Source organism: Lates calcarifer, linkage group LG1, assembly GCF_001640805.2.
Source record: "Lates calcarifer isolate ASB-BC8 linkage group LG1, TLL_Latcal_v3, whole genome shotgun sequence".
Taxonomy (NCBI): Eukaryota; Metazoa; Chordata; class Actinopteri; family Centropomidae; genus Lates; species Lates calcarifer.
The window spans coordinates 23,495,960-23,784,317 of NC_066833.1; the positions used below are offsets into that span (position 1 = coordinate 23,495,960).

Consider the following 288,358-nt stretch of genomic DNA (forward strand, 5'->3'; position numbering starts at 1 on the left):
AACATTGTGGGTGTGTCTGTACATTGCCCACCCCTCCTCTTTTGGTACCCAAACATGACGTGTGTCACGCAAACTGGGCTGCAATATAAATGGTTGCTGCAGCAGCAGTTAGGGTACCTTTTGTCTCCCCAGGCCTCTCCAGTCTCTTCTGGACCAGAGGACTGCTCACCATGAAGCTGCTTGCCCACATCCTGTGTCTCTCGCTGGCTCTGGCATGGGCTCAGTCGTAAGTAATATTACTATTAACCAATGCAGCTTGTAAAGTTTTCAGATGTTGTTTTTCTGCCTCCCAGGCTACTGATTTTAAATTCTCTACTTTCAGTGGAGAACTTAAAAATCTTGCCTCTGTCAGATAATTCATTGTTGCCTACCAATGCAGTCTAACAGTTCATGCACCAATAACTCAACTTCGCACTGCAGACAGAGTATTGATCTCAAGCAAGTATAAGGAAAGAAACACTTGCCCCGAAGGAAGTAAAATAATATTAGAAATAAGAATTTTTAAAAAATGGCTGCATACTTTGGAAACTTGTCAGCATTAATGCAAAGTATTAGTGATTTTGCACCCACTGGACTATATTTTAAATGCAGTATCAGGTTAATTTTTGAAGGGAAAAGGGCTAAAAGACAGGAACATTTTGCAGCACAGTTTTTCAACAATAATTAAATTCTTAAATTCTAAGCTGACAAAAGTGCATTTCTTGATTTTAATTTTGCTGTTGTTCACGATTTAAATCTTAAATCTGAAGCAGCCTTATACTGAGCAATGAGAGTAATTTCATTTCTCTTTTCTGTTCATTCAGGCAAGAAGCACATGCATCAGGTGAGTTGATGGAAAGTATTCACAATCATTTTGGCAACACTAATTTGGCCTGACATCTCATTGTAAAACTTGATTCAAAACGTTCTTTCCAATTTCTCATGAACATGATATTCTGCAGCTGTCCTTGACCGCTGTCAAGGCCTTGAGATGGACGCTGTTGCAGTGAACGAAGAGGGAATCCCATACTTTTTCAAGGGTAAGTCCCAACACATTGAGGTATCATGGGTCAGATTCATCCGGTGGCGGGCCATGCATTTCACACCTAAGTCTTCACTGGTGTCACACCTGAATTAACCCACCTCTAAATACTGCCATTATGATCTATAGAAGACATTAACAATATATAGAAATCCAGTATAACAGAACTCTGCATCTGCATGTCACGTAGCCAATAAATGCCATTACTAAAGCAATGCTATAAAAACCCAATTAACACAATTCAATAGGTCTCCAAACACTTCAGCCACAGCTGCGCCATACACATCATATCCAACAGATGCATCAATACCAACTAATAAAATAACAAAAAACATAGACCACAAAATACAGGAAAAATGCATTTTACTCACCTCCTATGAAAGCTATGAGATGAAGAGAATAGACAATTGGGAACAATTTAATACATATAGTATTAATGTAAAAAAACATATATAAAAATAGAATTCAGTGATTGTAATAGTATGCCAACAGAGACGGCCGTGCTGGCTGTGACAGCCCACCACTGGATTCATCAGGTTATCTATTTTGGCTCAATACCCTACTTAAATGTAACGGTTCAGTTTGAGTTCTCACGTTAAAAAATGTTATAAAAATGTTCTAACTAAGGGTTGTTTGCTGTATTTCCTATCAGGTGACCATCTGTTCAAGGGCTTCCATGGCAAAGCAGAGCTGTCTAATGGGTCCTTTGCCGAATTGGATGACCATCACCACCTGGGCCACGTAGATGCTGCTTTCCGCATGCACTACGAAGACAACCCCGACCACGACCACATGTTCTTCTTCTTGGTATGGTCCAGTCTTTTACTCTTCTGATCTTTCTGGATAAATATTTCTTCCTAGAAATTAACAGATTGGGTGAAGCCCTGCAGTGGACCCTGAGCATGTTGGAGATTAGAGATATTCATGGTCTCAGGTGTTGTCAGGTGACGCAAAATTTCTACTGATACCAATAATGGCCTTTATGTAACTGTATGGGGTTGTTTTGGAAATGAACTGTTTTCAGTATTTTCTGAGTGCATCATAGTGTACTTAACTGTTCAGTGACAAAAGTTCATGTCCTAGATTCAACCACTTTGCTTTAATCAGTGCAGTCTAAATAGAAGTTATGGCTTAAACTGAAAAACTGTAAATTTTTCACATATAAACAGATGCAAGATTATGCAGTTTAGGGGGGATAACAAGACAAAATCAAAGTTAGAAAGTTTAGAAAGCCAGCACTGAGATGGCTCGACAAACCAATAAACCTCTAGCAAAGTAGTGTGGAGAAAGAACTTGTTGGCAAGGTAACATGGTTGTAAGCATCAAGTTTTCCGTCTTCTGTGTGCAAAGAGTATAAGAATATTTACAGAATTTCATAGATTTCTGTATTTTAATGGTGCAAACATATAGCACCACTTCAACCATGCACAAATATTGTAAGGTCATTCATAACAACATGTCATTTTAAACTGGTGCTCATGGTGGTGCTTTGATGCAGGACAACAAGGTGTTCAGTTTTTACCAACACAAGTTGGAGGATGGCTACCCCAAGGACATCTCTGAGGTCTTCCCTGGAATCCCTGACCATCTGGACGCTGCTGTAGAGTGCCCCAAGCCAGAGTGTGACGAAGACTCGGTCATCTTCTTCAAGAGTTCGTGCACTTTTTTTTTGCCTACTTCATTGTAAGAAACCCTTACAAATAGGGTAAAAGTATAACGTAAATAGTTCTATATTGTTCACCCAGTGTGGACATCAGCACCTTAAACAACCTGAATGCTCAGAACCTCATAGACTCAAGACCAATCCTCCATCTCTTAATCCACCTGAAGAACAACCTCAAAATTTATCTTGAACATCATGTGTCATTTTTCTCTGTAGAGGATGACATCTACCACTACAATGTCAGAACCAAGGCTGTGGATGAGAAAGAGTTCAAGTCTATGCCAAACTGCACATCTGCCTTCCGCTTTATGGAGCACTTACTACTGCTTCCATGGACACATGTTCTCCAAGTTTGACCCAAAGACTGGTGAGGTGCATGGCAGATACCCCAAAGAGGCCCGCGACTACTTCATGAGATGTTCAAAGTTCAGTAAGTGAAAAATCAATAATTACTGAAATGTGTGTAAGCCAATAATATATTGGTGTCAAAATTATGTAATATATTAGAATAATCACTGTAAAGTCATGAGACCATGAATTTCTCTCCATCCTCAATCTTCCTTGTGTTTTTTCCTTCATTTAAGGTGATGAATCTTTTAGATATGAGGTTTCAGTTGGTCTTTCATTCCTTCCTCTACATTTAACCATGAAACAATCCCACCAATTTCCTTGTAACATTGTGGCACATTTAAATGCAGTTTAAAGATCACTCAGAGCTGGCAGTGTTCTCAGGAATGGTCTCATTTGTTTAGAAATGTGTTAGAATTCATGAAATCATGATAATATACCACCTCCAAACCATTTAGGCCCACTTATGAATCGGTTTGGAAGCCATGTTGATTGTAGACACAGCTGAAAGATTTAACATGCTTGTTCTCTTTTTTAGGTGATGATAGCGACCACGTGGAGAGAGAGCGCTGTAGTCGTGTTCACCTTGATGCCATCACATCTGACAATGCTGGAAACATGTATGCCTTCAGAGGTGAGATCTAACAACAGACTACTTATGCAGAAATGATTTCTCATTGCTTTGATCTACATCATTATGTCAACAACAAATGAAAAGCTCTTATTGCCATGCTAAAAGTTTTATGTGATAATTTGGTCCAAAAGTGGTGAAAGGAATTAAATTTAAGGAATACTCTACCGTTAGCCTACATTTTCAGTGTCACATATTTGAAAGTCGTCAGCAGTAGTCTGCTCAGAATTGTAACAGTTACAACAGCTTCTAGCAATTACCAGATTTCATGGCAAAAGGGACCAAAATGTCCATCCTTTTCCCTTCTGTCCAACCATATGCTCAGTATGTTTTGACCATTTATTGTTATTATTATCTTTATTTTTTTTGCAAAAGTATATGGTTCTGTTAACATGGTTAGCTGTGAACTGGTCACGAATGATGAACATACACAACTAATCACATTGGCAACAATTCTGCAATTAGCCACAAATCTACTTTACACCAGCTACATAGATAAAATATGTCCTGTTACAACAACAGTTGGTCACTAGCCAGATCAGGTTGTCACAGACCTTCTCTTCAGTGATGGGTAGGATCCTATTTGACTCTCTATAAGCTCTGTGCAAATTGGGTCTAAAGTGTTCTTCTGTGTATTGTACTTGATTCTTGATTCTTTAATTGTTTATTAATTTGATTGTGTTCATTTTCCATCTTCTTGAAGTGTTACCATTTGCAGCATCTCTAAGCAATTCCCTTGTTTTGTAGGCCACCATTTCATTCCGTAAAGATGAGGGCAATGACACACTGAAGGCTGACACCATTGAGAATGCCTTCAAGGAGCTGCACAGTGAGGTGGATGCTGTTTTCTCTTATGAGGGTCACCTTTACATGATCAAGGTAAACTACAGAACAAGTACAAACATGCATCATATTGATCATGTCATCATCTCTTCTTCAATGCTAGAAATCTATAATTTTTTCCCCTCAGGATGACCACCTATATCTTTACAAAGTTGGAGAGCCCCACACCCACCTTGGACGGTTACCCTAAGCCTGTGAAGGAGGAGCTGGGCATCGAGGGTCCCATTGAAGCTGCATTTGTCTGCGAGGATCATCACATTGCTCACATCATCAAAGGTAAAAGTCATTGTCAGCATCTAAAATAAAACACAAGGCTGATGATCAAACCAGACGTTAAGTAAACAGAGTTAAGAAAATGTATGAATGTACACATCTTAAGTTTCATTTCAAAAGTTTATAACAGTTCATTTCAGTCAGTCAGTCCATCAAGGGCATGGAGGAATAGACCTTCTGAAATGGCTATACAGTTGAATTTGGTATAAACGTTTCTGCTCTTTGGGGTTGAAAAATTCAAGCAGGAGAGGCAAGAACTCTGTTTAGAAAAGTTATCCCCCTGTAATAAAAAATGTGAACATTAAATCTTAGTTAAATTAACAATATCAAAAGGTTACCATGTAAGTAAAAAGTTAGGTTGGTAGATGATGCAGCAGCAAACAGAGTTCACATGACTGTATCAGCAGTTTAACAGAGAGAAGTGTCAGGTCATGCTGTACACCTGCATGAATATGATTACTACAAGTCTGCTGGTAGCTGAGCTGCTGATGAAAGACCCACTGATGGAGGAGCTGTTAGGGTTAGGGTTACGGTTGTCCTCTGTTTTACAAAGACACTCTGCAATTTAAAATTTTAAAATTTCAAACTGAAAACTCGCTGACCACAGACTGTGATCACTGTACCTGAGCAAAACCAATAAGTTAATTCACAACCAACTAAATAAACCCTGATGTGGTGATTAGCAGGTCAAAGTAAGTGTTAAAATGTGAAGATCTTTTTTCTAGCGCCACCATGATGTTCATGTTTGCTGCCATTCCTGCTCTCTCAGAATGAACTGTAATAACTATAAGTGAGTGTATCATCAGATCAAAAATGGTTCAGAAATTACATTTATGACCAAATCTCTGCAGAGTGACCATGCCAGATCATTGCCTCTGTTTAGATATCTTAACTTTCTTGAGTTTTCCATAAAAAATAGATTTAAATAAAGATATACAGTACTCACTCATGTGTCTTCCTGCTTGCTGTCCTCCAGAGGGGAAGATTTATGATGTGGAGTTGAAGGCCAGCCCTCGCGTCGCAGCCAATGAGCGTCCAATTTCCCTGCTGAAGAAGGTCGATGCTGCCATGTGCGATGCTACAGGAATTAAAGTGATCACAGGCAACCACTTGTACCACTTTGAGAGTACCATGGTGTTTGTTACTGCCAAGTCCTTGCCTGAGCAGAAAAGGGTATCCCTGGAGCTGTTCGGCTGCGATCACTAAGAGGCTTGCTTGACAGGACTGACTAGATTAACAACACAGTAAAACGTGGAGAAACGACAGCACCAGCAACATCATACAGGAGGCCCTAACAACAAGTCACCAAGCAGACAGTGGTACAATGTTTCATACTAACTGTTTCCCTTCTGTATCTTACCTCAAAATAACCCTCTGTTTTATTTCTTTCTGGAAGGGTCCTCACTTTTCATAATTAAACTCAGCAGTCCTCTGTGTGCTACTAAAAAGTTAAAGGGTACTACATGTTTTTCAGTGATTCATTTTGTATGGTGTTGTTGTGAATAAAGAGGAGAAGCAACAAACAACATTGAGTATACTTTGTCTGGCAAGGAGCAACAATAAGATTTTGGTGTTTCCTTTTATAAGTTGCTCACTCTCTGACTTGGTCCGAGACAGTGACTTGATTGAATATTAGATGAAATAACAATAGATCCCTAGAGAGTAAACTAGTTTGTCACTCATGTGTGAGATTTAACAAGAAGTCATACAAAACATACACAACATACACAACATACAAAAAACATGCTGACATTACAGTAAGACCACTAACACATAATCTATGAACATAAAGTAGCAATAATCAATATGTTTATGGCAACATCATATCAAATGACAATGTGAAAACAATGTGACAATGAGAGAGGAGTCACGGATCATGATGAACCTATGGAGAATTATTACCTGACAGTGTAGCTCTGCTTGGCCTCACTGAGCTTTATCGTGAGTTTCAGCTCATTCATTTTGACTGCAGCAGGCAAAGCACCTGCTGAGCACCTAAACAACAGATAGACACAGTTAGCAACCAGCTGGTGAACAAAGTGGAGCATCCAGCAGCTAAAGAACCAGATATTTCCCTCATAAATTCCTAAATAGAGCTAAAGGAGAGGGAATACTGGCCTTACATTCATCAGGGATGGACAGAAACATGACTCAAAAAGAATGATAATATTCCTCTGTAACTGCTAGATGTGTAAATAAGCAACTGTTGGCAAAAATGTTCACCATATCAACTTAAAAGGTGATGAAATGAGAGAGTTTGGGTGACTACTTGTTTCAGCTGCCTCCAAGACAGTTGTATGCTTGTCTGTAGGTAAGTTTGACATTTTTCTTTAACACTGATTAAAGTACTTTACATTTAATTTGGAATTAAGCGTTCTGATTGGACACTGCTGGTGTCTAATGGACCAAGCACAGCTTCTGGCCTTTCACCAGTAGAGGGCACAAGAGTTCCATTTCAGGAACCAGCTTGGATTGTCAGGACAATAAAACTTTTTGTTTTCACCACCCTGTGTCTCTGTGTTGTTTCTCTCCAGTAAAGCACCACAGATACATCAGTGCAGGTGTGATATCATCTTATTCCTCTGAGGCATACATTTAGACTGAGATTTGAGGAAACCACAGGGAGCTTTCATTTTACACTGAAATGTGGGAGGCATCTGTTCTGCTTCATGAGAACCCCCACAGACCCACAGTGGTTGGCAGGGACATAAAATCTGGTTGACAAAAACCTGTAGTTTTCCATCAGGTGAAGAGATCCTAAGCAGCTAAAAAAATATATTCTGTGCATGTTTCTGCATAATTCTAATAATTTAACTTCTTAAACTCTCAAGTATCTGTCCGTGGTTTTTTCATGTTGAATTGTGTTCAAACCTCAGATACCAAATATGTCAGACTTTCCTAATTCAAATGATATCTAAGAGCCACATCTTTCAAGTTTCTGAATTTTGAGACTTAGAGTACAACACTTAAACTTTTTACACTCAGCACACAGGTCCAATAACATACTCCAGCTATGCAGCCATGCAAGGCCTACCTACTGCTGTCCTAATCTAATCTAATCTTTTATTGTTCTAAGATTTTACTGGGCCAAAGCTTTGAATATTTTGGCTTCAAGTCAAGTCTTTAGAGAGTTAAGTCAACCAATCAAGTCCAAGTCAGGTCTGAAATTCTCATTTTGTGACTAGTCCAAGTCTTAAGTGTCCAATGTACAGCTCTGCCCAAAGGGTAACAGATCTGAAATAAACAAAGCTCATTTAATATGAATCAGTGGTTAATATGCCCTCATTTGCTACACAGAAATTACTTTTCAGAAAAGCCAGGCCTAACAGAGGTAGATTTGATCATTGACAGCACCAGCTTTGCAGTGATTTGTGGGTTCTCCCTCCCATCCTCACTGACCTGTTGTGCATCATGCAGCACCAAACTGGGCAATAGGGTGATGTCAGCTTCATGACCGGGGCTGAAGTCTCCGATAACAGCACGCTTCATTGGATCACACAATCCCTTACTTCACCCCATCACCCACTGTGATGACAATGGAGGGGGAAACACTAAGGCCCTTCAATAGCCCTGATATGATGCCACAATCACCCACAAAGGCTGCCAGCCCGACAACACGCAGTGCTCACAAACTGCTTTTGTGAAACAGACCCTAGCACATGTTTCCACCAATGACTCTGACAAGAATTTCAGACACACAAGACTCAAATACACGACTCAGAGACACAGATGGAAAGTTATCAATTACACACTCATCCACAATTTGAGGGAAATGCAGGTAAAGGTTTAGATAAGGGGTGAAGTCAGGCAGTGGTCAGTAACGGGCAGGAATGCAATGCAAAGTCCAAAAACACGCAAGAGGTCAAAAACCAGTAAATACAAAAAACAGCTGGACAGCTTCAGCTGAGATGACAGAATAGAAGATCTGGCAGAGTCCAGGTGGAAGTGGACTGGTATATGTACACTAGGAGCTACTAAGGGAATGGGAACAGGTGAGCAGGTGCTGGGCGTGGGGGGAGAATCAGGTCACTGAGAAAGGCTTCAGGCAGTGAATGAGTTAATAACCAAATAGAAATGAATGAATGTATTCAAGATGACATCAGCCTGTTTACGTAAATGATACTGCTGAATATGTGAACACGCTAAATGTGTAAATAAAATATATGCATGAACCTTTATGTTTGGTCAAAGACAATAAAATAAAAACCACTCTGTTCTATCTATCTCTTTTCTGCCAGTTAAGTAGCCTCAATAAGAAGTCATCACTAATCTCTACTGAGAAGGAAAATGGCCATTACCATCTAGGGAACAGTAATCAATTAAAATTCTTGCTAAACTTAAGTGATCACATCAATATTTTAAACTCTTCATGTCAGAGTCATGACTGTCAGATCGCACACACACGTGTGCCAGCGCACACACACACACACACACACACACACAGCATTATGTACATGCTTGGACAGTCCAACGGCTGTTTGTTCTTACTGGAGGGCAATAAAGAGGTAAGTGTGTGTGTGTGTGTGTGTGTGTGTGAGTGTGTGTGTGTGTGTCAGTGAACACGCATGTGTTGGTTGCATGTCAGTTGCCTCGTTGGTGTTTGCGATGCTGCTTAATTAACAGGACTGGGAGGGTTGACGGACATCTGCTCTCAGCCTGTCGTTTAGGGTAGCATGACCCCCAGAACGTGTGCATGTGTGTATGTGTCTATGTGCTCGTGTACCCATCCAACAGTGGACCTCCCAGATGTTACACACTGACTAGACCAGTGTATCAAAATTTTGGATGTCCTCTGATACTGGCATCAGCATTGGCCCACAGTGGTGTGGGTATTGATCCTAATGAGGACTGAATTTTGATGTCCCGCACCCAGATGAAAGACTTAAAGGACCCTAAGAAATGGAACTCAAGTGTCTCTGGCGAAATCCATCTGTAACTTGGTTAATTTTGAGGGAAAACACCAAAAGTGAAGACTGCAAGGTGAGAGAGAAGTTCCAATTGCAATCAACAGCATGGTGGATTCATTTGTGAACTTAAGAAGCCAGAGGTGAAGTGCCAGGTTCAGATCCTTGCTGTTTCTGGAGTGTGGAGGATCAAAATCAAATCCTTTTTAAAAGAAACACACAAAAATAGAACATATTATGAAAGAAAAAGAAGGAGACCTTAAATTTAGCATTTCTTTCTTAGTTTTCTTGTTTTTTTTCCCAAAATGAGCAGGAAAAAAGGTTCACACTTTATCAGCATAGCCCAGCAGTCCACTGTTGGTAAGGTAGGAGTGTATGTGTGTATTTGTGTGTGTATGCGTGTGTGTAAAACAAGCAGGTATGGACACTGGCCAAGACTGTGCCAGATAAACGTTGGATCTCATGACCAGATGGTGCCAGCTAGCGTCCCCTCTGTAGACTGGTGACCGCTAAAAACACTCCCTCAGATGTAACCCCGGTGCCCTGCATCAAACTGTCACAGAGAGCCGAGAACCAGTCTGGTAGAGACACACAGAGAGAAGCAAAACACACACATGCCTACACAACAAAATGATGTGGACAAAGCTCAGGGAAAAGGCCCTTTAGGCAAGTTCATAAAAACACGACTTATTAAGGAGTCAAGTAGGGGAAATTTGGTTACAGCTACAGTCATTCTATCAGAAAATACAACATAAAAGGCAACATACAAGGGACAACAATACAGTGCAGTACAATGCAGGATCATTTAATGTACAAAAAGGAAAGACGAAAGGGCCACATTGCGGAAAGTAAAAAAAACTAAATCTACTCAGCAGATTAATTTTTGCAAATTCAGTCTACCAATCTCAGTACAAACAAAGGAGACTTTGAATCTTATAGTCCCATAAGTTGGAACTACATCTATATCTTCTACCTTAAGGTAGAGGCGCAAATTCCCTCTGCAGGGGCTTGTCAGTACAGCTCTCCGATCATACAGATCAGGGAGCTGAGCTTGATGGCATCTACATTATCCTGATAACCTATTGTCAAAAATAGCATCTAAATATTTGCAACTCTCCACCAACTCAACCACAGTTCCCTCAATAACTGTGTGTACTCCAACTTCCTGAAATCAATAATCATGTCCGTTGTTGAAAAAAAGACATAATAATAAAAGATCCCATCAATTAAATTTGACCCTAAACAAAAGAAAATAAACTTTAACTAAACATTAAAATTCTAAACTCTGTAAAAAGCTATAATTAGGACAATGTTGTACCTGTGGATTGCGTGTACATTTTGAGTGGACAGTGACTTTAGCCCCAGCTACACTTGTGTGACTTGGCTAAACTGACATGAGTTAATACAAAGTTCTGATCACACCTGAATCACCACAATTTACTAAAATGATTATATTCATTCATTCATTCATTCTGGAGCCTATCCCAGCTGACACTGGGTGAGAGGCGGGGTACCCCCTGCACAGAACACCAGTCTTTTTTTTTTTTTTTTGTCTTCTCTGTGTTCATTGAACTTTCATTCCTATTTCAATCTCTTCCCTTACAGCCCCCCTTTTCTTCACCTTTCTCCCTTTTCTTTTTTGCTCTGCTGCTGTTTTTGCTGCCTTGCTATGATCAGTCTGCCCCCCTTCCCCTCCCTTCCCAAAGTTGCTGCCACCTCCACATCCCCTCCTATCACCTAAATCCTCTCTTGTGTGTCCAGCCCACCTCCCCCTCCTCCTCCCGTTTCTCCTCCTCCTTCATGGTGTCTTGTGGATTGGGTTTGTGCGGAGCTGTCAGACCCTGGCTGGGTCTGCCAAGCTGCACGTCCTGGTCAGAGGGGAGGCCGGGGGCGAACGGTCGGGGCGTCGTTGCGGGTCCAGCCGACCTCCTACCACCGAGCAGTGGACCCCCTCAACAGATTGAGCCTCCAGCTGGCCGGCACGGGGCCCGCCACTGCCCCATGCTGAGGGCACACATGCCACAAAGCACAAATTCCCACTTGCAGACAAGCGCACACACACACATACACTAACATGTGCATGTGTGGAGACACATGCTTGCTTGCACAAAGACACAAACATGCGCATGGACATACAAACACACATTCATTGAGGGATACTTCAGTATTTCAAATAATTAACTCTAAGCAAACTAAAAACACTTAAGCTGCATCTCAGTTAGTTTTTGAATAATTTAATCAGTGGGTTCAGGGTTGCACACTTTTGTGATACAGAATGTGTTACAGAATCTGTTGTATGTGAAGCGACAGTAAAAGTGATGACAAGTACACAGGGAGCATGTACCACAGGAGAAGACAAGCAGAAAAATTCATTTCCACCATGTGGTTATAAAGAACTATATGTGGAGATTTAATTTCACATTGGTTTATTTTAATCTAAAAAAAAATAAATAAATATTGTGATAAAAATGGCATGTGACAACTCCGTAATTTGGTTTAACTCAAAGACTCAGAGATAAAATAAAAACAAAAAGTTCCCCTTTGATAAAGATAGAAGGAGGGCAAACACAAAGGACCAGGCTGAGGGAAGGTCAAAGAGGTTGTCTGACCCTTGGGCAAGACAACAGGCCTACAGGCGGCAATGGAACTTGAGACAATCTGGCAAGGAGTGGAAACTGGGGCAGCATAAGTACTGTGACTGATTGGGAATGGGTAACAGGTGAGCAGGTGGAGAATCAGGTGACTGGGACCATGAACAAAATCTGGGTAACTGCAAGGCATGTATATAACTGAAGCAATTTGTTACTTTTAGGATGAGGGTACACAGGAGTGAGAACCCAGATGCAGACTGGAACATTTTGAAGATTAATTTCAATTAAAGCCACAAACAAAATGAGAACAAAAGCTTACTGAGATGGTGAGGCAAGTGAAAAAAAAAGTCCAAAAGTCCACAACATCCAAGAGACAGGGTTGTAAAGAAAACACAAGGGATCCACAAAAAACCACAAACAGCATGCAGACAAACTCCATAAGGCACAACAATCAGACAACTCACCAGGGAAAAGACAAGACTATATATATACACACAGGGGATAATTACTGATGGGACACAGGTGGGACCGAAAACGAGGCAGGAAAGAGACAAAGACAAAAAGTAAAGAACATAACAGAAACCAAGAAAAGCAACAAAATAAAACAGGAAGTACTAAATCACAGGAGACACAAGAGGGAGGAATACCAAAATAAAAGAAGAACTAAAAATCATCCCGGGGATGGGTCATGACAGGATCAATACAACAGAAATGAATAATCATTACATTACATGTATATTTTTCAAGATTACATTTAAAAAAAATTACATTTTTGTGGAAAAAAGCAAGATATTACAGATTTTACCTTGTCAAGTTTCTGAATTCCCATCAGGTGGGGAAAATGTATTTAAAACAATGCAGAAGACCTAAAGAATATTTCACTCTGATGTATTGTTCCTCTCATAAAAATATGGCATCATAGTTACATACATATTTCACTCAGCCTCATGATAAATTAAGTCCTGAAACAAACAGACATTAAATACAGTGTGCAATGTGATGCGAGTGTGGAACAATAGTTTTCTAAATTTAAAGAAATGAATAAGAAGAAATGAAAGCGTAAGCGCAGAGATATTAACTAGGGCAAAGATGGGTGAGCACAAGTTTGAAAATTATGATTTTGTCTTATTTTCAAAGTTGTATGATTAGCATGACAAAGAATGAGTAATGAAATCATCACAAGTGGGATGCTGGGTTGATGTTCTGTTACTGCAGTACTGTGTTATAAACACATAGAGTTGTATGTCGTTAGCAGCCACTGTTCCTATCTGTCCTTACTCTCATTTACAGTTAATTCCCAGTTTGCCCTTGTTGAGTTCACTACCTCCCTCTCTCTCTCAGCCAGGTAAAATTCTCATCCTGTCTTCATTAGCTACACTTGCAGAGGGAGGTTTCCTGCCTGCCAAGGTCCTTTGGGCCCCCCAGACACCGGTGCAGAGGCCTCCAGGGGCCAGAGGAGCCAGGCTGCACGCTGTCGGTCCACAGTCTGTTCTCCAGTTGTGACAGCGAACGCATCCTTATGATGACAATTAGTGTCTGTTAGAGTGCACAGATGAGCAGGGGAGGCAATAGAGAGAGAGAGAGGGAGAGGGAGACGAGAGGAAGAGGAGAAAGAGAGGGAGGTGGAGGCAAAAAGAGGAAGAGTGAGGAGGAGGGGCAGGTGGTGCAAAAAGCAGGACACAATTAACAAACATGGGAAAAATACCTGCTAATGAGGACGGGCAAAGCTCAAGGGACCTGGTGAGGTGGAGGGGTGAGTGGGAGGGGGATTATGACTTTAACTCTACATCAGGGGAGCAGGGGGGAGAAAGGGGGGACAGAGCAGGAGTTACTTTGTGACAACACATGTGTGAGGCAGAAAGACTAAAAAAGGACAAATACTCTTCTACAAGGGTCTGCAGGTCCATTCAGTGCCTGGCAAGTGAGACCTGATCTGGGACTTGAGCTGGGCTGGTTCCAAATTCTATTCAGTCTGACTGGGTGGAGTGTGCAACAGCAGGTCTAAGGTCTGTGTCAATATGCTTAATGCTCAAGTGGATCTGACTGGACTTTTTATCAGCTCTGATCATGTTTACACTGATCAGCTACATTAAAACCACTGACAGGTGAAGTGAATAAGTTACAATACAATGTTCTACTGGGAAACCTTGGGTGCTCACATCCATCAGGATGTTATTTTGAGATGTACCACCCACTTAAACATTGTCATACACCAAGCACACACCCCTATTACAACGACACTCCCCAATGGAAGGGGCCTCCCCCAGTAGGACAGTGCTCCCACCATACCACAAAAACTGCTCAGAAATGTCTTGAGGAACAAGGGAACAAGCCCAAGGTGCTGGCCTGGCCTCCAAACTCCCCAGATCCCAGTCTGATCCAGCATCTGTGGGACCTGCCTAATATTGTGTAGGTCTTTCTTGTGCTGCCAAAGCAATTCTGACCCTTTGGGGCATAGACACAGTACCTCTGAGGGTGTCCTGTGGTGGCACCGAGACATTGGCAGCAAATCCTTTGGGTCCTGTGGGTTGTGGGGTGGGAATGTCAGGACCAAAGGTTTTCCAGCAGAATCTTGTGTTGTAATGAAATGATCAATGTTTTTCACTTCACCTGTTAGTGGTTTTAATGTTGTGGTTGATAATGACAGTAACAAACGCAAAAGTCGGGTGGTCGATGAAGTCAACAAAATGCTCAACACAGAAGGCTGATGTTCAGTTATTTTAAAAAAAGGATCTTGATCTTGATTGTTTCCCAAAACTGAACCAGCCAAATGTTTTTGTGGCTGAACTTAGCGAAACCTTAACCAAAGTGTTGTCACGTCATGTAGTAGTAAATGTAACTGGAGGGCAAAGACAAATAATGTCCTCCTGCTGACTGGGAGAAAACACTTCTATTTGTCATTCTAGGGGTCATGGACATGCAGCATGTGTTACTGTTTAATTTGGAAGACTTGATGGGAAAGTTACATATGTGGCTTCTCTATACATGTTGGATTCATGCAGGTTTCCCACAGCTCTGTTCATTTATTTTAACCCTATCTCTCACCTGACATTCAACGTGACTAAATTTCTAACTTAAACCCTGAATTGAACACAATAATATCTATTGACTATTTTTCAAACTACAGAAAGCATTATGTGAAACAGAAATATAAGTAACAGTTTTGGCCTATACAGATTATATATAACAAGGTAAAGAGGTATGGATGCATGTTTAACTTAAAAAGCCTCAAAGTTCACACTCGTGGGCATATTTTTCCCAAGTTGTAATGAACCATTTAATTGAAGAGAGTCTGCAAACATTTTGGCCCGAGGCAGTCACCAGTATCATTAACAAGGCACCTGTTTACATGGCAGAGTGGCTCTTACTCAAATTGTTAGAAGACTCTCTGCGGAGTATTAACACACCCATAATTAAACAGCAAGTTGAGACCACAAATCAACACTCACTGCTCCATTAAGACACAGCTCATCATCATTATGATCAAGCCTCACTTGAATAACAGGATGGAATTGTTTAAAGGAACAACATGTAGTTTTATCTCTCATTCATCAATTATGATAACACTGTAATCCTACTGTCAGACTGTGTGTATTTTTTGGTCTGAGTATTGTACTTAGTAGTCAAAGTACAAAATAAGACCCAAGTCGTGATAAAATGTAGATTCTGAGGGCAAACAATTCTTAATTAAAATAGTCAAGAGGCATCCAAGTCAAGTTTCCTAATTAGTCCTAATTAAGGGGGCATCCGTAATGATAAATGCTGAAATGTAGTACAACAATATCTCTAAGTAGGAAAATGTCTTAAAGTCAGGAAAGTTGCTCAGTTACATTTATTTATACTTTTCTTGAAGTCACTGGTCATACCAGACCAAGCATGTGTTGAGCATGTGTTGAACTGGCCAGGGTTAGAATTTATTTCTATTTATATTATGAATTGACCTATTATTTTGTGTTTCTTTCTGTAAAGTGACATAGGCTCAAAATAAGTCCAAGTGACGTTTCCAGCTCTAGTTTATCCTTGAGAAGGACGTCAGCTTGGCATACTGTGTCTGACTGTGTTCTGACCTGGTTTGACATCACTAAAATACAGATTCAATCCCACAACACCATCATACCCCTTCGTCTTCCCACGACCCACATCTAGTCTGTGTATGCGCTGTGCATCGTCTCTCTATTGTCTCCCAGCCGACAATGCAAGGGTTAATAACTGGCTAACCTAGAAGAGACATGTAGCTAAAACAGCAATAACAAAAAAAACAACAACAACAACTCACAAAGCCCTCCCTCAAAAAAAAAAAAAAAAAAAAAAAAAAAGAAAGAAAAGAAACTGTGACAATGATGCCATCCAGGGAGCACAAGTCCTCCATTGTTAAGGGGTTGACGCGCCGTATTGTGCCTGGCAGACTACGTTGCCTCATAGCAGCTGGGATGTGCTGGCAGGGGAAACAGGCCTGACTGTCATCAGCTGGGGGAGATACAGTGTGATGCAAGCAGCATTACATCACACATGTGATCGCCTCCAAGCCATCGCTTCTGCACCGCTCGGTGCTGTTTGGTGACCTTTGATGGGTTGTAAGAGATTCTATTAGTTCATCTGAGGACAGAAAGGCATTCCATAAAATTTTGTGAGGGGTTTTGTGTGGATTACATCTTTAGATCCTTATCTTGAAATAAACATGCTGCAAATTACCAGAGTAATTTAACTTTACAAAAAGGCAATAGAAAAAATAAGTTAATCAAATAACATAAATATTATTCCCAGTAATCTTATATCTATACACAAACCAACTCCATGGCAGAAAAGTCACATTTTGGTGTATCAGTGTTCTCATAGATACTTGTACTGGTCTTGTTAAGTCTTGTAAAATACACAGGCTTGAATGTCTACAACTCAGGATGCAATTAAAATAATGTATCCCCATTATCTGCATGCAAAGAAAATTAGCTACAGGGCTGTTCTGTCAGTTTTGAACGGATAAAAATGTTGACCTAACTGCTGCACTTACCACACACACACACACACACTAACATGCACAGATGCACACAGACAAACACACACACACACACTTTTCTCAGGCAGGTCCTAATTGCCTATAAATGTCAGTGTGAGTCAGTGTGCGATTGTCTTCTGGTAAATTAACTGGTGGGACTGGCACCTCCTCATTAGACAAAAGATACACGACACAGTGAGAACACAACACACCGGTCAGCACTCAGTTTGCAGCTCCTGGCTACAACCCTGAACTCCCCTGGGATTTTATCAAAGACAGGCAGAGGTAGTGTGTGTGTGTGTGTGTGTGTGTGTGTGTGTGTGTGTGTGTGTGTGTGTTGCTGAATGCATGTCTGTGTGCATATGTCTGTATGTGCGTATACATTCTGTATTCATGTGTTTGTGCTCGTGTGTGTCTCAGAGTCCTCCTGAGGGAAATTAGTCGTCTCTACCCTGCTCTGTCTCCAGGTTCAACCCTGATGTTTTCTCTCTCTGCCAGGACACTCCCACTCCCATTGGGCCACACTGCAGCTAATTGCTAAATACACTGGCTGTTGTTTCAGATGTTGGCAACAGTCTCTGTAGAAATTACTGCCGTTCTGGCTAATTGGGAAACAATATCCAGACATAGGTCTCTATAGTTTTATGCTGTCTTTTTACAGAAGTTAAGATGGTTGATTAACCTTACTTAGATATAATTTTCTTTGTTCTTGATCATATCTGTTGAAAAGTTCAGCCATGACCCACAGAGCATTGATGTAGATATTTAAATTTAATATAAAAATATTTGCTCCATTTTTTTTATTTTTAGATTTACCTGATATAAAGCAAGACTCCACAACCATCCTAGTAGCACTGTGAGGCTATACAACTGCGCTTTCAGCTAAGTGCTAACATCATCACAGCTAATGACCCTTTCAGATAGTGACATAGCTAAACACAGTGACAGGAATGAATGATGATGATAAATGATACAATATTTCTAGGGACACCAATAGGTTCAGTCTGCTTTACCACTATCCCCAGTATAAATGATATGATGGCTATATGAAGACCACAGCACATTTTTTTTTCAGTGTCTGAATAGATCTGTAGCTTTTCTCCTTGACCAGCACCACTCTGTGAGAGCTCACGCAGAGCACAGCGCCACTCCGTCGCAGGACTCTGTGAACTTTAGTCTGTTGCTTCTGGTGTTATTCACTCCTCAGCAGTGGTAAGCACCTGAGTGTCTGCAGGTTTCAGAAAGAGCAACTGATCATAGAGAACAGATAATGCAGTTAGCACAACTATTTATGATATACAGAGAATAAAAACAAAACAAAACCAAAAAAAAAAAAAATAAAATAAAATAAAAAATAGGCATCTTCTACAGCATAACCTCCACAGAACAGATCCCATTCTTTGATCTTGAGGTAAATTTTTTTTGTGTCAGGTAAAGATACTGGTTTGAAGACTGAAAGCAAATAGTTCAAAATTCAAATTCAAATTCACTATTACATACTTGTCAAGAGGAGTTTCCAAGAACTGAAGCATTGGGATTTGTCTGGAGAGACAGTCCTCATCAGAAAAACAACAGTTCAAATGCATAAAATAACTGATGTTACTGTTTCATGCAAGTTGCACCATGTCCAGTGTGGATGGCTGGGTGTATAAAGTGTGTGCCTTTGACACCACAGACCGTGATCCGTGTCACATCTCTTCCACTAACAGTAAACGCTGGTTTCTATTAGCTATGACTGCAGTTTGTCTCCAACCATAGCCAAGAGTTTAAACTAATAACAGGAGACAGATCAGGAAATGTTCAAATGGATAATTTTGAAGGAAATCAACACCAATCTGTTTTAGGAGGTTGTCTTGGTGTGAATCAACACTCCCTGGTTTTGTTGTTAAGTTATGGAAAATGTAAATCTCTGACTGACAAAAATTCAACCATCATCTTTCATTGAAGGTGCAAAAGAAACAGCGCAACGTGAAATCGTGTCAGGCAGGAATATCGGCTAGGAGGCTAGGAATGATAAAATCCACTGTTAAAAATTTGGGTAAAAAATTCCAGTTGGATTTTTATTTATTTATTTTTGTATTAGTTTGATCAAAATCCAACTGTTTCCTTTTTCACGAAAGAAGATTTATTTATTGCCTAGGGCTCATTTAACATAACTTTCCAGCAGAAAATGTGTTTTCTGTCATCTCTGTTTAAAACAAACAAGCATTGAAACAGTTGCTGCTCCTTGAAACATCTGAGTGTGAGAATAGACGGTTTTCAGGCTAAGCAGCATGTATGAGCCATCTGTTAGACAGTGAATGTGTCTCTGCTCCCCTCACTGTGACAGCACTCACTGTGAATTACACTGTTACCGCCAACTGTCTCTCATACTGCAAACAGGGACATCTTTGTATACTGTATGCTGATGGTACGCAGATTATAGTGGTCAGCCTGTCGCTCATAGTCCAAGAAAGAAGGCAAGAAATAAATAAAGACAGAAAGAAAGAAAAGAAAGAAACAGAAAGAAAGAAGTGACACCATTCAGACTGTCTCGTGAGTGTCTCCTCTGTGGGTTTGGATGCAGGTGTGTGTTTGGTCTCCCAGGCTGTGTTTGTATCTCTTTGTGTGACACACTGAACAATTCACTCATGTGCACACACACACACACACACACACACACACACACACACACACACAAACAGCCTGTGTTTCTGTTTCTGTGAGGAAGAAATTTGAATTTATACATAAGTTCAGTAAATGTATGCAGAACCAACTGTACTGAGTGAGGACAAAATCTTTAATTAATCATAAGTTGAATTGACTTTAGGGGAAATCACACCCTTTCAGTTGGAGTAAGTGAAGTTTCTTTATCCACACCCACTTTCAGCACTCTTCACATTTTTATAAGTGGTCAATTGACTGAATATAGAAGCATCCAGGGCAGAAACTATATGATATGAATGTGGTTTGATAGATGGAAACTCTGGGCTCAAATGTTAAAATCTAGCATGTTTTGTAACTAGTTTCAGAAATGGTTCAGTGACTTGTAATAGTTAGAATGGAGCCTCTGTCATTCCCCTTCTGTGCCCTGCACACCTGTTCCTACCTTTAACTTTGGTGAGCGAATGTGATCTACCTCTAACGGAGTGATAATCAGCAGCTTAAACTGCTGGAATTAGGCCCAGCAAGTTCAACAGTAATGAACAGTATATCAGTTAAAAAGACTTAGAAGTCATTTAAAACCAGCATTTATCTCTGATATCCAGCCAGGAAACTTTGAAAATATCAAGAATTCTAAACGAAGTTTGGTGTGTGTGTTACAGCGACAGCACTTCCTGCTCCAGAAGCTGGGGCTCATGGGTAATACACACTGTTCTGCCGTGTTTCAGTTCAGTGAGTGAGACTATGCAGTCTGAGCTCCGCTCAACAGATTTGTTTCCTGTTCATGAAAACCTTAATTTAACCACACACAGCAGAATTAATTACCACTGGTGGCCACAGAGGGCGCTGTTGTTCAGCAAAGTCACATTATGTTGCTTTACGAGGTAAATTGTGCCCCTTCTGAAAATTGTGTCCCCCGAAAAAGGGACTTTCTAGTGCCAAAATATTCACTCTTCTTTTTAGTCAACTGAACTACAATTTGAAACATAATGGTCAGTTAAGCAAAGTGATCTTGATGAAGGTCAACTCCTGACCAACCATATAAAGTAGAGGTGGAAGTGTGGATCTTTTTTTATTTGGAATGTCATTGTTATTGACAACTCAGTTATTTCAGGGTTGTGGATCTTTAAAAGATTTTAATGAAAATGTCTTTCTATGTTGTTAAAGCCAAAAGAATGACATACAAACACTGAATCATACATACTCAGAAACACACACAATGTGATGCCTTACACAGAGAGGGAGGATGAGTCTGAAGTCTGCAGACTTTCTTTTTTCTTTATCTCTTTCTGTGTTCTCTCGCTCTTTCTCTCTCTCTCTAACACACAAACACAGAGGCGTCTCTCTTCTGCAGCAGCCTTTCAATACTCAACTGTCACTGAGACTGTATGGTGACCCGATCTTATTCTGCTGGTATACACACACGTGCATGCACAAACACACACACCCTTTGTCTCTACTCCACTATATAGTCTCTTTAGATTTGTAGCTGTGTGTGTGTGTGTGGTGTGTGTGTGCCGCTGCATGACGGCACTTTATAAACGCTTTTGCCATGTGATTGGTAATAGAGGAATTACTTGTTACAGTGTCAATCAAGGTGTATGAGATAGAGCTGCAATTAACTAATATTTGCATTATCAGCTCATTTATTGATGATTTGGTTGGCTTATCTGTCATGATTCTGCACCAGGTCATTTTTGGTCTTCTAGTTTTTCTTTTATGTATAATATAAAAGTTTGTTAAGCGCAAGGTAACAGTCAAAACTCCAAGGATATTTAAATTACAATGATATAAAACAGAGATCTGTACACCTGAGAGGCTGAAAAAAAACAAATAATTGACATTTACACTTGAAAATGATTAACTGACCAATTCATTCATTTTGTCAATTGAATAAACGCTCAGTAAAGTGTAAAAATAATCCTTATTGTCCTTGCAAATATGAAAAGTAAATGGCTCCAACAAAATGTTGATGCTGTGTCATAAATATTTCAATTTATTTTCTGTATTTTTATTTTTAAAATATGTAAACCACATCATGAGTATAAAGATATTGCAGCTTAATTAAATTATATTTGCTGGTTTTATTTTAAACAAAATAAGATTTTAATGTTAAAATCACTTGGTGCATGGGATGAACATTTCTGCACTTAGCACATGTATGACAGTGGGGTAACTGTGTGTTCTGGGGGTGGCGGCAGTGTGTGTGTGGGGGACAATGTTTGTACTGTGGGGGTATGCAGACAGATGGCTGGGACACTTGTACGTCTGTGGTGGAACAGTCCCACCATTGTCTGTGTCACAGAGAAAGCGGATTGTTGTGGCGGCCCGTCACACTGTAGTGTCTGTAAATCTCACATGTTCTGAGCAACAAAACTCACTCTGACTCCTGCACTGATGCTGCTGCCTCCTGAACAATCATGCCAAGCATCTCAACAGATAATTTATGTTCAAACTTGACCTTTATTTAGATTTTAAGACACTTTTAAACCCAACCCTGTTTTTCACATAAGGTGATGTTAACCATGAACCTACGGTCAACAGAACCTGTGTTATTAGTAGATTACTTGTTATTTTTCTGCTACTTCTTAGTCGGTTATGACCACCGTGAATAACATTGATCATCTCAGTACAATACAGTGAAGGCCAGGTCAACACCTTGGGCTCTTTCTTGTGTTCCTTGAGACATTTCTGAACAGTTTTTGGGGTATAGTGGGAGCACTGTCCTGCTGGGGGAGGCCTCTGCCATTGGGAAGAGTTGTTGCCATTGGGGAAGTGTGCTTGGTCTACAACAATGTTTAGTTGGGTGGTACGTGTCAAAATGACATACAGATGAATGTCAGGACCCAAGGTTTCCCAGCAGAACATTGTACTGTAATGAAATGATCAATGTTATTTATTCACGTCACCTGTCAGTGATTTTAATGTTGTGGCTGATGAGTGTATGTGGCAACAGTTTAGGTTTGTCCCTTTCCTCTTCCACCTTGATGGTCCATCCACCAGTTTGGTAGAACTTGGCCTCCTAACCCATCCAACAACTACTTGACGACTACTACTGACTACTGACTGTGAGTTAGGATTTATTGTGAATGTCTTAATGTGCATACGCAACATACCTGTTTTTGTCTGGCCAAGTGTCCCTGGCAGGTAGTCCACCTTGTTCTCTCCCTGTGTTTACTTTTATTTTCAACTGTTCACCATCTAATAAAGACACAAAGGCACAAAAAATATAATCATTAAATAATCATTAATCATTCTGCATAATGCCTTCAAGATCAAATACCTGTTTGTCAGTGCCAGACGCTAAAATACAGAGTGAACAGTTGGTTCATGTTCAGTTATTTCTAAATAGCTGAAGCTAGGCAGCACAGCCCTTGGATGATGCAGCACAATCCTCAAACCACAATCCTACCTACTATTTCCTCTCTCCAGATCATCAAAGCCAGATTACCAAAACACCCTTCCTCCACTTCCACAGCATTGCTTGCCTCTGACCCTAACTGTCACTCCAGGAACATAATCTTCTGTGGCAACACAACAAAGGCCCTTAACAAACCTTGTGTATGTGTACCACATGTGAGGCACCATATCATGCCAGTTCTCCAAGACCTTCACTGGTTTTCTGAACAAACCACAAAAATCCCTTCCACCAGTCCACCCTGTCTTGTTAAATCAAGTCTTGTGATACCAGAGTCTTTCCATCAACTTGTAGGTGTGCTCTTTCTGTAAGCGCAGAGAAAGGAGTTATGCAAATGTAACTTATTGATATAACGGCTTTATCACAATACTTCCATTATTTCTGGACAAGTTTACATAAAAACTAATCCTTGTGGAAGGTCCGAACACCATTTAAGATTCAGTGAAAAATGTAAAAGTGAAAAACATTTCCGTTATTCCCACAGCCCAAAAATATCAAGCCACAATCTTCTGTATGTTTGTTTGCACTGAAGAAAAACAGACATGTTGAAAGTGACACCCTTATTCTAAAAGCGTACAGATGGGATCCAACACAAAAGAACTTTGAACCAATTATCATAATCTCTCTCTCTCTCCCTCCGTTTCTCCTCATGATTAAACATGGGAGAGTTAAATCAGACGATTAGCATGCTGTCAGGGAGAAGTCTAACTGCTGTTGTGTTTCACAGTGTGAGAGACAAAGCGCTGGCCTGCACACCGACAAGCCTCCCCGGCCAGCTACAGTAAACTGGTAAACACACGTCTGTTTGGCTCAGCGGGGGATGACAAACACCCGCCGAGGAGGCAGAGATGAGAGGGCGGGAGGAACTGAAGAGAGAGCTCATTTTGACTCTTTGGCTTCTGTGTCTCTTGGCGCCTAATGTCCAGAAATCTGGGGGCCAAACAAGTCGTCCTGAAAGGTCCCGGCACGACTGCCAAAAGCAAAAAGGATGGAGACAGAAGGAGGTGGGAGGAGGGGAGTAAAGGGCAGTTTTTTTTTTTTTTTTAGAGAGAGGGAGATTGGATAGTGGACTCACCTTCAGTTTGTTTTTAAATTTTTAAGGTTGAAAGGAGGGAGGGGGTAGGACTAAGGAGAAAGAGCTCTGCTGCTCATTTTCCAGTGGATGTCTGTGATTTTGTTGCATAATGCACAATGATAAACAATGATCACGGTTACATGAGAAAGAGATAAGTTAAGTGATAATACCTGCAGAAGTGTCTTGATATATATGAAAGTAATGGAAAAGGTAAATGCATAGAATGACCTTTCCTTTATTATGTTCCTTCTATCTGCATCAGGACACCTCATACAATTCTGATGAAGCCTTGGTCCACATATTCAAGCACTGCTGATGAATAAAGCAGAAAATACTTGAGTTTATATATTCCTTGTTAATCGCAAAATGTGTGTCATTATGTCACTGCGAAGTCAGTTTACTTCTTGAACAAGAACATAGCCTGTCCACACCACAGGAACATTCCTGGGCCAAAGTTCCTGCCCCCCAAAAAGTACTAGGGTACCTGTGGGAAAGTACTTTTCCGATGATCCAAGAATTATCATGGTTGAGTTTTGTGTACTGTTTCTGACTGATCAAACACAGGCTTAGAGGCTTGCAGCTTGTTTATAGCATTGACTGACACAGCAACTATGCACCAGTTGCCAGTAGTATCATTATTAGGATGAGGGGCAAACATTTCATGTAAAATTTATCGATAACACAAAAAAAAAATTCCTGTAGTGTATGTATGATAAGCATTAGGCAAATGAATGGCTGACTTTAATTGCTAATTTATTTAATTGTGGTTACATATTGAAGCAGAAAGGAGGACAGGCCCCCTTTCAACCTCAGCACATCTGCTGTCAAAGATCATTCACATTAGAGTTCATTAGAGTTATACAATCATAAACAACATCATGAATCTTCATGGGGAAAAAAAAGCATCTCAAAAAAAAGCCATTGCCTTACATGATTTACAAAATCAGTCTTCAGATATGGTGGAACTATAGAAAAGAATGCACAATAGGGATTTTTAGTTCCTGGGATGAAAAGGTCCACTTTGGTGGGAAAGGGTCAAACGTGTCTATACATTGCTGTACACCAACACATATACATGCACACAACTTATTTTTTCTGCTCTCACCCAGTGACATTTGGAGGTCATTGGAGTTGATGTCTGTCCGCTGAAAGACATCTCAGTGAAGCTTTCATCGAGACTCATCGGTGTGGCCATGAGCCCGCCGCGCCACGTTTCGCCATCCCGTGTAACCATGCCGACAGGATTGGGCCGGGGTCCAGGAAGACAGTCGGCTCTGGAAGCTGTCAGCGGCAGCTCCGTTTGACAGCATGCAAATGTATGCAAATGAAGAGGTCCAGCCATGACACCTGCACACAGGAGGAATGGACCGTGCCCTTCCCAACAGAGGACTCAGGATGGTGGGTACACTGCCCAACACACACACATCCACACACACACTCCAATCCTTCAGTGCCCATCATTTGTTGTCCTAACACTGAGCTTTTAATTTTTTTACTCACATTCAGAATTATGATCCAAAATATTATGCTATACTTAAAGAGATCTTGTCAAATGGTAAAAATGTTTTTCTGTAAAAAAGAAAGTGTGCTGATAAAACTCTATTGTTTCTTTAAATTAAAATGAATGAAAACTAATCCTGTCGATAGTTATTCTGTGTTAAATATATTAAAACATGTTTATAATAAGTAGCTAAGCAGGACATGTGCATTTGTTATGTCACTGCAAAAAGCCTTTTCAGCTGCTCACACTATTCAAAATTAATTGGGGTATCCTTGTGAAATAAGTGGTGCTGGAAGCTCTATGTGGTGTGTGACTACACGTGTGTCTTGAAGTTTCTACTCTTGGCTTTCAACAGTTTTGTTCATGAAGAAAATAGATCCAGAGGTGAAAGTTCTGTTGGTGCTGCTTCTCACTCAGTGTTGGTTAAAGGTAGGGAAAGATTGTCGTCTTGGTAAAATATGAATAAATCAGATCATGAGCTTTACTTTAACCAAGAGCTGGGAGAGTCTAACATAATCATAATGCTGGAATCACTACAGGTGGATATTCTGGCAGAAAACAAAAACTGATGTGTTCAAGGAATCAAACAACTGATTGATCCAGTGAGCTCCTATCCTTAAATAGCATGGTTCTAGCTCGCAGATTATGACAGCACAAACACTATCAAAACCATCATGTTTTACATCTTAATAACTTAAATTAACTTCACTAACATGACCAGACTTTGTCGACTTAAGATAGAGTTATACAACTATACACCTACACCTCTGCAGTATCCGCAGCTTTCTGTAAGGGAGTATAACTGAGGTCACAATGCTCTTGTCTTATCAGAAGGAGACACTTGAAGGAATGAAATCACACACACTTGTTTCCTTCGTCCATATTCATGTTCTACAAACAAAATATGAAAATATGTTAAACGCTCAGCTCTCCAAGATCTGATCAGTAAAAAGAAAGTATCTCTGGTGTGGATCAGATTTGTGTGATTATTTATTTGAATTTCAATAAAGACCCTGAGTGTGTTATTTTCAATAATATGCTCACAGAGTTCTAATCTTTACCTGCACTGCATTATGGTTGACTGGAAACAGTGATGATTAGAAATACACCGCTGTAATGAAGTTGAATGTCACTGTTAAACACGAAAGATAAAAGCACTGTTTATTAGTGTTTAAATACATAGAGGTGAGTTTTCCCTCATTACTGACTTCTGAGGCAGAACAGCCAACACACGCTCTCCACCTTTTAACTTACGGTGGAGGTGTTTTTTTTAGACTTCAAAGTTAAGTCATTTCGATTTATTGTTCAATGGGTCAAATTCATGTACCTGCGTGATAAAAATGCACGACGCCGCTTGGCCTCTCCTCGTTTCTCTGAAGTGTTTTGACTCCTGCATTGACCCTGCCGGCTGGTTTTGGCATTCCAGCAGGCTGGAGGAGAGTAGGAGTGAGCTGTGGCCCCCAGCAACCCCTGCACACACACACACACACACACACACACACACACACACACACTGTCCTTGGGTTGAGGTGTCCAGGGTTTCTGCTGGTCAGCAGAAAAAGAACGGCTGTGTGATGGCACAAGTGTGTCTGTGTGTGTGTTTGGGGGGGGGTTGTAGCTGTCAGAGCAATGTGTGTGTGTGTGTGTGTGTGTGTGTGTGTGTGCGTGCGTGCATGCATGAGATTTAAAAGTAAGAAGAGGTGGAGCAACCTCAGGGAGGGAGCTGAACTCTAGTGGCTCTGGTCCAGACCTTGTACCATGTAAACTGACTACACACCCAACCCTTCAAAAATCCCATATTTACAACACACACACATACACACACACACACACACACACACACACACACACACACACACACACACACACACACAAAGACTCTCCCCTTTGCCCTTGGTTGTCTGTTTTGGTGTGTGTGTGAGCAGATGGACAGGTTCATGGACCCTGAGGGAAGAGAAGAGTGCTCCTTTCCTCCAGTCTCAAAAAACAAACAAACAACTAGAAGATTAAAGAAAAACAACACAATTAAGACAATGGAGGCGTTAGAGCTGGTTTCAGAGACTAGTATCGGAACCTCACCAAAACTCACAGTCTTATCATGATCAATGACAACGTGCTAGCACAACAAAAATATTTGTCCCATTAAATGAGCAACTAATTAATACATTTTAATATTGATAACAGAGAGGAAAGTGCACCAGGACAAAATGTAATAAATATAGCTATACACAGGTAATATTGTGTATTATATCTTATTTATAGTTTAAATAATTAATAAATAACATTTGACCTGAGTGGATTATAATACAAGCATAAACCTTTCAGGCCTGTGCTACATCCTAACCACTTAGTTCTCTTCAGTGAGTGGATGGCTGCCCTACAACACACAGTGGAAAATGATCATCAGGCACATAGAGTCCATATTTAAATAGGCTAAAACATGTTAAACCACTGATATAACTGCAAGAAGCGGTATTGTGATATTGCCTTGTATAAGTATTTTTAGATGAAATTATAGCTGCAATCACCAGCAATGAGTCACTTTGTTTCTATTGTGGGGCAATAAAATCCTCTGAACTGATTTTAAATCACCACACCACGGGTCTTTTTTTAAAAAAAAAAAAAAACTCACTGGTGTCATTTTTCTACTAAATTAGCTATGGGATCACATAACTAACATGTTCTTCAGCGTAAAAAAGTGAGATGTGAATTGTTTTCTGCCTCACTCTCTCTCTGTCCTGATGATTGATGACTCCACACACAGTCAGTGTTTGCCTTCTTCAGACCACTCTGCTCTCTCGTATGGAGATGATATTTATGGGTTTACTGAGCACTTAAAACTGAGGAGATTCTCTTGACTCTTAATGGTCCAAATCCTAATAATGGACTTACTATATATGTAAAACAAATAATTTTAACATTTAAATTTATATTGTAATTTTAACATTTTCCAGCATGTCTAAAGTTGGGAAATGTGTGAGTTACATTGAAAAGACAACTTAAATTTGCACTAAAAATATTTTTTATGAGCCACTACTCAAATTGCAACCGATTTTCTTTTACATAATCAGATATTTAAAAAGAATAACCAGCAACCTTCTCGATATTTCATAAATTTAACTCCAGCTCCCCCCTGGTCCTAATCTGGGCCATGTTCACTCATGCAGCAGTAACAGTGAAAAACTAACCCGTCTCTGGGAGCACAATGGCGGGTGCCCCCCTGCCCCTCAGACTCCCCACATAGACGGTGCTGTCTGACAAGCCCGCCTGCCAAACAACTCAATTAAGCAGAAAAGGAGGCAAGAAAGAGGAGCCCAAACAGAGGAGCGAGAGAAAGGAAGGGAAGAAAGAGGACAGGAAAACAGAGGAGGGAGAGGGCCGGTGGCTGTCAGGCCTCGTCGACACCCAGCCGACGTTTGGTGAGGAGCGTCAGAAACACAAAACGAGAAGAAAAGAAAACTGATCTGTGATGTGTTAACTGGAATTCCTGCTTCCAAGGCCACCGTGGGTTCAGAGGGCAAACTGAGGGCCAGGGGTTCATTACCACAGAGATACACATACTAACACATTTAAAGGAGACTACTTATAACTGCTGTACTGTTTTACAAAGCTGTGTTTCAGATTTTTGGTAATCAAGGTTATTAGAACTTCATTTTGATTAATAAAAACAAAACCAATACATTCTGAAACAAATTAAAACACATTTTAAAAAGCACTACAACTAATAAATGTTATTTTCTTTTTTTTAGGTTGATGGTAACAAAGAAGATCAAAGTGTGTGGCACAGAACAATTTGCAGAATAAGTAGCACATATTTTGTGGTTATGGACTGGAAACAAACCTAATCGCCTTCATAAATATGTCATCAAAACACCTGACAAAGTTTGGAAAAAAAAAAATCATCTATCATTCAAAATAGTGCACCATCCCCACTAAGCCAAGTTTTATTAGAATCTGCATACTGGAACCTGCCACATATGTCTCAAACTACATGTGCACTGACACATGACTGTATATATTTTTTTATAATATCACTTGTTTTTGACATTGTGACAAATATCACAAAGTACTTTAGTGCTATGAACTACACTATTGCATTTTCAGGTATCACTTTTAGAATGGAGACTCATGTTTAGAAATCATGTTTACAGGGCCCACCGTCCTCCACTTTGATCCTACTTTTGTTTCGGATTTCTGATTTAACATTTGGTGTTAGAATATGGAAGTGTGGTGACAGGGTGTGGTTCGGAATAATCGGATCATCAGAAAAAATAACCTCAGTGCACGTATTAGTATTGTTACACAAGCGTACAGTAGTACATACATTTGAGAAAAACAAGAGTAGACGTGATGACTATGACCTCAGGGAGACAGGTGGCCCTCAGCAACCAGGGGCCCCAGAGTAACTCCTGTAGTGCTCATTTATGCCTCCAACTTACAAATTTTGTCAAGTTTGGAGGAAACATGGTTACTTAAGGGGCCCTGTAACAAAGCCTAATAACAAACCTCTGGATAATGGAATGATCAAAGAATTGGATCCTGATGTGCTATCCTGAAATTCCAGAAATTTGGGGATTAGGGTCCAAGCCCTTCTCTCTTATTAATGCTTCCTCTTGGCAACTGGTGCATTTCATATTGATTATAATTCTCACTTTCTCTCAAACTTATGTTTTTTTCAATAAATAAATTCAATTTTAATGTAATTTTTAATTCAATAAACACACATCAAGCACTGATGGACAGTGACATTAGAGCTTAATTTCTATTATGACCATAGTGTGTCAGTGTGACTTGCTGCTCAGCATCATATTGATTATTTCACTGCTACTACCTGCAGTATTAACAGGTGAAAATAAATTATTCAACCTATTCAACTTCAGGCCTCTTTCTCCCCCAAACCCAACAATTTGCAAAGTTTTAGAGATAATTCAAGATTTGGTAAAGATAATACATCTCCAGTGACCACACACCATCTCGGCCCGTCTTTTAGCTGGTCGATTGGGGTAATGAGGTGACGGTCGATGGTGGCCTGTAAAGTTGTAATGAGGGCCGCGGCGTGAATAGGACAGAGGGCTGGAATGGGTGGGAGAGAACACGATGCTTAATGAGCGGGCCGGCGGACTCAGCAGTAACCCTGTTGTATCGGCTCGGTCTGAGACAGAAAGGGTGACACAGGGGATCAGGAATTTCAGGGTGGGACAGCACAGGAGGGCCTGATGTTATTTAGGGAGGGAATGAATAAAAGCTGGGTTAGAAAGTAAATGGGGGTCCTGACCAGCCCCTGTGCTCTGCTCATTGTGGAGATGAAATTTATGGCTCAGGACTTCCTAAGCCAAGGACTCCCCACGTTGACTGGTTAAGTGCTGTGAAACAGTACGAACAAAGGCTAGAGGCAAACAACACTCTGAGATGAGAGGCTGCAGGAGAGGCAGGACAGTGGAAGACAATGTGTACGATCCACATTAGAGACACGTTGGAGCATAAAGTGACTCCTTGGATACACAACAACATGCTGGTATACAACTTTTGCACTGTAGCAAAATCTAATCCAATGGGATTTTTCAGTTGTCTTTTGGATTATTGGAGAATTGTTCATCAGATAATCCTATCACAAATGAACACCAGTGTTATGATGTTTGAAACCTTAATACTATCTCCAGAAGTAAAAGGCTACCAACTACACCATGGTCACATGATCTCAACGTCACCACCACCCTGCTTCCATCTTGAAATCTGATTTAGCGCTGACCTCTTTGACAAAAGCCTTTCTCATTAGAAAGTTAGTAATAGTTGGAAAGAGTGCAAGTATAAACACAATGAGGCTGTTAATGTGGACTGATGAGTAGATCGGTTTTCATGTTTGGTTTGATGACGTTTAATGTCCCTGACAACCGCTGTAATCTCATTTAGCCACATGTTAGAAACTGCCTTTTTAAGACACATAAAAGCTTAGAAATCACTCATGGAGTATTTAATGTTGCAGAATAAAAAAGCTGAAGCTGTCTTGAGCTTGTGTTAAAACCACAGATTTACACTTTTTTCAGCCACCTAACCAAAAACCCATTCAAAAAAAACTTCAACTTTAGGAAGAAGGAAGTACTAACATGCTAATTTACTTCCAGGATTTAGGACTCATCCTTGTAGCACTCTGTATGTATAAGTCTAAAAACACCAATATTGTGAAGGCAGTTTGGCATCAAGTGTTAGAACAAAGCTAGACAAGGTGGAAGGAAAGAAGCAGATTCCATTAGTTTTCAATATCAGGACAACTCAGAGTGCTTTATCATGCTATCACAATGGCCTCAAAGGAAGGTTGATATTAGATGACTGACAGATCCTAAGTTATGTTCAGTGACAATGTTTTTCTTTGTACAATACTCAAGAATATATTATGGTTAAGGTTAGTGATAGGTATGGAAAAAAGGAGGCATGTGTTATGTGAACCGTGCACACAGATTTGGCCGATGCTCAATTTTTTTCATCTTCAAGACATCGTTTACAGATTTTTACAAATCTGCACATAGATTTGCAAACAACTTCTTTATAAATCTGTGGGCACAGTTTAGCATGATTATGATTTATGGGTGGAAAAATTAACAAGTTTTATGATGTAATACTGGTGATGGTTAAAGTTTGCTTTGGTTTGAGCATGAACGTGACCCGTGTAGTGTTAGAAAACATCTTTTGTTTGGGGTAAAGTTACCACTTTTTGGGGATTAGGAGACCTTTTTTTTTTAATCTTAATAACCATTATAATCACATGGTTAAGGAATGACTGCAGTCATGGCTAACAAATATACCTTTATAATAGTATCACCTGATTTCCTCCTTCCCCTCCACAAACACTTGTAGATTCAAGTTACAAAAAAAGCAATGCAAAGCTTCTAATGTACTGTGTTTACTTTAAATATACTTGATATTACTTTACATAGTTCTTGAAACTCATTGCTCTTTGTGAATATTAAGTGGGTATTATTTATATTTTTTGTACTGTTGCTGTTGTATTTATTGTTGGTTATGTTTCTAAAGTTTAAATCGCACTGAGATTTTTTTATTATTTATTTTTTGTAAAATAGAAACAGAAGTAACATTTCAAGAAAACAGTGCCACAGGTTTTGGATGTGCTCTGCCTTTAACAAGAGTAAGAAACATTCAGCACTAAATCTACTTTTCTGGTAGTTGTCCTTGCTGAACTGTGTGTGTGTGTGTGTATATGTGTGTGTATGTGTGTGTGTGTGTGCATTGTCTTACAAGCTCTCCTCGCCCCATTGAACAACAGTGATGAAATGGAGATGAGTTAAAGTGCTAACACAAAGACTGACCAGACCCCTGCGTCGCTGCAACAATGAAACCACCAAACGCGAGAAAGTGAGAGCCTCTTGGAAAAACAGAGAGAAAGAGCAGAGAATGAGAGGGGGGAGAAATTAAGGAGCCCAACTTAAAAAAAAAGAGAGAAGAGAAGAAGGGCTGAACCATCCTGAGAGCAGGAGGAAATGGATGGTGGGCAAAGGTAGCAGAATAGAGAACAACCCGGACAAAATAGCAAGGTAGCTAATCCCTCCAGGGACATAAAGCAGCTATATGTAAATGAAAGACCTGAAGTTTGGTCATCTTACTTTGATCTATGAATCAGGCTCTCCCTCCCTCCCCCTCCCCTCCTCCTTCACTCTCACCCTCTTCTCCTTCCTCCTTTTTCCTTGTAAGAAAATCAAGCCTTATTTAGCTTAATCTCACTTAATGGCATCCAGCTCCTCTTTTGTCCTCCCCTGATGCTAACAGATTCCCTTCCTTTCACTCACCACTATTCACATATCTACCCTCTATAATCCTCTTATTCCGGGGTAGCAATTATTTTGAGTATTTTATCAGCATTATGATTATGATTATTTTCATTATTATTATTCATGCAGGCCGTGCTAAGGGCCAGGTTGTGGCTGAGAATATCCTCCCTCCTACCAGCCTCTTATTCTCACTCAGAATGAGGCTGCCTGCTTTCTTCCAGAGGGGTGGCGAGTTTGCAGGAGTGAACCCCATTCAGGGAGACACATTTTCTGGGCGTTTGAACATATTGTGGAGTGAGTGTAATGAGTAGCACCAAATCACCCGTCCTGGCTCCTTAACACAGAGCAACATCAAGAATTTGAGGATGGAGGAGAAAGAGGGGGCTAATAATCAAAAGGCCTCCTTTCTGCAGAGCAGTAATTACACGGGTGGGTTTTGATCTTTTGCTTGTTGGAGCAATGAATGGGGGAAGAGATGAGGACTGTTTCACTATTTTGAGGTGGCATGGAGGGTGGAGGGAGCTTTTCAGCTCCGCATCTTGTCAGAATCTGAAGTATATCAGAAATTATAACTGTCAAGGTCCAATGAACGTGGTATGCCAGGACGAGAAGTTCACCCTATTAATTTTCTGTGGGTGAATCTTTTCTCAGTGCTTCATGGGATAGGAGGTGATATGAGGTTCAACAGTTGTGTGAGAAAGGCCAGGAGTTGACAATCGTAAAAAATAACAACTGAACAATCCAGAGTGATGCCAATTAACTGATAAAAAGTAATGCAAGCAAAAAAGTTTGTTCTTTCCCTCCTGTGAAAAAAAAATCCCTGGATTCAAAGATCATTACTTCATTATTCTTGGCTCCAAGATTACTGAAAAAAAGGGGTTTGGCACTGAGTCACATATACTGCATAAGTGGGATTCCTCATCATAAAATGCTTGTTGCATGAGTTAAACTATGTCTCCTACTTTCATTCGACATATTAGCTATAAACATTTCACAGTGATCTGTTTTCCCAGTTAGTTTACAAGAAGTTTCATCATTTTCACATATATATTGTTTGGTTTCATGCACTTTGAATGCCACTTTATAATTTACATCTGGTTGCAGTCCTGGAGTGTTGTTATTGTTCTAACTCTACAGACAGAACAATAACAGCAATATAACAATACAAACTATGACCCAATTTTATACTAGCTGCACAATACTGTCTATGTATGCATTTCCAAACTTCATGAAAATAAAGAATGTTTCTGATGTATTCCTGCCTCACCTGCTCAGCTGTTCAATATTTTACATTTGGTTTCAGCATTGTGGCCCAGTAAACTCCATCTTTACAGCACACCCAAACATTTTGTTGTTGTTGTTGTTTTGTTGTTTTTAACCATGCATACTGATTTATTTTTTTTTTTTCTTAATTTAGTATACTAAATTTTGTCACTTTCTCAGTGTGAACTGCTGAGACTATTCTGGGAATCAGTAAATATTATGAAATTGTCATAATTTTTCTACTTCCTGAAAGTTCCTGAGAACTAGGTTTTCAATTCTTCTTAGTGTTTCTCTAATAGTAAATATTCAATTAAGATTCAAAAATATAGAGTTTGACACTCAGCTAAACTTGCAGCTTCATAAGGACTGTGTGGTCTGGTTTGAGCAGTTTTTACTAGTAGTGGTGTGTGGTCCTGTCCAGTTCAAAGACAAAAACAATACAGAAATCCTGAAACAACTATAACTGTTCAAACTTTTGGAGTAAATTATGAATTCACATGTTAACAGTGGAAAGGAGATTGAGAAATTGGTTTTCAGAGCTTTAATTATCAGAATTATAAGAGCCCTTTATTTGGGCCCTTTCCAGCTCTAGGCCCCTGAAATTGTCACTGACTTTTACCCAGAAAGCTAAAGTACAACACTGCAGTTATAACCACCATGCACACGGTCATTACAGTTTTCATTTAATATGCAACAAAGTCCAAAATAGCTCATTATTTCTCTGTGACATTAGGAATCATGATCAAATGCATCGAAACTCACAAACAAAAAGGACATTATTAGAGCTAAAGAGAATGTCTTACCAAATACAGAATAGTTGTATCATGTTTAGAAAGATCAAAGGATAATTGTGAGTATATAGTGTAGTAAAATATTATAAACATGTTAAAAATGTTAGAAAAATAACAATTCATATAAAAAATGTTGCATACATTTAACAGTCATCAAGTCCATTCTTCAGATATCCTCTTCAAATTCAAGGTGTCACTTTGGGAATCTGGGAACTGGGGTAGAATGGCTGAATCTGGGCAGTCTGCAGACTCCACAAGGGCACAGGGGACCTCCTGAGCCCCCTGCAGAGCTCCACTGCACTGGGGCCAGCGAGGCTTCCATGGAGCCTGCAGACAGCAGGGGACATTTAGCTGCAGAGGACGATGAAGTGGAGGAGGAGGAGCTGGAGGCTGCTGCTGAGGTGAGGAGGGATTCCTGGGTGAGGAGGAGCTGACCAGAGCCGGAGATGAGGGGCCACCCTCCAGTGAGCAGCAGCCGGGGGACCGGCCCCGCGTTCACCCCCATCCCAATGCTCACCTCCCCCAGCAACCGCCGCATCTCCTGCAGAGACGAACCCAGGAGGAGGATGTAGTTCCTGGCCAGGACCAGAGTGGAGATCTTAGAGAGCCTGCGGCCCGGAGGAGCTCCGGGTTGGTGGGACTGAGAGGAGGAGGCGGAAGAAGGTGAGGAGGCATAAGGCACCATGACCTCTCTGAGAGCATCCATGGCAATGTTCAAGTCCTGCATCCGCTTCCTCTCCCTGCTATTGATCTTCCTCCTGAGCTCCTGCTGCTCCTCAGTACTCAGTTCCCTCTGAGGTTTGGATGACCTTGGGCCACTCTGGAGGCCAAGCATTGGTGCAGGATTGAGGCGGGAGCTCAGGTTGAACCCTGGAGGGCAGTGGGGTAAGTCCTGGACAGACCCGGGGCCACAAAGAGGTAGAGACTGCTCCTGGGCCCTGATCACTGGGTTTGACAGCACATTCATAGTCTCCTCAGACGTGTGCTAGTCTTCAGAGTTGTAGTTCAGTGTAGTCTTCTTCAGCAAAGTTTGAAAAACAACCCAAAAATAAAAAAGTCAAAGCAGTTAAAGTAAAAATTCTTCACTTCTGCTTTAGAAAAATCCACAGTCTGCAAAAAATCAAATCTTTATTCCCTCCACCTGCTGAGCTCCCCTTTGCGTGCAGAAAACAAATGCCATCCAGCACAATGACGAGTCACCAAACGTTTTTTACTTTTGGCTTCAGAGGTTTCTGGCTGCACAAGTAGAGTGAGTGAGAGCTTCCTAAGTGGTGGCTCAGTTTTATCTCATTTCCACAGCTGCGTGTGGTGAGAAGGACAGCTCACACAGGTGGAAAAGTGAGCTAAATGGTCCCCTCACATACCCCCACCTCAGTTCAACTCCTCCCCGACTCATGATGAGCTCTTAGGGAAAACACATTATGCACGTCTGACTTTGTATTTGGCAGTGAAGTAAGAATCAACTGGTAAATGGTGACAACAACAAAAGAATCTCATTGAAAACTGGGGCAGTTTAAGACAAAACATTAGAAAAAATAAATTCAGTGGATTATCTAGTTTAGTATATTCTCATTGAGAATACCTTCCACACTATAGAAAGGATTAGACATTAAAGCACAATTCAAAAGCTAACTTATGCAATTGAAAATTAAGACCACAATATATGGAAAGTTTGTATTTTTGTATTATTCCATGTGTAAGGGGCATTAGCATTAAACTTCCATCACCTGACATTTATTGTGTTTTTTAATATAAGATCATTTCCAACTGAAATATATGTATCACCACACAGTGTCTTTGTGCTGCTGTTAGCCCAGATACTCTTGTCCTAATGAGGTTGCCAATATAAAACATATAAACATACTATGAAACACGCAATTAAGAGTCCAAGAGATAAGTCAGTGAATGAGGGTAAACAAGGACATCACCGTAGCTCTGACAGGTTGCTTGCATGGTAAATTTCACTGTGACGTCTTTTTGTTCAATTTGGCTTTTTAATAGTAATGTTGGTCCTTCCACCACTTTGGTGATAATTTGAAACATCTTTGGATGGCCATAAAATGTGGTTTGTAAAGGAATGAGTCCTCAAATGCACAATTAAGTTAGCATTTTAGCAGTACCGGTTCCCTCGTTTCAAAGTTGATGGATTTTCTAAATGGGTTTTTGGTTAAATGCCTGAAATAAGGTCTGTGGTTAACACAAGCTCAAGACATTTTCATGACATAAAATACGTCAGAAAATACCCCATGGTGGCTGCTAACAAGAGGCTAAATGAGACTACAGAGGTTGTCGACATTATAAAACCACATATGAAAACTGATCTATTCACCAGTCCATCCTCACAGCCTCATTGTGTTTATACTCTCACTCTTTCAAACTACCACTAACTTTCTACGAAGAAACATTTTTGTAGACGAGGTAAGCCCACTAAATTAAATTACAAGCTTGAAGCTTAGCGATGGTAACGCAAGTTAGCTTTTTACTTCTGGTGATACTATTTAGGATTCAAAAATCATAATCGTGTTTTTGTGAAGATTATCTTACTTGTAAGTATCACAAGTATCACAAACTTTTGTTGATCACCAATGGAAAGATCCCTTTGACTTTTTGTAGAGGGAACCAAGGTGATGCTAACTTCCAGGTTGGCCTACAAAAATGTGTCATCTCTGCACCTCACTATACCTGCAAATCTAGTGTACTTTTAGTGCTAATTAGCAAATGTTTGCTAACACATTAAAATTAGATGGTAAACATGGTGAACAACAGCTGCTAAACATCAGCATGTTAACATTGTCTTTGTAAGCATGTTCACATGCTGATGTTAATATTTACCCAGTAGCGTAGCTTGAGACTCTTGTTAGTACCTGACAACATGACTAACAAAGTTTTTTTTTTCTTTTTTTCTTTATACAACATTAACTGAAAGTACAAACAAAAAAGACAATATTATTAGCTTAATGGAATGCACCACTGCAGCCATTTAACAACTTGGAAACCATTAAAATCATCAGCACTTTGTTACGTACCAGAGAGCAGGTATTAGCAGTATTAGCATAGGTATTAATTGTGTTAGAGAACAGTTTTGGCAAACGGTCAATGGATACATCATTGTGTGTGGGGAGTTAATTGATGGGTTTTTAGGTGGAGGTTATTGTTGCTCAGTTCTGAGCAGCTACACTAACCAAATTGGCTCACAGAGAGCTGGGCACGGTTCCAGACAGGCAAACAACAGGCCAATTGACTCCAACCACAGGTGAAGCTGGCTTGGGGCACCGAGCAAGGCTGGAAACCTCAAATGTGCCATTCATGAGCCACAAAAAACCTCAGCATCACTCCATTGCGCAGTGAGCCTGGCCGTCCTCTTTTTGCACCCTCTCCCCACCTCCCCCTCCTTGTAAAGCCCATCTGAGTGGGAGAAAAGGAAGGCAGGGGGAAGAGGGGAAGGACAGCACCGTTACACACAGAAAGCAAGTTGTTTACGATGAAAGCAGAAGGAGATGCAGAGGAGGAAGACCCTTTCTTTCTTCCCCAGCCGCTCTTCTCTTGTCGTTCAACAAGTGAAAGATGTGTGTGGAGGCGCTTCCCTTCCCTGCCAGTGGTCCGGTGGCGTCCGGCTGGTGCTGTGATTGAAGCTGAATGGACGGACTCCAGAGGGACAGGAAAGGGAGGGCCTCATGAAAAGGGCCAGGCGGATGGCCCTCGCACCTGCAGGAGAACAGAGTGCAGGCAGCCAGGATGAATGTGTGCATGTGTGTGCATGTGTGTGTTTGTGTGCGTGCCTGTGAGCTCAATTTGATTTCTAGTGCCCGTCTAACAATGTGAGGTAATAAACTGAGTAATGAAAGAAAACGAGCTGTGATGCTTTTGACTGTATTTTGGGCTGTGGTCTCTGTGTCAAGAGAAAAAAAAGGACACCTGCAAGGAACCACACATACAGAGGTCAGAAAGGAGGAGAAAGAAAGGAGCTGGTGTCTACCAGAAAAGTGCACCTCCCCCACTTTTTTATCCACTAGGGAAAGAAAAGTGAGCTTGATTTGGGGCTGCAGCCCAGCATATCCGCCTCCCAGCTTCCAGGCTCCTTTTGATGAGGCTGGACCAGGGCAGGAGCACCGGTGGCTCTAGGGAAGGGGGAAGACTAGTGTCTTTATGGTGGAAGGAGCAGTATCCATCTGGATAAGGCCGTCCAATGGTGGGTCTGCACCTGGGAGCTAAATGCCTCATCTGTGTGAAGCCACTTCCTGCGGCTGACAGACAGGAAGACACCTCAGCCAAACTCCTGGGTCAATTTATCCACCAATACAGGATGAAAAATACACCCAAAGTGATACCACTGAAAAAAAAAATGCCCATGAATTCTCTTTTGTTTTCATCAGTTGAAGGTGCTTATGCAAATCTACACCATCAGAAGATGATAAAATTCCAAGAAACTCATTTAGGGCTTAATAAACAGAAGTTTGAAAAATCTGTCTTTTCTTTGTATTTGTTATTAAAGCAAAAATCTCTGAGAATTGCAAAAAATTTAAATGAGGTTCTGATTATTCATTCTAAATAACACAAAACAATATTTCATTGTTTGCTCTACAAATGGCATTTATTAAAAAAAAAAAAAAAAAAAAAAGATATCGACCTGGATTGTGTATTATTGATTATTTTGATATTACTAAACAATTCACATATTATTTTGAGGAGAAAAATAAAAAATGAATATATTGAACCCTCAGTTTGGATCACCCACAGGATTTTTTTTTTTTTTTTTTTAAGGACAGAGCAGAGATTTCCATGCTGAAAAACATACAGAACAACCTGGATTTGCTCATGAGTTGAGTACAAACTGGCATAATTATATATCCACCCTACTTGATATAAAAGGACAGTTTTGCAAATTAAGTCAAGCCACAGGCTAGCTGCTGCTGGTGTGGACAATCTTGACTTAATGGAGTCAATTTACATCAGGTGTCTGATTGAGCTCTTTTGTGTGTCACTTGATGGTGTGTCAATGTGTTTGCCTCTATGGGAGGATTTAGCATGTTTATTATTGTGTGAAAGAGGCCTTCTAATTCCCCAATTACACAGCTATTTTCTGCATCCTCATCTATTTACCACTGACTGTCTTGCTCGTTGTAGAAAAAGCTCCTGAATATGAGTGAATTATTTAAATCATTAATTTGTTGTAGCACTTAGTATCATATATCAGGACACCTCCAACACTGGTCTGAAATCAGTTTGACCAAATAATTATTTAAAGTGTCACTTTGGTAAGAGGTGGGTAGTCAACCACAGTAACAATACTACTCATTCAGAAGTAGTCTTTACAAACTAATGATGATTAGAATGTTCTAAATATGGATGATTGACTGGTGGATGGACATAAAGAAGCCAGAAACTTCAGATACCATCTTTATGAAGGCAAGATAGCCAAACGGTTTGGGGAACAAAATATGGTATGTTGAAGACATTGGAGACATTTTGGGACTTAAAGATGGAAGCGTTTTTGAAGAGTGGGTCCCTGTCTTGTTTATTTTGGAGACACATGCACATGTTTGGCGCAATATACAATCCCGCCTGTGGTGTCACTTTCTTCACTGATTAATCTAGTCATGCATATCATAAGTATTGTCTCTTTTTTAAAACCTGCTCTTCTAAAATAACACACTTTTGAGGATATGTTGTGTTATGTCTATGCATTTTAAGCTTTTTGCATGTGTCATTTAACAGAGGTTGAGGTTATCAGATTTGCACATAAAATGATGAGAAAAGCAAAAAATGTATGGTGATAATTGCAAAATTATTTAAAATGTGTGTGTTACTCATGAGATACTTGTGACTCATGGAATCTCAAATACAGAAGATGTCAATTGTTGGCCAAAGTCACATGTTAAAATAACATTCAAAAAGTCTGTAAATTACATCAGACTCCCTCAGGGAGAAAAGCAGCTAATTTGTTTTAGGGTGCAATAATCGCTGCAAAATCCTGCTTGGATTATTTTCACAGAGTAGCTAACCAGAGCGTTAAACAAGGACGCGCACCTGCTCTGGGCTTTACATCCCAAACTGTCGTCTGTTTACGATGTGCAAAGAGACTCTAATGAGAAATTAACAGTTGCCAGTGACTGATTTTGTCCATGTGTCTCTGCAGGCAAACAGGTGCAGCAGCAACAATGGAAATATAACAGAGCAGGACTTTTCAGGGGGAAGAGGCTGCTCTGCATCAAAGCAGGGACGGAGGACACACTCGTCTATTCGCCCTAACTCCTTCTCTGTGAGGCCTGGCCAAAGACATGAGAAGATTACAAGCTGTTAATAAGGTGGAACCGATCGGCTGAAGGTCTGCTTTTGTCCCTCCCAGCATGCTTTGTGAGCACTGGCCTGGGATAGTCAGCATTTGGTGCTGATCATAGTGTGGCAGGGATAATGAAGGTGGGAGGGGTGTAAAGTTTTAGCCCTCGGGCCCTTTGTGAAAGAGAGCCTAAATGCCTCACTCTCAATAGCTGCACACGCTCAGTTGGTCACGGTTGTTTAAATACAGATGGACATTTGCCACATTCATATTTCATGTTGCTAACAGCTCCGCTGACAGTTTCTATCTTTTTTTCTTGCTTTTTTTGAGAATGAGATGTGTTGTCACTTTCAGACTAAAAGCCTGAAAATCCAACAATATTTAAAAATATTTATGTTTTCGTAAGTTCTACATAGACTTGTTTTCAAAAGTCAAACTGAAGTACTATAACCTTTCATTGTGGTCATTTAAAATCCCCCCCAGATATAACCTAATTCTGTGATTATGTATTGTTATAGCAGATGTTCCTCACTGAAACAATGCCACCAGGGATTTGTAGGGTGCCTGCTAATAGGAAAGTGTTAGTTAAGCCGTCCCCCACAAAGTACCCTTAAAACCTCCGATCCTATTTAACCATGACAATGATGGATTCACAGACACTAAACTTCTACAGGAATCCTTATCCAAAGTCAAACACAGAGCTTCTCCTTCTTCTCACCAAACGATCGTGGCCAGGGGCACCCCAGTTAAAGTCTAAACGTTGTGGGGGCGGGTTGAGATGTTTCTTTTCGGGTTTCATTAGCGGTACAAGGGCAAGGGTGGTTTTTCAGAGGTTATTCCCTTCAGTATGGAGGGCGGTGCAGCCTGACCAAAGACACTGTTAAAAGTGAAAGCTGATAGCAGTATGATGGATGAGGATATACGTCCCAGAAATTAGACTTCACTTAGTAAAGCGGTTCAGTCAGCAAAAGGGAATCAGACGTTGACATAGTGTCTCTCCCTCTGTCTCGAAAAATAACAGTGTACTTCCCAAGTTTATTGCTGAGATCTGGGAATGTAGCAACATCCATAAAAAGAAATTACAATATGAAACATGAGCCATCAGACAACAAACCTCCAAGTTAGCCAGTGTCTGTTGTAAACATCCACCCCAGTTTCAACTTGTATTTGCTTAAGTTGCGATATTTCAGTGACTTCTTTTGCTGACTACTATCTTGCCCCCATAATCACAATCAATTTGGAGATTTGTTACTGCAAGCATTAGAAACTAAGGCCAAAATTATGAACGTATGACCCAAGTTCTAATAAACAGGAGTAATCTTTTGTGAATCTTATGAACAGCTAAGGTAAGATACCATGAGTGCGTGTCATAATGCCGGTGCAGTGAGTTCAGAGATTTGAGAAGATTTGACTCTTCATCCTCTACTCCTTCACAAATTTATCCGCACTAAATTTATCTGTGGCTAAATTTGACAGTGCTGGCACCCCCCTCTTCGCTTCAGACAAGTTTCACGCTCAGCCAGTGAGGAGGACTTGAAGAGGCAGAACCAAGACATGCTGCAGGGATTGCATCTCCCAGCTGACAGAGGAGCACTGAAGGATCCACCAGGAAGAGGTGGAGGATGCTGCTGAGTATCCTGCTGCTTTGATTGCTCCTGTTCACCACACCACGAATAGATGGGTGGTCATATTGGTGGATGAATTAAAACTTTACTCATCACAGGAAACTTGACCACCAGCCTATTACTAACACTAGTTTTACATTTTCACCTTTAATTTTCAGTTATTTTTCTTTGAATGAAAAAAACTACACTATTAGACAGTGATGAGTATATGTTCACTATCTGTTTGTACCTTCACTCCCAGAAAACTATGCAATGCTTTTAGCGACTAAAACATTAAAACTCAAGACACATGTTTTTTTAGCAGCATTATTACTATATACTACTATAAAAAAAAACAATATTAACAATCACTTGTGCAGCATTTTGTCAGCATTTTCTCAAATCCTGACATATTTGGTATCTCTGGAAACTTGAGTACAATCCTAAATATATTTAATCTATTTTTGCTTGTTTTTAGTTGCACGAAACAAGTTTGCGGACGCAGCCAGTGGTGGTGTTGGCAAAGCTCAAAAGGTTAAAGTCATCTGTATATGGCGAAAAACCTTTTCCTCCACTTGTTTCATGAATGGAGAATGGAATTCTGCATTTTAACATATTGCTCTGATTTCACAAAATCTTGCCACCCTAGGCTGGCAGATGGATGCAGAGGATGTAAGATGATTCTTTCAGGCGTTGATGGACACATCTGTCAGCCTACACCCTTTACACACACACACACACACACACACATACATACATACACACACACACACAGTTACCTCCCCCTCCCCTTTGAGACAGCCCTGAATTTTTCCCCTATTTCTCACAGCCTCCTCCTCAGCTCATTCACCTCCTACTGTGCTCCTGCTCCTCACAGACTCTCAGCACATTAAAATCCCCACTAAGACCTGAGAGATCAGACTGAACAGCCACCGCTCTCCTTTTCTATTTAACTTCCACTCTGATCAAACTGCAGCAGGTTTATCACAAACATCTCATGACTGGCCTCCCACTGAGGACTGAGAGTGGGACGACTGAGTGTGTGATACCAATTACTATGATTACCTTGATCGATCGATAGATTGGTCGGTTTAATTTTGGTTTACTTCTGTTCAGCTTACTTGCACATCAGATGACAGCCATTCTGAGTGTGGTGCTAATTTGATTTATGAAACAGCGGACCCCAGGGAAGCAACAACTCAGAGAGCAGACATATGTTGCAGTGCAACACGATAGCAGGCTTCAGTAACTTGACAAATTGGGGTCGTAGTTATTAAAACATCTCATGGTGGCATTGCTGCTATAGAGGCAGAAAGACTCACATTGGACTGGTTAAACCTCAAACCAAGAGAAGAGAAAACCCTGTGAAATAGTAGAAGTATTTTGCTACAGTATTTAGCAGTTTTGTGAGACTGTACCTCAGAACAAGGCTTTAAGCAAAGATTAATGACAGTGGGTGGGTTTCCATCCACCTGCAACTTTTTACACTTGGCTGGGGTGGAAAACTTGTTTACTAAGGATGGATATGTTCAGGTATAAAATGTACCAGTTACATCAGTTCACACATTTGGTCATCAGATTGTTTGGCTGAATCTTGTCTAACATCATCATCACTGTGTGTACAGTCAGTCCATCCATTTCCTTTCATGTGAGACATGTCATTAAGGCCTCAGCATAGATTCAAACCCTTTTGGCCAACTGCAGCACACCCATTGTGTGAATCCTGTCAGGTTGAGTCTCTTTGTCCAAATGTCCCAGCTGCCAGCAGCAGTCAGAGCTAGCAGGGCCACTGCCAGGGGACAGACATGAATGTGACATGGTCAACAAACCATATGGGACGTAATTCATAGAGTATCTGATGTGACACACACACACACACACACACACTCAGTGCTGAAGTCACAGAGGGCTGATATGAAAATGACCATCATTCATTTTTCATGCTGCAAACTGAGGTGAAGACACAGCTGCAAGTAACAAAAAAATTGTCAAGTCAAGCAGAAAATTAGCATTTAGACAGTTTCATAGAGAGTGTTTCTTTATATTTAGTTCTGAATAACCACAACATTTTTTCTGGACATTCTGTTGGATTATTTGATTACAATTTTTTACTCTATGAGCACTATAAGCTAATTTATCTTTCCCTCCAAAGTGTTGCAATGAAAGCAAAAATGTCACTAACACTAACCCTCGGATGAAGTAAACCAAAACAACTGCAAGGCTATATACACCACATGGCCAAAAGTATGTGGGCTTCAGAACATTACACCCATAGGTGATTGGTGAATATAACTGATAAACCATAGGCATGATCCTGCCACCAACAGCCTCTGATTTTCTAAATTCCAGTCCATTTCCACTAGAACCTGGCTGCAGGGATTTCTTTCATTCAGATACAAGAGTGTTGGGGACGTCCAACACTAATGCTGGTTCACATTTGGTGTTCCAGTCCATCCCAAAAACGCTGGATTAAGTGGAGATCAGGGTTCTATGAAAGCCAGTTAAGTTCCCCTACATCAGACTGGGAGAACCATTTCTTAATAGACTTGGCTTTGTGCACAGAGGCATGTTTTAACAGGAAATGGCCAAATATGTTGTTGCCATTAAGTTGCAAAAAGATGATTGCCTGCTGTAGCATAAGATTTACTTAATTTGGAATTAAAGCGGCTGGTCCAAACCATGAAAAACGTGCCCAGACCAAACATACAAAAGAGTATGTGGACAGGATTGTCAGCGTCGTCATTTTTATCACTACAACTTTCCTCCTCAGCCGCTCAGCCAATTTGAGGATGACCATGATGAGAGCTTATTTTCTTACTAAAATGGATGTTTATGTATGGATATGCTTCTCATATGGGTGGGGGGGTGTACACACCATATCAATGTTGTGAATCCCATTCAGGACGCCCTCATCCTGGAGTCATTCAAAGTGCTGTCCACCCACCAACAACTGGTCCCCACTGGCCCCCAGCACACCCCTCTGATACCTCTGTGTTTCTGCATTGGTTGATTCATGTCCCAGTCCTGTGCTCCTCAGATTCACTTTGATGTTTAATCCCATCCTGACTGTGTCCTCCTTCAGTCCGCGGAGCCGCTCGACCAGTCATGAATATCCAAAGGTCTGCTTACTTGACAGGATTATCCCTCTTTTCAAAGCCACTGGGGACAATTCTTCAGTCACAAAAAACACACTCAAAGGATCTTCTGCTCTCTCGCTTTGTTTCTTTCACTTTCCTTTACTCTCTCCCTCACTCCCTTCTGTCTTTGTCCCTCTGGGCTTTTACTAAACACATTGATCCACCCGATCGAGTAGTTCATCTGCTGCTCTTCATAGATTATTAGGCAGACACACAAATACACACTCACACACATCACCATTCAGCAGTGTTTTGAGTATTTAACTTTGGTTAACACAAATCTCCTGATATACTTATAATTGCCACAGAGTTCCAGAATCTCTGATTTTTGCCCTGAGTACCTCTTACTTCTTATCATCTCTAGATCCCTTATTTTGTGGTGAAGATGAAATTAGTTCAGAACACCAAAAGACTTAACAGGAAATCTTTATGAAATTCAGCAGCTGCTTCCACTGCCACAGTGCTAGCTTCCATTGCCCACTACAGCACAAATCACACTGTGGCTATAGGTGTCTAACTTGGCCCAAATTGCAAACACATAACCAAGCTGTTCTCTTTAACTATCCCTTCATTAATTCAGGACCTGTTTTTGTAAGATCTGCAACCTGACCTGTACTAATAAATAAACTGGCAGAGGCGTATATTCAGACCACTCAGACCACAGGCAGGTCAGACCGTCAGGTTATGGCATAGACCTGAATAAATGTTCCTGTTATGCTGCTGTTATGCTGCTATGCAACTTGGACAAGACTGAACCTGTGTTTCTTTTATTCACACAGCGACACCTGTCTACCAATATTAACAAACCTAATGGAGCCAAGTCAGCAAAGAACCTGATGGTTCTGAAGAGTCCCCCTGTACAGTGTCACTTCCACATTGAGTGGAAGAGGTGTAACTGTTGCTCGCCTCCAGCAAAGCACTTATGGCTGTGGCTTGAGGTGCAATCAAATTGTTCTGAGGGACAGTTAAAATAGCTGAATTCTTAGTTAAGCCACCACTTGTTGCTTATCTATCCAAAACACCCAGTGATTCTTGGTGTGTGTTAGAGTACACCACAGTGTTTAATATTGGTAAAGAGTGGACAGATGAGCTGTGGTGAAGTAAACACCAGTCCCATGGGAAAGTGTGACCTCTGAGGTCTTATATTCACCTTAAAGCTCCATCTATTCCCTTGTAAGTGTTAAATCCTGCCTTTGTCTCTGACAGCTTCTCTGTTTGTTTATCTTCCTCCTTTTCTCCATCATAGACTATGTTTCTCTCTGTGTTATTCCGCCACCTTTGATGCATCCCACCAATCTTTAATCCTTTCAGCTAACACAACATGATACATGGAGCTGAAAGGGTGTACATCTGTGCAGTGTTTTCAGGAAGGTTTAAATCCAGTTACAACAGTGTAAGACTGATGCTCCCCTTCTGTCCAAAGTTATGAATATTTAAACTGTCACAGAACCAACCTCAGACTCTCAGCATCAATGGATAAGTCAGCCTGCCACCAACAGTGGATAAGGAGCTGTTTATTCAAATCCAGTCACAGTGATGTGAAGCCCAGCTGCTATTGGCCAGATCCTCCAGACAGAGCTGAAAAGATGCTTCTCAGTCAGTTTCTTTTTTAACTTTAGCACCATGTTTATCTGGGTGTATAGTAGAAAAACTTTCTCATGCATATGATGTCACTGTATTGACTTGTTTCTAACTTAAGATAAAATGCCATCAATATTCAGTGATTATTGAATAAACCAACCATAAAAAACTTTTTAAAATTATTTTCCTCATTATCTGAATGAATAATACCTATCATTATGAACTTAAATTATTTTCTTTAAGTAAATGAACCCTTATTGTTTAAATATTGTTTAAATTCTAATAACTAACACTAAATAACATTTGTTTTAGAAAAGCAACTGTTAGATGTAGTCATTTACAATTAAAAGCCATGACTGCTATTTATGTTGAGTCTATTTTGATAAATGAATGGAGAAACATGGTGGATGCAGATTCATCCACACAGGGCACCTAGGGCTCACTTAAGGGTTGCATAAGTATGACAATTATTTGTATCATATCCTGAGACCTATAGAGTCTCAACCCACTTTAACACATATGGTTGATTAAGGTAAGTGTTCAGAGTGAGGACACTCTTTGAGTGATTCTCCAAACTTGCTAAAAATGACATTTATATATTACCAAATGTTGTCCTAAACATGTTTGGGAGGACATGTTTGACAACTTTTCTCTGAGTCAGAGTGGATGGTGGGTAAAATGTGCAAAGTTCAGGAGTTTGAGGGAAACTGGACCTCATCTTGTGTTTGACATGATGGTAGGGTTTAGACCATCAAACAATTTGGTTACAATTAGGAAAAAAAAATGGTAAAAAGTTAACATGCCCTGTCTCTAGATTCAACTCAGTGTCACAGTTTTGAATATTTAGCCAAGACCACAGTCTCTTTACCAAGTGCTGAGAATGTCTAAACATAACCATAAAATGGTAATCATGCTTAAGTTACTGTGAGCAGATACTGTATGAAAAACTAATGAAATACATTGTTAGTTGATTTATACAGTTTATGAACATTTGCTGATTTTGCAGATATGTTCACTGAAAAACTTTCCCCATCAAAATGTACTCCAGGTGAAATTATATTTGTTTCCTTCCCTGTCTCTCAGTATTTCTGAAGTCAAATGCAACTACACCCCAACTTGAAACATTTTCAACTCGTACTGAATTAACTCAAAGCGCATCATCTGGTGCACATTTGCCTTTATGTATCTTTGTATTGACTTTAATGCAATTGTGCTGCCTCTCAAATTTGTTTTGCTCAAATCTGAACAATATGTTTTGATGAAAAGAATGGTGGACAGTTCAGAGAATTGACTAAGGCTGCTCTGGAGGCTTGCAGTGAAATAACTAATCTTACCAAGATGCTGTTTGTTGTTCCTTTATCACCCATTTGTAGCAGTTTGTTGTGTAATCACGACTCCCTGACCAGCAATGCTCAGAATCTGTCGTCTGAGTTATTAAGAGTAGAGGAGATCATTGTTGAAATTTACACTAATAGAGACTAATAAAGGCAATCACATGGGGAGTGAGGTCTAATTATTTTTGCAATATGACACTTTGTAATCCATGTTAACTGAATTTTGCTCTGACAAATGGTGCTTGGATGGCTCTGGTGAAAAGATACCTGAGGTAAAGCAGATGTTCTAAGGCACATAATCCTATACAGTTTATGTCTTTATGCTCCATCAAAATGTTTTAATTCTCAAAGCAGCTGTATGCCACAATTAGAGGTGAAGGTGACAGTAGACTGCAGATGGAGCTTATGTAGACCTTTTGTATTCTGGATTATTTGGAGTAATATCATCAATCTGTGATGTCCAGTCTGTCCCAGAGATTATTTCATCATGAAGTGAAGTTCTTTACCTGTTTTTGTTGTATCTGCTGATCTTCATCCAGACACACGCAGCTCCACTTCAATTTTTTCCCTTCATTTCCCAGAGTAGCTTTCAACATCCCTTACAGAAATCAATCAGACATGTTAGATTCAGCTGTCCAGCAGGCAAAAGTGACTAAAAGCTAAAGAGAATAAAACTTTCAGGCTCTACATTGAATTATGTAGGCTACTATCAAGGCTTTTGTGAGGTGATTAACTCAGGTCTTAGTGTTTTTTTATATTGGACTGTTCTGTAGATGCAAAATGTTTGTTTGAAGTGTTCACCATCATGTTTTAAATAGCTAAAAACTATCTAACATCACACTGTTTTGGAGCTATACTGGAAATCTCACAGCATGATGAACATCACCAAACTTTTAAGACTAAACTGCAAGTAGCAAGTACTGTTAGTTTTTGTCTACATAAACAATATGTGACCTGAGCTAAAACAACAAATCTGATAAATCTGCTCTTAGACTTAACACTGGGTACATTTACTGCCTCCTCACTCTCACTGGCTTCTGTTCAGACATATTTTACATGTTGGAAATGGGGGAATGTAGGAAAATCACAGGTGTTTATAGTAAGATTAGTGAATCCATTTACCTGCTTCAGTCCTGGTATTATTCATGCTGGTTCATTCTAACAGAACAGAGCCACTGTTAATGTAACTAACACTGAGTTTTAACAAGTCTAAATGTCTCCTATGGAAAAGGCTTGTCAACACATTAGGGAGTATGTCAGTGACTTCAAGTTAAAAGTCCCTCACTCACACAGGTGTTATCACTTATTTTGCCTGATTAGACCTCTTCTCAGGGCTGAGTGGGTGTGTTCAGACTGTAGCTCACTCTCCTGCCAGCTCTGAATGGGACAATTCACACCTTTAGGATTCTCATTAGTAAATGTAGTTTGGTGACCTCCCATCATGTACGAGGGAAAAAAAAAAAGGACCACAATGAACGTTTACTTGATGTATGTACAAAACACTTGAGGATACTCTGCAGATGCACAATCAAAACAAATGACTAAATATTCAGAAGATGACAGGGTTTGAAAAGTTAAAGAAAAGCAAACATTTGACTCATGGGACCATTGTTTCATAGAAAAGACAAAATTCAAGGGTACAAACCTTTTCACACTGATGATTTTGACCTCCTGTCAACTTCAACCTGAGGAGGTAGAAACACTCAGAATAACTGGAAACACCTGAGAAGGCGTACAGAGCTTTTAAGCCTAACTAAAACATACAGAGCAAATACACAACTTCAATGACATTGTTTTCAATTCAGCATTTTTATGGTTACATTTTTTAAATAACATATAAGGCTGTGACTGTATTAACAGAGTGCTGATGTGACTAACATCTAAACTATCTCCTATTAACGTCACTTGTCCTGAACATGGACATCCCCTCAGCAATATGATGTTGAACTGAATGTTGTGATAACAGCTTTAAGGAATGCACGTAAATGCAATCAAACAAAGTAACATTTGAAATAGCAGAGTGAAGGAATGCCAGGTTTTTATCTTCTCTTTTTCTGTAAATAGGCTGCATTTCCGTTGTATCGCTTCGAATGACCTCTTCCTCTTAGAAACGTCCTACAAAACGCTGAAGGACTTTGAATAATTCAATTCCAGTAATGAGACGAATAAACAAATGCGTGCATGAATATTCAGAAGATTTAGTTCATATCGTTCCAGCTTCAAAAGCCTTTGGAAAACATTGCAACAGCATGCACAATCTGCTATGCAGCTGCTACCTTTTCCTGAAGTGGACCGGCCTTTACTCATCACTGGCTCCTCTCTGCTTGCAGAACTTTTTCTGCGCGTCCTGTTTACACGCATATTTTGCAAAGATGACGATTCCAAATGCGGTTTTCCTTGTTACACGGGTTAGAAAGTGGAAAAGTATTCGTCTGCATCTGTAATATCAATCTTAAAGCTCGTTACAACAGATCGTTTGCTGCAGAACCGGAGTCCAGTTGGACTTACAGGTGCCCTGTAAAAGCCACTGTTTGGTGACTGGGTTTGTGTTTGACATGAAGCTCGTTTCCAACCAGCTGAAGTCACCTTGTGAAGGATCACAAACACGGACTCTGCTGTGATCTGAATATAACATAAATTTGTTTCATGAGGTCACAAACACCAGTCTATTACTTTTAATATAAACTCTATGCGCTATCATAAAATATTTTCTTTTTCTATCCATTAAATCTAAGAATCTACGAGAAGCGACTATCTCCAATTAGATGGAAAATACTGTTTTTTTTTTTTGTTTGTTTTTTTTTTTTAGGATGGACATTATGAATTGTATCCATACAATAATGAATATAGGACTAATAAGTAAAGTTATTAAAAGAATCTCAACAAATGTCTGGATACACTGCAGACGCTGTTGGAGGGGTTTTTTCTTTCTAGTGCAAAAGAACCGTGAAGTTAAGTTATTTTAGATTCGTGTTAATGAATGGTGGGTATAAGAAAAACAAACATTTTCTAACCTTTTTAAAGTGTGGCCAATGGTTTGATTGTGTCAAAATTAAAAAGTCAGTTTTCAGATTTATTTTTACATCAAAGACCAACTTTGAATGTATAAGCATGGAAGTATGTAAGTATGAGAACACAGCTGATGTCTGTTTTGTAAGTTGGATGTTCTGATTTTCTCTGTTATAATGTTCAGGGATCCGTAAGCCTGTTGATGTGTGTTAGTGCTGCTTTAAATCTCATTTCATCCTCTGTAAAGATTCAAATGAAAGACATCACCAAAGACTTGTTTTCCCTTTTTCAATTAATCGTCTTTATTTTACATTTCAAACCCCAACATAATCAGAGATTCATCTGAAATTCCTGTTCAAAATAAGTAAATAAATATCATTTTCTTTTTTTCTTTTTTTTTTATTAAAAAAATAAAGACGTGGTCATTGCGTGGGTCGCCAGGCAGTGAATGATAGCCCACTGGGCAGAAAATAAGAAGAGAAGCGATGAATTAGACGGATAGAATAAAGCAGGTGCAACATGTGAGGGGTGGGGGAGTCTTCCCACACATCAACAAGACTCTAATATATAATATCTCCGACTATTTAAACAGAATAATCCATCTACATATTTACACTCTATATTTGTGGTTTGATTCAAGTTGGGATCTTTTCCACCTGCAGGCCCACAGAACAGAAAAGCAAATCATCACCAGCGATTAAATTGGATCTTTAAGACACACAGATGCCGGAAGATTTCCTGGAATAAGATGGATTTCGTTGTGCTTTAGGAGCTCTGTGAAGTCACACCTGCTACAACTGAGGTTAATTACCATTAAACACTAAGTTAGTTGCAAAACCCCAAAAGTCCCAGTGAGGAAAATCAATGCATTGGTCTTTACTGGTTCCGTCAACGCAACGGATTCGGCAACAAAGATAAATAAAAAACGCGTAATAATGAAGGGAGAGAGTCTGCAACAACCCCAGAAAAAGTTCGTTTCCATTTAGTTTGGAGTCACTTGGAGTCGCTGGCCAGCCTCGGCATGGTGACGGTGCTCATGCTGGACACATGCGGAGGCGGGACTTGGCACATGCTGCACGGACAAGGCATCCCGGTGCCAACGCCCCAGTGCTGGAAACTGCTGCCCAGCGGCCCTGCACCGGCAGCGGGAGCTTTAAGGAGTCCGTGATGGGGTCTGACCGAGGTGACGGCGGAGATACTGGGCGCGGACAGAGAGGCGGTGGAGACGGCGGCCGGCGGGAGGAGCGGGTGGTGAACGGCCGGGTGAGAGGCGTGGGAGGCCGCCGGGTGTCCCGGTACGGGCCCAGCGTGCGTCATAGTCCCACAGGCTGACGGGTGGAAGCCGCCGTGGTGCCCGCTGCTGCCGTAGATTTCGCTGACCAACCGCTTCATCTCCTCCAGCGAGTTGCTCAGCATCAGGATGTAGTTTCTCGCCAGCAGCAGGGTCGCGATTTTGGAGAGTTTGCGCACCGATGGTCCGTGCGCGTAGGGCATGACCTCCCGAAGCCCGTCCATGGCCACGTTGAGGTCGTGCATCCTTTTCCTCTCGCGGCTGTTGATCTTGAGGCGGATCGACTGCAGCTCGCTCTCCGACAGGAGTTTGCGGTCTTTCTTGGACGCCATCCGGAGGGAGAGGGACTCCTCGTCGGAGGCGGAGAGGCCGCGCAGACTGGGGATCTCCGACGGAGAGTCGCTCTGCGTGGAGGACACGGCGCCGGAGAAGCCGTGCACAGACTTCTTGAGGGTGGACATGAAGATATCGTCCACCTCGGGAGAGGACGGTCTGCTCGACACGCGGCTCGTATCAGAGTCCATGATTCTGGGACCAGCACGGTGCTCTGAAGAAGAAACCAAACATTTGTTGTCGGTGTTGTTAATATAGTGAACCTCAAAATCCACATTTCACCACCACACAGAGATGATCAACTTTGTATCTGGGGTCACAACGACTGGTAATAAGAAGTTATTGTCATTTAATCAGCTGAATTAATACCTGAAAATACTGTGTACAGACAAATGTTTTTTTAATATAATTAATCACGACTTACAAGTACCTTCAGAGAATTTAACTTTGTTTGTATATTGATATTGGATCATCAGATAAGAGATAAATTATCAGTAAGTGCCCACAGCTTCTCTTTCCTACACTGTAATTCTGTTTGTCTCTGGCTCTGCATTAAACAAATCTGATTGAAATATTTAAAATATTATATATTTAAAAGAGAAAAAAAAAAAAAAAGAAATAAAACTCTTACCGAGAGTGCTTTCCAAGCGCGAAGGTGAGAAAAACCTGAACGTCAAATCCACTTGTTACTCCAAAGCCTACGCGTGACAGCCCATTTGGCACGGCTGCGTGCGACCGCGGGGTTTTATAAGCGGGCTCTGAGCGCACAGAGGCCGGGTCACCGGGACAACGCAGTTTCTGTCCCGGCTGCCACCCTGCGACCAATCAGCTCCACGCAGGGAGAGGAGGGTGGGGTGGGGGCGAGTGACGGGGAGTGAGGGTGAAGACGGGGAGGGGGTGAGGGGGGGTCCTCCAGCCTGATGAAATTACTAACACACAGCATCACCATTAAGTGAAATCAGACACACTTCTTCACTACATATGGCCCCTTCTTGTGAAAACGTTAACACAGAGAATGAGCCACATTTTGCCTTTTGTTTGTATTATTCATACAATAAATTAGACCTCATTTTAACCATTACATACATAAATTATAATTCATCTGTTTGTACACTGATTAAACAAGTTAAGGAGAATTATTTTCTAATATATATATATATATATATATATATATATATATATATATATATATATATATACACACACCACACACACATATTTTTTTTTATTATCAGAAATTCGTTCTTCATCAATCTCTGTCGATAAACCCTCGGAGCGTGAAATCACCTCGCCCCTGCAAATGAACAGTAAGAACAGGTCGAATCCTAATAAGCTGCGCAATATGTTTCCTCTGTAGATAAATATGCTGTTTTCCGTTTTTACCCGCTGTCGGCCAGCAGCTGCCGTTAAAGTGCATCTTTAACGTTAATTAATGAAGTGTGCAAAATTGTTTTTAACGGTTATGATCTGAAACATTTTAATTAGTCTTGCAGCCAGTGATAGCGGTGTTGGCCTGCTGCTGGCGCTCAGAGGGCCTCCGAGCTGACAGAAGGGCCCAAACCGGTGATTTGCTCTCGGACGTAACTCAAAGTGACAGCAGCATTGTCCCGAAATATGACAAACTGCGGTGTGCATTCAGACGCAGTCAGCGCTAATTGCCTCTACAAGTTTATCTGTACGGATCGGACCGAGGTGGGAATATCCTCTCTGTATTTGGTTATTGATAAAAAATGAAATTAAATGTGTGATCATGTTTATGAGTTAACAGTTTATTCTCTGCGATTAAAAAGGAGGAGTTTAAATCAGAATAATTATCCCAAAATTACCAAGTTTGTTTTCAGAATATATTTTTTTAAATTTATTTTATTTTTGTTAGGATTTTTATTTTCCTCTAAAAAAGGAGAGAGGCAACACACTAAGGGGCATAGCACTGTTCTGTGAAATCAAACAACGAGGAAACAAACGAAAAAAACAACCCTGACTGAAGAAGTTAGTGTCAGGTTATGTTACCTGATTTTTGACTTCATATTATTTCGTCTTTTTTTTTTTTTTTTTTTTTACAGGCAAACATTTTGAATAGTAGCTACGTAGACTATTCATTCATTAATTTTGTAGTTTGTTAGTTCTACTTAGTGTCCTAAATTAAGACTCTGTGCTGTTGCCATGGTTACCTGCAGTTTAATATACCTTGCGGACTGGCGCGGAGGGGTGTTCAGCGGTCATCTGGCAGCCAATCACAAACGAACGATCCGTCAGTTATGTGTTAACCGCACGCGCGCACACACACACACACTTTTTTTTTTTTTTTTTTTTTTTTTTTTTTTTACTCGTCGTTATATTTGCTTGTTTTCTCCGTCCTGAGTTCGTCGCGTCCGCGTGTTTACTCCCGTTAAATAAGATTATGGTAATGAGGGCGGTTAAAGTGGCATTTTAAATCAGGAGGTTTGTATCCGTGCCATCATTTTGCTTCATTAGACATTCCCACAGTGTCACTGTTACTCTGGACTGGCAGTGACTGACACACACACACACACGTTCCTCTTCAGCTCGGTTTCTTTTACATCTTGGAAGCTTTGTGGTAGGTTACTGTCTCTCTGCATATATATATATATATATATATAATATATATATAGAGAGAGAGAGAGAGAGAGAGAGAGTTTCTCAGTCCTTTTTAGGTCAAAATATTTTTGTATCAGAGTTATCAAATTGTCACAAACAGAAATACAGTTATTCAGTCTGTAAGAGTTAGATAATATAGCCAACTGTATATCATCAACTTCATATCCTGTAAGGTGAAAAAGGGCATCAGTTCCTAAATTTAAAGCAACTGCAAGTTAACAACAGATCTTAAAAGGTAATGGATTCAGGTGAATGGATGTGGCCAATTGTTTTCTGGATGTTTCATATACCACCGCTGCTTAGTTAAAGAGTTCAGCTGTCCATCCAGCAGTTTTCAGTATATTTCTATCACATTTGGTTGAAAAACATTTCCCAGATTGTTAGGCTATAGTGCTGCTCTGGATGCAAACAGTTGATATATTTCAAAGAATGAAATGAAATCTGAAAAAGCAAAGAATCTGAAAAAGCAGAGAGCCTTGTTATATATGATACAAATTCACTGTTTAATTTGTGGCAGTACATTTCCTGGATAAAGCCTGTGTGATTCCTACACTCCATTTTTGGTTTCAGGCTTCCCATCAGATTTTGAATCTGGCTGTAGTCAGGCACTGATGTTATCACTGATGTTAGGTGATAAGGCCTGGCTCACACTCAGCGTACCACTTCATCTCAAAAGTGCCGGTCAGAGTTGAGGTCAGGGCTCTACACATGTGCAAGGCCAGTCAGGTTCCTCTACACCAGACTGGAGTGAACTTGAGTTTGTGCACTGGCACAAGAAAAGGGTCCTCCCCAAACTGTTGACTCAACTTGGAAGTGTAACACTGTATGCTGTACTAAAATTTCAGTTGACTTAAACAAAGGGGCCTGAAACAAAAACTAGGAAAAATAGCCCTAAACCATAAGTACACATATGGACAGAGTTTTTTTTTTTTTTTTAATATTTCCTATTTTCTCCCACCACTTCTCACTGCCATCATCTCCTTCTCTCTGTCCATCAGTCTGGGTGGCAGTAGGCCCGGTGCCGTGGTGAATACCAATAGTGAGGAGGAGCATATGTGAGCCATACTTAATCCTGCTAATCTGCCTCCAAAATAAAAAAGAAAGGGAACAAAAAAAAAAGCAGAAAAGAGAGGAGGGTGGAAAAACACGAGAGAAGTTTTCTCTTTCTGTCTGGGGAGCTGACCAGCCTCGGCCAAATGAACTGAAAGACATGAATAACGTCCTGGCTCTCCCCCTCGATCCCTTTCTCTGCAAAATCTTGGAACGAAATGAAGCAAAATTCTCGCTTTTGTTGAAATCTGTCGCGAGGAACGTGAGACGGTGGCTGCTACCGCTGCTGCTGTTACTGTGTTTGTGTGTGTGTGAATGCAACCTTGTGTCCCACTTAGATTCACATGTAACTCTCTCACATTAACGTTTTTACTGTACATTTAAAGGCAACGTTGAGTGTCAGTACAGGAGGTGGAGTGAATTTCTGAAAATAGTGTTATTGCACAGTGTCCGCAGTGTCATTCAGGTCATCAGAGTTGTGGATCTGAATGTTCTCCATGAAGAAAAAACACATTAAGGAAGGCAATGTCTTCCCCAAAACATAATTTTCTATTGCAAACTAGCTAAATAAGCATATAATTTGTGGAAGATACTGTTTGTGTGCCCCTCGGAGACAGTGTCTATGAGTTCAGATAACTCGGGTGTCTCATATTTCAAGTTCAAAAACAAGAGCAGACACACATATGAAGGGAAAAGAAATGCAACTGTCTTCCAAATGAGGACAGTTCATAAGAAGAACGTGTGGAAAAATGCACAGAAAAAAAGAAAAAAATCCTCAGCTTCTGTGAGAGAAATCTGAGAAAGAGAGTAAAATTTCTTCTCTATGACTTTAAGTTGTACATCACACTTTTCTGTATCTGTTGAATAGCAACAACTGTCCTGTCTGGTCTGCACCAGGGTGAAACAGATGATATGTCAGATTAAGGTCATGTGACTCACATGGCCAATCAAGAACTAGCCCCAAAAACTCATTGATTTTTACATCTGTGTGTGTAGAATCACTGCTCTGCTGCACTGTCCTAAAACTGTGTATAAAAAAAGGTTAAAGAGGTCAGCTCCCCTCACAGGTTGGCATATATTGGTGGACATGCGTTTTACTGTGTTTTAAGCTAAATTGCTCAACTTGTCCAAATGAAGGACGTAATAATCATGAACTGATAATCGCATGTAGCCACAGCCCTCTTCTATCTGGCAAATGCTGATAGTGTTTCACAAAGTGTAAACCTGAAGTAAAATTTAAACCAACACTGTATACAAAGGTGTTCTTGCCTGGCTGTCGCTCGCTCTTGCGTCTGAGGATATTTGTATTAAGTTTAGCCCTTCTAAAGTTTCCCATGTAGTCTAGCTGGGTAGGTTTCTCAGTCTGTTGAGCCTGGCAGGGGGGCACAGAGCTGCAAAGCCAGGTCTCAATCACAATGACTAGCAGCTGTCGCTGTTCCAGCTTTTTTAATCCATGTGTGAATGGCCCACAAATGTCTGGTTAAGTGTCAAGGTGATGATTTGAGGTAAATACCAATATGTTAGCATGGTAACATAATTACAGTGCTAACCTGCTGGTGTTAGCAGGTACAATATTTAGCTTTAGCATCATATTCAGCATTTTAGTGTATCAGCGTGCTAACAGTTGCCTTCTTGTGCTAAACAAAGCACAGCTGAGGTTGATGGGGGTGTTATTACTTTTGAATGTGTTTGGTCAGAACATGAACAAAAAGAAAGGAAGCCACCCAGACCAACCCACAAAGGGCCATAGGATCTGGTGTCTTCCCTCTAACTTAAACTAATGTCAAAACTAACCTAACACTAACAGAAATAATACTACCAGACCCATCAGAAAACAAAAGGAAACAACAGAAGTGAACTCATTAACCAATGCAAATTGCTGCTGCAGTTGCCAACAAGAAAAGACAGAGAGAGCTTAAGTCCCTGTCCCCTCTTTATAGATCCCATCACAATCAGACCAGACCAGATACACCTGAGGGAGACAGGGTAGAGTCAAGATCATTTTTCACATCATAACCAGCAGGGGGAGGTAAATGTGACAATTAGACAAATTCAAAATTTAACCTGATGATGGCACAAGAGGAAACATACAGTCCACCCTAGATCAAGATAATAATCCATTCCAATAGTTCTTGAGACATTTCACTCAAAAGCACAAATATAAATGTCACAGAGGCACTAGAGGAAAAGTTAGACGTTCACCAAAGCCAGTAGGTTTAATCCCATATGGGCCAAGAATGTCTGTACTGCCTTTCATGGGAACCCATTCAACAGTTGTTGAGTTATTTTGGTGGTGGACCAAAGACAGGAACAAAATGCCTGTTGAAAATACATCCTCATCTCCTGACACCCTCAGGTGAGTTCCTCCAAAATTTGATCAAACTTGTAACTAATCTAACCTAACTCTGTATAGATCTGTGCAGGAACATGTTGGGTCAAGGGGTCACTAATGTAGTCAGGTGCAGGCCATCTAACACATTGTAAACAATGTGGATCCTGGCTGCAGATGAAGTCTTCAGGCCTCTGAGGCTCAGGGGCTGGACAGTGTTGGGTTATGCTGGCTGGGGGCTTTATCGCTACAACAGCTATTAGGAGGTAATTAAGTCCTAACACTGCTGAGCCTCCCATGGTTACTATAACATAACTGCAAATGGGAAGCTTACAAGCTCCTTTAGACGGCATGACAAATTGAATGGAACTCATTGGGCTTTAGCTATTATTCTAGCGGCCCCATCTGGCTGGGAAAAGATAAAGGGGATTTGCTGGAGGTTGTGAGGGGTTGAGGCTCCGTGCTCGGTGTGTGTGTGTGTGTGTGTGTGTGTGAGGGATAAGGAATAAGAGTGGGAGGGGGGGTCCTGGTCCAGCATAGAGAATGTTTTGAGGGTTCCAGGGGGATTTTTTTTTTCTTCTCCTCTTTGGTCTGAGCTTCAATTCAACAGGCAGCCTGAGATTTGCTTTGGCCAAATGTTACAAATGTTTCGACAACCTGGTCTCTGATCCTCGGGGGTCACTCAGGAGGGCACTGGGGTACAACGGCTTTACGCCCAGAGATTTAACAAAGCAGCATGGGGATGAATATATTCACACTTGTATTCACCTCCCGGGCCTCCAGATGCTTGTTTTAGGGAGACACAGGCTAGACTGAACTGCACTCTGCCCAAAACAGGCCAGCTGGCAGTTTGTTTCCATAGTATTTCCAGGACCAAACTTATGCGGACAAAAGAAGTGCCACGTTCACTGGAGTGCTGCTGTCAATTGTTGACAAGAGGAAAATGTGGTGAAATTATTTTAAGGCTGTTGAAAGTTTTTTAAAGATGTTTAGGAAATTCTGGAAATACTGCGACTGGATTATTGTGAAAGTTGCCCTTTAATTCCTTAATTTAATCAAAGTAACAGCTGTTCCACGTCACGATTTAAACAAATTTATTTTCTCCAACTTGTAGTTTTTATAATCGTGCCAATCATAAGTGGAAACCCTTATACATCAATGTGAATGAACTAATCCTGCGCTGCAAGCACTGAATTTACAGTCTGATTTGGCCCTATTTGTATCATCCATTTTCAGCCAAAAGCTGTGGTATAGACCAGAAAGGTAGACATGGTGACATGCGAGGAAGATCATGAGCTAGATTTTATTAGTATTGAGTTATACAGTATTGTATACTACAGTATTGTGGATGTATAGTATTACATCCACCCCCATTTAGATGAGTGGTCTATGGGCAGACCAGATAACAAAAAACCCTCTCTGACAGTTCAACAGCACCCCAAACTGCACCCTTTAAAATCATCGTAAAGTTGATTTATTACAGTTCTTTTTAGTTTTAGCTGGGTGTACCTAATAAACGGGCAGCTGAGTGTGTATTTTACCTAGGGTATAGCGAAACTAATGCAGGTCAGTGTGAAATTACTAACTCCATTTCACCCACCTCAGCATTTTCAGGTTGCTCTGTAAGTTCACTGTACAATCGACCCACTATAATATTATGAAGATGGCTAAATGTCTTCCTTTCTTGATTGGCACACAACAAAATTACATTAGCGCCACATCATGTTCACATCATAAACAAAATATGTAGGTGCTTCTGCGTGGAAGTATAACTCTCAGGTTTGCCTGAATTAAAACAAACACACTATTTTTGATTGACAGATGGTTGTAATAAATCTGGTTGAGAGTTTACAGGGATTTCTAATGTTGGACTAGCAGGGATGAAGACTGTGAAGGTAGATAGACACCTTCAAATACAGTCTACCTGGGTTATTTTTATGGCAGGACACTGATTTTAAAATTGACTACAATGACCAAAAAGAGAAGAGTTTGCTATGTGGGTACATACTGTATATCACATTATATTCATATAACTTTTAGTACCACTAGTAGTTCATGAAAGTTCTCCTTTGGGCTTTAGTGTCTCAGTAAAATCTCTCTTTGCATCATCCTCAGTAATATAAGTGTTTGTTGCTTTCAAGTTTATCCACACAAAAAGTGAGTTGGAACACGCCAGCTTTGTGTGGATGGATGACCTGTGTTATTGCGGATGTGGTCTCAGTCCTGAAAGTCACTGATAGCCCTACAGTATCCTCACAACTGCATCACAATGGGTGTAAAGGGGTCTAATGATGGGGATCCGCCAGGCTTAACAGGCTCTCATTCAGATGGCGATTGTCAGAAGGCCATAGACAATAGACCAAGGAATAACAATGGTGTACACAAGCAGCCCAGGCCATTCCCCGTTCTGCTGCAATTAGCGTCATATGGAGGGATTGAGAGGTTGGGTTACATTCCTTTACTCTCACTACCAGCCTCCTGATCCCATCACACACACACACACACACACACACACACAAGCTCATCATCCCTAACAAGGGGGCGGACTACTTTATCTACTTTATTACCACCCCACTGCTAACCAGCTGTCACCACCCGAGCACATGCACATACACATACACATACAGACACGCACTCTTCAGAAAAAAAAAACAACAAAAAAAACCTTCGGCTTGACTCTGGAAGTAGCTGCAGGTGGAGTGGTTATGGTTAGGTCAAACTGTGTTACCCAAGCCAAAAGGCTGCAAAACTGAAAGGTGTCTGCCTTTATAGGCCCGGTTAGGTAGGTGAAGGTTAAAATGGATCCATTATGTGCATAATTCCTAGGATACTGGGCAGCCAGAGGAGGTAAAAGAGGATATGGGGGGGGCACACTCTGCCTTTTACACACGTTGATTCGGCTCTGTGTCTACCTCCGCTATCGACTTAAAGGTGGAACATCAATGACAACAGTTTCCACCTTTGCTCCTTTTATACAGAACAGCGAGGCAAAGTAACAGCGCAACATTCCTGCCTTAAACAGGCTGCCGTCACCAACTGTAAACATGAAGGCAATCTTTCCTCAAACCTTACCAAGTAGCTTTAGTTGCCTAAAACGTAGCCAAAACTTAATCACGGAGTGGTACATCAGAACCGGCTGTTCTGTCCTTTAGGTATTAGGAGTTGGTGCAGATGGCAGGGAACGGCCGTTTGAATGGCATGGACTGAGCGAACGTTAACGGATTGAGGGGCCAAGAGAATGGCCAGGTCTCCAGAGCAAGGCCACTGGGGGCCACAGAGCCGGAGAACGGGGAGGGGGAGATTTCTGGGCTCGCTTGGCAACTCAACACACTAACTCTCCTTCAATTCTTCAGCAATTATGCTGTCATCAAGCCATTTTGCCTTTTTGAGAATGAAGAGAAGGACACAAATAAGGGCCATCCTGCTTTAATTAAACTAATACCAATTCATGTTCCAGCAAGATGCTTGAGGCATCATTAGGAGGAGAAGGACAGAAAGGGCCTGTTTCCTGTGTGTGTCTGTGCGCGTGAGTATATGCATGTATGCCCATTATGTATGTGAGAAATTTAGCGTATGTGTGTGTGCGTGTGTGTATGTGTGTGTGTGTGTGTGTGTGTGTGGGCGTGTGTCCCCTCACTTCCAGTCCATTGAGCTGCGGTCCTGTTGCATGCTCTCTGATGCCCTGGTTTTGGTCCAACTGAACAGAATGTGTGGAGGGAAGGAGGGAGGTGATGGGAGAAAGCAGAAAAGAGGAGGAGGAGGAGGAGGAGGAGGAGGAGGAGGAGGCGGTAGGGGGTCCGCTTGGAGGGGGCTGTTTGTCACTGTGAATCGGCTCAGGGTGGTTCACATCATCTGGCCATTGATGGCTGCCCCTCCCCTGTTGTAAAACAAGCTCCTGTGGGCCTGCCTGAACACTGGGGGCATTGTGTCCCTCCCTCGCAGGAAACATACCACCCAAAGTGCTGCTACCCCCACCACCATCCACCCACAGCATCCTCCGTCCTCCTCTCTCCCCGTCCATCTCCATCTTCTCTTACCTTGCCCTCCGACAGTCTGACGTTAAGCTAGCGTCAGGTGCAAATCAGCAGAAAACTGGAGGAGATGGGCACAGGATGAGCTAGAATATGATAGTTTGAAAGCAACAGGTTGGACTAATGAGGCCAGACTGAGGGATGGAGGGAAACGGAGTCAGCAGCAAGTGGAGGAGGCTGAGGGAGGTGCAGAGAGGAAGACAGATTTGAAGGGCTGGTGTAAAGGGGGCGTTCCCCACGGTTTCCGTAATATGGAGGGCTAATGGGAAGATTGATGGATTGAGACAGCGAAACAAAACAAGGGGTGGTGATAAAATGTAGAGTGGGGGATAGAGCAAGTAGGAATCGGCCTGAATGGCGTCTTGAAGCCTCAATTCTGAGGATGTGTGAGTGTGTGTGTCACAAGGCCAGGAGAAGGAGGAAAATTTACTGCCTTTGGGGGCAGGGAGTGGGTGTGACTCGTTCCCTAATTACCAGGGAGGTCTCGGGAGCTTTGGGTACAAGACAAGTGTGAAGGGTGGGAGAATGAGACAGGATACAAGGGGTTAGTGCAGGTCAATGCTGACCACCTAAGATGCCCCTTGCAAAAGACACGCACCCCCCCATTCCATCTCAACCCTCCCCAAGTGCCCTCGCTGAATGCTATAAATAAATATCGTGTCTCTGCCTCTAAAAGCTGATAATTTACTGCCCACCCATTCCGTTCTGCCCATCTCTTCTCCATTTCTCAGTGCCGTTGCCAGGTGGTGAATGGAGCTCGTCCTTTGAGTTTGGAGGGCCAGGCCTGTGTTTTCTGGAGGGGCAGTCCTCAAAGTTTGGAGCACCCTGGAGTGGAAACACACACACATATGCTTATATGTTGAATGCCACACATGCTCCTTTATCAGCCACCTCTAAAACAGCGACCCACATGGCAGGAATCTGAGAGGATTGTTAGCGAGAGCTAACTCTTTTCTTTCCTAATTAAGGTGAGACTAACGGGTGCTTCAAGTTGATGATTCTTAATTTTGGGTCAGAGTTGAAGGCAGGCATGTCTATGCATGTGCTGTATTAATTCTCATGCATTGTTTCTTTTCTTCAGTGTTGTTGTACATGAATTCATAATATGATTTGATTTGTTGTACCTCTAAATGGTTTATATCAAATACATTTTACATTACATTTTACATTTATAACTTACACATTGAAAATTCATGGCGGTCTAATGGGTCATTATAGGTCATTATTAGAAGTTTAGGGATGAGGACTTGTTGCTCCATCCCCTATAATGCCTGGTATTCTTGACAGGGAGAACCACTGCATCGCACTAACACTTTGGCCATCTTTATTTTTCTTGAAGCCATCTGCTTCCCTGGCACCCATGCCTGCACAACATTCACCTGGAAGAACAGAACAAAAGAGGACGACAAAGAAAAACACACACAGAATGTGCAACTGAGACAGATACAAGTCTTTAACTGCCAGTGCTGCCATGGTGCTGTTCACTCAACTACTGCAGCTCCACAGAGGACTGAGAGGGAAAGAATGAGAGAAGAAGAAAAAAAAGAATCAAAGAGAAGGAGAGTGTGCTGGCAGCTTCACTCTGCCTCTGCTGCCATGGCAGAGTCAAACAGACTAAGCTAAGAAATTGTAACCCTAACAGGGGGCACATAGAGGGCAGAGAGGGATGGGGAAAATGGAAAGGAGAGAGTCTGTTGGGGAAGAAAATAGTAGCCTGTATTCCCCCAGTAAATCAGTGTTGTTGAGAAGCTCAGGCTTTGCCAGTAAAGTGAAGAAACGGCGGTGGCAGCTGCACCCAGTTCAGTGCCTGCTGACAGAGAGCGGGCTTTTGTTCACAGCACAGGCGGCACAGTGAACAGCATAGGGTGGCATGGTCTGGAATGTGACATTATTGTTTTTTTTAATAGAGACTGGGTCAAAGTGGGGCACAATGAGGGGGCAATTAAGAGAGACGTGTGTATATGTGTGTACACATATAATGCATGTGTGTCAGTTGTAGCCAGTACTGACCTATAGCCTTCTAGTTTTCAGCTTTTTCTTCTTTTTTTTTTTCCTAAAAAACAAAATCTACAGTTTGTTGCATCAGCTGAATAAAGTAAAATGTCAGCTCTAACTAAACTCTGTTTAGTTGCCAAAATCCTACTTACTACAACTACATCAAAACATTGTTACAGAGGGTGTGTGTGTATCATTCAGATAAAATCAAATAAATTAAACCATTGACTCATTAATAATTTAATTATTTATCAGTTGCTTCTGTTGCACCTACACCAGAGTGACAATGGCTGTACAACACATGAATATGGACATGAATGATAATAACAATCAATAAATAAAAAAAAAAAACACATCCATCTTCGCCTAAAGATTTCTGTTAAACAAACAGTTAAACATTTCTGTTACAAGCAACAAAGTGATGTTAGTAAAAAAAAAAAAAAAAATCATAAACCATGTCTGCTGTTAATCACTTTGGAACGGTATTATGTGATGAAATGGACATGCTATTTCACATACACATGCATGCACGCACACACACACACACAGCCATTTTCCACAATCAAAGAGTTAACAAGTCAACACCTGACTTAAATCTGGCAGCACCTGCACTGAGCTTGTGTTTACTCACAAGTGCATGGGTGCATATTGACCTGTTTTGTGTGCATGTGTGTGTGTGTGTGTGTGTGTGTGTGTCCCTGTGGGGATGCATGTGTGTGAGTTTAACAGGCAGGTGGTAATGAGGCAGACTGTGCTGTGCTGGCTTCTATAATGAGGTGGCAGGCAGTGAGGGGTAGGGCCAGTGCCACTAATGGGCCCCTATAGCCTCTAATAAGCAGTAATTATAGTGTGTGTTTACCAAGTGGCTCCAACACAGTTGAAAAAGGTTACCTTCACACATAGCTACTCCACTGCTGGCCCTCCCACCCAAAGACACTCAGTGACACTGGAGAGTGCTTTCTGTAAACTGTGTGTTGGAATTAGTATGTATGCTGACTTTTGGGGGCAGAGGAAATATTATAGGAATTCTGGTATTTCACAAACTCATCATCATATACTTTTGCTAATACGCTTAGCCTAAGTCCTGCCCCCACTCCTTCTTCCACTACATTCCACTACCTCAGTTGTCACAGGCTTGTTACATTGCTCTTTCTGAAAGGCCGAAACATGGTACTGCAATCTGTCCACTTCACATGTATGTGTATCTAATACTGTACTGGATAGTAATGCGAGATCGTAAAACTGCAACAGGGATTATTTTGCTAGCATTCAACATTAACAACATTTTTATTTTAAGTGCACAAAAGACTAAACATATCTTCAGACAAAGTGAAATTTACTTGTAATAGCAGATTAGTTTTAGACAAATTACATAAGATGAGTCTTTCAGCTCAGGGCTAACGTTCGCTGGTAGCATCTAGCATCTGCTGGTTTTGGCCAATAAACACAGAGCGTTCAAACACTCCAGCATTCATTTTTTCATCGAATAAAACAAAGCAAAGTTCTGCTTGTCGAAGTTAATTAACCCATTTCACCATGTCCACGCAGGAGGATTTTCAAACTCTTTTTTTCCCCCGTTATCACTCTCACATTGGTGTGACTGAACACATACTCCTCTCTTATGTAACAGCTTGGTTTCATTCATGCTATACCTGCATAAAATTCCACCTGACATTTTACTCACATTTGTTGTGAGACTCTCAGACTCTGAATCTTCCCTTTGGTTGCACTCTGACCTCCACCCAACCTCCGACTGACCTTCTGAAGGCACTCCGCATTTTGGGGAAGCCCTCTCAGTGACCTCATCAATCACAACACCAGCAACCAGGCAGCAGGTTCACACTCTTTCTCTGGCTGCTGCTGCATTGTTTTCTCTACATCGGTATAACGCTCTCATTCTCTTGTTCCACTCTTCTTCTTTTTCTCTCCTCACACCCTCAAAGCTCACTGTGATTACTGACAAACCTGACAAATCACGCAGTGTTCCTATGCGTTGCTGCTCAGCGAATTAATATCATTGACGGTGAATTCCTTTATCACGACCTCGCACTCACTTGGTGAAACGCCTGAGCTTCCCACATCTCCTTTCCCACGGTTTCAGTGTTCTTATCCTGTCTTTCCTCTCTGTTAAGAGAGAAAACAGCAGAGCAAAGTTTCCTCTGCAGCCATTGCATCAACATACAGAGGACAACTTTCTGTCACCTGCAACTCACTCTGTCACTGACATCCTGTTTCTTTATATTTGTTCTGCTACACAACAGCATGATCATAAGCCTGAGCTTTGATGGAAGGTAACTGATTAATTACACCCACCTACTATCACTCATAATTAAGAAAAATCTTCATGATACATCACACAATGATATTGTACACAGAAGGGTGCTTCCAGCCCCTGTGCACGGTCCACAAAGAGTTTACCAGTTTGGGATGCAACTCCATCACCAGACAGGCACGTCCATAAATTTAACAAATTCTCCCTACAACATCTGCACATGGCAACTACAGCATGGTTGACGTTACAGAAAGTTTGTGGTCACGGTTAAAAAATGGTCAAACACAAAGTGGGGACTTATCCAATATGAATGCAATTCCAAGGATACTGGCCTGCACAGCATCCAACACCTTTGGGATGAACTGGAACACTGACTCTGAACCAGGCTTTATCATCCAACGTCAGTGTTGCACCTCACTCGTGCTCTTGTGGCTGAATGGGATCAGATCCATGCAGACACAGAAAAAGTCTGAAACTAGAAGAGTGGAGGTTGTTACAGCAGCAGATTAATGCGCCATGGTTTTGTTTTTGGTTTGTTGTGTGTCCAGCTATGCTGAAACAGAGAAGTGATGCCATGGAGGTTTTATGAGTACAAAGAGATGGATTTAATGTGATATTCACATGTGTGTCTGTCTTTGTCTGACTAGGATAAACTTGAATGTTCCCCTGCAACAGTAAGCGGGACACAGACTGCAGGCCAGTTAAATAGTGTCTTGGTTAAAAAGAAAAGGGAATTTAGCCTGAACAGATATCAACAGTCACTCATAAACACTACACCAGCTTCTTTCTGCTCTCGGATCTCTAATCCAACATTAGCAGCAGGATCTTTGCTCTCTTTCAGGGTGGTATTCGTACGGCCGTTGGGCTCATCTTTGATGTGGAGATGAATGTGTAGGATAATGTTGGTCCACTATCTCACTGGCCATTCACATGTCATGAGAACAGCAAACCAGCGAGAAAAAAAAAAAAACAGTCTCTAATCTGGTGCCCATGCTGGGTCTGGGCCACGGGTTCACTCACAGCACAGTGGTAGTGCTGCTCTGTGTGTGTGTGTGTGTGTGTGTGTGTGGTGTCTGTCAGGGATACAAGACGTATTTACATCCTTTTGTTAATAATCTATTACTAGTAAAATCCCTGCAAGTAAGACTCCCTGCATATTAAAAACAGCATGTGCTATGAAGAGTAAAGAACTCCTTATGCAGCATGGCCCCACAGTGTTCCTGAAGCATAAATGTACTCAGTTTGGAGTTGTGGTTTGTCAATATGGAGCTAAATTTAACTTTTTATGTATTAGTTCTAGGCAAGGAAAGTTTATTTGGGAAGTCCATTTGGGAAGGTACATAAACAGAGTAAGAAAATATGTAAAATAAATGCAAGGCAATATAAAAACACAAACATAAAAGAGTAAAACAAAATAGAATAAAATATATTTTTAAGCTAAAATAGACAAAAGATAGATCAGACATTTGCATAAAAACTGCACTGCTGTGCAGATAAAACCCTGTCAATAAAAATCAGTAACATTTCATAAAATGTTCATATTGCCTGTTACATGTCGCATATTAATGTGCAAAGCATCTAGTAAATACAGCAGTCAGTGCAGAGAAGTAAAAAGTGCCAGCCTGGTTCCAGAGGTTTTGAAGATCTTTTAACAGCTCAGGTCAGGTGTTGAGTTCATTTATGGCTGTTTTCACAGCTGGAAATAAAACAAAGCTGATCAGAGTTTTTGGATGCACGACTGAGGATAGAAACACAATCTTACTCCACCAGAGCCAGAAAAATGGCAAAAAGTGTAGATAAGTTTGGGCTGTACATGTTGGCTCACAGAAATAACAACTCTTAAATCAGTGAAACAAAGGTAGGAACAGACTTTTTGTTTTTTGAAATCATTTGAGGAGCTACCAGCCCTTCACACTGACACACATGTTCTTGTTAAGGTTTGTGTTTCTGATGCAAGAAAATGCAAAAATATTGAGTATAATTCATTCAATTAGGGCTGCAGTGGATGATTATTTATATTATTCATTATTCAATCACTTTTTTTGGATTAACTGATTAATAATTTGTCAGAGAAAGGTCCAACATTTTTCTTGCCTGACTACAAAGCCAAAAAATGATAAAATAAAATAGGGGAAAGAAGAGAATATCCTCCCAAATGCTCCAGAATGACATCTGTTTATGTTTCAAAAAATTCTCCAATAATGCACCAGTGCCTTCAGCACAATACTTGAGTTACTTTCCACCTCTAGTGTTTGTCCACATGTCCATGTCCTGCATTTGTGAGAAGAAAAAATAGGCTATATGTGAGTAGTTATCACTTGGCCCATCGCTGTTTTTCCATGACAATGAAAACAAATCCAGCTTACACTCATTTCTGTTTTTTTCTCAGACTCTGTATGTGTGAGAGAAAGCCTCCCTCTGTCCTCACTCTATAAAGGCTTGATCTCTGTCTCTGTTGAATATGTTAATCCATCTGGTGGTCCCCCCCTGCTCTTTCTCTCTGCCCACGAGACCCCCACTGCCCCACTCTCCCTTCCCAAGTAGGGGAAAGGGGATCTGGGATACTGCAGCGGAGGCTTGGTGGGCCAGGACTTCATCCCCCGGTTGATTATGTGTGTTGGAGAGAAGAGGGAGAAGGAGAGGTGCAGGACGTAATCCCATTGACCATCCCTGTCCCATATGGTGAACGCACTGGCCTCTCCAGTGGTACAGTCAGTGGAGTGGCAGGGCCAGCTTGCCTCTCCAGGCAGGGCAGATTTTCACTAAAGCTCTCCGTCTCACACTCTCATGTGGGATCACTGGTGTAGAAAAGACGAGGATTGTTTTGTTTGGGTGTTGCTGCCATCTGATTACAGTTTAATTAAAGTTCCCACTTACTAGTATGTATTAGCTAGTATATTTGGTTTTATAACACTATTAAATGGCTCATGTACAGTAAAAATAATTTGAAAAAGCAAAACAAAGACAAAAAGGCAGATTTTAGACTATAGGGACCTTAATGTTAATTTAAAAAATTGATAATAGAAAAAAATCCTTTTGCTTTTTAGTTTTTCTTCTTTTTACTTTACAATAACTTACAATTGCAATTACAATAACTTTACAATTGCTTTTTTTCTTCTTTTGCTTGTAAATTACTTTATAAGTTTGTCAAAAAAGTGTTGCACAAATTTTTACAGACAAGTTTATTGCTTTTATCAAACCAGGAGAGCTACCGAGTGATCTACATGTGCCAATTTTCATAAATGAGATTTTGGAAATAAATAAGTAAATGCTTGCTGTTTGCCGGGCAAGCATGCATAGTTTTTTTTTTTTTTTAATCTCAAAGACATTGCTTACTTTTTATATCTAGATTTGTCATTTAGAACAAAGTGCAGCCCAAAAAAAAAAAGAAAGAAAAGAAAATGTGGAACATATACAAAATGTCTGGATATGTATGCACTGCATGTTTATGTACATGTTGGTGTGTTAGCATGTATATACAGTAACCTGGCAAGTGTACATAATTATATATATTTTTTTCTTTGCTAAAGCAGAAAATACTGACTCAAAATTACATTATTACAAGCTAGATTAATTTGGTATTTACTACCAAGTGTCCTCAGTAGCCAACAGCAGTGTCCTTTTCAAAAAAGCATCAGCATACTACTGAATGATTTTTAAAAAGCCATTTATTACATGATAAACTGTAAAATAGACTAAAGACTTAATCCCAATCATCTAATTTTCAGCACTTCCAGGTTATAATAATGTTTTTGTGAAATCATGAGAGCAGTTTTTTTGGTCTCACAATATAATGCAATCCAACACAGCAACATTCAACATTGACTGTAAGCTCTACTCTTTTAATCAGAGGCTGTAGTGTGTGTGTGTTGGGGGGGGGTCTGGCCTTGTGTTAGCAGCAGCCTGAACGTCTGTTCAGTTCTGGTGGAGGTGTGGGAGCCCGCGGGGGGCTTTTTGTCCGAGGACCACTGTTACAATCCACGTTGGCCATTCAGCCCCAGCCATGTCAATTGGCATATGGTTGATCCACCCCTAATGGGTTCATGTAACCAGAAAATGCTGCCTTTCAGGGACCTGCATTCTCCTTCAAGCGGGTGAGATTAAGATGTAATGTTGCTCTCTCCCTCCACAACAGGGGGTCAGTGGAAGTGACGGGGAGAGGGGGACGATCAGGACACGTGAGCCGGCAGAAGACGCCCTTGGGGCAAAGGAGAGTGGGGCTGGAGGGGATGTCGGGCACGATGGTGTTACTGTTGTGTTTCCCACTACAAAAAGAATGACAATCGTACAATTACGTCTCTTTTTTTTTGATTGTCGTTAAAAAAATTAGCCAAAACAGTGTTTCTGAATGAATAAATAATTCAAATATTACTCTATTTTACAAAACACAGAGGGTAGTTTTGAAAGGTCAAAGTTCATTCTTGACCTTGAATACGTCAACTGACAAAAGAATCTCACATCCTGGTCCATTTAGTAGCTATCCTGGTGCTTTAAACTTTCACATATCACAAGATCTTAACAAGTTTACTTGAAAGGTGCTCTTTGCAGATGGAAATCCAAGCACAAATTCCAATCCTGGCAACCAAACCTGAATTTGGGACGCGGCCAATCCTGATTCATTTGATATTGTGTATCTGCCGCACATGCACAATAAATGCTCCCCGATGAAAAGAATACCTTAGAATTAAAGACAGTCTAGATGTTTGAATGCTAAATAGCTGTGCTTAAATGAAAACATATTCTTCATTACACCACGTTATTCTTCAGTGTTGTGTCCAATCCATTTTTCTATGTCTTACAGTATGGGTCCAATGTTTGTGGTGTTGAGGGTTGAACAAGATATGGACAGTCCCTCTTCATCACAGTATGAATAAAATCTCAAAGTTTAAATCGAGTTTTCAGTGAGGTTCAGGGGGATTCTCCACCTAAAAATTGTCAACCATGAACACATCACTTTCTTACAATCCCCAGCACTCATACATCATATAGGGATAGTCAAGTGACAGCTGTTACATTATTACCACAAGCGTGTGGAAGTTTAAAGAACATCCATTGGCTCTCACAAGTACAAATACATGGCAAGCTCAGGTGTTGAGTTGGTTTTAATTTCCACACAAACCATAATTATATAGGACCAACTACACAAATGACAAACCACACATTCAGGATTATAATTCTACATATAGTTTAAAATAGTTTAAATAACAGTTCCCATAAAGTTAAAGTGCTTCACAGGGGTCATAAAAAATGGAACTGATGCTGCTGAGGACAAGATACACTGACTTTTAGTCCCCTCAGTGGGCCAACAGCTTAAAAAAAAAAAAAAGGGTCTTACACTTCCCATAATGCAACTCAATAGTGTCTTTCATTATCCATCATCAGGGATGTTTTTTTCAAACTTTGTAAAGCTTCCTCCACTATTGTCCACCTGTTTTCACAGGCGGAGTAGTACACCTAATGACAAGTAAATTTGATTTTCATGTGTAAAATTGGTGGATTAGTCCTTTAATGGAGTGGAGCGTGGACAAAGGACCAGGAATAGCCAATAATAATCAGTCTAAAACAAAAGTATTGTGGTTCAGCTTGAGACAAATTCACAGTTACTCACTTAAGTTCGGCCATCTCTGCTTTACTTTCAGTTCCCACAGTTCCTTTCTCTGTTTCCCACCAACGGAGCCGGCTTTATTAGAGCAGCTTATCAGGAAGCCTCATACCCAAACCTGCTAATTCCTTTGTCCAGTTCATATACAACACTTCTTACCAGAACCCCTCGGACTGACGTGCCCATACACACACACACTCAAAAACACACACACATGCACAAAACTTGTCACTCCCCTGTCAACCTAATTTGCTTCTAACATGGAGAATGGACACGCCCTCCTCTAATGAGAACAAATCTCTCCTTTTCTCCCTCTGTCTCTCAGTTTCCCCTTTCCTTCCATCATTCTCTCCATCTCCTCACCCCCCCAAGCCCTCCAACCTTTGCTTCCTGCCTTTTGATATTGTAGCCATCTCACTCATGCCACCAATTAGCGACATAATAGACCAGCGGGCTGCTGCCTACTGACTGCTCGGACCTCAGTGATCCACTGCTGCTGAGGGGACGCAGGACAGATGTAAAGACAAGAGAGAGGTGTTATGAAATGGCAGATAGAAACAGAGGGAAAGACATGCAGGCTGTGGTCAAATAGTCCTTTTCTTTGTTCCCATCCCATCTTTCTTGATCTCAGTAGACAACATCATGAAGTCAGGGAAACTGTAAACTATATTGTTCCCTTTAACACTGTTTGTCTTCAGCGTGAGTGTGTCTCAATGCTAAAGTTTGTACAGCAGTTACGGGGCAACACTGTCACTCATCTGGAGTCATGTCCAGCTCCTGAGCGAATTAGGTTTGTCACTACAAAAGACACCTTGACATGTTTTCTCATCTTTCATAGTAGCTATGTGGCTCCCTGGTGAAGCCTCGCCTACAGGTGTGATGGAGAACTCATGTCTTCAACTGAGTGGAATTCAATCTAGTTTAAGTAACATTTATACTGAATTCCTGAAGGTTCATTGCTTATATCAGCTATTTCTTACTAGTTCAGATATATCAACTATTTCTTACTAGTGGCCTGATTTTTATGCTAGTTTCATTGTGTTTTATCAAGCCATTTTTCTTACCCTGCAGGCAGACCTTTTTAGGTTGACATTTGCTCATTTCAATAGAATACACAATATTTATATGCTGCTTTGTAAAAGTTTTTTTTTTTTTTCCAGAGTGCAGGTGCATCCAAATTGGAGGAGGGCATGCCTTTTTCACCTTCTGTTCTCAGACCAGTTGCATTCTAAGAGACTGAAATCATGTTACAGCATTTATTTCCCATACATCAAGGCAGGGAGAGCTCTGCTTGTTAAGAGGATGAAAGGAGCAGATACTCGGACAATTGGCCATGACTGTCACATACACATACACCTTAAAATGTATGTCCTGGTGCACCACGTGCCCCCACTAACAAACATGCCAATAGCACATCCTTGGTGCACTCGGCACTTTTTTTAAATTTTTATTTTTTACAATGCATCTTGACTCATTAAGTGCAGGCTTCTTGGTGTTGTTGTTAACAGTTTGGTCTAGTTTTATGATTATGGTCAATTTGGCCTGTATGCATCCAGAAGATCAGTGTTATCTAGGTTAATACCCAATGCTTTGAAACAGCTTATTCAGACAAAAAACACCTCTGACAGTGTGTCTGGCTGCAGGCCCGTCTGTCTGACTGTCAATCATTGTCTGTCACAACTGTCATCATGTTGGTTAACCTGGTGATTAGTGAAATCTCCAATCTTTTGCAGGAGTTTGGTGTTTTTTTTCTTTTTTTTAATACTTGATCTTCATATCCTAGCAACGTAATTTTTTTGTTTGTTTTTTTTTTTTTCAAAAAAAACTGTACCCACACTGTTCATAACAGTGAGTATAAAATATTTAATGAAGCGCCTTAAGGTTTGGATTAATATTGTTTTATATCATACTCTCACGCACACATACAGTGGTCTCTGTCTCCAACGGCAGCTAGTGTGTTATTAAAGGAGGCCATTGTTGTTTAATTAATGAGCATTTTTTTTGTTCATGCTAAACTGGGATTAGCATATTCATAAGGGCAGACATCTTTCAGACAGCTTTGAGTGAATCAGCTGGGTCTGTTTTCTCACTGTGTTTTTGTTTGTGCCCATACATAACCCCGTTTGTTGACCGGAGTCCTACCCCATTAACTCCCATGATCCTCCATGTCACAGACACAGCGATCGAAACAAGACAAGACAGTGAGAGAGAGAGAGCGAGAGAGAGAGAGAGAGAGAGAGAGAGAGAGAGAGAGAGGCAAGACGCATACGGCCCCGTTTTCACACTTGAGAGAGCACGCCCCCCGGATTACACTGATTACCATGTCGTGTTACATCTTTATTCTCATACATAATAAACAATGAGCGACTATTAAAACATGTTGCACTCGGTACCCCCCACCTCCATCCCAACCAGACTAATCAATTCAAAATGAAAACTGAATAAAAACTGTTATCACATACAAGTCCTGTGAGGAGCGTAGCAACCAGTTTAATGTTTTTCTTTTACATAAAGAGGCATATTTAGATTGATATGGATGGAGAAACCCCCCCATAACAATAATAGTTATATTATCTAGCAATTCTAATAATTAATTCATCTAAATTTCTTTATATATCTGGTTGATTCAGGAGTTACATGCTCTGGAAAAGTAACAGTGATGTTAAAACTTCCCATCTGTCGTCTTCAAATGCATCAGTTTCTTACATAAAGTCAACCAAGTGCACAAGGCAACTCACACAGAGGACATTTTTAAATACATAATCAATAAACAAACAAATTACAAATTCGGCAGTTGCAAATACAGACTAATGCAACTAATGAGATTTTTAAAACTGTAAGAATGAAACAAAGAAAAAAAAATCACTTGACTAACATCTGCTATGCGTATCTGTATGTTTGTCACTAGTTTACTTTCAAAATTTCTTTTCTTTTGGGGAAAATTTCACACACTCACGCAGATGTTGGTCTTTCCTTTAATTTGTCACCCATCTTTATATCTTACATACATACGAAATGCTTTTACCTTTTCTACCAATTAATAGTTTTGGTTAGATGATTATGGTTAGACCATTTTGGAACCAATACTGAAATCAATTAGCATACACTTTAAACGGTGGCTAAAAAAAGCCACCATTTAAATTGGAAATATTGGATTCTCTTTGGTTCACGGGAGATTCGTGATTAGTTAAAAAGAAAAAAAAAAGAACCTCAGTCCTCCCTTTAACACACTTGGGCGTGGAGAATATTTAAATAATGTACAGTACCTTGTGTCTTTGTGTGTTTTTTTTGGCTGTTTTTATGATAATTAGAGCATTTCTATGTTCTTGTCCAGTTAATGATGCAGAGAACCTGGCCGCTGGCAGCCTGATGGGACAGTGAAAGGCCAAGTTTGAGTGACTTATTTTTTTCTCTGTCCCATCTCCTCCTCGTCTCTCATCTTTTTTGATCACTGAGCCTCATCTCTGCCTTATTAGTAACGTCCATCTAACTTCCTCTGACCTGTTATTTCAATCTCTGGCCACACACAGACACACTTTCTGCTCATATACACTCATGTCAGGATGCACTCACATTCACACAGAGAACACACAGGGGGGATGCACGCACACATGCTCGCTCGCGCGCGCGCACACACACACCACACACGTACACACGCAGACTGACACACTCCCCTACTCACCAGCAATTTGTTGCCTGTGACATCACATTGTGTGTTAAAGCCGTACTGGCACCGGGCTGCAGCTTCGTTAACTTTCCTCTTTAATGAGCAGTTTAATTGAGCTGTCTAGCGGGCCACCTGTCGGCCCGCAGCCTCATTACCATACTAATGGACTGGGATTGTTGCTGCTCTGACAGCTCGAGCTGCACTGCCCTAACAGGCGCCGAGGAGAGGGTAAGGAGAGAGAGGGAGAGGGAGGCCAAGTATGAAAAGGGGGACTGAAGGCCACACTGGAAGAGAGGGATTTCCAGAGAATAAGAGTGAAGAAAGAGTAAAAAGTTTTTGTTTTTTTTTTTTTTAAAAAAAAGGAGAATAGATTTTGATTCTGATCACTTTAAGAGATAAGGTTGGCAATATTGTATATTTTTCTTATTTAAACAAATTACATAAAAAGACAAAAACCATCAATGAAGTGATCTACAAACAAATATTACCTGTGTATCCACAGCCTAATATATGTTATTCCTCTGACACTGACCCGCTGCAGTATACATTCACTGGATCACCAAATCTGTATCAGTCTGTTGTTCAAAACAGTTGCTGATAAATGCTTTTTCCTCCTGTTTGTTTAAAATCTACAGTGCCAGTGCTCAGATGTGAAAAATCTGAGACTTTTAATTTTTAAATGAATTATTATTACATTACTATGTTTATGAACCATTTTTCAAGATTTACATCTCTAGTAGGAAACAGACTAGTGAGTATACCCCAGCAGTGACCCTTTGTGTGATCACACTTTGCATGTTGTGTCCCTGCAGGGAGTAAGAGACATTAAATGTAATTCAGTATTCTAACAGCCTTTTGTACAGTATCTAATTAATGATGATTCTTAGTTGACAATTACCTGCAAAATTACCTTTCTGCACCTGATTTAGTCTGAGAAAAGAGAGTGGAAAGTCTGTGAGGACAAACTTCTTTTCTGTGCGAGATGTGTGTTGCTCAGCATGTTGATGTGCACTAATGTGACAGGGGAAAGCTGGCATGAGGTGATCTCAGCACAATGGAGGAAAAGGCACCACACTGGGCCTGCTACTTTGCTCTTTTCCAGGCTCATATAGCAGAGACAACAAGCTGAGAGAAAGTCAGCTCAAACAGAAGCTGTGTCAGGTCTTAAGCAAAATGAAAGACTAATTCAAGTCAAAATTGTTTTTTAATGTGTTCTCAGGAACTGTATAGGAACTGCTGAGTAACATCCATGGTTTTTGGTCCAGTCATTCTAATAAAGTTTCAAATGTGTATTCCTAATCCTGGAAAGATAAGCTGGTGCTGTTATTGGTGTTGAGTTTACCCATTAGTTTCTGACATTTCATTTGTTCCTACATCTAATTATCCAGCTTAATTTGTTTTGATTTAGGGATTCCAGGGACACTCTTCCAGTCAGCATGATGGCATAAAAAAGATGAAGGCGACAGAAAAGCTGTAGAAACTGAATGAAAAAGGAGGCCAAATGGGGTGATTACAAGTGAAAGGTGGCTGCGGGGATGATGGACAGACTGAGAAATAGAGAGGTGGGGGTATAGTCATGTTAGCGAAGCAATATGCATTCAAGGATCCAGTGAATAAACCCCAACTCTACACAGCCACATGCTAATGACGGCCACTATTTAATGTGTCAAATTCACAATTCCCTTCGTTCTTCCCTCTTTCTTTCTCTCTCCTCCGCGGGGCTAATTGCTCTGTCCCCTCCTTTTTGACAGAGAGGCTGTTGGTCTGAATTAAAGCCCATATTGTGTGGTGCATGCCCAACCTGCGACTCCCGAAAGCTGGAGCACATGCACGTGGGTCTGCAAACAGACACACACAGTGCTAAATAATCACCAGGACCATCCTTCTTTTCTAGAAGCTCACTGGCCACACTTAAATGCCAAAGACTGTAAGAAAATAACTAAATCTCCTCGTTTCTCCTGTTTGGGTTGGCATACAAAACAAAATAAATGGGGTATATTTGATTTTAAATCAAAAATGAGATGTGAATGAGATACTGATCTCAGAATGTTAAACCTCTGTTTTGTTGCTTCAGACATTCAGTGTTCACTTATTGTGAGATTCAGTGTAGCTGGACACACAATCAAACAACTACATAAGTATAAAGCACTGGACTGATTCAGGCTCATAAATGTATGTTAGCCAATAGTAATTCCTGAGCTGCTGCATTGAGACCATTCATTTTAATTAATTATTCAAATAATGTAACATGTAAACAGGTTCTGCTTTTGTTTCCACTGCTTTGCTGTTCAGTTGTCAATGACCTGCCAATTTCCTGTTTGCTCACATGATGTATGTAAAATGTTTTTGCTGGAAATTTATTCACCTAAGCAGTTACAAGTTACTCAGGCACTTAAACAGACATGAAACCAACATATTAAATTGCCATCAGATTAATGTTAAGGGGCGTGTGTCTCAAAGGGGGATGCTAGTACTTACAATCAACGCGACCACCATTTCATCTCTGCGTCAGCAGGACATTCAGGCAGATCTGCATGATAATACGAAAACTGTAAACAAAGTGCCAGAGGAAAAAAAAAAAAAAAAAAAAAAATTAAGGATTACAAAACATGCATGGTGATTCAGTGGTCATGCTCTGGTTGCCATTTTGAATCAGTCGCGCCTACACATGTATGTCATTACGATACATAACTATACATACTAAGCAGTACATAAAAATGATACAGCTGGTCCTTACTGCTGCTTTTGTAATGCCAAAGCATCAACTACATCCAAAACATGTGTTTTTTACAGGATGTTAAGTTTTTGCAGTGGAAAAGGGCAAGTAAACATGTCAGTGAGAACACCTGTATTGTGTATCTGTTATGTCTAAATACAAAATAATTTTAATAAATTTTAATTTAAATTAATTTAATTATATTAGGTTGTAAGTCAGGAACAAACAGTTATAAAACTTTAAACAAAGGAGAGCACAGAACAATTTTTTTTTTTTTTTTTTTAACTGTTGGCGACTGGTCTGTCAAGGCTGACATGGCTGACCCCAGTCCACACTATAACACTACATGTTGAAATGTATCTACATTGGTGCATGGACTTGCCTCCTGTGACAGGAGCATGCAGATGACAACAGCACAGACTATTTTATGTGTTACTGTCCTGCTGCTTCCCCTTTTTTACTCACATAGATGCCCCCCAGTGACCAGCTCTAGAAGAGGCAGCAGCCCCTTGCTGAGCTTAACAAGGTGACCAAAGAGAGAGTGAGTGTTTCTGGGATGAGTATGATCACATGAAGGGTCACTGCTAGGGTATACTCAGAGAGAGGCCGGAACAGTTTGAGCTCTGCTGACCACCTGCCTCCTGATCGGTGGGCAGAACCAAACACACAAAACACAAGAGACTTGAATGGGCTGCAATTTGTGGGAGGGAGGATTTCTAATGACCCTGTTAAAAATTTGTAGAAACTGGTGTTAGTGTGTGCGCTCGTGTGCCTCTATCATTCTGAAGACCATTTTTTTAAATGAAAGAGTGAGGACATTTTGGAGAGGGAGGAGATTTCTGGAAAGTCAAGAAATTTTGCAAGTGAGCATAATTTTCTTTTAGAGAGTGAAGGAAGTTTTTCTATGTGGGGCAATGTTAACCAAGTGACGACATTTTTGAAAGCGATGTTGTAGCTACTTGTGAAGATAGTGATTTTTAGCCTGAGAGTTAGGGCAAGTGTGGAAAGTCATTGCAAAAAAATTGAGGACATTTTTAAAGAGTGAGTGATATTTCAAGATTTTCAAAAAATAGAAAATGAGAACAAGTGAGAACAACAACAACAGTTTTGTGAACGAAAGACAGGGCAGCATGCAGGACAGTTAGCAAACGACACAGAATATAAATAGAATATCAAAAGAATATAAATAGAATAGAATTAAGGGTGAATTTGAGTGAGTAACATTTTAGAATATAATTTTGTGACTATACTTAATGATCTTGTACTTGTGTGCTCTTGTGATTGTGAGGACCAATTTGGATTTTATTCTGAGTGAGGACATTTTATAAAGTTTTGAAATTTGAGGAGAACAATTTGGAGGACAAAGACAGACTGATGAGACTGATGGAAACTGAGGACACTTTCTCTGCTCCACATTTCCTCAAAGGCCTGCTCAAGATGTGAATTTAATTAAAGTTAGGTTAGTGAATTAAGTCCAGCCATACGGTATGAAGTACCAACACTGTTTTCAAGCAAGAAAGGCCGGGTGAAAGTTGAACGTGAACGGTTGAAGTGAAATACTGTAGTGGGTTTGAGTGTAAAATGGTTGCTGCCATTTCCAAAGTCTGATGGGAATTAATCTAATTTATTCCAATACTGTAACTAAGTATCTTATTTGCAGCTGTAATTTTAGGAGTATTTTTAAGTCAGCAATTGTACTTAAGTTTATATATACACTCAAATTTAAAAAAAAAAAAAAAAAAAAAACCTTCAACTTCCACCAACAGACTTACTTCATGACCCCTGAGGCAGTTTGAAAATTTTACTAGCAACTACTGAATTGCACAAGGTGTCATGCTGAAATACTCCCATCAATAAAATATATTTAAGAGTATCACATTTATTTGGATTAAGATTTTACCATTTTTAAGCCTAAAAGGTATTTTTCCCCCTGTGGAGAAAAGTAAACTTGTGAATTTCATTCATACTAAACAAATGATTTTCTTAAAATCACTTGAAGGTGCCCCTCAGAAGCAGCCTGTTTGTGGGAAGCCCATGTAAAGCCCACAATTACGAACATTTTATTGAAAAGACAAGATTTTCAACACTCGCTCCTCCCTTCAAGTCTTGTCTCTCTTCTAGTTTGTTTACAGTGGTGGCCAGGTTTTATCTGGGTTATATTTGTGGGGTTACATATGTGTTCCCTTAAAGCAACAATAGGGGAAAATGAGAAGTGCAGTGCAGGTAAAATGCATTTTACACAGTTCTTTCCTCCATATAATCAAACAAATACAGTATAGTTTTTGCAATTACTTTTTATATTCCTTTGTGTAAACACTGTATGGCAGTGCTGTGGTACCCTCTACTGACAAGCTGTCACTGGTGCAGGCAAGTGTGTGGTCCACATGATGCACGTCTGGTCACCTTGTTGTGTGGATGTGGGTGCATGTGAAACCGGCATGTACCTCATCTTCCCTGCATGCCTTTCCCTTTCTCCAGTGTGCTCTTGACTTGATGCTGCCTCTCGGGCCTAATCCTCTGATCAGCATGCCAGGAGAGCGCAGAGGGGCCTGACTAGACCGGTGGAGGAGGAGGGCCCGAGGTGACGCCTGGCTCCAGCCACTTTCTCAGATTGTTTCAGCCACTTGTACTGATGCAGTGTAGCCTCGGCTTATTGTTGACCAGGAGGTTTAGGTATAAGGAGATCAACCCCCACCTACCCCACCCACCCCCTCAAGTCCATCTGCTCCCAATACATCCTCCTATCATGACCCTCTCTTTCCCAGAGCAATGAGTAAGGGTGACAAAACCATATATTTGGAAAAAGAAAATCATATTTAATGACATTTTATGCCTGGATAATAGACTGATACTTCAAAAGATGCAAAGTAATTGTAAATGAAGTGAAAAAAAACTTGAATTCCACTTTCCCCTGGTCCAGTGTGTCAGGTTCAAGTTACTTACTAGACAAAGGCCAGGGTGAATAGAGTGACTTGAGAGACCAGGGGATTGAGGGGAGTTGCTTGGCATACAAACAATTAGCACTAGTCCCTGCATAGCTTGCTGTGGCCCCAAATCCCCACATTTGTCCAGACAAATTGACTGGACCCCAGGTCTTGTTTGTCTAGCTCTGCTGGCCGGTTAGAGAGGGCTTGAGACCAGTGGGGAATGCCCCCTTCATAGAGAACAGCTCATGGGAAAAGAATAAATAATGTTTTCTGGTCAGACAATGAGGCTTCCAACACTTTTTAAGACACGTTGGTAAAATATATGAATTCATCCTATTCTTGAAGCATCTAACCACTGGTTAGATTGCGGTTTTTCTGTTCTGCTGAATGTCACATATATAAACTATAGATTCCAACTGTTTTAAAGTAGCATATTTCAACTGGGTTGTTGGAGCCTGATCAGGGCTGAAGGGGAGATATCTCCCGGGACAATATTTTACACTGGTCTGTAGTGTTAGGCTGCTCTTAATTTTGCTCTTAGATTATTCTAATGCGGTGGTGCCCCTAGTGGGTGCCATGGCACTGTGGGGTGCCTTGAAGAAACCCTAAGCGTGCTGCAAGATTTATCATATAATTGTGAATTTGTTGTGCATTTTTATTTTTTCACCAAATAAAAAAATGGCAACATTCATAAAACTGCAGTGCATCTGTTGGTTTGCATTCTGACTAATTGTTAATGGTTTCATTTTGTGCTGCAGGTTTCTTCTTTCCTTTTGTTTCCTACTTGGAAATTACATGCTAATGGAAGACAGGGTCAGACATATCTTAAGAGGATTAATATGACGCTGATGAACCGGAGTTTGGGGTCTTCTTTGCCTTTGCCATGAGAAAGATTGCAGGACTTAAGACATTAGAAGGCTCTGGAGTATAATATATATTATGCAACACTAATTCAACACTGGCAGCAATTTTGGCTATTTTGCCTTGTTATCTCAGGTAAAGTGACCTCCCTTTAAAAACAGGTGTATACACTGTATTGTGTCCTTGAATTGCCACACTCAAATGTTATCCTTCAGTCCTTACATTAGACTGCCATCTAGTGCTCACTTAGTTTGTACATAATCTGCTTAGCCTAACATCCTCTGGCAGGCCTCTAAAGCCTCAGAGCAACAAAGTCACTATCACCTTTAGTACACACTGACCTCTGACAGCCAAAAGATCCCTGCCAAGGATCTCAGGTTGTAATCCAGCTCAAAACAGATCAGTAATTCAGAAATATAGCTAGAAGCTACACGGTCCATGATTTATGAATCTGTGTTGGTTACTGAATAGCAGTTTCACCCCCAAAACATTTAACAGGGTGGACTTTACATGGTTACTACTTAGTTTCATTGATTCAACAGGTACTTCACCAAAAAGCCCAATGGATCACCATCAGTGCTGCATTCCAGGATCTGTGGTTGAAGGGGGATCGATAGGTGCTGTGATTTCTATGTCTACTCCAATATACGGCTCTTCAGAAATGTCCTCAAGACTCCACAGGTCCTAAATTTCTGAGTCATAATCACTTTCCTCAACTGTTTCTTCCTCAGTCTCTGAGCTGGCCAGTTTTTGTGTTGTTGTTGTCTGTGTTGTTTCCAGATCAAATGGTTCAACGGGAACATCTTCAAAGTCCCAAAGGTCAAATAAATCTGGTTCCTCTAGGGCTCTCCTGACATATTGCCTCCAGCTTTTTTGGGCAGCACAGGGGGAACAAGCTGCCAGCATCATTTACAATCTCCCAGTACAGTCAACATAAACCAGTTCAAAGCCAGAATCCTGTGAACATTCTTAATTTGATGTGCAAACTAATACACAAACAATGTTTTTTAATATGTTTTTCAAATGACTTACCATGTGTGGTAACTTTGATATCTCCACAAACAAAGCACTGGAGGTCATCTTTTGTCTCACGGAGTATCCTTCATTAGTGAAAAAATCTGTCAAAAGTGAAGATTCAGATGTCTCAGACTTATTTTGTAAGTGTGTGCACAAATCAGAGGTTTAGAACTTAAGTTCACAAGCATAATAAAGCCTTCCTGTGAGCAATGAAAAAGTGTCCGCCTGACATTTTCCACTCATGGTACACTGTATTCCACAATTATAGCATTATTATAAATATAACTTTAACTAAGGAAGCTAGCTACAACACAACTGTTTGTTAACTTGTTTCAAATGTGACTTAATTTCAGCTTCTGTAGTTTTTCCAACTTAGCTCATCACATGCACATGTCCAGGCAAGCAGTTCAGCAAATAAATGTCTTTAAAGGTAGACTTCACATCCACTTCACTAATATTCTGTTTTACATAAATCTGAGTATAGCAGTTGACAAATATGTACTGTAATAATCTGGAGACAGAGTAGTTTTGGGGAAATATGCTTATTTAGTCAGTGAAAGAGATATTCCACCGCCATGTGGCCAAAAACTGATCAATCATGTAAGTGTTATTGTTGATCATATGACAAGTGGTTCTACATGCTCCCAAATACCTGCTCCTTAACAAGTTCTTTCACCTTCCTCAATTTTGTTTCACGAAGCAGCTTCATAGTGACGTGTTGTTCTACAAGTCACCAATGGTGCTGCTGCTTGTGGTGACATTAGTGTGGGCTCACAGACACATTGTTCTGCAGCAAATGGTCAAAATGATGCAGTTTTAATGGGCCATATCCAATTCCATCTCTAGTTTTTAAAAAACATAACTGCATTTAGTAGTTTAGTCAGAGACGCGAGACACGGTCAGTATTGTGATCCTATAAGAGATAAAAATATTAATGTATCTAATCTATGTGAAGTTAGAATGCAATTCCCCTTAAATGCTAGCAAACAGTCTAGGATCATGAGACAGAGACAAGAGTTGATATTTCAGTTCAACATATAGCCCAAACTACCAACATATTGATGGTGGACTACAAAAAAATATACCCTCCAGATGCAGATTAGAGTATCCGATGAGCGAAAAGTGTAGGAAAAGTGTGCCATACTGCAGCTGTACTGTGGCTGGTTAAAATCTGATGCCTCTGAAACTAGATAAGACAAAATTCTAGTGAAATTATGCCAGAGGAAACCCAGCGAGACCGGGGGCTACTGTACAGGATGTAAACCTTTGCACACTCATGGCAAGTCTGGAAAGATGGTATCAAGTCATTAAAGACAGTTATTCAGAATAGTGTGAGCTCACATCTCAGATTATCATTAGTGTCATCTGCAATGGTTCTTGGATTCTACATAGTTATGTTATACAAATAAACTATATAAATCTACATACAGTGGCCTACTTACATACATAATTTGTATTAGTATGCATTTTTCCAGATAAGATATCCAGATACAGATTGCTGTGGTACCACAACTAATGAATATTTTCACTATTAATGAATTTGATGACTAATTACTTGATTGTTTTGGTTTATAAAACATATGAAAATAGTCATAATCACAGTTTCCCAAAGCAATATCAACCAATGTGATGTAAGATGAGGGTAAGTAGCAAATTCACACATTTAAGTGGCTGGAACCATAAAATATTTGGCATATTTGGTATTTGGAGTATTAACATTTTTCAAATTGCTACTACAGCAAATCCTGTGGCTACAACACTGATGAGGAAGACAAGAATCATGACCATTCATTTGGATTAAAGAAGGATCATGACCATCAACGTAGTTTTCATTTATGGACGATTAAAAGGAACATTGCAGGAGTTAAAAATAATAATAATATTAATTATTATTATTATTATTAATATGAAGTAATTAAATGGTATGGTATTAGGACATGGTATGTTTATTCATTAAAATATTCTACAATTTATACGTTAATTTATGTAACTTTTTTTCCTCACATGGTCACTTTATATCATAATGGTTTGTTTACTATTGAAAACTTTGGGGTTCCATATACTGGAATGATGTTGCCTAAGCAGAAAATTGTACACACTCCAGTATAAAATGAAAGTTTTAAATGATAAATTGAGTAGCCTACTAACAGCAGTCTCACCCATGAGGAAATTCCACACCGGCGCTGGGAAACTTGAGTCGGTCCAGTTTTCTGTAGCCTCCTCTTTGCCGTCGCTCGGCCTGAGGTTCGTGGGTGTACCGATGGCTCTCTGCGTTGTTGAGCTCGGTAAAGTTAAACCGAACCAAACCCAGGCCATCAGTGTGGACGCCATGGTAGCTGATCGGTCCGTTCGGCTTCTTTCTGCCGCCACACGAGACCAAAGACGCGAACTGGGAAACTGGAAGCGCTGCACAGCTGTGCCATTAAATCAGGTTAATGAGATCCAGAGGCTGTGCAGGTGCGCGCTAACGTGGATTGGAGGATGGCGGTGAGTGGTGATTGGTGGGTATGTGCGCATGCTTTTGGAGGATCACTGTATTCACAGTTGGGTTATGCTACCCAACGGGCCTACTACCTATCTTCATCGCCCTCAAAAGTGAATTGCTGTTTAAGTAGTTGGTAGAAGTGTTTGTTGCTGTTACTGAGCTGTCAATCCAACCCAAACCGTACTGTAAAGTGTGAAGTTTGATAGTGAAAAGCGTTGTGATTAATAAGCTACATCTGGTAGTCTACATTTACATCAGGATCATTTCATTGTAGTCTTATAATTCATTGTAGTTTTTCTCTTTCTTTTTAAAAATTTGTTGTAATGTAGAAAATTTAACCTCATCATTTTAAGGGAAGGGAAACAACCTTCACAATGTATATGCCTGGTGTACAAACATATTCTAGTTTGCATTTATATAGAGCGTGTGTACATCAGCTACAGTTGCTTATTGTCATCCCACCCTAAACCCCCAATTATTCATTCATTCAATCATTTATTTTACTTTGTGGTTCTCAGAAGATCAATTTCCTGAGGTGGGAAGATCAAAGTGTGCTTCAGGAACATTGGTGTGTAACCAATATCAAAATCATTTCAGTGTGTTTTCATGACAATGAAAGAACATGTAATCATGTCAAACATTGTGTTTCATTAATGTCTTTTTTTGGACAAAATGGAATAGAGTAGAATAGAATGTTTTTACTATCATTGCAGATTTTAGACTACAGTGAAATTTGCTGCACAGCTCATAAAACCGTTAAATATTTCCACAATATTTTATTTTGAGAATTGGCGGTATCATTCAGAATTTTTATTTTAAACCAACTGGTCTGACTGAAACACCCATGTTTGTCTCATCTTGAATCTTGAATATTCATGCATTAGGCCTGTATAAGACCAGTAATAGTTGCAAATGGCCCCTTTACAAATAATATTTTATTGTCATGTTCCAAGAGACAGCTAACAAAAGAAACTAGTGGCCCAAGGTGGGAGAATAGTTAAAGTTGTTGTAGTCTAATTTACATGACTGGATGAGCTCACTCAAAATGTATAAGTGTCTCACCCTGTAGTCTGTGGGCCAGGGTTGATTACAAAGTATATTTACTCCCTGAAGTCATCAGCATAAATGAAGTGAGGAACATGCAAATACTACTATTACCATTGCTATTACTTTCTTTTCCTCATCTTTAATCAGCAGGGGGCACTGCTCATTCTTCAATGGAGACTGGATTCTGTAAAATGTCTGACAAGGAATAGCACTGAAGCTGCAAAATAACCCACGGATTGATAAATATGTGCTGAAAAATAATAAGAAACAGAAACAGAATGTAGAAATATACAATACATGCCGAGGCACAAAAATAAAGAAACAGACATTTGTCTTAATCAACATTTATTTTATTAAACATTAAAATGTTATGTCTTTATTTCAGTATTATGTAGATTTATTAATTTGTGAGTCATTTTTCATCGTACATTCTTCAGCTGCATACTGTCAGTCCTCTTCTATTTTGACGTAGATGAGGCACCCATCATAGTGGAGATTCCTGAGACACTAGTGGAAGAGGCACCCGTGGTGGTAGAGGTGCCAGTTGTGGTGGAGGAACTAATGGCAGCAGTGGAAGCACTGCTAGTAGAGGGTGGCAACATTGTTGTGGAGGACGTTGTGGCAGTGGTTGTGGTGGTGGTTGTCGTGGCAGGAGTGGTAGTGGTAGTAGTGGTGGTGGTGGTGGTGGTGGTCTTTATGGCAGGAGGAGTGGTGGTGGTTGTTGTTAAGGGAGGCGCAGCAGTGGTGGTGGTTGTTGTTAGGACAGGTGCAGCAGTGGTGGTGGTAGTTGTTAGGGGAGGTGCAGCAGTGGTGGTGGTAGTTGTTAGGGCAGGCGCAGCGGTGGTGGTGGTCGTTGTTAGGGGAGGCGCAGCAGTGGTGGTGGTCGTTGTTAGGGCAGGCGCAGCAGTGGTGGTGGTCGTTGTTGTTAGGGCAGGCGCAGCTGTGGTGGTAGTTGTCGTAGTGGCAGGAGCTGCAGTGGTGGTAGGCGTCGTAATAGCAGGCGGAGTGGTGGTGGGGGTAGTCGTCGTTATAGCAGGCGCAGTGGTGGTAGTGGTAGTCGTCGTTATGGCAGGAGCTGCAGTGGTGGTGGTTGTTGTCGTGATGGCAGGAGGAGTGGTGGTGGTGGTGGTCGTTATGGCAGGTGTGGTGGTGGTAGTAGTAACTGCGGTAGACAAAGCTTGAGTTGTTGATGTGGCTAGAATAGCAGTGGTAGACGTTGTGCCAGGAATCTCTACATCTATTCCCACATATGGCCCTTCAGGAATTTCTTCAAATCCCCACAAATCATAAAATCCTCCTTCTGAGTCATAATAATTTTCCTCTACTGTATCGGTCTCTGAGCTAACCAGTGTTTGTGTTGTTGTTGTTGTCGTCAGTACTTCTTCTGGATCAAATGGTTCATCAGGAATTTCATCGAAGCCCCACAGGTTAAATAAATCTGGCTCCTCTAGAGCTCTCCTAACGTGATGTCTCCCAACTTTTTTTGGCAATGTAGGGGGGCAAGCTGCCAGTGTTGCACACAGTCTCCCGGTAGCATCAATGTAAATCAGTTCAAAGCCAGAATCCTGTGAACATTCTTAATATTAGTTTTCACATAAATCATTTTAACAATGGTATTTAACATGCTTTGCACTTGACTTACTCTGTCTGGTAACTTTGATATATCCACAAATAATGTGCTGGAGGTCTTCCATTGTCTCACTGAGTATCCTTCGTTTGTGAAAAAATCTGCCAAGATAGTAAATACAAATCAATTAGCCTGTAACCATGGTTCAAGCAATATAAAGCTTCCTCTGGCTCAAAAAAACCCTGTTACATCAATTTTTCACAGAAATTCTTGACAGAACATACACATACTACTAAACTCAGCATGATATTGATTGTCTAGATTATAGTTTGACAGGTTGATGTTTGTAGGACAGCTTTCACCCATGGTATGGGGCTTACCACCCCCAGTGTCCCTTCAGTTCCCCAGCACCTAAAATTAGCAATATCATCAAGTCACTGGTGCTGTTCAAATACTCATACACACGTAAAGTGAGGAAAAATCCATACTTTGTTTTTCTCTCCTCCTGTTATTGTACTGATTAATCAGGAGGACAGAAGCAATTCTAATGGGATAACATTGCTCTGCATTGCTGGATATGTAAGTATGCATTTATCTGCTTCTAAAGTAGTTATAATAACTTTATAGAGCAATAATGTCCTATAATAATAGCCTATTTAGGAGTTTACCAATCATAATCACCACAGGAAAAGGTTTTATGAGCATGCTCACAACTACCTGATCCTTACCAAGCTCTTTCACCTTCCTCAGTTTTGTTTCATGAGGCAGCTTCACACTGACATGTGTTGTTCTACAAGTCACCAGTGGTGCTGCTCCCTGTGGTGACATTGCTGGATCATCACACACTGCCATGACTGTCATGTTCTGCTGCAGCAGACGGTCAAAATATCGTAGTTTCAATGGGCGGGAACCAATTCCGTCAGCAGTCTGGGGAGAAACAAAATTGTCATTAATTGTAGGAGGCATCTTAAGAAACAGCCTAGTCATACCTGCATTTACAGTTACAGTTTACTGGCAAAGGGAAAAAAAAGATTCCATCCTTGGTGCAGGCTCACAATTTCAATTACTTGAGCATGACTAGTTAAGAGGGGCAGCACCTCCAGTTCCAAATGATGCAATTAAGTCCCAGGGTTAGGTATACACTAGGTTATACCCAGTTATGTTTCTGTAACACAGCATGGCACAAGTCTGAATTGAATGTTGTCACATTAACATAATGGCTACAGCAGGACAAAGTCCAATATATACAGAGATTCCACAAAATGAATGCATTAAAGAAAATATACTTTGTTTGACGAATCTTGAAACACTAAATAAGCCATTTGTAAGTTGTTAAGATTTTCCCCATGTCAGATCAGTCTATCATGGCTGTAACTTAGGTAAGAACGCCTTATCAGAACATCTGTCAGAGTTTCATCAGTGATACTGGCTCACAACTGTCATTATCATTTTAGTTTGCCATTACTCCAAATTTCTTATTGTCAGAATATCCCATGAAAAGATCAGAAACAACAGCATATTAGTTCCCCACTCTATCTGTGCACTCCAAGGCCCAAGCCCATTGGTTCCTATTGCATTTGTCAATCTTTTTAAATGGTTCAAAGCTAAAATTCTTAAAAGGGCTTGACAATGTCCTTAAACAGCTGGACTCTGGATGCATAGACAACACCTGCATATTGGGATCTATTCCATCAGAATAACATAATTAGATGACATTTGACAATTAGTACTCATTAGTTTGGACAGAGAATTAAGCATTTTACCTGTACTGCTGTGTGGCAGCCAGAATAGGAAAGCTTCACCAGCAACCACCACCTATAAATTTGAACAGAACTGTGACACCTGTCTGGCAGGAACAACAAACGAGCTCCATCTGTGGAAAAGATTTGGAGAAACATTAGGCTCCTGACAAGAGCTGTCATTCCATTTTCTAAGAAGGCAAAAACATACTGCAGGTGGTTGAATCACATATACCTTCCAGACGCAGATTTGTGTATCGAATGAGTGAAAAACGTAAGAAGAGTGTTCCATTACTGCAGCGATACTGTGGCTGGTTGAAATCTGATGTCTCTGGATTTCGCCCACTCCCTTGAATGAAAAAAAAAAAAAAAAATCGAAATTGAAAAGTTGATATTTTGGCAAGTATGCAGATTTGCTTTCTTGCCAAGAGTTAGATGAGAGGACTGCATGATACAATGCTACTGCCACAAGACCGTTAGCTTTAACACAAAGACTGAAAACATCTTGTCTGGTTCTATTTTAATGTAACAAAATCTGGCTACTTGGCTCATTCAAAGCTCACTAATTGAGAGATTAGATCTCTTGTTTAACCCATACAAAAATCCAATTGAAAATTTGCTATTTTTAGGTGGTTATAGGCCACAACATTTCTTGGTTGTGACACTAGCCAAATGAATGTTCATTAAATCATTATTGGTTTTGACTGTAAGTATTTGGAGACATGACATGAGGAGATATGATAATATGTGAAGGGAACAATAGAGCGTTTATAGAGAAATGGATTTTTCAAAAAAAAAAAAAAAAAAAAAAAAGGTTATCCATCCCTAACTGTAATTTTTGCAATGAATAAAAATATAACTGAATAAAACTCCATACTGAATGACACTGACATTGTGAAATACTACTTGCATACTACTTGCAAATTGTAAAGTAAAACGTAAAAGGATTTGCATTGAGAACTGGTCTAAAGAGAGAACTGGATTTAAGATGGTGTCTTCAGATGGTCTTCCGATTAACAAACTATAAAAAGGGGGTTAATGGGCACTTTATAGGCTACTATGAATAGCACATAATTGCCATCTGTAAGGCACAACAAAGTATATTTCTTTGTCTTTCAGATTGCTCTCAACTTTCCAGCCTGAACAACTTGAGGTACATGGAGGGAAACATACATGAAAACTGTCTGAATTCCTGCTTTCGATCGACTACCAAATAAGGCTTAAGTGAGCAGCATTTTCACCTTGGAGGAAATTCCACACCGGCGCTGGAAAACTTTGGTCGGTCCAGTTTTCTATAGCCTCCTCAAACGGCTGCTCGTTGCTGTCGTGACGCTCGTCCTGCTCGGCCTGAGGTCCGTGGGTGTACCGATGGCTCTCTGCGTTGTTGAGCTGGGCTAGAGTTAAACCGATCCAAACCCAAGCCATCAGTGTGGACGCCATGGTAGCTGACTGGTCCGTTCGGCTTCTTTCTGCCGTCAGAAGAGACCAAAGAAGCGGACTGGGAAACCGGAAGCGCTGCACAGCTGTGCCATTAAATCAGGTTGATGAGATCCAGAAGCTGTGCAGGTGCGCGCTAACGTGGATTTGAGGATGGCGGTGGGTGGTGATTGGTGGGTGGGTGCGCGTGCGAAGTAAAGTTAATTGCAGATAAGATAGGATACAATAAGATAAGATATATTTCATTTATTCCACTTGTGGGAAATTCATTTGTTACAGCAGCAGTGAAAACAAGCAAGAGTGAAGAATAGAAAAATATAACAAATATAAAAGAGGCACAGAAGAAGAAGGAAAAAGTGCAAAAACAGCATAAAACTCTAGAATAAATATAAATGTGCAGTTTGTATTACAGAAAAAGGTGGTAATCAGTGAGGTAGATAAAAAAGTATGTGCAAAAACAAAACAAAAAGAAGTGACCAGATATGGAGTGAAGGTTTATGGTTGGGTCAGACTGGTGTTGTACAGTCCTTCTTGCACCGTGGATGCAGCAGTCTGTTATTGAAGGAGCTGCTAAGGTCACCCACAGTCTCATGCACAGAGGTAGGAGGGATGTCCATGATAGATGTCAGCTTAGCCAACATCCTCCTCCCAGCAAACTCCTCAGTGGAGTCTAGAGAGCAGTCCAGGACAAAGCCGGCACGTCTGACCAGCTTATTCAGATCAAGTAGTTTGGTTGTTAATATATATCAAGCTTTACATTTTTCAATCCTACAAGAGAGTTAATGAAAAACCAGTAAGTATAACAGTATCTTGAAATCTATTACTCCCTCACTATTGTGCACATTACCTTATCTTAATGATGTTGTCGTTTTTTCCCCTGGCTTGGCTTAGGTTTTCATCAAAGGCTTCCTGCATTGAGCTCAGTGCCTACTGCGATCAGAGGCACATGACCTGTGTCTGAGTCAGGGTTACCTGCCCATTCTGCTGCTGCTAGCCCAAGGGCAGAGCATGCCCCACTAAAAACTAGAAGTACAAGAATTATGATAAACTCGCACAGAGCCTAGGGGATGTCTGTGATGAAAGCTGGCATTATGGCCCTCTTTAGGGGGTGTAAGAGTCCGGGGTCAGTCTCTAACCTGAATCATGACCTCCACTAGGTTATCATCTATTGCCAGCCAGACCAGAGGTCAAATGCTCAGAGAACTACTCCATGAGTAGACCACTGAGGAATGCCATCGTTTGACTGAAGTCAAGGGAAGATCTGATTAAAAGCCCATTTAATTGAGAGTGAGTGTAGGAAATGGATGGCTTTGTCTTAGCTTTTGGTCAGAAACATTTTGAGCTTGTATTTTATGCTTTTTTGACTTTTCCTGGTGTAACTGTTTCAAAGAATGTCATTCTGATTCTTAAGTATAATTTTGCATTTAGTTTCCAATGCTGAATGCAATGCTATTGGAAGAAAACATAATAAAAATCTCAAATATAAAAATAGAAATTACTGACCTTAACCATACTGTAACAATTCTTTCATGCAAGAATAAAGCTGCCAATATTTTTGTTATTGTCCACAAATTCCATTAAATAACCAAAACCAATGATGTGTTCATCTGTCTCTCAATATTATTCAGCTAATGCAATACTGTGTTTGTTGGGGACTATTTTCAGCGACGGACTAACATACACTTATGATGTACTTTTTATGGCATCAGGAATGTGTATGTGGGATTAACTCAAAATGAATCACAGTGTGTGTTCACGGTAATGAAGGCACATATCATCCAGTGCAATGGTGTGGCTCACTGATGTGATATATCAAGCTTTGGACATTTGTTCATATTGTTTCCCAAAGTTGCAGGTACCACTTTAGTGTGGGTGGCAGCAAATCATAGTGGCATAGTACTGGCATACAATTAGACATCTTAATGCACCTCTGTGTTTCATTTCTCACTGACCACAGACAATCACTATATGTGTAACAGAAAACAGTGGAAAGTAAAAATTCAGGGTACTTGTATGCATTTCAGGTTAAACTTTGAGTACTGAAATGGATATGTCTTCTCCTGAGTCTAACACCTATGTTTGGTTCACACAGCTCTCTTTAACTATAATATGTTGTAGAAAGGACACTTACCAGCAGAATGACCTTTTGACCCCCAAAAGATGACCTCCTGAAGATTACTTTCAGCCATATGTTACAGTGCCACATATACTTAAGGCTAACATCTGACTTGTCCCATTTTGTCTGACAAGGCAGGAAGACAGAAACTCCAAATAAGCTTGTTTTTGTCATTTTGCAAACTTATCAAATGAAGACATACTGGGGACTTCACAGAGGAAACATGGCAGGAATCATGAGAGACTGGACTAGTTGGATTGGACTAAATTGGACAGCTTGTGTGCATGGTGTTGTAAATTTTAAATAAGTTCTTACTAGGTAATGTTTCAGTAGTACAGCTTTATTGGAAAGTGAAGGCATTGCAACACTCATCTCTGTTTTTCATGGAATGCAAAAAAGTAAAATAAAATTGTTCAAGGGTGTTAACATACACCATTCCAATTCAAAGTAAATGTATTATAACATTTGTAATGCATGTTATTTAATTTCATAGAACAATGTTAAATTACTACATGACACACAGTTCATGAACAAATACACACACAAAAAAATAAAACTGTTCAAAGGGTTAGTTGTATCAAAAACAGTACATGTATGATCAAATTTTTACATATATGTTAAAGTACACCATTTCAATTCAAGTAAATGTATTATAACATTTGTGATTCGTGTTACTTAATTTCATGGAACAATGTTAAATTACAAAAAAACATAACACACAGTTCATGAATAAAGACAAAAAAAGTAAATCGTTCAAAGGGTATATGAAGCAAATTAGTTGTACCAATGATGGAACATGCAACATAAAATATACCTTTTTAATTCAAAAGTAAATGTATTATAACATTTGTAATGTGTTATTAAATTTAATGGAACAATGTTAAATTTCTATATAACATATTTAATCAGTTACTGCAGAGTATAACAAAAGGTAATAGTTAAATTCCTTGTCAAATTTTAGATAATTTCAATATCGAAAAAAGAACATTAAAATTTTTTACACTCAGAAAATTGGTCACATTTACAGTTAATCGTGAGGTACAGTGTATATTTTAATATGATACATTTTAAGAGGTTTGATTTTAGGTTATACTTGACAAATGTTTTCCTTTACAAAAAATATGGTGTCAATAATGTAACATACAGAGTGTAAAATACACACAAAGATGCAACAAAGCATCACAATTAAATAAGCATGCAAGCAACTCAATCACTTTACCTGAATAAAACAGTTCCACAATGATAAGCTGAATCTACTGATCAAAACTAATACTAACTGAACAGGGTGCTTCTAAGGTTTAGTTTATGTCAAATGCAAGGGGGCCTTTTATTGAGAAACCAGTAAAGAATGACACTTTTGACCCTTCAGCACGCCCACTAAGCTGACTTCGAAACATTGGAGTAACTTCGACCTTAAGATCTGGGATTAATGTGTGTGCCAGTATCAAGTTGTTATTCACCTCGCCTGTGACCCTGCAAAGGAGTTCCTCCACCTTCTTCTCTTTCCATATTTTGCCATTTTTCCACATGGAAGCAAACTCTTCCTGCCCAACCATGACGCTCCTTTTGATTTTTTCAAAAGGTACAAGTCGTTCATATCCCTGCTTCTTCCCCAAGAAGAAATGGACAATGGGACTCTTACCATTGTACACTTCCCTCATCTCTGCATGATAAGAGGTCCTCATCTGTGAGATGTACTTCCCCAGAGCTCTAGATTCTGGACGGTCCTGCTGTTGCCACAAGAGCATAACTGCAATGAAGTGCAGTGGCAAATTATCATTTAATGGAATTTGCTCACGCAGAACTTGGCAAAGGAGATGAATTAGTTTCTGGTATGGCTGAAGGTGTTGTGATTCAAGTTTGATACAACTCAACACAACGTTGACATAGATGAGATTGATTCTCTCTGTCACAGTTGGGTTACGAACACAAACAAACTCATACTGTTTGGCAATCTTCTCCATTATTTCAGTTGAGAAATGATTTGAGAGACAATTCAGAATCCCAGAGTAGGTGTCAGCTTTTTGCATCTCCAGGAATTGTCTTACCTGGTGTAGTTTCAGCTTTTCAAACATGGTTTTGTTCTTCCAAAGAGCTGAAGAATCTGTCTTGCAGAAAAGGTTGGCATACTGTTTGAAACATCTGAAAAGCTCATTTTGGGACACTTGTTCACGACTGTCTTTCATTCCGAATCTGCCCAAGTTCACATAAAAATTGTCAAGGAAGTCAAAGTTAATTTTCATTCTGTATTTAAGGTTGTAAAGTAAATCCTCAAATTGTCTGAGAGGGATGTAGTAGCATCTGTGTTTGTTCTGCCATTGATCACACCGCTCTACATTCTGAAGTGTCATGTCTCCAGAGAGAATCTGGCTCAGTATGTCATGGCGCACTTTGTCCTTCGAAAATACAGGGATCTTTGACAGTACTTCAATGACAAGTACACCAACCTGAACTTCTCCCAGGCACCCACATGTATTGAAAGAGCAGTTGTCTGTCTTAATTTTTAATCGTTGAACTGACTCCTTCTTTGCAAGGCTCTGTGTTTCTTTGAATGCATCTATTGCTGACTGAGCCATTTTGAGAAACATGCTCAATCTTTCAGGACTAATAGACTCTTCCTTGTACTTTGCAATAGCATTTTTCAGCTCATGCTTGATCACTTGTGCTGATGTGTCTGCAATATATGAGCTGTCGTTGGAAAGATCTTTTGCTTTCCCTGCCCAAACCTTTGCCTCTGAGAAATCCTTCTTTTTTAAGTAATAGTACCTGGCTAGTAACTGGGAGACAACTGCATCTTTTTCAAATCTTTTTGATGCATTCTTCAGCACCATCTCTTCCAGTCCTGGAGTTTCATTTGCAATGTCTTGAATGAGGGGAGAGAACTGAGATTCCTCCTCCAATGAATGATGTCTCTTGACCAAAATGTGGCGTACGTCTTGCAGGAGTTCGTCTTTGCCTTGTGTGCTCTCATAAAGCTTGCTTGTGGTCAGAAGGCGGTCTGTGATATCAGCTTTGCTCACATTGTGTGTTGCGTTAAGTTCTTGCAAACACTGTCTTGCAATACTTGAATGGATCATTTTCACAGCTTTGAATACTACCTTACCCTGAACTGAGCAGTTGGTAATTAAAGTGGAAAATTTACCAAATCCTTCTTCGACTTTGATGGTTCCACAAAATGGTTTTGGTTGAAGACCAAGATATTCCTCACACAGAGAGACAGAGAGAGAGGCATCCTTGCAGTATACGTTCAACAGAACTAAAACAGCCAGGAGTTGTGCATGTTTATGATTCATGTTGAAGCTCTTCAGAGTGTTGCGGACAACACCTTGAATATACTCTGGCTTAAAGTTCTTTTTCATGATCATGAAACCATAGAACGTGTCCGCATTCTTATGTGTTTTCTCTATTTCTACAAGTTTCTCCTCAAACAGTTTCTGCTCTGTCTCGGAGAGCTTATTTCCAATGTGTACAGTGTCTCCAGTTGGTTCAGTTGTCTCAGAGGACTCTGACCTCATACAGTTCAGGAGAAGTACCTGTGCAGACTTAGACTGAATGTCGTTCTTCGCACATTCTTTTTCAATTAGTTGCTGCAAGTCAAATACTTTTTCCATATCATCAAAGTCATCTATCATCAACAAAACAGGCACCCGTGGTAATTTCTCCTCATGGTCATATGTTAAAAGTTTGACCACTTGATCAGCTACTTCAGCAAAGTCTGCATTGCTGTCTCTGAGGACAGCACAACGGAATCTGTCCCGGAGAGCCCACAAAGTATGCATGGCCAAAGTTGTCCCACCACATCCAGGCACATGGATGAGATTAAACAACACGCAGGCTTTTCTTAGAGAACACAAATCTGGTATGACTGTGTTCATGATGTAGTCAAACTGGTCTCGTTTGATGAATGGTGTGGATCCAGGCTGCTCTGAGAAATAGAAATTCCACCATGATACTTTTCCTCCTCTGTAGAAGTTCTCCTCTTTGACAATCCTGTCCTCATCTCCACCTTCACATTGGTTCACACACAAGACCTCTAAGGTATTCAAGCTACGCTCCACTTTTTTCTCAAGAAGAACTCTGCTTCCCCCACCACAGGGTAGGAAACGGTTGGATCTACGGTTTTTTGACAAAAGGCTAAGGATAGTGCCATTCACTTCAGCAAAATTAAGCTCATATATACATCTACCAGAGATGTTGATTCCACACCGAGCTTCAATTAGGTCTTTCCAGGAGGTAAATGCCTTTTCATTGTCACATATACAAAGGATTTGCTCTGTGCCTCTGAGCTCCTGCCAGAATGTACTGAAAGTCTCAACGAGAGGATCAATTTTCTCACTCACTGTTGACCAAAGTACAAAAATGACCAGGAATCTCTTGTTTGGAAGCACATCTTTCCGACACAAGAAGGAAATCACATCTCGAATGGAGGCTCCCTTGTCCATCAACCACTGGTCTATGTCTGAGGGTGCCTCATCCTCAATACCACCATTGCAGAAAACCCAACTGGTGTTTCGGGTTAATTTCAATTTGTGGGCAATGTCCTCAATTCGCTCTGTTATTTTATACTGTGCTGGTAAATGGACACTTACTGCACTCTGCTGTTCGAAGTGAGACTGTAATCCATGTTTAGCTGATTCTGGATCAAAGTCCAAAACTGCTGTTGGGTTGAGTTCTACAAAAAACCCTAGAGAATCAAACTGGCTTGAATGTGCTTTGTTTGTCACTATCACATACTGCTCAAAGTGTGATTTATCTAAAGAGAAAGATCCACCGGTTATCATCTTACTTAATCTAGAGCCTTGGGTGCTGCTTTTTATCACACTGAGGTGTTTCTCTTCAGCTTCTTTTCGAAGTTGTGAGCGTTGTTTCATACTGTCAATAAACTTGCTGTACTCCTCCATATGTTTGGCAAATGTGACTGGCGCAAGGAGATCCCTGCTGCTACCACCATCTCTAACAAAGAATTGCTTTGACTGTTTTGTTTCATTTTCAACTGTTTCTTTATATTTTACTTTTTTCTTGGCTTTTTTTGTGCCCATGTTTAAAGTGTGATAGATATTTTCTTCACAGATTGTAGAGTCAGGAACTATGTCCACTTCTATCACACATTTGTCAGATGATGTCATGTTCTTATTGAGAACCCCAACAAATCGAGGAGGTTTGATGCAAGTTTGAGCAGTCTGTTTGTGTTTGTACTCAAAACACTGATCAATGGCAGATTTTAATTTATTTGCATAAGCCTCTTTGTCCTTCACAACCACTCCCAACACTTGACCATGAGTGAAGTCTGGCTCATCCCCTATTCCAAAATGTATAGTGCCGTTAGTGCGGCTATTCATACAAGCAGCAGCAAAGCGAATAACCTCATCAGTGAACTTGCTCATTTTTGTTTCATCTGTTGTATTGATAAAAGCTTTATACTCATGGCAGGGTTCAATCAAGTCTGAGGCACCTGATTCTGTAATATCAAGAATGCTGTTTTCCATGTATCTATCTGCATCATGGTACCTACAAAATGGATAGGGCTTGCATGGTCTTCCAGGCTGATTTGTAGAGCTTGTTAGAGAGCTTGCCCCCTCTTTCCTCAGTTTCATGACTTCATCTCTGGCATGAATAATAAGTTTTGCTGGTCCAAAAGTTACATTCATTTTTCTTAAGTCTGTTGTATCTAAAAGCAAAAGAGCATGCCCAGAAATGTCCTGCTTAAAGAGTATTTCAGCAACTATGTTGTCCACACCATCCACTTTGAGAGCCCATTCTCTCACTTGATGCTTACTCCAATCCTTGATGTCAGGTGACAGATCCTCCTCCTGACTCTAAAATAAAAAATGCTATTACTTTTCCTGATTTTAAACTGATATTACTGTATAATTAATTGTACATACAAAGAAATAATTAAGTTATTTTAGTTTGATTCCTTTATCTTTAAACACATTTGGAACTAATTTAATGGTACAGGAACATCTTCCTTAAAATGCTGATTATTTTAACTGTTATTTACCATCATTTTGCCTTGATCTGTCATCACAGCTTTTATTCCTTCTTCATACATGTAACTTCTTCACTAATGCTGAAAAAATAAATTTAAAAATTCAGTTAATAATAGACAATTTGTCACTGTACTGGTGACAACATGTAATGTCATTGATTTCAGTCCTACCTTCATTGCTCCTGTTCACCAATCCAAATCTTGGCCATTAATGCTGCAAAAGAAAGTATATATATTTTAAAAATCTTGCCATGTGATCATTATTGAGGAAGTATCATCCATGGCTTGTTAGTGGCTCTTCAACAGTTTTTTCCCTCACTATATTTAATTTTGTATTTTGGACCTTGGATTGTTTGCGTTGTTAATATAAGGACAGTGACTATGATGTTTGGATCATCTACTTTTGATAGATAACTGGTAAGCCTGCTTGCTAACCAGCAGACCTAATTTATATGCACTCATTTCAGCTCAGCCAGCTCAGTGTGAGATGCTGCATTTTGCTGTCATTTATGGCCACGTTTCACTCTTTTCCTCTTGTTTAATATACACCCCTGCACATGGCAGAAGCATAGAGGAGACAGGTTGACATCTCGTTAGTTTAAGCAAAATAGCATTTTAGATTTTTCTACAATCAAAGAAGACAAATGTCATACCCAAATGTATGAAAGTGAAGCCAAACCATTTTTGAACTGAGTGTAGAGTGTGGAAGAAGTGAAAAAAGCCTACCCCAGCTGTCATTGGGTGAGAGGCAGGGTACACCCTGTACAGATCACCAGTCCATCTCAGGGCATTCAACTACCAAAGAATCCTAAAGCTGCCTATACTGGTTCTAACAGCCAACCAATAAGACCAAAAAACTTGTGTTATGGTTGTGTTCCATCTGTCTTATTATGGATAAAACATTATTTATCCAATAGAACACAGGACAAGATAAGAGTTTTCATTCATTGAATCTTTTCAGAGACACAGAGTGACATGGGACATGTAAAGTTAATGAAATCACTGCAACTGCAAGTAATTGTTCTCTATGCCACATTTGAGTAGTGAAAAACCTGTTTGTGCAGCGCACATTTGGTAGTTGTGGCTGTGGTGATTACAGCTATTACTGTATATGGCTATTTAAAACATATGTCAGATAGTTGATAGGCCAGAATTCTGGAGGATTAACAGTCATATTCGCTGTAAAAAAAAAAGTCTAGCATAAACTCTGCTCTGTGTGTGTATGTGTATAGCAAGACACAACCCTACTCTGCCTCTGATTGACCCTGATATTCTTCTTGGCTGAATGAGGGTAGGGAAGAAAATATAAGCCATGTGTGCCCGTGTGAAACCACATTCTGCATGCCTACTTGAGCTACATCACAACCTTTAAATATACTGGTGATTCAAAATGAAGACAAGTAGCAATTGTTTCTTTCATTAATGAAAATGCTGCAGAGCCTGTTAAACCTGTCCACAGCCCTGAAAGGCCCAGACCAAACCCAGCATCATGAGCGGAAGTAACCACTCCACCATCTGTCTCCCCTGTCCCCTGTAGATGCCTAATCCCAGTTTTTCGCATACATAGATTCTACTTGACTCACACAGGTGATAAAATCACTCAGTTGCAACTTAGTTTAATCTTACAGTAGAACATCTTATTTCTTCTCATAATGATACATTTTTTGGACACACACCTGTCTGAGTTGTGTGAGTTGCATCAACTGGGTGGAGACTAGCTAGTATCTACCATACAGAATCTACTACAATCTACTACGGAATCCTGACCCAACACAAGTGACAGAGATCCCCTGAACTGACTCCAAGTCAGAGCCTACAGCATACAAAATTGCCAATATACAGTACATGCCTTTTGCAAAGAATGGCTTCTCCACTTTCTGCGACTCAAACAGCCAACATTATGCATTGCATTTTATTGCAAATGGTGTAGCTAAAGCAGTGCACTTTTAGTCCTGTTTACTGATTGTTTTCACATCAACAGTAATTCCCACACCACAGCTTTTTTCCCTATGTTAATCTGCTTTCTCTTAAACCTCTCTAATATTTAATGGTGCAGTAGGATGCACCCCTGACTATGCATATGAGGAAATCATGATTTCACCAGTGCCCTCTAGTGCCAGCTGTGGTTGAAATAAAACCAGGAAGAACACAAGTATGACTTTCTGACTTTGATCATGAAATAGCCATCTGAATAAAGGTTTGTTAACTTTTTTCTCTTTTTTGAACGTTTTTGTTCCCTACCAAAGAGCACCTTCATCATACTTTGTCTGAACTCCTCCAGACTTTTTCCTCTCTGAAAACCAGGAAGAAACTGCAATTTTACATATGCAAAATACAATTTGCCAACATCCAACACTAATACTTTAAATAGAACTAAAATAATTGAACTTTATAACTGATTGATGCATATGTCAGACTTATATTTCTAAAATGCTATGGGTGTGAAAGGTATTCATTCAATGTCAAAGTGGGAACTAGAAGTTAGATTATTCTCTAAAGTGTCTACATCACACAAACCTAAAACCTGCAATACAAGTGTAAGAAGTAGACCGAAAACGAGCTGGATAAACAACATTAAATGATTCGTTTTGTTTGTTTTTTTCCAATTATTTCAACAATGCATTTCACAATGATCTAATAAAAAAAAAAGAAAACTCAATACAAACATACCGATTTCGGAGAAATTTCTTTTCCATTCCTGCTTTAATATGGAGCTCCTCAAGCAGATGCGACAGACTTCTGGACAGACGCAGGATAAACAGACGCGACCTTGGCTTCGATGGCGTTCCCGGAGGAGAAAAAGAGATCACTGTCGAGAAGGCGGAAGATATCCTCCGATGGGAGGTCACTTCATAGGAAACGAAATCTAAGTCAAACGGGTGTGTGCGTGTGTGTGTGTGTGTAGCGTTAGTTTGGTTCAAAGAAACGATACCAAAAGAGAGTGCTGACTTTTGTAATACCCAGATGCGTAATTTTGTTTCATTTGGGTGTTAAAGGAAAAGACAACATAAAATGTTGTTGGATGCTGGACCACCACAAGCCACCAGGCACGCTGTAGAGTCAGTGTACTTTCGCACAGATTCTACAAGTGTCTGGAACTCTACTGGAGTGAAAATCTCACATAGGTGGTCAGTTGGGTTGAGATCTGGTGACTGCAAAGGCCACAGCATATGATTCACATAATTTTCATATTCGTCAAACCATTCATGCGCATTGTCATCCTGGAAGAGACCACTCCCATCAGCACAGAAATGTTTCATCATATGATAAAGGTGATCACTCAGAATAGCTTTGTGTTGTGTATTATATGTATCATGTGTATTATGTGTGTGTGTGTGTGTGTGTGTGTGTGTGTGAGAGAGAGAGAGAGAGAGAGAGAGAGAGAGAGAGTTTGTTAAACTTGAGTTGAGGTAAACTCTGGGTTTCCTTTTTCCAGAAAGAGAGATTACTTTAGTTCTGACTCAGTTGCCATGGTAATTTACTCTGTGAAGCTGACCTGCTGACTCAGAACAATGAACTTCTCTGAGGAAGCTGTCTGCCACAGCATTTCATTTCCTGTATACAGTCGATATCAAAGTGCATATTTGAGCACCTTATTTTGTGGAAGTTTGCATCGTCAAATGCAGAAGAAGATCAAAATCCCTATTGTAGCGAGTGCGAGGACAGAGACTGCAATCCCACATTTAAATATTAGAAATAGTGAATTCGTGCTCAGCTCAGAGTAAAATCTGTACACTGTATTTGTAACACTGACTCTGTGGACATCAAGACAACTGTTTGGTTGTCAATCAGTTCCCCTGCACCTAAGCATTCATCCTAAATTACTGTTGTAACTATAAATATTTTTGTGAAATGTGCCAAGCCTTAGACACATAAGACACTGATCAATGAATAATCATTTCTCATGTTGGTTTTGGATGCACATTCCTATCATAGTTATCATATTAGAGAATATGTGAATATTAGTATATGATTGTATTGCAGCTGAAAAGATATTCAGTTTCAGTTTTTTTTTAACAGCATTTCAGTTACTTTGTTTAAATTTACTACATGTGGAAATATAACATGGGACAACGCATATAAAATACTGTGTAATGTAAAATAATGTCTAAAAACATACACTAATTTCCATTTTTTTCAACTGCAAATCTGCAAATTTGTAACACACGGGACCAAAAATGACTAAAATGGCTGATTTACTCAACATCAATACTGACCCATGCCAACACTCATAAGGGTGCCCACAAGATCACATTGTCCATACCATAAAATAAATTTTGCAGTTAATTTAGAGCGCTTAATAGTCTGACCCCTTCACTTCTTACACTTAATGGTATCATAGATTGAATTTTAGTAGAAACAATTGCCATTTTTGTCCATCAATCAACACTTAATGACCCATAATCTATCCATACATCAGCTATATCCGTTTGCCAGACACAGTATTTACAGTTCCACCCAGAACATTACATTTTTGTTTCACCAGACAAGAAAATCTTTTTCAGAGTTCCTTAAATGCTGTCTGCAAACTACTACTAAGTCAGATGTCATATGTTTTAAAGAGTATGGTCTAGACCTGCTCTTTATGAAAAGTGCCTTGAGATGACTTTGGCGCTACATACATAAAATTGAATTGAACTGAATATGCAGCTTCCATCTAGCCAGTCTTCCACAAAATTAATGATGGAGTTCTGCTAAGATGGTAATCTCTCTGACAGGTTCTCCCTTCTTTGCAGATGACTTCTGAAGTTCTGTTACAGTGACCACTGGATTCTTGGTCACCTCCCTGACCAAGGCCCCTCTTGCCTGGTTACTCAGCCAACTCTTCAAACAGTGAGAGGTCTACAGAAAGTTCCTTTGACTATAACTTTTAGCCTTCCTTTTTTGCACAAAAGAATCCATTCATTTATTTATTAAAATCCTTTGAAAATAAATGTGTGTGTTGCCTCCAAAACTATGATGGTCGCTCTTATTGTTTTGTGTAATTTGGCCTAATGGAAGTGTGTAAATGTTAAATTGAAGATGAACTAGTACATAAAGGTATGGTTTTAATAAATTATCATCACTAAAGATGAAAACAGAATTAATTAGAACTATTTCTATATGAGCTGTTTTAGTTTCCAGAGTGTATGGATATACAATGTCCACTTTTCTAGGTTATTCTTGTGTAAAACAACTTCAGATCCATTTTCTTGTAGAAATGCAATCAGTTATAGCCATGTATAATCATCTTTTAAGTTTATTAGATGGACACAAATTAATAAAATATCTTAGAAAACATGTAAATTAAGAGAATGAAAGGAAGAAGAGACAAGTAAAAGGAACCAGACAGTAATTTATTCAAAATAGTTGAGAAAAAAAAAGTGTAAAATGGAGCATTATGAGAACCAGGGGTGCTGTTGCATTTGCTCCAGAGTGGCGCGCTCCTTGGGGTTTAAAGCCAAACACATGTTTAACAAATCCTGGCAGTCTGACAAGAAAGAGGACAGAGAACAATGTAAGGATTAAGATGGAAGCTGCAGTGATCTGCTGGAACACGGAGGGAACGCTCTGCACTATATTTGTTCCAAAATTCAAGTGCTGTGTTGATGCCATCATTGACTTACCTTGGGACAGCCCAGTGTTGAATGTAATATTTTTGTGGAGGAATTCAGAGGTGATAAATTGATTGTATCCATCCAGCAATTCATAGAGCAGCGCGCCAAGCTGCCAGACTGTGGTGGGGGCAGCTTCATACGCCCCACGTGTGAAGTACTCAGGAGGTGCATACGCAGAGGTTCCTACAATATGGAGATGGAGACAGAAAGAAACAAAGGATGAGGAGCAGGCTAAGTTTAAAATTAAAGTCATCACTCCAGACATCAGCAGATGAATAAAAGGTTGTATAGGGGCTGGACATTGTACCAGAAAAGCCTCGATATGGTTCATTTTTTACAGTGCAGCCACATCCAAAGTCTATGATCCGCACTCGAGGGACATCGGAGCCGGTTTCGATGAGGATGTTTTCTGATTTTATGTCACGATGGAAGACACCTTTAGAGTGCATTACAATGGCTGCATCCACCAGCTGCTTCATGATGTTCTGAAACAGAGATAGTTAATAGTGGTGAAGTAGGGCACCCTGATGTGGCACTGATACTTGTCAGTATGGCAGCTTTCCAACAAAAATGTTCCTCAAAGTTAAGTTCAGGTCATTTGGCATATCTAAATCATTTCCCATCCAATAACAAAACCACTAGTCACACCTTAGAAACTTGAATAACCAACTCTCCCCAGGAAAATGTGTCCACATACCTTAACAGTGTTCTCATCCATGGGACCATTATTGTTAAGCATGTAGGTCAAAAGGTCCACGGAGGGAGCTGGCCTCTCCATGACCAGGAGAGTCTCCTGGTTCAGATCATACCAGTCAACTAAGGTCACAGCTGAGGATTTGCCCACCGACCTCGGTCCACCTGCTGCTCGCAGCATCAGGAGCACCTCCATGGGGATGTTGTATATCTTCCCATGTAAGACCTAAAGGAAAACATACATAACACAATTACTGCTTTCACAGATGCAGCTGTGCATATGTGGTTTCACCATCAGCAACAAAGAAAGAGAAACAAGTTCAACAACGATGAGACATGAGATCAAATCACTCACCACTGGTTGACATGTCACATATCTTTTAGCAATGTGTTTGATTGCCACCTACAAAACAGAATCACAGGTACTTGAGTCTATGCGAACGGTGGCCGTGTATGTATGTGTGATGTGTGAATGTGTATGTCTTACTTACTGGTAAATTATCTGTTTTTCTGATACCAGCATAAACCGATCCAAAGCCGCCCTCTCCAAGTTTTTCAAGCTGGAGGTACTTGGCCTCAAACTCAGCTACACACACAAACACAAATACAAATTCATGTTTTACTGTAGTTGTGAGGGACATCTATCGATTACCTCACTACCTCTAATCATAACCCCTGTTTAACCCAAGACTGGGTGTAATGATTTTCCTAGGACTGATATACTACTCAAGATCCACTCACTAGTATTTTGATAAGCTTTCAACCACATGTCAAGGTATCCCTCAATACTTTGTTCAGATGTTATCAACCATCAGCTAGCTGAATGAAAACTGAGCCTCCCCTAGTTAACATCATGAGACACTTGAAGAGAGCTAATAAGTGGACCCTTGAGTTCTGTGGGATTTTTGTTGTTTTGTTTTTCACTCAGCTAAAGTCAGTTGAAGATTAGCTGAGCCTACAGGGGAAAACAGGGGAAAACATCTAGCCTGGCTCTGTTTAAAGATACTAAGCTTCACCTACCACCACTTCTAAGCTCACTGTGTAACATATGTATATGTTGTTTAGTTAACCTGTACAGAAACTTGAGTGCAAAAAAATAAATAATGTGTGACTGTTTGTTGGCTGGGTGGTAACCAGGAGTGGTATATAAGTTCACAGACAAACATCAGCACAGTCATGTCTGTCACTCTCTCAGCTTACCTCTGCTGGTTTTGAAGTAAATGTTGGTACTCCTTTTTTCCTGTTTGGAGGTTGAAGGGCCGCTGGAACTTTGAGAGAGTTCACAGCCGCCCTCAGTCACTGTCGTCCCTGTGCTCTCAGGTGCTGGCAGCTGCTCAGCAACGTCCTCCTTCTTGTTCTCAGTCTCTTTAACATGCTCCACTGACACCTTGGTGGGCTCACCAGTGTTGGTGTCAGTGATGTTGTCTCCACTCCTCTGCTTGTTACTGGGTGTCTCGGTTGCAGGGATGGCCTTGCTCTTGCTGTCCTTCATCGTTCCATCCTCTACTGGAACCTCAGCGGGTTTGCTGATGGCAGCGTTGTTGCTGTCACCCTTTTGTTTTTTGACGAAGATCTCTTGCTACATACAAAACAGCACCATGGGTACTTGAGTCAATGCAGGGAACGGTGGCTGTGTATCTATGTGTGATGTGTGAATGTGTATGTCTTACTTACTGGTAAATTATCAGTTTTTCTGATACCAGCATAAACCGATCCAAAGCCGCCCTCTCCAAGATTTTCAGGGTGGAGGTACTTGGCTTCAAAATCGGCTACACACACAAACACAAATACAGATACATCTTTTACTGTAGTTGTGAGAGACATCTATCAATTACATCACTACATCTAATCATAAACTGGGTGTCATGATTTTTCCAGCACTGATACACTACTCAAGATGCACTCACTAGTATTTTCATAAGCTTTCAACCACATGTCAAGGTATCCCTCAATAAATTGTTCAGATGTTATCAACTGTCAGCTAGCTGCATGAAAACTGAGTCTCCCCTAGTTAACATCATGAGACACTTTTGAAAACCATGAAAGCCATTAAGTGGACCCTTGAGTTCTGTGGGATTTCTATTGTTGATACTCTTTTTGTTGGTTTGTTGTTTTGTTTTTCACTGTACAAAAAACTTGAGTGCAAAAAATGACATAATGTGTGACTGTTTCTTGGCTGATTCATAGACAAACAGCAGCAGAGTCATGTCTGTCACACTCTCAGCTTACCTCTGCTGGTTCTGAAGTAAATGGTGGTACTCCTATTTTCCTGTGTGGAGGTTGAAGGGCCGCTGGAGCTTTGAGAGAGGTCACGGCCGCCCTCAGTCACTGTCGTCCCTGGGCTCTCAGGTGCTGGCAGCTGCTCAGCACCGTCCTCCTTCTTGTTCCCAGTCTCCTTAACATTTTCCACTGATGCCTTGGTGGGCTCACCAGTCTTGGTGCAGGTGTCAGCGATATTGTCTCCACTCCTCTGCTTGTTACTGGGTGTCTCTGTTGCAGGGATGGCCTCAGCAGGTTTGCTGATGGCAGCGTTGTTGCTGTGACCCTTCAGTTTTTTGACGAAGATCTCTTCTTCATTTCCAGCCTTTCTCTTGGTCCCTTTGCCTATCACAGCTTCTACTGCCACCTCAGCGGGTTTGCCAATGGCAGCGTTGTTGCTGTGACCCTTTTGTTTTTTGAGGAAAATCTTTTGCTACATACAAAACAGAATCATAGGTACTTGAGTCAATGCGGGGAACGGTGGCTGTGTATGTATGTGTGATGTGTGAATGTGTATGTCTTACTTACTGGTAAATTATCTGTTTTTCTGATACCAGCATAAACCGATCCAAAGCCGCCCTCTCCAAGTTTTTCAAGGTGGAGGTACTTGGCTTCAAACTCGGCTACACACACAAACACAAATACAGATACATCTTTTACTGTAGTTGTGAGGGACATCTATTGATTACATCACTACATCTAATCATCAAACATCAGCACAGTCATGTCTGTCACACTCTCAGCTTACCTCTGCTGGTTTTGAAGTAAATGGTGGTACTCGTGTTTTCCTGTGTGGAGGTTGAAGGGCCGCTGGAGCTTTGAGAGAGGTCACGGCCGCCCTCAGTCACTGTCGTCCCTGGGCTCTCAGGTGCTGGCAGCTGCTCAGCACCATCCTCCTTCTTGTTCCCAGTCTCCTTAACATTTTCCACTGATGCCTTGGTGGGCTCACCAGTCTTGGTGCAGGTGTCAGCGATGTTGTCTCCACTCCTCTGCTTGTTACTGGGTGTCTCTGTTGCAGGGATGGCCTCAGTGGGTTTGCTGATGGCAGCGTTGTTGCTGTGACCCTTCTGTTTCTTGACGAAGATCTCTTCTTCATTTCCAGCCTTTCTCTTGGTCCCTTTGGCTGTCACAGCTTCCACTGCCACCCCAGTGGGTTTGCTTACACCCTTCTGTTTTTTTCTGGGTGATTCATCTCTTATGCTGGCCTTCCTTTTGTCAGTGGTCACCTTACAGCTCTCCCCCAAGCTGTTGTTGGGTTCCAAGGTGCCACCACTGCTCACTACAAACAATAAAAACTCAGTGAACATCAACTTACTGCTAGTCACTGTGCTTCAAGAATTTTACAGTGACTCAAAAGAATAAGGTAAGTTGCTACACAATAATCAAGAAAAATTGACTCTATAAAATAATATGATTTATATTGAAAGAGGTTGATATACTTGTAATACACAAACATAATATTTTTAAGTATAAACTAAATCCTGAAACTGTTCCTGATACTGACCTGACTCTTTCTCAGAGGATGAAGGATGAAGAGTCTTCAACTTCTTTGTGGCCATGTTGCTTTGTAAGTGCGCTCAATACAAATATTTGAGAAAATATTTGAGAAAATATGTCGAAATACGTCAAATACGTCAAATACGTCGTGAATATCCAGAACTTGTGTATAACTGTGCTGATAATGTAAGAGTAAGTGAGTGTATATCTCTCTGTGTGCTCTGAGATTCTTAAGAATAGTGTTGGTTGATTCCAATGACCAACTCTGTTCCATTCTGTGACATAGATAGAATACAGGCTGATAGAACCATAATGAGAACAATTATGCTGAAAATCATTTGGTATAAGCAAAAATAACAAAGCAATATGGAGTAAGAGCAAAAAGTGAAAAGATGATCAGAATGTGTCAGGTTCCACTAAAAACCTGGGTGAAAAGTGAAAACCAGAGCAATCTCACAACATATCTGCAGATTATGGCAAACATGTTGGCAAACAGTTGCCAGTTTACACATCCTACAAATAAGAAGGCATGTTTCTGTTAACCTGCCAAATGTAAATAAAATATTAACTCCTCTTCCTGTGCTGTGTGGCGCTGTGTGCAGTGGGTTTATCTGAACTTTTTCACTTACAGCAGCCTCCTTCTGCAAATGAAAACAGGGTTGAGGGGCAAGACACGCAACCTGAGTTTCTCTGGACATTTAGAAAAAAATGAATCATCAACTTTCACTGTCAATAGCTGAGGTTGAAGTGTCTCTAATGATGACCTCTGGTCTGGGCCAGAATTGCAACAATCCTTTCTCTGTTCTTCTTCAACGTTTCGTAGACTTAAAGACACTCAAAAGAACAAAATCTGTTGCAAAATAGTTTATTGAGATTTCACTCAGGTATTAACACTCAGTAAATAAGCCTCCTGGGATGAGTCCGCACGGACTAAAGAAAAGCCCTCGGGAACCTGGTTTTATAGTAAACACAGCCCCCACCTTTTCCAAAAACATCAAAACAGAACTACATTGATGTTTATGTGTGGCAAATCTCAGCACTCCTAGGCACACCTGGTCCCATGTTGAGCAGGGCTATATGCTTATCACACTCCTTTCCGGTGCATCCTCAGGATTCCCAGGCCTTCTTATCATCTGATATTAAGCGCCTCTTCCTACTCATCAGTATTTTTATGATAATTTTTAATAATTTAAAAAAGGAAAAGGGCCAGCTATGGTTGTATAATAGGGTCACTTTTAGGTCAGGTCGGTGGAGGGAAGGTAACTTTAGGTCAAGCCCATAGAGAAAATGTAAAAGCCAGGATTACAGTAGTTCTAAATATTTCCAGCATTGTAACTTCTGATATGTTAATGAAAACAAAGTGAAAATAAGTATAAAATTTCACACATGCTCTGTTAGTGTTTGTTTCCCAATGTATATCTTTCTTCACTGTAACAACCTATATATTTGATGGAGATGGTATAATACACAATATAAGATGATTTTTAAGACACTACAGCCTCTGCAGACAGAAACAGAGTCATGTGTTTGGGATGTGTAGGGTCATCAGTGAGAAAGAATTTTTATTTGAATACACCCATGCCTACCTAGCTGGATGACACCTGTGACCAAGGACATGTCAAGTTTATTATGATCAGCAAAATCTAATAAATAATATCTTATTTATTTTCATTTCTTTCAAATAATACAATGTTTTTTAAGAACAAATGAGGAAAACCCCCATTTAAAAAAATATCTGTGTATATGTGGACTGGGCCTGAATGTACTGCTGAACTGAACAGTCAGAATAAAATCTGAACAAAGGGCTGTGTGACAGGTGACACTCTCACTGTTGTATATACTGAAGTGCCTTTGTGATGTGACCTCACAGTCAGTGACCATCGGTGACTGCATAATTTTCAGTCTGTTGGATAAAGTGTTTTGTGATTTCCAAAGGGTAGCAGGGATCTGCAACTCTTACTGGCAGCCCAGTACATAATACATGGACAGTACCAGGTGGCATGCACATGGTTTAAAAAAGCATGTTTTATTCCTTAATTCCTTAAGTAAGTATAACTATAATTTCCACTGTGTAGTTCAAGGTTAAGTGATTGAGATGTAAGCACAAGAAACACAAACAATTTCACTTTTAGTCACATATACAACTTTATTACTGACACCAATGTTACAGAGTTCGAATGTAAGGTCATGGCTTGTTTTGCACACCAGAGTTTCCAGAAACCTTTTTCAGTGGGACAAGCACAGTGGTGCTAGACATGACACTCACACATAATTACATTACACCATCACTACAAGCAATACATTTAAAAAACAAAAGGGCATTGATGCTGGCACCACTGAGTACAATGCAAGTCAGAGGACAGCCATCACAAAAACAGAGACCCTCCCCAGCCCTATCTATCTGACACAAGACTAACTCAACTCAACCCTGGTCTTCGTGCCACTACTTGTGGGGGGTACTTATGCACTGAAAACCGCTGGGACAGATAAGCAGCTGGAAAACCAGCAACCCTCTGCAGCCAGGGATGTGCTCCCGAGACAACTGCTCTACCCACGTTTGCAGCCACACTAAACATTTCAATGAGAAATCCCCTATTGGGAGAGAGCCATCTAAACCTAACAGGGGAATAATGGGTCAGTGACAGACATGGCTAACCCCAACCACACTTTTGTAACCCAGTGGCTCAACACTAAAGACAGTTATAGCGTTTTGATTAAAATTTAAAATTCGGGGGGAAAAAAAACAAATCATGCAGTTTTGCCATAGCATGTCTTAAATCATCTTTGAAAACTTCTTTTGTACTCTGTTCCAAAATCCCAGTCCCTCTCTTCTTTTTTTGGCGATAGTATGATTTAGTAATTGGGTAATGCTGGGATCATTCTTAAACCTTTCTAATGAATTCAAAAGTACCTTCTCTTCTAAACCTGGAGTTTCATTTTCAATATCTTGAATTAGAGTGTTTTTTCTTTGTTTTGTCTCTCTTCCCTTTGCTAGTTGCTTTGCCTCCTGCACAACACAGGAGAATATACAGCATAGTCGCATTGGAATGCTTTGCTCCACCAAATGTCTCCCCACTATAATGTGGTGTACATCTTCCAAGAGTTTTAATTTGCCGTCTGTGGTTTCATAAAACTCATCTGTTGTCAGTAGTAGGTTGGTAATCTCAGCTTTTGTCATTTTGTGAGTTGTTTTAAGTTCCCGCAAACAAAACTCTGCAAATTTCGGATGGATAATTTTCACAGCCTTGTATTCTAACTCACCCTTAACTGTGGTGTAGCTAATTAAATTTGAAAACTTCCCAAATGCTTCTTGGACTCTGTCAGTGCCACAAATGGGTTTGGATAAACCAAGATACTTCTGGCACAGAGAGACAGAGAGAGAAGAGTCCTCACAGTACACATTTAAAATAGTTAATATAGCCAGAAGTTTGGCATGCTTCTCATCAATACTGAAGGTCTTCAGAGTGTTATGGATAAAGTGTGACTTTAAGTTTGTTTTCATGGCCATCAATTCATAAAATGTTTTAATTGGTTTTTTTCCTGTAAACTGTTTCTGCTCCTCATCAGATAGGTCATTTCCAAGGAAAACAGTGTCTTTAGTTACTTCAGGAAGCAGAGGGGACTCTGACCTCATGCAATTCAGGAGAATTACCTGTGTAGACTTAATGTTTTTCTTTATGCATTCTTCTTCAATTAGCTGCTGCAACTTAGCTACTTTTTTCATGTCATCAAAGTCATCTATCATTAGCATAACAGGGACGTGTGGTAATTTCTCCTCATGGCCATATGTTAAAAGTTTGACCAGTTGATCAGTTACTACAGACAAGTCAGCGTCATTGTCTTTAAGGACAGCACAACGGTATCTGTCCCGGAGAGTCCATAAAGTATGCATGGCCAAAGTTGTCCCACCACATCCAGGTGCATGGATGAGATTAAACAACACACAGGCTTTTGTCTGAGAGCGCAAAACTTTGACTTTATTCTCAATTAAGTCAATTTTCTTTTGTTTGATAAAGGAGGATCCAGGCTGCTCTGAGTAATAAAAAGTCTGCCATGATGCTTTCCCTTCTCTGTATAAATCCTTATCTATGACAATGTTATCCTCATTTCCTCCTTCACATTGGTTCACACAAAGGATATCTAAGGTATTCAGGCTATGCTCCACTTCTGGCATTAGAAGCACTCTGCTTCCCCCATCACTGGTTAAGAAACGATTGGATCTATGATTTTTTGATGAAAGGCTAAGGATAGTGCCACTGACTTCAGCAAAACTGAGCTTATATATACATCTACCAGAGATGTCGATTCCGCACCGAGCCTCAATTAGATCTTTCCAGGAGGTAAATGCATTTTCACTGTCACATATACAAAGGATTTGATCTGTGCCACCAAGCTCCTTCTGGAATTTATAGAAAGTTTCAACAAGAGGGTCGAGTTCTTCACTCACGGTTGACCAAAGTAAGAAAATGACAAGAAATCTCTTGTTTGGAAGTACATCTTTCCGACACCAGAAAGAAATCACATCTTGAATAGAGGCTCCCTTGTCCATTAACCACTGGTCTATGTCTGAGGGTGCCTCATCCTCTATACCACCATTGCAGAAAACCCAGCTGGTCTTTTGACTTAATTCTAACTTATTTGCAATGTCCTCAATTTGTTCTGTGATTTTATACTGAGCTGGTAAATGGACATTTACTGCACTATGCTGTTCAAAGTGACACAGTAATCCATGTTTAGCTGATTCTGGATCAAAGTCCAAAACTACCTTTGGGTTGAGTTCTTTTAAAAAATCCAAAAGATTCAAATTGGCTTGAATATGCTTTGTTAGTCACTATCACATACTGCTCAAATTGTGACTTTTCTAAAGAGAGGGATCCACCAGTTATCATCTCACTTAGTGTACTGCCTTGATAATTCCTCTCAGTAACAGCAAGGCTCTTCTCTTCTGCTTCTTTTCTAAGTTGTGATCGTTGTTTCACATCGTGAATAAACTTCTTGTACTCCTTCATAGATCTTTCTGTGAGGAGATTCCTGGTGCCACTATAGTCACGGATATAGAATTGTTTTGATTGGTCTGGTTCAGTTTCAGCTGTTGTGTTCTGTTTAGCCTTTTTCCTGGCTTTTTTTGTGTACAACTTTGAAGTGTGGTAATTGTTTTCTTTACAGATTGTAGAGTCAGGAACAATGTCCACTTCTATCACACATTTGTCAGATGATGTCCTATTCCTATTGAGAACCCCAACAAATCGAGGAGGTTTGATGCACCTGTGAGCACTCTGTTTGTCTTTGTCAAAAAAATAACCATCAATGGCAGATTTTAATTTTTTTGCTAAATCCTCTTTATCCTTAATAACTACTCCCAACACCTGACCATGGATTAACTCACTGTGCTTGTCCCCTATTCCAAAATGTATTGTGCCATTGGTGCGGCTATTCATACAGGCAGCTCCAAAGCGAATAACCTCATCAATGAGATTGCTCTCTGTATTTTTATCTGTTACACTGGTATACGCTTTAAACTCATGGCAGGGTTCAATCATGTCTAAGGTACCTGATTCTGTAGTATCAATTACGTTGTTTATAATATACCTATATGAATCATGGTACCTACAAAATGGATAAGGCTTGCATGGTCTTCCAGGTTTGTTTGTAGAGCTTGTCGATTGGTCTTTCTTCACTTCATCACCCCCATCTTCCACATTTTCCACGCTGAGATGGCGTTGCTTTATGCTGGGTGGCAGCCTCTCTTCATTCTAAAACAAAATGTTTAATATATATAAATATATATATGTGTGTGTGTGTGTGTGTGTGTGTGTGTGTGTGTGTTTAATGTCACAATTTCAACTTAAACTATATCCATTTTTCTGTAAATAAAAAAAGTAAAATGAAAAAAAGTAAGTAAGTAAAAAAAGTAAAATTGTCAGTATTTTATATTGTAAATTTGATATAGTAAACTCCTGGTCTCAGGAGAGTATTAAAAATTTAGTGCAGACAACTAAAATCATGATTAAATTCATCTGCACAATTTTTTTTCTACATTTTTATTTTTATTTACAAAGACCCCAAACAAAAAAGGCAATTACTTCAACTGTTTACCTTCATTTCACCTTGATCAGCCATGATGGCTTCAGTTAACGCTTTACACTCTTCACTCATCAATGTAGATAAACAATGCTAAAAGAATAAAAGAAATGCATTGGTTAAATCAGTGTCAACAAATAAGTTATTTTTTTAAGCTTCCTTTGCTCACTCATTCATTTCTCTTTAATGACACTCTATAGAGACAAATAAACTTAGATTCAGATACGTATGTACCAAATTCTTTTGTAAGACACTGTGAATACCATGTCATGTTTTGAAATCTTTGTTGTATTATACTTCCCCTGCCTTATGCTATAATTGCGTTATTAGACAACTTATGATGAAGGAACAAAACTGCTTTTACCACACATTGCAGCTGTCCTGATGAAGAATCCTGATAGATTTCTGCCCCCTTTGGTCCTTACTCCTTGACTCTGAAATAACAACATTGGCACATATGTCATACTGGCAGACTGGAAATTTCCTCGCTAGACTTTTCGGTTAAACAGGTTTGGTCTGTTTTGAACTAGATGACTAGGCTTTTTTCTTCCAAATCATCACATTAGAGGCAAATATATATCTCCGACAGCCAATCTATTGTTTTAGCCCGTATTAAGACATCAGTTACACATATTTTTTGAAAATCAACAAAAAATTCCATCAAATTAATCTAATTTAACCTAAAAAATTGTGTAAGGAAGAAGGCTAGGCTAGTCCTAAGTACAGTAAGATGTAGGCCTAGTCCTCGTTTAAGGAAAAAAGAAACCGCTTTGTATTCACCATTTTGTTAAAAATGGACAAAACTAGAGAGACAACACTCGATGAACTTTTGGAATTTTACATTACAAGAGACACACCTATAAATATTATACACACATCAAATGAAGGCTTAGGTACAACTAGGCCTTAGGCTAACATCATTAACTCTTACCACTCCTTAATTGTTATCTTCTTTCCCACCTTGTCCACATCGTTTACTTCATAGACTGCCTGTCAAGCAGAGTTTATGTGAACAAGAAGACTTCTGTCAAATTATGTCGACTTATGGCGACATAGCACAACAGCACCTTGACATCTGCCAAAGTGTGCTGTGGCGGAAATATTCACCTGAGTTAATTCATGTAGTCTGATGTGTCAGTCAGAGCTTTGAGGGCGGGGCCCTCTGATGGTGCCTTTGGTACGGTGGCCATGAAGGTAAAAGCAAAACAACAAATCAGAAAACAAAATAGCAATTCAGTAAACACATCATCATTTCAGGAAATAAATAATTTTAACACAACAAAACATTAATTTATTCATTATCTCCACCACCTATCCTTGAGGGTTGCAGAGGAGCTGGAGCCAATCCCAGCTGACATATAGACAGACAACCATTCATACTCACGGTCATACCTACAGGCAATTTAGAGTTACGAGTTAACCTAATCTGAATGTTTTTGGACTGTGGGAGGAAGCTGGGTTACCTGGAGAAAAATTCACAAAACAAAACAACAATTCATAAAACAGAATGACAGTTCAGATTACAGAAAGGAGGAACAGCACCTCTTGTATGTGATTGGACAGAACCCCAGTCAATTCAGAATTTAATTTGTTCACAGTCAATTGGTGCTATATATATATATATATATATATATATATATATATGGCAAGGCTACATTAGTAATTACACTAAATAAATAGCCTACATAATACATTAAATAGTCAATAATCATAAGCATGTAAATCAGCCTGCACACTGTGCCACACCACTTCACCTGTGTGTCTACTTCACTGAACTGCCGCACATACACAGCTTTTAACATTGTATAACTATAAAGTGTCACAACTGCTCTGGCTCTCCTTCACCTTAAGAGGAAGAGCCAGTCAGCACTCTGAAGCACTCTGCAACGCTTTTCAGCGTAACACCTGGTATGTGCCTGGCGTACTGGCTTTTCAGCGTCAAGTGAGGATGCACACCTTCAGCATGAGGTGAAGGAGAGTCTGATGAAGGTTGTGACATTATACTTTTTAATGTTCAATTTGAACAGTTTAAAACTTAAACTCAATACATTTGACTCCATAATCTGTTCACAGTGTCCACCTGTGTATCCACTTCTCAGCTGCTGCAACAGGCACAAGTTGTGCCCGATGTGTAGGCTCATTAATAATAATTTTGTAGCGTTTGTTTCTCTATACTCGTGCCACTTGTTTCTTGTATTTTTATTTTTTTTCCATTTACTAACATGGTGTCAAGTATATTCCACAAAGAACTAGATAGCTAACAACTTTTTACAACTTATCATTGCTTCAGATAGCACAGCTTCCCAGGCTGCTCAATCTATTGTGTCCCTTTCTTTAGCTTTACAGTCTAATCTTAGAAACTGTTATATTTGATCAGGATCCTGTGCTTCGATTGTCATATCAGATCTCATTATACATGTTTCTTGCCAAATTCCATCCCTGTATCATCAGTAGATCACTTAGGTTCTCTGCCCAAGATTTACTGGTTGTCCCTCAAGCTCAAAACTAAAGGTGATCATACCACCTACCTAAACATTGTTGCATATACCCTTCCCACCAACCTAATTCCACTCAGTGAATGGAGAATATTATGTTAATAGTTTTTTCCAGACATGAAGGTTTGTGGCAATGAAATCCCCCAGATGAAACTACTTTTGATTTTATCCATATGGTTTGTGCCATATCAGGTTACCTTGCTGAGAAGTCACCTACACCTCTTCATCCAAAATCTCACTGCAGCCGCTGTTTACTGTTTGCTGGATTACACACTGTTTTTTTTCCTGTCACTCCCTTTTGACTTATGCAGGCAATCTGTATCCAGCCATGGGGAAGGTGGACTCCGCCACTGCCAATAAGAACTGCTAGCTATATACAGAGAGAATAACTAGATTGAAATAAATGCAATTAATCATTTTTGCAGGAAAACATAGCAAATATGAAAATATAAGATAAACATAAACAAGCAAGCAAGTTCTTTATCAAATTATCCATTTATCAAATAGAAACAACATCTGTAACAGTCCACATTATACTGTTTTTTTTTACTGTTTCAGTAGTGTGCACAGGGCCCTTGATTGTCAGAGGGTATTCCACACAGTGAATGATATATTACTAAATCCTCACTGGTGCTTAAACGATAAATGACATCACCTTTTTACAACTGAGCCCCACCCCACTTCAAACCACTAGAAAAACAGAAAACAGTGCAAAATGTTTTATTTTGGCTAAAATACACTCATGATACAACAAGCTGAAATCATAGATTCAAACTGCAGCCCAGTGCCCCTGTTTAACCTGTCTACATTCAGTTGTTTAAAATATTGCATCAAATTCAGTTGAGAAAATATTCAGCCATAGCAACAAAAACAGACCCATCATATGGCACATAACAGCCTTTCATATTTAGGACAAGCATAAAAATACAACAGAGGCACTGAGAGATCAGAATTCCCTATTAAAACAACAAACAACAGTTTTGTTCATTTGTCCTTTCTATTTGTCTGCATGATGATGTGTGGCATTTATTTTGCTTAATGTAATTGAGTAATATGATGTTGAAGCCAAAAATGTATGCACATGTGAATGAGTAATACGCCACTGTTTACCACTAATTACAAGGCATATCAAACATCAATCAGTAACTCAACAAAATACAAATAAAACAAGGGAATTAAAGAAAACTAAGCAAAAACGCAAAATCAACAATAAACTGAAAGCTTGAATTTTACTGTACTGTAAATCTTAGTAAATGTCACATATTGTAGTCTAGAAGGATTTATATACACAATCTGTACAACTGCACTGATAAAACAACCTCCTGAGTACCTGCTGGTCATTTCAACACCACATGGTAGCCATCTGTATTTTCATCTGCAAAACAGAAAACAATCCAATGAAAGATCATTCAAAGTACCAGTAATCAAGAATGGATATCAACTGTCTAATACAGAGGTGTGATATTGAAGGTTGGCTATAAAAATAATTACCTCTTATGGTGCTGATGATAAAGCTTGTTTCCTCCCTGAAGTTCTGCACCATCTGAAACATAGAATTTGTAAACAGAGCTGGTTTCCATTTTGGGTGCTGCATGTCAAAATTAATCTTCATCCATAAAACGCAATCCTAAGTATTCACATCCAAACCGATCAGCTACTCGGAGGTCTCTGTGAGTCATTTACACTCTTGAAAGACCCTTTTCTTTAACCAGAAGCATCACTATATATTCCTATTGACAAAAAAAGTAATTTTACAGAAAAGAACACAGGAGCTGCTGAAATATTGCTGCTTTGATCAGTTAGATTGTTTGTAGTTACTGTGTGGTACTTTTACATATGTGAAGGATTTGAATACCTCTCCCACTGAAAGTCACAAAATGGTATTTTATTGCATCAGTACTCTAATTTTAAGTCTAATTTTTATTCTTGTCGTGTCATATTGTCTGTTTTATTACTGCTGTTGTAACAAAGAAATTTCTCCCTGGGGATCAATAAAGTGTCCTAGCTGTGTGTAACTAATTCAAATGAAACCTGACTAAAGAACTTACTGTTTCTTACATATAAAATAAGGCACCTTATTGCACTAGAATTAAGAGAAAAATAAAACTTGACTCCAGAGAATTCTTGAAACATATGAAGTGACATTGAAAACAGGCGGGAATATTGCACTGGTGCATTTTTCAAGTTTGAGAAAATAAGGAGTTAGGACTCAGTTATATACTTAAAAGTGTTTTGTATAAAAAAACAATTAGAATTAGAAAGGCAACTAGAAACTCCAGTTAGAAATAAATGTAAATATACATTTTTTTTTTTTTTGCTATATTTAGTGAGTGTTAACTCTATGACTCTGCCTACCTGTTACTGCAGAAATCTCTCAGTCCTTATTACATGCCCTTGACCTCAAAGAATGAAAGGCTACTTCTCTATTTCACTTTTGAATCTGTATTTATGTGTCTGAGAGTGAAAGCAGCAGCATTGGAGAGGTTGAAGGCAAATGGACTTCTTTTAGGTTTCTGAAAGGCTTCCTCATTTCAACCCTAACAACTCACATGATGTCAGGGTGGAGCAATGACCCACCAACGAGTCACACCTGGGCTCATGTGACCCTAACGACACATGACAGGGTGAGTTAACGACTCTCAGGAACACCTCCAAGAGGTTAAATACCTGAGACTCCTCAACCAGTTTTCAGAAGTTGAGGAAGCCTTTCAGATGAGAGGTGAAACAAAAAAAGTCCTGTTGCCTTCAGCCTTAGCACTTATGATTGATGGATACCTCATCACAGACTAAGACATGGATCCCAGTGGGTTTTTGCCTGTAGATGCGTGTAATTTGCTGTGGAGTGATGCTGTACAGTATGGCGATCTTTTCAGACAGGTCCAACAGTGTCAGCTCCTCCAGGTACAGAGCATGGTAGACTGCAGGGGAAAACAAAGCAGAGAGGAGGGCACCTGTGAACGAAACCTCATGCACATTACAATACATTAGATTACAATATTGATGGTCAAAATGTTATTCTCTGTTGATGTTTTTTCTGAATCTTATATTTTCTTGTCTGGTGATTTGTTTCTAAAATGCCCTGATTTTCCACAACTTCCATGGAAAATTATGTCCGGAAAACACTTCATAATATTTCACCATATTCCAGATATAAAAAGTGATAGCACACTTTCAAACATCAAAGACTTAAGGAGACATCTGCATCTGCATGGACTGTAAACCAACAGAACAGTACAACCAGTCAAAATTAACAAACTAATTAGAAAAATGTTGTAGAGTAACCTCTTACTTATGTGCACATGCACATTGTTACGCCCCACCCTTGGGTGGCCCTATGGGGCGCACAACATTCCACCATTAACCCAAATCAGCCACAAAAACCATGTTACAAACAGTCAAATTCATGGCATTTGTTAACATAAAAACAAACATATTAAACAATGAAGACAAAACCAAGACTATAAAAGACAAAGTCTAAACACAACAGCAACACAAAAAGAAACAAGCTGAGAGGCACCAAGTCCAGCAGTCCCACACTAGGAGCCTCTGCCTTTTGACACTGGCAAAGGAGCTTTTAAGCACTTCACTAATGCCAGGTGCAGCTCACTGATGGCTCATCAGGTATCACCTGGGTGGAGCTAGTGGGAAGACAGGAAAAGGACAGAGCACCACAAACATATAGCTGGTAACACACATATAATAAAAATCATATGATACAGTATGTGCACTTACTGTCTCCATCCCCTGGCTTGATGGGAGGCTGGTTTCTGGCCTGCTGCTGACACACATATATGGTAAGACGGGGCTGTACAGACCTGGAATATGTGAGAAGAGACTGTAGTACTAATACTTCAGGAATATGCAGTGGTAACATGCCTCAAGACTGTTCTTTATTTTCCCTCTTGTCTAACTTAACACTAATTCAGGCAAGTATCAGGGAGGTTCTGTTTTGTCTTTATATTTGTTTATAACTTTAGATTACATTGCATCAGCTCTACCAGTCTGAAATCTACTGGCACAAAAAAAGAATAACTTGAGGGACACAAAGCAAGTTTCTAAGGAAAGACTGATGGGTGTTGAAGTGTATTTTAATGTCTCACCTTCCTTTCATGGTGTTAAAGAGGCGAATGCCGTCCGCCTGGGCCACATATCTGGATCAGATCCTCCCTGCTCATCCTCAACAGATCAGCACCTGCAACATCAGTAGAAAATCTGCTTCTGCTTTCTGCCCTGCCCTGCCCTGTGTGTGTTTTCCTGTGATCTTATCTGGAAATCACATCTGCCTCAGTCGTATCTCTTTCAAAAGCCTGTAGATTTTATGAAGAGGTCTGTCCCCAAAAATATTCAGTGAATTCCTCAAAACTCTTTCTTGTGATTGAGTCACTCAGCTGTCTGATAAATGCTTTCAAATGGTTATTTCATGGATCACACCTCCCACACCAATTACCTGAGAAGCTGGAGAAGAGCCTTGAGAAAGGCGAGAACCTGTGACGGTGTAGCCACTGCTGAGTGTCCTGCGGCGAGGACGACGGCAGAAGGTGCTACATGTCAAAAAGAAGAAGAGCCCTTGAAATGAGTATAGCAGCACAGCATCCACTGTCTCCAAATAATGGCCTAAAGGAAATAAGAGAGCAACATTAACACTTTCACCCCGCACCGTTCTCCGTTACTTACATCGGGGCAGACGGGCGCGAGCAGCTCCCTTTGCTGGTTTGGAGAACAGTTGCTACAGAAACATGCACATGAGGAAAAAAAAGGGTTGAGTGGTTGAGTATTTTGTTCTCTCTGAAACGCATACATCTGTTCTTTTACTGATAAAAAATGTCTGCTTTTAACTCTATTTATAGAGCACAGTTTGTGGGGCCTCATGCTTATCAACAGTTTTGAGTGTTCCTGGTGGGCACCCCTAGAGGGAGCTATTACTCAGTAGTACACCATCAGTGCAGCAGTCAACCCCAGCCTAAAACAGATTTCATTGCCTTTTGTGTCTGAAACAACTAACAACTCTTAATTCTCCTTGATAGTAATCTACAGTTTTCCGACAGAATACAATAAACAAAATGAATAGCGCTGACGCAAACCAGAATGGTGAAGTAGTGTGGTGTGAATGCTGACTCACCCATCTGGGAAACTACAGGAAGTCGGCGAGCTGTGGTAAACCGGTGATGGAGTGCTGCAGCTGCTGTGGGTGGTGAGATTAAGGACATCAGGCCATGGGGAGCACTTGACACAGAGAAACGGGGAGAGAAAAGAGAAGGTTTTATTTTCCTCAGTGTTCAACCCAACAAAGGAAGTATGTCTTTGTAGATTGCGGCTGTGGCTCAGGAGGAAGGGCAGGTCTTCCACTAACCAGAAGGTCAGTGGTTTGATCCCCTGATTCTACAGTCTGCATGTCACAGAGTCCTTGGTTAAGACACTGAACCTCAATTTACCCCTACATTGCCCTTGATCAGTGTATGAGCATTAATGAATGTGTGTCTGAACGGGTGAATATGCAAAGTACTTTGAGTGTGCAACAAGACCACAAAAGCTACTACACAAAAGTTACTATTAAAATTCCAAATCAAAAATATCATATTAAAGCTGCATCAATTCATATTTTGATATAAATATTCAATTAAATAACTAATATGTAATATGTTCTCTACTCAGTTGTCCTCAGTTCTACTAAGACTTTTAGTCTTTTTTGCCCATTGTTTTGGTTTTCCAGTCTGCAAATCTCTGCCCTCATCAGCCTTGTTTCCAGCAGCAGCAGCAGCAGGCCACTACATTAAGTGAAAAAGCTCTCATAATCCCACTGTAAGCTACCTGCTCAGCACTATGGCAGACCAAGTTAGCAGCTACATAGCTGTTGAACAGCTACACACACCCACACACACACACACAATGGCAACAACACTCCCCAAAGGCAGGAGCCTCACCCAACAGAACAATGCTCCCATCACACCACAAACACAACTTGATGAACACGACAAAGAGCCCAAGGTGTTCACCTGGCCTTGAAACTCCCCATATGCCAAACTGATCTGATATAGGTTTCTTGCCTCAACTCTGATCTGGTCTGTTTTTTTATCTAGTTGGATAACAAACCAGATTAACACTAAAGAATAAACTGCTGAGTCACTTGACGCACAAAAAGCGCCAATCATTGACAAACCTTGGCAACAAGCGAGCACACTTTTTAAAAAATGACTCAAAACGAGCAAAGTAACACATTAACACACAGTGAGGTTGCGCTGGTTTAAAACGTACTGTGTGCAAGGAAGCTAAGCAAGAGGAAGAAAATACTGCGGCTTGGCAGATGAAACACATAGTGATATAATGAATGATTGTATGGCTCCAGTGCTGATGAGATTAGATAAATATTCAGACAACACAAGAATTTACCACTGTGGGATCAATAAAGTTATGGCATAACAGCACTACTGACAAAATGAAAGCAAACAAAGGCTCATGTCAGACCTGCTTTGTTATGTAATGCGGCCTAAGGAAGAGAAGAGCGTGCCTCACCTCTTTTAGCAGGGTGGTCTCATGGGAGGGTTGATACTTTTCTCTGTCTTGAATAGTCTTTTTCTCAATCTTTTCCTTGTCTGTCTTCAGTTTGCGATCAGCTCCTTTAGGCTGAGGAAATTAGAAATGAGGACGTTCGAAGTGAAATACAAACCTGTCATAGATGCATTTTGTTGTATGTCTAATGGGCAGATGCCAATGTTGGGCAGGCAAGCAGAAAACGTAGAGCAGAAAAAAAAGCATCATTACCTTAAAGACTTTGACTTGGCAGCTGGAAGAATGGATATGCTCCATGTATTCCCCTTGTTCATTGGTAGTGAAAGTGTCAACCTGGATACGAAAGGGCACCCCCTTCTCCCCACCATGCTTCCTGGGGGTAAACTCTGTGCTGATGCAGTTGACCTGAGAGGACAAGACGAGAGTTGGAACATCAAATGGGCAGAAGCAATAAAGATAACCAGAGATGACCAAGTTATGACCAGAGTTAATCTGTACCTGAATGAAAACAGAGGCATTCTTGACAGGATCCCAGAGGAACTCAATGGTGTTGAGGTGCAGAGGGTCTGAACGAGGCTCCAGTATCCCCACTGACAGTGGGATATCTGCAAATAATGAGCCCGTCTGTCAGTCTACCTTTGCTTTAAAGGCCCTGGCAAAAGGTGACATTACACACCTCTTTGCACCAACTAGAATTTAGCAAAAATTGAATCAAAATGTGATGACAATTGTGAGGTAAGTTGCCAGGCCAGCGTCCAATAAGTTTAATCAAACCACACCCACAGGTTTTTATTAGACACACTGGTGGTGTGGTGCCATCAGTGGCAATGTTGGTGTGTTGGATAGTCCATCAAAATTGATTATAACCAATTATCTTGTACAGCTTATGAGGTAAATGTTAATTAATGGCTTGATTCTCACTGAGGACACCCATTGCACTGGAGATATCAGTTATCTTTTATCTCTGTCATGAGAGTGTCCTTTGACATATCATAGGTCAGATATTCAGTGTGTACAGTCAATTCACCTATATCCAGGATTCGGTCTCCAGGTCTGTTCCATCTCCATCCCTCCAGCTGCTGGTGCTCCATGTACTGCAGTCGACGGTCATGAAACACCACGCGCACAATGCTCTGTAAGCAGGGAGGATCAGGGATTTAGGCCAGAGTAAGAGCTACAGTCTGCGTAGGGGCAGCTTGCACAAAGCTGAACAGCTGGACTGTTGGGCAAAGTGCAAAAAGGCTCCCCTCACTTATTCATTAAAACATAATGAGGCAGTTTCATTAGGCAAGGGTGAGTAAGGAGGCGGAAATTCACAGTGAATTTCATCTCCGTTTCTACTCATCACATAGTACTCATATCAAAAAAGAGCATCTACAATATATAACTATACACATGAGTGAAATGAACTGTTTTTTCCACCTAAAAATCAGGGCTCCCACACTCACATGGACAATAGATTTGAAGATCCCATGAAATGGACACTTGAGCCTCCCAGAAAATTGGAAAGTTACTGGAAAGCAGTGCCTTTTCAGTAATAACCTAGCAGATGTAACTAAAAATTTGATTATAACTAACCTCATGATCCTGTCAGGGTGAAGAAAAATGCTAAAAACAAAAGGTACTTTTAGGTCCATCCATAAATTTCCAATGGACATAACGTTCTTTCCCATCAAGGTCACAAATTTGGTGGGAAATGTGGTGGGAATAATTTTGAAAGCATGTGGGAACCCTGATAAAAGACAGTGAATGTATGAATTTTGTAAACTGCATCTATTGCAGTGCAGTAGTTTTTGTTAGTAGCTTACTAAGGCATGTTGTGCTATATATTCATAATTATTTATGTATAGAATATTAGATGTCTTATATTTTCAGATTTTAATAAAGGGGCTCTCCACCAACTTTGGGGTACTCATTATTCATTCATACACATTAGGAATACTACTCAGCCTGTGAAAACAGTTGTTGTTCCCAAGGAGCTATCTTACAATTAAAAAATAACCCTGATGTTGTCATCAGGGTGGAGATGATGTCATCCAGGTTAACTTGGATTGACTTTAAAAGACACTATCCAGTTTATGTAAATTGTTGGATCCTGTGTTTTGAGAGTGAGACCCATTCTTGGGAACTGATGTCAGAATATCTTGCCCCCATACTGCTTTAAATTTAGGCATTCTTTTTCAAATCTGTGTCATGCAAATCTTTTCACTGAATGGCTAGGCTGCCCCTTTAACGGCAACCTTTTTAAATCCCACCAGGACAGAACAAATTAAATTAACAACCTGTAAAAACATGTACCATTGGCATATTTATGGAGGGGGGCTAATGCATGACTGGATCCAGCACGTCATGTGTTTGCATAGATGCCACCTGTCCCATTTTTGTGTTTCTAGGATGCTAAAGGTAAAATTACGTTCTCTGGCAATGGTAGCCTGACGACACAGACGTGTCAAGTGGATGAGCTCACACAAAAATGAAATAAAATGATCTCTCCTTACTCTTAATCGAGTGTGTTGACAAACGTCTTTGTAATTAATGGAGTCACTTTCAACATTTTATCAGATGGTCTTACTTTTGTGTGTCACAACAATCTGTGTGAAAGAAAATGAAAATGGCATGACAGAAAATATGAGCTGTTCATAGATTCAACTTAAAAAGCAATGGCAATATACCACTTTTTCAAATCTAAATGAGAGTAGCATGTTGTGATGAACCATAGAGAGAGTGTATGTATGCCAGAAATGTGAAAGTAAGATGAGTTGTGTGTTTGTAAGGGGTTTCTGTAAAGTCTAAAAAGGAGGAGAGGTAAGTTTGGGTGATAGTACCAAGCTCTCCAAGGTCGACACCCCACCCCTGAAGTGGAAGGGAGGGTTGAGGGACCTGTGACAAACCAGGAATAGATGAAAACAGATAAAAGAAGAAAGAGGAAGAGGTCACATGAAAGTCAAAAAAAAGAGACAAACACAATACCTTACACCTACCTTTACATATTTGCTGCTTATATCTGTATACTCCACTAGTTTTCTGTTAAGCATACGGATTTCGTAGGACTGACCTACATTTTAAAACATTAAAGAAAAACCTGATTAAAATTGAAAAATGGGAAATCAGTCAATCAGAAAAGAGGGGCAGTGGAGATAGAAACTGAATCAAATTAGAAACCTTTTAAGCCACATATCAAGGCCAGTCATGAGGAAATTTTTATATATCTCCATCCTGATCAAATATGGTACATTAAGTTTAACAGGCTATCACAAGAATAGCCAGTGAGGAACACTATAAGACTAACTATCAGTGCTTTTTCAGTATAGTAATGTAAGTAAACTACAGACCCTGATGGCAGTTAACTTCTTGTCAATACATGCCATCTTTATATGGCAATTTAATTGTTGGCCAAACATTGCATGTTACAGCAAGCTCACTTTCATTGTGCTTACTCCAAAACAAATTACTTTAGAGCAGATAGGCAGGACAAACTTGGTAATTAAAGCACAAATAGAAAATGTCACTGTTCAACAAGAGAAACAGAAACAATCAGAAGGTTTCAGTAGTAGAGAATGATGTGAAGTAAAAGGTGAAAGTACAGACTGGAGAGGAGAAAAGACAAAAAAGAAAGGAAGGTGAATTATAAGATGAAAGTCAGACAAATTAGCAAACATGTAGGAGCTCATGTTGCACAGATAAATCAATAAGGGAAAGATAATGATTCTATGATTATAATTCCTCTCAAATCTTACTACTGTCATTTCTGTTAATAACTTAAAGGGTTTAAAGGGTTATTGTAGATATGCAATTATTCATTCCATATATCCCAGTCATATAATCCAGGGAAGCCTACTCTAATGTATATTTCTGTTAACAACTGTTTACTGTGCCAGAAATCTATGGAAGCAAAAAAGGGCCATGGGTTTTTTACGTTTTACTTTGAAATCCATCTTTCTGAATATATGTGGTTTGAATTACATACTTGAAAATTTCCATGTTTCAAAATTTCTCATTATTATCATTAAAAAATATAGTAGTATAGTTGCTCATATACAGTCGAATTCTGATTAAAAAATTCAGATCAGGTTTAAAAAATCAGTTTGTTTTAATTCAGACACCCCTCTACAGAAGAAAAAAAAATGCCTAAATGAAGTTGATGGCAAATCAAAATATCTCAGCGCTTAACATTACAATTTCAATATTAATTGTATGTATCAGCAATGGTCATATTACTCAAGCTACAGAAAATCAATTGGCAAGTATTTTTCTCTAGTTAAATGACAGTAAATTTAATATCTTGGGGTTCAGACTACTAGTTAAACAAGTGATTTTTTTAAAAACATTTTATAGGCTAAACAGTTAATTGAGACATTAATCAGCAGATTAATGATAATGAAAATAAAATTGTAGCTCTAGTTAAATATCCTGGTTAAGTATAAAGTTTCTCATAGAAAATCTAATTATTCTGGCCTTTTTTGCTTCCATAGCCTCAGACAAACTAAAGCTGATGTTCTGATATTATCAGAACATAACATCTAGTGCGGTGACTTGTAGGAGCATTAGGAAAGGGAATCTGAGCAGATAACTTAAACTGAGTTCAGAACTGATCATTCTCTTGTAGAATAAAGCTCATCTGGTAAATAAACAGTTTTTTGGACAGCTCCAGACTTGCTATCTTGATGACTTTACACATCATTTGTCTTTGATGCCTGATTTCTGCTTTTGAGAGACAATGTCCCAAACTGCAGGGACATAAATTTAAATTAATTCAAGTAAATGTGGTTTAATTTACCAAGATCTAGCCTAATCATTAAGTATAATGAATTTGAAATCCCTCATCATAAGTCCTTGATTTAACTCTTTCGTTTAAATGTGACAAAATGAGCTCCAGTCCATTTAGTCTATGTGGACATAAAACTAGCAGGACAGATAGCTACCTTGGTTGAGATAAGTGAGAGTCTCATCTGGCTGTTTCACAGCCGGCGAAGTGGCTGCACACAGAATGTACTGGAATGGGATCCTCTTTGGTACCATTTTCAGCCATAAGCCTGGCTTCTTCGTTTTGCAAGAAAGGTGCCAAGGCCTCTCTGAAAGAGACCAGATGGAAACAAGAAGGGCTGAGCACGGAGGTGATAAAGGTGATTGTCCTGTATTCTTTTCTATCTAATCAATTTAATCATAGGGTCAAAGGTGCAAAAGTTTAATGTTGCAAAAGACAATGTTAGTCATCGAGCAAGTTGTGTGTGAGTTTGAACAAGAGAAAAAAGACAGAATTTTAAATGAAATATGCTTCTTCAAAATGCAATTTAAATGTTTAATTTCACATTGCAGGTTATAATTAATAATAATAATAATAATGGAGGCAGATTACTGTAAATGTGCACACTTTAAAAATACATTTTAAGCCATATGAGTATTTCCACTTTTTTCCATATATTCTTGAGCAAGTAAATGTCACTGCTTTGCACTGACACTTTGACTTAACCTGCTATAGATGTGACCTTTCCCAGATGCAAGTGCCTAAAATCCACAAGTATCTGAAGCTTCTCAACATGGCTGTGCTTTACCTAATGTAACTAGCAGAGTGCTGGTGGTAGGACTCAGGCTGGGAATGGCAGAACAGCATATTTTCCAATGCGATGTCTTCTTATATCCCAGGAACACACGGGGAAGACGCGGAGACAGACAGAGCTAGCTTTGCTGGCTTCCTCGGATTTCAGCTCAAACAGGCTTGCAGCTGAGCCTCGCTCTGTTTGCCTCTTATATCGTCCGGTGATGTCATCAGGACTGCCTTGGATGACCTTTGAGAGGTGGAGTGTGCAGGTACACCTCCCACAACCAATGTCTCGCTGGGTTGATGCATTAACAGCAGCTTCACTTGACCAGTTGTTGACACTGCCAACAGTATGGCCCTAAAGCTTGACTGAAAACTCACTTAGGGTAATGATGTTTGGAGATAAACTCTGGTAAACAAAGGGAAACAATGAGAAGGGCGAGTAAGCTTCCGATGTCAAGGAATTTTATGTTAGCTGTGATATTTCATATTATGAAAATAAAGGCAGTAATGAATTAGCAGCAGTTTTACCTGTTATGGTGGCTATCGCACCAACAAATAATAGTAGTAATGATAGCAACAGAAGAGCAGCTGTGGATAATAATTGCAACACATTACTGGCAAAATCTTTACACCAAGCACTTTAATCTCAAAAGTTATGTTTGATTGAATTAAACACATGTGAACACGGCAGGTTGAGTACAAATCCCTGCAGCTGTCATCCTGTCTTTCCAGAGCTCCTCAAAAGAACCAGAGATTAGGAGCAGGTCATTTCAAAGCAGTGCTCAGGTTAATGTTTACACAGAGCAGCTAAGCACACCTCAGCGCTTGGATGCATGTGCTTGTAAATGGATGGACAACTGGGCAATACTGCTGGACAGTACACATGTGGAAGTCAAGGTTCAACCTGAGGGGGGAGGAAAATGGAGAGGACACACGAAACTTCAATTGGCAGTTTCAATCTTAGCATAAGATTAAGTAAAAAAAAAAAAAAATCCAGATCAGCTCAGAGTCTGTTTATTTCTAGAGCAAACAGTTTCTTTACATTGTTGCAAATCTATCACAGGTGGATTTTAACAAAAAAAAAAAAAAAAACCTTCTGTACAGTTTATCATGGGAGAATAAAATAAAATAAGATAAAATAAAATATATAAATACAGGTATGAATATTACATGACCGATTGAGACAAAACAAAGACAGTGTACTGCAGAACATGCATAGTGAACAGTTTGCAAGGAATACCATCTTGTCTGTTTCTGGGACCAGCAATGTTGTAAGAGATGCTAGGGACAGGTGATTTGGTGATTGGTGAACTTTCCCCGCTTACGTCAACTACAGATTTGCTTCAACCAGGAGAAGCCCGATTAAACACAAAACTCGGCCGATTAATGGTCTGAAACTGTTAGAAAGGATTTAGGTGGACGTCAGACAGAGTGCAGAGAGGCATATTACAGAGTGTGCAGGATGGTATGTTGTCAAAATTATTTTCAGTACCAATACTTAAGAAGCAAATTATAACATACGCAAATTCTGTACATTCATTTACTTAAATAACCAGAATTGGCCCATTCTCAGAGGATTCCCCTGAATGAAAACTAACTAAAAGTGAGCGCCACATCAGCCATCCAAGGACTCAGGATGTCCCCAAGTGAAATCAGGAATACTAATATTTCCTCATTATTATTATTAATTTGCTAGACGTTAGCAAACAAAATAACAGAAATATTAAAAAAGCAATACAAGTCTTATCCTTTCCTACAGTAGATCAATAATAACACGATAAACCAAATCATAATGGATAATAAAAATCTGATCAAATGGGGAAAAACTTCCCAATCAGGGATCCATGAAGCGTCACATAGCAGGAATCCAATATTTTAAAGCTTTTTGACACCTCAAACTTAGCACTGAAATCAAAATTCACAGTCGTACCAAGAGGTATGATTTCTCAATACGCTGCCTGAGTACTTCTACCAAACACATGGGTTTTGGTCAACAGTTGTTGCCCCCATTTTGTACCTGTCACATATGGCTAATGTGACTACCTCCTCTGAAACATTACATCAGAGATGAGTAATCTGATGGTGTTACAAGTGCACTTTAACAGCCAAAGACCTGGGCCTTTCAAAACAGCACAAAGTTGACAGGTGCTGCAGATTACATGCAAGCTATTTCGCTAACATGCAAAAAAGTTAGTCAGATAGTCAACCTGTTCACTTTTTGTTTTTGTTTTTCTTTTTTTTTTTTTTACATTATGTAAAATTTTGCGAAGCAGTGGTCAAAAAGTGTATGTACAAAATACCTTTATCTGTGGATTTTTACGGTTATTGCAGAAGCTGTGGTTACATGAAGGGGAACTGAAGGAGATCTGAGGAAACAACTAATACTGTATTTGCGTCGTCGTCAAAAACTGCCACCGCCGCCGCTGCCAGGGTCCGTTTTCCTGCAGATTCACATTTTTTTTTTTTTTTCGAGAGCCAAGAGTTACAGCTGTGTACATCCCCATTCACACCCCATAGTCCCAGTCAACAAACACTAGCGCGTGTGAAGTGAATAAGGCCTGGTAATGTCTTTTTGATCACTGGTCTCTCTCCCAAGTCCAAACAGGGAAAACATCCATAGTATTTACAAAGGACTTCTTCATCTCTGCTTCGACCGAGCAGCAGCAGCAGCCTCGTGGATTTAGATGCCACGGATGGCAACGAATGGTGTCTTCTGTTTGTGAAATAGTGTCAAACAAAACAAAAATCTTTGTTTTCTCACTTAATGCAGAAAGTTCATTGTGAAAATACAGGCGATGAATCTTTTCCTGGTCTCTGTCTGCTGATTGTGAATTTCATGAAGGATTCAGCCACTGTGAAGTTTAACAGCAATTTCATTTTCTGTACCTTAAGATAAAGATATGAACAATAATTGAAGGATTGTCACTTCTGTAGCTGAAAAGTTATCTTTTAGCAACCTGGTACCTTGTTGATTATAACATCAATTTTGTGAAAGGGGGATTCAATTAAATAAGCCACTGTTAATTACAAACGAGCACGAAAAGCTACAATTGATACACAGGCTTCTATGAGCCCTGATCATGGTCCATAAACTTAAAACATTAACTTAATATGCTCATACAGTACTTTCTTTTTATGTCACATTGTTGCCTTGTACATTTCTTTTTTCTTGCAATATTTGGTTTTTATGCTCCCAAACCAGAATTCACCCTAAAGCCTACAGGCTTATTACCATCATTGGGCCAGCCAAATGACACCTCTTCCCAAAATTGTAGTTGATTTAACAGAAATTTCCCTCGCATACTTCTCTACTCCGATGTGGATAATTTGTGGTATTATGTATGAACTCCTTAAGCTACCTATTTCTGAGTGCTCAAGGAGAAACAGCATTTATTGACAAAAAGCGGTGTGGTGGTTGTGGGAAACAGTGAGGAAAAGAAAGTGCATTTCCTAAATCCAAAAACTCTAAACATGTTGATTTCCTCCCCCCACCAGTCTAAAACCAATCTGTGGTTACATTCAAAAGTTTTGAGAGCAGGGGCAGGGATGAGGGAGGAAGCTAAATGACAAATAGGTCAATGAGATCCCCTCGAAAACAAGAGAAAAGCACGGTGGAGCTTTGAGCTATGATGAGGAAGAAGAGAGGAGGAGGAGGAGGAGGAGGAGAAGGGGAAGCTCAGAGACGGAGAAGTCTGAAATAAGCGTGGCTATGCCCTGGAAATCCCGGAACGCCGTCCGTCCGCACGGTTTCCAATCGAGAACTTCCCTACATTAACTGTGAGAGGAGACGTCCGAGGAACTGCTGCTATTGCTGTTGGTGGTTTGGGCCCGTTTGATGTACAGGTTCAGTAACTTCATCTGCAAACAAGCAAAGACGAGAGATTTGATCATTTACCTCAATGCAAAGTGTAACGTGCATGCTGAGGAGCAATATCACACCTGGTGTCCTTTTCAAATCTAAATCTAAAACCACTCTTCAGTGAGTGTTAGACCTCTTATTTGAAAATTTGTGGTCTTAACGGTTAATGTGGATTTAAACTTTACTCGATGGTCAGAACATGACAAACACTTGACGAACAGAGGGAGAAAAACAATTATCACATTATCACATCAAATCTAACCTAATCTAAAACCTAACTTGCACAATGCATACCTCCTTTCCTGTGATGTGATTGGCTGTTCATTCATTTATTGACCATTTGTTATTTTTCTATCAAGGAAAATTACACGAAAGTAATTTGTGTCACAATACAAAATGGTAGTGAGCCACTGATGTAGATTTAACACTAATATGTTATTTCCACACAATTATAACCATCTTTCTCACTTTAGAGGATCAAAGGTTTTACTGTGTACCAGGTAATGACGGAATCATTTTAGATCACCAGCAACAAAGTACCAAATGTAAAAAGGAATACACCGGTCAAAGCTATGGTTAGCTGAAAATTCAGTATGTTTCAGTGATAGTTGACTGCTACAAAAAGAATGGAAATAGATAAGGACAATTGAACTAACAGGTAATCTCTTCATCAATCGAACAGTTTTGCGTATGTATTAAATACAAAAATCCAACTGTTCCAATTTGCCTACAAATCCAATCTTGACAACTTGAGAATGTGACCAGTCATCTGTTAGTGTCAAGACTCCTTTCAGATAACCAGCTGAACAAAAGATCACAGGTGGAGGGTGGGAGTGGTTAGGAGAGGGTCCTTCTGTTCAGGTGAACCTGACCCTCAGACCCCAACCCTTACATAACTCAAGGACACATGTGGTGAAAAATAGGGCAAATATGAACCCTTGCTTTATAATTGGACAGCCGGTTGGGACCAGCTGAGAAATAACAATATGGGAAGATGATAAGGCTCTGCATCTGTTGAAGAGGTTTAGTTAATACTGTATGTGTGTGTATGTGTACGTGTTAATGTGTACATGCAAAGACTTGTGGGCGGCAGTCAGTACCTTGCTGCCCGTGAGTTGTGCCAGGTGGGGTTTGAGCTCCTCGCCAATTACAGAGTAGATAGCCACCAGACAGAACACGCTGGCCTTGCGAACACTGCTCTCTGTGTTGTCATAGCCCTGCGGAGAGGAGAGACAGCATCAGGCGCCGCACGCACGCGCGCGCACACGTGCATACACACACACTAGGGGTCAGCAAGAACGTGGGCGGAGTCGCAGAGAGTGCAGAGTACACGCAAACATTTCCAGGGACAAATAAGGCAAATAATTCCCAGTGTCCAAATATGAACATTGTCCAAATATGCCTTTTTGGAGTTGACAAGGATGTTTCTGATCTGTCTGTCCCCAGAAACCCCTGCTCTCCGTGTTATTTAAGCTGTTTACATTAAGAACATTTAACACTCTTGTCTAGCAAACAATGTTTAGTCCATTTTATTAAAAGTGTGTTTTTGTGTCTCCTTCTCCTTGTTAGTTGTAACAAATGAGGCTAGTGTCCAGTCAGAACATATGAAAACTTTTAGAATCCAACCTAATCCATATAAATGTGTACATATAAAAATCCAAAGTCATATTTCTTTAAAAACCTGCTCTGAATGAACTAAAAGCTTGTCTCTTGTTTTAGACTCAGACTCAGACCTGTAGGAGTCCCGGGATGATGTCTGGCAGCAGCTGCAATAGCGAGTCCTTGGCGATGCGTTCAATGACTTTGGTCTGCATCTTGATGGCAGCCAGGTTGATGGGGTAGTCGGCTGTCTGCACGATAGGGCACAGCACCTTGATGCACTGCTCCGGGTGGATGGATCCAGCCAGGGTGGACGCCGCCTCCTCGGCTGCACGCACCACCTAAAAGCACAAAAACACATACACATTAATCATATAATGTGAGGGAGAAAAAAAAAAAAGAATAAAATACTGTATTTGTGTCATTCAGAGAATCGAGTAGACAACTAGTAGTGACAACTAGTGTCTTATTGGGGAAGTGGGAATCTTCCATCACAGATGTGTCCTTGTGCAAACCTCTTAATGGACTTTTCTGCTGGGAAATGACACCCGAATGACACAGAATATTTAATATTTTGTGCTCCCACAATTATAGTCGTAGTTATAGATATACAAAGAGATCACTTTTTAGCTCAAAAGGTCCTTATTTGGGCATGATGGACCTGCACACCTGCAAAAGATTTTTTTTTTAAACAACAATTTTGTATTTCTGATGGATTGGTTTAATCTTTTTCTGCTTCTTGACTTCTTTAACCAAAACTGTGGATTCACATTGATCTGGAAGGTTTCATCAAAGGGTAGTCTCAGTGTTTATTTTGTGCATTTTATGTTTAATTTGTTATCAACATTTGATCTTTGTTCACCCGCTCTGTACCCCACTGCACACCTGACCACCCTGGTAAAAAAGATTTCTCTCTGATTAACCCTGAATAACCCCTCAGGTTTCTCCTCCCTATGTTCCTGAGTGAATGGTCAAAGGTTGGGGTTATTGTGTTCAGCTGTTGTTATTGTTCTCATGTTGATAACCAGATTGTAAAGTCTTAATGATGAGGGTACTACAGGACCTTTTAAAACCAACAATTATTAATCTTTTGAACTATAGGCGGTTTTATATGTCCTAGGCATGCATAAAACTGGCATGTGTGTAATGCTACACATAACTAACTTAAGGTTTTTACAAAATTTGAACGTTTGGTTTTGTCCAACACAAAGGCTTTGTTAAAGCTTTAGAAATTTATAGAGGAAAATGGCATTTTATGTCTCTGTATTGACAAAAAATGCATGAAACAAAGTAAAACTATGTTTTGTAACATGAGAACATTGTGATATCCCCTATTTAAAACAGCACAAATATTTTTTAATATATTAACAATGGGTCAAATGACCATGGGGCCATTTAACCTCACTGATTTAGTTTACTGGGCCATAAACTCTCATCAAACCTGATTTAACCCCTAAAAACTAGATATTTTTCTATTTTTTCATCTGGTGGAGATGAAAACAAACTGAACAGGGGACTGAGCATTGGACGTAGATACATCGGGTGGACAAAAACATGACTCCAAATACATGCTAATGTTGTTCATATCTGCTGGATGTATAAATAGTTTTATCAACTTGTTCCACTGTTCCCAAGCGGGAAAAAAGGGCAATGCAGCTTTGAAATAATGCAATATAATGTATTCTCCTGTTTTCACTTGGGAGCTGTGGGAGCTGTGGAGCTGTATACCTCTTTGTGAGAGTCCTTGTGAGCCTCCAGAGTCTTCATGATGGTTAGCTCGGCATAGTTTTTGAAGCGGGCTGGCTGGTTCCTCAGAATTTCTTTGAGCACACGCAGGGCCAGGGCTCGGATGGTGTGCTGAGGGAAACAGTGGCATGGGTAATCCGTTAAAAGCAGAGATATCCTGCTCTTTCGCACTGGAGTCGTTACTAAATATTCACACATGCCTACATTCTCTCCATTTCCTGCCACAGTTTAACTGTAAGATAACTTCCAAACTTTAATAGAAGCGCACACACTCGAGTCACATGCAGAGTCATTAGTTAACATACATCTTTATCACCCAGTGTCTCCAGCAGGAGGAGGAGGATGGTTTTAAAGTGTTCGTCCCACACAGCCAGACTGTCTTCTCTTGTGATTTTCAGCAGCTCCACCAGGGCACCTTTACGCTCCTCAGAACGCTCGTTGTGATTGGACAGCTCCTTAAGCAGGTCGGCTACAAGGTCCGAGTGATCCTGACCGACTGCTTGCCAAGAGAGAACGAGAGGAATAAATTAATAAGTAAGAATAATAAAAAAAATAATAAAAAAAATCAGTGTCCTCCATCACCCATTTAAACCAGCAGTTTTTTCAAGACTTGTAGAACACTACTGTGGGAAGATCTTCACCGGTTTTCTAGTATATTAATGGATTGGCTAACCAGTCTCAATTTAAGAATAGATGTTTTCACTTGTCTCAACAAAAGAATGCACTTTTACATCTCAATATAAGATGCTACAAAATACCAATGACGGACATTTTAGTGAATTCTGAGTGAGGAATACAGCTCTAACTGCACTGCAAAGCTAACGGTGAAGGAGGTGAGAGCTTAAAGTTGTTGCACAATGGGACTAACATTTCAGAATGTTGTCTCCAGTCAGGTTGGACAAAATTACTGAAGCCCCTTATTACTCGGATATAGATGTTAGCTTGATTAAGCTAGTATCATGTGTTGCAGAGCTACGGATTTCTAGATATTCTATTGTTGAGAATATAATGTTGTTAATTATACCATAAGACAGATCTCTAAAGACTTATATTGTGTATTACTTCAACCCCCAGACATTCTATTCATTACAGAGAATGCACTAACTATTAGAAAAAGCATCAACCTGCCAGGTAGCTCTGCACTAAGAGCAGGAGAAGTTGGACTTAGTGAAGACAAAGGGACCAGGTGGAGTTAAAAGAAGTTAGAAGACCGTGATTAAGGGGTGATGGGAACTGAGAGAGCAGAGTGAGTGATGCAAACACAGACAAAGGGTGAGTGGAGTGAAGGTACAGTCAGTAAACTGGTCAGACAGTCATGTAGTCATCAAGTCTGTCAGTGAGTCTCTCAGACAGTAAGCAAGACACTCAGGCGAGGGAGGCATCTTTACCAGGAGCAAAGACCTTGGGAAGCGTCATCTTGTTTTCACCACTTTCCTGACGTCGGCCTGGAGAGGAGGGAGGTGAAGGAGGGATGGAGGTGGAGGTGAGGGTGGGGGGTGGGGGAACAGAGGGGGGAAGACAGGAGGCAAAGGATGTGATGACAACAACTGATGCACACACTGGCTTGTGTCTTACAACAGAGCAGCTGCAGACTCACACATGTTTGTGGTAAACATAATGCAGAGGAAGTTTCACTTCTTTGTTCTGTATCTTGTGTCAGCTTGTAGAAACACAATGCTTAGCAGGCTAACCATGTGAAAAACCAAAGCGCAGCTAACAAACAATTATTGCCACATTTGTGGTTGAGGTTATTCCTTGTTTCAAGTCTCAACATCAAACAGCAGCAGTGGCCCTGTAGGGTGTTTTCCTTTGTGTTGTCAAAACAACATTGACATGGTCACATTACATGATGGGGGAATGGTGGACGACAGACAGGTTAGAAATATGACGAGGGAAAAGTTGGGACTGCTGGGTCATGCCCTTGTAATTCCTCTTTCACAGACGCACTAGGTGGACTCAACTCCCTCTCATTTTTGTGACAGCTTTTTCACCTTTTTGATCAGGACTATAAAAGGCTGCAAACAACAACAACACGGGGCAGTTTCATCAATTTAAAATAAAAACTCTCTCTAAATGAAAGCTAATGAGAACAAAACATTTCAGTTGTTTGAATCCGAACATCTCAGTGTAGAGGTCTTCACAAGTTCACCCAAATAGTATGGGTTTGGATGCATGTTTCCTACAGTCAAACGGATCCAGGTCGGGTCCCGTTCTATTGCCGTTAGTCCCAGTTCTGCTTTAACATTACGTGTAATACCCGAGTGGACTGGAGAAGACCCAGCCCTGATCAGACAGCGTTGGTCATGATAGAAGCAGGAACGAGTAACAGAAAACCTGGATGTATTCTTGTAACTTTCTTTGATAGGAGGATGGATTATACGCATCATGACCAAACAATGGAGAGAAGGCTACTGACTTTATTAAGTAAGACACAAAGGTTTGTTTTGAAACCTTTTGACAAAGCTGTGAAACTTGCTGCTGTTTGGGTCTGTGTCTCCCGGCCGGGTCTGAGTCTGACATTTCTCAGTTTTGCATGGGTCCAGGTCCCAGCTTTGCGACCTGTCACAAAGCAGGTTTGAACTAGATCTCATAGTGGACATCTGGATTAAAACCACTTTGTTCCAAAACAAGAAAGCCTATAAAACTCAAAATCTATGTGCTTTAGCTGTGCCTTATATGTTTATGAATATTGGTACAGCGCATTTGATCATTGAACAACAACCAACACCTTGGTGCGGCTCTGTTATCACATGAACTCACAGTCGCGGAACTGCTCCACGTCATCATCGAAGACGGCCTCCTTCAGGGCGCTCTTGTCATAGGTACAGATGGTTTCACCGTAGCCGTAGGGGGCAAACTCACGACTCCGCGGCCCAGAGAAAGAACGTGGCGATGGTGTGTTGAGTAGTGAGGTTTTGTTGTCCAAGGCGGTGCGACCTCCTTCCACCATGTCCAAGCCCAGGCGAGCGTCAGATCCAGGAGACGATGCTACTCCTTCTCTCCCCGCCTGTAAGACAGTGAGGTAGATGGAAAGAAGAAGAAGATGAGACAGCAGATACCAGTTATGTTATGATATAGATGTCCAACTCTTCCAATCTATAACAAATTTCTTCTTGTCTTGTTCTAAAACAGGAATCCTCAAATCAACTTGGAATACATTTTTCATACATTCATTCAAAATGCAACACTTTTTAGCCTTTACAGCTGCAATACTGTCACAAAGGAAAGAGGCATTAAAAACTCTGAATGAATGCCAGATGAAAAGATTATGACTCACTGCGTCGTCCCTCTTGCCCTCCCGTCTGATTGGCTCATTCAGGTCCTCCTGGCTCCGGTAGCTGAAGCTCTGGATGGCCTCGGTGACGCCACGGAGAGAGCTGTAGATCTCCTCCGAGTTCATGTTCTCGGTGTCGTACTCCATCATGCTACCAGACACACAAACACAGAAAGAAACGCACACAAAATAGTATATACATTGTGTAGAAGAAGCAGATATACAAGCATAAAGTTATTTTGCCACCAGTGTGTTTTTGACACAGACACAGGTTAGTTTTTAGAAAGCAAGGCTTATTAGAGGCTTATTAAGGATTTCACACAAAAAACTGCATTAAACACAAGACTGGAACAATGTTCCACGATTTTTCCATGTTATTAGAGATAATGGAGTAATATGCATTCAGCAAGAAACTGACATAGGAGGAAACTAAAAGATACTATCAATTAGTTTGGAAAAGGGAAATCTGGATTGTGAACAGGATCAGGGTCTGGCCTCCTTGTGGGCATAATCTCCTGTGTGTCTCCGCCCACCGTATTACCTGGGTGAATATGCTCGGCGCAGGACCCTTAGGGAGGGGGCAGCAGGGGTGGAGTGAGGCGGAGGAGGAGGAGGAGGGGCAGGGGGGTGCTTTGACAGCCCGTCGACACCCCAACCCCATAACCGACTGTTGCCACAGCGCGGCCGGGAGGGAAGGATGGACAGACAGGGAGAGAAAGGAGTGAGGGAGGGGTGGGGGCGGGGTGAAATAGATGGAGAACGACGACACGAGGAGAGACCACGAGACAAGACAAAGAGAGGGTGGGGAGGAGAAAGAGAAACACAACGTGTGCAGGAAGAGAAAGAGAAAAGACAAAAAGAAACTAGTCTGAGCTTTGAGGTTAAGGGAAAGTGTTAATTTAGAGGAGAGCAGTGGAAAGTAGCAGAATCCCATAAAGTTGCTTTTACATTCAACAAAAATTCTCCCCGTCTTGAGTGAGGGGCCATTTACCAGGTATTCTAGCCAGAATGATCTCAACACAGAGGACTTTTTCAGGTTCAACTACAGTAATCACAACCAGGAAATGCAATATCTCCACTATTAGTGATCATGGGTTTCTGCTTGCAGATAAAAGGACTGTACAGTGTGTCAGTTGAATGAGCTGCTCAGACAAAAAAAAAAATTCAGGGAGCCATAATTGTCAGTCACTCAGCACATTATACTGGCACAGGAGCAACAACAGTCAAAATTTTATTAATAAGCCACATAGGTAAGAGATGTTTTGCAAGTTATATTTCGGCTTCTTTATTCCCACCTAAATATGCTTGGGTAAACGATGTTGTAATCTCTCTGAGGAACTCACTCAGTACCATGCGTCTACCAACCTGCCGGTGCGTTAGTTTAACTACAAATGACAGATCATGAGAGCAGCAGTGTCGATATGACTAACACACACAGCCATGCATTAGGACAGGAGGTGCGCTGTTGATAATATCTGAACAACAGATCAGCGATCGGCTACCTTGGAGACAATCCTCCGTGGGAGCAGTTTGTCGGAGAAGTGAGAGGGCTGGTTCTGCTGGGAGTGTGGCGCGGCGGCGTCCGTCCGATGGTGTTGCTCGGAGACCCCTGGAAGACAAGGAAACGATGACAAAATCTGAATGCGTGCACCCTTGCTGTCTGTGTGAATGACATCAAATAATAATACGGCATTTCATTTCACTTACCACACTGCTGCTGGTATTGCTGGAGTTTTTAAGGTGGTTGTGTAGCAGTTTGGTCGCTCCGTCCTGGAAAGTTTTGGGCAGGGCTCCCAGCAACATGGTAAACTCTGGGGTGTTGAGCTCGAACAAGGCGATCAGCACCACCTGGGCTGCCTGGACGCAGTGTAAAACGACAGGTTAGGACACATCAGAGTAGAAAGTTCAGATGGTTTCCTTGGTTTCAGAGGTACCTTGACCATGTGTTTCAAATGTAAATTTCACCAGAGTGAGTCAGAACAAATGTTCTGACATTTTTTAAATATTAAAAAAGCACAAAAAGTACTATAATACAATAAGTGCTATAATATCTGACAAATTTACATGTGGTCAGGATCTGTTGAACCACAGGAGACCAATTTGATTAATGCTAATAAAGACCAAAATAATTCTGAACCATGGAAACCAACTTTCCCAGCTCCATAGTGCATTTCTGGGTAGACTAATGTACAAATTAGCCTGTAGAAAGAAACTTGTTAAAAGGTGAGTGTTCAAAGCTGCATTCAGTGAATGACTATTGAGTACACAACCACTATAACTATACACTGTTGTACATTGTTACTATATCAATGCTGCAACATGCAAGTGAGTACAGATCAATTCAAGGGGTTTGTAGAAAGAAGTGGCTTTGTTGTTGCTGCTGGGAGAAACAAGTTCATGTCTGGATGGTACCATGGCAATGGTTTGGTTCATCACAAAGCATTACACTGCATTAAGACAGAAGTCCAAAAATCAAACTACAATGACCTACCGACCCTAAGCTATATATGATGTCTGTGCATTCTGGTTTGACCAAGAACTGAATGACTAAGAAAACTAACAATCTAATATTGTAAACACTGCCTGTATAGCCAGCGTGAAAAATCAAGAGGGATTGGGGAAGTATATATTTCATGGTAATTAAAAAAATGATGTCTCTTGCTGAAACACTTGTAGTGTATATCACTGAGCACAATTTAAGTTGTAGATTAGATGTAGATTTCTAATGATGATTGTTCCTATGGCGTTTGAATACTCTTATATATATATATATACATGTGAATACGCACGTTTCTTTGGGCAAAAGCAACTGACTATAATGTAATGCAAGCATGTATAGGTTTAGTTATACTATGGCTATAGCTAGTACAATATACATAAAAATCTAAAATTTAAGAACGAGTCTTGTAGAAAAATAAAATGTTAACAACATGCAGGTATGCAAGTGAATTAGAGGTTGTTAGGGTGATTCAAACAGACAAAATGTGTTAGGCACACAGTAGTAACAAAATTGCATTATTATCAATGTTTAGCGATAAAACTGGCTTAAACGTTCATTCATACAAAGCAACAAGCCGTTCCTTCATTTGGAAAAACAGCAAAATAAGTTCTCTCTGGTTGCACAACAAGCTCCATCTATTTGGTGAGTGATCAAATTGCAAGGCACAGACTGACTTTTAGGTTGTTACAGCAAAACAGCTGGAGCATAAATGGTAGAGGTGAGTGAGGAATGCCACACTAAAGTTTTCACAGTCTTGAAGGTTGGTGGTTAGGAACCGGGCAGGCAGGGCATTTGCGTGCTTGTCGTGTTGTGATTGGCTGTTGGGAACGGGGCTCTACCTGCTTACACCTTTCTTCCTGGTTGCCCTCAGTGGACAGTAAGGCTGCGGTACTGGACCTGCCAGTTAGTTCCTCGCTCACCCAGTTATGAAGGGTCTGGGGCACAGTGGCAAGGCAGAATGGGCATTACAGCATGACACAGGTCCTCCACCATCACATTTGGAAATACCGTACCAATCGTTTACAACAGCTTGGGACAGACCATTACAGTGTGGATCGTTCTTCCTAGATATTTGTACTCATGACAACAAAGACCAAAGCGAGAACTGCTTCTAACTATTACATCCTTGCCCATTGTTTTCAGCCTCCTGGAAGTCAGGCCCTGATTAGAAACTAGGTGAGGACTTCATTTGGAAAAACAGGAGTGGAAAAACAAACAGAAGGGGACAGAGAGAGGGAGAACATATGACGTGCATCAGACAAGTGGAAGATAATGGGCCATTGACCCAAGGCCATCCACATGGAGAGTGCCTATTATCAAAGTTTATAACTGCTTCTAAAAAAACACACACACACACACACACACACACACACACACACACACACAGACAAAAGACTTAAGAATTGAACTGAAAAAAGTGTGGAGGTTTATAACATGCCACTGGCTGTAGAGTAAATATTCAGATTAATGGTCAAGCAAATGTAATTATTTATGGATGGCAAATCTGTTCTGGAATAAATATTCAAAAATCAATTATCAATTTACATCTTGTTTCACATTACTTTATATAATGCTCATACTTAAGTCCCCAAGCAATTAGTTTTGCAGTAAGCTTGTTGACCTATCTGTTATGTTGTTATAACATAACATGTTATAAGGTTTTGTTTAAGCAGAGAGATTTCTGTTATCAGTGCTAAAAAAAAATAGGCTAAAGCAAGCAGGTTTTGAGGTCACCTGGAGATCTGATCCCCGATCAGATTTGATAAAGAGAGCTGGCCTACCTTCCTAACATCAGAGCTTTTGGGCTCAGTGGTCCAGGTGATGATGCGAGATACAGCCAAGCGCGTCTCACTGGAGTTGACGAAATCAGTCGGGTCCATCTGCCGCGCCAGGGACTCAATGTATTTTAAAATGGCCACCTTTACCTGAGGAGACAACAAGTGTTTGGTCACATCTTTCTAACACTGCACTGACCGTACCGAGCAAACAAAATCAGCTTGCCTTCATAAAGAATCGGTATTTCTCATTTTACTTTACCTTGAGGTTTGGTGTCTGAGTCTGATCGACGATAAACCTCATTAGAATGTTGAACTGTTGGTCGAATGGGAACGACTCCCTAACACAGAGAAAAGATAAGATCAGTTCTTCCCTTGATATTAGACTGCTTATCGTTTGATGAAACATTTCTCAACTAGAGTTGCAGTTGTATGCCTCCATCAATCAATCAAGTTACTGTTTATGTTTTTTCTGTCTGTCCTAACGTTACAGGGACCTTGACCTTTGACAATCAAATCATAATCAGTTCATCTTTGGGTCTAAGTGGACATTTATGCCTATGGAAATTCCCTCCAGGCATGCAGTGACCTTGACCTTTGATCACCAAAATCAAATCAGTTCATACTTGAGATCAAGTACACACATTTTTTTTTAAACCAAATTTGAAGAAATTCCCACAAGGCATGCCTGAGATATCCCGTTCATGAGAATGGGACAGAGGGACAACCTGAGTTTATGAGATTGTACCAGCCGCCACAAAGAAAGGATATATTGACTACTGACTAAGCAGCTTAGGAGGTAATGTGGCTTTCAAGTAGATCTCACTTAGGCTTTAATTTGTTAAGAAACAGTACTAAATAAATGTGAAGATGTTGCTAGTATTTGACTTATTGTTACATTTAAAATGACTCTCTAAATTAACACTAATCAGTGTTTCACTCAATTACTGATGTTTTCATTCCATAGTAATAGATCAAATCAACAAATTTCCAATAGTGTAAATTCATCCAATGGAAAGGCACAAGAGCTAGTTATGGTCACTACCCGCATCACTGTGACCCAGATAGCCATGTCTGGCATGTGTTTCACACCTTGTGACATCCAGGGCCTTCTGGACTTTGGCCTGGACGGAGCCGAGCAGGTCTGCCCCCATTTTCTTCAGCAGCTGAGTGAGTAGGACAAAAAGCCAGTCCTGCAGGTCCTCCCTGTGTACTGTGATGAAGTCCACAAGAGTCTCCAGGAACATGCTGAACACCTGAGAAGATGCGTAGGCCAAACATTAATTACACAGCACTGCGTACTTTGATTAAATGCTCATTTTTAGATTTAGGATAATGTATCTGTGTGTAGTAATATGGACTGAAGAGCACACTTACTCTCTGTTGTTAAATCCACAGCAAGGCAGACCATGCAACAGAGGACACTCCATTAGTATCAAATGAGTCACACAAGAATTTTGTATACAAATTCCAGAATTTATTGCGGTTTTGGATACCATGCATTTACACAAAAGTCAGAATTAGTCACTGCTTTTGTTATTAAAATGTATCTTTGATACCTTGCTGTGTGGATCTGCAAACATCCTTGTGAAGATCTCACACAGTCTCTTCAGCTCCACCCGGCTACAGTGAGAAAAAAGAACCAAACATGAAATCAGGGGATGCCCCAAAATGATTAATATGCATCTTATGATCACACATATCATGTACCACTAATCCACAAAAGCAGATTTTGATATTTACATTCTTTCATTTGTGCATAGAGCTTAGGCAATTGTTATCTAGCCTTTACAGATCAGTTCCTACAGTTCTATCATATAGCCAATTCCTTACTCCCACCTCAGTATTCTTTGGCTCTTGAGGAGATTCTGCAGGCCCAGCAGGCCCTCCTTCCTCTCCGACCAGTTGGAGCTGGCGCAGTGGTTGAGGACCTCCGCCACGTCCTCCGTCTGGCGCAGGTAATGGGGTATGCCTCCGTTTCGCGAACCGTACGAGCGCTCCGAGCAGGCGCTGGAAGCGTCACTGTTGGCATCATCATCAGAGTACATCCCAGGCGATTCGTACCTCCGCCTCAGCGGCTTCCTCTGTGGGAGAAAGAATAACACTGAAGGAAACACACAGTATGATAGCTAATCGTTAAATAAGCTCTGCAGGGAAAGTGCTTAGGCGATCAAACTCAGCCATGAAGTAACAATCTTTGATGCAAGGTCACCAGTTGCACTGGGAAGCCATGCAGTTTTCTGTACTGTAGCGTGAAGTATATGTCTCATGTTTTGTTCTGTGGAAGTTACTTTTAACTATAAGAGCAAATCTGTACATACACACTTATGTATACACTTATTATACGTTGTTTTAATGTAAAATCAAAAGCCAGTCAAGCAGTGCCATCAGTAAGCAAAAGTCTGGACTACAAATGCAGCGCAGAAGGGAACGCTTCAAACAGTAGGGCATATTTAATCTCATGAAAAATACATGTGTGAATAATGTACCAAAAACAATGAGGTTCAACACATTAATATGACAACGTGGAAAAAAAAAAAAAAAAAAAAACTTTGCTGGGGTACCATAGATGCACACATCTGAAATGCAATGGATAAAAACATTCAGGGTAAAACTAAATTCAGAAACACATAAAAATGGATTGCGGTGAAGGGGTGTCATGAGTCAATATAATGAGCCAAGCTGCAATATTATTTTCTGAGCTTGATTAGTGCGTGATGGCGTGGATATACAAAAAGTATGTAAAATGACCAACTACCTTATTCCTGGAGTCTCCTAATAGCTGAAATGGTGACAAACAACCAAGGGGGAAAGAGGAGAGAGGGAAGGTTTAAAGGAGTGACAAAGACCAAGCACAGTTCCTCTGGGTATGCAAAAGAGAAAAACTAGACAATTAATATTCCATCGGTGTGAGTTTATGGATCAGATACTTAAAGCAAACTTAAGGATCATGTAGGAACATGTAGACATCTTGGGGTATTTCTGAGGCTTGATAAAAATTCAAGCTATGGTTACCTTTATATTTTTAAAACTCCTGAACTTTGAACTAAGCATTTAACAATGTGTTATAGATAGGGCTGTGCAAAATCATATATAACCTAATATAAACTAATCTAAAACCTAACTTGTACAATGCATACCTCTCTTCCTGCGACGATTGTCAGTTCATAATTCATTTCTGTTTATGCTATCTTAAGCATGGAAATTAATGATATAAAGCATTTCTGCATCATTTCTTATATTTCTATTGAGGAAAATTATATCATCATTTTCTATCATTAAATAAATGTAGCTTTTTATCACACAGTCCTAGCTAGCGTATATTAAAAGAAAAATTTCAGTGACAGCCACTTTTTTCCATGTTTGAAAATGAGAAGCAACACTCTGCGACCTAAACCAACAAATAGTGTGATTAACCAGTCAATGTAAGAGTTGATATAAGTGCCCAAGCAAAGAACAAACTCTCATTGGGTGTATCTGAAATAATGTCTGTCCCAGGAAAACGGCTATTGTGCTGCATCAGAGCTCATGAAGCAAACCACAAATTGGGATCTAGCTTTGCAAAGCTGTTTTTTAATTATGGTAAAAGCCTCGTCATCTAAACTTAACCCCAAATGTAAAGTTAATTACGTAGGGAACCCAAATCTGAGAAAGCAGTCAAATCATTTAAAACACTGTTTACTTCGAAAACCTTGTGCTTGCTTAATGAACATTACCCCCTAAAAAACAACAGACTGAGTGACAAATGTCTCTTCTGCAGTCAGAATTCCACAGCAACTTACCAGAGCATCGGCAACTGCTGCCTCCACTTCAGTGCCAGTATTAAGGACCCTCATGGCATTTACTGATGCAGAGATTCTTGCTTGATGAATCAAACCATATCGGTCTAGACAGGGAGTGGGAAAAGAAAAGGGCAAAGGAAAGAAAGAAAGATGGTGAGTGAAGCTTAGTAACAAAGTAAAGTAGTCACTGTAACTTACCTGAAAAGACAAAGGTAAGGTTGCTTATGTTACACAGTTTACAGAGAAAGCTCATTTCAATATATAACAGCAACATAATATTCAAGTACTGTAAAAGAATGAGCTGAAAAGAGTTATCCAACCACCAAAAGCAAAATCAAAACAAAGAAAAATAAAAACCCAAATGCAGAACGGCCAAGCCATTGGGTGAAAGCACAGGCATATTTCCCTGGAATATAGCACCAACAATGCACCAAAGAGGAAAAAAGACAGATATGAACTTATATTTTAAAAATGAAAACGGCTGAGGCACAATTCACAAAGTTCCATGGATGACAAAACCAGATGGCAGCAAATAGAACACATAAACGGAAGAAAACAGGCTCCTCCTGGGCAAAAAAACTGAGCTTTTTAGATGCAAATCTACTCAAACTGCAAACAAACCGCAGGCTGCCAAATGAGTCATGACTGAAACATCAAAAGGCAAACAAGAAATCAACAAATCAAGCTGATTCAGCATACCAACATCTCTAGATGACAATTCCACAAAAATCACAGCTAAAATGAAAAAGGTATGTATAAGGCACTGAGAACGTAAGTGGTGATTAAGACACAAGCACACGAAAACACAATGCTTCACTTAACGTGCTAAAAAAAATGCACCCTCTCTTTTCTTACCTTTCCTGTTTGATTAAATGTAAAATAAAATGCACTAAAATACTAAAAATGGAGGGAAAACAAAATAATTGAATGATGGATGACACCTACAGGCACATCACTGAATACAGCCACTGAGGCATGCTGGTACAAGTAGGCGTTATCGCCTCTAGGGGTAGGTAGTTTTGGGGGTGGGGGACCGAGAGGGACTGGGAGGTCTGAGCATGCAGGTCACCTGACTGGCCGTGGGGGTCGGCTGTGGAGAGAGCGCTGGTGGAACGGGAGTGACGTCGGGAGGCTGCGGGGGACAGGAGAGGTGGGCAACATCCGGACCAGGGGGTTAGTGACACACACACACACACACACAACAGCAGGTTAAACACCAATGTGTTTTCACACTGCTGCACTGATCATCACACATCACTGGGCTGTTGCTTTTATGTTTTTGTTCTTGTTTCAGTGAAATATTAATGTCTGAGTTGATACATATGATGCGTGTGTGTTTCTGATATAATACACCTGCTTTGTTTGTTGATTTTATCCATTGTTGTTTTTATTGATTATTGTGTATTGTACAGTGTGTTTGAGTGACCAGAAAGGCACTTAGAAATAAAAATTATTCTTATTATTATCATTATTATTATAATCTGATGGTTTTTTATAAATCACAGTTGACTGAGCTTGACTCAGCCTTTGCAGAGTTTCCATTTAGAACATGAATAAGTTCACATCTAGATTGATTACATTTGTATATACAAAGGGGGTGTCTGATTAGTTTTGACCTGCACCTGCATTTCATTCCACCGCTTTGTCCCTTGTGATAAATAAGACATCTAATATAAGGAGGGGCAAAACCATTCCAAATAAAATACAGCAGCACATAAAAATGTATATATATATATATATATATATATATATATATATATATATACCTTGTTTTTATGACTTAAATGAAGCTTACTTAAAACATAATAGAAGCAATCTCAACTCTACTTTAAGTCACTTTAAGTTGCCAAGACTTTCATCACTTAAATTAATGCTGTACAGAAACAACAAAAACAGAAACAAAAAAGCTATGCTATGCTAAGAGCACTGACCGCCCTTAAGTTTGACTCCAAAGAACTAACATTCTTCTCTACTCCTGTCAATAAGGCTATGAGCAGAGATTTATGAGAGTTACGCTTCCCAGGATGCCACGGTACAAGAACTACAGCAGCGGCTGCTGTACTGCACATTGGTCCAAGCTGATGATAGCTTGGTGTTTCTGTTGCTTCTACTTCTTCCTCTATGCCTGTCTCCATCTTTAATGATGGCACTTTTACTTAAAAACCAAAACATATATACACAGGTTCGTTCAGAAACAATTCAAACACATTAATCCAACCTAAAACAGAAATAAATGGTAAATGTGGTACTTTTGGTTAAACCAGTATTCAAGATTGAAGGAAGAGAGGAAAAAAAAAAAAAGTTGTATCCACCACATAAAACAATCATCATTCCTAGACCCACAAAGACACAGTTAGTGCATGCACAGAGAAAGACAGGCAGAGACTGAGTGATCATTAAGATACTACGTGGATCACTAACAGTAGATGGGGTGGGAGGCTCGTGTGAGCAGTTTGGTAAAGATTCGGTCTGGTTGGGACTCTCTGGGCTGGAACAGCTATTCCAGGACAGCTTAGCGGTACTCACCCAGAGGGGCAAAGCCCCGAGCGGGGCTGGTGTCGCGGCTGCTCTCGCGACTGGTGTCGCGACTGCAACCTTGACTCATGCTGGGGCGGGGAATGCGGCTCCGGGCTAGCGTGCGGTAGGGAAGAGCAGCAGGAAGAAGAGCTTTACCACACAGGCTGGCTGTCAGGACAACAAGTTAGGTGGGGATGTCAGTATGCATTCATGGGGGGTGAGGTGTGGGGGTGAGAGTCAGAGATGAGGAAAAGAAGAGGGGAGACTATGAGAAAGGAATAGTAGAGAGATCTCCAGGTGACCCCTAAAGGATGCAATGTTCACTACATACAATAATATTAAAGGTTTGGAATGAATGTTAAAAGCAAACTAGTATTTCCTTGAGGACAGAATTGTGCTGCACAAATTTCATAGCAATTTATCCATTAATTTGTGAGAAAATACAGCATGAGGGCCTGAGGGTTGACGCCTTCTCTGAGGGGCATGACTGTGCTCAACAAAATTCATGGTAATCACAATCATGGTAAATGCACATTTTAAGCTGACAGAGGCACTACACGGGAGTTTGGGCTGTTACCAAAATGATCGGAAATGATCTGTAAACAAATTTCGTAGCAACCCTGCCAGTAGTTGTTGAAAGGTCTTGTTCAGAACAAAAATGTGTTGGGTTGTACAGTCACTCGACTGACTGAAACCAGTATAATAATATAATATAAACAAAGAGAGATAAAGGACTGAGAGATAATGAAGAATAAAAGTGCAGAGAGGAAGAGAAAAGAGGAATGATAACATACACAGAAGCAGTGGCTGAGCAGAGAGTTAGTGAGTTGATGAAAACACACACTGCTAGTTAAATGTTAGACAGTCCGGACGCTCCAAAGAACAACTCAAATGTCTACGAAACTTGTGACAATGATTATAGACATTAAAAAGGATTATTAGGTTTGTAACTTAGATGATACAAATGTAACACATCAAGATGACTCGAGTTGTTAAAAGGATTAATAAAGGAACATGAACAGTGTCATCTCCTTATCAAACAAACATGCAAATATGAATAATCAATTTCCTTTGACTAAAAGCAATCTGAATTCATCAGAAACATTCGACATTTCCTCTTGCTGAAACTTCAGTACTTAAAATAGCTATAAAAAGCAGCCAGTCTGTTACAGAAGATCATTAAGACAACCCTGACAAATATGGAGAAGGATGCTGGAGCAGACTGTCAGGAAAGGTATGACTCAGCCTCAGCAATGAGATTTAATCCTCTGTAATTTCAACCTCAGTTTCAATTAAGGTTTTTTTTTTTTACCACTGGCCACAGATGTTTTCATGCCAACTACTACAACACCCATAACCGCTGCTCCCCTCTCAACCAGTCAAACATCAAACTGGTCTGTGAGGACTGCTTAGTTGAGGAGAAAACCTAGACAATGAATTGTATACAGTTTCATCGTGATGAAAAAAAAAAAAAGGACGAGCAGATGTGAAAGCTACTTCAAATATAGACACTGTTGTCGGTCAGTGGAAATGCCTGTAAATAATAAGCCAACTGTGTTTTGTGGTAGACAGTAACAGCTTGTCTCTTTATCAGGGAGTTGAGGTAGGAAAGTCCAGTTTCGCTTATATTTGACATAATCCTGTGTAAACTTATGCCACTTATCAGCACGTCTTGTTGTGCTACAATGGTGATAAGTACACCTGTTTGGTCGATGAATGTGCAGCATGTAAGTGGTCAGTGTCGCTCCTTGTCACATGTATGTTCATTTTTTGTGACTTTTGTAACTGACGTGGCATTTAAGTGTCTTGTTTTATAAGTAAGATGAGATTACAATTTGTTAAAGCTGTGACTTACAACAGCCTTCTTAAGGGTTTGTAAGTCACAGCAACTCACAATTCTCTCCGACCTATACCACATAAGCTGTAGTCCTGCAGAACCACAGCAGCTTGTTTCTAAAGAAAAGAGAGCGAATGGTGTGCGTGCGGCCGAGTCCCGGGACCTTACCGAGGCCCAGGCGGCTGGGACTTGTCTCTCGGCTGCAGCCCTGGCTGCGAGGGATCCTGCTGCGCTTGTCGGCCTGGAGTCGTGGAGGAAGACGTCGTGGCCCGGGGGATCCGGCCGTAGCTGCTGTGGCCGAGCAGCTTGCCTGGGGAGCTGGAGCGACTGCCAGCTGTTGGGAGAGAGAGGACAAACGAAAGCCAAGAAATGTTTAGTTAGACGAGATTGAGAGTGGCTGGGATAAGGTTATGGGAGTGGTACAACATGCTTGGACTATTTAGTTAAATTTCACAAGCCCTGTGCCAAAAGACCCAAGGCAATACAACATATCATAATGCATTATTCTACTCTTATTAAGTGTAAACCTTTGTCAGGTACTTGAAGGTGAATGGGTGCTATTTCAGTGACAAAACACAGGTGGGAGGCAAACAAAACTTCATTAGAAAAATTAAATAAGTGTCTGAATGAACAAATACAGATGTTACAGCCTAGACACACAGGGTGAGGGGCTGGATCTATGTTCTAGCCAGCTGTGCTGTGGAGGGACATTTACTGTGGCACCAGTCACCAGTGTGAACATAAAACGTTTCAACAGTGAAAAGAAAGACAACAAAGACAACAAAATGACTGACGGCAGACATTTCCAACTCCAAACAGCTTCTTAAACTTTGAGGGGTTGGGTGGGATCAGAAATAAAACTTTGAATGTAACGAGTGGAGCATGCTGCTACTGTGGTGAATCAAAAAAAAAAAAAAAAAAAAAAATGGGACAATGTGCTAAATTCTGTGCGCTAGGGGGATGGTGGATAGGGAATGAGGCATCTGGCTTGTGATTGGATGAAGCTGAGGCCTTACCACTGATGGGATTGGCTGATCTGGATCCTGGGTGATGGAAGCAATAGGCAGGACAGGGTGGAGATTGAGAACGGTCAAAATGAGACAGAGGAGGGTTATGTTTATTGAATTCACCCTGCATGCACTCTGGACGGCTGTGAACGCGTCAGGTGTGTACTGATCACTCACAGGTCCTCAAGAATAGAGCAACCAGAACACGCACACACACGTGGTACACTTGAAGCACAAGCGCGTACACACACACACACACACACACACACACACACACACACACACACACACACACACACACACACATCGTGCATGCATGGAAGCGCATGTGGTAAAGATACACAAGATTTGTGAGTGGCTGGAAGTTTTTTCAGGGTGCTGCACCACATGAGAAACATTACACACACAAACCAGAAACAGCGAGACATTAAGTATGATCTCAGCGCCATTGCAGACAAAGATCATACTTTAATATGAGAGTGACAGATTGGACAGTCATTGCTATGAGATGCTGAATGTGTAAAATGCGACTGAAGAGATTCTGAACGTTTGTGAGGTGTGTACACGTACGCTGGGACTGGGAGACCACTTTGGCTCGGCTTCGCCCCCTGCTGTCCACCACTGAAGTGCTGACTCCACCCACACTGCCGGAGCTTTGTCTCCTGGTACGGACACGGCCTGGATGAGAACAGAAGCAGCAAAGAGAGTGGAGGGAAGACAAGCAGAGGGATAAGTTTAATGAATCTGAATTGGTTATTGATGTTCACCCCAACCCTGGACAGAGATGCTGTAGAAGAAAAAGTCTGGGGAGACAGAATGAAGAAGACCTGGACAAGGGGATACCCTCTGAAAACACAAAAGGGGAAAACAGACAACCTGGGGTCCATTAGTATTTGTCAATGACTGTATATAAAGATGGACGAAATGACAGCTCACCAACAGTGAAGCCAAAACTACATGATCGCCCCCTGGTGGCTGGCACAAACCCCGCCCCCTCCATGTTAGTGGATGAGACAAACTGAAATATCAAGGTATGCGTCAAATAACTTTTTTCCAAAGATAATTTCTATCAATTATCAAAATTTTTGTACAGTGTGGGGGGGGAAAGGTGACACATCATGCATCTTCATAGACAGTCACTGGTATTTGTGAATTATTCTCTGTGTTCATTTTAACCTGCAAACACTGGGTATGGGAATTGCCTGTAAGCACAGTTATGCTAGTGCTAGTTAAGACATGAAACAGAAAAGCACAAATTAAGGGACTTTTAAGTATTTGTGTCATATCCCACATATGTGCCTTTATGTGCTAAAAAGAAAAGAAGACAAACACTGAAAATTCTTTGTAACTGCCTATATACTATGTTTGAAAAGAAAAACTGTTAATATAAGAAATAATCAGATATTTTGAATTTATTTATATCTTCCCATTACACACTTTGTACAGTGAGGAGAAAAACATCTTTCTGATATTAGACGTTCAGCTGATAAAAAGTTTGTCAATAGTGTTAGCCTTCCTAAATCAGACCGAGAGGTACTGTTAGCTGCGAGCTAAAAGGCTAACTTAATAAGCTAAGGCGAGAAATGCTAACAATGTGAACCAGTTTTTTTAGGCTAACACTGACAAATTGAAAGATATGTCTAGTGTAAGTGTATAACACCAGAATTTAGCATGACAAGGTAATGCTACATTAGACATGCAGTGGGTCTGAAGTTGTTTGTCATATAAAACAAACAACTTCATCATTGTAACCCCACACAACTCAGACTGTAATATATTTGATTATACAACCTAAAGGTCACTTGTGTACTATCTGGCCTCTATTGTCAGACTATTTTTAAATGTAAACAGTCCTTGTAACAAAATTAAAGACAGTGTGTACTGAGAGACATTTGATTTTGGTCCAGTATAGCTGACACACAGATGTGCTTGCGAAAAAACAGACAGTCCTTCACACTCTCATTCCTATAGTCCCTTTATATGAGGTGATGTGAGGTGTAATAAAAATAAAGGCCACTGCAATCAGCGGGTCCATCGGAGGATTCTTTGATAAGTAGGGGGCAAAATCCATCCCACTTAGATAATCTAGTGTAGCCTGTTACACAACAATCCAAGAATAGTACAACGAAAATGGTGACTGTGATAACAAGAATTATACAGCAAACTAAAAATAAATTCTCCTTGAGGTGGAGAGGAAGTGTTACTCTGGGATTACAGTTTGTGCAATTAATTATCATAATAAGTTTACAGTGGACAAACTACTTTTGTTTAATTCTAAAAATTGACAATTTGGTAATTTTACTTGTAGGCGACTAACAAAAAAATTTAAAAAAAATGGATCTGTAGCATGAAACCCTATGATTCTCATTAAATTTCACGCCACATTGTATGGTACAATAGATCAGACTTTGACTAGATTTGGCAAACCTGAGGATATTCCACATGACACGGACAACTGAAAGCTGTCACAGTGGCGCATTAACTTCTGAGAACAAGGAAACGAACACAACCTTCTCTATCAACTAAAAACAGCCCTGTAGAAAACAACCCTACAGTAGAAAACAGTGACATCAGACTTAATAACTGTGTAAGTAACAGAACTGATGGTACAGTTGTTAGGGTTACAGTCAGACGATAAAATCCATGCAGACAATCCATGCAGAGTTCCACATAAGTGACGACCACTTGGGGTGGGGGGTGTGGGGGGGTAAAGAGAAGAAAAGAGGGCACAGATGAAGAGAAAAAGATGTAAATATGTAGCCCGTGACAGCTGACAAAAAGACACACTCGTACGTTTTCGCTCTCTCTTGCATTCACAAACAGACACGCAAGTCTTACCATCACTTTTACCGGGAGTGCCATCTTTTGAGGTTTTAAGAAAGGCGGTGCAGCAGCGAGTGGAAGGAGAGGTATAGAGGAAGACATTAGTAGCAATTGAAGCAGGAGCAGTGGAGTGGGTGGAGGAGAGTGAGTGGGTGAGCAAGGGGCCACCTCATCATTAGTAATGCCCATTATCGAGCCATGGGGACTCATTGGGGGAGAAAGGGGGAGGGAGAGAAGTTTCTGCATAGGGAAAAGATTATAGTAAATTTCATACTGCATGTCTTGTGTTAGTGTGGGATGGATTAAACATCCTCCATTAGTTTAAAATGTTAGTGAAAACATCCTTAAAAAGTATCAGGGGTTTTCACTTGAGGGTTACTCAACCTCATCTCATCGATCAACACAGGACTTAAACAGTTCCTGCTGACAGAACAGTCTAATGACAACATCAGTAGTCATTAATAATCCCGGTCTGGTCCATAAAAGCCAGTGACTACAAGAGAAAATGTTGCAATACTTCATGATGATGGGAGACTTAGAGGAATAATCACTTGAGCAGGCCACTGAGAAGGACATTGTTAACTAAGTGCAGCATTGCAGTGTTTACTCTCAGGGTTTCTCTCTTTTCTTTAGCTAAAATTATTCACAGGTTTGTTTTTATCCTAGCCTTTCATCCTTAAATCCAGTTTCTACTAGCGTTGTCCTCCAACTATTTACACTAATTCTCTGATGTCAGTGTGTTTGTATTCACAATTCAGCATGTGCATGTTTTGCTGAGTTTTTTTTTTTTTTTCAACACAATAAACTGAAGTTGCCACACAGAGGTTTGTTTTGCTGATTTGAGACAGTTACCTAAGGAAGCGTAGGACCCTGGGGGAAGGGCAGCTGCGGAGCTGAACGGCGAGGAGGCGGGGACGGTGGACAGACGTGACTTGGCGCTAGAGGCGGCGTTTACGTCGATGTCGCTACGGGAGCGCTGGAGGGAACCCGGCGTGGCAGGCACCCTGCCGCTCACCAGCTTACCTGTAACAGCACAGAGATGAGAGGCAAATTGTCAAGTGAAGAATTTTATTTTAAGTTCCTAATTAATAATTTACATCTATTTCTAAACTTTTTACTTGACACTTCTACCCAAGTGCAAGACAGAGCTTTTGTGCCCACTGCAGTGCCATTACATTAAGAGCTGAGACAACCGTAAAAACCAGCCATGAAGCCCTAACAGACCACACACGTTATTTCTGCACATGTATAGTACTTAGTGCACCTTAGATATTTTGATTCTTATCCATTATGCAGCACCACCAGGCTGATCAGTCCCAAATTCATCCTGCAACATGACCGTGACCCCAGACATACAGCAAGCGACAAGAAGAACAAGGAGTCCTGCGACAGATCGTCTGGCCCCCACAGAGCCCTGATCTCAAAATCATTCAGTCGCTCTGAAACAGCTTAAATCCACGGAACTGTGCACAAGTGTACAGAGGAGAGGTGTACACATTGGTGTTGACAGTCTCCTGTTCTACCACATCCCAAAGGTGTTCTACTAGATTCAGATCTGGTGACTGGGGAGGTCACTGAAGTGCACTGAATTCATTGTCATGTTAATGAAACCAGTTTGAGATTACTTTTGCTATGTGACTTGCATTATCATCTTGCATATAACTGCATAAATAAGCAGGTGTACAGGTGTTCCTAATAAAGTGCTTGGTGAGTGTATATTACTTATATAGTTCTTCAATGTAATTTCCTTTGATTTCCTATTTTTTGATTATTATTAAATTTTTTCCTTAATCCATTTCTTAGACCTGGACATTGTTGACTGCTTCATCTCTACTAACTTCACCACACTTCTTCCTAACTATATATACGTGTTACTTCAGAGGAAAACCCCACATAAAGGGACAGGATAGAAAATGATAAGTGAAAATGGCTTACTCCTTGTTATGCTCCCTCCAATGACACTCTTCACAGACAATGGCCGGCTGAAAAAAAAAAAGAAAAAGAGAAATAGCGGGACACTTTTAAGACTTTATGCACGTCACATTTCAACTTAGTGAGCATCTGAATACAGGAATTATATTTATGAATCAGGACAATTGATATGGCCTTATTTATATAAAATGTATGGATAAATTGATACAGCTTAATTTACAGCTTAATGTGTAGAATTAGAACTGCCAGGTTTGGAGCTGAAGATGAGCTAATCCCCATAAACACAAACACCCTCTCCCACACACACACACACAAACACACACTGATGACCACAACAGCTGCAGTCCTGATGGATGGAATATGCCAACACATGTCATTAGCCAACACACCCCATAGGGAATCTATAAACTGATCACAATCATCCATGAGTGTGTGTATCTGTGTGTCTGTGTGTGTGTATGTGGCTGCGTGTGACAGCGCTTACCCGTGTGCTGCCCTTCTGTCAATAATTACCAATGTTTTTACGGTCATCAATAAGACAGATGCATTAGTGGTTTCCTCCAATCAATTACAGCAAATAGAAGTGCAAAAGCCTCAAGAAGACAGAAAAGGGTGAGAGATAGGAAAGCAAGGAAGAAAATACAGAGAGTGGGACAGAAGGAGGTGGAATCTCAGGGCCAAGTAAAGCAGGAGAGTAAACATGGAGCAAAGAGAAAAGGGATGGGAATCTGGGGAAAGAGGGAGAACAGAAGACAGAGGAAACATTAAAAGGGACGTTATGGTTCTTACTTAAGACTCTCCTGGGAGGACGACGAGGAACGGTCAGACTGGGGTAGAGATACGATGCTGTCAGAGCTCTTCAGGTGAGACTGAAGAGCCTTCTGATAGGTGGACTCTAGCGCCTGGAAGAGATGCTCTGCCTCCCTGCTGTAGTGACCATGGAAACCCCAATAGCACCTACAGGTGAGGACAAGGGGAAGCGGAGGATGGGGTGAAGGGTAAAAACTGGTGAATACTTGGCTGTCTCCTAAAACAAAGACACAACAAAGTTCAAGGGCAAAATCTTTAAACAACACTTACTTTCTAGCAATGGACCTGGCCTCAGAGTCAGCATCGTGTATGCCTTTCTTGATGGTCTCAGTCAGAACAGCCACATGTCTGGGATAGTAAGGGAACATGGTGAGGAGGAAGAACTGAAGGACGACTTCTGTAACCTTAAACCTCAAAATGCTGGAGGACAAACACTTCCAGAGTTATTCCTCTCCTCCTCCTCCTTCTTCTCTGTTTCTTCCAGTTTTCTTCCTCTGGTGGTCCACAGGGAATGTGGCCACCCACAGGATTTTCCACATGCTTTTTAAAGTCTCGGCTGCGGTTGTCATGGTTACAGGGATGGAAAGTTGCCTTATCGCTTGAGGACTCGATGATGACGGCTCTCTCAGGACTCATCAATTTAACGGGCCTCATCAGTGGCGCAACCAGCCGACACTTAGAGAACTCAAATGTTAGCAAACTCAAATGCCATCGTGTGAGAGGAGGGAGGAGAGGATGCAGCGTCTTTGTCTCACCTCCACTACACATCAACACCAGCACAGGGCGCCTACTTTAGGTATGTTCTCAAACACACATGTACATTACACCCCCTTATCCATTTGACACACACTATATACACAATCTAGAGGAAACAGGAGATATTTTTCTACTCAAGAGATTCAGCTTACCTTTCCAGTGTATTAGTGTGCCACTCTTGTAACATGAGGTCTAGGAACTCATAACAGCGCCTGGAAAAGGGACAAAGTTCTCTCAGGTTTGCATTCCATGACATAGGATACTTAAAATAGGAACAAAACCTATACCTGGTAGGAATTATTAAGAGCAATGCTATAAAACTTGTGCACAAAATTAATTACAAGTCAATTAAAACAAATGCAACACAAGCATGACTTGAAGACAGTATTATGTCTTTGAAATAATTAAGGACTGAATGTAAAACATCAATCATTGCCTGATATAAATGAATGAAAATATAATCAATCATGTAGCTTTTTACTTTTGACCTGCACTAACTGCCCTTTTTTTTTTTTTATTTAGTACCAGGAATAAGGTCTTCTTACCGTCTTACAGCTACTGATTTGGAGGTGCAGTTACTGGTGATGATGGGGATGAGACGTGGGTAGTGTGTGTGCTGGAGGGGAAAGACAAAAACACGAAAGTGTATTCTGTGAGTCCAAAAGAAAAGTTTTAATGTTTCTTGTAACAAGTATTTCCAAATTTTAACATGTCATCAACCCTCCTTTCCACACATCTTACCCTGAGGATGAGGCGGATGGCAGCCACCCCGGATGTGGCCATGACTTTGGCACTGTTGGGCACAAGGTTCAGCAGTGTGGGCATGACGCTCTCTGCTCCATGGTCAAACTTGTTGCCCAGAATTGATGATAAATGTCTGATAAAGGGGGGGGGGGGGGGAGAAGGTGGCATCAAAGAACAAATCTCATCAGATAATCAGTTCATGGTGATGTGTTATGGTACTTTCTAACAAGACAAAGATGACCGTGGGCAGTGTGTGTGCAACTTCTCCAAAAATGATGCTTTTAAGTGTACAGGTTTATTTTATATATCTTTTTTAGATGCAAAGAGTGAGTTTTTTTTTTTTTTCAAAACAATTTTCTCAAAGAGAGAGAAAAAGCAGTGGGCAGATTTTTCAGATGGCAGTTGGGTTGCTGTCTCATTTTGAAAAGAACCTAGCAAAAAAGAGGTGTGCTGAGAAAAAGACAAAAGAAAAATTTCACTCCCAAAAATCAGTAGTAGATGCCTTTTAGGTTTGAACGGGTAAAAAATGGGAAGACTTCGGCCGGGGACTATCTGCGCTGGATTGAGAGGCAAGCTGCGATGGTGACATTATAAAGGGTGACAGCATCCACGTAGCTCCCATCCATTCATCAACCTACTGCTCTTTCAGTGCATCTCTGCTCTGTTCCAGCTCATCAGGGTTGTATTAAAACTTGGATGACAGATGTTTTTGGGTGGAGAGCACACTGCTCTTTTCACATCCGAACAGGCCTCGTTTTCATTAGCTTAAGTGTGTGGAAAGAAAGTACTTCAGCGTGCTATCTCCCTGGAACAGTCTAATCAGTTACAGATTCCAGTTAATATCGCTGCTGCCAGTCAAAGTTGTTCTGGTTATCTTTGCAGACTGACACTGATGATCACCATTTTATTAGGTTTCCAGTTTTTCACTGTATCAAACTAGGTTGTCCTGTTTTTTCTTTCTTTTTTATTTTCCCTAATTAACCAAATCTGACGTAAAAAAGCCTACCCACGGCTGCCAAGTATACTAGATACTTACACATTATGTCACACAATGACTGTCACACAAACTATGTTCTTCACTGTGAAATATTATCAGTATCAATTAATACTATAATGTGCTTAAATGAGTTTAAAACCACAATGTGACGCTCCAGTATTTCAATCTAAATCTCAAGCATATGCTATAAAATAAGGTTGGGAGACAAAACAGTAATGATACTTATCACAATATAATTTTAGATCACAACATGAAATTACATTGCGATATACAAGTATATTATTTTTTAAGATAACAAATAGTTGATAAATGTTTGCTATAATCAATTTCCATGTTTAGATAGAAACACAGACATGAATCGCAAAACTGTCAATCACATTGCAGGAGTAGTGGAGTAGATTCATGTATTGCGCGAATTAGGTTTTAGATTAGTTAGGTTAGATTCTCATTGTAATTGTTTCTTTTTTTTAACCTCAGATTTATGAAATGTTCCACTGTTTGTCAAATATTTGTCATGTTCTGACCGCAGGGAAAAATTTAAAACCACAATTAAATGTCTGGTTTCTCCAAATTATTGTAATAATTATCAATATAAACTGATATGGACATTCTTATCATGAAAAAGATTTTGGCCATTTTGCCCAGTCCCATATTAGCACTTGCAAATCAAGGATACAGACAGGCAAACCATGTAAAACTGGAGACTCCTTGATTTACCTGATTCATTATCATCTTTACCAGAATTTACCATCACAATACCAGAATTTAATTTTGGAACACAGTGAGTAAAAGGGAACTAGAAACGTCATCTCTACTGCTTCCTTCCTTTATGATTTGTGTGCAAATGATGAAATGAAAATAGGTAATTATCTAGCAAATTGTTATATTTTTATTCTTTGTTAGGCTAAAGGGACTTTATTCTATTCTTTATTCCCAAAAACATTTAGAGATCTGGGCAGGACAGAACATCCTCCTCAGCTTGAGATCTTACCCCAGTGTGATGCAGGCCTCGCGGACCACCTGGGAGCGCAGATCTTTAGCTGACAGCTTGAGGGGAGCCTCCAGGAGACGCAGCTGCTGAGAGAAACCCTCGTACTCAGTGGCCCCGGCCAACATGAGCGAACGCACCTTCTTCAGCTGTAGAGGAACAAGAAAGAAGAGGAGACTGAGACACAGGGATATTTTGGTAAATAATCACTTAATTCCTGCACTTGCATATATATATGGGTGAAAGAGCATAATTTGGTTTCTGGAGTCTTACCGCCACCACTCGGTGCTCCCAGTCATGTTTGTCATCAGACAGCACTTCCCTGATCTTGGTCAGCTGGTCCTCTAGCTCCCTGTTGGAGTAGATCTAGACAAAGAAAAACATTAAGAAAGACATAGAATGATCAATCAACATCTGTAATGTTTAAGATTCTCACTCTGTGCACAGCAGTACTTTGAGCTAAATGCTAATGTTGACATGCAAGAAGAAAAAAAATTGACAATGCTAACATGCTGATGGTCATAATTATTGTGTTTGCCATGTTCACCATCTTAGTTTAGAGTCAGTTGCTAACCCTCATATCATAACACAGAGAGAGAACAGCTGAGGCTCAGGCTACTAGGACTGTCTTTAGTTTTCCTGGTATATAGTCATAAGCCAAAGATTAAAATTTTAACGGGCTGATGACACTACATGAAAATTTGTGGAATTGCAGCAGTCAGTGGGATTCACCCCAGTGGGGAACAGTGGCACATTGAATATCTGTACTAAATTTTGTGGCAATCTGTCCAATAATTGTTGAAATATTTCCATAAAAACCATACATGTCAACCTCATGATGACACTAGATGAAAAGTCAGGGGATCATGAAAACCAGTAGGATTTATCCTCTGGGCACCATGAATGAAAGAACATTTTATGGCAATGCATCCATCCATAGTTGTTGAGATATCTCAGTCTGGACTTAAGTGGTGTACCATCCAACCGACCAATGGAAGTTACCATTCCTAGAGCCATGCAAATAACATGACTAAGCAACAAAGCACCATAAGACTAAGCTGAAACATATTTCCATAGAAAACAAAGAGAGATTTTTCAAGAGTGTATTTTGACATTGACAACATTGGGCTCAATATACCTGGGCTGCGGGCACATCTTCAAAGGCTTTGATGAAATCCTCTTCATCAACAGCACCAGCTCCTGCTTCTTTACCTTTAGAGAGAATGTGAAAGGTACTGCAAATGAGATTCAGCGGTGCTTCAACATTTTAACGAATGACCTCAGCAGCATGAAAGGCATAGCTCTTTATCTATAGTGAAAGTGATACTTGTAGTACTGGCAAATTTACTATAACTGATGTTGAAAGCAGTCAAGTACAGTACACACTCACAGAGCACTTCATTAAAGACACCTGAACACCTGCTTATTTGTGCTGTTATCAAATCAGCTAAACATGAGGCATCGGTGCAATGCATAAAATCATGCAGATGCACTCTGGGTTAATGCTCACATTAAACATCGGAATGTGGAAAGAATGTGATCTCAGTGACTGTGGCGTGATTGTTGTTGCCAGATGGGCTGGTTTGAGTATTTTTGAAACTGCTGATGTCCTTAGGTTTTCACACGCAACATTTTCAGTTGCAGAGTTTAGTCACATAGGTGTGGAAAAGAAAAAACATCCGGTGAGCAACAGTTCTGTGGACAGAAACACCTTGTTGATGAGAACGGTCAAAGGTGAACACCCCAGACAGGTTGGAGCTGACAGAAAGGTTACAGTAACTCAGATAACCACTCTTTAAAACTGTGGTGGAAACTGGAGGTGGATGGACTACAACAGCAGAGGACCACGTCGGGGTCCAGTCCTGTTAGCCAAGAAGAGAACTCTGAGGCTAGACACAGGATCATAAAAACTGGACCGTTGAAGGCGCTTTACAACTGTGCTGCAAAGACCTAGTCTGGTATGGTGAGTCTTGATTTCTGCTGAGGTGTAGGGGCGTGGTGATATAAGGGTGTGGGAAATGTTTCCTTCGCACACTTTGGGTCCCTTAATACCAATCAATCATGGTTTGAATGCCACAACCTATCTGAGTATAGTTGTTGACCATGTGCATCCCTTTGTGGCCACAATTTACCCTTTAATGGCTACTTCCAGCATGATAATGCACCACATCAGCAGAAATGATGTGATGCAATCATGTCTACATGGGCCAGAATTTCAAAGGAATATTTCCAACATTTTGTGGAATCCATGCCACGGGCTGTTTTATGAGCAAAGGAAGGTTCTATTACTAGTATGGTGTTCCTAATAAAGTGCTTGGTCAGTGTATATTACACTTCGTTGTTTCTTAACAGACCATAACCATCCCTCACCTGTGGCCTTAGCTGTGGTGGCTGAGCTGGGTCTTCTAACAGAGCTCATTACAGTCCTCCTGCCACTGGAGGGTGCTTTTGAGGACGATGAGGAGGAGGACCGGCCTCCATCCACTGAGTCCTCATCCTCAAAGTTCTTATCTGAAACAGAAGCAGAGAAAAAGAAATTTAGAGGGTAATAGGGTAATGGTGAGTACAAATGTTATTCACATGATAACTGCATGAGATATTTCATATAAAGAACAATAAATCATTAATCGCTCATTATTCAGAGATACATCGCTTCCCTGAGGGGTCACACAGTGTTGTTCCTGACTAGCATTATGTCCCATGGTGAAATGCATCATCATTCTTCTTTAACTACTCTGTCTACAGTAAGACCTGAGTCATCTCTGTATTGTAGGACCTCTGCCCACCACGGGGGAGAGTGCAACACAGTCTGTCTGTCTGTCAGGTTGTGTGTATGTATCCATTCACCCTTTATCTATCCATCCATCTGACTTTAATCTGGTTTGACAGCCATGCATGGATACATGGCCCCCTGTCACCTGCCCAACGTGACTATTCACACGAGGGATTAGCCCTGGGCTGATATGACCGTGCTGGGTGGTTGCTGCCAGCTGAGACACGACGACAACAGGAATGTTTGCAGCTTAAATCACTGTCTATCTCCTTTAATAGTATTGATTTTAAAAACAATCTATCCATCTGTTTATCTGAAAGAATATGTTCTTATAAACAGGCTTACAACTAAGTGATATAAGTGGGAAAAAAAACTGAAAAAATGATCAGGCTCACACACAAAAACCAGCTCTCTAAATGTCCCTGCTGCCAAGATGATCACCATGACACTGCATCTATGACAGGCAGACATAGAAATACAAAAAAGATGAAGGACAGGGAAAAACGGCAACAGGTTGAGAGAGAGAGGATAAGGTGGAAAGGAGGAAAGCCTCGAGACGGCACAGGCAGAGAAAGATGAGAAGCACAAATACCAAGAAAGATAGGGAGCAATGCCGAGTCATGAGAGAAAGGAGAAGAGAAATAGGAGATAAAAGGCATCGTTCTTACGAGCGCAGATTTTCTTGCACACCAGCTTCCTCAGCATGTCTCTGCTGCACCCTCTAATACGGTCTCCCTTTTTCATCAGGCATCTCTGTCCAAAGGGTGTGTGTGTGTGTGTGTCTGTATGTGTGTTTAGGTATGTGTGTGTGTGTGTGTGTGTGTGTTGTTCTACATGTGCCTGTGTTGCACGCTGGGCTCTGACAAAGTGCCAGACTAACCGCCCCTTAAACCCTCCTCTCTCTGAGTTCAGTTATCAGTGTGTGTGTGCTGATGTACGAGCGTGTGTGTGTGTGTGTGTGTCACAGTACCATCGTGATGTTTTTGGTGTGTAGACGGTCTTGTGGTGAAAAGAGGGAGGGGTCTATTGTTGTGAGATCAGCTTTTTAGTGCTTTCCGATACATACAGTCATTGGAATAGACACACTCTTACAACACCAACAATAGCAGCAGCAGAAACAAAATAAGAGGATATTATTGCTCTGCATTAAAGCAATATTAGCACTGTAGCTCAGAATTAAATCAAAACACAAAGACAGAGATCATGAACAATAGGCTTTAGCATTATACAGCATATGGCATGAAATATTCTGCCATGTAAGTGCAAAAATCCTTGGTTTAGGTGGAAATCTATAGCTACCAACCCCTAAACGTATGCTCTTAAAATTCAAATCAAAGCTTAGAGAAAATATGAAAACTGTGTTACACCACAGATTCTCCATCCCCTGCACATCCATACAGGTGTTGCCAATTCCTACGGTGATTAAACCTGAAGCTGTGCTGGGAATAAAATAATGCTACCAAACTCTGTGCACTAATAACGGTGAGTGGCTCTCTAAAACACAATAGGCACAAGGCTGGATAGAGCCAGTTGGGTGTGGTTTATACTGTAGTTCAATTGGTACGCAAAAGTTTCATAATGACAACAATCACCTGTGGCTGAATGCACAACACCAGAAACATGAAACTGAAGAAGCTAAATGGAATTCATTTTATTCTATAAGATATATCTATCTATATCTTATTCTATGTCTAATCTGAAAAAAGCCCATTCATTTTCAAGGGAACCTTATCAAAACTGCTTGTTTACTGTATATATTAAATCTACATATTGGTCTGACTACAAAAATCTGTTATCAGTCAGGATATTGTTTAAAATGTGTCAAATTCATATGGGCACTATGATAATCCAGTATAGTGGTGCAGTCTTGGTGAGAAAGTTTTTGCTAAACAGTGCAGAGTACATCATAAAAACCAAGAATGCAACTGGCTGGGTACCAAAAGTGTTTGGCGCCACAACCCCACAGCCATGCCATGCCACTTTCACCAATGAGACTGCTTGGCTTGAGCAACCCCTTCACACCTTAAACTGCTTAACTACTTCCAGCAGTTCTGTGCAGCACACAATTAAACGCACAAGCCAGCTGGCCTTACGAGCCTATAAACACTTGTCAGCTGCAGCTGACATTTTTTCTCCTCCTAAAAACAGTATGATACAAGGAACACAGGGAATTTTGTTTAACTTTCAATCACACTGTAGCTCTATTGGAATAGACTTCAACATGACCACCTGTTATCAGACCTAAAGGCAGGCTTTGCCAAACGTCCTCCATTTTGTTTAAGGCAAACTATAAAAAGTAAACATTCCAAAAAAGATATATGAGCTCACCCTGCCTGATCCCCACTTCTATGTAAAGGCTAATAGCTTGAGCACCCTTAACAGAAAACACAGCACCCTGCGACACTAAGTATTGATCACAGCTGTCAGAGTGGCTGTTCTTACCAATGCTGACACAAATGTTGGGGTGATTTATCTATGCGTCAGGGGAGCAATTAGAGCTGCGTGCTTTTTAACAATTCAACACAGGTACAGGCAAACACATGAGGACACACATACAGAGGACTGTCTGCTGCAGCCTGAGGCAGGTCATTAGTGTTGTCTGATGGTACAGGGAGTGGTGACAGTAGCAGTGATTCAACAGGCCTCCTGACATCACCACTTCCTTTCTGTAAAGGTCTGATCACTGATAACTCGTCTACGGAGAGGGTATGGGTGAAGTCAGCAGCTTAGTGTGTCTGATCTATTTCCTTTATGAGATGTATCTATGCATCTATGACAGGTCTTTTATGATATACAGAAAATATTCACACTCTCATCTCATATAAGCTATAGACTGGACACAGTAAGCTGCTGACTTCATTTAGACTCTCTGTAGAGCAGTTATCACGATCAAACCTTTCAGAGAGGCAGTGGTGATGGCAGGGGACCTTACGCTGACCACACCCAATTCCAAATGCCGGGGTGTCCAATACAATCAGATACACAGGAACTATTCAGGGACTGAGATGCAGGAGAAGCACAGAACCAGCAAAGTTGCTGTTGACGTTCGGATGGCTTCCAGTGATTTTTTGTGCTGTGTCGACCAACCTCTGGAGAGCTGCCCTGTCTGCCTCTGAACAGTTTCCACACCATGCCAGGATGGAGTAGGTCAGTACGCTCTCTATTGAGCAGTGATAATTTTATTTCAGCAGGAGGTCACTGGAAATACATTTCTTTTATAAGAAAGACCTGGAACAGGCTCACTTCAAAACCTGATCACAGTGACTGACTACTTGACCAAAATCATCACCTGAGTCCAAGTGAATATTTGTACCAAATTTGAAGAGATTACCTCAAGGTGTTGACTGAGACATTACATTCACAAGAATGAGACTGACAGACCTATGGACGGACAACTCAAAAACATAATGGTAACTGGTAAAAAATAAAGCGGCATGCTGGCTAAACAACAGCAATGTGTTTTATCTTGCATCCTGGACATTTTTAAAGGATTCACTCCAATATCACAATGATTTGCCTCCTCCATACTGAGCAGACTCTGCAGGCTTGCTTTTAGACTCTGGTGTTGATCAGAGGGAAAAATCTAACATGGTACAAGTAATGACTTCTTTACCACATACAGTGGCCTTGATAGCCCATAATGCAATGCAGGAATGCATAAAAGGTGTAGGGGGGTAGATTGATAAAAAGGCAGGAATACCAAAGACACAATGCCTTGAATGCATTGTATGTTGCAAACTGATGATATATAACTCTGTGATTGTGTGTCTAAAGATGAATAATTCCTTCAAGTGCATATTTATGGCAGCTGCCTGCAAGTCTGGTATCTTGAATCATTTACCTGTCCGTCATGAGAGCCCTTCTGGCCTATTGACTACTACCTCCTTGCCATGTCATGTTATCGACAACTGTGTCAAGTAAGACAAAGGAGGATTCAGGCAACCATGTGCAAAATGAAACGAAAACTGGCTTAATGTAAAACTTTGTTTCTGGGAGAAAGATTGATAACAACAATAATAATAAATATAATAAATAAAACTTCTATGACATTGACCTTCCAACCACTAATTAAGATTTGTCGGCAGATCATTGTAAACAACATAATCTCAAACACTGACTCATTACATACACAGTCATATGTCAAATTCAGGAGTCAAGGACGTGCTACATTTTATGTCCACTAGGTGTCAGGATACATTGTGAACTGAAACACAATAAAACACATTGAAGTACTCAAAGTTGCTGAAATTGCATTGGCATTAGCAGAGTCACCAGTAATCTGTCTCTGAACCACAGATTTATATAATAGAGAGGATTTTCTCTCCCCTCGCTGTACTCTTTAGAAAAAGAATAAAAGCCCAAAGGCATGAGGGATTAAGAGAAAGTTCTGGAAAGTTAAGTTCTTAGAATCGGGGAGTCAAATCTGACAGGATGGGGTGAGACAGAGGAAGGGGGTTTCTCTCATGCAGTCCAGCTTTTATTGCCTTCTCCTTTTAACCTTTTCTCTCCCTTTAGCTTTTTCTTTCCCCCTGATCTATCTATCTATCTATCTATCTATCTATCTATCTATCTATCTATCTCTGAAGTCTCTTTTCTGTCACTCTCTCCCAGTTCCACTCGACCTTTTGGTTCTTCCTGGAGCTAAGGGGAAACTAACGGGGTTTCCATCAGGCTCACACAGGCGATGGTTTAGCCTAGCACCCTGTGGCGTTATATAAGAGACAGATGACTGGTGATCAGCGTTATGTCATAACAGAGATGTCTTGTTTTGCTGACAAAGTAGAGAGGCTGCCAGTGGGGCAGAAAATTAACCTTCTGCCTTCAAGTTATGGATTAATCAAACCACATATTTACCAGCCTCTGAATAGTTTGCTTTGCGTTGTCTCTCAGTCAAATAAACCACTGGAGTTTTGCTCCCTAATAAATCTTGCCTCTAACCGGGGAACTGAGCTCTTGCTCTCTTGAAACATTGCCTTGACAACCACGTAGGGGAGCTGCTTGTTTCAGTGCCAGTTCTGACAGTATATTGTGGCTGCTGCTAATGGTGTTTGTATTTTTGGTGTGTTATTTGCTATTCACACTTCAATGCAGATGCACTTATAAAACCTTTATCCTCTGGTCTTTGGCTTTATGTTATGACGCTTGTCTGATCTCAGTCAGTCAGTCAGTTTGTTTACTCTCATTCCACATGAAAATCATAGCCACAGGATGAATACTGCTTTAACTGTTTTAAAAGCCCAACACTCCTCTTTAGCCTGTAATCCTGAACAAATTCAAAAATGCAAACTATCTGCTAATTTTTTTTTTGCGGCTAAAAAAAAAAAAAAAAAAAGAGAGAGAGACAAGCAAGAACATATTTTATAGGGAAGTGCTGAATGTCACAGCAAAGCATCTGTACCCGTGTGATATGTAATACTTCAGCACCTTTGCTGTTGATCAACACTACGTCAAAAGTATCCTTCGACAACCTTATTTATCTGGCCATCTAAAACTAAAAACTGGATGTTATCCATCACAGTGAAACAATATGAATACATTCATACAGAGAACTGCCAATTCTGAATATGGTGCGCTAGTTTTAGCAGCAACATGGATTATATCACAGTAATGACAGGTGATTTTTCTTTCATCATTACTGCACACTTTTTAAAAATCAAACCATTTGTCCTTTAGCCTATAAAATGTCAAGGCCCCCCACCCTCTGACCATCCAATGTCAGTTAATGGCTTCTAATTGCTAATTTGGCAGAAAAACAATCTAAAAGCCAAAGAGATTAAATTAATAGTGACTAAAAACAGGTGAAACAGAAGCTGAAACCCAGCAATGTTTGGCATTATCACTTGATACATGTCTTACAAGATTAACTGATTATCAAAACTGTGAATCTCCTTGTCAATTGACTTAATGTTTCAGTACCAGATAAAAACTTCAACCATTCAGTCTGTTTTTAACCACAGATGGAACTAGTGCTTTCCACCAAGTCTTATCACACAGTGTCAGCCTGCATATGAAAAAATGGAAGAATGTTTCAAACATAAAAGAGAAGAAAAAACACCATCCATGTGGGAGCGATGTCATCACAGCACAGCAGAGAGAAACACATTATTGTAGCCTGGACAATGAGTTGGCTGTCCCACTCAGACTTTACAATCAACTGAAGAAATACAGAACAGAAGCAGAGAAGTAACTTACTTCACAGTAACACTACCAGGCTAACTGCTAATTTTCTTCTTGACTGTGCTGATTCCTAAACCACATGTGAATTTACATGAATGAAACCAGGCTGGATCTGCTACTGCTTTTTATCTGTGGGATTTAGGCAAATTCCTTAATCTGTTAGAATATTTGCTTTTTGGTACAGTGTCATAAAACCTAGGTGTACCGAGCCTTGAGTCAGCCATCTTCATGACCTGTGACCGCTAACACTAAAGTAGATCCTCTAAAGCTAAAATATAACTGACATCTATTTTATTTTATTTTTTGGTATGTTGGTGTTATGTTTTATAAATGTTGCTGGAGAAACATAGAGCAGACGGTATCAGCCATTGAGAGTTCAGGAATTCCTATAAAAAAAATTCAAAAGACAGGTTTGTAAAATCATGCAACATTTTCTTTTATATGCAGATGACACGCTTGTATTTATCAACCTACTCATACCAAAGATATCAGGATATATATTTATATTTGTTCTTAACTTGTTGTTGCTCAGTGGCTGTTTGTCGGCAAAGCCACTGAAACAGCTGCATCTACTTCAATAACATGCAATGTGTTCACGGCAAAACAAGGCAGAGTTGTACTTGTGGTTTTTACTTTTTCACCATGCTGCCACAAGTGCTGTTGATTGGCTTGTGAGAACCATTTAATGAAAATCGGTGCCAATCTAGTCCTCTATACACAAAGTTCGTCATTAAATCATCACCCTCTTCAGTGCAGTGTCACTGGGCTTCACTGATTTTCGATTGAATGTGGAAAATTCACACAATCACAAAGCTCGTAAGAGAGGGTAAACACTGAGGCTGTTTTTCATACCAACTTGTACAGATATTCAGTGTAGTTGGCAGAGATAACCCTTCCCTGTGTCCTGGCAGAGGGGCCACTGCTACAGCGGTCTCTTATTATGTCCATCAAAGACTCCCTTTAACCCCCAGAGGCACATGGACAGAGGGCCTCTTGCCCATTTCACTTGGCAGAGTGCATATGGGAGACAATCACATCATTCAGAGGGTTGGCCAGAATTTATACTCTCATCTTGTCTCTTTCCATCTCTCTCTGTCTGTGTTGCATGTTACCTCCACCACAAGTCCCCCCAAAAGAGGGGGTATCTGCATTTCTTGATGTTCAAGAGAATTTCAGTGATATATTACACTTAAGAAGTTAAACCACTGAGGTGATTGATGATGAATACATTCACATCTTTCTCTGTTGGCCTGCCTCCACCTAACACACTGATGGTATTAAAGGATAAGGCCAGATAAAGGCTACATTTTTATTATTTTGTTACCAAATCCCATAGTAAGAGCTAATTCCAAGCTAACAATGACTGTATCTTACTAACAAGAACTGAGTGTGTGTGTGTATTCAAAGCCAGGTATATCCTACTCGTCTGCGCCATAGAATTCCACTGTTGCCTGAAAACTATTTTAAACCATCATCGCATCAGTGAGCCACAGTGTTGGACATATTCCTTTATCACCATGAGCACATTTACCGCAGATTATTTAGACTCAATCCCGCACACGCCATCCTTCCAGAAATACTCACTAGCCAGTGATCTCTATCAATTAATGTACATTAACCAACAGATGGAAAAATATTTCCCAGCAAATGAACTATGTCCTCCCATTTGAATAACATTTGCTAAAAACTACAGTGCCCATCTGTTTATGGAATATACTGGGCCTTTAAAAAAATTAAAATAAAATTATGTATTTGAGAGGTACTTTTCAAAGGTTTAAGTCTTCAGGAGGAACTTGTGGGCTTGGGATGAGGAGGTCAGAAGGTATTGAAAAATGGACTTAAAACATAGATGGTTTTGATGTTTTCATTACATCTGCTGACAATAATAAAAATACAGTGTGACAAGCCTCGTCTCTTGTCCTTTAATATTAATTCAAAGTATACTTTCATCATCATCTCTATCATTTTATGGGATGTCGAGCAGTATGTTCACCAGCTCATCTTTGTCTGTCTGCTGTTTGGTGCTGAGGAGGTAGTGTGGGTTTTTATAACTTGTTGTTACCATTGCTTTCATTCTCTTTAAAATAAATAAATAAATAAATAAAAATAGCTGCAGCCAAAAATGACGTTATGAGAGCAGTGACAGTGAACCAAAATAGTAAAGGTGCAGACAGCTAAACAATGAGCTGAAACTTGGTATAAAGCTTTGTAAAGACGAGGTGGGCAGCAGATTCGGGGAGTAATTCCCTGTAGGTTCATCACTACAGCCAGCCTCTTTAAAATTGTTACCATTGCTTTCATTCATTCACATTTCACACATACCATACTTTAACCCAAATTTTTAAATGATGTATAAACATAATACAAGAAATAATGAGGTGCAAAAACAGTGCAAAATATCTATTTGAGCTTTCTATTTTCAAAATACTCTGACTTAAAAATAAAATCTGAATGCATTACATACGATGCAAAAAATTCCCAAATATAGAAAAGGTCTTTCTTTAGCTTCTTCAAGCCAGAGCCTCCTCCACATTTTCAAGCAGCCAATGGCAGTAGATACACAGGCATACGCACAAACACCCACACACAATCCATACACGCAGAAAAAATAAACACGTTAAGCTCTTTGCAAAGCTGTGCATTCACTGTGTGTGTGTGTGTGTGTTAGATGATCAAAGGACTTCCTTAGAAGAAGCATTCCCTCTTCTGTATTCATCCCTCCTTTCTCCTGCTCCCCCACCGGTGTTAATTATTCCTACATACTGCACACAAGCAGACACACACTTGCACACAGTGCTCAAGCACCCATGCAGACACAGTGGCACTCCCAAATCGGTGATACTAGCAAGACTCGCTGACACATGAAATGGGCATTGACAGTATTAAAATCCCAGGAACCAGGAAGCATGTCATTCCTCCTTTTATAGATGAATCAAAATGTCTATACATGAAAAGATTCGAGCGACTGGAGAGGTGTGCAATTACAATTACTGGGGCACACTTCAGGGCTGAAGGTGACCAGTGCAAATCTGCTCTGCTCTCAGTTTGCTGCTCATCACAACTCATCTCTGGTGGGGGGGGTTGAGACAGACTTGCAGTGTCCACACTGTTTATGTAACAGCAAAGCACTAGAATTGAGGACGGTGAAGGCAGCTCAAGCACACACAGACACACACAAACACATACAAAGCCTCGGGGATTCAGCCAATCACAAAGGCGTTCTGTGATTGTGTTGAAGAAACTGAGAACATGTTGGCTGGGTGTACCAGAGTTACAACAATCCACCCATTTGCTATAAATGGGCCCATACAGAACCAGACTGTGACAGCTAAAAAAAAGTAGTTCAACTTAAAAAACGAAGCCAGTTACAGCAATTAGAGCTCTGTGTACAACTAAATAAGACATACTTTTCAGAGTGATGCTATGTATAATTTTAGTGGCCAAGCTGATGGAAGTTTGAAAATGTCACCATGGGCTCTTTTTCAATATCTGATGTGATATTTTACAGACCGAACTATTCACCGATTAATCAAGACAATTCAGTAGATTGACTATAATAATAATAATAATCATCATCATCATCAGATGCCTTGCCTTAAGTGGAACTATAACCCTTTTAAGCGTCAGTACTGCCCCCAATATGCTGACCATGTACTGTAATCAGCACTGATGCAGCTCATACTGAGAGGTAAATTCATGTGTCTGTTTCAGATAGTGTAACAAATTCAGAAAAACGCCCTCTCTACAGTTAATAAAGATTTGAAAAGAAAAATGTTGAATACATTTCTCCCTGATTACTATTTAATTATTTAACTGTTTTATTCCCTTCTACACTTCTGACACCGGCATGAATAAGTAATCTAATAATACTCTATTCAGTGTGCTGTATTAGCCAATCAACTTAATGAAGTACTTGTTACTAAGATAAGATGTGTGCATTTTTAAGTTTGTAGCTGTACTGCATTATACTAAAAGGCTTATAATGAAGAATTATCTTAAAACAGCAGCTGATAACAACAAATTGACCAGTAAGAGGGCAAAGTTCAGACAGAATCACACATAGACAGTAAAAAAAGCAATTAAAAACAGATTTGACATTATTATATGTAATTCTTTTTTTATATTTCTATGACAATTCAGGAGTATTCCCATGAAACAGAAGGTCAAGTAATCCTAAATTAACCCGATTACATGAATAATGAGGGGATTAAAAGGACTGCATAACAAATAATGCAAATTATAGACAGTCATATGTAACAGTTAGCATGTTGACAGTAACTCTCTCAACTCTCATCATCTTGGTCAGCGCTGGACCGAGATGAAACAAGCATCTGGATGCTTTAGGCAAGCTGTCGTTCAAGGTGCTGAGAGGAGATCGAAGGCGAGACACAGCAGAGATAAACAAGAGGCATGAAGTGTTAACATTTCACTACTGTGGAAAGACTGCTGCAGCAACACAGCAAAAACAATCACCATTCAGTGAAGGCAATGCTTGGCGGCAACGCTTCTATGGCTTAAGGTATCAACGAGAGGGTCAAAGTCAAGATATGGTTCGCAGCAGGAAAAAGAAACGGTGCAGGGGGAAAAAAAAATTACATAAGAGAGTTAAAACTGTTATTTTCTCTTCATCGAACAGACGCTCTGTCACCAGTCCATGTGCAGGGAGCTGGATAATCTATATGCTGTTTAAATCTGTATGATACATGTGTGTGATCTGACCTTAAGAGAAAGCTTGTTCTATTTCCAGTCTTACCTTCTCCAGCTGTCATGGTGCAAAGCTGCCCTCAGCACTGAAGCAAGAGAGGAATGATGCTACGCAGCTGATAGCTCGGCTCTCCCTCTCCCTCTCCCTCTCTCTCTCTCTCCCTCTGCCCTGTATCTCTTACCCACTGCTTACCTCTTAGTGCGTGCTACAGAAATGGCTGCTTTATTTTGCTCTGTATCCTGCCTTCCCTGGCTCTCTTCTATCTGCCCCTCTACAATCTCTCCACTCTCTACCCCTACATCTTCTCCCTCCCTTCCCCTTCCTCCTCCTTATCTGTGCGACAACAGCACAGCAAAGCTGCTCCCTCTGCCTCTATCTCTCTAATAAGTAGATCTGCTTACCAGGATTGTGTCAAAACCTTCACTATCAAAATCGCTTACAAAAGAAGAAGATCACTGTGGGGGTTTTTCTTACAGTGTGTGAATACAGATGTCCACATACATTTGGTCATATGGTGCGACTTTCAACATTAACTCATGACTTTTACTGTACACGATCCCTCCTTTTTCTCCTTCAGTACTTGTCTCTTCTCTGTGCTATGAGTTTATTTTGGAGCTGTTAGCACAACTGTCAGACTAAGCTGCAGGCCTGTAGGTGTGACAGCGCAGCTCATTCCCCGTCCACATTAACGCCAAACGTTCTTCTCAGCTCTGAGGCAAACAGATTTAAATTAAAATGAGCCATCATCCGCAGTCACAGAATCAATTTCAGTGCGGCCGTGAAAGAGGGACATCAAGCCAAGCAGCTGGATGTGATGAATATGACGCCTGACGATCTAATAAATGCGAAAATTAGTCATGTTTTCATATTCCTCTCAGCTTTTGGAATGAAAACAAAATTAAAGCAACCAGAAATGACTGGAAGGGACTGCATTTTTAATTACAACACCTTATAAAGCAGCTTAGGAGCAGATTCTTAGACTTGTGTTATATACTGAAAGACAAAGAAAGAAAAAGTAATTTTTTTCACTAGATAATTTATTGGATTTTTTTTTTTTTTTGCACTGAGCATATATTAGGCCAAAAAATGTTCACAGACAGTTACAGAATTGCCTTAAAGGGGTACTCCAATTATTTAGTGTTGCTACTTGAATAAAGCTCCAAAGACACTAGATTCTACATTTCCCATATTGCAATTCAGCAGGGTCTTTTGTAAGATTCTTCCTGACTGGTTAATGTCAATGTCTTTTAGCTCCACACCCCCAGTCCCAAACACAGGCTCTCCGTTAAAATTTGTTGTCTCTAAGCCCAAGATTAAATTACCCCAATGACATCATCAGGGTATTTTCACGTCTTTAAAAAGCTCCTTTCAGAGACACACAAGACATTACACAACTGTTCACAGGCTGAGTAGTGCTCTTTGTGAAATCTGTCATTACAGTGTCACCATGCAAAATCTGTGGAGTGCACCTTTAATGTGGCCATAGGAGGTCTGTCACGGTCAGATCAAAATATGTTGTTAAAATAAACTGCAGATAAAAACAGATGGAAGCAGAATGAACGTTCTTTCTGAAGTACAGTCTAAGCCAGAAAAACAATCCTGCTCACATAAAAATTTAATTAATTTAGCTGTTCAGGTCAAAGCTTTGCCCTGACAAACAGCTGACCTATGTCACAAAGTGTTTCTCAGTGTTGTGTGAAAGAATGGTGTGATTAATTAAAGGAAAACTCTAGTATTTCTGAACCTTGGCTTTATTTTAGCTAGGAGGGAGACATTCTAGACTGTTTTGAAATGCTGAGCACTGTCTGACCATATTCTCCTTGGCTCAGCTGTTCTCCCTGTAAATGAACTGGGACAACGTCAGCAGTAAGGGCAAGTCCACCTGCACAGAGGCTGCACTCTACTCTCTACTAACACATACAGCCCTCAGAAGTGGACAAATGTAGAACACACGTCTGCCTTTTTATTGTAAATGTGTCTCTTTTCTGTTCTGTCTATTTTAATAGATGTATACAGTTTAGGGGGATGCCTCTGGAGGTCTGTTTTGGTCTTTTGGCTCCACAGATGGGACATCTGAAAGCTCCAGTGGATGCCAACCTCCTGTGGAGAAAACTCATTCACTCTAGGTCCTGTCTGTCCCTGCGACCCATCCTGGCACACACTCGATATGGAAAATACACCGCCAAGTGGAGTGTGACGTAAAGACGAGTGGTGATACAGGAGAGAAATAGCTAGCTAAAAAAGGTAGGGATGATTTGATGTAAATGAAGAATACTGCTTCACTGATCATTAGGAAAATTCTGCTGTCAAAGATAGTTCTTGAATTTCATCCTGCACCACAAGACAAACAACCACCGAGCTGCTCCAGATTCACAAAACTGCTCTCAGTTCATGCTGAGACAACAAAAGCCCTAATTTCCACAGTGCGTATGCTCACCCTGCTCTCTATTTCCCACTGTGCTCATTGTTAGTGGGGAGGATAACAACAAAAACAATGACGTGAGCAACAGCCAGATAACTACCCTGCAGTGAAATTTTTTTATCCATATTTTGCCGGCTGGAAGACTATTTCTGGATGAGATGAACAAATGTTTGATTTTAAAGTGCGGATATATTTTGTTGATGAATGATCTGGATACCACATAAGATACAAGGGCAATCGTTTAAGTCAAAAGACAAACAGAAGCTAGAACAGCGAGTTGAAATAATGATGCACAGAGGGGAGCACTCACCTGAGCCAGAGGATGAGATCATGTTCCCAGATCTTTGGACTTCATCAAATTTGCTGAAGATTACATTCAACCTATAAAAACAAATGGAGAGAGAGAAGATTTTTGAAAAAGTGATGATCGATTAAGTAGAAAGGATATGAAATAAAAGGGGTGTAAATGCAAATAAAACTCAGAAAACTGAAGCAGATAGCAAGATGGACGGTCAAATAAACCCTGGACCTGCTGAGTACACCATCCATCACCTCAGAGGTGGGAAGCTCTCCCTCTGCTCTGCACAACAAGGATGGCCAAGACCGAAATAGAGAGTGTCCAAAACTGCCACATAGATGACTAACTGGCACTAGGGCCAGAGAGAGGCGGGGTCGGAGGTGGGTGCGGGGGGGGGTTGATGGTGGAATGCAGAGACATATGGTCCAGTGTAAAAGGACAAAGTAGAAGACAGATCACTGAAAAGTGCTGTATGTTTGCTGGAATGTGATGTTAAAGAACCAAACACACCTTGTCCTAACCTAATTTACACAAATCAAAATACAGTTTTATAGTTGCTCCTCTGAACTGGGGTAGATGAAATAAACCTTTGTAGTTTGTGGGTGGCTGGGTAAGTGGGTAGGTAGGTGGGTGGGTTTTATTGATCCTGTGAGGGAAACTGTCATGTTTCAGTAGACGACAGAATTAATCTTAAAAACACAACTGCACAATTAAGACACTGAATAAAAATCAAAATATACAATATATACATGAGAAAACAGAATTAAATAAAAAGCAAAAAATACAATATATACATCCAAAAGAAGAATATAAATAATATAAATAACCACAACCCCCAGGTTGGGTTAAATAACCTGGATAATATGTAGAGTCAAACAGAAATGGCTTCACCTCTATACCTATCCCGTACAGTATTTAACCTCTGATTGTGAAGCTGCTTGAGATGACAACTGGTGATGTGGTGACATGAACCACTTTATTTACACGACTGTTGTTTTAAACAACAGGATAACGTGCCCTTTTTAAATGCTCTATGAAAAAGGAAAGCTCTGACATGTGCATCACTAAATGCAGCCCTATATAATGGACAACCTCCTCTCTTAGCAGGATTTTATTTTACTGCAATGGTCGTCTAAAACCACCTTGAGTCATGCTGAAAATGCTAGTGAGGTTAGCTAAAGTTACCACCACTTTTGATCATTTGAAACACTGCAAGGAAAAAATATATTTTACAACATGCATGGTTTGTAAAATAGCAGTTTCTTAGAATCCCATTTGGTATCGCTGAGGAACCACGAGCAATGGATACATGATATTATTGGATTGGACAGGACAATGCAGCTGAAAGTTTGGGCTATTGAATCCTTTCTGTTTATAATTCAAGCATTATACATATTCTAGTCATATCCTGAAGACTACTACTTCACAGACTATGATCATCTTGAGAAACACAAAACATGTTAACCTCCGCAGTCACGTTTGTTTTCTAAGGCTGTACTACTTAAAACAGCCACTAGGTGGAGAACTGTGTACAGAATGCTGTGGCCTGCTGCCTCTTTATGTCTGCACATGGGAGGAAGTCTTCCTCTCAACCCTGAACATACAGCACTGTCATGTGTATACTGGTGTGTGTTTGTGTACATATGAAATTGTATCAAACGGTAAAAACAGAAAAACGTCAAAAATAGAAAAGGATAGAAGGAGGAGGAGTGGGCGCAAACATGCTGTGATAGCCAGCAGCAGGTTGTTAGCCCTCTGTTGTCATACCGTGACTGTGGCAGGCCTTTTTTGCTGAGATCCATCCTCACCCTCTCGCCCACATGTCTGTAGATCTCCACCAAGCAGCTCATAGCTCCATCGCGTACCTGATGATGACAATATTGCATAAATCATATACAGCCTAAACAGATGTCAGTCTCTCTACAAATCCTTTCTTTACTATTTTTTTACTCTAACTACTACTACTACAAATATTCATCTGGTTTGGGTCCTGATCCAGCTGTTAGAGGAATGGGTCTCGCTGGTAATGCTGTCCTAAGGCTGCATTACTTAATTCTTCCACTAGAGGGAGGCTGGAGTGTTGAAGCCCATTGCCTCTGTAGTCTGAACATGAAAGGAAATCTACCACTTACCAGATAAAGTGAAACACTATGTGTACATGCACAGCTGTATATTTAATTGATGGTGGTATGAAGAGGTTGTAACCAGCAAATGTTACATAATATTCATCAGATAAAAACTGCATTTTTATTATCAGCTCAAAATTTCCTCAAATTATTTTGATGTCTTTAAACCTAAGAACTACTCATCATTCACAACAGTGGCAAAGTAGATACAGAGACAGCACAATTGGGTATACCTGGCTTGTGGGGTCTCCCAAGAGGTTACATATGTGGGGAACAATTTTACTAAGGGTCAGGCCTTGAGCTCCATATCTGGAAGACAAAAATTATTTAAGTCTGTCAGATTAATAGTTCAACTTGAAAGGGATATGCAATGATTTCAGAAAGTGTTTACACCAGTTCACATTTTGCACACTTAATGTTGTTGTCAATTTCTTTTTAAATCTAACAGGATAAACTGCCCAAATCTAGGCACGCAAAGCATGTGGCGACCTACCCAAGACAACTCAAAGCTCTAATTTTCAGTTAAAGGGGCTTCTACAAAATACTGAATTAAGTGTTTGAATACTTTTGTAATAACAAGACACATTCTGTTTCAAAGAGATGTTTGAAAACGGCTACTTCTCAAATGACTGCTGGCAAAATTACAGCAAAATATAGGTGCAAGTGCCAATAAGTGTGGCCCAAGCAGATGGCTTGACATATATGCACTGTTCAGCTTTTAAAAACACAAGTGTCAGCATGTGTGAACACAACACATATTGGAGAGAAACATGATGTGTACATGACATACGATCAGTACAAAGTACTGCACTGAAAGAGAGTGAATAACCTAATGACCTGCAAAGCATTTTTAAGTATTGTGATAATGGTAAGTACATGACAGATTTCCAAACTTCTTACCACATTTCATCTCCAGACTCTAAACAATCTGTGATTCAATATTGGTAGTCTCTGAACAAATATTTTAGCAGTTTTCAGAGTTCATTGATTATGCAAACTTTGAAAAAAGTAAAAGTGTCTGCACATATTGCAAGATGTGTCACAAAAAGAATCAAGTTTCTCTGACATTATGGTAATTTTTGGCAATTTCTTATAGATTTGAGTACTGTATGTCAAAATTTTTGGGGAAAAAAAAGCTAAGTCATTTATCAGATGTAAACTTTTGTTTTTGACATCTTCTAGAGACACAATGTCCCAAGACTGCATCGCAAAACATGAAACTACTCATGTAACCAAATTTCAATTCATATTTTATATTTTACAGGAATCAAATGATAAATATCACAGACAGGTGAAAAAAAAACAACTAAAAAGACAAAATAATATCAAGGTTTATGCAAATGAGGGGTTTTCTTCTATCTTTACTAATATGAGTGCAACAGAAATGGAAGGCTCACGTGTTCAGTGTGGCGATGAGGCAAAGGCACACTCCTTCTCTGGTCCTGTTGTTCTTATGTTTGAAGCCTCCCAGCATTCTGTCCCATATGTACTGCAAAAGCACACATCAAAAAATTATAGTCCAACTGATACTTTATTTCATGGCTGTAACTGATTTTGAGGGTTCAAAAATGAACATACAGCAATTTTGATTCAGATTCCTGGGGCTTGTTTTTTTAAAGAACAAACTCTGGTGGACAAACTATGTAATGGTGACACTGTTTCTGAATCAGCTCTAGTTTGGCATTCCTGTACTGCAACTTCTTGTTACTTATTGACTGATATATACATCTATACATGGCCAAGCAATGACATGCACAGGACAAGAAACAGACAATGGCTAATTTGAAAAATCCTAAACTTGTGGAAAACATAACCTCTCTCAGAAAAGTGTGTTTATGTGTGTGAGTATGTGTCGGTACCTGCGGTGTGGCAGCTTGTTCCATGATCTTTAGCAGCAGTGTTTGGTCTTGGTCTCGCACTTGGTCTTTGGCATCTCCCAAACGATCAATGAGGCTGGGCAGAACTGAGTGAAAGAGGACAGAAACAAACACTTAAGTATCCTTTCAAAACAGTGGACTTCACCAATGAAAAGGAATTAAATGCACCAGAACAAAACTGATCTGAAAAATGATCTGGGGCACTGATGGCACCAGACTTGCACAAATCTGTGGAGAGATGTTTTGTCAGAGATGATTCTTTACAATTGCTCTTTGCTGGAGGGGTTGTTTCACTATCTTCCACTTCAAAATACTCCTGTTTTTTCAATGCAAGGTTATATGGCATCAACTTTCAGGGAGGGCCACTGTGCCTTCTATTACTGGCAGTGTGGCTTTTCTTGTACTTTCTAATCACTATGGTTTCAGCTTATGTTCAGTATCTTATTGATTATACATATGATCAAATACCTCCAGTTAAACTGAAAAGTAAAACAGTTATTGTAAGATGACGGATATGATCATTTGGACTATTTCATATTTTAGTGATATCCCACAGGGGTGTCCTCAGTTTTGTTTTATACTGTATATATAATCAGTTGTTGTAAAAATATAATCCTGAAAAAGACAAGTGTGACATAACAAGACACAATTAAATATAATTCAGTGGACAAAAGCAAACCTCCGCTGTGGATCATTTCTGGATTTGCCAAACTTTCAGACATCCACAAAAACATGACAAGGCAGAGGAAAATCTGAAAATGTAATTTGAGCAATTTATTATTATTCAAACCAAGTACAGAGGAGGAGAAAAGCAGACAGTGGGCAGCAATCAAGAAGGTGATACTGAGGCGAGAATGGTCATCATGAAAGTCCATTGAGAAGGTAATGAGATCTCACAACAAAAAAGGAAATGGCTAACTAACATGGTGTGACTCACCCTATGAAATGTGACATTAAAATTCCAGATTTATTTTCTGCCTTTGTTTCAATAGCTGAACCACTGGGACTAAGACAAAAGGTATAATTTGGGTGATAATTAGGGGTACGTGGCTTCCTACTCTGAAATCTGAGGCAAGAGGCTTTTAACTCCATTTATACAATCATGATAAGGTACTGTGATGGTAGATACAACACAGATACCGAAAGGAAAAAAAAAAAAAAAAAAAAAAAAACATACAAAAAAGAATCTTACCTGTTCCCACCTGGGCCCTGAATCGCTCCTGTAACCTTGTCACTAAGGCTGATAAAAGGTCCAAGCCGAGCAGAGCCACCTAGTGGAGACACAATATAAAAAAAGATTACTCCTAAATGTAATGTTAAAATAACATTTCTTCAAAACTACGCAAATCTTCAATTGCTAATTTATAATATACAAATCGAAGGAACAACTGTTAAAACACTGAAAATGCACAAGCTGAGGGCTGGATTTGAAATCTTTTGTGGCAAAGGATTATGGGTAGTAGAAACATTTTTATATTTGCAAGCTTCTGTTGTGTTTATGAATGAAACTGGCTTCCCACAACCCTCACAACATTAAATAAAGCACATTTGTTATTCAAGTAGCAAGTAACGTGTATTTCCACTGTTGCACCATGACTGTGCAGTCTATGTCCAGACATTGATATATATGCAAGAGCAACTCCTGATTTAACTTTCCTTGTCATGGGGTGAGAGAGCTGCTCAATGAACGCATAGTGAGAGTAGCCCTGCTAACACCATAGCAACACTCATGCACCACCTGGGCTCCTGTCCAGAACATGGTGCAATTTTTGGAAAAATCAATCCAGTTACTGTTAGAAAACAACTGATAAATGAATGTAATAATAAAGCTCTGCTGCCATCTTGTGGCACACTGAGAAACCAACAGCTTGACTAAGGAAAAACATGTAATATTGACATTGTGTTTTATGACAGACATTAGTTTTTTTTTTTTTAACCTCAGGTGACACAAAAAGTTAATTTCTGACATTCTAGGGCAATCAGGTGGAATCCTTTTTCATACAGCTTTTTTTTTTAGCTGTCATCTACTCATTAAATTTTCTACCACTGCATATTTTCTTGCCTTCTCCCACAGGGGGAACAGGTAGAGAACGTGGAGGGCCTGGCGTCTGCAGGCCTAATCCTCAGATCAGTCCCTTTGTTCTCCAACTGGAGGGAATTACAGTAATTAGACTGATGACAGGGCCCAAACAAAGACTGAATGGAAGCTGTGAGAGGGATCAGTGGAATTTTAACAATGGTGTAAACCTCCACAGAAACTCCACTTCTCGGCTTGAAACACTAATCAAATCTAGGTTCAGGTGCGGTCAATGCAGGAGGTCTGTCTAACCTTTCCGAATGTGACAACTGGGAGTAGTTAAACAGTTGCTTTCTTGCTCCCTCTCTGAACTCAGAGAAGTTGAATCACTAAAAGGGACCATGGCAACAACTGTACCCTGTGTTCAGCAGGAGGCAGACAATAGAAAAACCAGCACAGCCCAGTCCCAGTACAGATGAGGACAAGACAGGCTCCTCCTCTTTGCAGACAGATGGCCAACTCTATTTTGCCGTCGTCCACGTTCGTACCCCAAAAACACACACATGCATAGACACACACACACATGCACGACCCCCACCCCGGGTTCTGGACTGCAAATTTCACAGACATCATCCCTTCCCAATTCCTAAATCCTCCTACCCGACATGCTCGGTACTCATTTCTGCTGCTCCTCTTGTCTAGGATATTCTTGGTTGCTGCAGAAGGAATCACAATCCTGTACTAAGCAGACACTAAATATTAAAAAAACACCCATCCAACCTGGTGGAATACCTTTATCCTCTGAAAAATGTGACATGAGGCAAGTTACTTTGAGATCTGTGGCCCACTTTCTAGTGAAACTGGCTATCAACACATGGTATATGGAAACTATGACACAATAAACAAAAGGCTGTATGGATAAATATAATATAAACACATCTTTTCAGGGATCGTCCAGTTTCTTTCTTTTACTGCTTGCAGTTTTAGCTTGTGCCTCTATCGTGTTCACAGCCTGAGGCTTTATATAACCTGACCTTTTAATAACCTGTGTGGCTTGGGCACTGGGTTATTCTCTGTATTTCACCTGTTTTCAACAAACCAAGACATTTTGGAAAATTATCACTGAAAAGGGTTGTTGGCCCTGCAATGGACTGGCGATCTGTCTAGGGTCTACCTCCGCCAATGTCGGCAGAGACTAACACTAGCACCCCAGTGATCCTTAAGGATAAACGGTATAGATAATGAATGACTAATGAATCATTGAAAAGGCAACAGTACGACAAACGCCATCATTTTTATGTGCTGTTTAGTGCGCAGGTGTGATAAGCTGTAAGAGGACAAAGTGCTGCTCATGCTTTCCTTGACTTTTGTTAATTCTCGGGTGAAAATTAAGTAATTAAACAACCATCAAGTAGGCAATATTTTCATTTCTGCTTAGCTTAGCATCACTGCTCAGGATCCTAATTTAGTGGGGATTCAGAGAGAAAATAGCCGTGCATTAAAACAATGCATGCGGCTGCATTGGTGGATAATGCATTTAAATGCATATCAGATGCAAAAAAATGGAAAAATGGAAAATGTGCTTCTTTTGTCTAATACATATATAATTTATCAAGCAACCAGTAAGGTACAAGCTTGCGTCACTGACAGCTAGGTACATGATTTGAATGAGTTTGAATGGTAAATATCTTTGCAAGGCAGAAAACCATTACACCCAGACTATTTTCTAATTTCAATCTTAAAAATTTACTGTGTGTTCAGACATATTCAAAAAGAGACAGGTAATTTCTTGCCTATCACTCAGTCTGTGGCTTTTAAGTACGTATGCGCTGAGCACGTAATTTACAGTAATATCCAGCTCAGACTGCACCCGTGGGCAGTTATTCTGTGTGTATTGTACTGAATGCACCATCAATCATGAAAAATGATGGTAAATGTTCATAAATCTGACCAGAGTTTTATCATTTTGTGAACCTCTTGATGTAGCTGATAACCAATGATTATATTCTAGTCCTACTAACTCTAGTAACAGTGGCCAGGAGACAAAAGAAGCACATTTTCCACACAGCAACTACAGAAATCACATAGACAGAACAGATTTAAAGGATAATTCTGATATATTTTCCCATGTTTTGGGTGTAAATGTTTGACAGGGACAAAAATCTTTGCAATCAGTGCAGTATTGAATAAGAATGATGTAACAGAAAGGATCTTTAAAAAAAAAAGAATAAGATCCTTTTTGTTCAACCAGAAACACAGCTATATATTGCTACCAGACTCTCACTGACAAAAACAGTAATTTTACCAAGCAGAGAATGGGAGCTGCTGGAATACTGCTGCCTGGAGCAGTTAGTTTGTTTGTGGTGTTTTGCGACTGTCACTGGTGGCAGAAGTATTCACATCCTTTACAGAAGTACACGATACCACAAAACAACACAAACAAACTGATCCAGGCGGCGGAATTCCAGCAGCTCCTGTGTTCTGCTCGTTAAAAATACCAGATTCCAGATTTTTGTCCCCATCAATCATTTACACCCAAAAACATGGGAAAATAAGGTCAAGGTTAAAAAATACCAGACTTATCCTTTAAGCTTTTGGGAAATTGCAGAGGGAATGTATATTTGAGAAAAGTATTCTTGGATCTCAGGGACCAACCTCTGATCAAACTAACCCACTAACATCAAACCCCCTTCACTTGAACACATGTGCCTATTCCTGAGAAGGGCTGTAAAAACCAGCAGACCACAGCCTCCATCTGTCTCTGATGTGAAGGAGCCTTTAAATTAAATCAAGGATTTCTCTCTCTCGTCTCTTCCCTCACTACCAAGCCTGTCATCTTATTACCAGTGGAAACACCAGACACATAAGGAGCACGCAGGGTTATATGCCAACTAACACACACATGAAGACATACAAAGAGTAAGGCAAGCACACATACAGAAAAATATTGTTTCCAGCAATTTCCCCTAACTAATGGGAACAGCTGAGTATGCCGTTCCTTCTCCACAGAGAGTGGAGCTACACACAAACATACACTACTGTCTAAATTGTAAATTAAGCCAGTAAAAAGGTGGTTTATATATTCAAAAGCAAATTTAAAAGTATGCAAAACAACTCAAACTGTGCAGGACAGCTCTCTCCCCCGGAGTCCATGACACACAAACACCAAAGCTCTGGTTTATTGCAAAGTGCTTTGTAATTATGCAGCATACCTGGCCCTCCATCCCTGCCTCCTACTACATAATACTGACTGGAGTCTCAGACATTTCCATAAACCTAGGGCTTTGTCTGAACCAGATCTATTTTAAAGTCCAACTGAAATTACACCGTAGCTGTAGCTGTAATTCACAAGCCAATAACTCACAAGCCTGCTTTCTGTATGTAGTTGTACTGCAGAAATAAGACCAACCATTTCAGCATCTAAGCTGAACAGATGCTGACATCTGCAGGTATGTTTTTACTAATCAGCATTAGCCATCCAGCCTGCAACGTGACAAAAGGAGTGCACTTTTTCCTGGTGGATGTTTGTTGGTGGTATGTTTACCAAGCCGCTGCACAAGACCAGACATGCACCTATGTTTGCAGATTGGATAGATATTCGCTAGAAAGCTAATATGAGCTGTAGCCCCTTTTACACAGGGATCGCACTATGCTGGCTTGTTTACTCTTAACCACACAAAGCTGGCGTAGTGCTGCCCTGGTATGTGATTTTATACCGCATGACAGCATCACAGAATCAGAGGTTTTATGCAAATATTTTTTAAATAAAATTATATGATTGCCTACATGCGAATAATTTCTCTGTCTCAGGAGACAGACAACAGCATGCTGGCTGGTTAAAACATAAACAGGGGTAATGAAACCAAAAAAATATAGAATACAGTGGAAATTTCTCATTTTTAAAGACAGATTTAACCTAAAATGAGAACACTGGACATTCCATTTACATAGCAGATTTACATTCTGTGGGAGAACAAAAACATAAAGTTAAATTTCTGTTCATCAACCAACAAATAGCCAAAAAATATCATCTTAGCAAACATATACTCTGAGGTATAAAAACTAATCATGCACACTTTTATTCTGTATTAGTTACCCACTATCATCTATTGCTTGTCACTGAGCAGTTGCATGACTACTTGAAGTCAACTGGCCTTTATCACAGCAGACGTTTTGGCATGTCATAGCAACAAAAGCACAGGTGGAATGAATAATATTAATAACAACTGCATTCTACTTAGGTGAGCTAGTTGTAGGGCTTTTGTATTGTGAATGCTGACTCACTGTCATGACTTTCTGGGACACTTAAAGGAGCTGAGGCATGATGAAATTAGTTTCACCTGTGCTTTTCCTGCTAAGACAAGTCAAAATGTCTGCTATGAAAACGTTAGCATCAGTGTCTCGCTCCAGGATAGGCTGACAGTATTCAAACTATTACAAGAGGGCAGTGTCTTGGCATGCTTCAACACAAGCCAACATACTGCAGATATCTGGTGACTTAATCATTTCCTATGGAGAGCGATTCTTGGAGACTGCACCTATCAATGAAGTCTAAAGTAAGCTCTGAAGTGATATTACTGGTTTTCATGTAATGCCTCTAAATTAGCCGTTCATAGCTTGTTATGTTAACTAATGGAAATTATGCAATAATATAAAATTAAACTGCGCAGTGGCAATTCTCTAATAACACTATTATTATACTATTGCGCAGACTGCGCACTGGAAGCTACCCAGTTTAACCACAGCCTTATACAGACTGGGCTGGGCACATTCAAACAATTTCTAACACGCATTGGAGCCTATAACACTAGCAGGATGAGTAATTCTGATGTTATGCCAGCATTTGGAGACAGCAGCAACGCTGTTATCATATTCCTGAGGTGTGATTAGCCAGCAGTGACCACACTGTGACTCAGCTTCATTCAGCAGGGCTCAGGACCCCGGGCCTGGTGGCAACTAGACGACAGAATGTACAGTAAACAGTCATTATGGAAAAGACCCGACGGCGCAAACACAAAGACGTGGAGAGATACAGAGTTACACACAAATGACACGCACATACAAATCAGCCTTTAACAGTTCACTTCCTCCAGAGACGGCGCTTCATGCCTGACTTGCTGCAGTGAAAACACTGAAACGGGAACATCCTCCTCCAGACATACTGCTACTGATACTAATGCATCTCTCTCTTTCTCGTTCTCTTGCTTAAGTTCAAATAAATTACGCATTTCATAAAGCTTTATTAGCCATTCATGCTGTTTAAAGAAGAATCGTCATAGATCATCAAAGTCTGGGGAACTCTACTAGAGGGATGAATTCTTCAGAAAGATGTCTTCATTTGATGTTATGATGGCACGTGTTCAATTGACTATTTGCTTACAAGTAAAGTTACTTTTATTTATACAGCACAAAATCACAGGTTTGCACCAAAAGGCTTTACAATCTGTACAATATCCCACATCCTCTACAATAGCTTTGCACACTTAACATTAAACTCCTCCTTTGGCAGCAACTATCAATTCATAGCTTAGCAAAACATAGCTAGGTGCAGCAGGTCTGTCAAGTAAGCTGCTAAGTAAGATATGCTGTATATAAAGACTTCTACCAAAGTAAAAGTGTAAGGAACTGATTAAACAGTATGTTTTTGGATATCACTGACTAAATACATTATTATATGGGGTTACAGATACAGATATAGATATAGATATAGATATAGATATCCCAAGTTCAGGATTAGCACATCCAGTTCAAGATGTTAACATCAGATTATAGGGTAATTTTAGGCTGGAGTTTACCCAGGATGATCTAAAAATCTAAAACACATATAAAGTCACATAGCATCTGTCAGTTGGGTGGTAAAGACCGCCTGAGTGTATATGGTGTGTTCGCGAATAGACTTTGGAAAAAAGGGTGGCAGTAGTAATGTGAACTTTTAAATACTGCTTTGACAAAACTGTGCAGTCTAACATTTCACAAATAGTAAATATACTGTAGTCTCATTGTGCTATACATGTGCAAAAGTATCCCAAGTAAATAATACACACAAGCCTACAGACACATACAAACCTCTAACTCTGAATTCATACACAACAGTTTCTCTTGACGCCTGAACGCAACACAGCTGTGGGGAATGTCACTCAGGCTGCATAACAGTTTGAAGAGAATACACACACACGCATACATGCAGCACAATCACAGGCCTATCATTAACTTCATCTGATAACAGCAGTAAACAAACATTGCAGCTACAGCACATGGCTGTTCCCAGCAGAGGAGGAGAAAGAAGGGCTTTAAGGAGCGCAGGAGGGAATATGGTCATCTGAATAATGTAGCCAAAAGAGATGACAGGTAGGAGGTGAGGTAATATCCTATCATACACCAACATCAGTCAGCATAAAACTTTTCAAGTTCATGTTTAAATTTTATAAGCTTGCAAGACTTTGGAATTACAAAGTAGGCAAGCTCAGTTTCTTCCCAAAGGGTCTGGAAGACAAGAAGACAGACGTACTAGAACTGCCAAAGCTATCCGCAGATCTGGCCGACAGTTAGTGTTACATTAGCAATCTCTGTGTAGTAACACTTTTTTTTTTCCTGCAAGACCAGAGTCTTTGCTGAGAATCAGACAGATAAATACTGAGAGACAGAATCTCAGATGCAGACAAGATTCAGAGATCTTTCACTTTTAACCATGATGAGAAAATGTTTTACTTAAAATCTTGAACAGGGAGAAAATGAATATGATATCCATTCAACTGCTCAAAGACCAAATTATGACAGCAAGTTGGTACATATATTTTTGGTAAACTCTCTGATAGAAAGTTTGCAATAATCTGCATATTTGTCCAGCAGCAGTCAACATCTTTTATTTTTAGCTTCATCTCACTGTCATATTTTAATGACATGAGACACAGGCTTTAATGATAAAACTGAGAACCCTGAGGACTTCCAGCTCTCTTCCATTAACATGGTAAAGTTCCTCCATACAGCAGTATTTCCCCATTTCTTAACATCAGCTACACTGCATCATATCCTGTGTAATGGTAAATGTAGCTGTAGCTCATATATATTTTTTCTGTGGCACACCAAATATTGAGAGGTCCCGTTCTAAAACTGCTTTCTTTCTAGATTTTAGAAATGGAAAACAGATTAAAATCCACTGGGTGTGTGGAATGTAAACAAGAAAGCAGAACCTCAGACAACTGTTCTTTGACCCAGGACTTCAGCTGTGTCCCGGAGGTAGAGATGTGGCCTACCACGGGACAGATAGTGACGTGAGCTGAGGTGCTCATGAGTCCCGTTTGCCACGGGGCTGACGACTAAAAACAGCAGCAGCAGCGGCAAACCAGGCAGCAAACTGACCACACTCAGAGAAAGCACACTGATAAAGACAAGACAGCTATTATAGGCAACTGTAGCCTAACCCTGTTTGACAGGTCAGCAATTGTCAGTTTGTTGACAGAAATGTTCGACTGTAGCCTTTGGTGTGTTAAAGAACACACACACAAGCTAACAGGGGTTAAGTGGGGGTTGAACTGGGAGAGCCTGGGCCACTGAGGACACTGTGACCGCTGTTCACCACATGCATTTCCCTGTCACTTTCTCTCACATGCATAAACAAAACACTTGTACACACACACACACACATTAAAAGCTTTATCTGAATCCACTTATTTCATATTTACATAATATTCAAATATAACAAGCAGCACTATGAGGACATTTGACATTCAAGGATACTAAAATAAACACTTGGCAGCAGGTTCCAGCCGCCTGGACTGAAGGTCGGTTGCTGTTTGTAGCATTTTCTTGGACTGAACTGCAATATTTAAGTCTCCGACACAAAGCCAGTGTCTGAGGTCTTCGTACATACACAGCCACAGCACCTGCTAGACAGGATAGAGGAGGACATCACTCTGCTGGCAGACAGCAGTCTAAATGAAAGTGGCAGCAAACTAACATGGCAACTGAAAACAACTGGACATGGAGGCAGAGAGACAGCTGACTCAGCATGTCATGCTGAGGCTACTTATGCACAACAACACAGGAGCGGAGGGGTTGTTGCAGGTTGTTTGGGACTAGTAAAGGTCACACAGAGGTAAGATGTATGTTACATTAGAACAGGTTACCAGTCATTTGCTGGGACAAAGAACTTTTACCAACCTCTTCATAAATGTATCAGGACAATACTGGCCTCTTATTAAACATCAAATGTCAAGCAATTTGTGTTAAAAGCTTTTAAAAAAGTGCAATCATGCACTTGATATTTAAGCATTATCCTGCAATATCTGGCTCTTCTTTTCAGGTCATAAAATGATAGTTATCACCAAATAAAATACTGTCATATAAAATAATTTTCCTCAATATAAATATAGCAAATGGCTTGACTAATGTTATATATGTAATTGAGTTCCATGCTTAGATAGCATGCACAGAAATGAATCACAAACTGCCAATCACATTGCAGGAATAGTTCTATTATCTATATCATCCAGCCCTACTCTGCATTACAAAATTCACATTTTTTGTCTGTGTAACCTTCTTGTTTTTTTTGCTTGTTTTTCTTACCTCAAGGGAACTATTATTCCAGCCAGAGCCATGTGTTATGTAATGCATAACAATGAACACACAGCTCATTATTCGAAACATCACTTTCATTATTCTATGTTCAATTTGCATACCTTTTCCATATTGTGTTATTGCACAGCCCCAAATGTCACTATATTATTTTACAAAATATCCAGTTAGTAATAATCTGATACTACTTTCATCCGACTAAGCATCACTTTATAATTCAGCACCATTTCCCTAATGGCTGCTAAAATTGTTCACTTCTTGTTTCTTGAGTGTCAGATGGTCTTTCAGAATGCAGCAGTTTCTCCAAATCAGCCAGTCACCATACAGGTTACACTGCATTACAGAGTTCACACGGAACTCGAGCGAGTGCCTTGATTATAGAAAACAAATCCAAAATAATCATGAACAAAGACAGCACTTATTGTAAGGAAGTGTTGTGACAGTAGTGTGGCAACTTGCAGGAGTCATGTGTCTGGTTTCCAGGGAATGACCCGAGGCACTGCTTGAAGGAAATAAACTACCTGTGAAGAGGATATTCTGAGCTGACTGCTTGCATCTCAGAAATCACAGAAACCATTATATATTGTACTGAAAACAAGTCGAGGTGGTCAAGTCAACTTAGGTAAACCAGCTCAGTGCTTACAAGTAATTACATTTCATCTGATGTTGTTCAGATGTTTAAAGCTAGTGCTACTTATGAGAAGGCTGCTGGTTTGGGGACAATGTGTGTTGGGGAAAATGAAGCATGAGCATTAGATGTCAGTGTGATTACCTGGTGCTGATGTGAAGTAAAGCTTTCACAGAGAAAATAAGTATATAACTAGAGTGTGACTGCCACTCAATAAGTCCCTGTGGTTCTGGTTTTCAAACTAAGTACTTCAGCAGTTAGTCAGCAAAAGCTACACAATCAAGGCAGCGTTCAGCAGTGCATGTCTTTCTGCACTGTTACTGTGTGAGGACTCTGGTGCATTACAGAGGCCTTTTTATATCAGGAATACATGTCAACACATATTAACAAGTGTGGAACAAATCATTGTGTCAAATCACAAGTCACGAGTCACTAACGCAAGTTAAATCAATAGATCAGAGTTGTTTAATTTTTTTGGAAGCAACTTGGAAGTGAAATAATCGCATTACCTTTATTTAGTTGACGTGAATACTGTACTACAGTATACTAATGTCTTATGAAATAGCATCATAATTGCAACTCACAGAAATGAATGCAATTTTACACGTCTTTAAACAGGCTTACATATGGTATTCATTTTAGTGAATATTGCAATTTTGAACATAGCAATTTCTGTGGACTGCTGGCTACCATGCTAGCTAACTGTTACTTTGTGTGTGACATGGCATTTCTATGCTATATTGTGCTTACTGCCTTTCCTGATGCTGTCTTCTTTTTTCCAATGCGCTGAGTATAAAAAAGTAGTCTTCCATCTGCCTCACAGCACATTCCCTGCTAATATGAAGGCAGCAAGGACATTTCTGTATTGCACAATACACTCTGTAGTCCATGACACAGCACACTCCCACAATGCTCACTCTGGACCATGACAGAGCACATTAGCTGCACAATCCACTGTGTAGCTTCCTTCCTGGGCTCTGCTGATTCAGCAGAACAAATGGCCAAACTGATAACATGATACGGGTGTTAGTGCTCCACTGGACTGACATGGGAAATGACATGGAGGACAGATGATGAAAGGAAAACTGACTGGATGAAAAACTCCTCAGAATATAAAGAGCATAATCCTTGGATTAAGTTTTACAGGGTTACTGTCTCATCACACATTTCCTCTGAGGGTGACATGCACTTATACAGTTCCCAGAAGGAGTTGGGGCACATAAACAGCACAATGGAGCAAGCACACTTAACCAACTCACGGACAAATATGTGACTTTCCATTTACAGTGAGGACAAAAGAGGTTTTATTAATAAAAATTCTATACAAATCTGGATTTTTACCGATAACAGTACTGCATTAAAAACTGTACTGATACAGACAGCTCTGGCAAAAAACAGCACATTCAAAAAAAGTTCAACGTGACAGCTGTCCGCACAATGCATTGATTAATTAAATACACTCACTTACTTCGCATCCTTGACAGCATGTTTCTACTGCTTAGCTTATGATCCTCAGCAAATGATAAAATGGTTGCTGCGGTGATAGTTTTTGGCATCTGAAAAGCCTACAAATTCAAACCAGCTTTCCTGGACCAGATCTCATCATCTCACTGTTACCTGAACCATCAGGCCCGGACCAGCATCCAATGCACGATGGCCAATATTTAGTCTACTCGCCTCTTAGTGTAAGTCAGTGTATCCTCTGGTGAGAGAGGACACTTTACCCCTATATGACTCCACACCAATCAGACTACAACGTAGTTCTCTACTATGTTTGTTAAAGACGATGAGTAGTTAATCCAATCTAGTGAAAAGCAATAGATTTGCTAACACTGAAATCTAATGGTCACTTTGTTGTTGTTAAACATGTGTACATTCAGCTAATGTGTTATCCCTCGTGTTGCCTCATAACATGGAATGACCAACTTTTAGATGGTACTCCAAGCACTGATTCAAAGCAAGTCTATAGCATGAACTACCTTCATTAGATGATGTTTAGGCTTTACAAAATATTCGGGCTGAGTGATTAAACAATAATTATAATTATGGCAATATAAAATGATAATTCAGTTGTGTTGTAATAATTGTAATAAGACTTTTATCATGATGAACATTTTTGGCCGTCTTGCCCAGCCCCACTAAATATCACGGTCATGTTGTCAGCTTGCTGTTTTTGATAACATGTATCCATTTGAAGTTCTTTTAGATTAAACTCTGCACAACATGGCCCCTGTTCAGTATCTCTTTACTGTCCATATACTACAGAAAGAAACATCTACAAGTTCAGCAGTAAAGTAGTGGATATAGGTTGTAGACTCTGAAGGGGGGAGGTACTTTCCACATATTACAGTCCAGTCTAACAGGAAGTTAGCAGATCACAGAGGTGGAGTAACCAGTGTCGTATTGAGCTGACTGTCAACTTTATTGCTCAGGGAGGGGACAAACCAGTGTCACCTCTGCCAGGGCAGGGCTGACTTGGGTGCTGCACTACTCATGATGTCATTCAGTTAGCTTAAGGAGGTGTTGTGGTTATCTGCCATAAAGGACAATGCTATGTGCCTGGTTGCAACACAGGGGAGTTACTGTGTTACACTGCGACACGAGACAAAAAAGGATGCTGCAATGAAAGTCTCGGCTCACTGACAGGTTACTGAAACAACACATCAAGTATGGTATGTGAGGAAGGCCTTCCCTGGGGGACTGGGATAAAGAGATAACTTCTGCTGGGAGGATACACACATTTTCCCATATAATAGTTTACAACAGCAGATGGTGGGAATAAATCTTCTTTGAAACCATGCTTGATGCACAGGCACAGTTTAGCCATAGATTTTAATTTAGTGCAGGTTGTTTCCTTTCAGAGAAATAGCCATTATGACTCACCAGGTATAACAGAAGCACTGTTAAAAACACCACCATGTAGCTAACCAAGGGCTATCTCCTATGCCTGTTTTCTAAGCCAACAAAGTTTAGACAATGGCCCAAAATATGAGACGTGTGTTGTCTTAGTTGTATAACATACTTCACAAGGGGGTGGGGGGTGGGGGATTCACAATGTAGGCAGAGTGACGCAGCACTCAAGCAGCAAAAGGGGTAAGAGAGTTCAAAGACGGTAAAATGCAAGAGATGGAGAGAAGGAGTATGTGTATTTATGGTGTTTAGAGGATCAGGGTCTTCTTCTGGGTCTGCCTGGAAATATGCATTGATCACCAAAGAACATAGAGTAACAGGAACTAAAACACTAGGTTTATTCTGACATGTAGACACAAAAATAGTTTGATGTTTGTGAAACTGTTCTCGGCTGAAGCACACAACTGCACAATCAGGCCGAGTGTTCCATCGAGAACAAAACACAAACTCACTCACACTCTCACACTCACTCACTCACACACACACACACACAGAAGCTCAGCTGATCGATCCCTGCAGGTTTTTTTTTTTTTTTTGTCAGGCACATACGCAAGAACACAGAAAGACACAGCTGAGACAAGTTTAAAAAGGCATCACAGTTATAATGTGCTGTGACTTCCTTCTGAAAGGAGAGAGAGCTCCAACTAAGGCGGAAAACTTAGATAATATAGTGTAAGTAAGTGAAGTGCATGAGTATGCACAGCTTTAGGTGCTATCGTTTCCTTCTGTCTTACCTCACTTGATGGTCGTTGGTTTAAAAATATAATTGCTGCATTTATGCATTTCATTCCTCGCTCTACAAACAAGTCATTCACACTAAATTCATTCTTTTATTGGACAGTTCTAGTAACGTATCATGTTAGATATGTAATCAGCTGCGGAAACAAACTCAACCATCTTTGCCATTATGTACCAGTGCACATGAATCCGAGCATCAGTCTAGACTGCGGTTTTCCCTCAGTTCATTATATTTTTCTAGGATGGAAAGTCCTGGTTATCAGATGTCTACATCCATCTCCTTGTACCCATAATGCCTTGCTTTTTTTGGCTCCGAAATGCCAGCACAAACAAACTAACCTCAGTACAGTTTTTGTTCTCTCCTACATTCATTCTCATTTCTCTTTCATGGAGATTTTATTGTTTTAATTCTGGCTGAGGTAACAACAGATCTGTAGTCTTGGAGTGTCTTGAATATATTATTATTATTTTGAGTTTTGCCAACAGGACAAGCTGCACAAATTTATTAAAGTTTAGAATTACTCTTATTTTTGAGTTTATGACTCTATCCGGGACCGATTTGTTTTGCTGCAATTTTTGTTTTTAGTTCTTTGATTCAGTGAGTTTAGTTAAATTAATTTGACTAGCTATCACTTTGACCTGCTTGGGACTTACCAAAGATCCTTGCTGACGAAACAAAACCTTCCTCTGCCTGCTGAATCACCACATTTATCCAAACTTATAATATTTATTCACTGTTGTACTATCATCATATTGAATTTGTTGTTCTTCTATGAACAAAATAAAGTTTCAGTGTTTTTTCTGATTAATCTCAGCATCTTCACACACATCATCTTTCTTTTCTTGCAGTGATATAATAGTTTGGGGTGGGAGGGTTCTCTTAAGTAGATCAAAAAGAGGGATTCCTGCTTATCTTATATAAATCAATCACATCGTAGGAAGAGATGCATGCATTGTTAGTTAGGTTTTAGATTAATTAGATTCAATTTTATCATTATAATTGTTTGTTTTCTACCTCAGATTTGTGAAATGTTCCACTGTTTGTCAAGTGTTTGTCCATGTTCTCACCATAAAGAAAAGTTTAACTTTCTGGTTTCTTCAACTTTCACTCAGCAGCAAAATCAGCAAAAATCAGCTTTTAAACTTTGAACTTAAAAGAAATAGTGATTTGACATTTATCATGATCGGTATTATTTATTATTATCATCGGTATCGACTGATATGATATATATAATATGATAATGATAATGATGATTTTGTGATAACATTTTTGGCCATATTGCCCAGGGACTCAACTTCCCACCAGAAACATCCTCTGACTTAGGCTGAGTCACCACCGCAGAGGGTGTAGGCATCTATCAGTCTGCAAACAGTCGTCAGTCTTGCTTGTCATGGCCCCAGTGTAGCAGTGATGTGAATTATTGGCCCCTCGCTCATCTCTCACTGTGCTGTAATGAGAGAGTCAACTGGCAGAGGCAGACAGACCACCTTATGTCTACGTCTTATAACAATATTAAAAAATACGTAATTGTAAAACAGATGGCAGGCAGAGACCTGACGAAACAAACTACTGAGGCATGTAGGGAAATGCTAGCTTAACTGAGAAAAAAAGGGGAAAAAAGCCTTGAGTTGAGCAGATTAAATAAGGGGAGCAGATTATGACCAGGGTCAGCGCTGCAAAGTGTCCCACCACTGGGCAGAATTTTACTGGGACGGGAGGGGGATCATCAGGACGAGGGGGATTTACCGCTGCTGTTGGTGACGATGACAGTGGCAGTGGTGGTGGCACACAAAGGGATCGTCTTTTACACAGTGCAATCTCTGAATATGCCAGGAAGGCAGAGATTGCTATTCAGTAAGAGAGGTAACAAAGGAGATGGGATGTTTTCACAGGGTTTAAAATATGGCAGGGATGTGAGGGAGAGAGTGAGAAGAGAAAAAGGAGAGCAGAGAACTGTATTTGTGTGTGAATAGCAGACAGATATGTGAACATAAAAAAACAAAAGAATATAAAAAAAACAAAAATGAGGTATGGACAGAAAGATAGAAGGAGTGAAAGAGGACAGGAAAGCTGGGATGGATCCAGGTGCTGGACGCTTTTACATTGAATCTCCAGCATCAGGTCCATTGCTACACACTGTCTGTATTCCTTGTATTCTTCCTCTTCCTCCTCCTCCTCCACCTCCTCCTCCTCTGATGCTCCCTCTCTATCCATTGCTGCGTCATTTACATCATGACGCAGCCCTGTTGCCAAACTGGCTCCATTTTCGTCGGATGTACACACACAAACACGCACGGCTCTATGCTTTTCACCTCTGCTCCTGCAGCCCTGCACAGCACTCACACCCACCACAAGCAGGCAGGTTCACTATACATCACAAGTATCTTGCTATCACATCACGGGTTTAAAAAGGAGAACCAGAATTAGTTTTCTAATATTCTGCTAAATTAGAAATTGCAGAATGCTATGCTGACCTATGGTGAATTTTGCAGCTTAACCCAATTATGGCAACACCATGACTGCAGCAAACACTGCATAAAGGACTAATTCCACCCATTAATCTCAGACTTAAACCCATATTCTCCCTAACACACTAACACAGAACTGAGAGATGTTTTTCTTTTAACAAATAACACAATATTAGTTATGGGACAATATTCAGGAAATGACTAAGGGTGCTTTCACCAGATATTTACATGAAAGATGTTTTTTTAGACAGTCAGTGTCTAAACATGGAGCTGATAACAAAACAAAAATATCTTTATCATTTCATCCAGCTAGAAAAATATAGATTCTATTTAGGCTGTTGAGATTTTGGCTAGTTTAAGTGATATGCCGTCATATTTAAAGTGGCACGCCAAGAACTAAAACTCAGGTTCTGGCAGATGCACAACTAACTGAATGTTTCATATATTGCTCTTGAATTCAATGAAGGATTTGTACACAACAAATTTAACAATGGGTACTCACTTAAAACCACACTGGAACTGAAACCACTTACCAGAGCCCAACAGTAACAACAAAAATCCCTGACAATCTAGTTCCATGTTAATATTCTACCAGTATATTACGCAACTCAATATAACCATAAATGCACAAAAACAAATGCCCTGCAACGCACATGCATGGCAGTAGCTGCTTCATTCAGAACATGCTACATACACAAATGCTACCACCCCCACCCTCAATACATCTCTCTCTCACACACACACACACACATACATATGTCTTATGTATTTTTAAAATTAGCCAAATGTCACAGTAGGGGTGAAACACACATGCTCAGCATCATCTTCATCAGTACAGTAAAGCGTAGTGTGTCGCTTTTTCTCAGAGCTCCAAACAAATCTGTTCTCCCAGGGTTCACACAGTTAACCGCCGTTCAGGATTAACATTTAACGTGGGACAGTGCCAAGGATCCAAAGTCCCCCCTTCAGGGCTGAAAGTAGACCTTGAGGTTTACCTGGTGTGCAAGTACATTCGGGTTGTAACAGTAACGTGTGAAACCATCAGAGTGGTGAGAATCAGATATGCAACAGGAGAGGTGTGTTTTTGTGTACTAAGTGTATGTGTGTTTGCATGTAAACACACACTCACATGTCAAAGGTTATAAAGGCTCTTCTATGGTTTTACCACAGTCATGCAAACTTCGCTACCAACATACACAGGCTTTATTCCCAACTCCACAATGTCCTGATGCAATAAATGTAAGAGAAGTGTTATTGATCAAGTAGGTCGATGAGGAGAAGCAGACAAACACACAGAGACAAACAAGATAACCAGCCTCTTCAAGAGCTTATCTGTCTCTATCGTCTTAACTGTCTCTACAGGTTTACTGTGTTATCATTTGCTGTATAAACCCAGGGCCTTTTTTATATTGTGTTATGTTACAGCCTTATGTTTGCAAATTTATTTTTAAAAAAAGAAAGAAAAACTGAAATGTCACATAGTTATGATACTTGAAATTTAGCTCAGACACCATTTCTCCACACCACATGTGGTAAATCCAATGAATTGGGGATGTTCTGGAAAGACACACACCTGTCTATATAAGGTCTCACAGCTAACCATGCATATCAGAGCAAAAACCGAGATATGGGGTCGAAAGGAACTGCCTGCAGAGCTCAGAGACTGGATTGTGTGGAGGTACAGATCTGGGGAAGGCTACCAAAAAACAATCTGCTGCATTGAAGGTGCCCAAGAACACAGTGGCTTCCATAATTCCTAATGGAAGAGGTCTGAAACAACCAGGACTCTTCCTAGAGCTAGCTACTCACCTAAACTGAGCAAAAATTCATATCATATCAATCATTATAAGCTTATAGACTTCATATTTTGGAAGCAGTATTTGGATCAAGTAACACATAAAAGTTGTCAGATTCAGTAGACTACAACTGTAATGTCATGTGTCAAATATGTGTTTAATCAACATAGTAATAAATAAAAGTAAAAATAATTATCTTTTTAAAAACAAGGACTCAGACTAAGATTAGGAGCAGTAAATCTTGATCAGGAATACCCTCTATTTATGCTTTTATTTTTTGGACAAGATGGCAAGTGGGGCTGAAGCCTTTCACCATAATGATATGAAGTTTTCTCACATATTCTCATGTTAATATCAGACTATAGCCATACTACTGTTTGTCTCAGGTAGCCACATCACATTTAGCAGCTACCGAATCTAAGCACTTAAAATGTCGCCTGAGGGAAATGGGTCTCTTGCCTTAATAGGCCACATTATTTGCAGCACAGTATCCTGTTGAGACATTATATTCCCCTGCAGGACTGACAGAACCAGGCTTTTATGACTACAACTTCAAAGTGGTGTCATTCAGCTGCACCCTCAAGCATTTAGCTGCCTCAGCATTTGAGTACCTTACAACTAATCATCTGTCCAGTCTTTGATGATGTCGGCTGGTCAGCAGCAAAAAGCAACTTGGTGAAATGTGCCACCATGATTCAGTCTTTGAAACATCAAAAGATTGTCAAAAACTACCCATCACAACTTTGCAGAGCTGAACGCGACATTTCCAAATAAGCTGTTTTGTTCAACCATAGGGATTGGTATTAAACAGGTGATGAGCAGTGCCTGGTGTTCGCTAGGTATACTGCTTTGAGTTCTAGTAAAAGTAGTTTCCATCTAGCCACTCCACCATAACCTGATTGATGGAGTGCTACTGAGATGGTTGTCCTTTTAGCAGGTTTTCTCATTTCTGAAGAGGGCGTCTGAAGCGCTTTTATAGTGACCACTGGCTTCTCGGTCATCTAACAGACTGCCTGTTACTCAGTTTGCTGGAAGGCCAACTCTAGGAAGAGTTCTGGTGGTCCAAACTTCTTCGACATCAAAAGTGCATCAAGGCCACTGTGCTCTTGTGCTCACTGTTCTCAAAGCTTAAGTAAGAGTTTTCTTTCTAAACTATGTCCAATAAATTTAGTTTGCCACTGGTGGAGTCCAGGTTCTGGATGCAAGAGGACGAACCTGACCACAATCTGAAGTATCACAGCAAAAGATCTGAACACTTTTGTAAATGAGAGATTTTGTTTTTTATCTTCAATAAATCTGATTTTCTAAAATCATGTTTTTCTTTGTCATTATGGGTTACTGAGTGTAGATTAATGGTCAAAAATCCATTTAAAATGAAATCTATAACACAATAAAGTGTGCAAAAAGTGAAAGGGTCTGAATACTTTCTGGAACCACTGTACATCAGTGCTGATCCTGTAAATGTCTCGCCTGTAGTCTGCCTGGGCCACTCGGCACAGACGTGGCTGAACAGCATTACAGGTGGCACCAGGTTGTCTGAGCGATCACTTCAAGGATCGTCAACCCAGAAACCAGTCCTGCCGGCCTGAATTGATTTAGTTAGGAAACCAGCTCGTCTCCCACGCTCAGCCCTGCAAAGGCAGAGGTAGAGATGAAAATGATGGAGGCGAGAGGTGACATGATGGATGGTTACTGACAAGAGCCTAACTGGTCTCCTGGAGGCAGGAAAGGTGTGGGAAAAAAAAGAGGGATGAGAGGGGGACTGAAGTGCAAATCACATACTTGTTTACCATTTGTTTACAGCTGTTTTTGGGGTCCTGCAGCATTGTGAGTTAAACATGGCACTAAATCTGTCAGGAGTGATTCCCACTGGAGCCAACGAAGCCTAAAAAAAAATCTATGTCTTTGTCTCACAGGAGTGTGTTTGAGTGAAAATGTCCATCAAATATAAATTCTTTTCTTCGTGTTTTCTGGCTGTGAGCCCTTTCTAAGACTGATTAATTAAAATTCTCAGAATGCCCCAATCATGTTCTGTTTAAATCAAAGAATGAACTTGAATAACAGCGATGCCTGAATTCAAGTGTAAATGCTGTAGTTTTTACTAGAATTTGTTATTACTGCACAATCGTCTAAAAGTATGACAGGAGGAGAGGATAACGATGCTCCTTTTTTTTTTTTATTAATGCTCTTATTTTTCTAAGAACTATTTGCACAATCAGCATTCTAGCATTCAGCATTCTTGCTAAATCGGACCATCTCAAACAACTGCAGTCAGGCAGTGTTGTTGGCATGGTGATTTAAGCTTATTTTAGTGTTGTGCTTTGTGTATTAGGGTCAGATAACCGCATAACACGGCATAAAATGGGATGAAACGTAACTGATATGAACAGAGGACATGTGACCCAGATGTGTGTTGAATGCGATCACCCAAGAGCTCATGGGATACTGCATCGGGGTGAATCTTGAGGTGGGCGTGGCCCCTGCATGACATAGTGCAGGATGAACCACCGATTATGGAGAACACAGGGGACATTTCACATGTCACATGAGCAGACACGCAGAGAAAAAAAAAAAACACACACGCAACTACCCAACTAAACTGAACCTTATCTAGAGACTGCAATTATTTACAAAACCGTAACAGTAAATTCAGTGCGTTTCTGACAAACATGCTGCTCCTCACTCAGTCTTGCGTCCTTAATAGCACCACGCCACTGTAATGAGCCAATCATTAGGCATATGCAGACTTGTTATGAGTTGATTTAGCAGCTGAAACCACAGGTGGGACGTAGCTGCTGGCTCGACACACCCTGAGATGATGGGACACACAGAAGGAGATCACTCTGGAAAATGACAACAGCATCAAGAGTTGCCAATCTACTGTGCATATGACTCCTTCCATTTGAAATTGTATGTACATGAATCATTAAATGGCTCTGTTTAGAAACAACCAAAATAGCCTGGCAGCAGTGATGCTCACTCTTTCTGCTCCTTTAAGGAGGACATTTCCAAGACACTACTGATCACATCACATACAAAGATAAGCGGGTTCAATCTTAGTCTCCTCATAGTCGCTCCTACTACTATGGATATTACGGAAGAGACAAAGAAAAAGTGGAGCTGTATCACATAACATGCTCATGCTGGACATCCATCGGTCATTTCTGTGTGATTTACTACACCTGGCTATTCAAGGACTTTTTCCATAAATTTAGAATTGCATGTGAGAATTTATTTTCCAAAGCTGATCAACTGTGGTATGGAACCAGGCTAGGCTTTCCTGTTACAACATTTCCTCCAAAAACTGCTATAAAGATATATATATAAGTAAAGACAGTAACACAGAAAATAACCATACAGGCTTCTGTGTTCTGCACGGTAAAATTAGAATTTTTATCAATGGAGTCTGGTAGTGATATATAGTGATGTTTCTGGTTAAACAAAAAGGATCTTATTCTTCCATAAAAAGGTCGACCTAGTAGGAACCCTATCCAGTTCAGACAAGTAATAACAATGTAAGCCTGTCGGTGGAAAAAACAAACACTTCAGTGAAAGCACTCTGACATGGACAATTGCCCATTACATTGCAGCAGCAGTTACACCATTCTTGCTCAATACTGCACCAATTCCAAAGAATTACACCCCAAAAACACTGGAAAAGGTGTGAGGCCTGAGGTTCAAAAAACAACGGTTTTAATTTAAACTGTTAATACTACTATACTATCAACACATGTAGAGATATAGTAATGTTTGAGTAATCATTTGAGCCAAGCTGAACTTCACAAAGGTTAGAGTCTGAAACTTCTTAAAGCATTAATATAACAAAACGCTCTCCCTATTCAGTCGTGCTTGAGACTGTAAAAAGGAATAAATGTGGTATTTTTCTCTTTCAGTAACCATGGTGGGGCCTTCTGTTTGAAAAAGAGTTTGAGATACAGAACTAGTGTTCCTGTGTACAAATCAATTTTGTTTCAGAAAAACACAACACGTTTCAGTCTATTTTGTCACTGTGCTGTGACCCCAAACTGAACTGTATTGTTAGCTTGACAAGATGTTAAACCCAATCCAGTCAGTGATACACAAGGAAGAGAGCACTGAATGATCTTGTTCTTGCTGCAGAAAGAGTCTTCCTGTACGCTAACCAGTAAGGCAGCACAACAATCTAATGTTTGTTATCTAAACACAAAATGTTCTGTGTTGCAGAAGAAAGCACACTGACTGACTGGACTTCTACACTGAACCTTAAGTTAGGATAGTGTAAAAGACTGTAAAGTTCTTTCTTTAAACAGTTGCCTGGTATTAGAGCCCCACCCCCACCCCCCACCCACCCAACCTCCATTTATGGCGAATGAATCCATCACCCTCTCTCTCTCTCTCTCTCTCTCAAACTAAATAGTTTCCACATTAGTTACCAAGTGATCGGCTTGGCCTGTGCTGAGGATACTGCTTCTGATGGGCGAACTAACAACAGAAATGGAGTTGCTGAAAAAGCAGAGATGTGTTTCAGCCTGAAAAAGATGATACGTCATCACTTGCTTTTTTTTCAGTACCTAGAGGACACAAAAAAAACGATGCATCTTTTCCCCACTGTTTGCAACAGGAAAGCCGATTTGTTGCATTTTTTAGAGCGTTTTGAAATGACCAAGTAAAGCGTGATATAGCCTACCTAAAACGGGGGAAAATTTTAACTTGGCACCAATGTAGGGAGGTTTGTCTACGACCAAAAGTATTGACTCTGTCTTTGTGAAACCCCATATCTGCCAGCTCTGGACTCCCTGTACCCCCTCATCTGAGCTGTAACCAGGCCAGATCCAATTAAAAGCCCTCTCTCATGCTCTCTGTCCTCAACTCACATTTCAAACTCTCCCTGGCCTCTCATCGCCATTTCTCTCCCAGGCATGTGCCAGACTTCCGAGAGCAAAAACACAGTGGTGCAACAAATATGGTAATTTGTGGCACACACAAAAAAAGTACCATCCAGGCACAACTTAGCACCACAACACTGAGACTGCAGAGACACTAAGGGAGGGAAAAAAACTATAAAAGCCTTCCTCATCCTCCCTGTGCTGTAGTATGTAGGGCATTGGGGGCATGCTCGGCTTTGTTCAGGCAGAGATCTCTGACATTTTCAGGCACACACAGAGCAAAACGCAGCATATCCCCACATGAAATCAGAGCTTTAGTAAACAATGTGTTCTTACAGTTATGGCAGAGAAAGCAACCTGTGGCTGGGTGCTGCTTATATAATCACGATTCAGGGTCAGATAAAACTGTGCCCCAGATTGAACTCCAAAATAAAGCACAATCAATCACACAAGAAGAACGTGATCTGTGCTAAAACGAAACAATAATGTTATGTGCCTTTCCCTGCCTGAGAACATTTCTCTTCACTGCACAGCAAACAGAAAAACTGGAAATTCCTCCTTAAACAAACTGGAAAAGAGGCTATTAGTATGGCTGTACAATGAAATGGAAATGCAGTCTAAACACAGAAAAGAAACAAAATTCTTCAACAAGCTTAGACTGAAGTATACTTGTTATCCAGTTGCTCAATTTGGCTCAAGAGACAGTAGTATGTCTTGTATCACATATACGTATTGTGCAAGGAAAACTGTCAATGTTCAGCCCTGTTTGAACAGCTGAAAACAGACTGACAGCTTTTCAAATCACAGATTTAAACAATAAAGTAACTCTGAAACCTTTATCTCAAAGGTGAGCATAAATCACAGTTAAATGAGCTGTGACAGATGTTTCCTAGTAAACAGATGCATGCTGGTTAACAAAAAAACCCTTACATTAATGAGGAGAGAGACGGGCCACAATATACCGAAAATTTCAGTGGGTGGAAAATGACTCGTTAATTGAGGATGAAAAGACACGCACAGAGATGCCTGAGTGCAGCCCTAGACTTCTGTCTAAAAGAGAATATGGAATTATAAAAGGTATTTATTTGCAGGTTTGCAGGTGACTCATTATCCCCTTTCTTACTGCCTTGTCAGTGGAGTTTACCTTAAAGTTGCTGGAGTTGACCCAGGAGCTGGCGATGCCAGTCCACCATCTTGTCCAGCGCGGTCTGATCCTGCTCCAGGTCGTGAGACTTCTCCTTGTCCAAAATGTAATCAATGATCTCTTGTCCGACCTGCAGCCGTCGGCCCACGTCCTTCTGCAGGACCTGGGCCAGGCAGTTCTCCATGCTGGGCTCCATCATCCTGGCCTCTGATAAACACTCCCCCTGACTTCCTCAGTCTGCTGGCTGAATGACTGACTTGACTGTCGGCTAGCAATCCTCCACTGCTCAAAGCAGCAGGAATGAACTAAACAAAAGGTGCCCCACTTGGTGAGTATGTGGCTGGCTGACCCGGAAAAGCAGGGGGGAAAAAAAGAAAGAGGCAAGTGTACACGGTCTGCTTGTATTTCTTTTTATACCCGAGGACAGGCCTTCCTTTTGTGCCAAGTGCTAGCTTGCTAGCAAGCTAGTGGCCGTGCCCTAGGGATGGATGGAGCAGGGCTTGGGGAATGGCAGCAATGCAGCATGTGTGTGTCTGGACAGCAGCTGGGGAAAGTTTACTACACCCTCCCACTTGGGTTTTTTTTTTTTTTTCTTCTTTTCTTAGAGGAGTCTGAGCCAAACCACTATAGCAGGGGTGGAAGAGGTGGTTTAAGCGAGCAGCAGGCAAGGCAGCAAATGGAGATGGATGGAAAGGACTAGCCTAGAGATCCATGTCTTGTCCCGGGATCTGCCCTGGAGAGCCCTAGAGGAGCACAGAGGACAGCAGACAACAGGACAGAGTCAATTCACAATTAAATCTCTTGATTTAAATCAGAAAATTCATTGGTGATGATGATGTCAGTTATTTATGTGTGTATTTATTTGGACTAAAACAATCAGAAAACAATGAAAAGTCACAGATTAAAAATCACGTTTAACTTTTTTTTTTCCAATCAAAACCCCAAAACATCCAATTTACTGCCACATAAAGCAAAGAAAAGCAGCAAATCCTCATGTCATGGAGGCTGAAATCAGATATGTTTGGCATTTTGCTCAAAAATGGCTTGAAGGATATGTTAAATCAATTATCAATATAGGTACCGTTTATTATCCTGGCAATCGACTGATCAATTGATCAACTGACTGTGTCAGCTTTAGACAATAGTCGGTAAATTCGTAGCAACAGTTTAGCAGAAGACAGTTTCGTGTTTCCAGATAGCAATGTTCTTATACATAAACCCAGGTCCATAAAGAACTGGTTTTTCCCAGTTTGGTGTGGAAGAACTTGTCTGGCTTGCACAGAGTCCAGACCTCAAGCCCCATCCAGCACCTTTGGGATGAAGGGGAAATCCGACTGTGAATCAGGCTTTATTGCCCAACATTAGTGGCAGACCTCAATAATGCTCTTATAGCTGAATGGGAGCAAATCCCTGCAGCCAGGTTCCAAAATCTGGGGGAAGGCTTTACCAGAAGAGAGGGGGCTGCTATGTTCAGCAGATTAATCATCATGGTTTGGGAATGAGATGTGCAACAATCACATACAAGTGTAAAGTTTGGGTGTCTGAATACTTCTGGCCATAGTGTAAGTAAATCGCCAGCACTCCCTAATAGTATTAATGAAGGTTCTGAATTCATTCCCTCACCCAAGCGCACGCGCACCGCACGCACACACACACACACACACACACACACACACACACTCCCCTCCAACAGCTTGGAAATACTCAGCTTGACAACCCACTACTGTCATGGAGACACAGGGGCTGAGCAGTCGGAGCTTCAGCAGCCACTCCAAACGAATACGACTCAACGACGTCACTGCAGTTTGTTTATTTGCTCCAGTTCCAGTCTAGTCGATCATATGCTGCTGGTGAGGCTCCTTCCCTTCACATAACCCCAACCTATTTGCATGACAAGATTATCTTCCAGAAAGGAATGCTCAAACAACTCTCTATCTGATGCGGGCCTTTGTTCTGGGAGGTGAAAATCAAACCTTCGCGACATGAAGGAGCAAGATATGGACCAGAATTACTGGACTATGACCTTCTTGGTGCCATTCTGTGTGAATTACTTCACAGATAAACACTGTCACACAGGGAGAAGCATCTGGTGGAATGTATGTACGGCATCTAACTGAAGCTAATTTGCATGCTCCTGTCATTGTTTAGGCAGTTAAGTTTTGGTTAAAGCATAAAAACAACAGAACTGATAAAGCAGACCTGCATGTATCTATGTGCATATCTATGTGTACTGCAGAAGAATGCACAGACATATTAGTGTGAGAGTGTGTGTGTGAATGAGTTTAAGTAAATGTTGAAGAATGAGGTTCATTAAGCTGTTAATAAATGCATAAAAATATATATGTCAACAGCATTTCAGCTTCTTATATTAACATGCCTTCCTTAAATATCTTTACCATCCTCAGTTCAGTTTGTTCCAGACCTTTGACAAGTCACTCATCCTTGTCAGACACATTTGCTTGTTATCTGTTTGTGCCACAGACACACACACACACACACACACAGGCACACATACACACCTTCTGCTTTTGTGCAACGTTAGCTGAGCTCCAGCTAGCTCAGAGCCTGACCATCACTGCTAGTAACGCCAAACGCAGGAGCGCCCCATCAGCTTCCATACACAGATAACGTGAAACAAAAAAAGCTTTCCCTGTATTTTATCCCCCGGGCCTATGAAACACACCTTTTTTTTGGGTTTGTTGTTTATCTATAAAAGCTAACCTTCCCACTGTGCCAGACAAAGTAGGTGTGTAGGGAATAAAAGCTAAAGCTAGCCCCTAGCGAAGCCCTTCCTTTCAATGAAACGTCAGTTTACAGACAGGCAGGCAGACAGCACAAAGACAAAAATGTGACAAGGAGGCGAGGAGGTGGATTTACATCATTCGTCTTTCTACTTACCATATCCTGCTTAAAGGTCGCAGCTGGTTTGGGCATACAGCTCCCGTTTCTTATTGAAAATGTACAGTATACGGCCTCAAATCTCCTCTGTCTTTCTCTTTCTCTCACACTCTCCACCCGGAATGCTGCCTGCAGGACAAGAATGGGATCGTCGTGCGCAGGCGCAGTCGATGCAGGGATGATGTTGGCACTTGGAAAACTGTCGCATGGCAAAAGAAAAAAAAACCCTGTTGATGTGTATCATGGCTGTGTATAAGTCGACATGCAGCGACATCTGCTGGACAAATAGAGTATATGTTTTATATATATATATATACTGTACGTCAAGCTTTCTTTCTCCATCTCCAAAAAAGGAGCAAGAGGAACATTTTCTTTAGATATTACAATAATATTGTTATGGCAATAATATTGTTATTGTGAATTCTTTTGGCCACAATATTTGTGAAGTGAAAATCTGACATTGTGGGCCAGTGTGTAAGACTGTAAGACCATAATAATGTTAAATATCAGTATCATTGCAGAATTTCACTGTTATTTTTGCAGCCGTGAGTGTACTATATTCAGTGTCTGAAGGAAACTAAATACAAACACAATGTACAGTGAATGAAATGGACACAAAGTCCTTTTCTCACAGCAGGTAATTAACCCCCTAATTGTAGCAAAAACACAGGTGTTACCAATAACATGAAAGCTGGCTCTGGTTCAATTAAAGTGTCCCAATCAGCTGTGACTGTGCGATGGTAAGCCAGCATGAGTAACAGGATAGGAATTCAGCCTTCATTCATTTTATTATTTACACCAGTGTTTTTTTACTGATACATGTCAAAATGTCCTCTGTGGAAATTCTCTGTTTTGCCTGCAATGTGTGCAACATAACACAGAAATATCATATTAAGAACACTACTCAGGAGTACTATTCTGACATTGTTTTTTTATTACACATCATAATATTCATGGAAATTCAACCTTGCTTTTAGACAGGTGTGGTTACAAAGCAGAACACAACACTGCTGCAGTGTTGCTATTTTATATCAACACCGAAGCCTTGTTAGCAAATCAAACAGTCTGCTCAAAGACTGAAATAGAAAACTGCCTTTGTTATAGAAGTCCGGGCACAACTGCTGCCCATAAATCAGGCTCATTTTGATGATTGTGTGAGCAGCATTCATGACACTCACAATATACACACAGTTACAGCGGGATCTTTCCTAGGGGCTTCTTTCTAAATAGTAATGTGATTTCCACATACAGAAAGACGCGCTGTGATTTCTGAACACAGTTGACAATCAGTTGTCCCGTCACTTTCGAAGAAAATCGAAGGCCATACACGATCCTCATGTATGTATCTCTGCTCTGACAGCTTAAGTCCACAATAAAACACTGAAGGCTGTCACTTCGCCTCTGCGTCCTCTTCAGAGGCTTCCTCACTCTCTGAGTCATCATCCTCCTCACTGTCGTCGTCGTCTTCCTCCTCCTCTTCCTCCTCCTCCTCCTCCTCCTCCTCCTCTGAGGAAGAGCACTCTTCGTCTTTCTCTGCAGCTGGAATCTTAATGACAATCTCGTCATCCGCATCATCGTCATCGACGACCATGGATTTCCTCCTCTCCAGGAGAGAGGGGGTGCAGACCGGTGTGGTGTCCTGAAGTGGAAGAGAGAAGCTCGTTAACCACACAAATGGTCATCCTTGTGCTGAGATGATGTTGATTTGTTTTTGACCAAGTCCCCCCCCCCCCCCCGAATCTTGGCAGCTTTGATTTTTCCCTGGAGTTGATACAGTATGTTGGTGCATGGGTTTTATCACGCAGCCACCAAGAGACACACGCGATAAGCTTTACGCACCACAGTACTATAGGCACAGTTATCTGACCCCAGACCACTGATACATTTGGGGTCATTTTCAGTCTGCGCCGAAGCTAAATATAATATCATCAGTGTGGGCCTTACATCACTACACGTAGACGCATTCATGGAGTCTGAGGACTTTTTCTTCTGAGGCACCTGGGCAGCCTGGAAAAGCAAAAGGAGAACTTAACGTGATGCAAACACACAGTTAGGGCTGGACAATTAACAAGAACAATAAATATTGCAATACAAAATTAGATTGCAATATAAAAGTATCAAAATTTTCTCAATAGAAATATAACATATGGTCAAATAAATGTCTGATAAGAAGAAGAGGACGCCAATTATCACAGTTCACCTGATGTTTCCAGATAAAGACCCAAGGGCAAAGTTCTGAGCCAATATTCGGCGATCAAATATTGCAACAGTGTTTATGATTTGCTATTTATTAGATAAATACACACTACACTATTCCAAACTCCAAACACTTACAAATCCCGGGAAGTCGTATTCGATGCCGTGTGCTGCGAGCCTCTTACGGAGCTTCGATTCTTTCCGCAGGAGTTTGTCTTTCATCTTCTCGATCTGCTCGGCCGTGCGTTTCTTGTTGTAGCGTGCCACAGCAGGATGTGAGGGTTTTTTAAACTTCCTTTGAGAGCCAACAAATAGCTTCTCGTGCACTTTCTCTGGTGGAATCACATGACCTGGGGAAATAGTAAGCGGCAACGGGTTTAGAGTTGCATTATTTGCTTTAACCCAGATGTGTGTCTGGTGACATCACTGTGACTTCTGTGTGGAATCATGCTGGTAATTAACAGACTTGTATGTGACCAATACTTACATTTGATGAGTCTCTCTCCCATGAGGTAATTGTTCATGGTCTCTGCGACAATTTTAGCAACTTCATCACAATCGTATTCTACAAAGGCATAGCCTTTGCTTCCACCAGTCTGCAAGTGAAAGATACGAGAGGAGGTTAGGACAGAAAAGAGGTGACGATCACGTGTCTGAATTGTTTCACAGCACACATCTGCAGTCAGACTCCATGATAAGCTTCCCTCCATTTAATGCTTTTATACTGTAGATTCTAAATTATTTTACTTTTGTTGGTACATGGGTTTTATCACTCTGCAACAAGTGAGCAGGTGATAAGCTAAACGTACCACAGTACTTTAGGCTCAGTTATCTGACCACAGATCACTGTTACATCTGAGATCATTTTCAGTCTAAGCCAAAACGCGAATCACTGATTAGCAAAGAATCAGCACTATTGCTTTGCCATGGACACAACTGATTACAACTGAGGAAAACAAAGACGTCAGACAGCCAAAATGTTTGTAATAATTCTCATCCCACTTCTACAGGGATACCTTAATGATGGTGTTTGTGTTATTCTAGTAAGGACCCAGTATTCTTTGTGGAAACAAACTGAATCATGGTTGAGTACGTCGTTATTACATCCTCAGTGTTACCTTTTTACTCCTGGAAAGCCGCAACCTCAAGACCTTCCCGAACTGCTCGAAGTAAGATTTGAGCTGAGGCTCAAACAGCCCCAGTGGCAGGTGGCCGACATAAACCACTCCTGGGGTCAAATGGCTCGCCTGAGAGGAAAATACAATGAAAAAAGAACAAGGTTATAGACTCGAAAAATAGAGCAGGGCTGAGCAATACTGGCCAAAATGTTATCACAATGAAATTTTTCCTATCATTCAAAATCAATAATTATCATGATAAAAATCAAATAATTCTCAATTCTGTTATGTTTGAACACTCCTAACTCACATAATGCATACCTCTATGCTGTGATGTGATCAGCATTTCATGATTCATTTCTGTGCATGCTATCTTAAGCATGGAAATTACTTAATTAATTAATTATCAAACATTAATTGACTACATGTATGAGGAAAATAATAGTCATTTTATTTCATATTATTTTATATCGTGATTCGTTACTGTCTTATCGCCCTAATATAGATAGTTTGTCATATATTACTACACATATGTATGCTATGATTCGACCACTGAACAAGTGTATGTACTGATTATCTGTAATACACAGAAATCATATTCTACAATTCTTTTGAGTCAATCTTTAAAGAAAAGATCGACAGACAGGCTAAGTGCTGCGTTGATAGCTACACAGATTTGTCAGTTACAGTAAAGGCCAGCAGCTAATGCCGGGTCACTTATCAAAGTATGTGACTCTGTCGAGCCACCACTTAAACTACTGTAACTACCACCTTAACTGTGAACTCTATGGTAACACTACCGTCATGGGGTCACTGTTCTCTGTAGCAGCTACAATATGGCAGAGTTTGGTCATGGCAACAAAAAAAAATACTGCTGAATTACATCACAAATTGTAACGGGCCGAGTAAAAAGTTATCTCCGAGAGTAGCATAACGTATGTTGTTGCGCTAAATTAGCTTAAGTCTCCCTCGTGTAATGAGGCTACATGTTGCTTTCAGGGCCACCACTTCATCTTAACCCACCTTGCCAGATTTCTTCTTCTTCACCTCCTGCACCTTCTTCTTGAACTCAGACTCTTGTTTAGGGTTCAGCGCCAGCAGCTCTTTCGCCGGCTTCGTCGCCGTTTCTGCTTTACTTTCAGTCATTTCGACTAATACGAAACATTCAGTTGTAAGATAAATACGACACCGTCCAACAACTCTCTACGAACCACGTTGGTGTCTTCTTCATCCGGTTACCCATGTGGTGAGAACCACAAAAGAGATGCGCAAGAAGGGCTGCGTGAGTGTTATGTACAGCTGTGCGCCCTATACAGCGTCCTCTACAGGCACGGAGGATGAACAGCAACAATCAATGCAAATAGACAGAACGTTAAACACTGTGCAAACCCATTTCTGCCACCAAAAAAAATCTGCAGGCAATGATCCATATTTATCTTCATTATCATTATTATTATTCATCATTATTATGCTTTCAGAAATTGCCTTTGTGTTTGTGGCAACATATTTTTATAGTATTCAATTTATCAAATGATGATTATGGCTTTTACAATATGAAGAAATGCCTCACAATTACAACATTACTGTTTGTATATATACTGTAGCCTAGTTATTATTTGCAAATATTAGTATTGTAATATGTAATGTGTGTAGCCTTTGAATTTCATTCCTTTCATTTCTTATTTTATTTTAAATAGTTTAATGGTGTTTTCAAACTCTTTATCCTGGTTTTTCTGCCTCTGTATATCCTGTTTTCTTGTGAAAATCTCTGGCCTCATATACACTTGGGTCCTCGGCCTGAGTCTGGCCCATTTATTCTCGCATCTCGGTGGATTCTGGCTTTTATTCTCCAGTGTTGGTTGACGTCACGTTGTACGTGGGTTGGACTCGGTCTGAGGAGTCAGGAGACACAGAAGAAAACACAAATATGTGGCCCAGGTATCCACCAGAACAATGTCTCATCTTGTTCTTATACTGTATGATTAGACTATTATCTCATAAAAAGTTGATACTTTTTTCATAGAGCGTTTATATCATGATTTATGGATACATGTCTGTAGATGAATTAATAACAGAATTATGTGATATTTAATTATTCCTAAATCATATGAGAAAAAATCACTTATTAAGCTCTTTACTATTCTTTTTTTTCAAGTGGCAGAAATGGACTTCCACGTCTGATCTGCAAATAAAACAAATAATAGTGGGAAAATAACTGGGCTTTACATTTAATAAATAATTTCTGCTGTTATTTGGGGAAAAAAAAACTGATATAGTACAAATGAAGGAGAGGGAAGGAGGGGCAGAGGAGGAGGTGGAGACAATAATAACAGGGGGGGTGGAGTGTTTACCAGTACAATAATGAAGGGGAGACAGACATTAGAAACAGATCGGCAGTGCACGCTGCAACATCGGCTCCAAATTCATGACATGGAAACAAAAATCATCTACTTCACAGTGAATGGGAGACCAGAGCAGGCTGAGTTCCCAGTGGATTGCCCTGCCCAGGATGTTAAAGGTAGGAGCAGAAAATGATGTTAGTTATGATGACTTAGAAAGATGTTGCTATGTAAAGTTCACATAATTGCTCTAATAGAAAAGTACTTTAAGGTATCTGTGGTATGCTTGACTGTACCCATATCTACACATCTCCAGATGTGTGGTTACAGTGCTTAAGAATCAGTACCTACTTCTGTGATATGATTCATTTTTTAATAATAAAGGACATTTGCCAAACTTCTCCCATGTTACCCATGATTTTACACTAACTGAAAGAAAGTAAACACAATGTGAATATCTCATCTGTTGTTATAAACAGATAATTAGAATAGAATAAAATGAATAGAATAGGCTTTATTGTCACTGTACAGTTAAGTACAATGAAATTGTGGGTGCTCCACGAAGACAAACAGTGCACTGTGGAAGAAATTATATACAATAAGAAATTCAAAATGTACACAAATAATACAAAAAAAAAAATTAAAATTTACACTAACGTTTACACAATTTACATACACACAACAGCACACAATTGTGCAAGAAAGACTATTTCTCATAGAGAGAATTAATCAATGATAAACAAATATTCTAACAGCTTTTTTGCAAACAAGGAAACAAATCAGATAAACACACCGTGGTTCAAGATCAGTCATTACACAAGCAGACGAATGAAGTGTTGTGGAGGTGGTCTGAGCTGCAGATAGCCATACAGCTGCCAATGACAGCTCCTCACTTGTTGGGTTAAGGCTTTGTCTAGAACTGGCTTCACGTGTTCTTTACCTAAGCTCTGTAACCAATGGCCTTATTCATGTGAATAAATCATTTGCTGAGGCTTTATATTTATATGTTACAAGCCATTATTAAGGGTAAATTTGAGGTTAATCTGGAGATGATTTTCTCAACTAACAGATAAATTGTTTGGTTTGTAAAACTTCAGAAAATAGTGGGAAAATGCCTGTCACAGTTACCCAGAGCCCAGCGTGACACGTCACCCCTGTGGTTTGATAAAATTGTTTTTTTAATGATTACAGGGGGAAAAAAATCCTCACTTTGAGAAGCTGGAAATTTCTTTATTTCATCCATCCATGCTTTATCTATACAGCTTATCCTTTATGGATCATGGGAGGCTGAAGCCAATCCTAGCTGACATTGGGCTAGAGGCAGCGTACACTGTGGGCAGATCACCAGTCTATCACAGGGCTGACATATGGAGACAAACAACTATTCACTCTCACATTCACACTTATGGGCCTTTTAGAGTCACCTACATGTCTGTGGACCATGAGAGGAAGCTGGAGTGCCTAAAGGACACCAACACAGGCACAGGGAAAACATGCAAACTCAACACAGAAAAGGTGGAAATGGTTATTACGTCTGTGAAGGTTCTCAGTCATCCAGCTCCTGTTAGTCTTAAGTGCTGAAGTTGAAGGCAACTGGACTTCTTTTAGGTTCTTGAAGACGTTTCACCTCTCATCCGAAAAGCTTGAGGAGGTCATTACCTTCTCAAAAGATATGTTTTAGCTCAACAAAGAAAATTAGCACACAGTTTGTGTTAAGCTTTTGGAGTTATGATAACTTCTAGTGAAATTATTTTGAACTGAGTAAGGTCATTAGGTGAGGTGAAAGTCAGAACAGCTAGTTGGAGAACCACGGTTGGTGGTGTGTGTGTGTGACGTAGTGCTGATTGTATTTGTTCAATCAAAATTACAGGGTGCAGAGTGGGAATGAAAGACGACATGCTATTCTCCCTGTTACAAGTCAGTGAACTGAAATGATTTTGAAACTGTTATTTCAAGGTAAAATGACAAAATATTTTCTCAGGGCATAAGATGAAATGAATGCTGATCTGTTCTTTCAGATCTTTTCCGCTCTGCAGCCGAGGCCGGACCCCATGACATTCTGAAGCTGTACAACCCCAAGGGCAACATCATCAACATCTCCCCAGGTTTAGAGCCCAACAGCCCAAACTCCTGCTACAAACTGGAGGTGGTGGCCGCTGACTGCAACAGTGAGCCGTTAGGTATCTTTAACTTAGCACAGTGAGAATCACACTGCTTGGATTTGTTTAGAAACTGTCGACAGTTTCCCTCTTTTCTTGTCATTTCAGGTGCAGAGCTTGCTGGTGCACTTGGATTTGACCTCTCATCCATGGAGAAAAGGTAAGCAGGGAGAAACAGGAAATACTTAATGATGTCACTGAGGGAAAATATGATTTAATAATAATTGTCAAATATAAAAAAAGTAATTAAAAAAACAGTTCTGGGGAAGAGACAGAAACGTGGCATTTGGATGAATCATTTCAAAAAAGGAGTTCAGAGAGATAGTTTTGGGGAGTTTCACAACACAATCCAAAGCTACAGATGAATATGTGATGTATAAATACCTCACTGATGATGTGTGACTTCAGACTGCAGAGCCTGGAGAAGAAAATCCTGATAGAGGCTGGCGAGACTCCGGCAGTCGTGTATGAGATGAAAAAACAGGTGGATTCATTCCGGGAAAAACTAGAGGTATGGCCAAAGTATTATGTGGCCATACAATGGCATAATAATGCCAACAGTCAGAGGGGTTGTTTCCTAAGTATGACCACAAAACACCAACTGTCAAATTGTGTTTTAGGATACTTGTTTAGTTGGAATTTAAAGCAGTTTGATGATGTATTTTTGAGAAAATCTCTTGTGCTTGTGCTCATTTCAGGTATTTAACCAAAAACCATCAAAAAAAAAAAAAAAAAAAAAAAAAACTATATTACTATCTATTAACTGTTTCCAGTCACAGCAGTTGTATGTTACCTGGCCAGCACCAAGCAAAACACAAAGTTAGCAACTGGCTGGTGAACAGTGGGTAGCAGCTTAAGATTTTGTCTAAAAAGTTGGTGGAGGCCAATATAGAGTTAAAGGTTGAGTGAATTAAACTCATTAAGTGGGCACTAAGTGGACACAAACATGACTGTAAATGAATGTTAATGTTGCGCCAAGTCTACTGGATCTTGCAAATAGATGACTGTTGTGACATGTTAGCCATCACAACTTTGTTTGGAGATAATGTGTTTAAAGTTTGTTCCACTGCCCCCTGGTGGCCAAAAAATCAATTAGCGCAGCTTTGCTCTCGCACCACCAGCAGGTCAGTCATTTTAGATATCCTGTGATTAATCTCATCATGTACTTGATGGATTGCCTTGAACTTTACTTTTGTACACACATTCATGGTTCCCAGCCATCAGTGTGTTAGTCATTGTTTGTCATTGTGAGCATTAACATGCTGATGTCAGCCTTTAGCTCAACACACCGCTGTACACCCTGACAGATCTGCAAGCATGGCTGTAGATTCTAGTTTTCTTAACGTGTTACTTCCAAGGAGTATCACAGAAAAACACAACATATTTTTTTATAGTAAAGCTCCTCTTCTCTTTTTGGTGCAGTTAAAATAATGATAATGACATTTTGTAATGCCAACCTAAATTTTGAGGGGTCATTCTAACAGTTCTCTAACCTCTAGCCTCAGCTGACTTGATTTATTCACATTCTTTGTCAGAGTGTGGAGCATCTGAGCTGGCTTGGATTGTTTAAAGACCTCTCAGAAGGAACACACAAGCCATCCCCATTCTACCACAAGAGGACCCTGCGAAAAACCAGGGATGAGTGTGAGCACGTTCGAGAAAAGTTTCTTCAAATGAGGTACATTCAAATACAACACAAACAGACCAGGAATAACTATTATACATCCTATACTATGTGTTTAAGTGTCTAGTTACCATGAATGATTGTGTGGTCACCCTGCAGTTCTCTGGAGGTATCAGAAGAAGTGAAGCAGTACTTAAAGACCCCAACCTTTGATAACTGGTAAGTTAAATTGGAACGGCAGGAATTTAAAGGCGGAAATGTTCTAATGTCACCTGCAGCATAAGTGTTCATCACTGTGATGTGCTGGGTGTCTGTGCGCCTGTGCGATCACAAACAAACAACCAGTGCACCTGTTTCCTTGGTGCACAGACACTGGGCTAATGACAGCCGTGCCCAACAAGCACCTCTGATGCATTTCTGAAGAGGATCGGAGCCCTCTGCCTTTTCTTCTGATTGACACTCTCATCTCAATATGAATAGGCCTGCGGAGGGCCCACGAATCAAAAGAAGGTCTTCATAAAAGGCTTAATCAACACAACCATGTTTGAAGTGGGCTTCATGGCGAGAAAGTGCATGCTGCATTCAGTGGTGCTTGGTCATCATTTTATTTGTCCAAAAGCTTTTAAAGCAAACCCCACAATGCTGGAGGTGGGTAGATACAAGGATAGGAACAGGCTACCAAATGAAAACTGACACTTGTGGTGTCACATCATCGTAGTAAATTGCAGAATCTCTTTGAAACCTTGATAAAATGTGCTTTTCTTTGCTTTTTTGCCGCATGCACATAGGAGTATTGTGTTTATTATTGTCAGCACAATCCCTTCACTCTCCTCCCTACCATTAGAAGAGCTCAAATCCAATAGTGGTGTGTATTTTGCGTGTGTCTGTGCAGGCAGTGGGAGGATGCAGAGATCATGGTGCTCCTGCAGGTCATGTACACAGATTTAGATTTCATAGCAACTTTCAACATTGAGCCCGAAGTACTGCAACAGTTCCTGTTCGAAGTCTACCGGAGATACAACAACATCCCCTTTCACAACTTCAAACACTGCTTCTGTGTTACCCAGATGGTAAGTGCGTCTTTGTTAGAGTGAAGTGCAATCACGCCTTCAGCTTGATGGCTAATTGGTGAAGGACATCTAGTCCTCAGGGGAGACAAATCACTGATCAACTCTGGGCGGTCAGCAATTACCTAAACACAGCCATGAAGGAGGAGACCTGATGGTTTGGATTCTTGCCCGTAACATCCAAAGGTTCCATTCTTTAAAGCAGCTATAATCAATTACAAGGCATCAAATGACGATGTGAAAACAATGTGACAAGAGGTCATTCATAGTGTTGAATTTACAGAGAATAATCACTATAATCTACAGCTCCCTTTGGCTTTATGGAGAATTATAGTGAGTTTTAGCACATTGTTTTTGTTTTACAGCCCAGAACTTTATTAGGTAAAGAGTCCTGGAAGAGAATAAATATTGGACTAGCATTCATCAGACTCAAAATGAATGTAAAATGAAATAATGTTGCTCCATGCCCATCAAGAACAGTTCATCATATCAATTTAAAGGATAACTGTTTTTTTTTTTGGGTCTAATTTTCCCATGTGTTTGGGTGTAAATGATTGAAAGGGACAACAACATTTGCAGTTGGTGCAGGATTGAGCAAGAACAGTACCTTGCTGTGAACAGCTGCTGCAATGTAACTTAATAGCCAGTTATTAACCCATTTAAGTGCTTGTTTTTGCCACTGATTGTTATCATAAGTTTCTGACAACACTGTAGATAGATTCCTACAGAGACAGAGAGTAAGATCCTTTTTATTTAACCAGAAACATTGATATATAATGCTACCAGACTCCATTGACAAAAACATTCATTTTAACTCACATAATACAGAAGTTATCCAGAAGTTTTTCCCTATCAATCATCCTTCCCTCCCTCCATCCATCCGAGCAGGCTGAGCAGGGTATTCCAGACACCCCACCCCACCCACCCCACCCCCCCATCTATAATCTGAGCCCAGACACCTGAAAGAGAAAACTCACTTCACCTGCTTGCATCTGCAATCTCATTCTTTTAGTCACTACCCAAAGCTCGTGACCATAAGTCAGGGTTTGAACACAGATTGACTGGCTTCCACCTCAGCCTCCCTCCTCATGACAATGGTCCAGTACAACATCATGCATCACCTCTGACACTGCACCAATCCACCTGTCAATCTCCCACTCCGTCCTCCATTCACTTATCAATCATTTACACCCATAAAACATGGTGATGGTTTTTTTTTTCATAAGAGCAGGTGGGAACAGAACATCTCTGTTACTTTATCTCTGAATAGATGTATGGTTTGATCTGGCTGACTGACCTGAGGACTAAGATGGACAGCATCGACCTGCTGATCATGCTGACCTCTGCAGTCTGCCATGACCTCGACCACACAGGATACAACAATGCCTATCAGGCAAATGAAATTCCCTGACTGTAAAAATATATATATATATATTGAAATACTTCAGCATCAACTTCAGAAACTCTAAGAGAATCTTTGACCACCTTTCAGATAAATGCTCGGACTGAACTTGCTCTTCGCTACAATGATATCTCTCCACTAGAGAACCATCACTGTGCCGTAGCTTTTGAGATACTGGAGAAGGTAAGGATGAAACCCCACCGTTTGTTCAAAATCTTTTTGTCCAAGCTTCCATAAAACATCCATTTAAGTTTAGGGATTTAAACTAGAATGATTCAAAATGACAGAAGGATTTTCTGTTGTGTAGACAGAGAGCAACATCTTCAGAAACTTGTCCATGGATCAATACAAACGGATAAGAGAGGGAATCATCAAGTGAGATCATCTCTCTGATTTTCTAAGCCTGCACATTTTCTAATCTTATTTAGTTGCGATAACTCAACATTGTGCAACATGCTTTGTATTCTGTTGCAACTGCAGATGCATTCTGGCCACTGACATGACGAGGCACAATGAGATTCTCAATAAGTTCAAGTCCATCCTGCCTGCCTTCGACTTCACCAACAAGGACCACAAAGATGTGGTAAGAGGACTGCAGATGTAACACACAAGACAACATGATACTGTGGCACCAGCATTAAAATTTTATTCAAATTCATGTTCAGCACATATTATCTTCTTTTGTATAAAGAAGACAATTATTTTCTCTTTTTTTCTCTCTTATTACTAGAAGTACGAGCTGTGTCTGATGGTTAATACATTTGTACAAGTCAAGAACACAGTTTTCTGATATGATCAGTTCTATTTGTTGTCTGTCTTTAAAACAGCAAGAAAGAAAGAAAGAAAGAAAAACTTTTGCTACAGAAGCTATTCCTCTGTTCTGACAAAAGAAGTAGGTTTAAAGTTAGTAGTAAGCTCAGACGTCCTGGTTCATGCATTTCAAGCATGTCAGACAAGAAGGCCGACGCAAGACCATAATGAGCCTTAAAGGCCGTTAGATTTTAAAAATCAATTTTGAAATCATTCTGAAAAGGCAACTGTACTTGAGGAGTTTCAAATTAGTGCAATGTGTTCTCTCCCTCTGGTACTAGTCAGCGCTTGATACAAAAGTACATTTCATTGATTAAAATCTTTGTCTCGTGCCTGCAGCTGATGATGATCCTGATCAAAGTGAGTGACATTTCCAATGAGGCACGGCCCATGGAGGTGGCTGAGCCCTGGCTGGACTGTCTTCTACAGGAATTCTACAACCAGGTACTGATTCCAGCTGTATGGAAAGACATTTAATACTACTACATAATAATGCATTTCTTTTTTAAATATATTGTAAAATAAAACAAAACCCAATTTGTGCGCACATTTAAGTGGATTGAAATGACATTTTGGTGAAGGTAAAAAAAAATAGAAATAGGCAAAGTCAAAAGTTACAGACGCTGGTCCTATAACTATTAATTAACTTAATTACTATTGCTGTTCTGTTCCCATCTGTCCATCTTCAGAGTGATGTGGAGAAGCTAGAGGGTCTTCCAGTCACCCCCTTCATGGATCGGGACAAAGTAACAAAACCTTCATCTCAAACAGGCTTCATCAGATTTGTCCTTCTGCCTCTCTTCATCGAATTAGCCAACCTCTTCCCCTGCCTGGAGGTAATTTATGTTATGTAATATACTAACCCCAAGCAAAAGGTCCCTTTGGGTAGGGCTGGGTGATAAAATGATAATCATTCTGATATAAAATAACACTGCAATGATATAATTTTTCTTGATAAATGTTTGATATAATAAATTTCCACACATCTTTAGCATATCGCAAAGCTCATTTTTTTAGTTACTCTGGGTGATGTAGTAAATCAAGGTTGAGGGAAAGCCTATTAACTGCTTATTAATTCTGCAGCAACACATTATTGACCCGGTGAGGAAGGCTCTCGACTACTACACAGAGATGGAGAAAGCCCTGGAGAGGGAGAAACAGAACCGAGCTCAGAGTGAGAACACAACCAAGAGCAAGGACACCAGTGTGGGCACACAGGGCACAGCTGACAGCCACACAGAGACTGAGCCTGAAGCCTCGAAACCAGACACACAGTGAACTACGATGGACGACACATTTAAGAACTGAACACGCTTTGGTCATCTCATCTAAAGATTGTACCTCTCCATACTGACTTAAATGAATTTAAACCATCTAAATTTGGACTTTTGTTGATTTACTGGGCTAAACATGAGTACTGTATGCTGTTCTAAGCAGTTTGTGCTGTAGTTTTGATGTATGCAGTATTAAATGGAATCTGATGAAATGGAATCTAACTTTTACTTTATGTTCCCACTGAACATTCCAGTACAATTTCTCAACAGTAATTGTATTTTAAAAGAATATTTCCACAGTACAGTGCAGAACATATTAAATGTACATTTCATAACTGAGAAAATATTTTTATGTTACTTTTATTTTTATGTTGTATGGTCTGTTGTTTCTTTGCCATTATGCCTATGGTTCTCATGATGTGAAAGTGTTGAAGACAAACAGCACTCCTTTCGTCGGAAACCACTTTTTTTTTTAGTGCTGAAGGTGTGAGCAATACTAGGAGCATGCTTTTGAGTAAACCATGTTTTAGGCAGAGATAGATAACCAATTAATTGTAGAATCATTGGTTGAAATGTTTTTATAAATATATAAAGTAATATATATGCTCATGTGTCCAACTTAGGCAGACAAGCCATCCCAACACATAAAAAATGAATGCGAAGAAAAAGGGAAAAAGGTTTCAGAGCCAATAATATTAGAAATTCCCTCAAAACTATACATACAGTAAAATGTGAGCATATAATGAAGGTTTATACCATTTCATAAAAACATGATCAACATCTGACAACTGCTGTGACTAATAACACAGCATAAAAAATACAGTTGTTACCTTAATAGCTCAGATTAAAAGACAGATACAGACATGTTCATTTTCATACTTTGCCTGATTGTGGGATTAACACTTTAGATGCCAGGAGGTGTAGAAGAGGCTACCGGACTGTAGGTGTCACCAAAGGTTCTGTGAAGTCTGCTATTGCTGTCACTCATTCACTTTACACAGACAGTGCTGCCAAAGTTCAGTAGGTCAATCAGAGTGAATGACAACAACATGGTCACTTCTACTTTTGTCATGTGATCAGAACTATTGTGGTTGTGAGTGAGTAAATCCTTCACATGAGCTCTTGGACTTTACCAAGAATAAACTGTGCTTGCTGAGCTAATTGCAAAACAGATATCAGATGAATACTAACAAAGAATGCTGTATCAGCTGGTTCAGTGAAGGATTATGGGTTTACTAGATATCTGTCACAGATGAATCACAGAAATATATTCAGAGCTTGCTGTTTGTCCTTTTTATTTAACCAGAAACATTGCAGCATATTGCTACCAGACTCCATTGACAAAAACAGTGAGCAGAACATGGTTACTGTAATAAACAAACTAACTAAACAACTGAGGCAGCAGTGTAACAGAAACTCTCATGTTCTGCTCGGTACAATTACTATTTTAGACAATGGAGTCTGGTTGCGATATATTATGATGTTTCTGGTTGAACGAATAGGAACTTTCTCTTTACTAAAAAGGTCTATCTCTGTAGGAATCCTCTTCATAATGTTGTCAGACACTTACAATAAGACTATTGTTCGCTTAACACAGGGGAAAATAAGGCACAGGTTTAAAAAAAAAAAATTCCAGCCTCATCCTCTAAACAACAAACTGGTCAAGCCTTAATTACTTTTTCTCTCACTGTTTCCTAAAACTTGCCAGGCAACATTAAGAAAACTGTGTCAAACCAGAAAGGTCAGCTGTTTGTTTAAACGCTCTGAATGGTCTGCCTTTGATACCTTTGTTAAATTTAGAAATCTTTACAAATGATCTTATACAATAAATGGTTATGGTAAATAACAGAATAATTTTACTCTTACGGTAATTTATCAAAAAGTAGAAACAAAGTGCTCTATACAAGACAAAATGCACCCCAGTAGATAAGTTTCAGATAAGTTTCAGCTTTTTCATAATGGCTACAGTAGCTTGAGAAGAGGGCACTTGTTTCGTTTTGGGACAATTGAGAACTGTGTGTCCTTCTGTTAGGGGTTGGTGTTCCAGCCTTCAGCTCTTGCCTGAATGAAAACCTGGCAGGCACTCTAGCCTGGGGGGTGCCGTTAGTTCTGCTTCTTCTTCTAAAAAAAATAAATAAATAAATTCCAGCCAGCAATGTAAGTGAGAGTAGCAAAGTGCCCAAAAAGTTGTGCAGCAGCTAAGTTTACCATTTTGAGTAAAAGGAAAGAACGAATGACAGTTAGCTGTTAGCTGTCCAGAAGCACCCCACTCAGGTTTATTGGTGAGTGGATCATCAGTCTGCCCCCACAGTTCAGTGTGGTAGACACAGAGATAATTCATAAAGCCAAATAAAGATCTGTGCTATATTTAGGCTTTAGGCCCTTATGATCACCGGAGGAGGAGACCCATCTGACTGAAAGAAGAGAGGGGCTTAGTGTGTGTGGTCCAATCGTCTTTAGCCTGAGAGAGGAAGCCGCTGCAACAGCTGCTGACCCGCAACACCAACAGGCCTTTTCTTTTCCCCAGCAGAAACTGTGGCCTGTCAAAAAGGTAAAAAAAAAAAAGAAAGAAAAGCATATGTGTAACTGGTAACATTAAAAATGACAACATTACAGCTCCAGTTTTCTTATTCATTGTTAGTGAAATTTGTCTTATCTTTGTGTCTCCTGCTATGACAAGATAAAATGTCTGCTGTGAATAGGGTCCATTCTGTGTAAGCGTGGAGGCTAAAGGTATTTGTGTCTTTATACTTGTAGGTCTTGAGATAATTTTTTTAATATTTTTTTTTATTAGAGTAAGTTTGATGCTTACTTACTTTTTCAACCACTCAAACTGTGAGCTTCCTGTATCAATGAACCTGGTGAACTTATGAATGTAGGCGACATTTTCTTCCATCTTTTTCTGTAAGGACGTGCCCCCAAGCCTGATTGGACAGAGCGTGGCCGACGCCTTCTGAGAAGCAGCCAATCGCACGGTCAGCACGGGCCGGTTCCGGTACATCCCCTTACGTTACATTACAACCTGCCCGGTCGTCCTACCCCTCACGAGAAGTCGTGGCTGGCATTCAAAGAGGGAAAAAAAAGAAAACAAAACAGTCGTGCGTGCCGGGGAGTCCAGCCAGCCTCAACGCCAGCAGCCGGTAGCGTTTAACGTCTTTGTATTCAGTCTTTTCACGACTACAAGGGAGAAAAAAAGTACAAGCATGGATCCGCTGGTTGCTGCGATTGATCAGGGCACGAGCTCGACGAGGTTTCTGGTGAGTGACGTGGTAGGGTCGGCTAAATGTTAACATATCACACAGACCGAGCGGTCTTTTTTCAGGCAATTTAGGCAGTTTTATTTACTTTGGCATATGCTTGCTTATTTTACCACATGGCTGATAACAGATAAAGAAGTCTTCGAATGAAAAAGGAACGTGTTGCTACTGGAAATGACAGCTTGTGGTAATATAAATAACGCTAGGTTAGTTAGCTTGCATGCTACACAGCGAGGGTAACTCCCTCTATATCTCTGCTGTATTATTCTGTTTTACTCACTAGCTTGTGTATTTAATATCTTAAACTACAAATAAAAAACATTTCCGAGTGAATTAAGTTAGAAACCCAGAAGCACCCTCCAATGAGTGCGCCCCCACTGGTAAATAAGAATATTTCATTACAGTACATCATATTAACTTTTACTCTATTCTCACAGTTTCAGTTCTATCCCCTAATTTCTGGCTCAAAATCTCTTAGCATTCAAATAGATTAAACACAGCATTCACAGCATCATTCTTTGATCCATTATTACACTGAAAAACCTAAGTACCCCTTTTTAAAGCAATTTAACTCAATTCCAGCTTTGTGAAACTCTCCACTGTTTTGTCATGGCCATGCTGTTCACCAGCAAAGAACCTCAGCTCCATAAATATCATCCCATTCCTTTCTCTAGTTTTACCTGTGTGTGTGTGTGTGTGTGTGTGTGTGTTTCTCTGAAAGTTACATTTCTGCCTCAAGGAAACCCTTGAGATTGTTTTCTGTTTGTAATTTCCTCTTCTATGTTGAAGCAAAATCAATCCTGTTTAGTGATCCATTGTGAGTAAAGTTGAGCTTCCTCAAGTAGGTCAGCTGGAAGAGTGTTGGCACAGAGCACAGCAGTGTGGAGTCAACTTGCCGTTCATTTTTACAGAGAAATGACAGAGAGAATATTGGATTCCTCACTAAATCTGGGAAAGGTTTTTTTTTTAATTGAAAGAAAACAGCTGTTTGCTGGTGGCTGCAGACCAGATCGCAACCTGCTTTTACTTTTAAATTGACTGACATAGCTATGATACAAGGAGTAATACCAGAGAACAACTAAGTATAGCTGCTTATATCTCAGACCCTGTTCAGAATTGTTTATATCAGTATTGTTTGCAAGCAATGCAGAGCTGAGGAATATGGGAATCCATTCTCTTTCATTATGCTTTTTTTTTTTTTTTTTTTTTAAATATATGTGGTTAAAAATGATGGATGTCCACAGCAGCCAAGTGCAGTTACTGTGCTCTGGACGTTTTCTTAATCAGTGACCAGTTATTTTCAAAGGGCACTTTGACCATTTGCGAGGCCTCTGTCTGAAAGCTCATCAGGTCAAGCACAGAGAGGGTAACTTTGACCAGGAGTTAAACTTTAACCTACAAGGCTGTTTTTGAGTCTTTTTGCAAGGGCCAAGTGATGAAAGGTGAACGTGTCTCTTGTCACGGATGATTAAGCCATTGTCATTGATAAAATAAATGCTCAGCATAATGGAGCCTCCTCCAAACTTTTTTTTTTTTGGCAATAAAATGACCACAACTTCACTAACCTCCCTGATTTTTATATAAAATTATCGCAGTGTGTCAACCCCTGACATCTGACGGCATCTCAACAAAAATGAACCTGTAAACAGGCTGTATTTATTTCAGGATCATTGTTTTAACTTGTGTTACATTTCACTTTACATATGGAGTTTATTGTGCCCACCTCCCATATGCTGTACAACCACATACATTCACACTGTTTTGAGAGGAGGAATCCCCTAAAGTGATGTCAGCAAACTTTGTGGTCCTCAGTTTGTCACCTTCCATGAGCAGAGAAGTGTGGCCCAAGACAGTTGGTTGAAATCAAAACGAAACTTTTTACCTACTCTCCATGCACTCTGTTTGTTCAGACAGTTTTCCAATTATTTGCAGATGTGTAGAGATAATCTGCGTTCTGTGACAAACTGTTCAGAACGAGGTCTGTGGATGACCCCAACATGCTACTCAGTTGGGGTGAGCAACAAAACATAACAATAATCATAAGGAAACTATGACGATGAGTTGATAACACCCTGGCTACGATGATACATGACTTGTATTCTGGATTTTTAGGGGTTAAGTTGGGGTCATGCAAGTATTCCATGGAAATAATGTTGTCAGATTTGTAGACTTTGAATGATTGTGGTGTCATTTTGACGTCAGAGGCCATACTTAAACTGGCCCAGTCATAAGATCTGTCCTCATGATGGGGTGTGGATTTTCCTGTCTGTTGTGCAACTTCAGCTGAATGCTACCTCTCCTTTTAGTGTCAAAGGGTTCAGCTAGTAGCCTGCGTTTATGTCTGGTCTGTCATCCAAGCTGGCTTTTTTTTAAAGAGTCATAAAGTGTTAAGAGTTCAAGGTTGGAGTGTAGTTGAAAACTGCTTGTGAGTCATGGGTCCTTCAAGGTTAATGCTTCACAGTTTTTCCTAGTGCAGCATATGCTGTGTTGAAATGATTTAACCTGGCAATTTGAGCATTGTAGGCCTGCACTATTATGCTGCCTCATGTTAATTCATTCCCGCTCTGTAATAGGAAGCTATTGTTTATTTCTACTGTCCCTGGCAGCACCCTGGGGTGACGCTCATGCCGGGTGCGGGTTGAAATCTGGCCAACGGTGATGGTCATCTTTCCACACTCTGCCTTGTCTTTCTTGTCACTCCCCACTGTGTGCTGTGTCACAAGAGATGGCTGGGAAAATAAAACGTCCCCACAGCCCTCCACTCCAGTGTTGTGCCAAATTATGTGTTCTCTTACAAAGATAACTTTAACCTCGTTAGAGGGATCTTCTTCACAAGCATTCCTGCCACTTTCCATGCTGTGTATCCTTTCTCATTTCTGCTCCCGGCCTCTTATGAACTCTGTTTCTCCATAGGTGTTCAATGCAAAAACAGCCAAAGTGATCAGTCACCATCAAGTAGAAATCAATCCAGAGTTTCCCCAAGGAGGGGTGAGTTCATTGACCTTCATCCTAATCCTATATTTTTTAGATGCCTGGCTGCTAAGAAATCAAATTCTCTCTGTATAACTGGTTACACAGTAAGTAGTATAAGTATACAGTGTAGATACATGTTTTCTTGCTGATTTTGAGACTCAGTATGAAATATAAAAAAATAAATGCTATCTATTGTAAAGAAAAAAAAAAACTCATACCATCATGTAGTAAGTATCCTGAATCTTTGAGTGATCATTTAACTTGTGACAAATCATCCAGAGGAGCTGCTGTTTACTTAGCTTTACTTTTAATTCTCAGAAAGACCTTAAACGATCATAACAGTATCATCTACGTATACACATAAGACATTTTACCCTGTAACCCCAAAGCCACTGATACAGTGTAGCCTTGTGATGGGTAAAAAGCAGCAAGTGCAGCGGACAGCCACCCACAAGTTCACTGTATGTAGGTGATTTAGCATACGTCTTTTTATCTCTCATGTTTGTGTATGTGTGCACACACAAGGGGTTTCGCGCGTTCACATGCCTGTCTGTGTGTTTCAATCAGATGGGTGGAGGAAGACCCCAAGGAGATAATGCAATCTGTCTACGAGTGCATGGAGAGGACTTGCGAGAAACTCTGCCAGCTCAACATTGACATCTCCAACATAAAAGGTGGGACGGTGCTCGTACGCACGCTGATACCCAAGGATGCTTAACTTTTGGTGGCTGTGTGTTAACCACACCTACATCTCAAGCTGGATTAGAGAACCAAAACTAGCTGTTAACCACACCTAACAGAGGTAAATGGTTGCGAGTGGGGAGGGGCTTATTGATATTTATGTTGTTGTTTTCTCAGCGGTGGGAGTGACCAATCAGAGGGAGACGACCCTGGTGTGGGACAAAGAGACCGGAGAGCCACTCTACAATGCAGTCGGTACGTGCATTATACATCTGATTGAACAAGTATCAATGCCAAATATTTCTGATTTAATTAATGTTCTTTATTATTTTATGAATCCACTAAAGTACTTCACACGGTTGAAAGATATGGGTATTGATTTCAAACTGGCTTAACAAAGAAGAATTATTAATGTAACTGTATCAATAGGCAGACGTACGTCTTCCCTCGTTCAACCAGTGGTTGTAAGTGTAACGGTTCTCCTCAACTTCATCATGTACGTGTGAAGTGTCAGACACCACCACGCCACCATACTTCCTCCTAACATTTTTCATTGAGCAAATAAGAAGATTATGTCATCTAGGAAACAGTACAGTGGATGTCTAGGTTGCATCAGATTGTAGTGTGTCACCGAGTCCCGTATGTCCCCTCCCCACCACCCACCACTCCATGTGGCAAGCACTTTGTCTGCAAGCAATTCAAGCTTGTTACTGTTTAGATGGAATGTGAAAAATGTGTTGGGGGTGGGTTGTCAGCCTGTATGCTCAGCAGTTCGTAAGGAGTTAAGAATATCCACATATGTAGTTTAAATCCACCATGTCCACAAATCCACAAGAAGTGATTATTTTGTTAGTAGGAAATTGAGACAGTTCCAGTGAAAATCGATGAAATGTGTGTACTGCTGTCAAGGATTGCAAAATATTTGGCGCCGAATTTTCTGCTTTTCTCTGTTTTACATCACCCGTTAAAAATGTGCCTGTCGGTACTGGTCTGATTTCTTAATACAGTCTGCAGCTCTTTTGGGAGAACCATCTGCACAACTTCACAGGATTCATTTTGAAAGTCTAGCCTTTCGGGACAACACAAACACAGCGTAACGTAGCCAGGTGGTCGCCACTTAATTAAGTTGGTCAAGACCGGGCATGCCGAATTAGTCGTTACAGAAACATACCAAAAGTGTGGAGCCGGCCCGGGGCCGACGGGAGGGGACAAAAGATTCATGTGTAAATGTCTAGGCTTTGGATTTAGAAAACAATGTGCACAGTTTATAAGCTGCGCTCCCAAATTTGTAGTCCATGCCTCCTTGATCTGTTTGCTCAAACAACTTGCTTTGAGAGATAGAGATCATAGTTTGAACATAAACTGAACTTTGAGTTTTGGACTTTTGGTTAGACGTGAAAATATCATCGTGGACTCAAACAAATTTAGATTAATGGTGGCGCTAGTGGGAATTGCATGGATCACCTGAAGTCAGAAAAGACAAAAGCGTGGCTCATCAAAATACAACAGAATAATCAGTGTATTTCTGTTTCTGCATGTTGCCCTTTCATCCTGTCTCAGGTGTAGTCTCAGCATCACTGACTTAATCACACTACTTGTGGGTGCCTGGCTGACTCTCTGTAGAACTGGTGCTACTAGTTCTTTGTAGCTTTAAAGCAGCAGGCTATTGTTTCTATTTGATGTTGAGATGCAGCAACCAAGATAAGATAACTGTTAATGATGTGTTTGGTTTTGCTTCAGGTCTCAAAAAATGGTAGGTCATGAAATTGTCTGAGCAAATTTTGACCCCTATCCTTCTATTTTTAAGGTCTTCAGATATGTTTAAGGTTTGCATTCAGACGTTAGGTAAAAGTGCTGAATGACAATCGTCCTTCTTTTGTTTTTGGAGTTGGACAGATATCTCAGATTCTTGTGACAAGACTAATCTCGATGTTTTACATTCCCGTTTGTAAGCCTTTGTTCTCTGCTGTGTCCGTAGTTTGGTTGGACCTGCGCACGCAGTCGACAGTTGAGAGGCTCATCAACAAAACTCCGGGCCGAAACAAGAACCACCTTAAGGTGAGAGATGATGGAAAAGAAATCCCCTCATTTGTTTGTTTGTTTTTTTTTTTTAATTCTGTCAATTTTTTTATTTTCAAGTGCAGAGACACAAACATGATAAGCAAGTATGGAAGATGTATATGTCAATGAATGGAATCATTTGTTTCCAAGTTACAATGTTATGTTAAAGGTTGAGGTAACTTTAAAGTAGAGATCTAGGAGATTACATTTTTGGTTGCAAGAATTCTAGCGTTCACCAAAATCAAACTGTGTGGGTGGCCATCTCTCTCCCATTCATTTTTCTGACATATATGTCTGACCATGAGGATGATGCTCCTTTTATACCAGACATACCCTCTTATCTGTGTTTCTACCATCCTCATCTCTCCAGCACAAGACAGGTCTTCCCATCAGCACCTACTTCAGTGCTGTGAAGCTGCGTTGGCTTCTGGACAATGTGGACGAAGTGCGACAGGCAGTGCTCAGCGGGCGAGCCATGTTCGGCACGGTGGACTCCTGGATCATCTGGGTAAGATCGGTTTGAATGCTGCAACAGCGCTCCCCCTTTTATTTTACAACGCGTGAAAGATGCTTAGTCTGTTGTTATTTTCCTCAGTGCCTGACGGGGGGCAGGAACGGAGGGGTCCACTGCACAGACGTGTCCAACGCCAGTCGCACCATGCTCTTCAACATTCACACCATGGACTGGGATCCTGAACTGTGCAGGTAAACCAAAAAATGTAAACATAAATAATAAGCCATTTGAGATGCAAGTGGACAACTATATTTCATGTATCAGTTAGCCCTTGAGAACGCATACACAGTGGGTTTTGATGAGGAATACTGAATGTAAAATATATTTGTTGTCAAGAAATCCCCACATGGTAACTTTGAGCTTTCAGCTTTAAATTGATGGTGATGCTACGGTACAACAGTGTTTTGTGCTTTCTACAGTCTGCATTGTTGTGACCAATCACTGTGCTACTTCTAGGTACTTTGATGTCCCCATGGAAATCCTCCCCAAAGTCAGAAGCTCCTCTGAAATATACGGCTGGATGGTAAGCTCAGATAACCAGAGTTCACTCTTTGTGCGTGTGCTGTGTCTGTTCTGTGTTTCTGACTGTGATATGGTCGGTGTTTAGAGATGGACGTGACCTTTTTCAGCTCATTCAAGAGTTGTAAATCTAAATCCAGGCTATAATAATCATAAAATGTTCCTGTGAATGGCCTCATGAAATGTTTTAATCAGTTTAATAGCCATATAACTTGATAAGATTAAGCATGTAATTCATCAGAATAGTAGTTACTTTACTGATAATAGATATGAAGAAGAAAAGGGTTTCCAATTAAATAATTATTGTGCTTATGACCTAAAGGATAACTCCAGTATTTTTGAACCTGAGCCTTATTTTCCCATGTTTTGGAGAAAGGCACAGATCCAAAAAATACTGGAGTCATCCTGTAGTTCATTCCTGAACTGCTCCCTGCTGAGCTAGAATCTCATAAAAGTTTTTTTTTTTTTTTAATCTATGAAGAATGAAATAAAGGATTCTGTCAGAGGGAGCATGTATAAATAACCATGGTAATACTGATTTACACATAACTTTTGCATAATACAAAAATATTTTCTGTGTACTATTATTCCACATCCTGTATAGGGTATGTATTCAGAATCACATAAAACCCTTTACTGTGGTCTCACCCTGATAGATGCCTGATAGGTTTCCTTGTCATTTTCACACAGGCAGATGGTGTGATAAGAGAATAGATACAGAGGCTGTACTGTTCGATGAGCTCATATTCCAGCTAGTTTAATAATAAAACGTCAGTTCAGGAATACATTGGTTCTGTTATCATGTTATCTGTCTGTGCTCTTATCTTATCTCAACTACAAATGGTGTTTTGGTCTTTAACTTTTTTTTTTAATACAACATGCACCTTGCCCTGTATTCCAGCGGTCAGCAACACGGCAGCTCAGTTTGTGGGTCAGATTCTTGTTTTGCCTCAGCATAAGTTTTTTTTGTTTTTTTTTTACTGTTGGGGGGGGAAATCATTTCACACAAACTGCTTTAAGACAATTAAAATAAATGAATAAATAACACTAGAAGAAATACCTTCATAAGAAAAGATACAAGTTCTTTGGCTGTCACTATTGAGATTGTAATGATTTCCCATTAGGTAATAAATTTGCCCTGCATTGATTTATGACTTATCTTGTTTACCCACTGTAAATCCCTGTGACGTGAATTTATTACAGTAAGTTGGAAATTTACACTGATAATGGATTGACTCATTAGTTACTGACTGTGAATCCTACAGTGACTCCATTGTTTAGCAGTGAACATTTCTTGACCATTATTTAAGGAGCTATTTTTAAGTTTATGCTATTGCTACATAGCCAACATAAGCAACAGCTGATTATTTATCAGTTTAGAAGAAACATTGTGAGTCCATCATCAAACTTCATTCCTTTACATGCTGAAACCCATCTCCTACAGTGGAAAGCAATGCCAATGTCTTGCTTCTAGTTCTGTTGCTTCTTTTCTTCTACTGGAGTTAGCATGCTAACCAGTTAGCCTGTGCTGTTCGTCACTTTCGATAGACTCACTGTATGTACAGACTGCGGAGATGTAGCACTGCTCAGAGACGTATTCTAACTCTTGTATGTAACACAACAGTGCTGAAGCTGTGCAGCAGCTATCACCACCACTCCAGCAAGACACTGTGTTGAACACAAGAAAAAGTATAAATATTAATTAAGAAATAAATTCATTTGTGAACACTGACATAAAAAGCAGCTTGTTAATTATACTATATAAAAATAATTAAAAAATGTACATGATATGAATACAAACAGTATTATAACACAACAGCCATGTTGATACTCTACAACAGCACCGTGTCTGGTTGAGGCCTGTCATTATGCAAGTGTGCCAGTGAACACCTTCTAGTTTTATCCAAATGTTTTAGATGTAAACACACTTTGTGTTCATTCTGGTTGTGTGTTTGGTTGAAGACCTGAGTTGATCCACAGTCAGTACTATCCTGCAGTCATTTCTCCTAAATCTAAACATGTCTGTTTCTGTCTCCCATCCAGAAATCCACCTCTCTAGCAGGAGTTCCAATCTCTGGGGTAAGGGTTTTTTTTTGTTTTTTTTTGTTTTTTTTTTTTGCATGTTATGTAACTTTGTTGGAATAGTGACATCTGTCTTTGCCTAGTGGTGAAGCTATCACTGTACAGTAGCTTATGTTACACATGGCTTTCCTACAGACATTTCTGAATGACTGATTTTCCACTAGAGCCCAGCCACTACTTTAGGCTGGCTGCTATTAGCTCATGACAGATACTGTATATTGTATCAATGCATATGTCAGCCTGCAAAGGTCAAATGAAGTTAAGTGAATATTAACTGTTTAGTATAGTTGAGATTTTTTTATTGGATATTATTAGTATAATATTTGTTGTTGTAATTTGTAATTTCAGAATAAAGCTTGATTTGTTCTTTTGTGTGTGTGAGACTCTATACTTATCACATGTCCTTGGGTAATTGCATACATGGACAGCCCTATAACAGCGACCTTGTGTCTTTCAGTGTCTTGGTGACCAGTCAGCTGCTCTAGTTGGTCAGATGTGCTTCAAGGAAGGCCAGGCCAAAAACACGTAAGCCTCCTGCCATTTCCTTCATCGCTGCGGTATTACTGTTACAGTGGTGTTGGCATGTTTTTGTACTGAGTTGTTTAAGTAGTGAAATGGCTGCCAGCTGAGGTGGCAGCATTACATAACATTAAAGACAGTTTCATTTAGAAGTGAAACAAAGAATAATGAGCTCCCCAGACAATTAGCGGGGATCAATAATTGGTTGTTGGTATACACATTCATTCATGTCTCTGTTTGGCCGCCGATTGGTGAGCTGAATGCTACTGCTCTTCCTCCCTCACTCGCTGAACACAGTCACTGAACAGTTAAAGTTGCCAAAATTCGCAAGAAACATGATTACATCCTCAGCGTACAGATAGTATGGTTTGTGTTTTGGAAAATGGGAAATAAGGAGTTAAATATTTCCCTACTTATTTCCTTCACAACTTTGTAATCAACTTCAAACTGTCGCCATCATTCAGACATAGCAGACCATAATTTATGAGTGAATGTTATTTTGTCTTTGTGCGTTGAAGATTCATTTATTCAGTCATTGTCTCACTCTTGTGATGTAAAGGTATGGGACTGGTTGCTTCCTGCTCAGAAATACAGGGACCAAGGTAAGATTTCAGAAAAACACTGCATAGGACTAACATCTTAAAATACATTCATATCTTGTCTTCTATGGTTACTTCATATTCTGTATCACATCCTGTCTTCTGATTGTGTCAGGCTGTGATGTCAGACCACGGCCTGCTGACCACAGTTGCATACAAACTAGGAAAAGACAAACCTGCCTGCTACGCACTGGAGGTGTGTGAGCGATTTTATTAATCCTCCTCATTTTGAACTACATTTTGTTCCTCAGTTCGCCTCCACATTGAAGTACAGTCCTCCTTGGTGTGAACGTGATGTGATCCAGGTCTGATGTGGTTTTTTTCTTTCCTTCCTCCCAGGGTTCAGTGGCCATTGCAGGGGCAGTAGTGCGATGGCTGAAGGACAACATGGGCATTGTGCAATCCTCCTCAGAGATCGGTACTTACACTGTAGCATCTTAGCTGAAATTCTTGCCTCACTGATTAACCAAATACAGTAAATTTTCTGGAGTGTGATTCTTTAAATGGTACTGTAGCGAACTAATTACTTCATTCTGTCCTTCATCATTCCTCTGATTTCAGAGAAACTAGCAGCTGCAGCAGGCACGTCTTACGGCTGCTACTTTGTACCGGCCTTCTCCGGGCTCTACGCCCCCTACTGGGAGCCCAGTGCAAGAGGGTGAGACTGTCAGCCATTAAAACACACCTGAACTATCATAGTCATTTGACCCTGATATACATCTTTTTAATAGTAATGTGATACTTACTTGATTCTCTCTTATTAGCTGACCCAGCTGTTATTCAGACTTCAGCATTCAGCATTTTCTCTCTGTGTTTCCAGCATCATCTGTGGCCTCACTCAGTTCACTAACAGGAACCACTTGGCTTTTGCTGCTCTGGAGGCCGTCTGTTTTCAGACCAGAGAGGTGAGCAGCAACTCCTTTCTCCTTTTCACCATATTTAAATATTTCTTTTTGTCTTGAGGGTGAATAAAAACACAGGAACAATAACAGCAACTAGGACTGGGCGATAAAACAATAACACTAATTAAAAATATCATAAATTAAGATTTGAAGAACAGTAGTGTGAATGCTGAAAACATTAAAACAACCGCTATAAACGACCACTATTAAAACAACCACAATAAAACAGGTTTATTTATACATATCAACGATTATATTGTAATATAAAATAATATTATTTTCCTCAGTACAACAAACACATAACAAATGACCAGTAAATGTTCAGTGTGATTAATTTACATGCTTAGATAGCATGCACAGAACGAATCATGAATGGCCAATCACTTTGCAGGGATAGAGATATGTATTGCACAAGTTAGATTAGTTTTAGATTTAGATCAGATTTATTATTATAATATATGAATATGTGTATATGAACTTTTTATCGTGATAAGATTTTTTCCCAGCCCTAACAGCACCTGTCCAAAAGAGCAAAACAAAGACATATTTCACAGTAATACTGAGGCAACAAAGTCCAGATACATGACAGGTTTATATACACATGTTGTTGTTTTGCTTGTTTTACACAATGAGCTGCATTTATTGGGTGTAGAATACGCAGACTGAGTGGCACTGGCTGATCATCAGTACCTTGTATGTATCAGATCCTCGATGCAATGAACCAGGACAGTGGTATCCCACTGACACAGCTGCAGGTGGATGGAGGCATGACATCCAACAGATTACTGATGCAGCTGCAGGCCGACATCCTCTGCATGCCCGTAGGTAAGAGGACTCGTGCATCACGCACACACTCATACACTGAGACACTGACATATACTAAATATATATGTATTTATCAATGTTGTTTCACTATTTATTCCAAGATGCAGGCGACTAAATGACAGCAGTACAGTACAAAGAACAGCTGTGAAGTGCTGAAATCTCTGTCAATATGTGTAACCACTGACATGGACTTTACACCTCTCTACTTTCCCTGACTTTTGGCCCAATTTAAACACATACACACATGACCCTCAACTTTGAATTGCAAGAATAACGCAAGAGCATTGTTTACCCATGAACATTACATGCTTAGTCTGAACTGAACAAGGTCCATGTTAATCTATATTTGTAGATACCAGGTACATGTGCTGAGTTCTGTTTATTAGAATCCCTTTAATGATTTTTACAATTCTACATGAGTAGGTTGTCGTGCTAATTGGTCCAGGAAAATACTGTTACATCACAACATTTTTACATTTCAGTAAATTCAATCATTCAGTTGCCCAGTTTGACATTTTTAGTTGTAAGAATAGGGACTGTTGTTAAGAGACATTGTTTCGAATTCAGATTTTGTTAACGTGTTTCCACTGGTTTGTGTGTGTCTGTCTCATGCCCTGTCCAGTACGACCCACCATGTCAGAGACCACGGCTCTGGGTGCAGCCATGGCAGCAGGTGCAGCGGAGGGGGTGGACGTGTGGAGCTTGAACCCCGGTCACCTCCCGCAAGTTACGTCTGAGAAATACGAACCTCAGATCAACTCCGACGGTAAGAAAACAAGACCGAGGACCTGTTTTTAGATACTTGACAGACAGCACAGTTGTAATTTTAGTTTTATCTGCTGCCATCTAGTGGACATGACTGTCACCACAGTTTCTCTCAATAGCTCTGTATCACCTTAATCGTTATGTCTGTCGCAAACAGAGAGCGAGTTCCGCTTCGCCCGTTGGAAGAAGGCTGTCCAGAAGGCCATGAACTGGGAGACCACAGAGCCCTGCTGCAATTCCAATGGTATGCAGCTGTTAATTTCTTACCTGGAAAAAAAAACAAAAACAAAAACGTATGACTGAAATAAGAAGTGATTCCAGCTCTTATGTATAAATCTGTGAGATGTCCGTGAATTGTTTGCCACTGTGATTGTGAACCATCTTGGATGCTCTCTCTCTCTCTCATTTACCGACAGGTTTAGGGAAGAAGATTAACGGTGCCCCCTGGGGGGTTCCTCCCACCCCTCCCCCCACCAGAGTGGACCCCTAAGGTCCGACATTTACTGCTGTATGCCACGTGTGAACTTTTGAAGCGCTATGACACTAACTCTTTTGTGTTGTGACGGGTTTGACTGCGGTCACATTTTCCATGCATCACTAACACAGTGTATTGAAGGGTTTGACTGACACAGAATTTTCATAACTGAGGTATTTTCAGGTTAGAAAAGCCTCCGCAAATGGCATCCAGACCATCAGTGCAAACTAACATTCCACTGATGAATGATGGCAGCATTACAAGGAAGATAGATCCAACTTACCATTGAAGATAGAATGTTTTTTTTAATGAACTAAAATACTTAAACAATATTTGAATAACTGAGTAAATGTAAAATGAATAAATAAAATCCATAAATTCTCAATGTAGGTGTGGTTAAAGGAGAACCTCCATTAGATCAGCTGTGGATGACATTACTGTCAAACCACTCAATTCTGTGTCAGTCCAGCTCTAGTGTTGATATTGTATGGGTGTGCATGTTACTGTATTTATGACCTTTTTCCCAATTTCCTCCTGCCGGCAAGAAGGGACTGTTGCTCTGTCAGTAACTTAGCTCCAGTTAAAGATGGGTTTAAACCTGTGTTGACAAGATTAAAACCATGTGGTCTCTTTAACTAACTACTATACTGTCAATCAGAAGTTTTAGAACACCCCATGTCTTCCCACTCTTTGCTTTAAGCAGTTCAAGTCCAGCAAATAACCTGGGACCGGGACGTTCCAATGTTTCATGTCACGTCAAAGATCTTGATTCAGCTTAGAGTACACAGTTATTACACTATGTAGATTTCAGCAACAACTGGACAACCTGATGTCTTCTAGGGCCGATAGTTAAGGTCTTTGAAATCCAGTTTCTGTGTTCTGTAGAAAGTCATTTAAACACCACTAGAGGTCACTGTACTTCGGGTTTAATTTAAAACCAGGCAGGTGTGAATTACTCTGATCTTTAGTATGTCACAATATGGTGTTGTACAAGCAGCAACAGGTGTGAATCAGATATTAAATGCATCCAATATGCAGCTGGACTGGAAAATGATTAAAGTCAAGCAAATCTGGACAATTGCTGGTTGTGAACTTTAAACAGCATTTGGTTGCCAGAGCCAGAGGGGTATTGGTGCAGAAAGATTTTTAAAGATCAATGGAGCAAAACCATGGAGTGCCAAGTATTTAAAATGGCCTAGAAGTGACTTTAACAAAAGACAAAGAGTTAAACAGCAGCTAACAGTCAGATGCTGTGTGACAGAGCAACAGCCCCAGTGGGTTTTTCCTGTCTGGTTGCAAACGGTTTTGAACCATTTCTTGGAACTAACTGCTTTGCCTCTAGACTCCTGTGCGTATCCAAGCAGATTTTTTGTCTGGTCTGGTTTATACATACTGGGGTTTCTCAAAGTCTAAGAGGATCTTTTTTTACTTTTATTTTCACACAGATCACCAGCAGTAACGTACCTGTGGTATAAAACCTCAATGGGAACATGGACGACTACTATGGAGCAAGACTGGAAGAGGAAATGTGCTCACACACATACAGGAATTGTCAGCTGCAGGATGTGATGTGATGTGTGGCCTTCTAGCAGTAGTATCTCATGGCTGTGATATGACTTGACTGAAAACAGCAACTCATCAACCTCAAGTGCCAGCTGGAGTCATGTGACCTGTGGAGGTTTTTGAAGCAACAAGGGAACCACTTTTGATGGCATTTTCTTCTTCCTTCTCTGAAAAAAAGTGAAAGTGTTGTTAAATAATCCTGTAGAAACTATGAATTTACCTTTTTAACTTGTAAAGTTTAAGGGAAATCAGGTGTTCACAGTCTGAAGTAAAGAGTCACACTGTTGTACCTCATCACTGTTAACAAAGGGGGACACTGTACTGTTTTTTTTTACTGGTTGTTCCAAACAGTGTTGACTTGTTTGTACCTTCTCTTCTAAACTAAAGGTCCAGACAGATGTCACATGTCGAGTGGTAATAATTTTCTTAAAAACGGTTGGTGCTCAGTTTATGTCCTTTTTATAGTCGGGTTTGTTCTTGGAGAAACTGAAGAGGATTGAGAAATACTGTCCTTGGAGATTTAAGGGGATATTTTGAACAAAAAAGAGAAAAATAGAATCATTTATTCTGGATCACTACAATGAGCCTCAACTTTTTATTTTGAATCAAAGGGGAAATATTTTTGACATCAGTCTAAATGCAACATTAAGCTGACACTTTGCAGGCTCTTAACAGCACTTTATAATTTATCCTGTGTATGGAGAGTATGATTATGGGAGTCATGCAGGTTTCTTTTTTTTTTTTTTAAAGGGGAGTGGTGTTTTTAACTTGACTGTTTTTATGAAGGGATTTTTAAAGTTTCATTGCTGAGGCCACGAAGAAACCCTCAAATTCAGAACACGGTACATTTTGATTCCATATGTATTCAATTTTATATTCATCTTTAAGCACAACCTTTTTAGATCCGAGCCATCGCACACACCTCTGACGGATGCTCTGTTAAATTTAGAATGAAGACACTGACATGAGGTAAAATTCTAAAGTTAAACATATATATATACATATGTTTTATCAGTCAGAGGGAGCATTTGTTGCGACTAAGAGATTTGTGATTCACTTTAAAGGGTGTGTCTAACTTTGTAATGTGTAAAGAATCTTTCTGGATCCTGTTTGTACACCTGCCTGCTGCTTTTCTCTAATTTGTTTTATAAAATGCGTAGCAAGACTTCAGCTCTACTAGAATGTACAGATACTGTAATGAATGAATACCTGACTTGCAGAATAAAACTAAGTACATCAGCACCTCATGTGGTTTATATCAAGTGTTTTCATTGTAAATTACATTCACAAATTGTTAACAAGTCAACAAATGAAGCATACTTAAAGTTAATAAAGATTATTTAATACTCCTGCCAGATACTGAAGAAAGAGGAGGAGTCTCTGTTGATCAGGAAGTCAATGGGAGACACAGCATTCAGCTATGTTTGTTTACATTTACAAAATACTCTAAACAACTTTATTAGAGGAAAACTGGGTTTATAAATGATGTTTGAGGGAGAGAGCATAATCATAGGCGTGCCCTACGCACTCCATGGCATTTGAAGTTCAAAGCAGGAAGTTCATAGAAGTCATAAAAAAGGCAGTTCTTTGATGACAGACTGGGAAGAAAGTCATGTTGCTTGAAGGGGTTCAGCGGGAGAACTGCCTCTTGTCACTCTTTCCTTTGTTGACGTGCCTAAAGATTTTGGATTTCTGCACGTTCTTGGACTTCTGGTATCCGAAACCTCCGCCGCCGCCTCGCTTCTGTAACTTGACGCCTTTGCTGCTGTGGACGTCTGGGAAAGAGCTGGGTTAAGGAAAACAACGCTGTTTTTTCGGCTATTCCTGGGAATTCCGATACAGAACGCCAACACAATAAGAAAACATATAACTTTAATATTAACAAAAGCAACAATGCACTGTGTTGAATGTGACTGTGTGTAGAACCACTACAAAGGATACTGAGATCAACATATGGGGGAACCTTGAAGCCAAATGACAGCGCCACCATTGGGAGGTTGAGGGTGTTGACGCTGTAGATCTGTTTGAGCGAGTGGGAGTCGTATGCCCTCACGTAGGACTTGTAGGCTTCCTGAGCCGACTTGTGGAGGTAGTAGTTCTTCTCAATCAGCTTCTCCATCTGATGAAGAACACAAATATGAGATATCAGGCAGTCTTCGCAATTATTTATTTACATTTTTTTCAATAATTGTCTCAGACAATTTGAATCTTGCATAGAATCTAGTACACATTACTGAATCATGTAAGACTGCTTACCTGGGACTGGATATCGGAGATTTTACTCCAGGAGAATTCAAACTCGCTCAACGGTACCTGAACGACATAAGATCAGAGCGAATGGAACCGAATCTTACTGGATAGTATCTAAATAACCCTTAATTCAAAAGCGGCAGACATGGTTACCTTGGCCTGTTTGAGGAAGCGCAGGAAGCCGAGCTCCTCCGGTCGAAGGATGAGGAGCGCGTGGCCTCTTCCGTTGATGCCTCGGGCTGTTCTGCCCACCCTGTGGATGTACTCCTGTGGACAGAGAGTAAAGCTGAAAATTATCTTCCCCAAACTTGCTGGCTACAGTGACCTTGACGACTGATCATATGACACCAAAAATGAACATTAAATATCTTGTACTAGTCACAATACCTTGGGGTCATCTGGAGGGTCGTACTGGACGATCCAGTCCACCTCAGGGATGTCCAGCCCTCGAGCTGCCACGTCTGTGCACAGCAGGATGCCTGAGTCGGCGTTGCAGAACTGGAAGAAGGTGGTGGTACGTTTGGTCTGCTTCTGCTTGCCCTGGGACACAAAATGACGTGAAGAAAATTTTCTTACAACAGCTGTGGTCTCTGTGATCTCTGATGAGGCTGAGGCGTCTGAATACCATGCTTGAGTTATGGATGCTGGCAGGTTAAGACTTACGTGGATGGCCATGACGGGGAGGTCGATGTAGTTCAGTAGCTCGTAGTGGAATTTCACGGACATGCAGGAAGAGAAGAAGACCATCAGCTTCTTCTTACGGTTCTTCTTCAGGAAGGTGAAGAGCAGCAGGAATCGCTTCTCAGACGGGCACACCACGTAACCCTGAAACACAGGCGGATTCACCTCATCAGTTTAGCATTCTACAGCGTCGGAGGCAGACGCCGATACGGCAGGTGTTCGGTGCAAAGTACCTGCTCCAGGCCGTCGACGGTAGCGTTGTCTTTGTTGTCGTCCACCCCGACATAGAGCGGCTCTTTCTTCAGTGATATGCGAGCCAAGTCCTCCACCTTACGGGTCTGAGTGGCGGAAAACAGCATGGTCTGTCTCTTCTCTGGAGAAAACACAGGCAGAAACGTTAAACAGTGATTCAGAGAGAGAACTGCTGGAGCAAGGTTATGTTAATACTGTAGACATGCTGTACTTTAATGGCCATGGGAAGTAGAACACAGCCTATTACAGCAGTTACTCAGGCTGAGAAAACTGGGTTTGAAGACAGGAAGTCTGTATCATGCAGGGACTTCTGGGAATTTAGCTGGCGGGGATGCTCGAATAAAGATACTACTAGAGATAAGATACTGAGTTGCAAGTTGCATTTTGGAAAGGACCTAGTATTTCTGGAGTATATTATAGACGAATACCAGCATATCTCTGCCCTTGCTGTATTGATTTTGACCAATTTAAAGAGAAGTTTCTCCCAAGCCTCCTTACTTTACTGAAGCGCTGTGCTAAATTACTGGAGTGCTCCTTTAACAAAACAAAACAATCCAGTCACAGAGGAGAGAGAGCCCAACAACAACAGATACGTACTCGGCAGCAATTTGATGATCTGCTTCAGTTCCTCCTCGAAGCCCACCTCCAGGATACGGTCGGCCTCATCGATAATCAGACACTGAAGGTTCTTGAACATGAACCCAGGGGTATTCTGAAGATATAAGGAAGTGATTTTTAAAAACAAAAACTGTAGACAAAGTATAGTAGGAGCACGTCAATGAAACCGATATGAGACCAATTCTACAATGTGTAATGACAGATGACGACTAATAACTACCTGTAAGTGGTCCAGCAGACGGCCAGGTGTGGCCACCAGGATGTTGACACCGTTGGCCAGTTTCTGGGCCTCAGCTGAGCGGTTGCTGCCCCCCATGATCAGACCATACGTGTGCACGTGGTGTGTCATGAGCTCCTTCAGCACGCCGTAGGTCTGCATTGCCAACTCGCGCGTAGGCGAAAGTATCACTACGCCGGTGCCTAAAAAAAGGAGGAGGAGGAAATTAGGTAGGGACTCATACAACAAAGATTCACAAAGCTCAAATTACATGATGAAACTTGATGCATAGGGAAAGAAATGCTGTCCCCTCTCTCAGCTAAAGCCAAATCTATGAAACACTAGGGAGAAACAGAGAAACATTAATGGGAGGATTACCATTCCTGGGCATGAACTTTAGTTTGTAGATGAGCTCTATAGATGGGATGAGGAAGGCCAAGGTTTTACCACTGCCCGTCTTGGCTGCAGCCAGCACATCCCTGCAGCAAAACAACCAAAAACACTGTTTAAGCATCCACAACATCACACAAAGTTAACAACATTGCTTTTTCTGAGCACCTCAGAAAGTTCCGAATAAATGAAACAATGCTCATGCGAAAACACCTGAAATCAGTAGTGCATTATAGTACATCAGTTACGCTTTTACAAATGATCAGCCAGAGTCTTCCCTCCAGACTCACCTTCCTTCCAGCAGGGGACGGATACTTTTGTGCTGGATCTCCGTCATGTGTTCAAAGCCCATCTCCTTCACTCCTTTCAGAGTGTTCTCGCTCACCAACTCAGCAAGAGAGGCAAACGATGTGTCCTCGAATGCCCCTGAAGACACAGTTAACAACAGTTATAATAACAGACAGGCTCTCCTAAAAGCGGCCAGGATAAAGTTTGACAAAACAGCATTAATGAACATGAAGATAATCAAGCTAATGTAGATCAACATGTCCTTGCAGCTACTCCTGTCAGAGGAATCACAGGTGACTCCTCCTAAAGGTAACCGCAAGAGTCTCTGTATGCCTTAGTTGACACCCCATTCATGATGGAAACAGTGAAAGGGCAACACATAAAGGCAACGTAGCTCAATTTAGTCCTTAGTTTCTGGTGACTGTGCGTGTGTATGTAGACCAAACGGTTAAGAAATTCAATGTTAGATGTTAAGACAGAAGTTGAGGGGTGTTGGAGGGTACGACAGTAACTGAGTTGCGGTGTGTTTTCTGCCCTAAATTGATTTCTTAATTGTCATCAAAGAAACCTAGTTAAATCAAACAGAGCTGACAGCTGAATTTCTGCCATGATTTTTTGGTCGTGTATATGTCTAACTAGGTTAATAATGTAGTTTACTTGTGTGGGGAGAACGTCACAGGATAACAGTGTGGAAAATTAAAAGGAAAGATCAGCCATACATATCCAAAATAATCCAATCCAAAGTGAAAACATGGCCTTTTTCAGACACGGGATAGGCAGCACTGCTGATTTCTTATATCTGTTAAATTAATATTCATTTTAGCATTCAAATGACTTTATGTTAAATCCATAAGAGTTTCATTCAAACATGAAAGGACCATTATTGATAGAGCTGCAATGTTCATGCAATATTTGGCACACTGTAATGGGTTTACTGCTGGAGGATAGTGATAAGTTGGGAAAAATATCAATAGGAAGATTTAGATTTTACACCTTATTTTACTTTTTTGTTGAATCACACTGATTTAACTAATGACTATTGTGAATGTAGGGGACCCTAAACACAGACAAACTTGCACAGTAAAAGTAAGCAAAAGCAAACTGTGCTTTCTCACTACAGACTCAAGCAACATTGCCACCTGCCTAAATGCTTATTACTATTTGTTGGATTTAGCTAATGGAGATCCTCACTAGTAGTAAGACCGCTTAAGATTCAGATCCACTGGGAGCAGGCATTTATTTGTTTGATACCTGTTAAGCCGGATGGTAATTCAGGTTGATCTTCGTCGTCATCATCTCCCTCTTCTTCTTCTTCCTCCTCCTCCTCATCTGCAGATTCCTCTGGTTTGTCAGTGGCCTGTTGTCCTTCTTCATCTGCTACTGTTGCTGCCCCCATCTCTTCCTCCTCATCTTCTTCAGCTTCTTTCACTGTTTTGGTCTTCTTCTCAGCTAGAATAAGAATTATGACATTAATGTTAATTAGCAAAAGCATTATCAAAAAACAATCTGTAGGCTGTCCAGTTCAAGGAGACAGACTCCTCTAGACCGTACCTGGTGATTCAGCAGTGTCAGTCAGCTTCCGTTTCTTCTTTTTCTTCTTCTGAGGGGGAATTTTCTCTGTGGTGGTCCCTTCTGCTGGTGCCCCATTCTGCTTCTTCTGCTTCAGTTTCTTCTTGAGCTGCTTGTCTGCCTTACAAGCAGCTGCTGGTTCCTCGCAACATTCCTCTTCCAGCCCATTTGCTGTCAAACACATTGATGATGCAAAGACTTGTTGACTGATATGATGTGCTTCCTCAGAATTTAAAATAATTTATTCGCCTATATGTACGTCACTGTGATGTTAGTCTTATGGGTTTTCTTCTGATAATCAAGATCTTTAAAGAAACTCTCTGGAAACCTGAATACGCTACCGTGCTACCTAGCTTAGTGTTAGCCAAGCACCATGCAGACATGTGTGGCAAATCGCAGTGACATACACAAGTATCTGTTATGATTTAATACCTGCGTGTGATATCCCAAATTTAAAATAGTAACGTTAAACGGCAGGTGTGACATTAAACATCACGTCGTGAGAAGCTAACGCAGCTAGCATAGCTGGTAAAGTTCGTCACCTGCTCAGAAAACCCAAAACACAAGCAACAAAAGTGTCTTTACAGCACATACCGGTCTCCTCGACTTCTTCCCGTTTCTTTAGTATATTCCGCTCCTTGTTCTTTTCATTTCTCTTCTGAATTTTCTTGCGGAGAAGCTTCATCTGTAGGTCCGCCATGGTAACGACGCACAGCACACGTGTGAATGTGTGTGGTGTCCAGGACCCTCCAATGGAGCTCTGCGCATTGCCTGAATGAAAATCCAAGGGCCCTCGCATTTAGCTCAGACAAACAAAATGCCTTGAGAAAAGGTCCAGTAGCGTGAGAGGAATTAAAAAATAAAGACAATGCAAAAGCTAGAGTAAAGCTAAGAAATTAAGATAAATTAAATTCAAAATAATTTAAACACGTTGATATGGAACCAGTAGCGACAACCTGGCTACGAGGGGCATATAGCTTAAGCTAAAATGTCTTAAACAAATTACATAGCATTAACTAGTATTTAAGGTTCCTCTCTAATGTAATACATAGATGAATACATTGATATTTTAGTAATTTGAATGTATTTTAATTCGACTTTGATTACAGTTGCATGGCCATGTAAAAAATGACGGCGGAAAATTATGTTGCATCAATTCAGCTATAGTCACATTGAATTATGAAGTGTATGTCAGTTGATAATAGAAATAACAAGTACCACGGTTAGCTATTTAACGGCATCTTGGGAATTATCAGTTACTAAAAGTCTAATAATAGCTGATGGTGTCTGGTGGCCTTTAACTGAAACTATGAATGGTTTGGTATAAACCGTTCAGATAAGGCAGTAGCACTGAAGTTTCACCTTCATTGCCTCCATAAAGCATCCAAAGACAGCTCAATAATATTTGAGTCTGGGGGACAGCAAGGAAATGGCCATATGGCTGAAAAACACAATAGGGAATGATCTTCATCATTCCTTGTCAGGAAACAAAAGTGGGGGACATAACCTGGTTAAGTGAAATTATACTATTGTGCTTAAGTAATGTGCCCCTGGTTGCAAAGAAATGTTACAATATTGAGTTGTCAGACTGGCTTATAGTTTACCTCTGCATGTATTAGCAGTTAAGATAGCAGTATACATCAGTGCACTAACACATTCAATTTCTCTTGTCATGTGCAAAGACACTGTTTTTCCCACCATCAAATTATTTGAAGATTATACTGAATATGGATGGGATTTCACTGCTCAAATTGTAATTCTTCAGGAAAATAAGATATTATTTTATATGCAGTGTCTTTAAATCATACATGCTGAGTCCTAATCTTCATGTATATCTAATTCAGTGTTAATTTGAGCCCTTCAAAAGACAGACTGTTTTTTTCCTCCTATTTTTATAGTTTCAATGTTAATTCTAAGGTACTGAAAAGTGTAATTGTCTAGAAACATCAGTGTGGTTTAGGGTGGATTCCATACTTCAACTCACTGATCGATCATGACATCCATATACAATCTATAATCCACCTCCAACAGAAGTCACTTAGCTGGGATAAAAAAAAACAGGCTAAACTGTCAGTGGGGTGGGTGTTGTCCCTACTGCCATCTGCTGGTTAATAGTGGGAACTGACAATATTTTATTCCTCAGTGCTGTTGACTTCATTGCTCAGAAACAAGGCACATTTTAGCAAGTGTTACATACACCTATAAAAGGGGATCTTTCCACACACGCAGAGAGACAATGAACACAGAGGAAAACAAGGTTGAAAATGAGCATTTTCTCTTTAATAAGAGCAAAACATCCTTTAGCCTCATTGCTTTGAGTTGGGGCACACAGTGCCCACTGCCTTGTATTTAAAGCTCAGAATTGTCCAATAATCTGACCACACTTGCAAGATCTCTGGCTGACAGAAATTACTCCCACGTTTAACAGGTAAACGCAGACCAGGTATTAATTAGTGCGAATGGTTTTTGCAAGGCATAGACTCATAGATTCAATCTAGAAATACAAAGTCTGTTAGATATGGTTCTTGGTATTGCAATTTAGTGTCATTAAGTCCTCTGATACCATCCTGGTAATAGCCTATTTCAATATGGTCCATATCTGAATCCATCTACAAAGTGCAACTAAGTGCTACCAAGGAACAAATGTCAGGACATCTGTATGGCAAAAAGGGTAATTATGAATAACACTTGGTAGGCTAGTATCTGATTTCTACTGTTATCTTTTACTGCTACTAACGGATTTAAGTGTTCCAGGTCTTAAGTAGCTTACTAACCTACACCTACTAACTGTTTCACTTGTACTGAGGAAAATCAGTAAACTCTATCTAAAGTTTCAAGCCAGCGGAAGTGCTTCCTCCTCAATCTTGACTACGTGTGGCTCTGTCTCTCTCTTGATCTCAGAAGCCTGAAAAATGACCTGGGAGTTGTTCTCAGTCATCCCCTCTGGTGCTTGGCCTTGCTGGACGGGCTGCAGTAACTGACCCCTGGACACTCTCCTGTTGTGCTTAATCTCCTCCCATCGCTGCATCCTCCTCCCAAGCTCCAACCCTTTATTCTTTCTCTTCAAAAACCTCTTCCTCCACGACAGGTCCGCCTGCGAACATGACTGTTGAGGCCTGGAGCAGCCCTGTGCGTTCTCCCCCCACGTGGACACGGTCAGCACTTGATTGGATCGTCTCTGCGCGTCTTCTTCCACCGCTCTGAACACCAGGTCGGTGATATCTCGGCGAAGTCTCATGAGCACCAGAGGGTCTTTGATCTGCTGCATGTCAGCTAACATAACCTCTGCAAACTGGTTCAGTATGTAGTGTTTGGGCGTGTTCGGTGCAGCTCTTTGCTCTGGCTGATCAGCGGAAGCTTCGTCGTTGTGATGGTGCGGACAGCTCAACGAGACAACTTCTGTCACTTGAGGCTGTGGGTTTGGACAGTGCAGAAGGGCAGGGTTTGGTGTGGTGGTAACAGCCTGGTGTTCATCATTCAGGTCATGCCCAGCCGCATCAGAATCCAGCGGGCTGCCAAACGAGCTTCCCATCTCCTGGTCGAAACTACCTTCAGTCTCCGGCTCCTCGTCGTCCTCTTCAAACTTTTCCTCCTGCATAAACATATAATACACAGTTAAGATCTGCAAGGAAGCATCTGCAGCCTTCTCTTGCATTCGTTTCCACTCACCAGATATGAATCACCTCGCCTGCGAACAATGTAAGGCCTCAAGAAATCAAGTTTCTCCCTAAGCATCTTTTGCTGGGCAGTGCTGACCCTCTCTGGATGCCACAGTACCCTCCCATACTGAGTGCGAAGTGATCTTGATCTTCTCTCAACATCAGATACTGCAAGGAAATGGTCACAGTAAACAAAATATGGCTGAACAGCAGCACTATAGTAGTTAAGAATTAGTGAGGATAAACCTACTTCTACATGATTTAACATATGGCAGCCCATTCCCATTTCACATATTTAAAAAACCTAATAATAAACTGGGTTCATACCCTCCCTGTGCTTGCATGTTGGTCGCAGACTTGATGGAGCACACACTGGGTGGACATGCAGCATCAAGACACTACTTTTCTCAACATTACATTCTTACCGGGCTTTCCAATGGACAGTGCGAACTCGGTCCACAGCTTTGTCTTCAAATCCTTGTCGTAGTAAGAATCGACCGAGGAATTAAAGAGGCATTCATGTCTGCGCCAGAAATCTATGAGCATGTTGTCCATTGTAGGACCCCAGTGCGGACCCCGTATCTGACCTCGAAAGTGTGTCATACGGTCTGTGGAGTAAACTCCCGTTGTTTACCATAATATGATGCACCTACGCCGGTTGGTCCTCTCGCGGATTATGCTGCGCTTCTTCTTTGGCTTTGCTTCAACCCGGATAGGATCAAGATGCAAAGGACGATTACTGCCACCACCTGATCTGGAGTGAGGACTGGCTGTTTCCGAGTTTACAGTGTGATTTGGGAAAAAAAAAAAAAAAAAAATTAATTAGGCTAAATTATATTTTGTGCATAAAAACTGGGATAAACAATATCCGACAGTATTCATCCACATTTAGATAAATATAAATGCGATTTATATACACATTATTTTTTAACCTGAGATTATTATTAATTATTAATCATTATATCTTTTTTGTTATGGTGTCAATGTAGCGAAGTGTTAAGTCATTTTAATATTACAATTGTACAATACAATAGATAATTAATTATTATTGTTAGCCTTAATGTAATATTTCTCAAAGCTGGAATAATAATAACAATTGATTTTGGTAATGTAAATATGTATATAAATATATATGTAAATATATATACAGTAAATATTATAGATCATGACTGTTCTTCTTATTATTATTCAATGTCTTCAAAGTTTACAAAATAAAGAATACGGAATATTTTCCTATGTTACAAAAGGGTGACATCACATTAATAATAAATGAACACATTAGAACACTTTGCTATGAATTAATATACATAGCTTCTGACACATACAATAAAACAAATGATAATGAACTTACATACAGTTATTACAGTACTACATCTTCGTTGAGCTCATGTTTGAGGTCATGTAAACCGATGCCGTCCTCCCTCGGTGATTGACAGCTGCACAGCCCTGCCTGTGGTGCCTGTGTCGCGCTACCCGGCCTCCGCCATCTTGCCTCTCCCTGCCTGCTAGAAGCCGAGTGCGGAAGTGGAAACGGCACTCTGCGGGCTCAGGGTTCCGCCTGTGGACGGTTTGCCAGATCCTCCCGCGGACATAGTCTACTATCCATCAAAATTTAACCGTTTCCAAACAACAGAGTACCGGGGAGAGATGGCTGGACGGTTACCGGCGTGTGTTGTCGACTGCGGCACAGGGTATGTTGTTCAAACCGGACCACCGTGCAAGACGGGGGGCTCGGGTGTCATGGAGAGGCTGAGCACGGTTAGGGACTGTCAGTGTCAGCGGCAGCAGCAGCAGCAGCAGCAGCAACTGGGTGTGTGACTGTGTATATGCAGGCAGCTAGCCTGCGAGCTAATGTGCTAACGAACAGCTAACTGTGACATATTATTACTATGTTCCCTTTGCATTCAGAAATTAACCCAGTCGGGTCATTTGAGTTGCTCTTAAGTGCACAGTCGCCACTCATTTTTCATGTTCGTTATCCTGCTCGTTCGTTAGTTTCATCTTTAGCAAGGTTTCATCACAAGCTAGAGTGTGTTTTCTTCCTGTCGAGAGGAATTCACTGTAAGAACCCAGCTAGTGTTTGCTCTTACGCCACCGAAACCTGACTGAGGAAGGATTCCCCCACATCTGGCTTCATTCATTTGCAGTTACTAAGCATTTATTGGTAATACAGTGTTCCCTTCTATATTAATTTACCAGATTTTCCACACTGACATGTACCACGGAAAGATATCTGTGACTTTAGCCAGTGCAATTCATAAATCTTTTTGCTTATTAGTCTGGATTTGAGCAGGCGCAGTACTACTTCCTATACAGCCTACACTTCCTCATTCACGCTTTTTAGTCCATATATGGTCGTTTCTCGGCATCTGAGCATGTTTTTTTGATTAACTTCTCTAATTTCTCCTCTTTACCAGTCCACCGATTCTTTTTCTATGGAATGTGTCTCATTTGTATTTAAGCAATTATATGTGTAGCTTCGACATCAAACGATGTTTTAAGGGACAGACAATATCTTAGGGCTAGATATCATCTTAGCTCCTCCTGCAACACTGTTTGTATTGATCGGTGTGCATACTCCCTTTCCTGCTTTTGTATCAGGTAGATTTTCACCTCTGATTGGTTTTTCTTTTGAAATGAAGGTTCAAACCATGTGAGACATTTAAAAGATATTCTCCTGTTGTTATGCTGTATCCACATGGACCCACACAGTCATTGTTTTCTACCCTTTCTCAGAAATGTCTATCACTTTGAGAGAGAGAGAGAGAGAAATGTATTTCAACCAATGCGGACATGTAGATCTGCTCAAATAACAGTCTTCAACTAATGATAGCAATGCTCAGTTACTTTTGGGGTCTAAAAATGGTTTGCATTGCTTGCATGTAGAGGCTTGAACTCGTCACTCCTCACATTGCATACCTCCCCACTCATCCACCCCCCCCCTCCCTTCAGGCTGTTAACCAGTCTGCTGCTTCTGATCTGCACTGGGACAGCAAAAGAAAGTGCAGCTCAGAATTGGGTTAGCCTGTGCTGGTATGTCCTCATCAAGCAGATGGCTAATACTTTTCTGGCCAAGCCTTAAAGTCATAACACATATGTTCCAGTAGCAGTGTCAAACAAGACTTGCTTTTTTTATCTGCACAAATAGCGCTTAGTCATGAAGTCACAGTTTAGATGTAGTTGGAGATTCAGTTTACAGTTATGTCTTTTTGAGTGAAAACTTTGACATGTTATGGTTTTACAACTTAGCCAGAGAGTACCAGCTATCGGCAGATGTTTCAGTGTGTTGAGAGAGTTCAGCAGCTGTCTCTGAGTCATGCTCATTATGTCCAAACAGTGACGACTCCACTTCCTTTTACACATCAACCTTCTAAGTGGCCTGGCTACTATGATTAGAATAGACTACTTCATCATGCAATGAAATAACCACAGTCATATCTAGATCAGGATGTAGTTTAGGTTAGGTTGTTGTCTTTTGTGCAAAACTGGCATTGCATTGTCAAATCAAGGCTTCCTGAGCAGAAAAGAAGTCTCAGGTGTTCCAACTCAGTGCATTCGAAGGGCTTAGGTGGAGTCATTCTCCGTCTGTCTAAAGCAAACAGATGAGATTTCATAACACAAGTCTGCAATCATCAATGAGCCTCAGTCAAAAGCAGACCTACATTAAACAGTAGTTGGAAGGTTTTCTGCAAGCATTTGCCAAATTCTTAGTTGAGATGAAAAATAACGATGTGTAAGATTCCAAAAAACGATACTGACATATAATAATTTGCCAAAAAATGGTGTATAGTACTAGTGCATATAGTGCTCAGCTCCAGCTGTCCTGTGTAATGATGTCCACTGTCAGCCATTTGTTGTATTTAAAGCTTGTTGAGGCAGGTTGAAGTAGACAAGCTAGGACTGTTCTGTGGTATGAAGGTGTTGTACTGCTGCTACTTTGTGTTGCTGTCAGCCCATAATGTTATTATTATCATGAGATAACTGCTATTATCTTTGATCCAAACCATGTTTTTGGTTTTTTGGGGGGGGGGGATTTTAGTGGCAAAAATGGCCATTGGACCCTCCATTCATAACTATAAGGACTGTTACTATAATATTGAGTAAAACACACTGATATGTTTTTATGTAGCACTAGTGCAGCAGTAATCCGTTTAAGTCATTCATTAATCCATTTCGAGTTGTATTTCTTCAAAGTTCACTCTCCTTTCAGCTCTTTTTTGGCTTCCACCACCTGAGAAACTGTCTAACGCTGTCTGTCTGCCATTTGGTATCAGGCACGCAAAGCATAGTGGGTGTATCAGAGCATTTTCACTGAGAACAGCTCAGTGAAACATAAAATCAAAACACTGATGCTAAATGAAAGATGCTAAAGATGCTAATACTCTCCGTTGAGCTGAAAAAACTGCAGAGTCAGGTGATACCTCTCTGTGGGTTTGTCACTATGAGTGACCTCTCACACATTAAACTTAGTCATTTAATTCAGTGTTGATATAAAAATCTTGAGCAGTGCAGCTTTAAAGTAAAACTCTCACAGAGATACAGTATGTTGATCATGTAAACTCTTTCGTATTGCCACTATTTATTCTTTATCTGGCAGTCTCATCTGAGGTGACTTGTATGTTCACGCTCACCTTACAGTTACCTTCAGCCCAAACCTAAAAAGCTGGTGTAGTGTTGTCAAAGTGTTATAAAAAATGTCAACAAAAGTCAATATCAATAATCAACTCTCCCTATTTCTGCTAGAAAAAGAATTCAGTAAAAATGGACAAATTGAAATAAATCCTGCTATTGCTGTTAGTATTACTGCAAATAGTGGACCTGCCACTTTTCTGCTGTATTTGAACCATGATTTGAGCATGATCTACTCTATTGTGTGTTCCCAGAGTGTTCTTTCTCCTGGCTGTGCCTTTAAAAAAATCAACACTGGCAGCTCTGTTGGTTTTTTGGTGTGCTTTACAGATAGGTGAAGTTGTCAGATTAGATTATACAACTTCATTCATGCACCACACACTCTTTTCAACTCCTGCCAAACCACAAGGTCACTCAGTTGAAGCTGAAAAGGTAAATGGTGGTAGGTTGTGTTGCCGCCATTGCTTGTCAATTACTGTCACTTTATGTTAGAGGAGGTGACTTTACACAACCCTTGAAAGCTAGACACAAATTTCGGCTGTGAGTATCTACACAGATGAGAAGCTGACTTTGCTTTTTGTCTTGAAGTTACACCCACAGTCGTACACGTAGAGCATACATGTGCTTTTAGATCCCTTGTGTAAAAGGGCAGTATTTTTTATTTTTCTTAGTAAAACAGGCAGGGCGTATGCTCAGCTGTGATTCAAGAAACCATCAAATGTGATATTTGCCATTACTGTGTGGCTCATAAAATGAGCCACCAGGTGATAAGAAGTTGTTGCTTGTTATGCACTGAAGTGGTAGCAGCCCACAATTATAGCGTGCTGTTTCTTAATCCTGTATTTCCTTTCTGTATTTATTTTACACAGACATCTGCTTGCTCATATAAGAATGTATGACTTCCTGTGCATCATAGTATGGTATCCAGGAAAAAGAAACTTTTGATTGGTGTTCAGGACAGGAAACGTCAGAAATGAGTTATATGATGAATCTGTAGACCTATGCAGATAAAGAAATGAAAGACACAGTTATGTAGGACAGTTGCTCTGATTTTGAAATTGTAATGAAGTGATTCTAAGACCCAGTTCATTTCTTTTTATGACTGCTGATGTGGCCCCTTCAGGCTTTCTCTCTTTTTTTTTAATAAAGTTGAATTCAAAAAGAGCCACTATTATGACCAGGATGTGGTCTGTTATGCCCACAGTGCTTTGGCAGTTGTCAGCAGTGTCCTCTATCAGTCCCTTGGGCCCTGTGTGCAGGAAATATGGGAGTTCTGTCTGGGCCTACCCCAGTCAGGGCTACATCTGGCCAGCATGTGCCCCACAAAACACCATTCTTACAGAGCAGGAGAAGGCTGTAAACTCTCAGGTCTTTGATGCTAAGGCTTAAGGTGTGCTCCCAGTTTATGCATGGAAGTGAATGTTTTTTTTTTTCATTCATACAGTCTCCCTCTTAGGTTAAGGTGTTGTTCACTTTTTATCTAGAGAAGTAGGAAATACAGGGTTTAGCAGCCATTGTCGAGGTCACAGCTAGTTTATATTAAGGCTGGCCAGTTTATACAGAAGTGATCTTTTTCCCCCAGACAAATATGAATAGTCTTCAGTTCCCAGTGTGACATGAATGGCTCTTTTAATCGGCCTCCTATTAGCAAACTCCAGAGCTGCCGCTGCTTTTGGCACCCAACCAGCCCCCCACCCACACACACACACACACACACACACACACACACACACACACACACACACACACACACACATATACACACACACACACACACTCCCCAGCCAAAGGACAGTGATGGCATTTATCAAAACAATAGAAGATAGCAGCCAAAAATAATCTTTACAGAAGTAAACTTTTGCACATATAAATATAGTGCCAGCAGTGTAACTGATGCTTGTTTTTTTCCAGATCACGCAGCCTGATTCTCCATAGTGAAATGTGAACCTTTTCTCTTGCAGTTACACCAAATTGGGGTATGCAGGGAACACAGAGCCACAGTTCATCGTTCCATCATGTGAGTATTTCGCTGTGCATCGAATTCCTCGAACACCAGCCATGCAGACTAGTGACGCTAACAATGACCATAATGCATCACTGATTTCGAGGAAATGGTTCACTTTATTTGTGCTGATTTAAAAAAAAAAAAAAAAAAAAAAAAAAAGAATCTGTTCCAACAATGACAGTATCCATAGTGGTCTAAGTTTGACTTCTTGCTATCACCCAAGATTGTCCCTGTAACACTTTTTTCACCAGTTTAACTCTATGTAAAGCAGTTAATTGTAAAATGATTTTAAACTTTTTCAGATCAACTTAAGTACCTAAAATGCACATTGCGCAACTTTGTAAGAGTGTTCATCCACTCTGTTGCTCTCTCTAATGAACTCTCTTTTCTCTGTCAGGTATCGCCATCAAAGAGTCTGCCAAGGTCGGAGACCAGGCCCAGCGAAGAATGATGAAGGGGGTGGATGACTTGGATTTCTACATTGGAGATGAGGCAGTAGACAAGCCCACATATTCCACTAAGGTACATGACCCTGATGGCTTTACTCACCCATTCGTAAACAAGAAGTAGACTAAAGGAGAGACTCTCCCCCTGCAGGGGTGGGTGACTGTTCACAGGGGCAAACACAGTCTGGGAATCCACTCTGTAGAATAATCTGCTTTATAATAGTTTTTCACTAGACATGTAATTTGATATTATATGGGCTATACTCTATATCTCCAGTATAGCCTGTTGTTGATTTTATCAGATGCTGTTATTTCTGGCTATCAGTGACTCCCTGGATGTTAATAAAAAAAAGGTGTAATGAGTGTAAAATGCAGAAGCACGCACATAGTTCTTCTTTGGCACAGGCATAGACATCTCACAATGAACTTGTCATAGCAGGAAAAGCACAGGTGTTAATAATATCATTAGCCGTGGCTTTGCTCCATATTGATGTCCCAGTAAGCCAGTTATCCAGCAGACACAATACTAGAGCTGTGCTCCAAATCCACCTACTAATTCTAAGCAGGTTTTTAGAATGTAGTGTGTTCCCACAAGCAATGGGACAACATAAAGTGTGCTCAAAACAGTCTGAATGCATATCAGAAGAACTTGATTGTGAGTGTGATGTTGAAGGACACTATTCTCCTACAATCCAATTCCAAAAGTATAAGAAAACACCTCAGAAAATAAGGAATGACTATTAAATCTCATAAAAAACATGTCGTTGTGCCATTGATTAACATTAATTGGCAGTTGCATTTTAAAGTTGCAGTTTGATTGATGTCTAATGACAAACTTATTGTATAATTTCACATTAGCATACAGATATTGATATCTTGTGCTGTACAAGTTCAACAGCAAAAACAACTTTCTAAAACATGAGTGCTGTAGTATATGGCACATACTACATATGGGCTCAAATTAGGGTCTGAAAAATGTCGAGCTTGTAAAATAATGTTCACAGGCAATTCCAAAGTGTGTAGTTGAAATCATCCTTTGTAAACCTACAAAATAAATCTAGCGTGAGAAATTCCAGTGTCGGTGTAGAGAAGAGTTGTATTTGTAAAAAAAGGGAATTTGTGCACGCCAACAACAGAGCAGCCATGGCTACAGTCTGGAAGACCCCATTCGCTGTCCCACATAGCACTACATAGCCAATTACAGTTTCCTCTGGAGGGGTCTGTAAACAGTGAACCTAGAATTTATGAGATGAAAGTAAGAACAGGAAACTCTAAAGAGCAGAGATTCAAGTACTGGAAGCTGTGATAATAAAATAATAGCATTATTAATAGAAATAGTAATAACATGATTATTAGAAAATATCACTGCTTCTCTCTCACTGCCTGCACATCCACAAACTATCTGACCATAAGTAAACATCATAAACTAAGAGACTGTGTATATAAGATCTGTGAACAAACGATATCAGTGATTAGGTTACACAGAGACACTGTGAAAGCCCAAACTTGTGCCATTCTTGAAGAAACATTGAACCCTGTCTACTGAACTACACTGAACTACTTCTATCCCCAAGTATTATTGATGATATCAGTCAGCTGCACCTGCTGACTCTGGCATAACATCTGCATGATATCATTACACAACTGACATACTGTGCATTTTGGAAATTGTTGTGGCAGCACAGTACTTACCTGCAGAAACTGTCTTACATTGTCTGATCCTGATCCATGATCAGACAATGTAAGACTATGTAAGACTCATTATGAGAGTCCTCTCTGTTGAACTACACGTTTTCTTCAATGGTTTGGGGGTAAACTTGGCAGTGACCAAAAGAAAACAGGTTGCTGAAAAATGTAATCCAAAAAGCAGTTTGAGAGCTAAATATATTAGAGGAAGTGTCCCAGCAGTTTCGGTTGACTATTTCTGCATCTTTTATTTTGGTCCTGTTGTCTCATACGTTATTCTAATTACCTGAACCCTTGTGTCAACAGTGGCCAATCCGTCATGGGATTGTGGAGGACTGGGACCTAATGGAACGCTTCATGGAGCAGATCATCTTCAAGTACCTGAGGGCTGAGCCTGAGGACCACTACTTCCTCCTGGTAAGATTCTTGAAAAATGTGGCCAGTCTAGTGCTAACAAGGAGAGAGTTCAGCTGCAAATTGTATTCTTAAAAATGCCCTCTTCTTTTAAATATTTGGCCTATTTTGTTTTGTATTTGTGTTTTTTTTTTTAATGTTATTTTGACAGTTTAACTGAGGCTACACTTTGTGATACAACATGATAGGAATAAAGTCTTACTTTAATTTTTTTTTTAAATGATTGATATGGACAAAAGTCTTTGGAATCAGTGCAGTATTGAGAAAACAGGAACAGCCATTTAATTGCTACTAGACTCCACTGACAAAAACAGTGAGCAGAACATGGGAGTTGCTGTAATACCGCCGCGTATGGGTTGGTTTGCGTCATTGTGTGGTACTTTTACTTATGTTAAATATATGAATACTTCTTCTATCATTGAAAGTCACACAATAACAAACAAACTAAACAACTGAGGCAGTGGTGTAACATAATCTCATGTCCTCCTTGGTAAAATTACTGTTTTTGTCAATGGTAGTGATGTACAGCAATTTTTTTGCTGCAGCTGTTCGCCATGGCTGCTTACACTTTTCTTGGTCAGTACTGCAATGATTGCAAAGACTGTTGTCCCTATGAATCATATACACCCCAAAAACATGGGAAAATAAATCCCTGTTCATAAATACCAGAATTACCCTTCAATGTTACACCAGTAGGCCAGTTAACAGCCAGGCATTCCCATATGTATAGATTATACATATTACAGTATAATTCTAATGATAAATAAAAAATGTCCCTGCATTTGAACTCTACTTTTAAGCTGAATTTGTTACAGACTGACTGTACTGTGTGTGTGTGTGTGTCTGTGTGCTTTTTATTCTTTCTTTGCAGACAGAGCCTCCTCTCAACACACCAGAAAACCGAGAGTACACAGCTGAGATCATGTTTGAGTCCTTCAATGTACCAGGGCTGTACATTGCTGTGCAGGTGAGATATACTGGAAATACACATGACCTCTTTACATAGTTCTTTCACCTGATTTAGAATGTTGCTATCCTAATATGTCCTCAAAGTCTTCATCTTATCACCTTTTGGTCTTGAGTGCTGTGTCCTAATGTGGCCAGCTAATAATAACTTTTGCCTGTTTACATGTAAACATACAGTTAGAATATTACCAGTGCGTCATTCTCCTATGTATTTGTATGTGTGTGCCAGGCTGTGCTCGCTCTGGCAGCTTCTTGGACATCCAGACAGGTGGGAGAGAGGACGCTGACAGGCACAGTCATCGACAGCGGAGACGGTGTCACCCACGTCATCCCTGTGGTGAGTTTAAAGATTGCAGTTTGCAGCCTCCTCCATTACCCACTGTCTCTGACACATACAAACAGTTTCAAGTTTGTGAAGAGTCAACATTTACTTGTAAATATTTAACATTTTCCATTTGACATGCTTTTATTGAGTTTACTGAATTCATTGTGTTGAAGTCATCAACTGCTATCTTTCAACACATTTGTGCCAATATATTTTCACAGCAGTCAGTTATTTATATTCATAAAATTTCACAGTAGCAATGTAGGACTTAGTGTAAACATCCATTTCTTGAGTGGTCTTGTTGTTTTAATTTTGGAGCGAGACGTGTTAATAAATTTTTGCTCCATTCAAAACAGCATTTTAATTGATTACGTGTTCATTATGTTCATTTTTAACCTTTAATAAACACAAATGGCATACATTTAACTAAGATTAGGGGCAGCAGTGTGAAAGAACAGTGGATAAAGAAGTGTTACATTGAGGTTTAATACTCTATGTGGCCAAGAATGAACAGAAAAAAAGAAAATAAAAAGAATATTTCCACCTGTCTACTTGCTTAGTAACCGGATAGTGTTGATGTTTAAAACCAGGCCACAGTGTTTCAGAGGTTGGAAGGAATTACTCAGTGTTAGGAAATATGCTTGCAGAATACATTTAGAGGCAGTGTGACTGAATCAGCATGTCTGTAGCCACTGCTGAACATGTGCAAAAAACAAGCCAAACACAATACCACTGGGATGTGGAGAAGGATTCGAACTAAAACACAGATCAAATGGAAAAATATCAAGCTGTAACATCTGTAGACTCAGTGTCTCTGTCTATTTTCACCACTCTTGTACTCCTCTGTTGTGCTGCACATTATATAACATCAGCTCTCTTTCTTTTTCTCTCTCTCTGTCTCTTTATTTGTCCCTCTTTGTCTCTCAGGCTGAAGGTTATGTTATTGGCAGCTGTATAAAGCACATTCCCATCGCAGGACGAGACATCACCTACTTCACCCAGCAGCTGCTGAGGGAGAGGGAGGTGGGCATCCCACCAGAGCAGTCGCTTGAGACAGCCAAGGCAGTAAAGGTGGGTCCTCAGCTGCAATTCCCATCATCCACTTTGTCTGCTAAAGAGGCAGTTATTACCCCACTAGTGCTGACTGGAGTCACATTTAGGGTTGAGTATATAGGTATATTTATCTAAACAAAAGGTTAAATCACAAAATACCATACTGATTACAGTGTCACTGTCCAGTAAAGACCATATATCTCCAGATATAAGGGAAGTATTAAATCCTCCTGAAAGAATCCTCCTGCTTCTTATGTTACATTAACCATTGGATTATTTAAGAAATGCATTGTTAGAAGTAAAAAAAAAATTGAAAAAGTATAGAATGAAAAAGTTTGGAGATGCATCATTTTAACATGACAGCAATGATAAGTTAATTTAGGAATTTATAATATACATAATCTGTAATAATGTCAGTATATTTTATTGACATTAGATTTCCACGTTCTTTAAGTCACGACATGAATATTATAGAAATATTAAACAAGACCTGAAATTATATGAAATTTTATATATATATATATATATATATATAACAAAATGAATAACACATTTCATGTCTTGACTATTTTTATTTGAACGAAATTGGAATTGGATAAGCTCCTGAAAAAATACTACTTGAATGGCGAAGGAGACACATTTCATTCATTGGTGCAAGAATGCATCAGCCAGAAAAGATGCATGGGGCTGTTTCTTTTCTTCAAACTCCAGCTCCATTTACCATAAAGGCAGTGATAGGGTCCTCATTTTAAAAATTGAGATAGGAAACTGGAATTTCTTTATTTTATCTTCATGAAGACACCAGGTGGCGCTTTTGGTCTGCCTGTTACATGTAGCTGAAACCACTGCTATTGCGTTTTGCTTTGTTGGTTCGTTTCTCATAATCGACATTGTTCCCCAAACTCTGCTCAAGCTGTAGATTATTTTTTTTCCCCATTACAATCCGCATGTGATTAAAGAAGATGAATGATAGAAATGCTTTGTGTCTTCAAACCTTCATCACCAAAAGTATTTTAGATTTCTTTATTTAGTTTCCAACTTCCCAGGTCACAAATAGATTTGATTTAATGTTGTTTTCCTTCCCTTATTTTTGCTTCTTTTGTCAGTCACCACATTTTATTGATTCACGTCAATTCTCCACAATTGCCCCATGTTTATTAAATAGCTTGTTATCCAAGACTTTGTTCTCGATGTCAAGGACCATTCCTCATTACCCTGAGGCACACAAACAAGAAATAATGTGAATTCAAATAATTAGCATTAGCGGCGAGGGGAATGTGCGTCGAGCATATTGCCAATCATGTCTAGAAATGTTGATTCCACTGGGGCCTGGCTGGCAGTGACAACCACATTTCCTACAATTGAAACTAATGACATACATGAATACACTGGACTGCATGTTCTGCTTCCACATAGTCACTGTTACAGAAGCAAAATCAATTACAGTTTAAACAGTACTGCTCTCATTATTACTCCTTCAATATAACCCGTTGATAGCAAATATGCAATATATATAGCTTGCTTTGGCTTGTTAATTCGCATTGACTGATGATATACATGGTGAAGAAAATGACTCATTAGAACACTGACTGTGTGTTAGAGGAGCTTTTACAATCTATACTTAGAGGGAATTTTTAGCACCACTGTAAGGATTGTTGAAGCTGACAACTTTACTTGTGCTCTCCCCATCAGGAGCGGTTCAGCTACGTGTGCCCAGATCTAGTCAAAGAATTCAACAAGTACGACACAGACGGCTCCAAGTGGATCAAGCAGTACACCGGCATCAACGCCATCAGCAAGAAGGAGTTTACCATCGACGTTGGCTACGAACGCTTCCTGGGACCAGAGATCTTCTTCCACCCTGAGGTTGGTCAGCGCTGTGTGAATCAAAGCAGGGAACACATTTTTTTTTTTTTTTTAAGTATTTTTTTGGGCATTTTTTGCCTTATGACAGGACAGTGAGAGAGAGACAGGAAACAGGGAGAGAGTGGGGGGATGACATGCAGTAAAGGTCCAGCTGGATCAGGAGTCGAACCAGGGCCCGCCTGCTCAGACCACTAGGGCCCACATGGTACACACCCTAACCATTCGGCTATGAGGGGTGCCCAAGGGAACACAATTTTAAGATTGCTGAAAACTACAAATACTAGACAGCCCATAAATAACCACCAACTTACAACCAAGTACCATCTGGATCAGAGGACCAACAATTACAATCCTTCAGCTTTCATAAAGAATGATTTTACCTGCCGCCCAGACTTGAACAGTCTCTGGTTTGGTCCAATTAGTTGTGATGTCTAAATCAGATATTATATAATAAAATCATTTTGACAGTAATAATATCTCTCCCAACCTTTAGTTAGCAAGGCCTACCTTTTCACTGTTATATTCATTTATTGCTGCTGTTTTACACAAATAGTAGAGAGCAGAGATCTCTAATTACACATTGCTCAGGCACATTTTGGTTTGTGTCAACTACTGTGGTATCTTTGGCACGTACACAGCACAGGATGACACGTCTTCTTTGTTTCCTCACCATCCCAGTTTGCCAACCCTGACTTCACCCAGCCTATCTCTGAGGTCGTGGACGAGGTCATTCAGAACTGCCCTATCGATGTCAGGCGTCCTCTCTATAAGGTAAGATGACATTTATCATTAAGGCTGAAAGACTCCAACAACTGTAAATATTTACCATTTAACAAGACTGTTAAACTCTGGCCAAGTCAGGTCAGGTTCTATCCACTTCTAAACAAATGAGCATGATTACAGACAACAATCATGCTGTATTATTTTCAGTGGATATTTTAGCTTGTATTAGAATTAATTCCAAGCAATAAATAGTTTTGTTTTATGTAATTAGCAGGGAAGAACATTGAATCGTACTAATGGAACTTATCTTCGTAAACAATGCCCAGCTTGTTGTACATTGCTCCTAATTGGGTAGAAACTGAAATGATCAAAAGGAGAGAGTGATAAGTCTCTGTGGTATCAAGTGGTATTTTCTGAGTTCTGCCCATCGCACTTTCACCAAAGTGCAGTGGGTTGTTTTCCCAGACGTCAGTAGCCAGTCGCAGGTTACAGGGGTTATGTACTGCTCATTTCTATATCCTTTATTTAATCATCAAGTCTCGTTGAGATTGAAATCTCTCTCTCAAGAGGGACCTTGCTAACAGAGCAGCATAAACATTGTTAGAACAATAAACACGAACAGTACAAACAAACAAATAAAACTGTCACACACTGGAAACGAGTGAACACGAGTGTGAGAGTGCAGGCCGTATTGATTTTGGTTTTTACACATGTATATACACAGATGAGAGGGAACCACCCCAGGTCTACAAGCTTTTTAATCCACATTGCCTTTTCTTCCACAGAACATTGTTCTGTCAGGAGGCTCCACCATGTTCAGGGACTTTGGGCGCCGTCTGCAGAGAGACTTAAAGAGGACGGTTGATGCCCGACTGAAGATGAGTGAGGAGCTGAGTGGAGGCAAACTCAAGGTGAGAGTACACATTAATTTACAGATCGATACTGCTCGATAAAACACAATTACTTTGTGAGGAGGAGAAAAAAAAAAGTCTCTTAAAGTTTATATGCTTTCCCACTACAAATGCAGTTGGTACAGATGTGCAAATTTGTATAAACCTAATAGGGTCTTGAAATTTTCATATGAGACTGGAGAAGAAGTATAAAGTTAGTGTTTCCTACCTCCTCCTTAGCCAGTCAAATTGTGAAGGCAATACCTGTGATTCATCTTGATGAGATGCTAATTGTCATCCAGCCTGAGGCTGAGCTGACTGGCATTTGTAAATCCACCTCAGGCATGGAAGAACCAGATGGTGAATGTAGCTAATTCAAGTCCAGAAAATAAATAGAAAACATGCTGAATTTTACAAATGTTCTGAACAGGTTTCTTCTCCAAAGTATCCTGGGTATTGATGAAAATTCAATTTCAGGGTGTTTAGACGCGTGTACGGGCCCTTAGTGTGTTTGTACACCATATACATTTAATGCATGTACAGTGGCTTCAGAAAGTATTTGGACTCCTTGGCTTTTATTGTGTTGTAGATTTCATTTTAAATGGCATTTCGTCCATCACTTTTAATTTCAGTTTTATCCATTTCCATTTTTATCTAATATATCTATAACAAAAAGTGAATACTTTCCATTGTATATTAAGACTTAGAGACTTAATTGTGTGTTGTGCTGTTAAGAAAATATGTGTGATGATGACATCTGTGAAACATATAAACACATAAACAATATAATTGTTTTAAAGCCCAAACCATTTAATCTTCACTTAATTTGCACCGTGTCATTCCAATACTACATCCATCCCATTTCTACTGCATACAGTTACCAAGGTGACTGAATGTAACTGATCTCTTATTTTTCTCTCTGTCCTCGCTTCTCAGCCAAAACCAATCGACGTCCAAGTTATCACTCATCATATGCAGAGATATGCAGTGTGGTTTGGTGGATCAATGTTAGCATCAACTGTAAGTATTTCAAACATGCACTTATACTACTTCGCCAACACGTAGCAGTTCAATGTTATGACAGGAAGAAAATATCTGCTTTTAGATTCACCAGCATGATGGCTTCTATCTTCCATGACATTGAAAGGCATGCAGTACTTAAGCTCAATCCTTCCTTGTTGTGTATTTTTTTTTTAGTCTTTCTGAGTGAAAGTGAATGCTGTGGATTGTTGTGACATTTCATTATCCTTTTATCCCCTTGTTGAGTCGGTTGTGTGAACAAGGCCAATAATTTTATCAGCAGGAAATTTGGTCATGAGCAAATGTGTCCGAACCTGTGAAACCTGAGACGCTTTATTAGTTTAAGACCTAATTCTCTATATTTACAGCTATGTAGAAATTCAGTTCAGTATCATCATCATCATCTGAGTGCTTTAAGTTGCAGATCATTGCTTAACAAAAATGTTAAGCATAGGCAGTTAAAGGCCTTCAATTTTAAGAATCTGTAGTAATCATAACATTTTGATGCAATGAACAAACAATATATTCTGGTAAGCCAGCACATACTTTAGGTGCACCCAGGATGTTTCACTGCACTATCTGGTGCTGCAACAATACTATTAAAGCATTACCTTTTTTTTGTCAATGCCGATACACGTTGGTCATTGGTAATTTGTTAACAGTAAAAAAGACGCTAATTCCTGCATTAGAAAATGCAGAATTCAGCTGCTCAGTGACTATGAGGGAAGGATATGTTGTGACTGAGAAGGCCCAATCAGCAAGCAAACCTGAGTGTCTGAGTTGTCATTTCCGAAAGTCTCAATTTCTACCCGTCCAGACTAAAACAGCCCTCCTCAGACTTCAAACTAAAATAGGTCTGGCAGCATTTCCAAAAGTCTCACTTTTAGGGGCTTGAAAACATCAGAGTAGTATTAATGCCAGGTGCAAGCATAGAAATAGCAATGTGTGTTAAAGCCAAAATGCATCAGTGTGGATGTAGCCTGCGTAGACAGGCCTGTATACATGTTTAATCGACAGCAGAGCCATCAGGGGCATCAAAACACAATTTAAACAGACTTTCATCGCACACTGTTGTTTACACACCAAGCCCAGTGTTGTTGGAGAATAAAGACTACACCATTTAACATCTACACTGACCACAGCTAATATTTGCACGTACATTTCTAAACTGTTCCACAGCTAAATAGGTAACTAGCTATGTAGCCTACTGTCTGACATTAGCGGTGCATTACTGAGTTAAATAGAAGTAACACATAACACATCTCTGTGACAGCGAGATAAACAGCAGTGTTATGCTCTGCACCTTTATAAGTCTCTGGTTCACCCGGGGCTTTTCTGTGTGGAATTGGCACGTTCTCCTTGTGTCTGTGTGGGTTCTCTCTGGATATTCCAGCTTCCTCCCACAGTCCACAGACATGCAGGTTAATTGGTGACCCTAAATTGCCCGTAGGTGTAGATGTGAATGTGAATAGACTCTGCATATCAGCCCTGTGATAGGCTGGTGATCTGTCCAGAGTGTACTCCCTCTTACCCAATGTCAGTTGGGATTGGCTCCAGCCCCTTAGGGATACGTGGTACAGATAATTGATGGATGGATGGATAGATGTTTGCAAGTAATCTACCAGGGTGTGCTTGAATGTATTTGGCTGCTGCCGCATGATGTTGAAGAGCCCTTGGATCCACATGTTTTTTTTTTTTTCCTCTTTGCACATTTAAAACTAAATAATTAGATTGCTACATGGCAGACATTATCTGTCTATGTAGACAGGGATACCACCGCAGTTTTAACATGGGGTGCCACCATGAAACTAAACAATACAATAAAAATTTATACATGAGCTCTCCAAAAACATCTGCCACCTGTTAGGTCTGAGAAAAGTTCTTCGGTTCAACAAAAGTGCAGTTTGTTTGAAATGAATAAAATAGGCAGTAAACAACACCACCTGCAGAAAATGAAAATGCAAATATATGCAACTTTTTTTAATGTCGGTGTGTCCTGTGTTTTTTGTTTCTTCTTATATTGGTCTATTCACCTTCATCTGTGTGTTTCCACAGCCTGAGTTCTACCAGGTCTGCCACACCAAAAAGGACTACGAGGAGATCGGGCCGAGCATCTGCCGCCACAACCCCGTGTTTGGAGTCATGTCTTAACTTTGGACCTCCCGAAGTCTAACAGCTGGGGATGAGGGGGGGTGGCGGGGTGGGTGCGGGGTGAGGATTGACGAAGTTAGGTCAGACTCAGGAGGTGGGGGGGGGGGGGGGATGGTGGCGCTTCTGTGCTTTTTGATTATTCGTTCAGCTATGGATGTGTAAGACGCAAAGGAGATCCAGAATATGAAAGGAGAGGGGGAAAAAAAAAAACAAAAAACAAAAAGGAAAGAGACCAGACCAAACACAGAGCGGCTGGAAGATTTATTGTGAATGTTCCTTCTTTTTCTTTCTTTCTTTGTATTTTCTTTTCAAAATGAGGGAAAAATGGTTCGTAAGCCAAAACAAGTTTAAGAACATTTCTGGATCGGTTGAGCAACATGCAGTGAGTGAGGATGATAAAGATGATGACGATGACGATGACGATGACGATGATGATGATGATGATGATGATGATGAATATAAAGATGGTGTTGGTGGAGGCCTAAGATGATGACATTGATAGTAATTTCCTGACACCAGAACATATTATTTATGTTTATAGAACATGAGTCCAGGCAAGATCCCATGACTCTTGAAATCATTGACAAGTTTAGAACATATTATTGTCTGCTTTTATTTTCTGCAAATTATTTCAGCTTCAAATGCACATGTCTGTGTATCACGGTAAGAGCTTGTTTATATTTCATACAAAAGTTTTTATATGTAAAACTTGGGAAATCAGGGGTAAAAAAAAAAAAATGAATTAATCAATTCCAATATGAACAAGAGACTGTTTAAACCCAGGATGCAGCTTTGATACTCAGTATTTTTTGAGTTTGAGTACTATTGTTCCCCACCTGTGTCATCGCTGTCTGCCTTTTAATTCTTCATAAATTCATTTGCATCTGCTTTCACTTCAGACAGTGTCAGGTTTCCACCTCTGTGATGCAGAGAGAGAAAAGAGAGAGGACTTACTAAGGTTATAAAAAAAGAAACTGAATAAGAATGACTGTCAGACCAGTATTGTTAGAATAGAAGTTTTTTATTATTAAATACCAAATTATTCAAAGAATGGGATTTGTGTATTTAATGCCTTGCAACATTCCAATAAAGGCTCAAATTTGTTTCTAAGCGCTGGAGTGTTGGTCTTTTCTTCCCTTGAATTCTGCTCAGTTTGCTGCTGTGTTCCATTACAGATCAAATCTATGGGTTATTTTCTTTATCAACACTTTTGTTTATAAAATGTCAACAACAATGATAAATATCCATTTAACATTACCAAAGTACAAAGTAATGTCTTCAAATATTTTGTTCTATCTGCTGACAGTCCAGAGGAATTTAAGTGTTATGTATTTTTTTTCATGATAAATTGTTCAAAAAGTTAATCTGTTAGATTTCAGTGCAGTGTTAAGATTCCACTGATCAGATTATTTTATTTTATCCCCCTGCGTGATCTAAATGCAATCTCAAAGCCTTCTCCACATCCACCATGATAAAATTCCTGCTTAGAAAATCTAAATCTTTAAATCTCTCTCTCTTAAGTTTTATTTACACATTTTTAATTTATAAATTTGATATCTTTCCCTCTAAACTGCAATATTAACCCTACAACAAAATGACTATTAGCCTCTGAAACGTACTTACACACCCACATATGTGGTCATCTATGCTGTTACATTTTTGTCAGTTGATAATTAAAGGCTTACTATGGCTGTTTTTGCCAGTGTAATTTTGCTTTGGCTGGTAGTTCATAGTTGCTCTATAAAGGCCCATGTATAAAATGGATTTATAGCTGATTTCATGATGAACTCTCCACAAAGGTTAAAGCAGTTTAAAACATTTTCTTGGTTGAGTTGATATTGGTGAGGATAGAGTTGCATGGCATTGCAAAGACTAATCTGATATGCTGCTTAAAGACAGTAATTTAGGTTGACTGAAACCTGAAGAGGCAATAAAAGCTCAAGAGATTATTTTTACAGCATCAGAGAAGGTGCATACATGAGCTTATGAGCTCAGAAATTAATGTGGGTTTAAGGTTTAAGTCATTGAACTAAAGTTGTTTGCATCCTCCACAATTAACTACCATGCTGTTACAAGTTTGTGTTGAGGGTTGTGATCATTTCTGAATAGTTTACATCACTTGAAAACAATAACTTCCAGGAATAAACAAGAAATCATTTTACTGGCTCTACTCAGGTCTCACAGAGTTACCCCTGTTGGCGCTCTGGCCAGATTTCCTCACCTTCCCTCTAAATCCCTGAACTTTCGTTTACTGGGCAGGAGCAGACTCTTGTACTGAAGAGGAGTGGGAGCAGGGCTGAGTACCCCCCAACAGAAGGAGCTGCCACCATCACAGCTGTCTGCATATGAGATAGCAAGGGCGATGATGAAAAGACTTGTTGAAGAGCTCTCGCCGCCAGAGTCCTCTGGGGGATTTTGACCCCAGCTGCCTCTTTGCTGCAGAGCTGGAGCTCACCGAAGCGAGGCTGATTGAAGAAAGAGTGTTTTTCAAGAGCAGCTATCCGCGTGTGATGCCATAATGTCTCAGTAAATGAGTTAGTGATCACTACCATTAATTTCAAGCATTTGTATGATAGTGCAACACTTGGTAACCCACCGATCAGCTTCTGGTCAGTGGATGGTGCAGAGTGAGTTCTGTTCTCAGAGTTGGCCGTCCATTCACAAAACTTCAGTCCTGAATACATTTTAAAGCTGCACTAATCTATAGTTCTATTTTAAATTGTAAATGGACTGCAATGATATAGTGACCACTCAAAGCACTTTACACCCTTTCACACACCAGTGATACGTTGGGGGCAGTTTGCTTAAGTACCAGAGTTTTTTTCTTAGGGAGGTTACCTAAATGGAGAGTGAATATTGGACTTAAAACATCACCTCACACCTCACAAATGCAAATTTTACATTGTTGTCTGCTGAACGGGCAGTCACTCCTATGTTCCCCGGGTCCTATGTTCGCTGTATTTATATAGTGCAAAATGGGAACATGAAAAAGGGTCTTATGTTTTCAAGTCCTACATATGTGCGCTCCCAAGGTCCTATGTTTCCCTGGGTAATATGTTCCCAGGATCCTATGTTCCCCAGCTCTATATAACACATTATGGGAACCAGAAAAAAAGCTCTGCATTTGGTTGTTCCCCATCTGGGAACTCATCTAATGGGGTTTTCTGTTCCCTAGCATTGCCGTGTGTGTTTACAGAATACAGAAATGGGGAACATTGGCCCCTGGGAATATAAACAGGCTTCACTCTCAGCTCTCAGCTGTTTGCAAATATGTTGACCACTGGCTCAACTTTATAAAGCCATTATGTCAAACATGACTGCAGTGTTGTGGAGCAGTTGTGGAGTTGTGGACCCAAGGCAAAAAAACATAAAAGTATATGAAGTACAGTATTTTAGGTTAGGAAAAAAAAAATTGGTTGCAGTGGTTAAACCTGTCACCTCTCAGAGAGATGGTCTGTGCCACTGTGTGGGGGCTTTCTGTGTGGAGTTTATGTATTTCTTCCAGGTTTTGGTTTATCCCCACAGTTCAATGACATGTGGTTAGATTAAGTGGAGGATCTAAATTGCCTGCAGTAAGTGGCCGTCTGTCTACGTGTCTTCTAACCCAGTAAATGCTCGGATAGGCCTCAGCCTCCTGCGACCCTGCAAATAAGCAGGTATAGTTAGATGTGTGTGATTTTCACATTTAACAAACATTAAACATTTAAGGTTTTTTGGACTGCTTAGAAAACTTTGTAACCAATAATATTTTAAGAAACCCTCACTTTGTGAGTTTCTTTTAATTCATTCATGATGAAAGGCATCTCTGTTTTGCAATGTGCTGTTTGTCTGGGAATTCCTCTAAAGTCAGATGAGAAAATGGAAGTTGCTTCTGACTGTGTTCAGCAGAAAATAGCTAAAGCCTGCATGAAAAGTCACGTTCTATCACTACTGACCTTTTTATATTGGTAAGCTGTTTTAACTAGTAGCATAAGTAGCAGGTGTTACTTTTATTCTTAATTATGATTGGATTTAGCCACTGCCCTATGTGTTTTTTCATTTACAATTAATGTACAGTGTATTTGTGATGGATTACAGTTATATGCTGATTTCAAAACTGAGAGACAGTTTGTGGTTTTACTGTAGTATTTGTATCAGTGAGTGGGCCAAGTCATGATGGAAATAAAGAATCTTGTGGCTCCTTTCGAGCAGTCACCGTTATTTTCTCTTTTCTGTCCTTGAATGACTGTCTGAAATGCTTTTTGGTTTTTGAGTTACACTACATTTTTCTAGCAAAAGTTATTATTTGAGAGACTGTTTTGTTGTTTCTGCTCCCTGCACTTGATATATTTTAGGTAATATCTATATACTTCTGTTTTGTATTGTTATGTACTGTGTTGTCTTTTATTGTTGTCACCTGACTGCAAGTCAAGTTTCCCATCTGGGATAAATAAAGGATAAAGGACTGAAAGGAAAGGACTGAAAGGTTGGTTATTCTTAGTGACTTAGTGCCACCTCCCAAGCCGTAATATGTATGTGTGTGGGGGGGGATGCCAGACAAACAGTGTTGCTGACTATGCCATTAATATGTTTTGACCAGGCTGCAAAGAGACGGTTGTATTAAACACAACATAGACTGTATTTGTAAACACTAACATGTTGGAGTTACAAATCATTTGAGTTTACATACAAGGCTGGAATATTAGTAGCCTATGTGCTGGAAGTACCAGCTATTAGCATAGGTGATTATTATTAGTGATTAGCATTTAGCAGTTCACAGGCTAGTTGGACAGGTAAGATGGAGTCATTTGATAGCTTTTATTGTGACCTATAAGTGTTTTGTGTATTATGGCTGTGTAAAAGTGACATATATTGCTGGTAGACATGTAGCTATGTTAGCAGAGTTAAACCTGTCAGCAAGTACAGATTTAGTGAGGTATCATTTGGCCAGCAGAGATAGGCCTGTAACAAGGCTAGCTAAGCTACCTAGATCAACAAGTAAATGCAGCTAAAGGTGTAATACAAACTACTATTCATAGAGGCATGTAAATATTGTTGAATATGTTTCATTTGGCTTTTGTATGTCTGCAGAGATATTTGTTTGGTTCACCGCAGTGTTTTCTGTTATGCACAGACTGTTTTAATAGCTTAGGCTGGGTGGCTGTGTCAAGCTAGCTTTAGCTTGACATGGCTCCCTTGTTAGCTGCAATTTCTCTGTGGCATACACTGCAATAAGTGAGATGGCAGGTGTTGCGGCCAAGACTTTATCATGCCAGAACGCAGTAACTGCTATTAAAATGCATTTTGGCTGTGGTTTCTGGCTGTATTTCATAATGCTAATTTTACACGCTACCATTAAATTGTTAATGTACAAATGTCACAGCTCAGTTTTGGCTAACTTGCTCACAATAGTAGGGGGAGAAAACAAGAAGAGAAATCCAGTGCATTAAGAAAGTTGTTTATGAGACTCCATGTTCTTGTTGTATGTTAAATTCTAAATGTTTTCGCCCTGAGACAGTGGATAGCAGACAGGCCAAAACAAGCCAGACAAAAACATACACAATGAGGAGAAAGGGGGGAGATATACTGCAAAATATTACAACACTCAAGAGCAGGAGTTGTCAGGCTGATATGCAGTAAAACTACAGTGTGGTTTAAAACAGCACTACAGAGGGTTTCATAATAATGAAAACTCTGTAGTCTCATATACAGTATGTGCTCTGCTGAATAGGAGTAAATCAACCAGGTTCCAAAATAATGTGGAAAGCCTTTCCAGAGAAGAGGAGGCTGTTTTATCATCAATCAATCACATATGGGTGTAATGCTTAGGTGTATATATACATATGGTGATGTAGTGTAACTGTAAATTTCTTCTCTTCAGATGTTAGAAAAATTTCTATTACACAGCTGTATACTTCATCATCGCTTGACAGTTTTTCTTAGTTGTCAATTTGGTCCTTGGAGACCTGTTGTAAAAGTTTTGTTTTTAACATTTTGATCTGTTCAGTATGAATGACAAATGAACTTGAAGGCGACAGCCTCATCTAAATGGAGGGGGAGCGTTGCCCCCATGCAGGTAATCGCTTCTTACAGAAAGTCAAACAATACAGCACAACACGAGGTGGAAATCTGCATTTAAATAGTGTTATCCTCCTGACAGGAAGTCAATTTGGAAAAAAGCTGGCACCTGGGCAATTCTTTTGTGTGGCATTGTTTTCAGCAAGCAAGGACGACTCAGGCTTCTGACGTCTACATTTAACTTGACAGAATTTTTGTTTGTAATGCATGTCTTGTAATGTGGTTGGAAATAATTCTTGTGCATGTGGAAATGCATTTCTCTTCTTTATGATGGTATAGCATACCATATTATGGAGCTAAGGTTTCCTACATTTCAGTGTCCCCTGTATTTATTTTCAGTTTCATGTATGAAATTCTTCATTTGTCCAACAGATGTCACTCTCTCTGCATCTCTGGATTTTTCTTTCCTTCTGAACTGATCTTACGTCTGTACCTTTGCATGAACATGAAACCCAGGGGAAAAGCAATTTATTTGGATGTATAGGTAAAATGCACGCGGCATGATTCACATAGCTCATGACAGCAAAGACATCCAGTGAGTGGCTTCATATGTTTTCATAAGCTCCTCTTTCTTGCAGCAATGTAGGTGAAAGGTCTTCTGAGTGGAATTAATGTCCAGGCCAGCATCTTGTACAAAATGCAGACACCATCCATAGAGACTGCAGCAAGGTTAAATACTGATATGTCATAGCAGTCAGATTGATTTGACAGGGCATTTCCTTTTGGAGCCTACCTTGCCACAACCTAAATTGCCAGTGCTTTCACTCCACGCAGCCAATGTCCTGATTCATTTGACGGCTAATGACACATACACTGCAGCGATTGCTGGTCCTTTTGCTTCACAGAGGAAAGTAATGTCTTTTTATCTGCAATAACTGACCAGAAATCCGATGTTGACTCACTTGAGTGAGTGTCAGTCACGGAAAGGCTGGCAATACTTGGTAAATGTTGGCTGCTGTAATATCAAGCAGGAAACAGCTGGTTGCTACTGGGTTTTGCTGATGCAGTCTATTGAAACACAGAAGATGTGCCATTTACCTTGCAGCTAATGTGTCTGAGATTTATTATTTTCTATATGAAAGAAATAATACTGTCCTTGAATGTAAAATGGGAATAAAATGAAGGCTTTTCATTACATATGAAACAAATTCCAATAGGTCAGTGGGCTGGACAGCAAAAAACAAACAACACAGTAACATAGTAAAACATACATGATTATACTACATAGCTCTACTACGTAATTTTGCTTTGCGCCCTGATTGTGTGGTGTAAAACAAAAGCAGCCATGGTATTAGTTTAAGAGACACACTGAAAAGGTCAAATTATTGAAAGGAAAAGCTATGAGGACAAGGCACTTGCAAAACTTGAGTATCTCGCATGTCTGCCAATTCCTAAATACGTGGAGCTAATCTTGGTTCCCCACAAAATTACAGTAAAAGTGAAAAAGAATTTTATTTATTTACTTATTGGTAAATGTCAGCATGTTTTCCATATTTTCCAAATCATTAGCAGAATCTGTTTATTTTTACCCCCTCAAAGCAATTTTTATTGATGCTTATGATATGCTCCAACACCTGCACATACACAAAGCGCTTGAACATACAGTAAGAGGCATCGTTCATGCACTTGGCTATGTATGTGTTACTGTGTGTACTTGGAAAATTAAGAAGCATATTCACCTGTGCCATTACTGGTATATCTTGCTCGAGAACTTCTGATTATGCACAACATAAACATTGGTGACATTAAAGGAGGTTATTAGCTATTGTATATTGAGCAATATTTCACAGCTCTGTGATTTCTTCATCAACAGAGACAATGTTCTGAGTCTGTTATTTGAGTTTAGTTAGTTGTGTTGACTTTATAAACAGTTGGGATATCTTTGAAAGTGCTCCTCCATTGAAACTATAATAAATTTCATTTATTTTTGGAAACTATACTTGTTCAGTTGTATGTTTGCCTTTGAAATATTTTATCTTTTTGCATGTCTAGCTGACCTGCTGTGAACTGACTGAAAGACTCTCTGGATTAAGGTAACAGTTAATTTGAATTGATTCATTGGTGGCATGCTAATTGAACACTGTCTCTATATTCCTTAGAATTATTGGCCTATTAGTTTCCAAATTTTCACCATTATTGTTGTTTGTTCAGAAGCTTCCCTTGACTCACTTCATTTATTAATATACTGCCCCTACGTTCATGGTGGTTTACGAGTTTGAAGGCCACTAAAATATGACATCAGTCAAGGGAAAGCACACACTGTAATCCGTTAATAAACCATTCACTCTGTTATGTGTAATTATGCAATTCCCTCAACTAATTTAAAAGTTATGATTCTCCACTTAAAATCAGTAAAAACAACTTGCCATGTGCCACATACACTGGGATCTATTTCAGCACAAATAGTATATTGAAAAGTTTTATTTTTCTGCCCGACCTTTCCTCTAATGTCTCATTGAAACTACCCATTCCAAAATGTAGGAAAATAGAAAAAGTCTCTCTTTCTGCAGAGTTCTTGTCTTTGGTCCTCACTGGTCTCACACTCAAACTGACAGAGTGAATAAACCTTACACTTAAAAAAAAAAATCATATCAATTAACAGACAGAATACACCAATGTTTTTCGTTGTGTTCATCATTCACCAAGTGGCTTTTGAATTAATGCTGTGGTATTCAGTTGCAAAAGGTCAACAGCTTGTGAAAAACACTTGTTTGCCTTCTAGTGGAAAGTAAGATGAGAGGATTCACTCTCCATTAAATATTAAACTACTGCCGCAGTAGGTTAGCTTGGTTAGCTTAACCGTAAACAGTGGAAAACTGCTAGCTCTGTGTAATGGTAGTAAAATCCACCTAACCAGCACCTCTACAACTCACTCATTTCTGTGGCTTCAAAACCCCTTCAGTTTTTGCACATTTAATTGTGTTGTGCATTTAATTTGTAATGAATAAATTTGCCTACATTGTACACTCAATAACCCATAATTAAAAAGTGAAAACATATTTAAAGACATTTATACTATATATGCTGTAAATGAGAGATATAAGTATTCAGACCCTTTGCCTCAGAATCTAAAGATTTGTCCCGAAGAAGTCAAACAATCACGCAGGTTCAAAACAAGTCAACACTTCAGCCTCATTATGTAAACTGCTTCAGTTGGAAGTAAACCATGTTAACTGAGCAAGAATGTCAGTAAGAATTCCTTATTTAGACAGAAATATGTGTGCGGCCAAATAAGTGCAACAAGTTGAACCAGGAAGTCAGTCTGTAACTTGTTATGGTAGATTTTGTGATAATTTTACACATTTTTCACCGTGAACTCAGTGACTACAATATTATTATAGAAAACCTATGAAAAAGAGACCCAACTTGTAATAAACCTGAATTATCCTTTAATATTATCAAATAATATTGTCTATACCCTTTTAAAGCACCAGTGCAGGCTCATTGTATATCACTGTAAACTACATCCTCATAAAGACTCAATCCAGAGGTTGTTGTTGATGAATCTTAGCAGTGTTGTGTCCTTAAATAAAATGATTTATCTTGATACATTTTGGGTTATGGTTACTCCAAATTGATAACAATGTGGTTACACATTACATTTATATTAGCTACCAAGAGCAGTACTTGTAGATTTAAAGGGAATGGTATTTATCAAAATTAAAGTTGTCAAACACAAAGGCCTTGCTTTTCTCTGATCTTACTCTGTCGATTTTCCTCCAGTGAACTACAAAGAGCATGGTCAAGCTGAGGAGTGGAAGGAGGACATCAAGGTTGTTGGATTTTTTTTTTTTTTATCATTTGGGGGCTGAACTTGGAGGAGTCAGGAAAGATAGAGTCAGGGGAGAGGAGTAGAGATAAAAGCGGCCGACGTTTGAGGGTTGTATAGAAGTGGATAAGATAGAGTCCAGGAGGACGTATCAAGGAGACAGGCAGAGATGTAGAAGGTGATAGGAGTTTGAAGGAGGGATGGATCCACTCCTCTTGCAGCTGAGAGCAATCAGGAGATGGGAAGAAAAGAGACAACTCAGAGGATCTGTCATATTCTCTCCATCACTGCCTTTCGTATCTTTGTCAAGATTATCTCCTTTTAAAAATCGTAGATAATGCCAATGTGAGCACTATATAAACAAGATAAGAACAGATTCAACATAGCATATGAATCTTAATGTGCCCCATAATGTGATAGCTGCTAGCCAACCCAAATCAGCATTGAATAAGAGAGTAACACTGTAAATGAAATCTGCTACTGTTGCTGTTCATGTTTTGCATTATCATTTCCAACAGAATGTCTAATTATTCTTCACAACCTTGCTGAATTGCCAAGGTAATATCCTTGGAAGAGAGAACATATTTGCATAAGGATGTTAATGTCTCTGGCTAGCGATTGTAAATAGGGTGGAGGCAGTTTTTGAATATCTACAGGAGGTAGAGTGTCAGCCCCGCTCAGTTGGCAAATTTAGGACATAGAGGAACAGATGGTCAAGCTGACCTTAGTGAACAATTCCAAAAGCTAAAGCTGTGTTTTCCAAGTAAAGGGCATTATGGGATGTCACATATCAAGAGTACTCCTGCCAAACCGGATTATTTGTCACAGAAATAATCATTATTTTACCCTAATATAATGCAGAGAGAAAGACTGAGCTAGTGTTATTCAATTTTTGTGTAATTGTCAACAACTGTCACTAAAATTACCAAAACCAGTCATGCATTTGACTGTTTCATGGTACTTTCTGACTTTCCTACGCTAACTGTAGCCAAGTTTCCCATCTGGGATAAATAAAGGACTGAACTGCGGCAATAATCCCCAAGCCCATTGGTTCTTACTGAAAATGGAGATCAGAAATGTTGCATTAACACACATTTTTATATTAACAATGGATCAACTGACTACACATAATGTGAAAGAGGGTTGCTTGTCGTGACAAACCAACACAGAATAAGAGTTTCTGAGCAGTTTTAGTATCTTTCAGTTCATTGTTTTGATCTTATGGCCCAAAACGGTTGGTTGACTCTTACAGCTCTCATCGGCCTGATTCACCAAAGAGTAAACAGTACAAAGTTAGAAACTAGCTGGTGGTGGTGGCTACGGGTGGTGCTTTTTGCAGCTAAAGAGCCAGATACTTACCTCCAGAACTGGCAGAGACTAAAACAGAGCTAATAAAAATGATTGGATTTATCAGATGAGCAGAGACAGGACAATGAATAAATGCCAATATTGCTTTGTGTCTGCTGGATGTGTAAATAGGCAATTGTTTTCTAAAGCATTTGCCATAATTTTATGAGGTGATAATTGTGTTTACAGCTTGTTGCTGCCCCAAGTTGTCCAAAACAAGTCACAAATATGTAATTCAAAGTCATGTCTTAAAACACTGGGGTGCTGGTTTTTGGGAATGTTACATTCCTAGGAATTATTTAGTTGAACAATGTTGAGTATTGCACAGGCAGCGTTACTGAGGCCCTGTGACCATTTGATCACAAGCATTTTTGTTTCACTCTTATCGCTGCTTAATTGCTTCATGAGGCACACAACTGTAGATTTCTGTACAGTATTAATACACTATGTACTTCACTTGTTTAACATCTTTAAGGTAGACACAGTAGTGCAACGCATCATAGATAAGCACTTAAAGGTCTGAAATAGCACAGCTCCTTAATGGAGTCATAACAGGGTGCGGCATGTTACAACAATGAAGAGGTCTGGCAATCAGCTAACACAGCTCCAATTCCATTTGTCTAAACTGCACATTCACTTGGCTAGAGGAAGAAGAGGACAGAGGGACAAGGAAGAACAATCGTTAAAATGTCATGACAATATATTTTGGACTGAAACATAGCATTGACAATACACATATATAGATATACTACATGATGTATATAGCGTAGGGTTTCTTCTTTCTTTTTTTTTCTTTTGCCACTTGGCATATAACATGGCTCATCTTTTTCACAGTTTTCACTTCCCCTATTTCACAAGGTGTTAACATCATCTTCTCTCTGACATGTATTTCTACCATTAAAAGGTTACTGAGCAGTCTAATGAAACACGGCCATGCCTGGCGAAAGCATGTTGCAGTGCCACTGGCAGATCAAAGTTGTTGCAATGACAACAAAAGCCTTTGAGCCTGGTGACAGGTGTGGTAAATAACCCTGTCTGTGACCCTGGAGATTCCTTTGAGCATGCTGCTTACAGTTAATAAGGTGTGAGGCGAGCTGTAGTGTTGCTGTCAGGGCAGCAGGAGAGGCAATGTCAGGTTTGGTATTTGGGGGTGGATTTTAAAGTCTGTGTGTCTCACAGACTGGTCCAGGGTTGTGATACAAGTGTCAATGGTTGAAAGGCGTGCATTGTGACCAAAGAGACAAGAGCGAGGCTGCAAGCCTGATGAGCAATCTTTTCTGAGGAGCCATGTGTAGGGACTGTGAGTGGTTGATATGTGCTTGTAAAAATAACAACACAGGGAGGAAATGCTGCGCAGCACAACCTCTGTGTTACATGGAGGAAAGAGGAGTTATGCTTCGTGTGTGCTTAATCGAGCTAGGTGATTAAGAGAAAATGAATATCAACAATTTTAGATTTCAATTAAACTTTCATTACATCCAAAAAAATGTTTGTTTATATTTATGCTAATAACTTTGTTTTTTGGTTGTTCTTTTTTCTAATTATTCTATATTTTATTAATTAAAATGCATTGATTATTAGAAAATAGTCCTTACAAACATTAACAAACATTCATAACATTAGTTACAGGCAACCTTATCTCCAAAAAATGATGTTGTTTTATTGCTTAATTGTTACAAAAAATGCAAAATGCTGATAGGATGCGCTCACTTTGTCAATATTTTACTAGAACAATAATTTTCACTAACCTTAACCAAAACACGTGTCATCTAAAGTAACCTTGCATGGGATGCAAGGTATGAACGTAAATGGAAATGGTTAATGGACTGCATTCATAGAGTGCTTTTCCAGTGCTTTAAACTACAGGTCACATTCACCCATTCACACACTCACACATTAACAGTGCTTGTTCTACATACACAGTGCTCTAACATACAAACACATTCAAGCACCAAGGCTACATGGGGTGTGTGTGTGGGGGGAATTTATTGTCCCCAAGGGGAAATTCTTTTTCACAGCATTGTACTCATTTAACATACACAACAACAACAACAATATACTTAACAGTACTTCACATAAAAGACATACTTTACCACCACCCATCCACCCTTACACATAAAACAGTTCTGATCACACTCAGCGGGGTCTGTTGTTGAGAGATGTGATGGCTGAGGGAATTAGGCCTCTTTGAAAATGAGCCCTCCTGCACCTCATTATTCTCTGATGTCAAAGTCTTGTGCTTTGTACACCCATCTCCAGTCAAAACCCTTTATGGGTTTTATGTTGTACAACTTGTAGCACCTATAGCACACCGTGAAATCTAAAAAGAACTTAGTAGCATATAAATAAATTCTGTACAGGAGACAGAGGTTGTTCAGCCCTAGTTGTGTTCACCTTTGTGCTTATTGTGTTTTCATACAGGACTTTGCTTCCATCCTAAATGAAAAATGCCAACTTGAAAACATCAGTATTTGGATTTCTATAACGCTGTCAATCTTTTTGCTTCAGTTCAGAAAGAGTCATTTAAGCTTGAGCTGAGTGTGTTTGAGAAAAAAAAAAAGCATTAGTTCTGTGTCTTTGCCACAGTCAGATAACTTTTAACACCGAGGGCTTGATGAATTTAATCTGTGTGGAAGTTCATCGAAAATTTGTTGGACAGGGTGCATCCACTGGACCACTGCATATGAATGTGGGCAGACATTTTAACATTTGACTGCTGATGTGATGTTAGACAAGCAGTGATGCAGATGCAGGCAACGTCTGCAGGAAACCCGCAAATGTGGCTGGAGAGAGGCAGGATGTAATATAGAAGCTGCTGTCATTGGTTATTGGCTACTTCAAATGCTTCTGTACCCAACTATGAATACTGTATATCCTCAGTCTGCAAGAGTGAGCTTGCTAATAGAAAAAGCAAATGTGTTTGTTCACACAGTGGGACTTTTCCTGGCAGTATATTCAGAGAATGTAGAGGAACTTGTACAATTGTTTATACACATTCATACCAACACTACTAGCACATACAGTATATACCCTCTAGCAAACATGCACGCACACAACATAGTATTAATGGGAGGTGAAGGGTGTGACTGATGTATGTGTTAAACGTGTTACCTGCTGTAACCCATACCTTGAAAGTCATGGGAAATTGAACACAGTTTGCCTGCCTTGTTCCATTCAAACAGGTCAGGCTAGACAGCCCTTTTCCCATTCAAGTCTAATCTCAACTTTCCTCCATGTGTGTCACCTTGTACAGCCTGTGGTAGATGAGAACACCGAACAAGGTCTGAACAAAAATGAGTAGTGTTCAGATAAAAGGAGATTGCTTGTGTTTTGAAGGATTACTTTTTGCTGGAGGTGACGTTATTTCAATGCCAATATTTCCGATAATGTTAGACAGATTTTTGTACATGTACATTTGAAAGTCACCTATGACTTTTTTCATCATGCAGCTGTTCCCATTATCTGTGCAACAGTAAGTATCATATCAATATACTCCTGCAACCATTAGCATCTTTTCTTCTATTTGACACGCTTCACAATGGAAACAATACACAGACA

General features: G+C 40.2%; 16 protein-coding genes and 4 non-coding genes across 25 annotated transcripts; 5 read left to right on the top strand and 15 right to left on the bottom strand.

The window, feature by feature from the left end:
• Positions 1–78: 78 nt before the first annotated feature.
• hpxa (hemopexin a) lies at positions 79–6,305 on the top strand. Its single transcript, XM_018702745.2, is given in 13 exon segments — positions 79–226; positions 804–823; positions 942–1,019; positions 1,674–1,828; positions 2,520–2,673; positions 2,901–3,001; positions 3,003–3,114; positions 3,571–3,666; positions 4,411–4,424; positions 4,426–4,542; positions 4,634–4,678; positions 4,680–4,782; positions 5,756–6,305. Coding segments are annotated over 13 exon segments (1,362 nt in total). The 5' UTR covers positions 79–89; the 3' UTR covers positions 5,986–6,305.
• A 29,169-nt stretch (positions 6,306–35,474) lies between these two features.
• olig1 (oligodendrocyte transcription factor 1) lies at positions 35,475–50,949 on the bottom strand. Of its 3 annotated transcripts, none has more exons than XM_018702620.1 (3): positions 50,795–50,949; positions 50,179–50,270; positions 35,475–36,754 (listed from the first exon to the last, which is right to left on the bottom strand). In XM_018702620.1, the coding sequence occupies exon 3, from the start codon at positions 36,704–36,706 to the stop codon at positions 35,933–35,935; it is 774 nt and encodes a 257-aa protein (XP_018558136.1). In that variant the 5' UTR covers positions 36,707–36,754; positions 50,179–50,270; positions 50,795–50,949; the 3' UTR covers positions 35,475–35,932. The 3 variants fall into 3 exon arrangements, 1 of the variants encoding a protein (XP_018558136.1); XR_001963850.2 differs by lacking the exon at positions 35,475–36,754 and adding an exon at positions 38,551–39,444; XR_007813361.1 differs by lacking the exon at positions 35,475–36,754 and adding an exon at positions 48,217–48,335.
• A 2,006-nt stretch (positions 50,950–52,955) lies between these two features.
• On the bottom strand, positions 52,956–55,046 carry olig2 (oligodendrocyte lineage transcription factor 2). The gene is made up of 2 exons (XM_018702621.2): positions 54,937–55,046; positions 52,956–54,519 (listed from the first exon to the last, which is right to left on the bottom strand). The coding sequence occupies exon 2, from the start codon at positions 54,494–54,496 to the stop codon at positions 53,675–53,677; it is 822 nt and encodes a 273-aa protein (XP_018558137.1). The 5' UTR covers positions 54,497–54,519; positions 54,937–55,046; the 3' UTR covers positions 52,956–53,674.
• Positions 55,047–89,257: 34,211 nt separating this feature from the next.
• Positions 89,258–93,960, bottom strand: LOC108901206 (mucin-5AC). Its single transcript, XM_018702628.2, has 6 exons — positions 93,471–93,960; positions 92,465–92,578; positions 92,254–92,363; positions 91,219–91,417; positions 90,566–90,651; positions 89,258–90,488 (listed from the first exon to the last, which is right to left on the bottom strand). The coding sequence occupies exons 1-6, from the start codon at positions 93,667–93,669 to the stop codon at positions 89,382–89,384; spliced, it is 1,815 nt and encodes a 604-aa protein (XP_018558144.1). The 5' UTR covers positions 93,670–93,960; the 3' UTR covers positions 89,258–89,381.
• A 2,141-nt stretch (positions 93,961–96,101) lies between these two features.
• On the bottom strand, positions 96,102–104,605 carry LOC108901317 (sterile alpha motif domain-containing protein 9-like). Its single transcript, XM_018702777.2, has 4 exons — positions 104,442–104,605; positions 101,943–101,985; positions 101,784–101,852; positions 96,102–101,598 (listed from the first exon to the last, which is right to left on the bottom strand). Exons 3-4 carry the CDS (start codon positions 101,832–101,834, stop codon positions 97,081–97,083), a joined length of 4,569 nt encoding a protein of 1,522 aa, XP_018558293.1. The 5' UTR covers positions 101,835–101,852; positions 101,943–101,985; positions 104,442–104,605; the 3' UTR covers positions 96,102–97,080.
• A 2,544-nt stretch (positions 104,606–107,149) lies between these two features.
• Positions 107,150–109,896, bottom strand: LOC108901207 (serine/threonine-protein kinase pim-2). The gene is made up of 7 exons (XM_051073162.1): positions 109,736–109,896; positions 109,262–109,640; positions 108,553–108,647; positions 108,417–108,464; positions 108,066–108,287; positions 107,556–107,853; positions 107,150–107,241 (listed from the first exon to the last, which is right to left on the bottom strand). Exons 1-7 carry the CDS (start codon positions 109,883–109,885, stop codon positions 107,150–107,152), a joined length of 1,284 nt encoding a protein of 427 aa, XP_050929119.1. The 5' UTR covers positions 109,886–109,896.
• A 4,058-nt stretch (positions 109,897–113,954) lies between these two features.
• Positions 113,955–116,469, bottom strand: LOC127142728 (sterile alpha motif domain-containing protein 9-like). Its single transcript, XM_051072562.1, has one exon. The coding sequence runs from the start codon at positions 116,364–116,366 to the stop codon at positions 114,591–114,593; it is 1,776 nt and encodes a 591-aa protein (XP_050928519.1). The 5' UTR covers positions 116,367–116,469; the 3' UTR covers positions 113,955–114,590.
• A 96-nt stretch (positions 116,470–116,565) lies between these two features.
• Positions 116,566–118,970, bottom strand: LOC108901227 (sterile alpha motif domain-containing protein 9-like). Its single transcript, XM_018702641.2, has 4 exons — positions 118,830–118,970; positions 118,263–118,332; positions 117,914–117,991; positions 116,566–117,570 (listed from the first exon to the last, which is right to left on the bottom strand). Exons 3-4 carry the CDS (start codon positions 117,971–117,973, stop codon positions 116,566–116,568), a joined length of 1,065 nt encoding a protein of 354 aa, XP_018558157.1. The 5' UTR covers positions 117,974–117,991; positions 118,263–118,332; positions 118,830–118,970.
• Positions 118,971–121,097: 2,127 nt separating this feature from the next.
• tfcp2l1 (transcription factor CP2-like 1) lies at positions 121,098–132,960 on the bottom strand. The gene is given in 17 exon segments (XM_018702640.2): positions 121,098–121,768; positions 121,885–121,936; positions 123,169–123,311; positions 124,126–124,208; positions 124,494–124,531; positions 124,533–124,585; positions 124,841–124,934; positions 125,068–125,119; positions 125,513–125,616; positions 126,904–127,014; positions 127,153–127,305; positions 127,399–127,505; positions 127,928–128,033; positions 129,882–129,955; positions 131,823–131,901; positions 131,903–131,972; positions 132,453–132,960. Coding segments are annotated over 17 exon segments (1,416 nt in total). The 5' UTR covers positions 132,512–132,960; the 3' UTR covers positions 121,098–121,730.
• Positions 132,961–133,440: 480 nt separating this feature from the next.
• Positions 133,441–214,006, bottom strand: clasp1a (cytoplasmic linker associated protein 1a). The gene is given in 43 exon segments (XM_051072566.1): positions 133,441–136,300; positions 137,402–137,518; positions 138,035–138,241; positions 139,629–139,757; positions 139,952–140,142; positions 142,407–142,653; positions 142,924–143,071; positions 143,462–143,587; positions 144,423–144,529; positions 144,628–144,777; positions 147,202–147,345; positions 147,458–147,536; positions 148,288–148,451; positions 148,573–148,575; positions 148,755–148,818; positions 149,035–149,279; positions 150,978–151,081; positions 152,047–152,109; positions 153,504–153,608; positions 155,500–155,603; positions 155,605–155,665; positions 156,348–156,374; positions 156,909–157,016; positions 160,014–160,184; positions 161,097–161,143; positions 161,883–162,050; positions 162,174–162,251; positions 162,812–162,871; positions 163,205–163,275; positions 163,401–163,536; positions 165,392–165,537; positions 165,662–165,754; positions 166,527–166,600; positions 167,759–167,899; positions 181,776–181,846; positions 183,531–183,628; positions 184,123–184,198; positions 185,287–185,378; positions 185,749–185,852; positions 186,959–187,037; positions 210,908–210,946; positions 210,948–211,650; positions 213,806–214,006. Coding segments are annotated over 42 exon segments (4,683 nt in total). The 5' UTR covers positions 211,107–211,650; positions 213,806–214,006; the 3' UTR covers positions 133,441–136,213.
• On the top strand, positions 187,417–187,543 carry LOC127142852 (U4atac minor spliceosomal RNA). The gene has a single exon (XR_007813932.1). It is a non-coding gene; the product is annotated as a U4atac minor spliceosomal RNA (small nuclear RNA).
• A 710-nt stretch (positions 214,007–214,716) lies between the features above and the next one.
• Positions 214,717–218,367, bottom strand: nifk (nucleolar protein interacting with the FHA domain of MKI67). Its single transcript, XM_018702792.2, has 6 exons — positions 218,143–218,367; positions 217,120–217,248; positions 216,489–216,597; positions 216,140–216,351; positions 215,750–215,812; positions 214,717–215,444 (listed from the first exon to the last, which is right to left on the bottom strand). Exons 1-6 carry the CDS (start codon positions 218,263–218,265, stop codon positions 215,196–215,198), a joined length of 885 nt encoding a protein of 294 aa, XP_018558308.1. The 5' UTR covers positions 218,266–218,367; the 3' UTR covers positions 214,717–215,195.
• Positions 215,581–215,711, bottom strand: LOC127142854 (small nucleolar RNA ACA64). The gene has a single exon (XR_007813935.1). It is a non-coding gene; the product is annotated as a small nucleolar RNA ACA64 (small nucleolar RNA).
• On the bottom strand, positions 216,749–216,877 carry LOC127142853 (small nucleolar RNA ACA64). The gene has a single exon (XR_007813933.1). It is a non-coding gene; the product is annotated as a small nucleolar RNA ACA64 (small nucleolar RNA).
• Positions 218,368–219,498: 1,131 nt separating the features above from the next.
• On the top strand, positions 219,499–228,144 carry si:dkey-219c10.4 (high affinity cGMP-specific 3',5'-cyclic phosphodiesterase 9A). 2 transcript variants are annotated; one of them, XM_051072585.1, is made up of 13 exons: positions 219,499–219,637; positions 221,477–221,638; positions 221,726–221,777; positions 222,026–222,128; positions 223,153–223,295; positions 223,401–223,460; positions 224,134–224,311; positions 225,801–225,893; positions 226,018–226,085; positions 226,191–226,293; positions 226,860–226,964; positions 227,210–227,356; positions 227,604–228,144. In XM_051072585.1, exons 1-13 carry the CDS (start codon positions 219,550–219,552, stop codon positions 227,796–227,798), a joined length of 1,497 nt encoding a protein of 498 aa, XP_050928542.1. In that variant the 5' UTR covers positions 219,499–219,549; the 3' UTR covers positions 227,799–228,144. The 2 variants fall into 2 exon arrangements, with proteins under 2 accessions (XP_050928542.1, XP_050928543.1); XM_051072586.1 differs by having other exon boundaries at positions 221,477–221,626.
• Positions 228,145–230,898: 2,754 nt separating this feature from the next.
• Positions 230,899–246,776, top strand: LOC108901279 (glycerol kinase-like). The gene is given in 21 exon segments (XM_018702720.2): positions 230,899–231,051; positions 233,965–234,018; positions 234,020–234,039; positions 234,592–234,698; positions 234,883–234,960; positions 236,684–236,763; positions 237,137–237,274; positions 237,362–237,471; positions 237,737–237,803; positions 239,843–239,878; positions 240,339–240,406; positions 240,960–241,002; positions 241,115–241,195; positions 241,339–241,417; positions 241,561–241,657; positions 241,820–241,904; positions 242,606–242,726; positions 243,349–243,492; positions 243,649–243,735; positions 243,908–243,982; positions 245,412–246,776. Coding segments are annotated over 20 exon segments (1,623 nt in total). The 5' UTR covers positions 230,899–230,997; the 3' UTR covers position 243,982; positions 245,412–246,776.
• On the bottom strand, positions 246,766–252,556 carry ddx18 (DEAD (Asp-Glu-Ala-Asp) box polypeptide 18). The gene is made up of 14 exons (XM_018702719.2): positions 252,389–252,556; positions 251,777–251,965; positions 251,477–251,674; positions 250,228–250,363; positions 249,926–250,026; positions 249,551–249,750; positions 249,310–249,424; positions 248,694–248,833; positions 248,443–248,604; positions 248,167–248,319; positions 247,933–248,046; positions 247,786–247,842; positions 247,471–247,648; positions 246,766–247,304 (listed from the first exon to the last, which is right to left on the bottom strand). Exons 1-14 carry the CDS (start codon positions 252,492–252,494, stop codon positions 247,159–247,161), a joined length of 1,995 nt encoding a protein of 664 aa, XP_018558235.1. The 5' UTR covers positions 252,495–252,556; the 3' UTR covers positions 246,766–247,158.
• On the bottom strand, positions 250,481–250,613 carry LOC127142851 (small nucleolar RNA SNORA13). Its single transcript, XR_007813931.1, has one exon. It is a non-coding gene; the product is annotated as a small nucleolar RNA SNORA13 (small nucleolar RNA).
• Positions 252,557–254,052: 1,496 nt separating the features above from the next.
• On the bottom strand, positions 254,053–256,951 carry LOC108901286 (uncharacterized). Of its 3 annotated transcripts, none has more exons than XM_051072590.1 (4): positions 256,805–256,951; positions 256,088–256,223; positions 255,464–255,621; positions 254,053–255,386 (listed from the first exon to the last, which is right to left on the bottom strand). In XM_051072590.1, the coding sequence occupies exons 3-4, from the start codon at positions 255,527–255,529 to the stop codon at positions 254,628–254,630; spliced, it is 825 nt and encodes a 274-aa protein (XP_050928547.1). In that variant the 5' UTR covers positions 255,530–255,621; positions 256,088–256,223; positions 256,805–256,951; the 3' UTR covers positions 254,053–254,627. The 3 variants fall into 3 exon arrangements, with proteins under 3 accessions (XP_050928547.1, XP_018558258.1, XP_018558257.1); XM_018702742.2 differs by having other exon boundaries at positions 255,879–256,223; XM_018702741.2 differs by having other exon boundaries at positions 255,879–256,223; positions 256,809–256,932.
• On the top strand, positions 256,951–274,737 carry actr3 (actin related protein 3). The gene is made up of 12 exons (XM_018702739.2): positions 256,951–257,144; positions 262,044–262,099; positions 262,485–262,609; positions 264,526–264,636; positions 265,505–265,600; positions 265,829–265,936; positions 266,852–266,995; positions 268,670–268,843; positions 269,522–269,614; positions 270,352–270,477; positions 271,393–271,476; positions 273,532–274,737. Exons 1-12 carry the CDS (start codon positions 257,101–257,103, stop codon positions 273,625–273,627), a joined length of 1,257 nt encoding a protein of 418 aa, XP_018558255.1. The 5' UTR covers positions 256,951–257,100; the 3' UTR covers positions 273,628–274,737.
• Positions 274,738–288,358: the final 13,621 nt, after the last annotated feature.

What these genes read in the sequence shown, in the direction of transcription:
- olig1 (XM_018702620.1), bottom strand. Translation starts at nt 36,706, where the DNA reads ATGAATGTGCTGTCAAACCCAGTGATCAGGGCCCAGGAGCAGTCTCTA.
- olig2 (XM_018702621.2), bottom strand. Translation starts at nt 54,496, where the DNA reads ATGGACTCTGATACGAGCCGCGTGTCGAGCAGACCGTCCTCTCCCGAG.
- LOC108901206 (XM_018702628.2), bottom strand. Translation starts at nt 93,669, where the DNA reads ATGGCGTCCACACTGATGGCTTGGGTTTGGATCGGTTTAACTCTAGCC. An exon ending in GGTGTGGAATTTCCTCCAAG is followed by an intron (nt 92,579 to 93,470) that starts GTGAAAATGCTG and finishes TTTTCATTCAAG; the next exon opens with GGAGTGGGCGAAATCCAGAG. An exon ending in GAGGAAGGTGAAAGAGCTTG is followed by an intron (nt 90,652 to 91,218) that starts GTAAGGATCAGG and finishes CTATCTTGGCAG; the next exon opens with ATTTTTTCACAAACGAAGGA.
- LOC108901317 (XM_018702777.2), bottom strand. Translation starts at nt 101,834, where the DNA reads ATGTATGAAGAAGGAATAAAAGCTGTGATGACAGATCAAGGCAAAATG. An exon ending in CAGATCAAGGCAAAATGATG is followed by an intron (nt 101,599 to 101,783) that starts GTAAATAACAGT and finishes TTTTTATTTTAG; the next exon opens with AGTCAGGAGGAGGATCTGTC.
- LOC108901207 (XM_051073162.1), bottom strand. Translation starts at nt 109,885, where the DNA reads ATGTCTCTCACAACTACAGTAAAAGATGTATCTGTATTTGTGTTTGTG. An exon ending in GAAAAACAGATAATTTACCA is followed by an intron (nt 108,465 to 108,552) that starts GTAAGTAAGACA and finishes TCTGTTTTGTAG; the next exon opens with GTGGCAATCAAACACATTGC. An exon ending in TGGATGAGAACACTGTTAAG is followed by an intron (nt 107,854 to 108,065) that starts GTATGTGGACAC and finishes TCTCTGTTTCAG; the next exon opens with AACATCATGAAGCAGCTGGT.
- LOC127142728 (XM_051072562.1), bottom strand. Translation starts at nt 116,366, where the DNA reads ATGGACAAGGGAGCCTCTATTCAAGATGTGATTTCTTTCTGGTGTCGG.
- LOC108901227 (XM_018702641.2), bottom strand. Translation starts at nt 117,973, where the DNA reads ATGAGTGAAGAGTGTAAAGCGTTAACTGAAGCCATCATGGCTGATCAA. An exon ending in CTGATCAAGGTGAAATGAAG is followed by an intron (nt 117,571 to 117,913) that starts GTAAACAGTTGA and finishes ATTTTGTTTTAG; the next exon opens with AATGAAGAGAGGCTGCCACC.
- nifk (XM_018702792.2), bottom strand. Translation starts at nt 218,265, where the DNA reads ATGACTGAAAGTAAAGCAGAAACGGCGACGAAGCCGGCGAAAGAGCTG. An exon ending in AATACGACTTCCCGGGATTT is followed by an intron (nt 215,813 to 216,139) that starts GTAAGTGTTTGG and finishes TTGCTTTTCCAG; the next exon opens with GCTGCCCAGGTGCCTCAGAA. An exon ending in ATGCGTCTACGTGTAGTGAT is followed by an intron (nt 215,445 to 215,749) that starts GTAAGGCCCACA and finishes CTTCCACTTCAG; the next exon opens with GACACCACACCGGTCTGCAC.
- si:dkey-219c10.4 (XM_051072585.1), top strand. Translation starts at nt 219,550, where the DNA reads ATGGAAACAAAAATCATCTACTTCACAGTGAATGGGAGACCAGAGCAG. An exon ending in ATAAGAGAGGGAATCATCAA is followed by an intron (nt 226,086 to 226,190) that starts GTGAGATCATCT and finishes TTGCAACTGCAG; the next exon opens with ATGCATTCTGGCCACTGACA. An exon ending in ACAAGGACCACAAAGATGTG is followed by an intron (nt 226,294 to 226,859) that starts GTAAGAGGACTG and finishes TCGTGCCTGCAG; the next exon opens with CTGATGATGATCCTGATCAA.
- ddx18 (XM_018702719.2), bottom strand. Translation starts at nt 252,494, where the DNA reads ATGGCGGACCTACAGATGAAGCTTCTCCGCAAGAAAATTCAGAAGAGA. An exon ending in AAAGTTCATGCCCAGGAATG is followed by an intron (nt 249,751 to 249,925) that starts GTAATCCTCCCA and finishes TCCTTTTTTTAG; the next exon opens with GCACCGGCGTAGTGATACTT. An exon ending in CCGTCGACGGCCTGGAGCAG is followed by an intron (nt 248,605 to 248,693) that starts GTACTTTGCACC and finishes CCTGTGTTTCAG; the next exon opens with GGTTACGTGGTGTGCCCGTC.
- LOC108901286 (XM_018702742.2), bottom strand. Translation starts at nt 256,056, where the DNA reads ATGACACACTTTCGAGGTCAGATACGGGGTCCGCACTGGGGTCCTACA. An exon ending in ACTGTCCATTGGAAAGCCCG is followed by an intron (nt 255,622 to 255,878) that starts GTAAGAATGTAA and finishes ATTTCCTTGCAG; the next exon opens with TATCTGATGTTGAGAGAAGA. An exon ending in GGCGAGGTGATTCATATCTG is followed by an intron (nt 255,387 to 255,463) that starts GTGAGTGGAAAC and finishes ATGTTTATGCAG; the next exon opens with GAGGAAAAGTTTGAAGAGGA.
- actr3 (XM_018702739.2), top strand. Translation starts at nt 257,101, where the DNA reads ATGGCTGGACGGTTACCGGCGTGTGTTGTCGACTGCGGCACAGG. An exon ending in GGCTGTACATTGCTGTGCAG is followed by an intron (nt 265,601 to 265,828) that starts GTGAGATATACT and finishes TGTGTGTGCCAG; the next exon opens with GCTGTGCTCGCTCTGGCAGC. An exon ending in AGATCTTCTTCCACCCTGAG is followed by an intron (nt 268,844 to 269,521) that starts GTTGGTCAGCGC and finishes TCACCATCCCAG; the next exon opens with TTTGCCAACCCTGACTTCAC.